The following is a 288,358-nucleotide window of genomic DNA, read 5'->3' as shown; positions in this document are numbered from 1 at the left end:
TTCAATGGCTACAAATTGAATTGAGTATTTGGTGGCAGTATTTTGCGCTTTGTAATTTGTATTTTGATCAATTTTGATATTTTTTTAAATAATTTTATTTTAAAAGTTGGTTCCGTGGTTTAGTTCGTGGACAAACAACAAAAACACTCCCAAATCGTTTTCAGGATGCCAAAAAACTTTGATAGGTTGGTAAAATGATTTTTTTATATGCAATCAAGTAAAATATTCTTGACTACGTAAAACGCGGATAAAACCATGAAAAGACTAAAGGTTAATTCAGCAAAGCTGTTTTATTTCCATGTTGCATGTTCAAGATGATGTCACAATCACAACTTATGTTTCTATTTTTTTATGTGACATCTCTCAAGAGCGCCCCGGTCTGTACAGTGTAAAGGCAGCGATGCTATGTCGCAACCCTGTTGGGCAGCTTTGTGAGGCGGGTGAAGGTAGCGGCTGTAGGAAAGGATTTATCAATGCTTAAATAGGCCTTGATTATGTGAAGGAGGAAAAAAAGATTTTTGTATGTGTTTTGAATTATCGAATATATTAAAAATATTTATCAGTAATATTTATTAAATATATTGAGATCTTTTGTAAAATAAACAAACTTTCTAACTATCAAAGACAAAGTTAATAACCGCTTTAATATTTTTTTATTGATTAGCAAAAAAATCAGTAAGCTTGTATGTGAGATACCTTTTAAAAAAATTCGATAAAAATAATTTATTATCTACAAAGAATAAAATTTCACATAAAATCCGAGAAAACGAGTGAACACCAAGGCACACAACTCATGCCGCTAGGAGGCGCTGGTATAGCAAGTTGCCACCAAAATTATGCGAAACGTCAGAAGTTGGAGGAATTATCAATATTATAGGATATTTGCTTATAGTTACTTACATATAGTATTTTAGTATTCTGAAAAAATACGTAAGACAGATTTGTATATTTTTATAAATATATGAAAAAATTATCTGGTTCCTATCAAAAAAATATTGTTACAATTTACAAAAACATTATTTTGCAAAAAATATGTAAGTTATTAAGAAAATAGTATTAACCGGAGTACGGCGGGCTATTGGCATTATACCCCTGGCACGCTGAGGCGTTTAAAGTATCGGGAGGTCGTCATTCCAAGGATTAAATGTTTCTAATAAATTATTTTGTATATACATACAATTAAAGTGATTTTATTTATTTATTTTTGGAGATAAGTATTAAGACTAAACGTAACGTAAGTTAAAATCTAAGCGTTAATAGAAGACGTTAATTTAATTATTTTATGAAAATACATGATGAGTTCCCAAATCTTTTCAAAAAATATCCCCCCCAAATTCTTAGTCCAAGATGTCTTCCCATTTATGTGTCAAGAGGAGAACTTCTAGGTACTTCCTAATAAAACTCCTGAAAGGTCGCACGTCGCTCGGCGATCTTACATTAAGTACATATTTATGTAATATGTATATATGCTGACTCCATTAGAAATACATGTTTATAATCTTATGACGCTGGTTAGCAAACAACCCCGTTGCATCAACTAGTAAAGTTTGCGGTGAATAAGTGTACGCGGTGAAGGTTTGCGATAAATTCGTGCATGCATCACTTGCGCTCATTCATCAATTCGAAGCGCTTTGGGTCGCCTTGAAGCAGGTCGTGTGTACAGTGAAACCTACGTGGAAAATTAAGTTGAAAGGTGAATTAGCTTTATTCACGTTTTATTTATTTTCACCTCTATTACCGATAGGTGCTATTCTGTAACCTATTGGGCAGTTTTTGGAAAAATAATGTTATTTTCACGGTTGCAATGACGCAATTCTCATAGAGATAACCATTTAACTATTTTATTTTAGAGTTATTTTATTTCTGCGTATTGCGGTTACGTGTGCGTACACTTATTCCTCTGTATATAAATGATGTTGAAGCTTTCCATATTTATTTAATGTCTTGTTTGGTTTTTCTTTGAAAGATTCTTCGTATGTAACATTATGTTTTTAAGAAATCATCCAGATAGGTTATTCTGCACACCAGTTCAGATTGAAAATAGAGTATGTTTACGCCGTATATGAGTATAACTAAAAGTTATTAATTTTTTGGCGTGTTTTTCACTTTCAGTTTCATTAAACTTATTAACAGTCGTTTGCAATTCGTGAGCTTATTTCTCTTGATTTTTTTTTATTTTCCTTAAAAACGAATACTTTTTTAGAAACCAGATTAAATTATCTTTCCGGTGTATGAATTTAAAACAAATATTACTATTTCCATATAATAAAAATTTAATATAATACATGAAAAATGTTTTCGAAAACGCTAAACACATACTAACAATTTTTTTTACTCCACTCATACAAAAATTGAGAGAACTCGATATTTCGAAAACGCATTTTCGAGAATTTGTCAGAAAATTGTAACTTCACTTTTATCTCAAAAGTTATTGTATAAATTTTATATATATTTTTAAGAAATTAAAGCATCCCATCTAGCGCTCTCCATAGTGTTTTTTTTTGTTTTATTTTGAAGGTTCATTATTCAGACTGAGCCGTACCTTGTCAGTTCCTTTGAACGTCTTCACAAAGTGCAGACGGAGGGAAGTAAAATCAGCCGAGCTCCAGAACCGAACTCTATTCATATTGGATGCGGATTGTCACATGACCAGGCAATGCCTGGAGGAGGTAACGTTAATCCTTGAAGTATAATCTACACCGATTTAAAAAAAAAAACTGAAGTCGCCAAATTACATACAAATGTATAAATACAATATCGTGATTTATTTTTGAAAAAAATTAAGTTAACTTTTGCCACACAATCACGCCTACGACATACTTATATTTGTTCATCTGTTCGGTGATAGGATTTCATTAAGGAAGGAGCAAAGGTTTGACTCACCTCTGGCGGCGATAAATTGAAAGTGTCGCCTGAAAAGGGTGGCGGAAATATTGAGTCGTAAATGAGACGTGATAGATTAGTGGACAGAGGGTGATAGAGGCCATCGGACGGGATTAGAAATTGATATCTATCGTAGATGGCAGATTATTTATTTCATAAATCAGCTATGCGCTATTTCTGGAGTTATTTATTTTAAACATTTCATGTTATCTGAATTAGCATATAATATGTAATGTTACTAGTAAACGACAAAAAACTAAAATAAGTTGAGTTAGATTCGAGGAATAATAATTTTTTCATGATCTTCACAAACAGCATTTAGAAAATAATATTTCTCTTTCGAAGAGTATTTGGTAGAGTATAATTTTTTTTTATGGAACAAAGTAACATTCTAGGCTTCATATTTTTTCACATTCTCTTTACACAGGAGGCCTGAAAGACAGATAAATAAACTCTCTAAGGCTTTTTTCATCTTTAGAGATGCTGCTTAGTGGTTTTTTGGGGTGAAGGGGTGAAAATGGGTTTTTAAGAAACCTATGTTGTATGAGAGAGGGAACACAGAGGTCGGCAAATCATTCCTCAGCGAACCATTGAACTCAAGAACGAATCGCAGAAACGATCCGTTCTCATATGATAAAGGTTAACCATGTACAAATGTTTTTAGTTCTTCCGACCTACTTTATTTGAAATACCGGAAGAACAAGGACTCCATTCCTCCTGATGCCTGTGCTCTAAAGATTTCAATCCATTTAATTTTTTACTATCCGCGAAACTTAACCGTTATAAAAGATGAAAAATCTATAAAATTATCAAACGTTAAAACCGACCGATATCGGCGGTCACCGGGGAAAATTTTTACTAATGAGTTAAAATTGTTAAAACAAATCTGTTAATCATTACTTAAAATCAAAGGTGACGGAGTTCAAACAGCTGGAGCTAAAAATAATACAGTAAAGTCAAAGAATGTTTTTCTTGCTGAAATAATAAAACCTTCAAAACTTTTTTACAGTTCGATTCCGCAAAGCTATTCCGGTCCCCACACAGATGGGTCATGCTAAAGAGTTCAAATACCTCTGCCATTCCGTCTCCCAACTCCTCTCTTGCCCTTTCCAGAGCGGAAGTCCTATCCAGTACCTATTGTGGGACATATCCGGACTCGGACACCGATGAACTGACCACGACCAATAATAAGAGGGTTGGAGCGGAAGTTGCGGAAGTAGTTTGGTACGAGTCAATGCTCGCGGAAGTGGATGTTTTGACGGACAGCGATGTCAACCTAGCTCAGAAGAATGAAAACGGATATGAGATCATCAAAGGTTTGTTATATTATTTTCTTTTAGATGTTTTACAGGTCATACAAATACAAAACTATATTCTCCTTTACACTCAGAAATGATTAATACAAAACACAAGAAATGACAATATTAAAAAACCACTTCATATTCGTTAAACGGAGTTTTTGTTTCACATTGTGTAAAGACTATAACCGTCTTACTCATAATAGATAATACGGAGAGATAAGAACAGGTTAGTAGAAAACGTTACTCATAATCACGCGCATGCGTACTGCGTATGGCAGCCGATCTGACAGATTTTTAAAACGCCCACCCCCAGGATTATGGAGTTTGTTATCAATCTGATTGAATTGACAAATTTTGATCGATCGCGCAATGAAAATGTAAAAAAGCGGTAATACCCATTGGCAGGACTATCAGATGGATTATTTAAAATCGAAATATCTATTTAGGTACCAAAGCAAGTACGGAACGCATAATCGAATTGGCCAAATTCAAAGCAGACCGGGTCAATGAAATGGTAAATGTGATCTGAAGAAACTTGAAGTTAGCAAGTAAATGCTAAAATGACCGTGTCTTTGAAGATTGGACAAAAGTGGTGCAGTCTAAAGAAATCGTTCATGAAAATTATCATTAGTAACTGTTTTATCCCAGCATGCAGCATTTTAGAGAAACTTTATAAATAAGACTGTTAAAGTTTAGATTCGAGTTGTTAAAAGTAAAAAATATCTTTGACTGGGCTCCGAAAGAGCTGGTAACGTTGGATTTTTTCCGCAGACTGACATGTGAAATTCTGGTCTTGAAAAAGTTTGTTTTTTTCGTACATATTAGACATTAATTGACTGTTACCGAGTGAATTTAATGAAAATTCCATAAAAGAAATGTTTTTCTAACAACACAAATGTTTTATGTATGTGTTGGAAAACAAAAATTATGTATATATTGCGCTACAATGAATTTAATAAGAATTCTATGAAAGAAATGTTTTTAAATAACACAAATGTTTTAAATGTACAAAAAATCAGCTTATTAACATAACGGAAGGAAGTATTTAAATATTTTGTTGAAAAATAAATTTTAAATAGTAAGTTTTGAGTTTTTTTTTCATATTATTTGCAGGTTTTTAAATGCTCCATAATATGTTCATTGAACGTCCGTGGGACTTTTACGGACATAATACAAGTCGAAATTTTACATAATGCAGAAATATAATATAAATAAGTAGATAAATATAATAAATATCAGTTGGTACAGTAAATACTTCTCATATTACTTTGTAGTTACATTATCGCGTGGTGATTTAAAATTAGATGTAAAACAACGTCCCTAACTTATTCAAAATACACTATATTTATAATAAAAATTGACTGTTTTATCTTCTACTGAAGCTGTGTTTTGAAGCCACTAGACATTGTCCACATAATTCAAAAAACGTCAACACACAAGCTGCAACTAAGTCCAATTGAAGCATATGAAGTCAATCCTGTCCGTAAGCTTCGCTGTTTAAAATAGTCGTATCACTATGTTTAATAAACATAATGCTTCCGGCAAATCAACAGAAATAACTAGTATCAACAACTGCCACTTGCGAAAATTTTTACCATTCTTTTTTGTTTTCTGGCAAAAAAAGTGTAGTGTGTTGTGCCTTGAGGTTTCTTCTCCCTCCTGATTTTCCAGGAGTCACTTTTCGCTGCTGATTTCCAGATATTTATGAACTTTTTTTACTTCTGTCATTTTCCATACTATTATTGTAGTTGTTTACTGTTGTGAATAATGGAGGAAGATTTCCCTCCTGGACCCCCTACAAAGCCCCCAGATCCCTCTCCAGACCCCCCAGACGGGGAAAATGGAGAAATTTCTGACAGTGATTCTGTCATTTTGACTTCTATCAAAAAAAGGAAATTTACTCCTTCTTCCCAAATAAAACTTGACTCCCCTTCGACTTCACAGTCCCCACCAGCACTTTCTCAACTTCCTCCAACAAACTTTTATTCTCCTTATTCCCGTGGCCCATTCATAGTAGACGCCCAAAAAACTGAGCAAGGAAAAACCATCCACCCTCTTGAATTTGGCAAATTCCTATCAAATAGCAAGAATCTTTCAATCAAGCCTGGAGGTGTAAAAGCCGAGGGTCGCTTCCGAATCTCCTTCGAATTCCTCTCAGGGTCATCTGCCAACAGTTTCTTCAAAAATATCTTCATTTCATCTTATTCAAAGTTCAAGGCATATATCCCTACTTTCAATGTCACTCGCATGGGCCTGGTCAGAGGTATCTCGACCGATCTGTCCATCGAAGAAATTCTGTCTTCACTTTCAACCCCCCAACACATTGGCAATCCCATAAAAGCCAGGAGGCTAAATTACAAGGACTCCTCTGAGGGTATAATTTTCTGAAAGCCCTCCCAATCTGTAGTTATCACCTTTGAAGGTCAATCTCTTCCCTCCCATATATATTTATTCTTCAACTCATTACCAGTTGAAATGTATACTTATCCCACCACTCAATGTTTCAATTGCTGCCGTTTTGGTCATACCAAAACTGCATGCAGATCCCAACCCAGATGTTTTAAATGTGGAGAAAACCACGCAGCTGACCAATGTCCTTCTTCCTTCTCACCTAAATGTTTTAACTGCTCAGGCTCACATACAGCTATCAACACTTCTTGCCCAGAACAATCTCGCGAAAAAAAATATTAAAATTTCTATGGCCTCTCAGAACTTGTCTTTTCTGCAGGCTTCTAAACTATTCCCGCCTGTCAAAAAATCATTTGCTGAGGCTTTATCCAGCAACTCCTCATCCAGCCCTCTTCCCTCTTCTACAAAAACTTCTTCTCGTTCAACTAAATTCACATACAAAAACGCTATCTCTAAACCGGCTCCTGGATACGATCAGCAACAACACAACTCACTGCTCTTAAATCCCAATGGTTCATATCTTTCAAATGCCACAAATGGGTGTGCAAATAATTATAATCCGTCCTCAATGAACTCTCTAAAACTTTCTGAAAAACTCTCGCAAGACAATTCTTCATTTATCCAAACTCTCATTATGCTTCTAATTGACCTTATTTCTTCTCAAACTAATCTACCGTCCAACGCTGCTACTATTATTTCCACATTAAAATCATTTATTCAAAATGACTCTTCAAGATTTCAAAATACTTCAGTGGAATAGCCGAAGTGCTATTTCTAACAAATCTGATCTCCTTAACCTATTAAATTCCAACTTTATTTCTTTGGCTGCTATCTCGGAGACTTGGTTTACTCCATCCACCCACTTTAATGTGGGAGGGTATTCCTGTCTCCGCGACGACCGCCCGGAAGGTTCGGGCGGCGGTGCTGCCCTTTTTATTAAGAAATCTATATCATTTTCCCCAATAAATAATATCAAACCCCCCAATGCTGACTTCCAAATGGTTGCAGCTAAAATAAAGGACACATCCTTTATTTCAGTCTATCTTCCCCCAACAGCCCACTTCAATAAACAAACTTGGTTGCAAATTGTAAGTCAACTAAGCCCTCCTTTCTTTATATTAGGCGATTTTAATGCCCATTCCCCCATCTGGGGTTCTGCTTTCTCCGACCGAGATGGTCGAAGTGTGATGGATTTCCTAGATCAATCCAACCTTTTCCTTTTGAGTGACGGATCTCCTACTAGGATCTCACGCCCCAGCACAAACCCCAGTGCAGTGGATCTCTCGATATGTTCTACTAGTCTGGCTTCTCTCTCCTCTTGGGTGGTGTCCCCCGACTCTTGCTCCAGTGATCATTTCCCGATCACCATTACTTATCAAACTTCTTTCCAATCGGACAAGTCTCATATTTCGACAAAGATTAAAATGAAACACACCAAATGGGATGAATTTAACTCTCATATGGACAAGTTCCTACTAAATTTACCCGCCACCGATATATTTCCCGTCAAAGATGACCATAATAACTTCAAATCAATGCTCATAACTGCAATAAAGAAATCAAATCCTCCCCCTAAAACTAAATCTCTTTTAAAAAAACTCCCTCCAACTCCCTGGTGGGATGAGGAATGTTCCAAAGTAGTTAGAATTCGGAAAGCTAAATCTCTTTCCTATCGTTACAATATGACTATGGAGAACTATCTTATATACAAAAACGCTGAATCCAATGCCAAAAGGGTATTGAGGTCAAAAAAAAGATCTGGGTGGTACAACTTCTGCAGTTCAGTATCTCCGAACACTCCAATTTCGGAAGTTTGGTCTATGATCCGAAGATTTCGATCCTCCTTCAGTTCACCATCTCCTCGAGCGTCTCATTCTAAATGGATAGATGAATTCTTGGACAAAATTGCCCCCCCTTCTGTACCTAACCTAGATGAAATAACGCCTATCTATAATACTCCTATGTCTAATCATTGGCTAGACTCTCCATTCACCTTAATTGAGCTAAAAAAATGTTTATCAATAGTCAAGGACTCATCTCCAGGCAGAGATGGTATACCCTACAGCATAATCAAAAATAGTAATGATAATGTTCTAAACCACTTTTTAAGCATCTTAAACAAAATCTTCCAGACTGGTATAATGCCTGATGACTGGAGTTCTCAAATAATCATCCCTATTTTAAAAACAAACAAATCACCAAATTCTGGATCCAACTACAGGCCAATCGCTCTTTCATCCACCCTCAGTAAACTTTATGAAAAATTAATTAAAAACCGATTAGAATTTTTTTTCGAGAGTAAACAGCTTCTCTCTCCATCTCAATTTGGATTTAGGAAAAAAAATCCACTCAAGATAACATTGCCATCATTAGCACTGATATCAATTTATCAATTTCTAAACAGGAAGTTTGTCTTGCCGTCTTTATAGATATAGAAGGCGCCTTTGACAATGTTTCCATCCCAATCCTGAAAAAAAAACTTCTAGGCCTTGGCCTTCCCCCATGTTTGTCCAATCTATTATTAATCCTTTTTTATTTATTTTTCGGAATAACTTTATTGAGTAAAACCTCAAATTGTAATATTTAAATATTGAAGACAATATTAGTGATTTTTAAACAAAAATCTGAAACAGAAAAATCAGAAAAGGAAACGGTTACATCTGTCCCAGATGTGACCGTTTCCTTTTCTGATTTTTCTGTTTCAGATTTTCGTTTAAAAATCACTAATATTGTCTTCAATATTTAAATATTATTAATCTATTTCCAGATAGAAAATTTTTCATTGAACTTCCAGATATTTCTCCTCAAAGTAGGTCTGTTTGGAAGGGTTTACCACAAGACGATGTATTGTCCCCCTTACTGTATAATATACACACATATGATATGCATGTCACTATTCCCCCACAAGTAAAAGTTATTGAGTTCGCAGATGACATAGCTTTCTTCTTATCTTCCAAAATCATCCCTCTCGCCGTCAAATATCTTAACGAAGCCATGAATGCCCTTTGCACATGGCTCACCTTAAATGGTTTTGAACTTTCAATCCAAAAGACTCAGTGTGTCACCTTCTCAAACCGCCATAAAAACCCCCCCGTTCAAATTTTATTTAAAAATTCTCCAATCCCCAACGCTTCTGAAGTAAAATTTTTGGGAGTAACATTTGATAGGAAACTTAAATGGTCTTCCCATATTAATAATTTAAATTAACAAATTTGTTCTTAAATGTTTAAATTCTAAATGTCATCAGGTTATCCCCAGCGTCTCGTTGTTCATTGACTCAACCCATTCATCTACAATCAGAGCTTCAACTAAACCTCTTCCTGACATCTGTAAAAATTTTAAGTCTCTCTCAGAGCTTCACATCATCCAAAATGATCTACTTCCCTTATACAAATTAAAATATAGTCACGTCACCCTATCCCCAACAATATTTGAAGGGATCGGAATCCTTAAAAGTCATTCCAATCTCCCGGCCCGAACTGTCAATAATATTTTCAATGACATTATTTCATCTAAATGGCCCAACTTTTCTCTTTTATTTACTGATGGATCCAAATCTCCCGACTCTCCTAACTGTGGTATAGGTATTAACGTTTACCACAATAATTCTAATGACAGAATATTTCATTCAATAAAAGCAATTTTCAATATTTTCAGCCGAGTGCATTGCAATAATAGAATCTCTCAAATATATAATCAAAAATAATTTCGAACATTCCCTCGTTCTCTCTGACTCTCTCAGTTCCCTCCAAAAACTTAAATCCAGTCCTCTTCTTCATCCTGATGATCACTTTGTATGCCTTATTCGAGAGATGATAGCCTCCATTCAAAGCTCTGGTAAAACTGTAACTCTGATTTGAATTCCTGGACATGTTGGTGTCATGGGTAATGATATTGCGGATGCCTTGGCAAAACAAGGAGCGTCCAACCCTGCTGTTACCCTCGAAAACCACATACCCCTATCTGACATTTTTTCCATCATCAAAGATAGATCCCGCAATGTTTGGTCGGAGTATTGGGACATTGTTAGTCAATCCAAGGGAGCCTGCTATGCCTCAATACAAAGGACTATTCCATCAAAACCGTGGTTTCAGCAATTCCCTCATTTTTCCAAAAAAGAAATTTCTTCACTCATTCGAATGAGGATCGGACATTGTTCCGTTCCTTCCCATCTTTTTAAAATTCACGTCGTTGACTCCTCAGATTGTACATTCTGTGGTCTAGAAGTGGGAACTTTAGATCACATATTTTTTGGTTGTCCCTCTCTAAACAAATATCCTCTCTTCTATCAAGCCTTATCTAAAATTGCCTCCCCTCCATTCAACATCTCATCTCTTCTAAGCCTGAACTCGACTCCAATTTACATTATAATTTTAAAATTTGCCCATTTAAATAAAATTAATATTTAAATTCACCTTTCATTTCTCAATAATTTTAAATGATGGCCAAGAACACCCTTGAAGGGTGAAAGCCAGAAATAAAGTTAAAAAAAAAAAAAAAAAAAACTGCCACTTGCAAACTTTCGTTCCTGGATGGCACTGACTTGATCACGTGACACATTCCGTCACGTTCCAAGGCCGTTGCCGCGTTGAGCTGCAACCGAAATAGATTTACAATGGATGATGAGAGCCATTTATAAAAACAATTCAAATAATAATAACCTCCTGGCAACCGTCAAACAGACACATACATTACCTACATCCACCCATCCACTCCTACTCTTCCCTCTCAACCCCCACCCAGACGATTTCATCAAACTGCAAATGATTTATTTATCCTACACCCGACGCTGTAAAATAATTTGATATCTATCTGCACCAAGATTAGTTGGGAAATGTCAAAGGACACCGAACTTCGACCACTAAAGTGGCAGCTTCCACCTAGACTTTTATAAAACAATCATAATAAAGAAAATTATTGCATTTCAACGAGCGTCGGAACTATGAACTGAAGCACATGCAAGGTGACTGGAAATTTGTGGTGAATATAAATATATGTCACACGTTGCGTATTGTTTTGTTTTTTAACCATTACTTAGATGTGTTCAAGATTTTTTCATTCATCTAGTTCAATACAAAATAAAAAATACTTCTTCTAACACAGCAAACTTATTTTGTGGCACCATTTAAATTGAAATTAAATACAATTTCAATAAAATAAAAAATACTGTTTAAGAAATACCGTTAATTTGTAATAGTAACTAAAATAATCTTGGAATGTGCCATCGTACACTTTTGGTTCACATGTATGTATATCACATATCCTACGAAAAGTGCTAAGACGTTTACTAAAAAGTGTTTGTCCTTTATAAACTGACATTATATCTGTGTGTGTTAATTGGACCAACGCTGTTGTTTTAGAAGTTGTTGTAGTCTAATAGCACAGAATAAATAAAAAAAATTGCTGATTTGGCACGCGCTTTGTTTCACTTACACTTGCCTGACATCTTATATCTCCATCCATTTGAATTTCGTAATCATGGTGAAACTTAGCTATGTATTGGAAATTGAAGGCCCGATTGGCCAAAAATGTGGAACACCAAACAAGGCAGTTCTGGTTCTCTCGTTCATTCTATGACGGCCGGCGTGGTCTAGTGGTATACGCTTTTGACTACAGATCCGAAGGTCGCGGGTTCGAACCCGGCGTGCGCAAATAAATTTTATTTGATTAATTTGTGTTATTTCACAATTAATTAATTTAAAATAATATATAGTATATTTGCGGCACGTTCCAGATTGGAAGATACTCTCAGTATCGCCCTGGTGTAAGACCACCATTCAGAATTGAAACGTTGCTTGAAATGGCTTTAGCCGTGTTTGGTGACCAGATCTGAATAGCCAGGTACTTCCCCACCTTCCTCTTCCCCATCTCCCTCCCCTCCCCAATACCCTCAGCCTCACAACATACCCCAATTGGGGATGCCATAGTCTCACTGGCTCCAGACGGGAGCAGTTGGGACTCTTGTGCGGTATTACTGTAAAAAAAAAAAAAAAAAAAAAAAATGGCTAATTGTTAGTTCACTTTTTGGTATCATTTTAATTAAATGATAATAACAAAAAAAAATTTTAAGAAAAACGACGTAATTATTAATTTATAGTTCATGTTATTTTGTTTCATTATCTTTGTACTTACATATTTTTTTGTGTTTCATATAATATGAATGCTGCAAACGTATTAGTCTAGATATATTTATACTAACGATAATTAACTATTTTTATAATAAGAGCATTTTTCATAAACAATATCTTATTTATATCTAAGAAGTAAAAAGTTTTAATCTATTGCATGTTTCAATCCTTTAGTAAATGTACTTATTTCGTAAGAAAACTGAACAAACATCAGTTGACATTATTATCTAACTAATTATGGCATAATAACATTTCTTTTATCCCCCCTTTTTGTTATTTTATAAACAAAATATGTGTGTAGCATCATATATAAAAAATATATATATATGTAGCACCACACACAAAAAATATAAATATATGTAGCACAATATATAAAAACAGGACTACAAATTTTGATGTTTTGATGTTAAATAATTTTCCTCTTATAATATTATTATTATGTCAGACTAATTTTGTTCTACCAAATATGCCATGCAACCAACAGTTACCAATCTTTATGTGTTAAACCTTTATTATTAAGAACATATACCTCTAAAGATTTTAATATAAAATTGACTAGATGTTTTTAACCAAATTAACTAAAATTTTGATCAAATAATTAAACATACTTACTGATTTTTTCCATGTCTTCAATTGAAAAAAAATGTGAAAACACAACTTACTGCAAATGTGAAAACGGTTTTCACAAATTATATTAAGCCAAATTCATCTACCACGCTCTTCAATTCATCAATTTTTGATTGGTCCTTTTTGTGAAATAATTTTTGGAAAACTTCAATGAAGCTCTTAGAGGTATGCCGATTACGCATTTTCGACTTTAACTTTAACACGATAACCTATGATTCGTGACAAACCAAAAATTTAATTATCTGTTCATTATGTACTTTTCTGGACACCGTGCAACTATAATACCCAAAATGGCCGGCATTTATACTTCGTCAGCTTCTTGGTATATCTCGGTGGTACGCTGTGCATTGTGCATTGTCCAATGTGCAGTCTCCTAGCAAAAGCATTTTGAGCTGCAGTTATTTGTGGAAGCGAGGGTTATTTCTCCACATTACCGCGGCTTGGCTTGGGAATTTTATTTAATGACAAGGGTTTCATTCAACTTCATCATTAAAATAAAACGTAAGCAAGTTCGTAAATGACTACCAAAGAAAGGCATTTGTAGCATTACTCCTGCAGTTGGTTTTTGCAGAGAATTGATTTCTTATTATTTTTTACCGTCAATCAGTTACCCACACAATACGTATATATACATGTAAGTAAATTAAGGTAACTTTATAAAGGTAGAAACACACTGGCAACGTTCGCTTTGTAAGCAACGCACTAAGATATCTGGACTAATTACAATCCATATCCAATCCACTTGTCACACGCAACGCATTATAACGACAGCATTAAAAAACTTTAATCTCATTATTATTTTTTTATTTTTTTTTTATTTTAATAACTTCCGATTTTATGTCCGGGTTAAATCTTCCCCATAGGAAAAACTAAACCTTTCCACACACTTTTCCACAAATGATCATCTAGTCAATCAACATTATGCAAGTGCATTATATAAGCAAAATAAATACAAAACAATACAAGAACAACACGTCAACTCACCAGAGATCAAATGGGAAAATAATTCACCGACTCCAGATATTTTCATATCAGAGGGTTCGGCTCGGTAGAACTCCTAACAGGGCCTATACATCCTACTGATCCCTCAACATAATTATTTAAAAAATCATTCGTTCTCCTACATGTATTCATAATGACCGACTTTTGCATCTTTATAAATAAATTTAGTGATAGATCTAATACGCCTAAATTTTTAATGAGAAAGCTAGTTATAATGCCAGTAGCCGAAATAACGAATGGTAATATTTTTATAGTCTGAGAATGCCAAATTATTTTTATTTCATTTCCTAAATCTGTGTATTTTCTTATTTTTCCATTAACAGATTTTTGAATATAACAGGAATTTGGAATAGCGACATCAATGATATGAGTTATTTTTTTAATTTTGTCATGTAAAACTATATCGGGTCTATTATGACTAATGGTTCGGTCTGTTAGTGTAGTTTTATCATAATATGTTTTACAAAATTCGTTTTCTAAAAATGAATTTGGTTCGCATTCATAATATGGTACTATATTACGGCAGTCAATCAAGTTATGTCTAGTTACCAAACTTTGGTGAATTATTTTTAAAATTTGATTGTGCCTAAATGTATACTCGGACGGTGCTAATATAGAACATCCCGATATAATATGTTTTATAGTTTCCGGAAAAGCTAAACACTTTCTACATGAATCATCAATTTGATTTGTATCTTTGAGTATATGCTTCCTATAATTTTTAGTATTAATGACTCTATTTCCAATCTTTCTACCTGATTATGTTTCAAACAAGTTATTTTGACTATATCTCTACCTCCTAAATTTCTAGGTAAATTAATTCGTTCTATAGCTGAATTTGGATGATGGCAATTAAACTTTGTTAGCGTAGTTCTAATTAATCGTTCCAAGCTATCTAAATCTGTATTGGACCATTTAATTATGCCAAATGAGTACGTTAATAAAGGTATTGCCCAAGTATTTATTGCTTTTACTAAATTTTTAGCAGATAGATTTCATTTTTAAATTTTCCTGATCCTAGTTTGAAATTTAATCTTAATTTTTAATACTAGTATGGTCTAATCTATTTGATTGTGGGTATCCTAAATACTTATAAACCTCATCCCTTTTCATACTAGTAATTTGGAAATTTCTAAATATACTCTCGTCCCCATCTACAATTTTGCCTTTCTCAATATGGATCGTTCTACATTTATCTAATCCAAAAGTCATTTTGATATCATCTGAAAAGTTTTTAACTACCTCGATCATTTTCTCTAAATTTTGTTCAAAATTCTAAAATAAATTTATATCATCCATAAATAATAAATGCGAAATTGTACTACTCTCCCTTGTATTACCCTTAATTTTTATTCCAAACTTGCTTTTAATTAACATTTTAGATAGAGGATTCAATGCTAAGCAAAACCAAAGAGGACTCAATGAGTCTCCTTCAAAAATCCCTATTTTAATTTTAATTCCCAGTATTACTATTTTCTTATCTTTTAAATTGATAAGTAAATTGGTATTCCAAAAGGACATAAAATTTTCCAAAAAGATAGTAATAATAATAATAGCAAGTATGTAAATTACGTTTTCGAGTTTGAATCTGCTTTAGAATTACATAATCAATAACTAATTATTCTTTACTTCCCATTAGTTTTCTACGACAACCTTTTTGTTGTAGAGATAAAATATTTTTCATCTAAATGATTATATATTAAATCTGTCAAGCAAGTGGTTAAAATTTTGTATATTGTCGGTAAACATGTAAAAGGTCTGTACTGAGAGGGATTATTAATATTTTCGCTTTTGGGCAACATATAAGTAATGCCCTTAGTTAGAAAATTTTGAAAATTTTGAGGTTGACTGAAAAATTTTGAAAAAAATTTTGCCAAAAGAAGATGTAAAGTAGTCAGACATTTGTACCAAAAATTATGTATCCAATCGCAACCCGTGGCTTTCCAATTATGAATATTTTTAATAATTTTGGTTAACAATTCAACCGATATATTAGAAAAACTCATTTGTTCAATGCCTGAAAAATTGAGTTCTTCATTTTCTATCCAGGGACTTGACTCGTTATGTTTTATATCTTTACTCCAAATTTTAGTCCAAAAATCGCGCATATCTGATTCAGATGGCAACGGAATATTATTATTGGAAATAATATTTTGTTTATCGTCAAGTTTGGAATAAAATATTTATTCATTTTTCTGGAATAATCTATTATTATTTTTTTTAATTATACGTATAATTATATCTTTTTAATCTACTAGCTTTTACGCCTAATTTTTGTTTTAATAAATCCAATAAATCATTGATTATATTTTCATTACTATGACTATCAATGTTAAAACCAAATTTTCTCTTAACCCTAGATTCATAACCATTCGTCCCACAGACCGCTCAAAACGTAAATTTGTTTCTAGTGTCTCGAGTGAAAGAGATAGAATGATGACCTCTCAAGTACCTTCCTAGATCGCTTGTTCATTAGTAACGGGGGTGCGTTTGCCTTGCAGTGAAATTTCGTGGACAAGTTATAGACATTTGAACGTCTGAGAGACGAATGTTTATGAATAGTGTAACTTTTGACGAGACTGCAAGTTATTTTGAAAACATTGTATTTGATGAGTTCTGGTTATACAGAGTAAAAGTAAGTATATGATATTATTTTATATGAGTTATTATTTATAATTACATCTCATTTTATCATTCAAAATGTATTATTGTGTGTCTTTTACATCAAATCTTTATTTTATTTTAGAATGGATGATCAGCAAATTGATGACCATTTGAATCGTTTATCTGATTCTGGTGATGATGATTTTACCAGTCAGCAAAAGGACGTAGAAATCAGTGATGTCGAAGATCATTTTGAATTAGATGAAATGGTCCCGACAGATTCCGACAGTGATAACGACATGGTTACGTAAAAGACACGAAATGCTAATTTTGAAGAGATGCCTAAAAAGGAAAATGGCCGAAGTTTTAGATGAAATGCCTACCATTGCCACACCTGGTCTAAGTGGTACTCAAAAAAAGGTTTGTGGTTATTGTGATTATAAAAAACGGCATATGACAAGGTTCCAATGCAAGCAATGCAAAAAGTATATATGCATGGACCATCGCGGCCTCATGTGTGTGGAATGTAGCGATGAAATTTAATTTTAACTCGTTTATAATTTTTTTGTTACCTAATTAAACATATTAAAGAGTGCCATACTTAATTTATTTATTTTATTTACAAGTACCCCAAAACTCGTCACTTAAATTTAGTCGTCTGCGAGACGAATGTTTATGAATAATGTTCCACTTAGATAAGGTTATGAATCTAGGGTTAATTTCATCTACATGTCTCAAAATTTTCCTACTTCTGTCATTTATTACTTTTATTTTTTACTTTTGTTTTCGTTTATTGTGTATGTATTATCTTACAATATTTTTTTTATATTTACTTTATATATTCTATGTATAATATGGAGGCCGTGGGATCGCACTACCCTCCCCGAGATTTGGAATAAAAAGATTTAAAAAATAAAAATTAGAGCACAGTAGTTTAGTGCACTTGACGGCAATCAGAAGGGTGCGGGTTCAATTCCCGTCGACGGCATTTATTTTTTCTTAGGAGATTTTTAAAATTTATATTTGTGTTTCACGCTAGTATTCATTACTTATAATAATTTACTATCTTTTGTTATTTGCATATAAAGCTTGTCTTGTGAACATAAGTTTACCTTTAAACAAAAAAAAAATTGTTTCCCCGTTTTGTATTTTTTTGTAACTACTGTAACTGAGCGCAATAAATGCCTGTAATAATAACCAAATGTAAATACCCAATCATATATCGACGCTCCAGGTGTATTGTTCTTGTCGGCAGGTTCAAGTTATTTATTGTATGTCCGTTTTTCAATTATGACCTTCTATTTTAAATACCTGTATATTTTGTTTTATTTACATAGTTGGTTTTAATAGTGAAAATGATTTCCAAAGATTTAATTTTTCGGGTCTCTGGAAATCTATGATCGTAACTTGTTACGTCACTAGTCATCCGTCATAAAAAGCCTACGTTTTTTCAATCAGCGCTGTATGTTGTATGGGAGTCGAGACTTTTTTATTCTTAAGTTTTATCATTGAAGAAGACTAGGAAAACTTTTTTATTTATTTAATATCAACGGTATAAATATACCATAAACAATGATAACATGTCACAGTTAAAATCGTAGAAATATTTTAAAAAAAGAATTACAAATATATGTGGCATTTGATTGTGAAATGACATTAGAGAGTAAGTAAGTAAGTAAACAAGAGATACAAGAACATAAGTTTCTATAGTGCAAATAAGGTAGAGTTAGATTAAATTAATATTGATTGAAAAGATTTGATTTTTGAAAACTGTTAGTATATCCTCACTAATATTATAATATTGAACCAAACCTGCATTATAAAGTTTTTATCGGTTCTAATGTTAATGTGTACATAGGTTGCCAATGAATATTTCATAAAATACCCACAAGAAGTGAGAAATTGAAATTCCCCACAAGTTCCTTTACCTCCTAGGTGAAATAAAGTTCTCTTGAAATTAGCGTGAATATTTATTATCTAGGCACTTATTATCTGGCTTTAAAAATAGATTATTTTTTAAAAACCTTCAAAAGAAAACAAAAGATAGTGCGTTTTCACACGTATGGTGAATATTATCTTTTCAATGTTGTTAGATAATTAAGAAATGCCCAGAATCCCTGCATTTTCACAGTAAAAAGGTTTTCTCCACAAAAACCCAATGCTTAAAAATCTTAAAAATTCACCGCAATTCCTCGGGTTCTCGTCTCCTCAAATTGGTAACCCTGTTGTTGATGTTGCAGACAATAGATATACCACGTAGACTGGTTGTGATGAATACAAGTACATACAATTCTACCAACCAAAAGGCGTATTTTAATAAGATTGTGTTTTATTAGTCTTTTAAATGACTCTCTTCAAATTCTACGTATAATAATGTATTATGAAACTTATATATTCAGAATCAGCGTTTATTTATTGAAATTATTTTTTTAAGCAATGATATTATTCATTGCAGTTCCTTATTGACACAAATTACCCGATACGATATTTCTGTGCTCCTAGTATTTTGTTCCTATCAACAGGTTCACGCTGGCGTTGATTAATTATATTTTGGTTATTTAATTTCATTTTAATTCTTTATTATATGTAAATTATATTTGAGGCACTACTGAAAACCAGCTGCAATTCAGGAGAATTCTAGAATGTATAGCTGAGCTTTAACCCTTTCTTCAATAGAATCAATTTAAATAAAAATAACATGTGTAAATATGTAAAAAATTATCGCCAAACAAATGTTTTTTTAATGTCATTATTATATATAGCGCATACCCGTGAAAAATCACAGGGCAGTCTCAATTCGTGAAAAGTCAGTTGTAATTTTGAAAATAGCAATTAAAATAATTTTGTATTATGAAAATATTACCTTAATAATCTGTAGGTACTTTATCGTTTGCTCAAATTCTTTACAAAGTCAGTTCTAATTTTAAAAATACACTTAAATTCAAAGTAAATTTTAGTTCATTGAAGCAGATTTCACGCAGGACAACTAAAATTAACATGTTTGTGTTTGTGCTTGTTTTAATAAATGTGCCACTGATATCGCTACGACTCTTTCAACGTTCCACTATTTTTTCTAATTGTGGAGCGTTTTCACAATGAGAAATATCTGCAAAAAACTTTTTTTTCGTGGAAGATTTTAAGTGAATTTTAAGTTGGGGTCCAAATCTTATTACAATATTTAAATGCGAATTAAATTATTTGTTAGATATCATGAATAATAAAGAAAACTCAATTCATTTGTGAAAAGCCATAATCATTTATTTGAAAAACAAATCCTTCCTTCAAATTAAGCTAATTTTGAAGGAAGATATTTTTTTATACATACTTAAAAAATATACTTTCACGAAGCGAAATATCTTTCCCATCTCTTCGTTTTGGAATTAAATTAGTGTTTTTAATAAAAATTATAATTATTTTTTTGCAAAATCATTTTGTGGAGTAATTTTAACCAATAATATAAATAACTTTGTAAAAACCACTACTTTATCATAAAGAATCGATCCAATGTAATTATTTATTTTTGTATCCAATACTCAACGCATAGTTAGAATATTTTTATTTATGACCTTACTTTTATTTTGTAAAATAATTGCACACTTTACTTTTATTTTAAAAAAGGATTGATGACCTTACTTTTACTTTTTAAATGGATTGATGACCTTACTTTTACTTGGTAAAAGGATTGATGACCTTACTTTTACTTTGTAAGTGGATTGATGACCTTACTTTTACTTGGTAAAAGGATTGATGACCTTACTTTTACTTGGTAAAAGGATTGATGACCTTACTTTTACTTGGTAAAAGGATTGATGACCTTACTTTTACTTTGTAAATGGATTGATGACCTTACTTTTACTTGGTAAAAGAATGGATGATCTTACATTTTTTTTACTTTTATCAATGTGTATTATCACTTTGTTAAATGTTTTTAACAAACAATAAATAAATCCAAATGAATAAACGGGATAAACGTACAATGAAATAATAAAATAAACGTATACGTTTATTCTGGCAATGAAACCATTGGTTTTGAAAGATATCGATCCTTTTTTGTATAAACAGAGGCGAATATCAAGTTATTTATTTTAATTAGAATCATGTATTGTTTATTAGTAACACAACACAAGTTATTTAAAATAATAATAAATGTTTGCATTATCTTTCAAAGTACCTACATACAATAAAAAATAATAATTAATAAATATAATTTGTAAATAATTCGTACCGTTGATGCATGCATCCAAAAAAAAATTAAACACGTTAATTAAATACCTCGGGAAAGATGTTGACAGATAATCAGAAATAAATTTAATTTTTTTATATAACAAAATAATAATAATGGTTATTTTACATCATATTCCTACCTAGTAATTTCAATTTTTTGTAGATATGTAGATGTTTCACTTAGTGAAAATGTCATTTTTTAATACCCATAAAGCAGGTTAATATATTGATTTTCAAAATCTGAATTAGCCATTTCGTAAATATCTACCTACATGTATAATGGAGAATACGCATCATATAAAATCGTTTGAGTTATACAGGGTGTATCGACACGTACCCGACAAACTTTAATCAGCTATTCCTTAGCATATTTGGAGTAAAAAATCTGATGTGCACTTTGCTGTCCGGTAACGTTTTTATTTTAATAAAAAATTTATTATTCATATTTTCACCACATGTCACCACTGTTTTATCCTTTGTCAAAGTTTGAAAACCCATCTGGCAATATTTTATTCGAATTCCGTTGAATAATGTACGTGTGCACCTATATTGGCGCACTTTTATAATCACAACGAAATGGCACGGCACCATTCGTCTCATTTTTAACTATTATTATTTAGTGTGTGCGAAAGAGCGAAGACGCTTTTCGACATACTTGCTTATAACAGCTGTTGAACACGAAAAGCAATGCCAATGACAGTGATGTAGTGTGAAAATTTTTAATTTTTTTGTTTTTAATTGAAAAAAAATGCTACCGGACAGCAAAGTGCCCATAACATTTTTTACTCCAAATGTGCTAAGGTTAAAGTTTGTCGGGTTAGTGCCGATACACCCTGTATATTTATTTTGGCAAAAACACTCAACAATTTGTATAATTTCCCAATCATAATGTGTTTAGTTTATCGGCGTCGTCCTAGATGTCCTCTTATAGTTGAAAAATTTGGATACTGGAGCAAAGATGTTGGAGTCTCAGCTCCGCAGTTGGCTACCTCCTCACTGAGGAGAGGTAACCTGATGGGAACCCAACTTACTGCCTCTTTCGTCATCACTGATAATGACACGCTGGACCATCTCACGGATTACAGGTTTGGTTTTTGTATTAAAATTTTTATTTTTTAGAACGTTAGATTGGGACAAAACATTTTTTACAATTACTTACTTATCACAGTAATGCAGTATATACAAAATAATATCAAAATCTAAGGGAGATTTTACTCAATAAGTTATCCGAAAAATAAAATATTCATTTATTGCAACGATTTGTTTTCATTAACTTGGTTTAACAACAAATTTGTTGGCTGATATTAGCATTTCTATGTAAATATATAAACAATGCATATGTTTGTTCTCAATCCATTTACAACATTATTTATTTTTCAATATTTGATATGTTAATAATTTTAAAATCATCTTGTAGTTTATTTACACTTTTGGTGATCTGGTGAGGAGGCACGGAATGAAAGATGTTGTGAAGGTCAGAGTGTTTATTTTGTGAGTCAGGGCCGTGATGAGAGTGGGCGTAGGACTGATGTTGTATTCTCCGGATGCTGGCTGTGATGGCTGGTCAAGCGCGGGTCTGTGAGTCGACGCCGGGCGCTGGTGACCGGACTCGTTGTCTGTCAGGCACTGGCGATCTTGGCAATCAGTACTCCAGTGCTGATGAGAATGCTGAAGGTGCGATGAACCTTGTAGGAGGTTGAAAGGGAGCTGAGTAGACCAGTGAGGATGCTACGTGTCCTCGTGGTGGTCATGGTGCACGGATGAAGCGCTGGTCAGAGACGCTGGAACCAGGGCGCTGTAATCCATGTAGCGTTGGCCAGGAACGGGATCAGGGCCAAAGCGCTATGATGATGTCCCGATGGAGTCCATGATGAGAGCCGGGAAGAATGTCCTTCACGCAAGTGAGGTGCGCGGATTATCACTCGTTGAGCACCTTGTTAACTCATGGCGGATTGATGACTGACTGACTTCTTCATGCTGTCGATTTTAAAAGGTGAAGAAGCTTCTGGAACAATTTGGTTGCTATGTAGAATTTTCCAAACAAATAAATAAAAGAACATCCAAGAAGTTTGTTTGGAACAATCGAGACTTCTAGAATTTCGTTCGAATGAAGTAGTTTCGTACCACTACACACTAAACGAAAATTTTGTATTAAAATGTATGATTTATTATCCTTTGGTAAAACACTTAACAATACTATTGGAAAAAATCAATGGCAGGGTCGTCATGACACAACAAGTAAATAAATCATTAAATTAAGCAGTCAAAAGGGGTGTATGAAATCAATTGACTAAAATAGTTAATTCGAGCCTTCCTATCAAAGGATTGACGAATTGAATTTTTGACGGCATAACCAAGTTTCCTATAATGATATGATTTTCGTTGGGAAACTTGAGCTGCGTTATTAATACATCCCTGCGCCAAGCAATTACTTGCGCATTTATAAAAAAACCAAAACGAATATACTGTGCGTCACAAATCAACTCATATATTTCCTCGACCCTTTGTCGCATACGAATGCAGTCGCTTTTGAAGAAACTTCTCGATATTCGCTGCTACCCGGAGAGCTCAAGGCAAGTATCCCAAAAAGACCTCGCATCAGTGTCTTCAAAAGCAGCTGCACACTTTGCATATTATTTTATGTTGCCCTTTTATTCATTTGCAGCGTAGAGAGCGGCTCGAGTGCGTTGTGCGACCGCAAGTACGAAGCTAATGACGACCATATTGTAGTTCTGTAATATTCTTTATATTCAGAAACCAGCACATCGACGCCATCACCAAAGTGAACTACCCGCTCACCAGCCACCTGATCGATATCCTCAACGGTTCCCGCAGGTTTGTCTGGACCGACAGCTGGGGCTACAAGAACCCTACGGGCGAGTGGAACGGCATGATGGGCTGGCTGGAGAGGAAGGAGGCTGATCTCGGAGGTTAAGAACCTAATCGATATCATATTTTTTTCTAAATCAGTTGTCATACAGTAATATTCCTCTTATATTGAAAGTCAAGTGTGCAAACTTAAATCAGAAAGTATCAAAACTTTGCTTTAAGGGGCGATCATAGGGGTGGCGGTAGTTTTTCTAAAGTCCATAATGATAGTTACCTTCTTCCTGTTTTGAAGTTAGAGCGTGCAAAATTTCATCAATCTTAGAATAAAACTGTTGATTTTAAAAAAAAATCCACACAAGGACACTCTTCTTTATATGCATATATAACCTATAACTATATTCTGGTTTAGGGGGTGGGAAAAGGGGATGGAGTGGTTTTTAGAAATCTCACGTTTGACTTTGTTTTGTCTTTTTTTTTTTTTTTTATAGTGAATACCTCACAAGAGTCCCAACTGCTCCCGTCTGGAGCCAGTGAGACTATGGCATCCCCGATTGGGGGATGTTGTGAGGCTGAAGGTAAGTGGGGAAGGGAAAGAGGAAGGTGGGGAAGTACCTGGCTATTCAGATCTAGTCACTAAACACGGCTAAAGCCATTTGGAGCAACGTTTCAATTCTGAATGGTGGTCTTACACCAGGGCGATACTGGTAGTATCTTCCACTCTGGAACGTGCCGCAAATATACTAAATATTATTTTAATTAATTAATTGTGAAATAACACAAATTAATCAAATAAAATTTATTTGCGCACGCCGGGTTCGAACCCGCGACCTTCGGAATGGCAGTCCAATGCGTTACCACTGGACTATGCCGGCCGTCTCTTCCTCTTGTTTTATTACGTAAAATTTAAAAATCAATTAAGTTTTTATAATTTCATCAATCGGAAATTGATGATTTTTGATATTTGTTTTTGGGGTGCTATGCCGTGTTGCGCTAACTCCTTCTTTAGCCAACGTTTCGGAAAACGTTACTGTGTCCATCATCAGGGCATATGAAATCATGTGAGTAAGCGCAACACGGCATAACACCCCAAAAACAAATAACAAAAATACTTTTGGCACTAGTTGATGCCGAATCGTGACAGCTAAATCACCTTCTGAATAGGCATGTTCTAAAGCACACGATCAAGTTTTTCTTCGAGGGACTTCAGTTTATCTCATATGAAACGTTTGTTTTTTCAGGTACCCCTTTATTTTTCACCCCAGACCGTACCGAGGCCATTGAATACATTTCCATGACAACACCCTCCACCTCCAAGTTCATCTTCCGCCAGCCTCCGCTCTCCTATGTCAGCAACATCTTCATTCTGCCATTCAGCTGGACCGTGTGGGTGACTGCCTGTCTCCTGGTGATGCTGAGCATTCTGGTCATTTTCTTCATAGCTTCGTGGGAGGATAAAAATGAAGGAAATGTGAGTTAATTTTTTACAAGAGTTCCACTCTAGAGTCCCCCAACTGTTCCAAACCATCTGGAGATAGTGACCAAGCCATGATGTGTATTGCGTAATGTGTCGCCTGCCTAATTCGTGAATTCGACGGCGTTGATGTAACGCCGGGCGATGTTGGTGAAAGCCGTGTTACCAGGGGTTGGTGTTTTCGCAGAAGTCACAATGACGTTGTATCCATATGGAACCGTTTCGGAAAGCGCGTTATATATTTTTGTTTTTTAAATCAATAATTATGAATGAAAATGTTAAATTACATATTTTTAGTACGATAATCACAATCAGACAAATAAACTTTAAATCTTCCACACATTTTTTAACTGCATTTATAATTTGTGAAAATATCCCATTGGTGATGCCATAGCTTCATTGGCTCAGCACGGTTGGAAGCAGTTGGGACTCTTGCGGGACTTGCATCATTTTCAAACATCGCTCTGCTAACAGATCACGGCATATCATCAAGGCCACACCCACACATCAAATATATTTTCTGTCTCGTATGACAGATCTGTATGGGATTGTGTGACGAGCGTTATAACGCTTTGAGAGTTTGAGAGTATACCGTCGTGCGCTACTAGCATTATAATTTTTAGAAGGACAGATATTACTAGAACACTAAAGAAGAGCCGACCAAGAGTCTCCAATCATACATACTTCCATGAGTTCAGATGACCTGAGCAGCGCGCGTCTGGAAGCTAATATATCATATGCTAATATATGATGAGGACGTTTTTGGTAATAGCAAACCAGCAACGAGTGCGCTGCTTTGGTGGCGACAATAATTGAATTTGGCTTGAGACTCGAAACCGCCACAGTTTTAAATTTAGATAAACATCGTTATTTTAAAAAGAATTTCAGTGTTTTTCTTGCGATTCTGTGAGGCTTGAAGCAAAAACCTTTTACTAGTTAGGTACCTATCTAGTATTTTAATAAATTGCTGGAGCGCAAAAACAAATAAATTAAAATTATCCCTTTAAAATTCCAGACTTTTGAAGTAACTTTTCAGCAGAAGTTCTGTGCCTCTGCCACGTGTTTGCTCGGGTCCTCGTCCCGCGGGACTTTGTTGTTGAACCGAGGGAGACATTTTTCCCTTGTGGAAAGGGTATCAGAATATAGTCGCCTTTAAGAACATGATTTTAAAGTATATTTTCATGGAAAGCAAACACTTTGTGATTTCACGTTATGAATTGAAATCAGCAACAAATATTTATTAATACTTTAGATGTCGAACAGGTTTAGCTTCCCATCATTCACTTATCCTTTCCTCTGGTCCTCTGTCTGCTTTTATATTGTGTCTCACTCTATTTCTGCAGTTACTAATTATTGGTTTATATTGTGGAGAGTGATATTTTCAGTTCACTGCGATTCAGAATCGATACGTTGAATGAATTGGTTTTAGAATTTAGCTTAGTTTATTAACAATCTGAGGCAGCTCTAGCGGTACAGAAGTGAACGAACACAAATGCAAACTTGAGGTGAACTATCACAAAACGGCGCTTTACAATATATTATACTAAGAATATATTTATTTTCGAGTATATTTTTGAAGAAGAAGATAATACTAATAAAACAAAACGAAAGGCAAAATAGGTATAACAAAATTGGTTGATGGGTATAACCTTCAAAATAAGTTAAATAAAGGTTGTTCCTGATTATTCATTTAGACTTTTTTTAAAGTCAACAGGTATCCCATATAAAAAAAATCGGATATGTTTATCCGATACACTATCTAGATTATAAACCAATTTAAAAACAATGTTTCCATTTAAAAAGGTTGATGCCAAAAATATGGGAAAAATTAGTTCCGAGATGATATTGTTAATTCTGAATTTAAAAAATAAGATCATCAAATGTGACGTTAAATAAATAGGTCATAATGGTCGAGTAATAAAGAGTCCTATCCTGGTAAGACGAGATCCTGTGTTCGATTCCTAGTTGTGACCGTTACTTTTTTCCTTTTGTCTTGTCTGGTTTTGTGTTTGGTTTAGATTTATTATTATAATCATTTTCTTCGATAATAAATTAAATTGGTGGGTTTATATAACCTTCAAACTAAGTTCAAGAAAAAGTTGTTCCTTAGTTTTTACTGTTAAAATGTTTTAATCAGCAAAAATTACTCTCCATTTTGTACTTGAAAGACTATTCTATGAAACCACTGATAATTAATAATGTGGCTTGAAAGGTTTTACCAAAAAAACAGTCGATATATTCCCGATGGTTATCGCTGTCACCGACAGCATAATCTGTTTTATCTTCAACTCTCACCTGCAGGTCCTAACTTGCCGATGGTCATGCGGGTGGGGAGGGCAATCTTTCGGTTATCGACATAGCTTTTCATATCAGTGAGGCTGCTTTTAAACGGCGTGCTTTGTAGCAGGTATAATAAGCCACTTAATTCCTGTAGTCTCCCTCTTTACAACACCTATATTAGTTCAATTAATGAATATTAACAATTTTTTAATGTTCGTGAATAACTGTTTTTATTTTATACCCAATATATCATTGAAGAAGAAAAAAAGTATTATCTTCTTCTTCAATGATATATCGGGTATAAAATATTAGTAAATAAATCTAAACGAAACATGAAACATAATAACACACAGAAAAATAAAAGATTACGGTTACAACTAGACACAACAACACGTAAATAAAAATCTGATGTGTTTATACGAGACACTATCTAGGTTACAAACCAAATATGAGGCTTAATAAATAGGTCCCAATAGTCGAGTGGTTTAAGACGCCTGTCCCGGTAAAACAAGAGATCCTGGTTTTGATTCCTAGTTGTGACCGTTTTCTTTTTGAAGTGAAACTTCTTTACGCACGTCATGCATTTTCGAGGACCGGAGCAAAACCGACTCATGACCGTCACGAAAAACAGTGATCATTTGGTGGTGGGGGTACGGGACCCCCACCACCGCTCACCGTTCACTCTCGCTCTCTCACCGTAGTCGCTTACTGAGGTGAGGGAGCCACTGACGAACGTTCTCTCTCTCTCTTCTCTCTTTTCCTTTCTCTCTAGCCAACGACGCCACGCCAGGCATCAGCTGCTTGCTTCGTGTACTGCGCGGTGAGTGTAATACGAGTGAAATACGTAATTGATTGTGGTTTATTCGATTTGTAACAGAGTTTTAGTGTCAAAAATGAGTAGTGACGAGATAGAAGTGAGAAAAACATTCGTGGCACAAGAATAATGAAATGAAAAGAGAGAGAGAAGAATACTAAAAGTTTCACTTCCGTCGTGCGTAGGCTTGCTACACACTGTATTTTTTTATTTCTCTGTTCTGTTTCAACAATACAAATGCGACAACTTCGCAGATAAGGTGAAGTTATTATAGGTTCCTACATATGTACAGATTAATAGTTTTTCTTTACAGGAAAATGATGGGTCGACGATGAGGCTGCAGGGACGATGGGGAGACGTGTGCCTGATGGCCATAGGAGCGGTGGCTCAGCAAGGAAGCATAACTGAACCCAAATCTGTCTCTGGTAAACTGGCACTGGATAATTTACACTTAATATTTTATTCACATTTATAAAAATACACACACAAAAAACACCTGATTCCGTTTTATCTTCATAAAGCGAATTATAGGTAATTAATAAATTAAAGCCAATTAACTTAGTTCACAACACTTTATTACATATGTTTCGGAAACAACATTTATTTTACCAGGAATTAATGATTTAAAGCCAAATAACTTAGTTCCCATCACTTTTTATTACATGTGTTTCCAAAACAACGTTCTCTTTATCAGAATGAGTTGTATACTAAAATTAAATATAGATTAACATTGGGAAAGTGGTTAGAGGGGCGGAAGGGGCAAACCCAAATCGGCAGAAGAATTGACGAATCAAGGACTTGATAACTTTATTAAATACTGAAATAGTATTATTATATAACAAATAATATTAATTCATCACAAATAATGAATCAAATTTTGTTAAATTCAATGTGCCGATTAGAAACACAAGACAAAATATAATATTCTTCTGCTATACGTGCCCAACCAACTATCAGATATGCTCACTAACCAATGGTATGCATGATCTAGGCAACAAGTTTAGGGTTACTATTGATATATTAACTTATACAATTTATAAAAAAAAAACAGCACTTTGTTGAATCCTACAAATTAAAGAAGCGTTGGTAATGTAGTTTTAGTGATTTGTCTTACATGTAGTTTTGTTATAGATTCTATATTATTTTATGTTTTTGTTACCTGTTTATTAATATTGTTTCATATTCATTTTATCTTATTACAGTTATTTCCTGCTTTAAAAAAATTGTGTATAATTTTCGATAGCTCACTAGGTAAAACCTAACATAAAATAATATTCGTTTTTCTTCTTGTATCATTCTTAGTGGTGTAAAAATACTAAAAAAAGACTAATATAACGTCTGAATATTTCCACCGTAGATGGTGTGTCCAATGTGCATTCAACCTTATGATATATATTCTCAGTCCAGTGCCCAGCGGATACATGGGTCGATAGTTAATTATCGGCGACTATCTATATGGGAAACAGTTTACCGGCAAGATGAGCATCTCACCTGCTAATGGTTCTTGATTACAAGATAATGGAGGGAGAGAAGTTTTTCGAACTAGGAGAAAACAATGAAGAAAAAAACTTCTGTTCACTTTAGCTAGCCACACAGTGTTATTTTAATTTTATTTGTCGTAATGCCGGTTTGTGCGATTCGATGTTTTCACTGTGTTGAACTTATTTTTACATCAACCCACACATGAGACCCTGAGGAAAATAATTTCCCTCAAAGCCTTTGTCATCTTTGGGGTTACTGTTTGGAAGGTGGAAAAGCAGAAGACTTAAAATTGAAATATGAAAAATGAAATAAAATTTGAAAATTAAAATTAAAAATAGTGGACAGAATAGACATCTCTGGTCAGTTTTGTATAGATTTTGCTCTGCAGGTAAGTGATAATGAATTACAGTCATCTATGCATTAATCAGCTGGATTCATCCGAATTATATTGTTTGACAAAAGAGGGCACCACTCTTCCTGTACACAGTACTGTGAGAGTACTTTTTGAATTAAAATGTTCTAATTCAATATTATTCTAAATTCTACTCTCTTGAGAGCTTGTCGTGACAGATTATAATTTCATGGTGCGAATGCAAGTGTTATTGTGCTGATTGCCGTACGCTGCCGAATTTGGAGATTAAGGAATCGCTGCAAAACTCAATGCGAGTGATATTTTCGGTGAGTCTTCTGTTTTTTATGTATTTGGTGGCTGGATTATTATTATTATGATTATAGTTAGTTACTTTTCCTGCTGAATGAATTTTGTAATCACCCCATTTATTTATAGGGAATTAATTATTCCCTGATGGTCTGTATGACTTACAAGCCAGATCATCACCAGAGGGTATTTTTAAGGAGAGGAAGCTCTGGGAAGGAAAAGGGTACGAGCGGTGGGTAGAAATCTAGGAATCAATATGTCCAGTAGTGCCGGATATATGAATATATCCATCCTACTGCGGCGCAAGGCGATGAGTCGGGAGACCAGTTGAAGAGGTCAAAGGGTCTCCTCAAACCAGCCTCTACCAAATCTGGCACACCACACAGGTGGTGAGCAGGCGCATCCTGGGGTGACCTATGGCAGAGGTTTTTGTTATCCAATAAATGGTTAACGGGGCGGCGGTACCCAAACCCGCCTCCCAAATCATACGAAATGCGACGTTGTTGCCGAAATCGGGATTTTATTGCCAGCATAAATAAAACACCCACATTGCCAGGTTAGCGACAAATATAAATTATTAACCGAAATATGTGTGTACTTGCGCAGACCTACGGAAAATCACTGGATATCATTAACACAGCAGAAAAAAGAACAATTTCTGGAGATCGATCACGAAAAAATATTTTCACCATCATCTCTTTAATTTAATGACAACATTTTTCGTGAAACCTTTTTCTTGGTCAGTTATCAAATTATATCTGAATTGTTGATTCATCAATTCCAATTTAGAAAATGACAGTTAAATAACACCGCATAAGAGTCCCAACTGCTCTGAACCATCTGAAGACAGTGAGACAATGACAATTCTGAGGCTGAAGAAGATGGGAAAGAGGAAGGTGGGAAAAGTACCAAGCTATTCAGATCTGGTCAAAAAATTCCGCTAAAGCCATTTCGAGCAACGTTTCAATTGTGGATGGTGGTCTTACACCAGGGCGATACTGAGAGTATCTTCCACTCTGGAACGTGCTGTAAATATACCATATATTATTTTTAATGAATAAATTGTGAAACAACACAACTTCATCAAATAACGTTTACTTGCGCACGCCGGAATTTGAACCCGTGACCTCCAGATTGATAGTCGAGAGCCTTACCCTTCGACCACGGAGGACGTAATTTTACGTTAAAATATTATATTATAGTTAGGTACTCGATTAAGTCGCTTGTCTGATTCCTGACACTTAATTTAAACAAAAATCCGAGTTCATTAATTAAAAGTCACAATAGACAGACTCATAACGAAAATTAGTATGTTTGAGGATATTTTTTTCAAATTATCCAACTCTATGATAAAATGATGGGCATTTTTTTTTATTCCAGGTCGCATAGCAACAGTACTGATGTTCGTGGTGTTGATGTTCCTGTATACATCTTATTCTGCCAACATAGTGTCACTGCTACAGTCTGAGTCCGACAGCATTAGAAGCCTTGAAGACCTGCTGCACTCCAGGCTGCAGCTAGCTGTGGATAACACGGTCTTCTTCCGGCACTACTTTCCGGTACAGTATGACCTCGTGCCAGCCATATAACGTGTACATGTCCTGCTCTGCCAACATAGTGTCCCTGCTACAGTCCGAGTCCGACAGCATTAGAAGCCTTGACGACCTGCTGAACTCCAGGCTGCAGCTGGCTGTGAATAACACGGTCTTCTTCCGGCACTACTTTCCGGTACAGTATGACCTAGTGCCAGCCATATCACGTGTACGCGTCCTACTCTATCAATATTGTGTCCCTGCTACAGTTCCAGTCCGATACCATCAGGAGCCTGGATAACCTCCTGTATCCCAGGAAGCAGCTGGCTGTGGATGACACTGTCTTCTTTCGACAGTACTTTCCGGTGCAGTGTGACCTCTAGCCCCAGCCTCGTCCTTTTTATTTTATTTGTGACTTGTAACGATAACATATGGCCAGAACATGTACGTACCCAATATCCTACTCTATCAATAACGGCACATTGTTTCAATCCTAAGTTTCGCACTATGTGCAAATGCAGAAGCTTCTGTTTTTTTTTTTTTTTCTTCTTCATTAATATAATTTTTTTTGGTGTTTATTTTTCTCAGATCACTTGCATTGTAGAATACATTATTGTTTATTTTTCAGATTCAAACAGAACCTGTCCGCCGAGCAATTTGGGAGCAGAAGGTTTCACAGAAGGGTTCTAAACCCAAGTTTCTACCAATAACTGAAGGGATAAAGCAGATGCAAAAGGTACCAAAAATATTATATTATATGTAGGTACACAAAAAAAAATTATCATGAATTGATCAATTTTTTGAAAACCACCGTTTTTTCAAGAGAAGAACAGAAACACGGCCATGACCACAGTGGCAAATTTGCCACCCAATTTCAAACATATTTAAACAAAGAAAAAACTGCATTAAATCCATCAAATGCTGGCAACGAATTTTCAAACATTGTCTTAGAAGTTTCTGAAATAACATTATCCATTCCATGAAGTTTTACTGTAGAAATGACACTACCCATAACATGAAGTTGAACTGTAGAAATAACACTACCCATACCATGAAGTTGAACTGTAGAAATAACCCTACCCATACCGTGAAGTTGAACTGTAGAAAAAACACTAGCCATACCATGAAGTTGAAATGCAGAAGTCGCTGAAAACCCTGTATCCAACATTTAGTCTCCCTCAGCAAAGGATCTTCTAGTGACGAAGACTAAGAAAATATACATAATCTCTTTTATATGTATATTTCATAAATTAAATTAAATAGTAAAATCACACCTCGGTAATATAAGTTTTTCATAATTACGCACTCTGCGGCCGATTTAATAATTTAAAATAATATATGTGGAAAATACTCACTAAAACGTTGCTTGAAATGGCTTTAGCCGTGTTTGATGACCATAACTGATGACCATAGCCAGGTACTTCCCACTTCCCTCTTCCCCATCTCCTTCCACTCTCCGCTACTATCAGCCTCACAATATACCTCAATTTGGGATTCCATATTCTCATTGGCTCCAGGCGGTTGTTAGCAGTTGTGACTCTTGTATGGAATTCACATTTAAAAAAGTAACATTCATCAATTCCATGTGCCGACTAGGAATACAACAAAATGAAATATTCTTCTGCAATACATACACAACCAACTATCAGACACACTCACTAACCAATAGGATGCGTGATCTGGGAAAGAAGTTTGGGGGTATTATTGATTTATTCATTGACACCATTTATAAAAAGTGTAATCTGTACCAGCAATTTTTTGAATCCTACAAATTATAGTAGTTTGGGTAATACAGTTTTAGTGATATGTCTTATATGTAGTATTTTTCTAGTTTCTATATTATTTTATGTTCCTGCTACATGTTTTACTAATACCGTTTCATATTCAGTTTATCAGTTTACTTTTATATCATGATTTACAAAAAATTGTAATATTTTCGATATCTGCTCTAAAAATCCATGTATAAATAAAGTTTGTGGAGGTATTCATAATCTATTATTAATATTTTTTTAAATTCACGTGTTGGGTATTGTATGGAAGAATTTTGATTTTGAGGCTTGGTGTAATTCCTGTAATTGCATGACGAGAATGTATCAACTGCGTTGTAATCAAATAGAGTGGAAGACACTCCTCATTTTTCCCTTGTGAATGGTAACCAGTGGCTTTAGCCATGTTTGGTGACCAGATCTAAATAGCCAGGTACTTTTCAAAAGACATTTCAGTTTCGAATAAAAATGTGATCAATGTAATAGGAAACCATTCCCGTAAAATGTTATTCAATTTTTCTGCCATAGGTTTTGATGGTGTAATTTAATGTAAATCGTTACATATGAAGGTTTGTAATGACACAGTTAATGGGTAAAATATGAAACCCTCTCGGCTTATTGCACATAAAGTAGGTGCACATAAAAACCTCGCTAAAAGTTAATGGTTCGGCTCCGTGACATCACTGCCCTATCCAGCCTACCCAACCCTGTCATGTGTACACGGAGGTGAGAATATCATGAAGGTCGCTAGTAGTACCTACGTATCCACTTTTTATGCAATCCGCAAGATGTGTATGAACAACTAAATTACCACTAAACCGATAAAAGTTAATTTAATAAAACATGATCATCATCATTATACACACTGCTTACCCTCTATAAAAGTGGAAATAGTGCAACGCGTGTCGTCGGTCAACTGACGACGTAGCGCTGACGAGCTGAACCGATGGTCTTCGTACGCAGCGCGTAGTGAATCGCGTGGCACTACAGCTCTTTATTTATTCCCTACATATTTCCATAAGAGACCGACTATTTCCAGCCTAAGATACGCCTAGAATATTTAAAATTAGAAACATTAAATGAACGTCTTGACAAAGCGACAGCAAAATTTATTTTCAAAATTATAAATAACCGTGTAGATTAAAGAATCTTTCCCGTTGGCACCAATCGAAATCAATATCAGTCATCGCCTACCAAGAAACCACGTAACTTTCCATATTCTTTTCCAAAGAACAAACTCAACCTTCTCCCAACCTCTTGTGCGAATGTATCAACTATAATATGACATCAAGAATCAAGAATTCTTCTTGCAAGATTCCAGATATATTATATTTAGCCTTGCCCTCAGAACTCAACAAAAATTCCTTGAATAACTTGTTTTCAGTTAACCCAAACTTTATTATCTCTTGTTTTGTTGTTGTTGTTTTACAAACGTGTTGTCTTATTCTTACCTATTTATTTAACTGACAGTTGGTTTACATTTTATTTTTTTTATTTGTATTTTTGTTAACCTTCTTTGTTTTGTGTACATTATAAATAAATGATTAGTAAAATGTCATCGTTTTCCTCTTGTCCTATTCGGGATCCATTGCCTTGACATGAAATTCTCTTTTAACAGATTTTATTTAATTTCATTGACCTGTCGAAAGGCCTTAATAAGTAATTTTTTCTTTTAAATTGTTTTAAATGATAATAATTCGTGGAGTTATTTGAGAGCTACAGAACGTAAGTGCAGTGGGATTAGTCGCTTTGAATATAATGTGATAACTTGTAAAAAATGTTAAATCGTTTTTTTCACAACTTTTCCAAGAATGAATTTTACGCCATCTATATGGAGAGTTGAAATATCGTGGCATACGTTCGTGATAGCAACCAACTTTGGGGTTAGTCATAATTTTGATTTAAAAATCTGTGTTTCCTAATTTACTATAATTCTGTATTAAGTGTTTTTCAGACAAAGTATTTTTTTATCATAGCTACCTATCTTTTTTGTATCCATGTCTTCCAGATGCTAAAAACGTTAAAATAAGATATATTTTACTCTAAATGGTTGATTAATTTGTCGTATAATAATTTATATAAATCTATCTTTATATAAATTATCTGTTAATCACCAGAGAGAGAGAGAGATACGAAATGGTGATAATTTTCCTTTAATGTGTTTAAAACTGATTAGTACTCTTTGTCGTGAGATGAGATTTTGAAAATTTCACAAATAAAAATAGCGTTAGCGTTTTGATTTTTCTGGATGAGAAGTCGAATGTTGAAAGAATCCACAATTCCTAGATCCCTTGATTTGCAGACAAATTCGTTTGATTGTTTTTTAATGTATACCAAGCTAATGCAGGACATAACCTTTACAGATTCATGGCAATGAAATGAAATCAGATTTGGAAATAATGTAATTATTATTTATTTCAGTGAGCAATTACATACAATAAGCAGTAAGCTTTGAAAATTCTGCAATTAATAACAAAACATTCAATTTGAATGGCGCACTCCCAAAATTACAAATAACCGGAATGAGATTCGGATTCGAATTAAAGTCAATGTAGTGTAGTTTTACAACAGTAACATTGTTTATAAATATTGAATGGTGGAAGAAGTCGGAGATTCCCGAGAAAGGCATTAGAAATAGCTGTTCATTGCGAGGTCCATACAATAATGAGAAGAACAATGAAATACGTTAAGCGTTACAACTTTCTCCAGCGTGCTGCGATGCTCGAGTCTAGAGTCCGCTACCCAGGCTCTTATGAGGGCTGCAAAACATGATACTGTTGAGCATGTTGGAAGCACTGCAGTATCTGGGGAGGCCAATCATCATGCGGTAGGCGTTGTTATACTGCACGGGTGACCTTTCCATGCCGCTCTTGGCAAAAAGTTGGCTCTCATTGACTATAAAAGCACGTACAAAACGGAAGGAATAGCAGTATTTGTACATGTGGGCTGCAAAGCCGAAACCTTCCACCGAGTATATTCGACTTTTTACTGAGGGCTCGTCTTTGCCGGTTGATGTCATCGTTGTCCGTCAGCTTACTGTTGAGGATATGACCTACATACTTTGTCTCTTCTACTACTTTCGGGAAAGCCAGTGGAATGCTTTTCGGACCCTGTCCGTATCTGATGACCAACACTGCTGCTGTGTCAAACTGTATATATGTTTTCCTTACTTGCAGGGTCTGTTTGCTTTTTACGTGGAAATAGGGGTCGGCTACAAGGTGGTCAGCGATACCTTCAGAGAAGATGAAAAGTGCGGCCTGAGAGAGATCGCCTATTTACAGCTTATCGACCCCTGGTACGCAATACAGAAAAATTCGCCGTTCAAGGAAATGTTTAAAATCGGGTAAGTGTTACCTATAGGTACAATGAATATTAATAGAAACAGAAATTGTTGATGCCCGAGGAAGACATGGCACGATCGAGTGAACCAAATCTTGAGAAGGATCATAATGTGAATGAATTAAGGAATGTGTGCCAAAACTGAGTTGTGTGGCGGTCAATTCGTTCTGCTTTTTGGATGATGCTGAAATTCAATTAACTCACTTCGGGACGCTTAATAAAAAAAATATTATCAGTAAACATTAAAAGCCCTATTTATAAACGTGTTTTAAATTTTACACAACTAATAAAGAACTATTTACAATACATTTTATACTGTTTAACACTTGTGAAATTTAAAACACGTTAGTGTGGTATCATATAGATATATATTAATTAGTTCGTGTGCTATTCACAGATGGCACTTGTGGCAGTAAGGGAGAACTGTCGATAATACAGAAATTCAGAGATATATAAATGTGACATCGGAAGTCACGACTGGTTGGGCATCAGCTATGTAATATATAAAACACATTTATTAGTAAGTGTAATTTTTAAAGGTACTTTAAAATATAAAATCTAAAGCTTAAAATTATTTTCCAAATGACACCTACAAGTAAACAGAAATAAAAATGCTGAATAGGATTCAAATTTGCGCCAGTATAAAATATACAGGGTGTCCGGGGGTAAATATAACGGATGTCCGGAGGTAAGCAGGGTGTTACCTCCGTTTGTGCACTTTACCTCTCGGAGGTAAAGTGCACAAACATCGGGATGTGATTCTACGTGATAATACAAGTAACAAAAACATTTCAGAAATTTCAACGTTTTAGGTTTTCAGGTACAATTTTTTTTTGTCTTAAGTAAATCATATTCTTCCATAGAATAATATTTTGTTTATTTCGAAAAAAACAAAGGTATTTTAAAAAAAGTTTTTTTTTACTATCATGTAAAATCATCTCCCAAATGTGTGCACTTTACCCCCGGACACCCTGCATACACTTACTACTTGACTACTAAAGACAATTTATTTCACTATCATATCCCGACTCAAGTAATCAGTTCACTCGATCGGCCATGTCTTACTCGGTCATCCCCGACTTTGTATACCATTTATTTCGCTTCACAAATTATGATCCTGGTGCTCTCTAACATTTTTTATTCAATTTATTTAATTAAAACTTTAAAGAAAAGATACAAGTTAAGAATATATTACATTGCATTTTTAAGTAACTATTTAAATTCCCAGTTAGTAGAGACATATTATCGTGTCTAACTAGAGAGTGAGGAGCTAGTCTATTTACTTGTGTAATATTTAAATAAATTAAAATTAATCACTTGTTCTTTTTTTAATTACTTAAAAAATAGTTACTATATCTAGTTGCAAACTAATTCCAGTAATTATCTAAAATATAATAAATATTAGATAGTAAAATCATTGGTAAAAATGGTTTTGTGTAGCTTAAAAAAAACAATTTCCTGTGAAGCACAAAGAGAACAAAATAATGTCATGTGTTCCGCAAAGCGAATTATCCAATCAAGTTAGCGATCGCTCAGTGGGCTTGTATAATTCCTGCCTCAGACATTCAGCATTACAAACAAAACTATACTTAATCATTCTACGAATGCGAAAGAAAATCAGTAAATAAATCAAAGATCGTCTTACACTGGTAATTTTTTCATATTTATCCATTTTTTTTTATTGTTCTTCGAAATATTATCCCGTTAAAATACAATTAAACATTATATCAACAGGGTGTACGTACATGTTCATTTACAATTTAATTACATATAAATAATATTATTACTAATTGATTCTGTAATTCTAAAACAGATTCAAACTCGAAAACGTAATTTACATACTTGCTATATAGACTACCAAAAGGCTTTCGATAGTGTCCCGCACTCGTGGCTGATCAAAGTATTAAATATATATAAAATTAACCCCATTACTATTAGCTTTTTGGAAAATATTATGTCCTTTTGGAATACCAATTTACTTATTTATTTATTTATTAAACGCCATAAAAGGCTTTTACAGTAATGTGAAACATGGGATTATAAGTACACAGTTCAGGGCTGTAAGAGACTTGACAATTAGAAATAGCATTTTTCATTAAAATAATACATCCACAAGCAGTTTTTATTGATGCTATACATATACATTTCACATATATGTATATATGTGGAATGTATATGTATAGAACACCATATATATGTTACACATAAAGAAGAACACAACAGTCAGTATGATGCAGTACAAACAGACATTTAACATTTCACAAACATATCAATTACATTCATAACCAAGTATTTTTGCCTTGATGCAAGACGGTGAGGTTTTGAAAATATCAAAAAGGTCTGTATACGTGTTGGCAGTGCGGTGAAAACGCGCCAACGGTGAATGATACAAATAGTTAGTGCTATGATTGTCACTGTGGAAAAGATGGTGGAGTCGAGTTGATTTAACAGGGACACGAAAATTTATAACACTTAACATTTGAGGGCAGTCTATGAGATTGTTCAGTAATTTAAAAAGTATAAGAATGTCATTAATAGTTCGCCGGGTAGAAAGAAGTGGTAGATTTAGACCAGACATTAATGTATTATAGCAGATATCAATTACAGGCTGTCTCAATTTGAATTGAACGTATCGAAGAAATTTTCTTTGTACTTTCTCCAAGCGGTGTAAGTTACAGGTATAAATCTTATCAATTTAAAAGGTAAGAAAATAGTAATACCGGGCATTTCAATTAAAAGAGGAATTTTTCAAGGAGACTCATTGAGTCCTCTTTGGTTTTGCTTAGCATTGAATCCTCTATCTAAAATTTTAATTAAAAGCAAGTTTGGAATAAAAGTTAAGGGTAATACAAGGGAGAGTAGTACAATTTCGCATTTATTATATTTGGATGACATAAAATTATTTTCGAATTCTGAACAAAATTTAGAGAAAATGATCGAGGTAGTTAAAAACTTTTCAGATGATATCAAAATGACTTTTGGTTTAGATAAATGTAGAACGATTCATATAGGGAAAGGCAAAATTGTAGATGAGGACGAGAGTATATTTAGAAATTTCCAAATTACTAGTATGAAAAGGGATGAGGTTTATAAGTATTTAGGATACCCACAATCAACTAGATTAGACCATAGTAGTATTAAAAATGATATTAGGATTAAATTTCAAACTAGGATCAGGAAAATTTTAAAATGCAATCTATCTGCTAAAAATTTAGTAAAAGCAATAAATACTTGGGCAATACCTCTATTAACGTACTCATTTGGCATAATTAAATGGTCTAATACAGATTTAGATAACTTAGAAAGATTAATTAGAACTACGCTAACAAAGTTTAATTGCCATCATCCAAATTCAGCTATAGAACGAGTTAATTTACCTAGAAATTTAGGGGGTAGAGGTATAGTCAAAATAACTTCTTTGAAACATAATCAGGTAGAAATGCTAAGAACTTTTTTCCATAGGAAAGCTCATAGCTCAGAAATGCACAAAATAATTTGCAAGGCAGATATAAATATAACACCTTTAAATTTATACGATGAGAATGCCAACATTTTTATTAATCCCAACCAGGAATTATTAGATTCCTGGTCAAATAAAATTTTACACGCAAAACACTTCAATTATCTCAACCAAACGTATGTTGACAAAATTTCGTCAAACAAATGGTTGAGTATTGGAGAGTTGAGCGCAGAAATAGAAGGATTTATGCTTGCCATTCAGGATAGAGTCATTAATACTAAAAATTATAGAAAGCATATAATCAAAGATACAAATCAAATTGATGATTTATGTAGAAAATGTTTGGCTTTTCCGGAAACTATAGAACATATTATATCGGGATGTTCTATATTAGCACCGTCCGAGTATACATTTAGGCACAATCAAGTTTTAAAAATAATTCACCAAAATTTGGTAATTAAACATAACTTGATTGACTGCCGTAATGTAGTACCATATTATGAATACGAACCAAATTCATTTTTAGAAAACGAGTTTTATAAAATATATTATGATAAAACTATACTAACAGACCGAGCTATTAGTCATAATAGACCCGATATAGTTTTACATGACAAAATTAAAAAAATAACTTATATCATTGATGTCGCTATTCCAAATTCCTGTAATATTCAAAAATCTGTTAGTGAAAAAATAAGAAAATACACAGATTTAGGAAATGAAATAAAAAGAAGTTGGCATTCTCAGACTATAAAAATATTACCATTCGTTATTTCGGCTACTGGCATTATACCTAGCTCTCTAATTAAAAATTTAGGCGTATTAGATCTATCAAAAAAATTATATATAAAGATGCAAAAGTCGGTCATTTTGAATACATGTAGGATAACAAAAGATTTTTTAAATATTTATGTTGAGGGATCAGTAGGATTTATAGGCCCTGTTAGAAGTTCTACCGAGCCGAACCCTCTGATATGAAAATATCTGGAGTCGGTGAATTATTTTCCCATTTGATCTCTGGTGAGTTGACGTGTTGTTCTTGTATTGTTTTGTATTTATTTTGCTTGTATAATGCACTTACATAATGTTGATTGACTAGATGATCATTTGTGGAAAAGTGAGTGGAAGGGTTAAGTTTTTCCTTTGGGGAAGATTTAACCCGGACAACTAAATCGGAAGTTTAAAATAAAAAAAATAAACATACACACTCTTATTATTGACCCACATAATCTAAAATAATACTAAATGTACATGCTAATGAATAACAAATATTGATTGATAGTGATGGCTAGTATAAAGTACTCTACTAAGGAGCCATAATCTCAGCATATATCTGAATCTATTTAGTATTCACAATTTTTTATATTACTCGGTAAAATGTTGAATATTTTGGGCACGTTATATTCTTGGGCTCGCTGTCGGTATTTATTGGTATGTTTTTGAATAAGCGTGCCTTCGTGCCTCTGTGAACCTAATGTTGCGCTCATGTTCCACGTTCCTCTTCTACTCAGTCGGATATATATTATGATGAATCAATATTTTGACACACAGAAAGGCCTGCACAGTTAAGATATATAATGCTTTTTCTTGGCTTTCTACCCAGAGGTTCGGTTAAACATTTTTCCTCCGATCAAACTGACAGAGAATTACGGCCGTTGTTCCCAACATTTAGATCGATCAATCTGAGCCTCCGATCAGCTAAGTGGTTTATTCAGTTGACAATCGTAAGTAACCCACTTTCATAGACAATAAAATGATATCAAAGTAAAAACTTCAAAGAGAGTCCGATTCGAGCCGCGGTCAACAGTGGTTGTGTGTACCTTACTATTGCATAGTGCCATTCGCCCGTTCCTGCGCCGCGTACAGATAAGAGATTATTGTTACATTTTATTTAATTTTGTTTATCGTATACCTATTTGTTTGCATTCCTGCTTACGGCTTTTGTTTGTACAGTCAATGAAATAGACTGCGTATTATTTTTTCAGTTTAATTTAAGTTTTTTTATATAATGGAGGAACACGAGGATAGGCCTCCCGACCCAGGGTCGATATTGGATTTTTCTGATTCGGAATCTAATACGAGCCAGGTTTCTGTTACGCTCCCATCTCGAAAACGACGACCATCGCGTAGCCTTCACATTCCATTGAAAGTTAAATCTATGCCACCGATTCAACAAACCTCAACCTCTAACGACCTTAACACAAATAGTAACATCCAGCCAAGTACTTTAACTAGCAATAATGCAAAAAGTACTGACTTACTTTATCCTGCTTCAGCTTCCGGTCCATTTATCGTTAGTGTTCAGAGAGCTGAACAGGGAAAACTTATTCATCCTATAGATTTTGGAAAATTCGTATTTGACTCAAAAAATAAAAACCTTGGTATTGTTAACGGTTCAATTAAACCGGAAGGGCGATATAAATTATCTATCGAGTTTAACACTGCCGCTTCCGCAAATGGATTTGTAAAAAAAATTGACTCGCTCTCAAATCATAAATATAAATCGTTTATCCCTACATTTAACCTTTCGAGAATGGGTCTTGTGCGAGGAATTTCCGCGGATATCCCAGAGGCTGAAATTGTTGATGCTTTGAATAATTCTCATGGAACCCCGAAAGTATTAAAAGCACGACGACTGAACTACAAGGATTCTACTGATGGAAACACGATTTGGAAACCTTCCCAGTCTGTTGTTGTTACATTTGAGGGACAATCCCTACCGCCTCGTGTGTTAATTTATTATACCTCGCTTCCCGTCGAAGTTTATAAATTTCCAAAAATTCAATGTTTCAATTGCTGCCGGTTCGGACATTCGAAATCCGTATGCCGCTCCCCCCCACGTTGTTACTATTGCGGAGAAGGTCACCCATTTGATCAATGTCCGAAATCTTCCAATGATCCCATTTGCATTAACTGTTCGGGTGCACATACCGCGGTCAGTCTAGCCTGTCCGGAATTAACAAGACAGAAGAATATAAAACATAAAATGGCTACCGACAACATTTCGTACTTCCAGGCCTCAAAGTTAATCTCTCCTGCGAAAAAATCATTCGCAGAGATGACATCGTCCTCAGCTCCTTTCCAAACAACCACCTTTTTAAATTCAACGTCATCTTCTCACAGAGAAACCATTCTCAAGCCAGTCAAACCCAACCCAAAATATACACCTTACCTTGATAAAAAACAATTGAATAATATTTTGGCCAGCCCGAATGGGAATGCCAAATCCCAGACGCCCAATGGGTGTGCCATTAATGGCAATACTTCCCCTCCTGCTCTCCCCGAAATAATGAATAATAATTCTTTTATACAAACATTAATTACCCTTTTAATTTCTATCCTCACAAACAACAATACTGTACCGTCCAACGCTGCCGATTTCATTAAATCTTTATTATCTTGCCTCCCCAATGGCTCCGAAACTGAACAAAATTCTTCAGTGGAACAGTAGAAGCCTCTTCGCTAACAAATCTGACCTAATTCAATTACTCGACGAACACGACGTTTCAGTAGCCGCCATTTCTGAAACGTAGTTAAAACCCTCCTTTCATTTAAGAATTCCAGGTTATTATTGTCTCAGACACGACAGACCGGATGGTAAAGGCGGCACGGCTCTGATAATCCATAATTCTATCCCGTTTAAACAAATTAATATTCATACTCCCTCCGACGATATCCAGATAATAGCAGCTGTCTTATCTGATATCACAATATTGTCAATATATATTCCTCCCTCTACGACTTTTATTGAAAATGAATGGGCACCAATATTAACCCAGATTTGTTCACCTTATATGATCCTTGGAGATTTTAATGCACATTCCCCTTCTTGGGGTAGCGAAATAACAAATCGTTCTGGCCGCAATCTTTTAAATTTTATTGATACCCATAACCTATGTTTTTTAAATGACGGATCTCCAACCAGATTCACCCCCCCTCATCAACGGAAAAGTGCTGTTGATATATCTCTTTGTTCGTATTCGTTAGCATCTAAATGCTCTTGGGACATCCTAAACGATCCCCTCTCTAGTGATCATTTCCCAATTATAATCCGCTTCCACCATCAATTCAACACTTATTCCCCCCCAGTTAAAAATAATCTCAAATTTAGAACGAAAGATGCGAATTGGAGCACTTTCTCTTCTGAACTAGATAACCTTATTAATTTAACAAAATCGTCCCCGGGAGACATCAGAATGCAATGTGAGACGTTTCCTTATATGGTTATAAATGCAGCAGAAAAATCCATCCCGAAACGCAATGCGAATATTAAAATAAAACACTCTACTCCGTGGTGGGACGAGGAATGCACTCGCTCCGTCAACTCTCGAAAAAAAGCAATTTCCTCTTTTCGTAAGTGCATGTCACTAGAAAATTTTTTATCAGTTAAAAAAGCCCAGGCAGAAACCAAACGAATTTTGAAAAATAAGAAGCGCGCTGGATGGCGGAAGTTCTGTGAGAACTTGTCTCCGGAAACTCCCCAGTCTTCAGTTTGGTCTAGCTTAAAAAAATTCGGATCATCGTATTCTCCGCCGAGAATCAAACATATATCAGAAGAAATTCTTATAGGATTTGCGGATAAAATAGCCCCCCCATCAGTTGCCGGATGTGAAGAAATGCCTTCTATTAAGCCGTATCCATCCCACTCTAACTGGCTAGATGCTCCTTTCTCCATTGATGAGATGAAACGAGTGATAAGAGCCCTTTCTGACTCTGCTCCGGGTCCCGATGGAATATTTTATAGTTTCATTAAATCATTTTCTGATATGGCGGTTGAATATTTCTTATCTCTTGTTAATAATATGTTTGAAACAGGACTAATTCCGGATGATTGGAAAACTCAAAAAATCATTCCTATTTTAAAACCTGGAAAAAATCCATCTGAAATTTCGTCTTATCGGCCTATTGCTCTTTCATCATGTTTGATGAAAGTAGCGGAGCGTTTAATAAAAAACAGACTAGAGTGGTTTGTTGAAAGTCAAGATATTATCTCACCAAATCAGTATGGTTTTCGGAAAAAGAAATCTACAATGGATAATTTAAGTTTGTTCACAACTGATATCCGAGTTTCTCAATCCCTAAATTCTTATACATTGGCCACATTCCTTGACCTTTCATCATCTTACGATGATGTTTTACTGAATGTTTTGAAAGAGAAGCTAATTAAAAAACAAATCCCCCCGAAATTGGTCCAATTTATTATTAATTTGCTCACAGATAGGTCCATTATTATTGAGTCTTCCTCTAAATGCTTAAGGCGCAAACTATGGAGAGGTTTACCTCAGGGTTCTGTTATCAGTCCTCTGTTGTTTAATATTTATATGAGCGACCTAGACTCAGTCATTCCTTTTTCTATCAAGCGACTTTACTTTGCGGATGATATCCTTATATATTTGTTACATAAAAATATTATTCTTGCAGCTAAGGAAATGAATTTGGCTTTACAATATATTAAAAGCTGGTTGTCAATGAATGGGATGAACCTGGCGGCATCTAAAACAAGGGTCGTGGCTTTCACGCGCAAAAGAAAAATTCCCCACTTCTCAATCTCTTTTGATAATGTGCCTCTACCAACCGCTACTCAAATCAAATTCCTTGGTCTTCTTTTGAACCATAAATTATCCTGGCTTCCACACATTCAGATAATTTCTACAAAGTGTGAAAAGGGACTTAATATGATGCGAGCAGTTTCCAGAGTATGGTGGGGATCTCATCCTACCACTCTTAAATTAATGTATAATTCCCTAGTTCGGAGCCACTTGGATTATGGCACATTCCTTTTTGACCCCCTCCCTAAATATTTAGATAAGAAAATGGAAAGAATTCAATCAAAAGCCCTCAGAATGATTATTGGAGCTATGAAGTCTTCTCCAATTAATGCGCTTCAGGTGGAATGTGGGGAGCCTCCATTATATTTCAGAAGGCAATTCCTTGCCAATAAATATATTTTCAAGGCTTTATCGTTATCACATCATCCTATTAAACAAAGTCTTAATCGGTTAAGTGTTAATTTGAATTCTAACAAAAGATTGAGAGAAAAAAAATGTTTTCCTCTCCTAATTAAAAGTTTTCATCTCTATAATTCTCTGTCATCTTCACTCCAATATCTTCAAGAAGTTCCCAATCTCCCTATATACAATATTCCATTTAAGGCAATCACTTTTATGCCAAACACAATAACATCAGACTTTCGGAAGAATATTTTATCTTCCCCAAATAAATTTCAAAATGTGGATGACTGTTTTAAAAGCATTGTGGCTTCAAAATTCCCTGGATTTTCCATCCTTTACACAGATGGTTCCAAATTTGAAAATAAAAGTTGTGGAGCATCGATATATAGTCCAGAATTCAACATCAATCTCACTTATAAATTACCGAAAGAAGTCTCCATATTTACAGCTGAATGCTTTGCAATTGAACAAGCGCTAAATCAAATCCAGGTTCTCAACATTCATCGAGCCTTACTATGTACTGATTCGCTAAGTGCTCTAACTAAAATTATGTCAAATATTCTATGTTATCCGGAAGACAGTATTATATGTAAAATAAAAAATCTTCTCAATTCTCTAAGTGAATCTGGGTTTGAGACGATATTGGCCTGGGTCCCTGCCCATTTGGGTATAGAGGGTAATGAGATGGCCGATTCTCTCGCCAAATCTGGTTCAGATTCCGGAACTATCCCACTAAATTTTAGAATTCCTATCTCCGATGTCTTCCCGATTCTTAAATCCAACATGACTTGTGCCTGGGAAGAAAATTGGGCAGTCTCCAAAATAAGAACTGGATCTTTCTATGCTGGAATTCAAAACCATATCCCTGCTAAGCCATGGTTTCACGGTAAAAAACTTTCAAAACGATTCATTTCATGTATTTTGAGAATGAGAATTGGTCACTGTTCAATTGCATCTCACTTGGCTAGAATTAGAGTTTTGGATGATCCGGTCTGCCAGTGCGGTGTGGAAGAGGAAACCCTCGACCACGTTTTCTTTAACTGTAAAAACCATTCATCTTTCAAGAACATATACCGCCGGCTTATTAAAATCACACACCAGTCCCCCCTTAACATTTCATACCTTTTATCTCTTAACAATTCTCGTGTTCATACAGCTTTATATAAGTTTATTAACCTAAATGAATTCAACATTTAATTTGTTTTAGTGATCTAAATTAGTCCAATATTTAATTTGTTTTATTATTCTCCCAATACATATAATTACCGAATTTTTTTATCCACTTTAACTGTTACCGGCACAAAGCACTCTTTTCAGGGTGAAATGCCTAAAACCAAAAAAAAAAAAAAAAAAAGTAAAAACTTTGTTAAAATAATATTGATGAGTTAATATTTTACTTATTATGATAACAGATAAATTATTTTAAGTGCTATAATAAATAAACCGTGAATTATTATTTTTTAATAATCGCATTTAAAAAAAAGCTTCAGCTTGACTTACTAATACTACGAAAGCGCGAAAATAAGTTAGAATAAATTTGACGATTGACGTTTCTCCTCCGTGTGTTAACATGAAACTAAGCAACTTGGACAAAATAAAAACCAAAAGTAGCAAGAACTTCATGCGGAATGGGAAAATGAATATTGTAGATTTTAAAACATCGCCCGGCATTCAAAACGGCATTTTCGAGAACCGAAAACGGTTGTAGCGGTGCGTTACTATAATATTTTGGAATGTTCGTCCATGCAAAACGCATCATATTAGAACCTACTAGCGAAGCATCGGCGCATCTACCTACTCGCTGGATTATTCAATACAATATTGTATTTGTATGTCATTCCTTAAATAATGAATACGGACAATACTATTTATTCGTATTCATATAGTTAATCGTCTTAATAAGTTTAACTTGCAAAGTTTATTTAGATAACAATAATTACACTAAGCCAACAACTACTTACTCCACTAACATACGTTATTAATCTTAGCCTGAAAGAAGGAATTTTTCCGAGCATCCTAAAAAAAGGTTTGGTTATTCCTATTCATAAATCAGGACCTAAAAATAATGTAAACAACTTTCGACCCATTACACTATTAAACACATTGTCAAAAATTCTTGAAAAAGCAATAAAAGAACAGCTGCAACAATATCTGGAAAACATGCAAATACTCTCAGTTAACCAACATGGCTTTAGAAAAAATAGGAACACAGAAAACGCAATTGCCACTGTAACCGAGTTTATTACACATAATTTAGATGCAAAAAAAGAAGTTATTTCAATCTATTTAGACTTATCTAAAGCCTTCGATACAATTTCGCACAAAAAACTTTTCAAGAAGCTAAAAAACATTGGCATAAATGGAGTAGAATTTGAATTAATGAAAAGTTTCATGTCTGACAGAACACAACAAGTTAAAATTGATAACAAGACAAGTGAACCACTCTTAATCACATACGGAGTCCCACAGGGGAGTGTCCTTGGTCCATTAATATTCCTCATATACATAAACGAATTATGTGACATTGAAATTGATGGTAAACTCGTGACCTTCGCTGATGATACAGTTCTTCTGTGTCAAGCAGCCACATGGAAAGATTTATTCATAACAGCTGAAAAAAGTTTGTCTATTGTCATAAAATGGCTAAACAGAAATACTCTTACCGTTAACACAGTCAAAACAAAATATATCACACACAGTATTACACAAAGAGGTCAACCTCCGTCTAACTTGGACTTGTTTTTGCATGAATGTAAACAAACATCATCCAATTGCCAATGCGAACACATTGAAAGGGTTAAACAAATAAAGTACCTAGGAGTTATTATTGATGCATACTTACAATGGACTGACCACATTACTTTTATTACCAATAAACTAAAACGAGTCTTACACCTAATAAAATCCATTAAAAACATTTTCCCACTAACAATACTCAGATCAATATATTTTGCACTGTGTCAATCCATTGCCACTTATGGAATATTAGCTTGGGAAAGCGCTACAAACACAACAATTGACCCAATTCAAAAAGTTCAAAAGGCAATAATAAAACTCATACTGCAAGTACCATTCTACACAGACTCAACCAAAATCTTCAAAACACTAGCCGTCATGTCAATAAGACAACTTTACGCCAAAACTGCTCTCCTACACCTCATCCATAATAATCTTCATATTACAAATCAAGCAAAAGCCATAATAAAAACCAGGTCCTCAACAAATAAAACACTGAACATTCCAATAACACACACCACACACGGTCAAAGACACTTTCAATACTACGCAACCAAACTTTTTAACAGTATGCCCATTACTTTGAAACAATTATTGACTACAAACACATCTACAAACTTTCTCAAAAAACATATCATAGCCTGGATAAAAAATCAAGATATTCACTTTATTCAAAAGATTATAATTCCAAACCAAACATAACCAAAATATAACAAGTATAATTTAATATTATACACGTTCATCAAGAATTATCCACAAATTCATACACTCACATATAAAAGTGTGTTTTCATGTTTCAATATATGTCTGTGAAAAAAAAAAATAATAATAACTTTCTACCACAACACATAAATACCTGTCACCCTTAACCACAAACACGTTAACACCTCAGCACAGGTTCTCCTAGTGAGGTGCTCACGTTACATATAATATCACACACACACACAGTTTTACCTAAATCAACCTATGTTCTTCATTTTTTATACCTTTTTTCTTCATTTTTTATACCTTTTTTCTGTACTTTTTTTTCTCTGTACTGCAATATAAACCACTGTAATAATTTGTAAAACGTGTATTCAAGAATAGACATAAATAAATAAATAAATAAATAAAATAATTAAATTAACGCCATCTATGAATGCGCAGATTATACCGTACGTTACGTTTACCTTTAAGCATGTTTTATAAAAATAATAGGAATTAATATTTTAAGTTAATGAAGTAATATAAAAAATATATAAAAATCAGCTTTATAAAAGTAAACGATTATTCCCTACTCGTATTTTTACTGTTTTATCGGAGTGTAAGATAATTAAATGATGATCAATTTTCCATTAGTACCATAGTTTTAACAATGTGTAAGACTAACTTTATCCATATGGTTTTAGATCTCCGTAGAAACTATGTGGTAAATACTATCATGTGGTAACAAGAAACTATGTGGTAAATACGACTACGTGGTAACTAGAAACTGTGTTGTAAATGATACCCCGTAGTCTACATTCTACATCGTGCAGGAAAGACGTCCTGTGTCCTGTCCTATGCTGTACACTTCCGCAATATATCCTGCCAATATCAGACAACACGTTACTAACGGTCTGGGCAACCCGTTACCAGGAGTGGATTTATCCCTGTTCCCTATTCACGCACTAGGGCTTAGATTAAAAATACCTTTCAAGGACCGATTAGTCGGTAAGTTGACAAATGCACCTGCTTCCGGCTCAGGTGATATGGGTTCAAATCAAACATATTTTTTTTAATCAAAAGGAATTGCAAATGTCTCGTTCGGATATGTGCCACTTTATTTATTTGTGTTTTAAATTACGAAATTTCAGCCAATAAAGAATTCAATTTTTCATTATTTTAGATTTTCATCATATTTGTAATAAATATTTTTAAAAAAAATCTTTTGACAATACACATAAAAAGGCATTTTTTATAATTTGTATTTTTGGCAAATTAAAATTACAAATGACCGATTTACGTTGGAACACAAAGTTATTAATTTTAAATTATTTCCATTAGCCAAAATTTCAACTCGAAAAACGGTTTTTTTTTAATATTTAATTTTTTATTTCGTTTTTCATTCTATCAACAAGCAGAAAGGGCAAGATTGTTTCTTTCGTAAATTTGGTAACTCAAAAATGCCATCGTTGCCATTAAAATCATGCGAAATTAAATTATTTATTGGTCTACACCTACATATATCATAATTTAAAACACAAATAAATAAAGTAGCACATATGCGTACTTAATATGGGAGGCTTTTTTTGTAGCATCGGGTTTTGCTCGTAGGACCGTGTAGGTCCCCATTCAGTATAACAAACACTGTGCTGGAGAAGTAGACCTTTTGGCTGGTGTAATTTTTTTTGGTGACACTTGTTTGGTGTACTCGTCGTTGTTTTTACCATGGCAGATTATCGTGAACAGTTTCGTAATGACCCAAACTTTTTTTCCAAGGTCATCACAGGTGACAAATTGAAGAAGTATGGAAAAGACCCAGAAACAAAGCAACAATCAATTCAATTTAAGACTTCCACCAAACAAAATTCCACCCAAAAAAGCTCAGAGATCAAGAGAAGTGAGATCAAACATCAAAACATTTGTTCTTTCGATGTGGAAAGAGTCGTCCATTCAAAGTTTGTTCTCCATTTCAGAACCACACACAATTGTGGTTCTCAAATTTAAGTTTTTCCATAGCATCATCCTTGTAGGCCGTTTTTAACACTTAAAAGAGATTCTGTGCCAGTTTTCAAAACTTCACGCCGTGCACTTTCACGAAAATCAGCCATCACAAAAACGACGAGCAGACAAAACAACTGTAACCAAAAATTCAAACCAGCTGAAAGGACTACTTCTTCATCGCAGTGCTTGGCATACTGACTGGGGAAGGTAGCTGTACACGGTCCTACCAGCAGAACCCGGTACTACAAAAACTGAGACTCCAAAATTAGTTCGGTTACTTTTGGGTACCCCTCGATTTATATATATATTTTTTCTAATATCGATATCAAGTTAATAAGCACCAATCAATCATAATTAATAAGCACAATCAAGTAAATAAGCACCAATAATCATACTTAATATTTCAACAATTCATTTCATATATCAATTACTTTTATTTTAGATATATAATCTAGTTGTAAGGTCGAATAATTTATTTAACGTTACTTTTATATTACTTTTACGTTATCGTCAAGTAAAATCGCCTACTTTACACTGTGGTAGAAGTTGAAAAATTTACGGCCTACCTTTAACGCTTCATCGCTATTATCAATTATTCAAAGTTAACTTAAATTATTAATGTTATTCGGAAATTCAACATTATTGGTAATTTTTTTACCGATTATTTTTTCTATTTTTTTATATTCTTTAAAGATATTTTTTCAAATATCGAATAAAGTTTGTGGATATCTAAATCCGCCCCTGCAATCTATGTTTCCCGGAGGCACAAAACTAGATGCCCGCTACCAATGATCACGGTTCAGTTGCGCTAAAATTCATTTCCGTGGTCTGATATTATAAATAATGCTATTTAGATGCTTCCGATATTTTTAAATTCACTTTTGCACAATATTCATTACTTTTATTGTTTATTAAATACAATATACAATGGATAATTATTCTAAAAGCAGGTAACTCTATGCAACTTTTTTATGCGAGAGACTAAAACCCAGTCTGTCAAATTATTTTACAAAATCATCAAATTGCACACATGATTTATTTTAGATATTTTTCTCTTCAAACATTTTAACGGACCACTTAATTAACCTTGGAAGTGGGATCTATGAGTGCCTACGCTAATTTTAAAGAAAACGGTTTTTCCTCAATTTGCAAGACTTTCCGACTTTTGGGGCCCTTTCGGGCCAAGTGAATTAATTTTCTGTCCACGAAAGATTTTCGATATGTTATTTATTTGTTAAAACATACACTAGACGTACAATAAGATACAGTTAAGGATATTTTTTGTTATTACATAGTTGTAGCACCTATTACGTATGTAGATAAAATATCATTACGTGATTTCGCCTGATATTGTTACAAAAAGGAAGAAAGTGTGTGGAGAGAAAAAATAAATTGATATCAAGAATTATAATATATGCTCACGAATTATAATTGACTGTTAATACATAGAAGGTTCGAAAAATGAAGTGAAAAGTGAAGGCTATAAATGTATTGTTTTGTAAATGTTTGGTTTTATATAATCTGTTGTTTTGTATAAAATTTTTAATTCATATTCCTTTCTCACAAATTTAAATAATTTATTCCATATTATGCTGTCTCAGTAGAGGTAAAGTCACAAGGAGGAAATCCATAATTTGTTTTATTTTACTATATAATACTTTTGTACAAACTGATTAAATTTAAACTGTCGATTTCCCGAAAATAAATAAATAAAAAATATTTTTGAAATATGTCACGCTAAGAAATTAAATAAGTTAGTTTTGTATGTTAGAAAGGAATCATGAAAGATGTCTAAATGTAGTAATTTTTCGTAGTGGGTGTAAGTTATTACTGAGTTTTTGGCTGCATTGGTATTGTTGGCTTCAATATGAAAAAGTGTTCATTTTCCCCAGAAGTGGGGAAAATTTAGCCCACTTCTGGCGCACGGTCACGCCCTCAGTACGATTCAGTCAACCTCTTCAGCGAATTCTTGCATAAGAGTGTTTTTCTTTATCCCTTTGTATTAATATGTACAGCATCACTAAGATGAACCAGCAGGCTCAGGCCTGACAGATGCACGCTAAGCCTCTTGTGATAAGGGTTACCACTCCGAAAATATACCTCCCCCATATTATAACTACCCCACTTCGTGCCATCAATCTTACAACTTTCTTCACCTTCGGACCCTCACTCGTCGCATAGTAACATCCCGGATTTTCCTCTCTACTCGTAAATAATAAAATAAAATGGGATAACAGATCACAAAAAAACTTCGTGCTTACAACTCACAGTGTGAATTTGCTTAGCAACGCGATTGAATCATCAAATAAGGCTGAAAATAATATTAAAAACCATGTTGTATTGATATACAGAAAATAATTTTTTTCACAGATATCTGACGGACAAAAACTATGATAATAATTAATAAATTTTGACAACATCCGTGGACGAAGAGCAATGAAAAAAAAATGCTACCGGACAGCAAAGTGCCCATAACATTTTTTACTCCAAATGTGCTAAGGAATAGCTGGTTAAAATTTGTCGGGTTAGTGCCGATACACCCTGTATAGATAGATAGATAGATTACTTGGTGTTTAGAGTTTAGACGTTTAGAAGAAATATGATGAAAATACGAATTTTATGATGTCGTGCAAATTTGAACTGGAGTACCCCAGTATTTTTATAAGATTTGTAGAAAAGTTGAAAAGAAAAAACATACCGCGTTACACAGGTGCTCCTAGTCCCATAAAAAAACAATGCTCATCGCTAGCGCTCGGGAATGGGCGGGAATTTCATATTATTTTCCCTCCCTTGGCCAACTTGTTAACCTTCCGATGGGCAATCTGGCCTGACTAGGCCATTTTGAATTTTTTTTTCGTTTCCTTTTTTATTGAGTCAAAAAAATTAAGAAAAAATCTTCAAAGACTGTACCTCATGGCTTGAATAGGCCATCGCATATGGCATCAAGGTCTGGTGGGTCTGCGTTTCTGATACCAACTACCCGCTCAGACGACTAATTTACACCGGAAAACTTCCAGATGCTGATAGTTAAGTGAATCAAGGTTCACGAGTGGTGTTGGATTTATTTGACAAGTATCGCTATACCGGCCGAAGTGTATAATGTGATAACTTTGTTACGACACAACTTGGCCAGAATTCTGATTGAAAAAAGGACTTGCTATCGTTGGTACTATGGCCTGGCCAGGCCACATTGTCCATACAAAGGGGTAAAAGTACATTGCCTATCAGAGGGTTATCAAAAATTTACGTACATCGTTACCGAGAGGAAAATGAGTCCTACTCGCAGTGCGATTGTTCTCTGTAATTTTTTTAAGTACTTTTGTTTTACAAATGCTGATTTTTTTTCAAATTGTACCATCTTGTCAAATAGTGTGCTTACTTATTTACTAAAAACTAGCTGTACCCCGCCACGCTTTCCTGTGGCTCCGTCTATCTGCAGTTAGAGAAACAATATCGCGTGTTGCTTTTACGTTCAACAAATGGGGTTATTTTTCAAGAAAAACGTGTTTTTACCTATCACAGGTGACATCTATATAATATAGTTATATAAAAACATGCGTATACGAATGAAACGTGGTGTCAAAATTTCAAAGCAATCAGTGAAGAATTTACGAAAATTAAATATTTTGAACAAACGAACATTAACATTTTTATTTGTATAGATGTATGTTTATAGATTAAGTTATTTTTAAGTGATTTTCCCAGAAGATTTACTTATATGTGGAGAAATGTTTTCATAGTCCTAGGGAGGAATATCTGGCATCATTCAACCACCATTAACCATCAAGTCAAATAATGGATTGATTGAGACAGTTAGTAAATTGTTTATTATAGAATTCCTTTCCAGAATTTACCTTCTGTAACATTCCTTGTTTTAACCTCGTTACGGCAGCTCCCCCGTTCGGATGAAGCGGGAAGGCACTAGGTTAGGTAGGAACACTGTGTAACTAGATAGAATTCATCTGCTGAGCAATCTACTCCATTTAATCACTATTCACCAGAAGAAACTAATTCCTCCGATAGTATACTCAGCTTACACCACAGCTTGTCAAAACGTTGAACGTTGTTTTAAGGAAATAATTTCTCTCAAGGCCTATGTCATCTGAGGGGATACAGTTGGGAGGATCTTTTTAAGGAAACGCAGGAGAGAAATTTCTGGGAAGGAAAACGCTGTGAGGGGTGGGAATGAATCTAGGGATCAGTTTGTCCAGGAATGACAGACGTATGAATTCATCCCTCCAACTGCAATACATGGCGATGTTCTAAGAGAGTCCTGCTGAAGAGGTCATAAGGTCTCCTTCAACGAGTCTCTCCCTATCCTGCCATCCATGCATCTTTCGCCAAGACCCGGACAAACCTCACCCAATGTATCCACCCCTGCTAAGTCACCAAACGTGACGCACCACTTGGGCTGATCTATATCTATGGCAGAGGTGTTGGTTTTCCAATAAATGGTTCCGGGGCGGCAAATACTTACGCTTGTCTAAATTCTTCACACAATCAGTTACAATATTTAAAATGACGGTAAACTTGTCTAATTCCGCTGCATGGAAAGGCTCTTTAAAAAAACAACACCTTTTTAAACTTAAATATCTAAAGTATAATATATATATTTTTTTATTTATTTATTTTTTTTTTTTTTATTGATACATTACTCTACAGTACTTCACATTTCAATTCAGCAACGTTGGCCTCACTGGGTTGTTCACCCGTGCTGAGACCCCCATTTTAAAATATACGAATTTATACATTTAAACAAAAAACAACATTAAAGTAAAGATAAATTTACACCAAAAATAAAGATTAGAAATCAAAATCCAATTCTCCCACCAAAATAAAAACATTAGAAGAGAATGGAAATCGGCACTTACAATGATCTATGTGCTTGTGCGTGCCGCTTTTTTTTAACATTATTTCTGGCTTTCACCCTTCAAGGGTGTTCTTGGCCATCATTTAAAATTATTGAGAAATGAAAGGTGAATTTAAATATTAATTTTATTTAAATGGGCAAATTTCAAAATTATAATGAAAATTGGAGTCGAGTTCAGACTTAGAAGAGATGAGATGTTGAATGGAGGGGAGGCAATTTTAGATAAGGCTTGATAGAAGAGAGGATATTTGTTTAGAGAGGGACAACCAAAAAATATGTGATCTAAAGTTCCCACTTCTAGACCACAGAATGTACAATCTGAGGAGTCAACGACGTGAATTTTAAAAGTGCGTGCCGCTTGCCTTATACATTTTTTTGTGTTGCGTGTATATGTTTTATTCTCTTATGTTATAGAATTTTGGAAATATTGTCTTTTTTGTTCTTTAATCCATTTTTTTATTTTGTGTTTGAATTTATTTTTATTTTCCTCAATTTTTGTTTCAAGTGGAAGACTGTTGAATGCTTTAATAGCGTGGTATTTATGGTGTCTTTGTCCAAAGATAGTGTTTACCGTCGGAGTTTTTATGTTTTTTTTATACGCTTTTCTGACCGGTCTATTAGTGATATTTTGTGTTTGTTGGGGATTGTTTTTTTGGTCGAAAATGTAGTTTAGTAGAGTTTTAACATATAATTGGCGTATATCAAGTATGTCACAGCTTTTTAATATTTGGTCTGTGTCGGTTAGTTTATGTTTTTTGAGTATTACCTTTAATATCGTTTTCTGTGCGATTTCTATTTGAGCGATAGCTGCGTTTGTTGCTCCTCCCCAAGCAATTATTCCATATTCTATTATTGATTGGCATAGTGCATAATATATTGTTTTCAATTGTTTTATTTTATATATGTTTCTTATATTTAGGAAAATGTGTATTGTTCTGAGGAGTCTACTTGTGATTTGTTTGATTTGATGTGTCCATCTAAGATTATGGTCAATTACGATTCCTAGATACTTTATTTGTTCTGTTTTTTCTAGAGGGGGGCAATCGCAGATGTTGGTGTTTATGCATTCGTGTATTTTTATGGTGTTTGTATTGTTTTTTGGCTGTCCTGTGTTGGTTATGCTGTACGTTGTGAATTTTGGTTTTGATATGTTTAGTGTGAGTGTATTTGAGTCCAACCATTTTTTCACTTGCGTGATTCCTAGATTCGCTATGTTATAAACCTTATTCCAATCCTTAGATTTAAATAGTAAAACTGTGTCGTCTGCGTAACTAATTATTTCTCCATCTATTTCCATGCTGCAAAGTTCATTTATGTAAATTGTGAAAAGAACGGGCCCTAGTATGCTTCCTTGTGGAACTCCGTGTGTAATCGGCAGTGGTTTGCTTGTATAGTTATTAATTTTGACTTGTTGTGTTCTGTCGCTCATGTAACTTTTTAATAGTTGTAGTTTTTTGTCTTTGATACCCATATTTTCTAATTTTTTAAAAAGTATTTTGTGGCATATTGAATCAAAGGCTTTAACCAAATCTAGATACATCGCTATGCATTTAAACCCTTGATCTAAGTTGCTATGTATATAATCTATTGTACTTGCTAAAGCTTCTTTTGTGCTTCTTTTTTCTCTAAATCCATATTGTTTGTCCGAGATTAATTTGTTTTCTTCCAGGTATTTTATTATTTGGTTTTTTAATAGTCTTTCGAAAATCTTTGATAGAGAGTTTAACAAAGTGATTGGTCTATAGTTAGTTATTTCCGTTTTATCTCCGGATTTATACATAGGGATTACCAGTCCTTTTTTAGTATTAGGAAAGCAGGCATGTGTTATGCTAAGGTTGATTAGGTGTGTTAAAGGTTTTAATATTTCATTTTTTATTATTTTAATGCAATCCGTTGTTATCTCATCTAATCCAGGAGCAATCCGGTTTTTTAATGTAAATACATTAATTAAATTAAATTAAATTAACAAAATAATAAATATTATTTTGTTAATTTCCATTTCCGAACTTGTTTTTAATATAAATCTGTGTTGTGTTGGTTGGGTATCGATGTTTGATCAGTTTGTTTGTGTTGGGGTGTTTGTGCTGTGTTTTTTACGATTCGCTAAAACTTTCCCTATAGTTGCAAAAAAGTTATTGACGTGGTTTGCCATCATTTCTATATTTGTTTTGGCATCTATTTTTTTCGAGTTAATATTTAGATGTTCGATAGTATTTTTTTGTTTGTATTTTTGTCTGTATGTAACTTCCTTTAATATTCTCCATATTTCCTTTGGGTAATTGTTTGCTTTTTAAGTTTTTCTTTGTAGTACAACTCCTTAGCTACTCTAATAATTTTCATGCATATGTTTCTATATCTTTTATAGTAATTATTGTAATTAAGTTGTTCCATGTCATACGGTGTTTGTTTAATTTGTTTGTGAATTTTGTCTCGTTTACGAATACAGTTTAATATTCCTTGTGTTATCCATAGTTTAATTTTTTTGCTTTGTGTGTAAGTTTTACATGTGTTACTGTAGTGTAATTATTTATTTCTTGCGTCAGCGTATTTGTAAATGTATTCCAGGCTTCCTCGACATTATCTATTTGGTATATTGTATTCCAGTTTATTTTTTGGAGTTTTTCTTTTAAGTTTGAGTAGTCAATTATTTTTTTTGTAAATATTTTATGTTGTTTCGAAGTAGTGTTTTTGGTGTCTATTGCTATCATATTCATGTAGTAAATAATAATTATTTATGTCCTTCAAACTTAACTTTGATTAAAAAAACTTTAATGCATCTTTGACCATCTCTCACCGTGTAAATAGTTATTTCTTCTAGTAATTAAGTCGATACCAAATGCTATTTATATATTTTTGCGTGTTAAGCGTGCAGTGGAATTTTACAAGATTATCAAAATTAAACCGAAACAAATATTTTTGATTATTTCATACATTTTTGTTCCTGTACCTACATACCGGATAATAATTGACTGTGGTCCCCAAAAGTTTGCTGTAGGTATTACAACACTGACATGTGCCATAAGCCCTTTAAAACCTGGTTGAGAAACACCAGTCTACATGGAATAACGAGCTCATTCCGTGGGACGTTTAACATTCCGCGGATTGCGTAATTACAAGCGCAAACAATACTCGAACCTCCCACGCTAAATTCAAACAGACCGCACAAGGTCTGAAGAATGGAAGTAGAGAAAACGAAAATTGCTCAAATGCCAAAAAGCGCATTCCCCGTAGTAAGTGTTCAAAGATGGTTTGAAAGGAAGATATTGAACTGTTGAACTTAAGAACGAATCGTAGAAGCGACCCGTTCTCATGTGACAAATGTCAACCGTGTACAAATGTTGGGCGCGCGTTTGGCGTATATCCCGACTACGCACCGGTGCCGAAAGGATCAATGACGCTAGTTCCTCAGAGCATCTTCCATTGTAATACCGATAGAACAAGGACAGCATACCTACCTGACGCCTGTGCTCTAAATACTGCAGTCCGTTTGTTAAGATTGGGGAATCTATCAAACGGACCGCCCGTTTCTGCACAGAGTCAAGGGTTTTTTTCAGGTATTTAGGGGCTCCGGACCAGAGATGGCTGCCAAATTCGACAGTAGGGCGCACTTGCGATTTGTACAGGGTCAGCAGTTGTGTACTATTAAAGTATCTGCGGGCCCTGTATAGTACGCCCAGCTTCTGAGAGGCCAACTTTACTCTGGCTTCGATGGAGCCCCCGTACCTGAGCTGGTCACTTATAGTTACACCAATCATATCAATGGAAGGCCTGTTCGGAAGATTGCTTCTGTTGAAGGAGACTAGATTATCATTTGGATCCCTTTTAGACGTAATCAGACAGGATTGGGTCTTTGAAACATCAAATTCGACGAGATTATTTTTACCCCAGGAGGAAATACTCTCGAGATAACCGTCCATTCTCTGCTTCAAAGCCCTCCGAGCCGTTGAAATTTGTGTGCCCTTTGGGGGCTTGCCAAACAAAAAGCAATCAAGAACTGTACTGTCATCCGCGTAGCAATGAATCGGTGCACATGTCAAAAGGTCATTGATGTGCAACAAAAACAAAGTCGGAGACACAACCGATCCCTGTGGGATGCCAGCATTTATGGAGTGCGAGGAAGAGGTGAAACCGTCAGCAACCGCCTGAATCGACCTATCCCTTAAAAAGTCAGCAATCCACGTACACAGGGATGCGGGAAGTCCGTAAGAAGGCAATTTGTTGACAAGTCCTCGGTCCCAGACCCGGTCAAAGGCCTTGGATATGTCTAGTGCGACCGTTTGGGTCTCACCGTGACGTTCCAGGCACCGCCCCCAAACATGCGTCACATACGCGAGAATATCACCGCACGAGCGGTTCCGCCGGAACCCGTATTGACGGTCGTTGATAATTTTGTTCTTCTCGAGGTATGTGAGCAGTTTGTCGTTGATCACACGTTCCATCACTTTGGACAGAACTGATGTGATCGCTATGGAGCGGTAGTTGGCCGGGTTGGAGCGGTCACCTTTCTTTGGAATAGGGTGAATAACCGCTTTTTTCCAACCAGAGGGCACAGTGCCACACTTCAGGGACATTTTGAAGAGCTTTGTCAAAACTGGAACTATTTCTGCAGCACACCTCTGCAATACCAGGGCAGGTATTCCATCAGGTCCACTAGCTTTGTTAACATCGAGCCTCCGTTTAACGTGGAGTACATCCCGATGCCGGATCCTCAGCTTTTTCATATAGAAGCCGCAGTGAGGAACCGACGGCGGAACAGCACCCCCGTCATGGAGGGTCGAGTTTTCCGCAAACATTTTCTCTAATAGGTTAGCCTTTTCGGTGGCGGTGTTTGCTAGTGAGCCGTCAGGTCTGGTAAGAGGTGGCAAACTGGGTTTGCGAAAATTCCGACCTATTGAGCCCGCAAGCGACCAGAATGCTCTGCTGCCATGCGGGCAGGCAGCCAGCTTTTTGCTGATCTGCAGGTCGTGTTCGAATTTTGACCTATTAATGATTCTTTTGCATTCCTTTGCCGATTTGTTGTATGCTGATCTGCTTTCGGGCGTTCGAGATGTGTTGTAGGCTTGGTAAGTCGCGTTTTTTCGTCTAACTGCTTCGGAGCATTGTCGACTGAACCACGGCTTTGAACCCACACCAGTTTCTTTAGTAGTCGATTGTATGAAGCCATCCATTGCCGATTTGATGACTTCACCAATCTCCTGGGCACATCTTGAAGGGTCCGAAGTCCGAAAATGGTTGATGACTGTTGGGAGGTAAGAGCTTTATAGATGCACGCACAGATGGCAGTGCATAGAGCTTGAGTGGAAGTCCGCAAGATGGAGCCAGTGTCCAGTAGTCGCCAGGGCCAGTGCGAAGGCTCTCAGAGAAACTTACTGTTGCAGATTCCAATTAGCCAGCTACTAGCTAGGTCGACTACCGAGTCACCATTATCCAAATCAAAAATTAAACAAATCCCTGATTAATTTAAAAGAGCCATTTAATTATAAACTCCTTCCAAGACGAGTTGGAGACCTGTTTGTACGAATATGTTATAAATCGGTATATATTGGGAATGCGCTCGCTTAACACAAGCAGTTAAAAAATTTAAAATGGCACTAAAATTCAATGCAAATTTGAATTAATTTACCTTGAATAATTTCATTCATTTATAACATACATCACAGACAACTGAAATTAGTATGTTTGATGAAACATGGTAGTTGACTTTATGATGCGATTTGGTGCTTTGATTATTCTCAAAGAAATTTATTAATCGATGCAGTTTCTCAAATATTCTGAGCCTGCAAACAGATCAATATACCAGCTTTAAATAACTTACATCGACCCCATTGAGTTCGCAGCCCGCATTCAATATGGAAAGCAAATAGCTAACAGCTGATATATATACAGACAGAGTGTAATCAAAACATTTCCGAGAACTATAATCAATTTTTCCTGGGCTATGGAATGAAAGTGAGTGAAAAAAATTAGACAGCTTTTTGGTCTCTGTTTAAATTTGCTTGAATTTCACTTCCAGACATGCTTAACCGCAATCGAGATTAATCTCAGCATACAGGGTAGTTGTCGATGACAATTGATTGTATCAGATTTTGGTGGAATCACGCACACGCTTGCTAACATACACGCATCCCTGAAATTCGACAATGTTACAGCAGTTAACACACGTATTAAATGTCGGTTTTATCCAATTGGGATTTGGCTCGGTGGGTAGAGTGGTTCAATCCTCAGTCAAACCAGAATATTTTCTTTTATTAAGTTTTAAAAACCGATTAAAAATAGATGTAATCGCTTTTTTAAAGGGCGTAAATAAATAAATAATTCCAGATCTTTAATAATTTTGTTATCAGGATGCGTCGTCTCCAAGAGTCTGGTCTCCAGTCCCGCGAGGTGCAGCGTCTCTACACCAAGAAGCCCGTCTGCTCCGGCAAGGGGAGTAGCTTCGTCAGCGTGGGTCTGCTAGAGGTGCTGCCGGCCCTCGAATGGCTGCTGGGCTGCTTTGGCCTGGCAATGGGAATCTTCTTGCTGGAGCTACTGTACAGCAGGTATTCATTGTTTGATTTGGCATTTTAAAGACTCTAAGTTGATTTTCATAGTGTTAGAGTGAGACAGCAGTATATGAGCCTTTATACAGGGTGTTAAGGGACGTACTTGAATTACTTTAACCGGTGATTTTATTTATTTTATTTTATTTATTTATTTTATATAATATTGATTACATTTTATGATTTTGACTGTCCAACTAGAAAGGATTCCCGTTTCAGGACAGTCAAATTTACCTGACATTATTTGGAGTAAAAAAATGTTAATGAAATTTTTGTCTCCGGTAACATTTTTGGTGTTTTTATTTTGAAAAACAAACAACATGTGGTCACTGGTGACTCAGCTGAGTAACCATCCAACCTCACCCCGACCCAAACTATACAATACCTTCTGATTTTTAATGTTTTATGTTTAAAAAATAAAGAAAAACATCTAAAATGTCACCGGAGACAAAATATGATTCACATTTTTTACTCCGAATAATGTCAGGAAACACTGGTTGAAGTAAGTCAAGTATGTCAATTAACATCCTGTTGAGTGCAGCGTGTTCTATCCAGATCATGTTCCAAGCTGGAAGTTCGTTCACCATACCAGTTGCAACTTTTATCGGTATTGTCAATTATGATTTGAGATTTTCATGGCAAAAAGAATTATCGTGATTTATTTTTAGAGTAATATGCCGTGTGGCGTTTCCTCTATCTTTGGCCAACGTTTGGTACAGTGTCCATCATATCTACTCTGATGATGATGACTAAAGAAGGAGGAAGCCCAACGTGGCGTTATTCCCCAAAATTAATCAAGGTAATGGTATTGTCAGTCATTAAACTACAGTGACAGAATAATAGAAGTGTTCTAAATTACCTACCTCGCTCCAAAAACAAATAAATTACATTGGCGCAGCCGGTATATTGATACCTTCATGATTTATTTACTTTATACCCCTTTACCTTCGTGCACTGTCCATTGTGCCACCCTCGAAACGAATAGTTTTCTTTGACCCTGAACAGTTGCTTTCTTGTAGTCCTGTCGGCAAAGTTTGCCCCCTCAGTTTGTCCCAGGATTCTTCATAATTCTCTTCTTCTCTACCTAACCGTCTTGGCCACTATGCCGCGGGGATGGTATCAAGTATTCGAAGGACCACCCTCCCGCCCCATTGCTCAAATGCTCACTCTCTTCAGGTGGTATCTAAAAATCCAAACATCAGTCAAATTATTTTTTACTGGTGTAACTGCACATGCTACTAATTTCTAACGTCAAACTTTATCTAGGCCAACTACCTGTAAATTAAACTAACTAAGAATGTTTTTCTCGGTTTCAGGTACATTCCAGTGCTCCAAGGGTGTTTTCAAACAAACAATCTATTCACAGAACAATAATTTTAGTCATTTTTTATTTTAGCCATGCGTTTTTTAGAAAGGAATCAGTACGTAAATAATGGTATGAACTACACGAAGACAACCATACTAACTCGTAACGTAGTCATTGGTTGGGTAATTCGATTTTGAAAATTGATGTTTCAGAAGCAGTTAATTTCTGGTAATTTAACAAAATTTGATGAATTTGCATAATTTTTACGTTCTGGTCATAATATTCGAATTGCTCGTAAAGACGAATTTTGTCCGTCAAGCACCGCGATCACTCGACGCTGATGACGGGCGAAATAAACCAATCTAATGCATACCTAATGTTTCAATAATATTCCATTTATATACATTTAACCCACTGAAATAGACAAACTGATAAGCATGTGTTGTGAACACGTACTTAAGTCCAAAATAAACTCACATTTTCCTTATTTGTAGTGAAATTGTTCAAACATTTTTCCTTGAACACTTAATCAATTTATATGACCTGCGTAAGAGCTTAGGAGTCTAAAGGTACTATGTAAACCGGTATAATCTGTTTATTCTCACACTTCTTGGTCATTCAGTGATTTAAACACTATGATTAATGATTCATAAATTAATTCAAAAGATCGACAGATGGTGTTGAAGCAACTCCCTTTAACATATGTCCCTGAATTCCTCCACACAATTATCTATCCTTGTTCGACAGTATGGAGTACATACCTGCGTCACTAACATTGCAACAATTTATAGTAAAACCAGTCTGTTAAGAAAACTTGTGCCGTGAACATGTTAAGTGCTCCACCATTGTGGATAATATCGAATCTATTACGGAAATTGTGCTGTGTCACTCTGGGCCATAATATTGATTCGCAACAAGATGTACATAAAACACCAGGGGTATGTTAGAATCCCTTTCCAATTCTAACTGTTAACTACAGCTACCCCAATAGTTGTGTCAAATATTGATTACAGATTAGGAATAAATCCACAAATTGATTCGCAGTCAATATTTGTGACTCCAGATGTTAATACTCTATTTTTACGAGAATTTTATTTTTCAAAGTTTCCTAAACAGAAAGCGTTTGACACACAACAGGGCTAATTTTTTTAAAGAACAGTAATAAAAATTCTTAATAGGCCACTTATTGGGAATAACATCTCTTTCTTTTCGCCTTCATTAATTTTATATGGTGAATGAGGAAACTTTACCTTTTCATCCGCAGGTGTCGTCATAACTCAACGAAGAACGGGGCACTTAGTGGAAAATAACATTTTTCCTTTTACCAATATTAATTTTGCCACAGTTACCAAAATGATTCAACCATGAACAGGGTACTTAGTGGAAATAATGCCATTTTCACTTCGCCAATTTTCATTTAACGTTAATGAAAAAGCAATTTCCCATCTTGTATGTGCAGAACAATCGAGTAAAATATTATGTTCCTTCTTGCATGAAATTTTGATTTTATGACAAAGTAGAACATTTAAGAAGAAAATATCAACAAAAAAATAATCGTAACCGATTTTAAATTTTCAGGGCTAAAAGAAAAGTCATCATGATTAGTTTTTTGATTACTATGCCGTGTTGCGCTTCTTCCATCTTTAGTCAAAGTTTCAGAGGACCTTACAGTGTTTTCAGGGTTTTCCCAGCAATTTATTCACAAATACAAAGTAATCGCCGATTTCAATTAAGTGTTCGTCAATTGCCGATTTGTCCAGATGGCCGAGTTTGCGGGCTTTATCTAAACTTGACTGTCGTCATATGTGTTCGGATTATCTAATCTAACAAGTTATTTTATCACGTTTTGTTTTATCCGGTTACCGTAAGTTTTATTAGCACGCTAAATAAGGGTGCGTAGGTAAGTTTAAAAGTTAAATAAATATGAAAATTATTGAACAATTTTAATAGTAGTAATGGTTCACGTGTGATTTATTTTTTCCCTCAATATTCAGAGGCAATATAATTTTAATGGTTCCCATGGATGTAAATGTGCTGCAAAATAGCACAAAGCCTTTGCACGATGGTGTTGTCCCTCATCCTGCATGCCGCCTAAAGTTCCGAAAACCTTTCTAGTTGGAAGGAGAGAGGCTCCTCGGGTTAGCTCTCACTCCAGAAGAACTTGAGCTGCAATCACACTGAGAGATGTGGAGTATGAGGAGCCGAAGGTGTAACATTTTAAAAAATACTCGTGAATGTTTATTTTTTTCTAAGGAGTAGACACTGTTATTTTTAATTTGGACTATGATCTAGCTTAGATTTATCTACGGTTTAGCTATGCAGAGTTACGTAATAGAATACAAAATCTTAGAATATGGAATTCTGTAGTTTTGGCACTCGAAAAGCTGAACCAAGGTGACGATTTTCACAAAAATAAGGACATTTTAACAAAATCATATTACAATATTCTGGTCCGTCATGAGTTGACCTATCAGCTAGGATTGCGTTGTAATAAATTAATACGATACTATTGCAGCATTTTTAACTCGTTCTGGGAAAATATCAGACCTATTGAAAGTTAAATAAGAAATAGCTGTATGAATCAAATGGTGAAAATATGCAATCACTGTTACTTCAAAGTTTAAACTCATTTAAAGTTGAAAGTGAAAAGTCTAATACAAACAATTCTCAATCTGACGTCAACATCAATAATACACAACAATATACAAAATAAATAATTAGTAATTGAAACGGAGTTTTGCTGAAAATCGACAAATTAAAACAATTTTCAAATACCGGTACACGGAAAATCATTTTGGAATAAAGGCGGATTCCCGTTCTCCATCCCTAGCCAAGAGCATGTCCTTAGTGTACCCATTACCCATCCCCTCATTTCAGCCTTTGCACAAACAAGAGCGAGTGAGAAAGATCTCGCTCCAGTCTATGCCAAAGCCAAAAGAAGAGAATAGGTGTTACATTATGGACATGTCCCTAGCCAAGGATAGAGAACGGGAATTCGCCCCAGTAAGATTAACAGCAAACACATAAATATTATATTTAGTACCTAATTTGCGGCAAATACAAAAAAGCTTATTTTTTAAATTAATAATTTAATTATGTGAATCACTTTTGTTATATATATTAATCTATAAGGGATTTAATGAAACACACATAATATGATGAGGCATAATACTTGCCTACATAAATAAGATGTTGGCGAATTCTCTTTATATTCTAAAATCCGTTTCAATTTTTTTAGGTATGTACTTCACTGTCTGTATCAATTTTTGTTCTTTTCAATAAAAAAAATAAAAATACTTTGTGTTTTAATTTCTTGGGCATAATACCATTTTTAATTTTATGTACGTACCTACTGGAAATTATTCGTGTTTATTTAGGACGGGTTGTTTCAGAATTTGCATCAAATTTCAACGTTCGTTTTTAGGTTCTTGTGATACTCCTATTTAAGTTCTTTTATTGTATCATTACAGGCTAGTTGCTGGACAGAACTGAAATAATAACAGAACTTGAAAAAAGCGTTCAAAGAACTTGAAAATTACCTTTGAAATTTGAAGAATTGTTCAAATTCTCCTAAACCACCATAAGTCCATCGGCTCACAGGGCAACTGAAACTAAACTAAAACTAAACTGAAACTAAACTGAAACTGGTTGCCAACTGCCGGTTGCAAACTGGTTGGCAATCGAGCTTGTCTCACGGCGCAACTCAGGTTTACGAGTTTTCAAATTATCTAAGCTTGTCGGTGGGTGGTTTATTTATGGCTTGTTCCAGCTGGCATATATATGGTTAAATAGTGGACCAACTTGCTGGTAACAAAAAGCACGTTATTATGAATCTAATAGGTGGTTTATTTATGCATATTGCTTTAAAAAATGTCTGTAGAATCAAGTGATGTTGAAGCCGCCATTATTTTTTTTAATCTTTTTTGCATAGTCGGGAAGCCTATAGTCTTAAATATACAGGATTTTTTCAACCTCCTGAACAAATTTGAAATTTTCCTGCTCGGATATATCGTAATCAGCTGTTGAGGTATGGACAAATCTCAAATTTCTTGAAAACTGACATATCTATGGGCAACTGGCAACAGAAAACGCACAGGCGACTGGTTGCGTCGCCGTCGAAAACTGGTTTTTGTTAAGTTGCGCCGTGTGCGGACCGCCATTGAAATATATAGGATAGCAACTTGAGCTGCTATCCTGTGTATATATAACTGGTTTTTGTTTTCAGTTGCCCCGTGAGCAGATAGTGTAAGTATTAACTTATGTATGGGGAGTAAGTACTTTGAGGAAATATGGAAGTATGAGTAAAATTTTAATTCGGAACAATTTTTTTATATTAACTCCACACGGGAGACCATGAAGAAAATAATTTCTATCGGGCCCGTGACATCTTTGGGGATGCTGTGTGGAGGGTATTTCGAGAAGAGGAAGTAGTTAACGTAGGACTTTAAAAGACCAATGCTGTAGGAGGTGAGACACACCGAGGCCGGCAAATCGTTCCACAGCCGAGCTGTTGCTCAAGAACGAGTCGTAGAAGCGCCCCGTTCGCATGTGATAAATGTCAACCATGTACATATGTTGACTATGCACCGGAGTCTCAGGGCGCCCTAAATCTTGTTCCAATCAAATATCTAACATCAAAGAAACGTGACAAGGCTAGAAAAGCTTAATTTTAATCGTTCAACTTTTTACAAAATTACAAAAGAGCGTTAAATTATCGAATTAGCGAAATGGCGAAACGGGCGGGCAGACAATATTATGATTGATTTTTATGCTGCGTATAAACGCCTATTGCGATTGCTTTGTTCCTTTCCCGTAATTCGTGTCTCGGCTCGTAGAAATTTTGTCCTGTTTATTCGCACCCTTAAACTCCTCTCGAGCCAATAAATGGCGCCTGCAGCGGCCGGAAGCGGAAGTAGCGGTAATTTCCGCACCCTCCCAACCGGAAGAAGCTGATTGCTTCAGACAGACCTAATGTCAAACCACCCCACGTCATGGTTAGTTAGTTAATAACTTCACTTTTCTATGTAGGACATTCCCGTGTGACTGGTACCGAATTATTGTAGGATTAATCAAACAATCTACGTTTTAGTAGCCAAGTGAACATATTCCAGGTTTCCCCCCAGGCATCGTGGGTTCAAGTTCATTCCGCCTTAGCTAAGTCCTCCGTCATTGCACAAGTATCATCATAAATAAACCACTCACGGCTACATCATTCCGCCATATGTATTGTGAAAATTACTTAAAATTAAAAAAATAGATCTATCATAAAATAGATCTGTCAATGAATTTATACATAAAAATGCAAAAATCAGTCATTTTAAATACATGTAGTTATACGAAAGATTTTTTAAATATTTATGTTGAGGAATCAGTAGCATTTATAGGTCCAGTTAGGAGTTAGGAGTTCTACCGAGTCGAACCCTCTGATATGAAAATAACTGGAGTCGGTGAATTATTTTCAAACTTCATCTCTGGTGAGTTGACGTGTTGTTCTTGTATTGTTTTGTATTTATTATGCTTATATAATTCACTGGCATAATGTGGATTGACTAGATGATCATTTGTGGAAAAGTGTGTGAAAGGGTTTAGATTTTCCTGTGGGGAAGTTTTAACGCGGACATAAAGTCGAAAAATGAATTTTAAAAATCAACAAATCCACCTAAAATGTTATAAAAGTTTATAATAAATTATCTGTTCTCACAAATTTCTTCGATGATTCTTTGAAAGGGTTCCTATCACAGTACACGTAGTCCAATAACCCTATACGGCTGGCCGCATACATACGTTTTCCGTATTCGATTTACGAATTCGTTTTCCGTATTCGGAATTCCGTGAGACTAGCGCGTCCCGAACCTCCTAACATGTCCCGAAATTCTCTAGCCACCCCCCCCCCCCCCCCATGAAATTTATTTTTCTGGGGACAAATTTTATATTTTCTTGAAATTCTCTAGCCACCCTCCCCATGAATTTTTGAAGTGAAACTTCTTTACGCGCGTCATGCAATTTCGAGGACCGGAGTAAAACCGACTCATGACCGAAACGAAAATGCGGGTACCCCCACCACCGATTAAAGTTCATTTGATCTAGTCAAAGTTTTGAAGTAACATATAAATGCTTCTTAGCTCATCCCGACAACTGGCGTTGGTGGTGTAATGGTCAGCATAGTTGCCTTCCAAGCAGTTGATCCGAGTTCGATTCTCGGCCATCGCACATTATTTTTTTGTTTTTAACGCCTTTTTCATTCAATATCTTATTTTTTAGTAGGTCAGAACATTTTTTAAAAGAAAATAATATTGCAAAATAATAAAAACACTTATCTCACTGTGATAAAACATTACTCCGCTAGAGCGCGCTTTGCGTTATTGTGTTGGATTAAAATTATTATCTAATCCGTATATTATGATAATTGTATTACATTTATTTAATTAATTTATTTATTTTGATAATATGTAATAATTTACAGAAAAAAAAATTAAAACTATCTCCCTCTGATAAAATATCCGTTCGCTAGAGCGCACTACGCGATCTTGTGTGGGATTCTATTTCTGTACATTGTACATTATTTTTAAAAATATATTATATTTTGGGTGTGATGTAGGTAACATTATAAAACATAACAAGCTCTCATATTTTCAGAACCTACATAATATAATCAATTTATGCGGCTTTGCTTACAGTTGGTGCTCAGCGTGGTTGGCTTTCAATCAGTTAAGCGAGGTTCGATTCTCGGCTGTGGCATTTTTGAAGTGAAACCTTGTTGAGGTGGGGGAGCCGCTCACGAACGTTCTCTCTCTTCTCTTCTTTCCTCTCTCTCAGACACCAGCGAACTGCGCCACGCCAAGCATCAGCTGAAACTAGAAGTTTCACTTCTGTCTTGCGTAGGCTTGACACACCCACTTTTTTTATTTTCTGGGGACAAATTTAATTTTTTTGAAATTCTCTAGCCACCCCCCCCACGAAATTTTTTTATTTTCACGTAAAAACATCAATTTTAAACATGTCCCACCTAACAGCAAATTCGGCTACTTTACGCTACCTTATGTATGAGAAACGGCGATATTAGGTCAAGATCCGTTGGCAACACTGAATTACGAATGGAAATTTCCGTACGTTTGCGTCGGCACAAACAAACTGTATGCAATAGCTGCGTTCCACATGACGTCATTAGGTTTTTTCCATTCGTTTTCTCCGAACGCGCCGGCTGGCATTCGGAACGTGCGTAAGGAATTTGTTCCGTTCGGAACTAAAACGAACGTGTGCGGCAGTTAATGTATTTTCTACTGATTCCGTGCATTCGGATGTCCGAATACGGAAAACGAATTCGGAAATCGAATACGAAAAACGTATGTATGCGGCCAGCCTACATCAAACATATACTTGCGTCCATTGATGTAATGCTTGCTTCAGGTCGGTAGTTCTGATTTTTTTTGTTTTGTTGAGTTGTTTATGATGTTAGCACAATGAACAATCCAAATCCAAAATCATAAAAACCATGAAATTTTCTACCATTCTTCAGTTTTTGTCGATTTTAACTCTGAAGGACTAATTTTATAAGGACTAAGAACGATTTCAAAGTAGACTAAATTTGCTACAATTTAAGCTTAAAACCGTCTCCGTAGACCAAATGGTTTCCAAAATGTAGCTTTTCAAAATTTATTAAAAACTAGCCGTAGCGGCCACCCTTTGCTGTGGCTCAGTCTGTCTGTGCAACAATAACGCGTGTTGCTTTTAAGTCCAACCGACGGCGCTGTTTTTTTATGAATATATAATTTATGGTTATATGCTATTTGTTTTTTCAGGTCTTAAAATACTTCACACAGGATATAAATCATCGCAAATAAATAATTTATATTTTTAGAAATTAGAAAACATGTTAATATAAAAGCAGATATAATTAACAAGAATTTTTTTTAATAAACTCTCTTTTAAATATTTTCCCACTCAACTGGTCTTTCCCGTCTAACGATATTGTAATTTCTAATTCTTATAAACCCCGCCCACTCGAACCCCTCCCCCCTCCTTCCACTTCTTTTTTCCAATTGTAATATGTATTTAATTTTTTACTTCAATGTATACTTACTCCTGATGAGGTGAACTTCTTTCATGTAACATGTAGAGGTTGTATGTAATTAAGTGATGTAAACAAAGTTATTCATGTTTTAAAAAAATAAATAATGCCATCACAAAGTGATAAGTTTCCAGAAGAAATCTTCTTATTAAACGCTTGCTAATGGTCAAGTAATTTTGCGTATTGTTAGCTGCATATTTAAATATTCGCGCCAGTCATTTGGTTCGTTCTTATACCGCCAGAGGGGCAGAGTGGTCGAATTTTGCCTGCAGACCCCTTATTCGGGATTTTCCCGAAACATACGATTTGAATTCGACCAATCAGAGGGCCTAGATCGTCCAGACTATCAGATAACATTAAAAACATTAAAAACAATAAATAAATAAAACAATAACACAGTAAAAAACTGATCACATTTAAGGATTATTGCATATCTTCATGTGTATTTGCATTTTAAAAGAAGCAATGTTATTCAAATTAAACATGTTGACGGAGAAAGATACTGAACAGATATTCACTAGAAACGATTTTTTAAACTGATTTCACCAATTTACACGAGACCTATCCTCTCCTGGACCGCATGTAACCCAAGAAAGTTTATATTTTCAAGGAATAATATCGATATGTTTTAGCTTACTTCGGGCACACTGACACACCCATTCCACACTTCTATCTGTTTATCGGTTCAGTGAATTGAATAATACGCTTTTTGGAATTAAACTTTGGAATCATTACGGCAAACACAGATTATTCTGTCAGGCCTCACTCGAATAGGTTTTTTTTAAACTATCCCACAGCCAAGTGGGGGAGTAGGTAGTACAAAAAATTACTATCCTCCTTGTACTAGACACCTGCCCGTAACATTGACTGTAAAATGTTTCTGACTGTTATAGTTTCCTCTCAAGGGTACCTTGGGTAAGGATTTGCAATGAAACACAACTTCACGAAAATCGTCGGACAACTAACTGATTGGGATAGTTGTTTGCGTATTTATTGGTCTAAAAATTAAACAGTTTCTACACGTGAAAGTGTGCAGAAATTATTATTTTCTATAAACAGGATGCATGAGGGCAAAGGAACCAAGAAAAATATCCGAAATTTAATTACTACCTTAAATCCCATTTGACACATGGTACGTGTCCGGTGATAAGCCTCATAAAGCATTCGGCGTCGTTAAATGTGTGATAACAGATAAATATTTATTTCCTTAATTATTTAGGTACATCCACCTGCTGTCCGGTAAACTCCTTATATTAGCTTAAATACTTGACTTAACATTTTAGTATTTTACGTATTCCTGTGTAAATTCATAAGTTTCATTTAAAGCTTTTTATATTTCATGTGTATTGTAATAGGATTACATCAATCTGTAATGCACAAAAAAAGTTACCACTAATAATTGACTGAATAATTGGGATTTCTATAGTTTAAAAGCCCATTATACAGAAAAATGCATGGGGTCGTCGGAAGACCCACTTGGTTACAGACGTTTTGTTTGGCATCTTGGCCTGTCAAGAGTTAAAGAAAAGAATAAAAGTCGTCTAAGAAAATGTAATTACTTTTCATTCCCTTCCCAGTCAATTAGTCTCCGGGAGTTAGTTTAACCACAATGCGATACCCGCTTCTGACACTGAATAAAATAGTCAAAGTATTTTTTTATGAAACGCTACGAGCTTGCGGAGAAATAGCTAAAGATCGCTTTTTTATGTGAGTACCGCACAAGAGTCCCAACTGCTCCCTACAGTCTGGAACCAGTGAGACTGACATTCCCAATTGAGGTAGTGGGGAGGGGAAGGAGACGAAGAAGAGGAAAGGTGGTAAAGTACCTGGATATTCAGATTTGGACACCAGAAATGGTTGAAGACATTTATATTAATATTTAGCCATTATATTAATATTTTCCACTCTGGAACGCGCCGCAAATATACAATACACAATACACATGTATTTCTTTAATGAGTAAATTTTACTTGCGTGCGCCGTGATTTGAACACGTGACCTCCGGATTCTTGGTCAAGGATAGTAGAACACTGAATAGAGATCGGTGGAGGCGCGTTATGGTCATTTTCTAATATTATTATTATATTTTTTTTATTTCTTGCTAGAGCAATCCCGATGAGTTACAAAACTCATTGTAGGACGAGAGGAACTTTCAATACATGGGTGGGAGTTAATAGGTACAATTTTACATTGGTATTTTGATAACAAATTTATAAGTTCACATACAAAACAGTACAAAAATAGAAATATATCATAATTATAAGTGTCTCATACAAAAAAATACACAAATAGAAAAAGGGAGGTTAAGCAGAACCAACAAGGAGAAACAAAAAAGGAAACAGACAGTGATATACACATAAGCACAGAGCCAAGGTAGGAATTTAGAAGAAGGTACTTACCACTAATACATTGGTAAAAATAGATTAAGCTCGATTACAAATACAGGGGATAGAAAAGGAGAGAGAAACAAAGCAAAGTACAACACGAAAATAATTACGTATTTTCGTTTTTATATCGAAACAAATTTTATAAAGGTTTTATTAAATTGGTGACATCAGTTTTCTTTCCAATACCGATAGATCATACGTTTAAGGATTATCCGTACGTTACAACTATTTAGAGGATAATTATATTTATAAATCATTTATTTCATGCTCTACAGAAGATTATTAGATTATAAAAAGTTTATGTATAATTAAAGTCTAATTTGATAAAAATTCAATCGCAACAGGTGGGGTTACTATCGATTTATATTGTATTTAAAAAGCGTAGATGCGTATACCCGTCATGATGTTTATAAAAAGTGATTTTATCCCTGCAGTTGTCGAAAAAAGCTTTGCGCACTATGAAGTACGAAGTAATGCAAACTTGTGTGTTTTTTGCTTAAAATTGATTGCTTATAAATATATTTCTTTATATTAAATACGGAAGTAGAAAACATCTTAGCCTTACAAAAAATTGATCATTTATTTGACTTTTTATAAGCCCAGAAAATAACAAAGTATCAGGCCTATAAAACTACTTTAAAGATCGAAATCTCCTACTTATGAAACCGTTTTCGATATTGGTTTTATTGTACAATGTGGAATATTAAGTTCTTTAGAAAATTATCATTAAAACATTCAAATATTTGTGCCTGAACTCGCAAAATCAAATTACACAGTTTTTGGTGACCTTTTTTTTTGGTAATTTAAAATAGACGGCTGGTATTAAGCAGGAATTTAAACCTTATCGCCATTTACATAAGTAGTGCTGGGCGGGTATCCTTACTTTTTCCTTTGCTTTTTATTTGTTGTACGAAACGTGAATTCATTTTGTTCTTTTATCTTATTCTATTGTTTGCTAAAGTGCCAATATGGATACATTGAAATGAATATCCCATTCACATAACTGGGAATAAAGGTATTTCATTTAATGTAAATTTTAGTTCACTAATATAATTAAGTTCTGCTTTATGTTAAAGCCCTATATCTATCCTATTAAAAAAAAAAAATGACAATTACTATCAATATTAGGTATTATGAAAAGCAGTATTTAAGAAAAAATATTTGAAATGAGCAGTGATTATCGTAAAACATACAATTAGAAGCTGAGCGTGAATTTAATCCAAGATAGTTTCAACAAATCACGTTTATAATAAAGATTGTGACTTTCCAAATAATGAGTACCGAGGTATCGATTCTCCAATCCAGGCCGCTCGCAATCCCCGTCGAAAGTACATACCTACATTGGTCGACATTCTTATTCTCGAGTCTGTGGTTCGTCCCACTCGTTGTTCGAGTGGAATGACTTCGTCGAGAATCGAGGCCTTTTTTTGTTTTTATTGGGCCTACATTCTGCAATATTCGTAGAAGTCATGATATGTAGTCTGCAGATGTCCAATAATAAGTTATGAATATGATCCAATCCTGCATAATAGCATGTCTTATTCTTCTTTATTCTTTTTTAAATTTATTTCTTTTTTATTTTCGTTTTTCTGTTCTCTATTTTATTTCATATTTTCTATTTCCGTTATAAATTTTCTACTGTAATCCCTCCTATTTTCAACACGTTTATATATTTAGTTATATTCACACTAGACCTCACTTAACTATATTCCATTGGTCACCACGAAACAGACAGTCGCCTAGTATGGTGATTTAATGTATCATATATAAATAAATGTTATAATGTATTATAAATATTTTAAAAATAAAAATTTTTAAAACTAGGCGCAACAAACTGTATTGTAAATTGTAATGTCCTCCATCAAATCACACACAGGTAAGTGTATAATTTGGATCTCGGTTCAGAGGTCAATGGTTCAACACACAACTAGGAAAAATTTAAAAATATTATTTACCATTCTATTATTTTTACTTATAAGAATTTAGGACGGGTTGTTTCACAGAAATTCGTCTAACATTATCATCAAATGGCCATTCAGCGCCATTTCGTTTTTTTTAAATCGTTAAATGCCAATTCTAAGTCCGTTACAGCTTTTGAACCAATTGTGACCAGCAGAAAAGGACCATTTTCATGTTATTAAGTCTATTAGCTTATTATAATTTGACAGATAGCTAAAACGCACCTTGAATGGGCATTTAACAGTTACCTCTCAAATGTAAAAAAAAAAAACAACAAAATGGCGATGAATAGCCGTTTGATGACGTTGTTGTCACACATGAATTTCTGCGAAACAACTGTCTGAGTGGATTGAAAATTATTGATTTTTGTGTAGCACCAAGTGATTGGTATGTAGAAGTTGAAGAACCCACCTTGCGGCATGTCTAGTGATGTTTCGGCTGCTTCTGATGTGCGCATGAAACTGCTAATGGAACAACTATCGGGTCTAGCTATAGAATAAAGAAAAGAAGAACACTAGAAGTGCCTTCCAAACAAATTTTAATGAAAACAAATGTCGCCATTGACTTTTGGTTCTAGACCGGTTCTAACCTAGTGTGTGTGCTGTCTTTCTTACTCTTGCCTGAAATTGTATCACCATCCCATTTGATTTTCATAATCATGGGGAAACGCAGCTTTGTATTGGAAATTTAAGGCCCGATTGGCCAGACTTTTGGATCACGAACCATGCACGGCAATTCTTGTGTTCTTTACTGGCGTTTCTATGGAAGTTTTTGAACGTGGGATTTGGTCCTCCCAATGAATTGATTATTATTGATTATACCGATAAAAGTTTTAAGGATAGGGTATTTTCGAAATTACGTTAAATTATTTTTATGTTGACTAATAAATTTTCCATGACGTTTTAAAATGTGCCATTTTCGATTTGCCGCCTACACGACATGATTGTTTTTATTTCATGAATAGGCCAAGAGCATTGGCGCCAAACTGCCAACAGCATTCATACGTTGGCGGGTTTGGCAACAATGTTGTGGCAGATTACGCGGCCATTTTCGCGTAAATTTCTATTTTAGATTTGTGGCCAAAATACTCAACCAAACTTAATTATTAAAAAAAAAAATGCTTGGCAAATATCTATAAGGATGTGAACTCATTTTATTTTTTTTAATTATAAAATATAGGTCACTAAAGAAGTCGATTATAAAGGCAATTTTTTGTTAGTTAATAGTAGTGTTGGAAACCGAAGAAGAGTCCCAACTGCTCCAAACCGTCTGGAGCAAGTGGGACTACGGCATGTCTAATTGGGGTATGTTGTGAGGCTGAAGGTAGTGGGAAGGGTAAGGAGATGGGGAATGGGAAGGTAGGGAAGTACCTGGCTAGTCAGATCTGGTCACCAAACACGGCCAAAACCATTTCAAGCAATGTTTCAATTCTGAATGTTGGTCTTACACCAGGGCGATACTGAGAATATCTTCCACTCAGGAACGCGCCGCAAATATACTATATATATATAAAAGACCTCAACAAGTAAAATTACTCAATCAAGTCAGCGATTCAAAATATAGCGACTTTTCAATACCCCAAGGCACGGTTTTGGGACCATTGTTATTTATTATACACGGTGTCCGGAAACTCGTAGTACAAGCGGGAAACTGGAGAATCTACACCACATGGGGAACCCAAAAAAACATAAAGTTTTTTGATTTGAGCATTTTCAAAAAAAAAAAAAAAAAACCAAAAAAAAAAATTTTTTTCGGCTATTTTAGGGTTAAAGTTTTTTCTGGTGTTTAGGGTTGAATAACAGATGTTTTAACCCTGCAGAGCAGAAATATTTTATGATTACACCGGGTTAAATGAAGGGTGATTTCAAAATAATGCTTCAAATCCGAGTTTCTTCATTTGTTTTACTTTCAAATAGTTTTAATTAGTTGGGTACTTTGATCTTCAGTAATAATTTATAAGAATTTTATTAAAAAAAAAAAAAAAAAATCAACTTCAAACTCGATTTACTCGATAACGAAAGCTCAAATAAAAAAAATATATACTACAAAATCGACTCCAAATGTGATGTAGATTCACCAGTTTCCCGCTTGTACTACGAGTTTCCGGACACCCTGTATATGTCAATGATATATTCAATATTTCCAAATATGGAGACATTGTCTCTTACGCTGACGATACAGTCCTACTACTAAAAGCAAACACCTGGTCAGAACTAAATAACATGGCAAATACAGATATCAATGAACTAAAATTATGGTTTGATGAAAACCTGTTGACTTTAAACTCTAAAAAAACTTATTATTTACCATTTTTCATTAAAAAACAAGAAACACCTAAAGAAATAAACATAATTATCCACTCTGTGAAAAATACAGAAAACCACAAATGCAATATGTTATGCACAAACATAGAAAGCAAGACCGATATTAAGTACCTAGGCATAACAATAGACCAGCGTTTAAAATGGTCCCCACATATAAATATTCTGAACAACAGAATAAGGAAACTAACATATATATTTAGATGTTTAAGAGATATTTTAAACGAAAAATTACTTAGAACCACATACTTTGCTTTCTGTCAATCAATTATACAATACGGCATTATAGGCTGGGGCGGTACATATAAAAATCAAACTCAAACAATTTACATATCACAAAAACTAATAATAAAAACCATATTAAAAAAACCCTATTCATATTCGTCCGAACTTTTATTCAAACAATTTAAGGTCAGAAAATTAAGTGCATTATACTTCTACCATGCAACATTACAAATTTATAAAAACTATATTGAAAATAAAATTGCACCCTTTAAAAATAACAGAAATCTTAGACAAACGTCAATACTTCCTACTAGAGGTGGGCAAAATTGATTGAATTAATTCCATGAATTAATTCAATCTTGTAACACAATCGATCTTATTCTCATTTTCAAAAGGAATTGAATCTTAATTCCGTATCGTTGGCATTTTTTTCTAAACATTTTACAATTAAATTATTTCATGATAATAAGGTAATAATTAATAATTATGTGATGTGTTTCATAGAAATCTAATTAAATATTATTACGGTACTATGGCGGCGCGCCGCGAAGTTTATATGTACCATACATAAACCAATCACATATGTACTGTGCCCTGTCGCACTAAATCGCGTATCTAGTATCCCGCGTCCCGCGCCGTATTCCAAAAGACTCTTTTCATCGAGTCCCCAGTCAAGGAATTAATGAATTTATTCCGTATTCAGTTGTGACGTCACGCGTTGTGACACAAATCCTATGTCCCATGTACCGGGTCTGTCCGGACAAGCGCTCAATCTCAGGGAATAAGTGAAACAGGACAGAGACATAGACACTCGAGACAGAGTTCCCAATTCCCTATTCGTTATCGAGTCCCTTTCCTTACTAGTTACAGGTCCGTCCGCACCGTCTGCAAGAACGCAAGTCATTAATGTCGCAGATAGACACAACACACTTACTAGTCAGAAGTTCCTAATTCATTTCACTATGTCAGCTGTCAATCGGTTCGTCGTTAGTTCCCGCGTGGCTAAACCTTCGATTTAGTACCTAGTCAGGTGAAAACTTTCTACTTTGGAATCTGAATCCTAATAAAAAAGCGAAAGTATCTCCTGTATTCTTCTCCTTTCCGAATGCGAAAATAATGCAATACGCTTAGAAACAAAACGATGTTTACGTTATTGTTCTTATAAGTATGTTTTTTATGTACCTGCCTACTTGTAGACGTAAAAAGAGATCAGTTGACTGTCAAATTGTGGGTGATGATAACATGTAATTTGTTTTGATTTCTGTATTTTTGTACTGAATTGTATGCCACTCAATTTCAAACTTTCAATCAGTTTTTATTTGGCGCATGGATTTAAAATTACCATTGAGGTAAGTACCTGCAAACATTAAAATAAATAAATATAATATATATGTGGTTGAAGCTTATTCCAGGTGAACGGGTCGGATATACAAAAGTGGGATAATAATAATATAGTTCTTATAATTGCTTTAAGAACGTATCTCATTGCCCCTAAAATAATATATTTTTTATGTAAAGGTTATCTTAACGTACCTACATTTTGTAGTAAATATATAGATAGTTTTACGAAGAAAGATAATAATAATTTTTATTTTGGGATTCAGTTTGCCAGCAAAAATTTTCTATGCACAAAAGAAAAATCGAGTGGGACTTTTTATTTTTGGTATCGTTTAATGATGTTTTACCTTCGTTTTTTATAGGAAAAAGCAACATATTGAATAGCCAAGATGTCTTCCAGAAAAAGGATAGAACTTTAGTGTTACTTTTCTGAAGTAGATGGAGGGATGCATTGCTCCACAATTTAGAAATGGGAGTTAAAAAATAAACATCCGACTATTCCTCTCCAGGTCCAGCGCCCTGCGCCTTCCGTGGCCTTTGCGGCACCCATTTCAACGATTTTATTAGTGACTTGTAAAATTACTTTTTATTTTTGTTCGTAAAATAACATATTTATTAAAAAGTTTGTAACATGTTTATTTTGTGGAACGACATATCTTTTTTTACTAAAGTTACTCCAAAGCTCTCCTCGCTTTAAGAACTCTGTGCTATAAAGTGTAAAGCTTACAAATACAGGTTTTCTAAGTAAAGTTATAAATGTACTTCTGCAATGTACAAAATAAATCCCTATATTTGATATTTTTTGTGTGTTTATATAAAATGTTTTTTTCAAAACGAACACATTTATGTGAATGCGAAAAATGGTTCATTATTGCTTTCTTTAAGTTTCCTAAATGTGAGCAATCTAGGTACAAAACCAAAATGAAGTGTCGAATCAAGGAATTAAATGAATGAATTTAATGAATTAGTTCACTTGACCAGGTGAATAAGACTGAATTGATTCATTATTGTGAATGAATCTGCCCATGTCTACTTCCTACTCCTAAATGTAAAAAAACAATAGGACAGTTCAACCATGAATATCTCGGAGTTAAATTTTTTAACTCATTACCAGAAAAAATTAGAAACATGAATGCAAATATAAACGAATTCAAAAGCCACCTTAAAAAGTATTCCGAACAGTTGAACTGAATCGTACCAAATATAAACAAATATAACAACACCCCCATACACACAAGCCCTGCTTATTTATGGGGGTACATCGAATACTTATATTATGTAATTAATAACCTACTATATTGTGTAATTATATTATGTAATTGATATATTATGTAATTCGTGTATCTTTTTTTTACTAATAAAAAAAACTAAAAAAAAAATTAAAAAAAATATTAATTTAAATGAGTAAATTGTGAATAACATAAATTTGGATTTGAGCCCGCGACCTCCAGCTTGCTAGTCGAGAGCCGTACCTCACGACCACGGAGGCAGTCAAAATTTCAGACTTCAACTTATTGTCATTTTCAAAATTAAACTAAATGTGTGAAGAATACAGACATTCCCATTTCATGGATCTCTGCTAGTCTTGTACTGTAAATGAATAATTAATCTGTAGTAATATAATTTTATTATTATTTTTATTTACTGAGCCGGCAGCATTCCGCCGATGCGCTCATTTCTGATTACAAAATAAGTTTAACAGTAATTGAGTTATTTTGAATTGAAAATAAGTTAATCCTTTCTTCTCACTAAATAAGACTCCTATCAAACTTTAAATTTTATTATATTAATAAATATAATTAGAAATATTTAAAATGAACACTAAGTCAGAAAGTTTTTCAATTATAATTATAATAACTTGAGGACTGCATTGAAAATTAGATTAAGTTGGTTTATCGCACAGTGTACATGGTGTACAGCGTACAGTATTCCCACAAGCAATTAGTTCCCGCATGCTGATTAGACATATTCCCATATTGACTTCTTAACTAGTTTGTACATATTTGTTGATACGTTTCAGTCTAGTACAAAACATGCATAGGTGTGTCCAAGGCAGGATTTAGGGAGAGGGGGGGAGGCACGTGCCCCCTCAGATGCTTAAAAATAGACAAGGTAATACAGGAAACAAAAGAAAAATGTCATTATGTATTATTATTATTTTTTGTTTTTTATAACTAACTATTTTCATATTAATAACCTTTTTATTAAAATTACAATATATTTTTTACAGTTGTTTTTTAATCCCAAATATGAGAAAAATTTTTGTCCGTCTGACCCTTGTGCCCCTCCCAGAAAAAAATCTTGGATCTGCCCTTGCATGCGTCGCAGATCGCTTCTTGAGTGTTCAATGTATTTTATAGGTAGAAATGTTATGTAAAAATAATGTTGTACAGTAAAACCCGCTTAAGAAGTTCCCACTTAAAAAGTTTTCATGCTTAAGAAGTTTGGTTTTCGGTTCCTTGAAGACTGGATTTGAAAAATAGTCTAATTTATCTTAAAGAATTATTTTTTCTGGTCCGTTGAAAAACTTCGTTGGAGAGTTTCAGTGTATAGAGAAGAAAATGTAAAGGCATGTGTAGCAATTGAATACTACATTTTAATGAATAAGAGAATGCTGGAATTATAATTTTTGATTTTGTGTGAACACCGCACTAAAGTCCCGATTAGGGATGCCATAGTCTTCGGGAGCAGTAGGACTCTTGCACGGTTTCGCATAATTTTTAAGAGGGCGTACCCAAATGAAACTGAACTGATGTGTGGAATTTAGGCAGGGCCGGTCCTGTGCATGCTTAATTGGAGTACTTCACTCTGGGCGCCGACTTGCAAAGTCACCAAAGAGCTGATAACACCTACTACAGCGCCAGACATCGTTTCGCTCAGGGCCAGACCTGTATGTAACTACCTGTATCAAGGAAATATTTTATCCACAAGAAGAGTGAGATAAATAAAAATAAACAGCATTGAATTCTGGCTGCACGATAATGTAGTTCTGTATTCTATTTTTTATAAATCTATTTACATAATATAGAAGGAACAAGTACCTAGCTTTAATATGTGATTGATATTGAACATTATACTGTTTACATAATACTATTTAATAATGATATTGAGTAGGTAATGCTGCGTTGATTTCAGTTTATTGCTGGGGTGCCAGGGGACCCCACTACGTCGATTATTTCTGCATTTGGTTTGATGTCCTGCTCCACACTGGAGGATATGGAAGCTGGGATAGTTAACGTCTGAAACACAATAACAAAACAATGATTATCTAATGTTCCAAGACACCAATGTTGTATGGGGGACGAAACACAGAAGCTGGTAAAACATTCCGAAATCTAAAACGGGTTGTATAAACAGTGGCGGCTCGTGACTTTTGAGTGTGATAGAGTGCTACGTTTGACATTATTGTTGTTGTTTAGTCCAAAACGTTTATTTTTTTGGACAATTCGATATTTAGTAAAAAACCGAATAAAAAAAAGAAGTTTTTTTTAGCTACAACATCAATAATGCTATTTTTTGTAATACTAGCAATCTAGTACACACAAAAGTCACGAGCCACCACTGCGTACAAATGACCCGTCCTCATGTGTCCAAAAATGTCAACTGTGTACAAAGCGCGGTTTGAAGTATTTCTCGACTGTTCACCGGTGCTGAAGGGATCAATTACGCTAGTTCCGGTAGAACAAGGACGACATTCCCACCTGACGCCTGCACTGTAACTTACCGCCCGTTTCTACAAAGTCAAGGGATTTCTAGGCTACAGATCAGAGTATATTATGAAAATTATTATTTACCTTTCCGGGACTCAAGGCTTCGTACTGATGCCTCAGGGCTTGCAGATCAAACTCACACGAAGCGAGGGCAGCTCTGAGCTCCAGGGACAGAGAGAGCTCTGAACGCAGCTCGTTAAAGTGCTGGCAGATCTCACCTGTGGGCGGTGGGTTCGTTTCTGTAAGGAAAAAAATTGCATCGATATATATATATATTTTTTTTTATCCTGATTTATTTTCTTTTTATTAAAATTAATTTATTTATTGTGAAATATAGTGAATCCCACAACATTTAACAAAAATCAGATCATGATAATATTACATTAACCGATTGACATAAAACCTCGCCGGCCCGTTGGGGGTATATTGATGTCTTAAACTCAAACCACGCCGGCACGGTGGGCCAATATGCAGCTCAATAGATAATGAAGCATTCATTTCGTAGTATTGGCAATAATACGTAGGTAAAGTTTTTCCCTAATAATTACAAATTAAATTTTGTTAGCGACCGGAGTCGTAGTGATTTTTAAAAATGGTGAGTGGTTTTGGTATTGTTAAAAAACTCAAGGTGAATGCTTTTGAGGACTATTGTACAAAATTAATTTTTTCATTGTACATATATTATATGCGTAAATAAAAGTTATGCCACTAAGATTGACCAATGTTCAACATTTTTGTAACTAAGTAAAAAAAAAAATAAGAAAAAAACTTTTTTTTTAAGTAATTTTTATATCCACACTAACTCACATTAATATATATTTTTTTTAAACTCTAAATATATTTTTTGCATAACTTGATTCAATATAGAAGTTAAACAAAATTATTAGGTTTAAACATAGGGTTTTAGAGTTATATTAGATTTAGTACACCACTGCAGATTTTAAAATTTTGGTACAAAATTAATTCGGAGGTGAGGGCCAATTTTTCGGATGCCAATGGGTTAACAACCATTAAATTAACCCCGTAGGATCCATCCAACTACAATAGCAGTTCAGTGAAATCATGACTATTTCAGGTGCACTGCAATGCGCAGTGTGTACAGATAGGTTTTGAAGCATTTCGATAGTCTATAAAAATTCCTAAGTAAAACGTTAACATTGTAGATGCCTGTCAATTATTTCAATACTATATTTGGCTTTGAGATATTTGCAAAATATTACCCTTATATTATTATTATATGAAATAGGTAGACTTGACATAAAATTTGTCATTTTTTAGGCCAATTTTAGACGTACACTTTTCTTCAAAAAAACACAAATTAATTTTGAAAGATCGTTATTTTATCTAGTAAAGCAAGACGTTAAATTTTGAAAAATAATGTTATTATCATATCATAATAAAGTGTTACCGTTGGTCGATCCGCAGATTTGTTGCATTTTCAAAGGTGAATTTGTATTACACAACAAATATTTCAAATTATATAATTATACAGCATAAACAAACAAAAAATTATCTACCAAAAGTAGGTATAAGATTTTTGTTTTTATTTAAAATAAAATAACTAATAAATAAATCCGAGCACGCGTTTTGTGACGAAAAATCCTCGCTTAAAAATGGGGAGGAAAATACCCTTGGAATAAAGTTTTATTAGAAAACTCAAATTACGACATCAAAAACGTATGTGGGAGATATATTTTTAGAAAAAACAAGGGTTCGTGATATTTAATTATCCGTGTACATTGTACGTACTTATATGCTACAGGGTCGTTCGAACGAATCAGTCATAATATGCATACATTTTTTGTAACATTTAGCGATAATTTTTTGTTGTTTAATTTCCAGGGAAAAGAATCAACTATGGACTATCAGGAGTTTATGTTTATCATCGATGTTCCATGTATAAATGTTAAAACTTATGCCAAAGTACATGAAACTGTTTGTGATTGGTGGTCAAAAAATGCCACGAACCAAATAAATTTTGATTTGTGATGTGCGATTCAAATCATGTTTTTGTTCATAATTTCTATTCAATTCACTATTGCATGGGTATAATTCAACATATTTAATATTTTTTAAAGCTACAACCGAGAAATCAACAACAATAATTGTTATTTCATCGGAACCATGCTGTCATTTTCATCAGCCGCGCGGGAATACGGCTGGCAGTGGAATGAATTCGGTATTTCTATCTCGTTCTAAAAAAACGTCCGATCGCGAGACCGTCTTTTAACGAAATTTGAATTCTCGGCCGCTGGATAAGACGCCTTAAGGGTAAAAAACAATTCAATAGAGACGCAGCCTTATGTGAAACAAAATATTTATTTCTACTGAAGTTTAAATGAAAAATGTCTATCTCAGAAGAAAGGTGGTTTAGGAGTGTAGTCATTCTCCCAAAAGGCATTATAATTGGTATATGTACAAGCACGCTATCCACCTCACTGGACAAAGTCTGTTTATAAAAGTGCATAAAACAAACATGAAAATAAGAAAACAATACCTACTTATTTGACGTTTAAACATTCTTTTGGTTGTGATATAACCTTATGGTTTTTTTTAAAAGTGATAGTCAAAGATATATCTACTCCAATGTTCACACATATCCGTTCACTACAGATCACTGTACAACCAACATCTGAATAATTATTAAAAATGATTTACCAATATTGAGGTTCTGCAGAGCCTGATCGATGGCCTTGGCTTTCTTCTGTCCGACTCCGGGAGGCAGCTTCATGCGCTGGGAACGCAGCCACACTCCGGATCCTCGCGCCTCGGGGAACCTTATTCCAGCACCCTCCACACTCTGCAAATACATAGTAGTAATAATAATTTGCAAAAAACAAAAAATTTAAGATCAAAGATGATTTACCAACTAACTCCACACAAGAGGGCCTGAGGGAAATAAGTTTCCTAATTACCTACAGGATAAGAGTCCCAACTGCTCCTCTACTGTTTAAAGCTAGTGGGACCATGACATCTCCATTGTGTATGTCGTGAGTGGAGTGGGGAAGGGAAGAAGACAGAGAAGAGAAAGGTTAGGAAGTATCTACCTAAGCAGATCTGGTCACCAGACATGTCTAAAGCTATTTGATACTGAGTGGTGGTCTTTCATAAATTTTAAAAACTCCCGGGTCGAGTCCAGGAATTTACTACCCTGTCGTGGACATTGTCCATCAATAATGAAATATTATCCAATCAAAATTGTTTTTTTAATGAAAAACATAGAATCAACTCACAATGGTATCAATGGCCTTTATAGGCCTCGAATGCTGCGGCACCTTTTTCTTGTGCACCTTCCTGTCGTGCCTGCGGGCCAGGCTGGCCGGGATGCCCCCGCTTCCTCCGCCTCCCACGCTGGCTCCCTCACCGCCTCCCGGAGTGGACCCCCCGCCCCCCGCTGCCCCCAGGGTGCCCCCGTGGTCTGCCTGACTGATGAGCTTCTGCAGGTCTTGTGTCTTGCGTTCCCGCTCCTTCTTGCGAGCCTCGATCTTTTTCAACTCATTGACGAGAGAGAGTTCCTCTTCAATCTGAAAGCATTCACAGAAATGGAATTGTAATGCGGTATTTTCAAAAACTACGAAAATCGTTAATAATGTGCGAAGATTTAAAATTTATGTTTCTGATTCTGATCATCGTACTAAAAATGTGTAATTTTCATTAATAATTATTGTTTTTAAAAGCCGCAATTCTGAAGCAGTTCCTACTGGCTACGTCATTATGACTTAAAAACATTCAGTTTCAGTGCCGGCAACCCGGGCGTTTATTTAAGGTTGGTTCTGTACAGATGTTTTTTTTTCATTACCCTCCTCACTAGACAAAGTCTGTTCTGAGGCTGGTAATTAACAATTTATATATAAACCAAATGTTTAGTAAAAAATAGTAAAATAAAAATAATAAGAAAAATAGTAGCAATGGAGATAACAGTAACTAAAAAAAAAAGAGTAATAAAAAAAAACGAGTAATATAAAAATAGAAAAATAAGTGTAGTACTATATGTGTTCAAAAATTATGTATAATAATATGAAATGAGTATTTCGTATTGTAATTAATTGTAAAATTTTGTAATTTCGTTAGAATTTGTGTGCAGTATGGTTTGTAAAATGCAATTAGATGTTTAGTAAGACGGCATTAGACGCAAGTAAGACGGCAGTCACAAACGTTGGCCGGTGTGACGTCAATAACGGTATATTCGGACAAAAACATAAATGTCATTTTGGTGGCAAATCAAAAATGGCATATTTCAAACCGAGAACGAAAAATACCCAATTAAAATACTATGAATTGGGATGGCAGAATAATAGTAAAAAAAACGTAATTAAAATGCCCGAGGATGATATAGCGCGATCAAGTGAATCAAATAATTGAATAGGGCCATGTCTAGAGTCACCCAATAGGCAACTTACATACACCGGAGATTAATCTACATAAGTTTAAACAAGAGGAAAAATATACTTGAAAAGTGGGCGGAGAGCCAGAAAAGATTGGGAACCTCTGATCTGTATGATCTTATACATGTGTGGTTTATGTATTGTGGGTGGTATTTACCTGGTCCTGTGTGCGATCAAATAACCTCCTTAGTTGTTCTTTTCTTCTCTTTTCATGTTCTGCGTCAAAAGTGAATGGCCTTCTGTCACTAGCGCCACCCTGTGCATGGCCGTACCAACTGTTACCTTTTACCTTAACAGGAATGACAAAATCACTTATAATAATAAAAATAAAATGTAAATAATAACTAGACATAGGATTAAATGCATTTTCGTATTTCAGCTGACGAGACTACGAGTTATAAGTGTCCCAACTGTCGGAAGTGGGACTCTTATAATTCCGTGGGACTAAAACCACATCCGGCCAAAAGAATCAATATGCAGTCAAAGATGGATTACCTTGGTGAGAACAGCGCAGACCTGGTAGTACCTCTCTTTGAGGTCCTCGACGGAGCGGTCCCGGAAGGCGGCCCGATCCCAGCGGTCAGCGATGACGAGGAAGCGCAGGTCAAAGCGCCGGCACAGCTCCATGAGGTGGTCTGACTCCGCCTTGGACCACTCCTCGCTGCGCAGGTGCGAGGAGTATTCTGCTTCTGAGTAGCTCGGCACCGACACTTGCTAGAAAAACAATAATTATTGTTATTGTAACAATTTACTAAAATAAAATAGGTATATTTGCTTTCTGTTTTGTTTTGGAATCGTGTTTACCAACCGGTGTTGAGATGTTTACCTTATTGAACTGGGCGAATGGATACTCTCGGGGTTCATCGGATATCCGCTTCCAGTGATGGAACACAGCCCCGTCCGTCCGTGCAGGGTTGGTGAAGGGCGTCCAAACCCATCGCCGGGCTTTTCTCATGCCCAGCTTAGCCTTCACCTGCTTATAACCCTTGCCTGTAACGGAGATTCATATAATAAACAAGGAAATTTCAAGACATTGAATATTATTCAAACACAATTAACATATTATTTGACGGCCGGCGTGGTCTAGTGGTATACGCTTTTGACTACAGATCCGAAGGTCGCGGGTTCGAACCCGGCGTGCGCAAATAAATTTTATTTGATTAATTTGTGTTATTTCACAATTAATTAATTTAAAATAATATACAGGGTGTATCGGCACTAACCCGACAAACTTTAACCAGCTATTCCTTAGCACATTTGGAGTAAAAAATGTTATGTACACTTTGCTGTCCGGTAACATTTTTTTTCTTTTAAAAACAAAAAATAAATAAAATTTCCACACTCCGCTACTGCCCACAGTATAGGGGTAAAATAATTGGCAACGCCGCGCTACTGTCATCTCTTTCACACATATTCTGTCTCAAGTCCCGTGTGGTTCCCGCCACCCCGTCTCGTATCAGTGGTCAGTGCTGTTTTGGGAGTTCGCATGTCATCAAGTTTCTAGTTTCGTTTTTGTTTTGTTATCTAAGTTTTTACTGTTGAAATATGCCCCTCAATTATCCACCTGCCGAGCAAGCAGATATTGTTTTTGTTTATGGATTTTGCAATGGAAATTCACGAGCAGCCGTAAGGGAGTATCGCATGAGGTTTCCTGGAAGACGCGTCCCACACCATGCTACCTTTGTCCAGGTTTGTACCCTATCAATTGTTTATTGAAACTATTTACATTCATTGATAATGCCAAAAAGCGCTTTTGAAATTTAAACTGGGAACATTAAAAACATAACAAGGGGCCACCAACTTTAAAAATGTAAATTGTACTTTAGGTGATTTGTGTTCAGTGGTCACTAAACGGCGTTTTAAAAAGTTAATTAATTTTAATCTCTAATAAATGCATCATTCACTGCAATTGAATTCACTCCCTTTCTCACCATGGGATTATTTAAATTACTTGAATTCAATTTCACCCCTGTGAATCCAAGATATCAACCGTACCTAGTTAAGAAAATTATAATTTAAAACACTTTGTTATACATTTTACTATAAAAAAATGAAATAAATGAAGAGAAAACGTAAGTTTTCTGATATGTGCCTAAAATAAGTGTTCTTTAAAAATAAAATGAGTGAAAAAGCCCGCGATTGTTTATTTGACATTATTACTGAGCTGAATAATAAAAGCAGTTGTTATTTGTTGTTTTGTTTCAGATGTATCAACAATTGCGTGACTGTGGCATCGGACGGATTGAAGGCGCCGGCGGAGGACACAACATCGTTCCTGTGGCAGTTGAGGAGAGAATCCTGAACTTAATTACCGAAGACCCCACGCTGTCCGTGCGTCGGGTCGCTCTGATGATAGGACACAGGGAACACATGGCGGTATGGAGAGTTCTGAAGAAGCACGGGCTCAAACCTTTTCACTATAGGCGCTGCCAAGGCCTCATGGAGAATGACCACTTTTCCAGAGTCGTGTACTGCAGAAGAATGCTGCATAATGTCATAAGAGATGCAGACTTCATGAAAAACATATTGTTTACCGACGAAGCACAGTTCACTAAAACAGGAGTGCTAAATGTGCACAACTTGCACCATTGGGCTGAACAAAACCCCAAGCTTGTTCGGGAGTCGTCGAGCCAGGACAGATTTTCCATCAACATGTGGGCAGGAATCCTGGGAAATCAAATACTCGGTCCAATCGAGTTGCCTCCCAGACTAAATGGACCGATGTATTTGGAGTTCTTACAAGTGCAACTGGGCGAGATTCTGGAAGATGTGAACCTCGAATTACTACGGAGAATGTGGTTCCAGCACGATGGAGCCCCACCACACTATTCGATTGCCGTGCGGAACTACTTGGATGTCGAGTTTCCTGGTCGTTGGATAGGCCGTGGAAGTCCGGCCATTGCTTGGCCACCAAGATCACCCGACCTGACCCCCCTGGATTACTACCTGTGGGGGGCTCTCAAGGAAAAAGTGTATGCTAAGCCAATAGCCTCAAGAGAGCAACTGCTCGAACGAGTGATGGAAGCCGCTGCAGAAATTAAAGCAAATCCTGCAAACTTAAATAATCAAAATATAACAAGACTACACGCTTGCATCGAAAATAATGGTAGTCACTTCGAACAAATGCTCCAATAAAAAAATTAACATAAACTACATGTCCGCATTTTCATTTATTATTTATTGGTAAAATTCTCACAATGTCATTCATTTACACATCAATATTACCTACATATCAATATTTAATAAAATCTGTAGAAGAGTATGCCCGTCGGCATTCAACAAGTTTTTCGACAAGTGTGTCGAAAAGCGTCTTCTCTCTTTCCTACACACTAAATATTAATGGTTAAAAATGAGACGACTGATGCTTGTAAGCGCGCCAATACGTAAAAACAACGAAACTCGAATAAGAATTGCCAGGTGGGTTTTTTAATCGCTTTAATCTGACTTTAAACAATAATTAAACACGTAAAAATTATTTAATATAATATTACAGTACAGTACTTTGAACCTTCGCAATAAATTTATTTGATTTTAAGTTTAGTTTGTAGAACTCCATTTCAATTTAGAGATTTTTTTTATTTTAACAGTCTTATTAAAAAATTTATAAAAACAGTGTGTTTATAAACAAGTTCTGCTAGTTGTAATTATTATTACGCGTGACAGCTGTTTCACCTTCTGACGGCATTATCAAACTTTGGTAAAGCCACTTACAGACGACGTAAGTGATAACTTTCTTTTTTTATTATTCTGGCTTTATTGATTTCCGAGTAAATTGTCGTAAATTATTATTTGCTAATCCCAATATTATTTGCTAATGCTAATAATTAAGTGAAATTTTAAACAATGCAATAATAGGATTATTGCATTGTTAATTTCACTTAATGTCGTTGGTATTTCCAACTGATGACTCAGGGGTTTATTTCCCTGAATAATTAAGTATTTTGGGGTCTAATTATTATGCATTTCATTACATCCGATAATTTAAACAATTTTTATGTTGAATTGGGGTAAGTTTTATGGCTAAGGGAAGGAGTGGAAGGTGAGGAAGTACCTGGATATTCAGATCTGGTCACCAAATACGGCTAGTCATTTCAAGCAACGTTTAAATTCTAAACCTGGATATTCAGATCTGGTCACCAAATACGGCTAGTCATTTCAAGCAACGTTTAAATTCTGAACCTGGATATTCAGATCTGGTCACCAAATACGGCTAGTCATTTCAAGTAACGTTTAAATTCTAAACCTGGATATTCAGATCTGGTCACCAAATACGGCTAGTCATTTCAAGCAACGTTTAAATTCTGAACCTGGATATTCAGATCTGGTCACCAAATACGGCTAGTCATTTCAAGCAACGTTTAAATTCTAAACCTGGATATTCAGATCTGGTCACCAAATACGGCTAGTCATTTCAAGCAACGTTTAAATTCTGAACCTGGATATTCAGATCTGGTCACCAAATACGGCTAGTCATTTCAAGCAACGTTTAAATTCTAAACCTGGATATTCAGATCTGGTCACCAAATACGGCTAGTCATTTCAAGCAACGTTTAAATTCTGAACCTGGATATTCAGATCTGGTCACCAAATACGGCTAGTCATTTCAAGCAACGTTTAAATTCTGAATTAATTAATCAATTACGAAAAAGCGTGGGGTTAAGAATATTTTTTTTAAATTATAGTTGTAATTTATTGTCGATTTTTTAAAAAAATTGCGATATTTTAAATAAAATTTAATAATTATTGTTTAAATAAATTAGCAATCTGGCAGCATTCATTTGCAGGTGGTCAATCCAATGCAGTCATGACGTTTGTGTGAGTGCTTTCCTTTGTCTCAGTGTGTTGCGCAGCAGTTTTATATGAACCGTTTTTTGATTCATCGGGATTGTTTTTAAAACTATACATTCTTTGTACCTTCAAATTAGTGGAAATAAACTTAAGTGTGTCAAGCTGCTCGTTATATTCCGGTAATTCTGGAAGGCTTTTAACATAAGCAATAATATTCATAAATCACATTCCGCGAAGTTGTAAATAACTAAATTTATTAAAAAATATACGTTGTAGGATAGCCTAGCAAGTAACATTTTGACAGAGCACTTACGGTGATTTAAAAAACAACGGCGCTGTTCAAATAATCCAATTATTATTATTGATAAGTACCTAAGTGAGGAAAATTGTTTTTAAAAGTGCTCAGAATTATTGGACTTCGATTATAAATTCAGGAAATCTACTAATTAGTTTCTTAGTTTCAAAATTAGACTATTTAATACGTGAAACGCGTAAGAGGTGAAACCAAAGCATTCCAGAGGTGAAACAATTTAGATACAAAAATAAAACTGATGTGTACAATACAAGAAGACAATCAGTGATTCGCATACGAAAAATGTGAATAATCATTATTGTTAAATAAAATATTTCTTTTCTGGTACTGGATTATGTAATACGGGCTTCGTTCGCAGCAACACGCGAGAGTTGCGATGTTGCTTTCAAATTTTGACAAAGGATAAAACAGTGGTGACATGTGGTGAAAATATGTTTAATTAATTTTTTATTAAAAAAAAACGTTACCGGACAGCAAAGTGCACATAACATTTTTTACTCCAAATGTGCTAAGGAATAGCTGGTTAAAGTTTGTCGGGTTAGTGCCGATACACCCTGTATAGTATATTTGCGGCACGTTCCAGAGTGGAAGATACTCTCAGTATCGCCCTGGTGTAAGACCACCATTCAGAATTGAAACGTTGCTTGAAATGGCTTTAGCCGTGTTTGGTGACCAGATCTGAATAGCCAGGTACTTCCCCACCTTCCTCTTCCCCATCTCCCTCCCCTCCCCAATACCCTCAGCCTCACAACATACCCCCAATTGGGGATGCCATAGTCTCACTCGCTCCAGACGGGAGCAGTTGGGACTCTTGTGCGGTATTACTGTAAAAAAAAAAAAAAAATATATAAGATTAGATCAAAATATGCATTTAAAGCAGTGGCATGCTGTACATAAGGGATGAAAAGCTGTGCCTATCATAAGAAAAACAAACCATTAAAAAAAGTTAAAGAAAGATGTGTGGGTATTTGTGGGTTATCACCCACCACATTTTATTTAGATTTGAAAATTTGCTAAAATAACCTAACCAAACCTATCAAAACTAACTAACCCTAAAAAAATATGTGATGGGCTAACCCACAAGTATCTTTGGGTACTTCGAAACTTGGGTATATGCTGACTACGTGTGCCCAGTAAAATTTAACACTTTCCCGACACAATTACTAATTCCTGATGATCTCAAACTGTACCCGTGGTATTGTTCTCAGGTGCAAAGCTTTCACTTAGAACAAATTTCACTTCGTTTCATTTTTACACTCAAAATAAATATGACATATTTATCAAAATATCCCACTTCGCGGCCATTTTACATCGTACTTTTTGCCGGGAACTTGATGGGAGTCGCTATATGCACAGCGACTAATCGACAGGGGGCGTGGCCAACATATCCGAGCATACCCGAAGTGAAGTATAGGTATAAAAGGGACACTTCTTTTGAATCACAAACCATGTTACACAAACCTAGCGTAGCCGCTAAACTAATTGAAAACTGGGATGTTTTTCTTGCCTGGACGCGAGCAGGCGGTATTAAGGGGACACTTTCTTTTGAATCACAAACCATGTTACACAAACCTAGCGTAGCCGCTAAACTAATTGAAAACTGGGATGTTTTTCTTGCCTTGACGCGAGCAGGCGGTATTAAGGGGACACTTTCTTTTGAATCACAAACCATGTTACACAAACCTAGCGTAGCCGCTAAACTAATTGAAAACTGGGATGTTTTTCTTGCCTTGACGCGAGCAGGCGGTATTAAGGGGACACTTTCTTTTGAATCACAAACCATGTTACACAAACCTAGCGTAGCCGCTAAACTAATTGAAAACTGGGATGTTTTTCTTGCCTTGACGCGAGCAGGCGGTATTAAGGGGACACTTTCTTTTGAATCACAAACCATGTTACACAAACCTAGCGTAGCCGCTAAACTAATTGAAAACTGGGATGTTTTTCTTGCCTTGACGCGAGCAGGCGGTATTAAGGGGACACTTTCTTTTGAATCACAAACCATGTTACACAAACCTAGCGTAGCCGCTAAACTAATTGAAAACTGGGATGTTTTTCTTGCCTGGACGCGAGCAGGCGGTATTAAGGGGACACTTTCTTTTGAATCACAAACCAAGTTACACAAACCTAGCGTAGCCGCTAAACCAATTGAAAACTGGGATGTTTTTCTTGCCTTGACGCGAGCAGGCGGTATTAAGGGGACACTTTCTTTTGAATCACAAACCATGTTACACAAACCTAGCGTAGCCGCTAAACTAATTGAAAACTGGGATGTTTTTCTTGCCTGGACGCGAGCAGGCGGTATTAAGGGGACACTTTCTTTTGAATCACAAACCATGTTACACAAACCTAGCGTAGCCGCTAAACTAATTGAAAACTGGGATGTTTTTCTTGCCTTGACGCGAGCAGGCGGTATTAAGGGGACACTTTCTTTTGAATCACAAACCATGTTACACAAACCTAGCGTAGCCGCTAAACTAATTGAAAACTGGGATGTTTTTCTTGCCTTGACGCGAGCAGGCGGTATTAAGGGGACACTTTCTTTTGAATCACAAACCATGTTACACAAACCTAGCGTAGCCGCTAAACTAATTGAAAACTGGGATGTTTTTCTTGCCTGGACGCGAGCAGGCGGTATTAAGGGGACACTTTCTTTTGAATCACAAACCAAGTTACACAAACCTAGCGTAGCCGCTAAACTAATTGAAAACTGGGATGTTTTTCTTGCCTTGACGCGAGCAGGCGGTATTAAGGGGACACTTTCTTTTGAATCACAAACCAAGTTACACAAACCTAGCGTAGCCGCTAAACTAATTGAAAACTGGGATGTTTTTCTTGCCTTGACGCGAGCAGGCGGTATTAAGGGGACACTTTCTTTTGAATCACAAACCAAGTTACACAAACCTAGCGTAGCCGCTAAACTAATTGAAAACTGGGATGTTTTTCTTGCCTTGACGCGAGCAGGCGGTATTAAGGGGACACTTTCTTTTGAATCACAAACCATGTTACACAAACCTAGCGTAGCCGCTAAACTAATTGAAAACTGGGATGTTTTTCTTGCCTTGACGCGAGCAGGCGGTATTAAGGGGACACTTTCTTTTGAATCACAAACCATGTTACACAAACCTAGCGTAGCCGCTAAACTAATTGAAAACTGGGATGTTTTTCTTGCCTTGACGCGAGCAGGCGGTATTAAGGGGACACTTTCTTTTGAATCACAAACCAAGTTACACAAACCTAGCGTAGCCGCTAAACTAATTGAAAACTGGGATGTTTTTCTTGCCTTGACGCGAGCAGGCGGTATTAAGGGGACACTTTCTTTTGAATCACAAACCATGTTACACAAACCTAGCGTAGCCGCTAAACTAATTGAAAACTGGGATGTTTTTCTTGCCTTGACGCGAGCAGGCGGTATTAAGGGGACACTTTCTTTTGAACCACAAACCATGTTACACAAACCTAGCGTAGCCGCTAAACTAATTGAAAACTGGGATGTTTTTCTTGCCTTGACGCGAGCAGGCGGTATTAAGGGGACACTTTCTTTTGAATCACAAACCATGTTACACAAACCTAGCGTAGCCGCTAAACTAATTGAAAACTGGGATGTTTTTCTTGCCTTGACGCGAGCAGGCGGTATTAAGGGGACACTTTCTTTTGAATCACAAACCAAGTTACACAAACCTAGCGTAGCCGCTAAACTAATTGAAAACTGGGATGTTTTTCTTGCCTTGACGCGAGCAGGCGGTATTAAGGGGACACTTTCTTTTGAACCACAAACCATGTTACACAAACCTAGCGTAGCCGCTAAACTAATTGAAAACTGGGATGTTTTTCTTGCCTTGACGCGAGCAGGCGGTATTAAGGGGACACTTTCTTTTGAATCACAAACCATGTTACACAAACCTAGCGTAGCCGCTAAACTAATTGAAAACTGGGATGTTTTTCTTGCCTGGACGCGAGCAGGCGGTATTAAGGGGACACTTTCTTTTGAATCACAAACCAAGTTACACAAACCTAGCGTAGCCGCTAAACTAATTGAAAACTGGGATGTTTTTCTTGCCTTGACGCGAGCAGGCGGTATTAAGGGGACACTTTCTTTTGAATCACAAACCAAGTTACACAAACCTAGCGTAGCCGCTAAACTAATTGAAAACTGGGATGTTTTTCTTGCCTTGACGCGAGCAGGCGGTATTAAGGGGACACTTTCTTTTGAATCACAAACCATGTTACACAAACCTAGCGTAGCCGCTAAACTAATTGAAAACTGGGATGTTTTTCTTGCCTTGACGCGAGCAGGCGGTATTAAGGGGACACTTTCTTTTGAACCACAAACCATGTTACACAAACCTAGCGTAGCCGCTAAACTACTTGAAAACTGGGATGTTTTTCTTGCCTTGACGCGAGCAGGCGCTATAAAGGGGGCACTTTCTTTTGTATCACAAACCATGTTACACAAACCTAGCGTAGTTCTAAAAAGGTTTGTTTACATTATATTATTACAACGCCATTTCTGACGTTTCGTTTCACCACCCACCGCGTTTCACTGATTTTGCAACTCGGAACACCTCGGGTATGCTCGGATATGTTGGCCACGCCCCCTGTCGACTAGTCGCTGTGCATATAGCGAAATCAACATGGCCGCTTATAATTTGTTAATAAATGTCGATCTCAAACTATTTTCTGTTTTTTTCCATGTTTTTCCTTTATTATTTCAACTAAAATGAAGCATAATACGTTTGCCCCAAGGTAAGTTCATAATTACTTCTCATACCGTCGAGATTTGGCTTAATTTGACAATTTTAGCGCAAAAACAGTGAGGGCACTGATAGACAGCATGTTCCAATTCTTGTGGGTTATCGACCACTACATATTTTTTTAGGGTTAGGTAAGGTTAGATTAGGATTTCACTATAGACATCTATTAGTAAATTAAGAAAACAATTTTCCTAATTTTAAAACCTAACCTTATGAAATTAACCTTTTTATATAAATTTTTTAAATATAAATTGCTCTATAACTACTTTCATGGTACCTTAACTTAAGTACTTGCTATTATATACAATTATCGAACTCCTTTGTACAACATAAATCTCTATGATAACTTGTATTGTACCTGCTTATATTGTTCATACTCAGTTTATTATCTTGCGTACTATAAATTTACTATTGTACTCCTGAACAATTTCCTATAACAATGAATACATGTAAAAGCCTTCAAGGTATGAATAAATAAATAATACAAAACATTCAACTAGAAGGGATGGGAAAAACACCCGGAACAAGGCAATCTAAAGTACTCCTAAACAAACCAGGCAATAGAATATATTGACAGAAACTCTCTGAGGGAGCTAGAACTACTAGCAAGACACTACAGGACAAATAGCTGTAGGAAATGTGAATGTTGAAGTGGAGCAAAATCAAACCAAGCATTTCTGCACAATAAAATCAGTTGCATAAATAAGACAGTGAAATAATAAAACGAAATTATCTCTTATGCGACTGAGCATAGTTTGGATTCGTATGCCAATTTAGATAAAACAATTGGGCTGAGAGGTGCGCTAATATTTTCAATAATTCAAATGAATCAAAGCACGGCTGTGAATAGATATTGAATTAATATCGTACCAGTATCTGTTGGCAATAGCGGGGGAGCATCAGAATTATCATTGTACAACAATGCAAACACCTCCCTGTGCATTCCCTCTGGTCTCTTGGCTGCCTTGGTCGAGACATAGCTCCTCTTCTTCAGCTTCTCGGCGTTGAGTATAGAATCCCTCGTTAACTCCGGCGTCACCGGCCGCTCGAGATCTAAAATATCTCTCACGTCTGCCATTTTGATATGTTGACTTTAATATAAGCACAATTCAGTAAAACTATAAATTACATCGAGGGTTTCAAGATGAAAGCGACAAGCACTCGAAATTATACATGAAATGCATTTTCTTGGATTTCGCTTCAACTCGATTCTTTGACAGTTGTTGTTTAATATTGTTTTTTTTTGTCTCTGGTTATATCATAGAAATTTCAGTGCTGCCATATAAAAAGTTCATTTGCATCGCTAAAATTCATAACCCTACCTGTATTTTTTAGGGACCGAGTAAAAAAGTATAGACATTTGCTCACGTTAGAAAATTATAATATCAAATACTTTAACATGTTGTAATATGTACGTGAAGTTGGTATAAAAAAAGTATTTACAACTGTGGAAAATCATAGAAAGCAAATAAAAATAGACTATTTGCAAATTCCGATGACAACTGACAAAACTTCGTAAAAATCTGACAAAAAGGATCCCCATTTTGAAGTGTCTTGTGCGAATATTTTCCTCGAGTGAATAATAGATAAATGCAATCAATATTGTGCGTAGAATTTTATTCACGGTCATCTGTTCCACAATCTAAAAATGTCTGACGAAGCGAAACTGAAACAATTTCTGACGAAATATAAACATCCTGATGTAACGAAAAGAGAAGTTTTGAACGTAATTCAACAACACAAGAGTTTGACGTTCAAGTTCGAATCATTCATGTTTAACGATGGCACCTGCCTCGAACTTGTCAATATGGAAGGAACAGTTCCAGTTCTATACAAAGGCAGTTCTTACAACATACCAGTTTGCATTTGGTTGATGGACACCCACCCTGCCCATGCCCCTCTCTGCTTTGTGAAACCAACAGCAGACATGGCCATCAAAGTATCGAAATGTGTCGACTACAACGGAAGAATCTATCTGCCATATTTGCACGAATGGAAATCTGGGAATTCCAACTTATTGAAACTCATCCGGATTATGTGCCAAACATTCAGTGAGACTCCTCCTGTCTACGCCAAACCAAAAGTCGCCGGCAACAACCAACCTCCGTACCCCACGTCTTCGTTCATGCCTCAGCCCGGGGGGCCGGCTCCCACCAACTACACTCCGTATCCTCCGATGCCGTATCCGGGTGCGTCCTCTACACCGTACCCTCCGGCTGGCAACCTTCCCTATCCATCCTATGGCGGCGGCGGCGGCGGTGGGGGCGGCTACAATTCCTACAACAATCCTTACCCTTACCCCAATGCGCAGCCCACCAACACTCCCTATGGGGGGTATCCCAGTGTGCAGCCTGTGTCGGATAATGCCTCCGGAGGAACTATAACAGAAGAACACATCCAGGCCTCTCTCCGTTCAGCCGTGGAGGATAAACTGAGACGTCGTCTGCGCGAACACTTCTCTCAAAACCAAGCCGAACTTGAAACCTTGCGACGAACTCAGCAAGAACTTGCCGACGGAAAGCAGAAGCTTGATGACATAATGTCCCGCCTCGCGAGGGAAGAATGTGAACTGGACAAGAACATTGGAATCTTGGAAGAGAAGGAACAAGAGTTAGAAAGAAGTATTTCCAAACTGACAGACCAAGACGGAGTGGATCCTGACGAAGCGGTGATGACCACCGCTCCTCTATACAACCAGCTGCTGAATGCCTTTGCCGAGGAGGCCACCACTGAGGACGCCATTTACTACATGGGAGAAGCTCTGCGCACGGACGTGGTGGATCTGGACTCCTTCCTGAAGCAGGTGCGCGCCCTCTCGAGGAAGCAGTTCACTCTCCGTGCCTTAATGCAGAAGTGTCGACAGAAAGCTGGCCTTGCCTACTAACTTGTGTTATGTTTCATTATAAAATATATTATATCCTCTAGATTTATGCGTAACAGTGTTACAAAACTAAATATTTATCAGTAATCTTAATTTAATATTTTGACGAAACACAATAAAGTTTTGTTTGTTTTGTCCATGCATGGAATAAGTAAATAATGTTGCCACACAAGCAGTGGAACAGGAAGCCGCAGAGCTTGCTATTCCGTACCTCTACAAGTTGTTGTAATACAACTTTACAGTAATAGTTTATTTACTTTTTTTATAATTTTACCATGAATATATTTAATATTAAACGAATGTGAACCTTTTATTGAAAAATTATTTTGTTTCTTTGCATGTTTACATCCAATATTAATTCTTCTTCCTATGGTTGGGGACAGTTAGAGGACAAAGTGGGATTCTGAGATTATCCGGCAAGTCGATGGCATCGGGAGTCACTTGGTTCAGCACAGATGTGCCTCCGGGGAATTAATGGAAGGGACTTTCTTCTACGTTGTTAATCATCCCGCATTTATTACATCTAAACATTTGAATTAGGATTAGCTGTCTTATTGCCAATCTCTATTATATTCTTCCCCACCCCACTGGCTTCATCCCTAAATGCGACTGCCATGGTCCACTGGCAACAAACTTGGGACTCCTATGTGGTATTGACAGCAGAAAGGTCAATATTCTTAGATTAACCCTTTTAGTGCTATGCTTATTTTGCAAGTATGTATATAAAATGCTACAGATATTCTGTGTTTTTAAATAAAAAAAGTATGGTATTCAATAAAAATGCAATAATTTGCACAAATATCAATCAATTTTCATGATTTTTTTGAAATTATACAAGTAAAGATGAAATTTTACAAGTAAAATATTATAGTTCTAATTAAAAAAAACTATAAATTTACAAATACAAAAAATATAAGATTATTTCACTTCACATTGTGTTTTGTCGCGCAAAATCCATATAGTCTCTTTTTACAGCGAGCGCATTTGAGATTGGATCGCCTTATCTTATTTGCTTTGCTGCACACTATACACTGGCGTAAATTGCAGCCGGGTAATTATTCTAAACCAATTTTTTTATCGGATGAAGCTGGTTGTATCGGTTCACTACTTTTGTGAGCCAACCCGGCCAACTACCGTCCCATAGCGATCACATCAGTTCTGTCCAAAGTGATGGAACGTGTGATCAACGACAAACTGCTCACATACCTCGAGAAGAACAAAATTACTAACAACCGTCAATACGGATTCCGGCGGAACCGCTCGTGGGGTGATCTTCTCGCGTATATGACGCATGTTCGGGGCGGTGCCTGGAACGTCACGGTGAGACCCAAACGGTCACACTAGACATATCCAAGGCCTTTGACCGGGTCTGGCACCGAGGACTTGTCAACAAATTGCCTTCTTACGGACTTTCCGCATCCCTGTGTACGTGGATTGCTGACTTTTTAAGGGATAGGTCGATTCAGGCGGTTGCTGACGGTTTCACCTCTTCCTCACACTATAAATGCTGGCGTCCCACAGGGATCGGTTCTGTCTCCGACTTTGTTTTTGTTGCACATCAATGACCTTTTGACATGTGCACCGATTCATTGTTACGCGGATGACAGTACAGTTCATGATAGCTTTTTGTTTGATAAGCCCCCAAAGAGCACACAAACTCCAACGGCTCGGAGGGCTTTGAAGCAGAGAATGGACGGTTATCTCGAGAGTATTTCCTCCTGGGGTAAAAATAATCTCGTGATTTTTAATGAAAATTTAATGTTTCAAAGACCCAATCCTGTCTGATTACGTCTAAAAGGGATCCAAATGATAATCTAGTCTCCTTCAACGGAAGAAATCTTCCGAACAGGCCTTCCATTGATATGCTTGGTGTAACTATAAGTGACCAGCTCAGGTACGGGGGCTCCATCGAAGCCAGAGTAAAGTTGGCCTCTCAGAAGCTGGGCGTACTGTACAGGGCCCGCAGATACTTTAATAGTACACAACTGCTGACCCTGTACAAATCGCAAGTGCGCCCTACTGTCGAATTTGGTAGCCATCTCTGGTCCGGAGCCCCTAAATACCTGAAAAAAACCCTTGACTCTGTACAAAAACGGGCGGTCCGTCTGATAGATTCCCCAATCTTAACAGACGGACTGCAATCTTTAGAGCACAGGCGTCGGGTAGGTATGCTGTCCTTGTTCTATCGGTATTACAATGGAAGATGCTCTGAGGAACTAGCGTCATTGATCCCTTCAGCACCGGTGCGTAGTCGGGATACACGCCAAACGCGCGCCCAACATTTGTACACGGTCGACATTTGTCACATGAGAACGGGTCGCTTCTACGATTCGTTCTTAAGTTCAACAGCTCGACTGTGGAACGAACTGCCGGCCTCTGTGTTTCCTCCCTCCTACAACATGGGACTCTTCAAGACCCATGTTCACTCCTTCTTCTCCACAAAAAGACCCTCCACACAGCATCCCCAAAGATGACATAGGCCCTGAGGGAAATTATTTTCTTCAGGGCCTCCTGTGTGGAGTTAAAATCAGTGGCGGCTCGTGACTTTTGGGTGTACTAGAGTGCTAATATTATAAAAAATGGCATTTCTGATGTTGTTATAGCTGAAAATGATTTTTTATTTTTTTTTCGAAAATCGATTTTTTGTATGAAGATTTTCAGGAAATTTCAGTATAGCCGTGCGCCGCACGGAATTCCTGAAAATCTTCATACAAAAAATCAATTTTCGAAAAAAAAATAAAAAATAGTTTTCAGCTACAACAACATCAATTAAGCCATTTTTCGTAATATTAGCACTCTAGTAACCCAAAAGTCACGAGCCGCCACTGGTTAAAATAAAAAAAATCCATTCTTTTTCAATACCTTCTATAATTTCAGATATATATTGAAATCATTTGAAGTGATTTTTTTCCTGTAGTATTGGTTTTATATGAAACATAAGCGTTTAGCACCATTCTTCCGAATATGTTGAATGCAATGTTTTTCTAGAATTTTATGTTCTTCGTTCATCCAAATACACGTTGAGCATTTTGTCAGATTGGTCCACTCTTCCCATGTATTTATTGTAATCATGAATCATTGAGCGAGAAAAGAAACCAGATTGCTTTTTAAGAAAAAATATAAGAATTGTCAAAGAAGCTTTGAGCAGAACAAAATGGACAAAATAGCGAACAGCTTTGAATGCAAGAATTTTTCATCTTTCTGGAATAAAACCAATGCCGTATTGAAAGCGAAATACACAGCACCGAGCCAGATTGATGGAAAATCTGTAAATAAAGATATTGCTGAAGTTTTCAGAAATACATTCTGCTCCGCACCAGATCAACCGCAAATAATGGTTAAAGAGATTGAGACAACAACGCATCAACCAGAACAACAGCCGTCCATCGTCATATTACCTGAGATGATCCAGCGAGCAATACGCAACATGGCAGGTGGTAAATCTGCAGGTCACGATGGACTAGTCATAGAACATGTAAAGCATGCGGGGGAGTATTTAACAATACTGCTTGCCTCTCTCTTCACTGCCATGATCGGCCTCGGACACATTCCGAAAGAGCTGTCCAAAACAATAATAATACCGATCCCAAAAAGCCGCCAGTTGAACTTGACATCATCTGTTAATTACAGACCCATATCTCTTGCCACAATAATTGCAAGAATCTTCGAAAAGGTCATCTTAAATTTAACGGAAGACAAGCTCAATACAGAGGACTCTCAAATGGGCTTCAAAGCTGGATGCTCTACTGATACGACCATATATAGCATGAAACAAACAATCGAATACTATAAAGCCAGAAAAACAACGGTGTACGCATGCTTCCTAGACTTAAGCAAAGCCTTTGACAGGGTTTGTCATAATGCGTTGTGGAAAAAACTGACCGAACGACAAGTTCCACCACAAATTGTTAATATATTGAGAACATGGTACAACCAACAGGAAAACTTTGTCAGGAATGAAAGCCTATCAGAAGCAGCCAAATTAAAGTGCGGCGTTAGACAAGGAGGCTCAATGTCCCCAGTGCTTTTCAACGTGTATATGGATGAACTTAGTAAAACACTAAATACGACAAGAATCGGATGCCATATTGCCGGTGTATGTATGAACAATATTAGCTATGCAGACGACATGGTCATACTAGCTCCATCGATAAGAGCGATGAGAAAACTTCTGGCAATATGCGAAGCTTACGTTGACAGTCATGGGCTGTTGTACAATGCTAAAAAGTCATCCCTGCTGATATTTAAAGCAAATACTGGTCCCACTGTCATTCCACCCGTACGTCTCGGCGGGGCCAACCTGACAATTTGCAGCGAAATCAAATATTTGGGGCATGTCATCACCGATGACCTAAATGATAAAAAAGACATAGAACGTCAAAGAAGAGTACTGAGTGTGCGAGCTAACATGCTTGCCAGGAGATTCAACAAATGCAGTCCTCCAGTGAAGAAGCAACTTTTCCAAACATATTGTATGAGCTTCTACACTGGCGAGCTATGGACGACATACACACAAGGCGTCATGAACACACTCCGAGTACAGTACAACCACGCATACAGAGCCCTATTTGGCCTCTCCTGGCGATGCAGCGCCTCACAGATGTTCACCGAAGGAAGGGTGCATGGGTTCGCTGCTTTAATGCGCCACAGAATAGCCGGGACGAGTCAGCGCTACCAGAGATCGGACAACACTCTTGTCCAGGCCGTTGCCCAGTAGCAGGGAGCGCCTCTACACCGGAGATGGAGAATTTCACTCAAGCCACCATAAAGTCCTAATGTGCACATCAATGTATTGATTTTTTATTTATTATTTTTTATTTTATTTATTTCTTTATTAATTTTATTTTTATGTATTAACTTAAATGTAAACTTTTATGGCAGGCAGAGCATTGCACACACCGCTCTGTCCAGCTGAAATAAACATTATTATTGTTATTATTGAAGGCTTTTCTCTTTCAGATTCAAAATGAGCTGGCTTTTTCTTTATGGTTACACTACTTGTACTGGTGTCTACATTGGTTGATAATTAATAACAGTAAAACAGGGTGGGGTTTTGACTTCTTGTCTTTGAAAGAGCATAATAAAACAATATTAGCAAAAAATTTTGGCTCTCTGACATTAGCCTTTTTAGCATCAATAGGAATCTCTCTGTTGCGTCGTATTGTTCCTGTCAGGTATGTATGATTTAATGACAGGTTTTTCGCCAAACATAAGCTGGTGAAAAAGTTCTCAGTAAATAAGTGATAGCCTTTACTGAGATACTTTCCCATTGCTAATTATTTTTTTACAACTGTAAATCCGAGACCATTCTTTTTGATAGAATTTGTATGATCTGTGCATTTCACTCCTTTGTTTTTACACAGCATCCAAAATTTGATTCCCCATTTGTGATGTTTCTTGTTACGAAGATATTGCTTGATAGATGAATGTCAGTGTGTTCCAACCAGTGATTCATCTAAGCACAGTTGTTGGTGAGGAATGTAATGTTGTTATTTGCGTGTTTTATAAAATAGTCAAATCTGCGGCAAGGATCATAATTTGGGTGGCCAGGTTTTACTAATGTCCTATTATCCACCCAATTGAAACCTATCTCTTGTAAACATCTTCCCAAACCATGGTATGCAACGGGAATCCCTTTGCCAATAAGAAAAAATGGTGGCTCATCTCGTGATCCCCATTTCCAGCAAGATGGCAATAAATACTTTTATTTCATTCACAGTATTTGGTGTCCAATTTTTTGCCCATAAATTCGGTTTCAAATTTCGTGTGCATAACGATGGTTTCTTTGACAATATTTTCAAAAAGTAAAAGGTCCAGGAATTTAAAAAAAATCGTCAGAAAAAGCACATTGAAAATTGCAGCGCTCTAGCGCTGCGTCGCAATTTACGTAACTAAAGCCTACGGCACTAAGCCTATGGCACTGGGCCGCACTCTAACGGTTAAGAAATATGCAAAGTTAAAGATGTGAAGTTCAAACAGCGTACTGAATAATTGTTTCAGTTGAAACATTGTTTGATGCTAAAAATATGACCAGAAACAATGACGTTAAAATAAATTTAGACGTGTTACTGTCTCACAAAAATAGGATAAAATGTGGCAAGTAAAAAATATTTTGTTTCTAGTAAATTCTTAATTCAAACGTTCGTGTATTACAAAGATAGATATTAAAAAAGTACATGTGCATGAATAAAATAAACAATAGGACCGGGCGGTGTTTTCGTATTCAAAAGTTGAGTCGAATACTACTTCGAGACTGACTAGGGTACACGCCTGGGCCCTTGGCGGATTTTGAGGTGTCAAGTGATCAAGTCAGTGCTGTGCCATAATAGAGCAGTTAGCAAACAGTGACGATTGTTGATACTCATTGTTACTGCCGATGTGTACCATTTACCACAAGCATGTAAGTAGAGTGTATATTTAAAACAATTAAATTTACTATGCAACCGCACCGACGTCGTGATTTGGCAATTGCACATCCAGACCTATACTAGTCGACCTTGCATTTTCTCAAATTGTATTATTTACAATAATAATAAGTAATTTACAATTGAAATGTTATTGTTTGCCGGGTAATTAAAATACTTTCTTATTACACACGAGGGCATTTTGACACTTTTTAAGGCAATTTACTTAGAGGTAGGACGCAACCTTTCGCGGCGCGTGATAGTTTAGTATGTACTAAAACTACAAAGCACTACAATTGACATGCTTTTTTCTTGCCACTTTTGACACACTTAACCACTTCTATAGTGCGTCTATATATATTGTAACGTCATTGTCTAGAAAGGATGAATCACGTAGTGTTGTTTGTTCTTTACATAGAATTAAATCTTGCTCGGGTCTTCATCAGTAAAACAATTGATCAAGATAAGATAACACACAAGGAGAAATAAATTCAAAATTACATTTTTTACTTTGTTTATTTTAAATTAAAGCAGTAGGTTACAATCATTACAATCTTGGAAGCTATCGCAGTACGCTTTTCATCTTTAAAAAAATATAAAATCACCACTGGAAATGCAACAATAATCAGTTTAATTTTATGAGGGCTATGTAATAAATAGTTTGTAATGTAATATTAAATACTTCACAATAAAAAGTGTCTTCAATGCAGAGAAAATGCATTTTATTAAATAATAAATAAGATTACATTATTATCCACCTTCAAACAAATTAAGAAATATTATTGACGATGGATGGGATAAATTAAAGCGCCAAAGCTGTATGGAGTGCTTTAGCCATTTATCCTTTCCAGCATCGTTATGATACCTCTTTGCTTAACACTAGGAGACTTGGTGGAGGGTATGAATGAAGGTAGTAATTAAGTTGATAGCCAATAGTGAAGAGTTTTTTGTTTTAATAAGGCCAATACGCATTGTGCATTATTGATGAGCAGATCAATGAATTGTGTCAATTATTTGGACAGAAATTATTATGCTCCTCCCGCCTCTTTCTTCTGCATGCCCTCCTTGTTCTTCTTGGTCTTCTTGGAGGTGGCTTCCACATCGATGGGCGCTGGTTTAACAAACGGGATGATTTCCTTGTACTTCTCAGGCATCCATTGTTTTAATACCTCTGGCACCTGGAAAACAAGATTGTGACATTAACAATAAATAAATTACGTTTCTGTGGTCTTCCCATATCCTTCTCCCACTCTCATCAGCATCAAAACATAACCCAATTGAGGATGCCATAGTCCTACTGGCTTCAGGCAGTGGGGATTCTTGTGTGGTGTTTAGATAAAAAATAAATAGCTGAAGTGAGTCCACGTCTTCATAGATAGATTCCACTCATGTTTATGTAAAGGGTTTTGAGATTATTCAGTGGCAGATGTTGTCTGAATTTAGTCTGCCTGAATTAATAATGTACTTATCAACTTATTCTAATCAGATTTTAGTTCACATAATAAACAATACTAGTTTTTGTAGGAATAAAATCCTACGAAAACCTGTCTTTTAATTTTTGACATCTCGTGCATTGGCGCGTTTAGGTACCATTTCTTACGGTAAGTGTCTCAACTTATCAAACTGATTTCATAAGCTGTGAGCAGGCTGGAAGTTCGCGAGGACGCAATTAGACGTGTCAAAAACCTACGCCACTTATGAATTCTGTAATTTGCTATGAATTACAGTAAGAGACTTACAATTTCGTTTCCATTTTGCCATAAGTCCACTTACGTGAGCGACTTATGGGAAAAAACTTACTTATATAAAGGCAGTCTATGTTCATATGCGTGTATGTGATTGCCACAAAAAATTGATAGAATGCATTGTCATCGACAATAAGTCTGTCTGCCGAATTTCAGCTCGATCGGATATCAGGAAGTGGGTTAATTTCCACTTCCAAGGTTTGCTTTCATTCATTCGAAAATTTCATTTCATTCACTTATTGACGAAAACCAAAGTAAATTCAAATAAATTTATATTTAAAAATACCAAACACCCAAGAAAATAGATTATTAGATTTTTAATAGTGAGTTATAGATGACTTAACCAGTAACTAACTAACTAGTCATCACGCCTTTTTCCGCAGGAGTAGGCAAAGAGGACGGACCGCCAAACAACTCGGTCTTATCACACTCCTTGCCTCATTCACATTCATAGATACTCTTTTATTATTCTGACTCTTGACATGGCCTGACTCAAGTATCTGATTCACTTGATCGTGAAATGTCTTCCTCGGGCATCCCCGACCTCTGCTACCTTTCACATTTGTGTCATATATTATCCTTACACTCCTTCCTTTGCTCATTCGCTACCCCCTCCGCTTACCCAGTGCCTTTTGTGCAAAAAAAGAAAATGTATGCATGTCATGCCATAAATACAAGCAAAACCCCACAGATATGTTTTGAATAAGACATACAAGATGTTAGGTTCACAAATTTAACAACCTAGACCGTGAATTCGATTGATAAAAATGTTTACCTTAATGCCCTCTTCAGTTTGATGAACTTCTAGAATTGCGCAGATGACTCTGGTGGTTGCGCACATGGTGGCGTTGAGCATGTGCACAAACTCTGTTGTGGCATTCATCTTTTTAGTTTGACCGTACCTGAAAAAATAGCCAACATTATTGTAACTAAGTTTGGGATTCCGATTCACAAAATAATTCTTTAACTAGACCAGAGGTTCCCAAACTTTTTTGCCCCGTAGACCACTTGCCAGATATTTTTTCCGTAGCCTGCCGAATATTGAATTTTCCTAAAACTATTAACGTACCATATGATAATCATTTATTTTTTTAGTAAAAACATTCCATTCCCTTGCCTGCCCTACAACCGGGTGGCGATATAGTTCCTTTGTTTTTGCATTGTGCAGACAGGGGCACCTTTGTGAGGTATTACACCAAATGAAAATGGGGCAGGATAAGAAACGGGAATTTCTTTCTGTAGCTGGCCCTACAGAATTGCCCCTTAAGTTCTTTGCTAGCGCTTATTCCGATCAGTTCTTCTTGTCATATGACATCCGATTCTACAACATTCCATTTCCACAGTCAAAATGTCCTCAAACTTCTAAATGTTGACTTGAGGTAAATGGGGGTCCGCTCGTATGTACCCCCATTTGAATCTCATGGACCCCCAATTTTTTTTCTCGCTGACTTAGACCCCCAGCAAGCCGATATCGACCCCTGGGGGTCCATATAGACCACTTTGGGAACCTCTGAACTAGACAGTCAAATAGAGCGCATAAAAAAAAGATTTTATTATTAATAATGATGAGGTGAATAGACTGGGTGAAAGGGTATTGGAACAGTACAAAAGACGGAGAAATGGAGGCAAATGGTGAAGGAACGTGTAGCCAGCAAAGAGTGTTTGTGGAGGGGATATTATTTGGGATTTTCACAACCGAAGTTTTATAATTATCAATTTTTGGATTAGTAACCGAACTTAAGCCGAAACCGTTAAAGAAACTAAAAAAAACACAAGGTTGATTTAACCTAGAAAGATAACCTATGCTGCAGAAGTGCCTGCGAAAATAAAATATCGCTGTCCTTTTCATCCAGTTCTTGTACGCACTTGTGCTTCTTAGCCAACTCAGTCTTCGGTCAGTACTGTCGCGGGATGACCATGTTGATAGGGTGGGCACACTGTTTTCACTGTTCTGACGAGCTTATGCGCTTGAGAAAAACATGTTTATCTTTTGGGCAACTTTTAGTGACGTATTGTAATTATTTTTATTTGTTATTATTATTATTATTTTAGTGTTGTTATTACTTTTTTAAACTGATTATATTGTTATAAAATATCTATTTTAACTAAGTTTATATTGTTTCCTAAACTTAAAGTTCCTGAACTGTTACTTTATTTTTAGAGGTCTGTTTATTTTTTTTTTCACAGTATCTGGACCATGCTTTGATTTTTTCAACTGATCTAAAGTATTGACTGCTTTAAATAGGCTTATCATGCAACTTTTAGGTGTGCTTTAGCCAGTGAATTGTAGTAATTTGAACGTAACGCACAAAGAACAAAGCATTTCTTTACATTGATAGATGGATTAATAATCTAGGCAGAATTGCTTTTCCGTACCTGACCAACAATCTCCTGGCTTGGTAGTCCAAACAGTTGCTGCACGACACCAATTCCCTGAAAGCTGATGAGCCAGGGAACCAGGCTTCCAGATCTAGCTTCTTGGAAGCGGCGTGGTTCAGAGCTCCCGACACAATGTTGACCACGCGGTACGGGAGTCCCAGGGACTGGCAGAACATCTCTGAGTTGTTGATCATCTCGTCCATCATCTCCCAGGATTTGTTGTCGTGCGGGGAGGTGAGGCAGAACTGCTCCACCTTCTCGAACTGGTGGACGCGGAAGATTCCTCGGGTGTCGCGGCCGTGAGAGCCCACCTCTTGCCTGAAGCAGGTTGATATGCCGGCATACCTGGAAAATAACAAAGATATTTGTTCAAATTTACAGTTTTTATGCATCCTATAATTTCAATAGAGAAATGTTCAATGGACTTCAAATATAAAATCGATGAAGAGTATAGAATATCATTTTACCCCAAAAGAAAAAAGAATGCTTGCGATTTTATTGGTATGGATTATGAAAGCTTGCAATTTTATTGGTATGGATTTTTTTTTTATTTTTTTTTTATTGAAACATATAAACAAGGTTACAATTTTTTAACAATATAAACACCAATATTTCAATCACTCTCCTAATAAAGCAGCTGCTTGTGTTTAGGAGAGGACAACAAAAATATTTTAACATTTGTTTAAATTAAACAAAAAATATTAGTAATAAAACAAAAAATAACAATAAAAGTAATAAAAATATAGGTTAGTTAATAAATGATTCAAAGAATTTAAAAGGCAAAAACATATTTCTAAACAATAAGTAAAGTTATGAGGTGGTACAAGAGTATTTTAATTTAATTTTTTTTTTATATTTTTCGAAGTTTTCTTCCGATCGTATATCAAGGGGTAATTTATTAAATAATTTTACACCCTTGAATATATAGTTATGCTGTGCTGTTGTGGTTCGTGCTAGTGGCACGGTTAGTCCTCCAACAGATATTATTCTTTTGCTAATATTCAATTGTGGTAAATTATTTTTATTAAAGAAATCTTTATGTATTTGTAGGAGTGCAATTTTGTCATAAATTTTTGTAAGTGGGGGAACCGGATGAATTATGAATTATGAATGCAAGCTTTTGAAAAGGGGTTGTAAACTTGCTTTTGAGTTTTCATAGTTACATAATAAATTATCTACATTAAGAAACAGTTAACAGCGATATGTGAATGCAGTGCGATGCAGACCACCGAACAAGTGGTCAACAAATGCCCGCTGCATTCGTTCCATGGTGAAACTGGTGAGGTTCACAGGGTGACGCTTGACCCTGGACTGGCTCACAGAACTGTCAGAGCCACCATATGCAAGAAGAAGAGTTCTCTACAGCAAAAATGGCTACTTACAAGAGTAATAAGAATTTAGGGATAGAATGAAAAAGTCCTTAACTAAATATTATTTTCATTGCAATTAGAAATTGTATGGTAGTTCCTGGTGTATGTATTTCGTTCTTCGTGATATTGAAGACAAAATACTGTTTAAATAATAAAATAAAATCATTCACAAGAAATAATAGCATAAGACGAATAACACATTTGCATGACATAGATTTTTGTAGTTTTCATAAAGATTTAAATCAATGCAATCCATTCAGTACATTTTAATTGTGCACGAGGCACTAATACAACTCACAGATAAGAATATATTAACATAACATTAAATGCATGTTAAACATAAATACACATACATACATATTGTGTACAACAATAACAGATTAATTATTTAAATGTGGTCAAACCATAGATAAATGGTTTTTCAGTGAGTTGGCAGTGACACTGGGGTCGTATTATTCATCCGTTATTGCTTTTATTCCCTCGTAAATACGTTAACATCTTTTTCAGTGGCCTTAAGTTTTTAAAAAAATGCAATAATTGCATTGCATAATATTATCTATAAAGTGATTAACTCTAGACTAAAAATTATTAAGTCAAACTTAATAATAAGTGAAATTTAAAACTTTATAAATTATATTGGTTGTCGTTCAAAGTAGTGTTGAGTAGGAAACGATATCAGAATGAGTTTGTATGAGGTACTCAAATACTGAAATGAGTTGTTGAGGCGAAGGAATTTAAATATTGTCAGGTTATTCGTAATCCGCTATAGTTTATCTATAAAAAAAATAATATATGTACTCGAAATGTGAAATAACATTGTAATGATGAATGAATGTACTGAATGTAATGAATGATCATATATTTTCGAACATCATTAGTAGAGTATCGTAATGATCAACCATTTTAATGAATGAACATTGCAATGATCAAACACTGTGGTTTAATAGTTCAGTGATTGAATATTGTAACGATTGAGCATTGCATTTATTGAACCTTGCAATGATTGAACATTGCAATGATTCAACACAGTGGTTTCAAACAATGCAGCAATTGAATATGGTAATGCTCAAAAACTGTGGTTTCAAAGAGTGTAGTGATTGAATATTGTAAATATTGAACATGGCAATGATTCAACATTGCAATTATTGAAATTTGTATTCATTGAATATTGCAATGATTCAACACAGTTGTTTCAAACAATGCAGCGATTGAACATTGTAATGCTCAAAAACTGTGGTTTCAAACATTCATTACATATTGTAATTATTGAACATTGCAATGATTCAACAGTGTTTACATTGTAATGATTGAACACCGTAATGATTGAACACCGTAATGATTGAACACCGTAATGATTGAACACCGTAATGATTGAACATTGCAATTACATATTATTGAATTGATATTGAAGATTATAGTCATGAAATTATGCTGGTTGGTCATAGCAATGTTCAACCATTCCAACAATTGTCATCAATATGATTAAGTTGTCATGTTTGAAGTCACAAACCTAATGGGTAGAGAAGCCTCAGGAAGCCACTCGTCTCTGTGATAGGCAGCAATTGGCTGTTCTGAGGTTGCAATCAGATATTTCTCCTCCACATTCCCGCTCTCGTCGACTTTATCAGCTCCCTTGCCCACCACCTTGTAGAGCTCCTCATCAAACTGTGACAGCTGGGCTACTTCTTGCATAATCTACAAAAAAAACATACCACCATTAATTACAGAATTTATTTTTATTGAAAAAATACACGTTGCATTTCTAGGACTTTGAGGAATTATTTTTGATTTTTATTCCTGGAGTGCATTTTTCGTATTTTAGCAACCCTACCTTTTTTTACATTACTAGTCAAAATAATAATATATTTTTATAAAGGCATGGATATTTTGCTTTGTTGATTTTTTTTATTACAACAGCGACATATTGAACAGTGAAATTCTGGCATAAATCAACCTATTTGTGCCGGATTCGGGGACTTCGCCACAACTTGTTGTATTGTCAGGCGAGTCATTCAAATCTGTATCAGAATTTACCCACGGGAAGAGCAACCTGCTGCATACCTAAATATTGTAGATGACAAACACGGCGTATTCTTTGAAATCTACAGTGAGTTTACAAGATTTTTGGCATTTCATACAAAATGTATCGACGGTACTTTTACAACCAAGGAAATATAATATGTATAACCTATGCTGTAATATTATAAACACAAATAAAATTCATCAACCTGATATTCCATCGGATGTCATTACAAAGGAATTGGTTGGAATATTGGCGGTACCGGTGACAGCAAAGTCAACGGAACAAAGTAACTAGAACAGGAATATCAACCATCTCTGTGTTAACACAGTAAAATACATGAAACCAAACAATTCCTAATAAAAACCAATCTAACATTAACATCTTTTTCGAGGTCGTTTGTGTAATCATATAAACTTATTACCTATTGTTCACAGCTGCATAGGTAATATTGTTTATCAGTATTTGGCATTGCATGTGTGTGCATAGGAATAGGGAAGTTAACCTCAAATACTCCCAAACTGAGTTAAATTCCACTTCAATTTTAATATGCACAAATTATTGAAATAATAACATGCCGTTTCAACTTAATTAGCACAAGAAAGTCGGGGGAAATGAAAAAACATGCATCTAAATTCATATTAGGTAAAAATATATGTATAAGCGGAATTTGTTATTAGAGTTGATGCCATGTTAAATTGGGTTAGTATAATGTGACATTGGTATTCCTGATACAACTTGGAATTGGTATTCCTGATACAACATGGAATTGGTATGTATATACCTGATTCAACATGGAATTGGTATTCCTGATACAACTTGGAATTGGTATTCCTGATACAACATGGAATTGGTATTCCTGATACAACTTGGAATTGGTATTCCTGATACAACATGGAATTGGTATTCCTGATACAACTTGGAATTGGTATTCCTGATACAACATGGAATTGGTATTCCTGATACAACTTGGAATTGGTATTCCTGATACAACATGGAATTGGTATACCTGATTCAACATGGAATTGGTATTCCTGATACAACTTGGAATTGGTATACCTGATTCAACATGGAATTGGTATTCCTGATACAACTTGGAATTGGTATTCCTGATACAACATGGAATTGGTATACCTGATACAACATGGAATTGGTATTCCTGATACAACATGGAATTGGTATTCCTGATTCAACATGGAATTGGTATTCCTGATACAACTTGGAATTGGTATTCCTGATACAACATGGAATTGGTTTACCTGATACAACATGGAATTGGTATTCCTGATACAACATGGAATTGGTATACCTGATACAACATGGAATTGGTATTTCTGATACAATTTGGAATTGATATTCCTGATACAACTTGGAATTGGTATTCTTGATACAACTTGGAATTGGTATTCCTGATACAACTAGTATGACAATCTACATAACCAGGGGTTGAGGACTATATTGAGGTCTTTACTAACCCAGCTAATTTTTTTTTTTGTTTTCCAATAAAAATAATTCAAAACCCAACCTAAGAACCTAGTTTATATTACATATATTTAATACAAAATAGGTTTTTGTTTATTTTTTACATTATTATATCTTTTATAATATTTTTTTTTTTAAAATAAATCCAAACTTACTAACAAATTAACTTTTTATTTTATAAATTAAAAAAAAAAAAAAACTATTTTGGTGATTTTCTCAACTACCATACTAGGCTCATGCCCGTATTATGGTAGTCAGACATGATTTATGTAAGAATAACAATAATAAAACATAAGGGAAAAGGAAATTGTTATTGTAAAACAAAAATTTAAAAAATGAATTATAGAAACCATATTAGAAATAAAAATAAAGATAAAACTGATTGACAAATAAGATATTTGGAAAATAGAAATAAAAATATTAAAATTAAGATTAAAATACATGCAAAATTATACAACGAAGAACCTATTTCGTATTAACTATAAAATAGGTTATTATTAACTATGGGAATTATTGTTTGGGTGTAGGTATTAATTCTAATTAAATTAAAACTTTAATGCATTTTTTGCATCTTTCCTAGTAAATAAATGAAGAGTTATTTCAATAAACTGTGCATATTAAGATTGATGCAGAATGTGAGAATTTTACTCCCAAGTGGTCCAAACAGTATTATCATCATTTTCTTCACCTTGTCCTATTCGAGTCGGGGACCCGTCACTACAAAAAGGTGCCTCCAGATTTCCCTGTCTTCGGGTACTTCGAAGGCCTCCATCTATTGCTGGTCTATCCTCTCCTCGCAGTGTCTGGAATCGCTTTCCCCAACATTGTCTGGGACTAACTGGGCTTCCTGCCTCTACAACTGTTGCCAAAATGATGGTATTCTGACATTCTGAGTACAAGTCCAAGCCAAATTAAAAAGTCTGTACCTCTTTCCTCATGAAGAACGGAGTGTAGAGAGGGGTGTAGTCCTTCTCGTGCAAGGAACGCAGGGAATGCTGGATGAGTGCATGCTCCAGGAACACGGCCGCCCCCTTGAGGTAATATCCCCGACCTCCGGACACGACGGCTCCACGCTCTCCGTCCATACCTTGGAAAAACAACAAATAATCATGAAAATCAGAAACATTTTTTAAATATGGCACAAGTTCATCGCTTCCCGCAATCATTCAATCATTTTTAAGAGATAAGTGAAAATATGCAACGATGCACAAATCGGTTAAAATTAAACAATGAGACAAACATTCGCAGGTAACGAATAACCTGTATTTGAATTCCTCCTACTTTTATCGTTATATGTAATAGTAAAATGTTGCTTGTGCAATGATGACGGACTTAGCCAACAGAGTATTGAACCCATAGCTTTGGACCATTCGGTTACTAATGAACATTAATAAGCTTTGAACATTTTAAGCGGTTGTCATTTAAATGAAAATATTGGAGAACTGGATGCAGTAGTCTTCAATAAGAAATTGACAACGGAAGTACGACAAGCACAACGGAGTTTGGCAGTGATGTTGAATAATGTAAGAGTTAATTAAGTAAAGGACATCTGCACAGCGGATGGACTAAGAAAGGATTGTCAGGAGAATTATATATGAAATATATAATGATGTAAGAATTCGGTATATTCTAGAGATGTAACGTGTTATAACGGAAGCGGAAAGGGATTTTTTTTTTACAGATGCAGAAGCCGATGTCTAACTAGGTATTAGAAATTCAACTAGGATGGGTAGAAAAAAAAATTCCTTATTGAACATTTGAACACTTTCGTCGAATGAAGTGCGTATACAACTAAAGGGTTAAAAAATTTTTTGGAAAAGAGTTATGCTTCGAACCATTTTAAAATACATCAAACAGCTGGTATTACCAGGTTTCCTATTGTACTACGAGTTTTCAGACAATATGTATTATAATTTCAATATTTAAAATTTAACAACGGTAACTTATTTTAATTTATCAAAAAAAATTGCAATTAGTGGCAAGCGAAAAAAAACATACGAAGAGTTATTTCAATAGAGATGTTACTTAATTATCACATAATTCAAAAACAAATCACGCAAGGCGCTGGCTGCGCATGCTGGTTGTCCCGCAACACGCTCCCCACCTGCCACTGTCGCTAAGGAACTCATTCTAGAAAGTTCCGTTAAACTTCTGTTGTAATTTTGCAGAAGTGGAAGGCACTTCCGCATTTGTGCCCGGAAACAGAGGTCCGTTACATCACTAGTATGCTAAGATGATATAGCACAAGTTGAATCGAGAGTTTGGGATAATAACCAAGAAAGCATGAGAACAAATAAATGATTTTATGCCAGGATAGAGTGTGGTCTTTTCATCCAATTCGCCTATTGGTTGGAATGTTAGTCAACATCATATTAAAAAAAGAAACGTCACAATTTCAAATCGCTTCAGTGTTGAAATGATTCAATTATTTCCATCACTAATGTGAGTCACCAATGCTTATTTCAATACGTCAACAACAGTGAAAGAAGTTTGTTCTAGACAGATTACAATGAGGAAAAAACTGACAGTTGTGAACTAAAAGTTACACAGACATAGAAAAGTGAAGCATATAAATCGGAAAAGAAATGTGTGGTGCTATAACTTCTGTGCTCAGCTCATCAAGGACACGGCAAATTTGTAAGTATTACAAGTCTTTAAATTAAATTTTTACACGCATAGAGGCTCACCAGATGGATTTTACAGTTCTACCGTTTTTATTTAGTAATCACATTTAACATATCAAATCAATGACAAACAGTTGAGTAAATACAACAAATTTAAACAATTGTGTAATTCTAAGCTGATATTTATTTAACTGACATTGGGCGGTGATAATTGACAAAAACTCTTTTGAAAAGGTAAAATCAAATAATGCTAAAAGTTAATATGTACATAGATAGAAAGGATGGAATTCCACACAGCTCTGTACTAGAACATACTTCTTGCTTCATCCATATTCATTTTAGGATCTCATCTTTTAGTCTGATTCTTGGAATTACCCGATAAAAGTGTATGAATCACATGATCATTTCGGGCCATAATACTTTTTAAAGAATTTTTTTATACATTAACTCCTCGCAGGAGGCCCTGAGGCAAATAATTTGCCTCAGGGCCTATGTCGTCTCTGGAGATGCTGTGTGGAGGGTCATTTGGGAAGAAGAAGGAATGAACATGAGTCTTGCACACCGGCCGGCCAATCATAGTTCCACAGCCGAGCTATTGAACACAAGAACGAGTCGTAGAAAAAACCCTCTTGTGAAAAATAATGTCAACAGCGTACAGATGTTGGGCTCGCGTTTGGCGTGTTTCCCGATTGTAATGACTCTAGTTCTTTTCAGAGCATCTTTCATTGAAATACCGTCCATTGCGCCTTTAATCAGCCTTGCATTATTTTCATATATCATTCATAACTCGATAGCACAGTTTTACCACACCAAAGATCTCAATTCTTAAACATTCAGTCAACTTTTATCCTTTCTTTACCAAACACAGTCAGGGTTGGTATTAGAACTACATACATTGTGGATTACTATTAGCATAATTGTCCTTTGGCAAGTTCTTATTTACGACTGACAAATAAATCATTCTTGGTGAAAACTTACAAACTTGAAAAAAAATGTATGTTCAAAGATTTTCTTGTAACGAATAACAAAAAGGAACTCTAACTTATATTTTGACAAAATAAATAGCACAACAGATAGTATATAAATATATACATTTATTTAATACTCTCCTTGTTTTATTATTATATACTTGATGGCCATTGCTAAGTTTTCGAAGCTCGATAGCTGATTCAATTATCATAATAACTTACTTGTTTTCTGCAAAATGATGTTTTTGTAAAGTGTACCGTTTTACCAGATAAGGTGTTCAAATATTTATAAAAATAGTATATCATCTACCCATATGTGGTTTCCCCAGAAAAGCTAGTTGTTGCTTTTACGTCCAACAGATGGCGCTGTTTTCACAAAAAGCATGTTTTTACCTGGCACAGGCGACATCTATATAATATAGGATAATAAAAACACACGCGTATTCGAATGCAACGTTGAGTCCAAAATTTCAAAGCAATGGGTGAAGAACTTTTGGAGATTGAAGATTTTGAGCAAACAAACATTTACATTTTTTATATATTTTTTTTTTTTTTTTTTTTTTTTTTTACAGTAATACCGCACAAGAGTCCCAACTGCTCCCGTCTGGAGCGAGTGAGACTATGGCATCCCCAATTGGGGTATGTTGTGAGGCTGAGGGTATTGGGGATGGGAGGGAGATGGGGAAGAGGAAGGTGGGGAAGTACCTGGCTATTCAGATCTGGTCACCAAACACGGCTAAAGCCATATCAAGCAACGTTTCAATTCTGAATGGTGGTCTTACACCAGGGCGATACTGAGAGTATCTTCCACTCTGGAACGTGCCGCAAATATACTATATATTATTTTAAATTATTAATTGTGAAATAACACAAATTAATCAAATAAAATTTATTTGCGCACGCCGGGTTCGAACCCGCGACCTTCGGATCTGTAGTCAAAAGCGTATACCACTAGACCACGCCGGCCGTCAAATATATATCGATATAGATAGATAATGCCATCATTCTCAAAATAGTAGGTGGTGTAATGATCAGCTTAGTTGCCTTCCAAAATCATTGAGCGATGTTCGATTCTCGGTCGCGCAATTTAAAAAAAAAAATATTTTTTTTACTTTTTTTTTTTTTTTTAATTACTTTTCACAGGCCTGCGCTGTGCATTTATTGCATCAGGCAGTCAAAATATTTAGATAAACTTATTTACCATCGATCATGTGAATCAAGTCAACGTGGGAATATTTCTTCTTGAAATCGCAGTCTCCGAATGTCCTTTCCACCCTGTTCTCATCTTCATTGTCAGAAACCGGCACACTCTCGTGCAGATGGTTGCCCACTTCACGGAGAGCATTATTTCGGGTCTTTTCCGCTGTTAACAGGTCCTGTTCGTTTTGGATAATTGCTGCATCTACCAAGGCACGCACCTGAAAATATATTTATTATATAACCCCTCTGGCCTCTGGCATATACTGTCAAATTGTGTGAGTATTTCCGATTTGCAATAAAATTAAAATAAATGGAATATTTCTGAATGCATCCGAAAACTAAAAACTATTTTTGAAAGGCGATGAAATACACTTAATTATTAGAAATAAACATTTGACGGCCGGCATAGTCCAGTGGTAACGCATTGGACTGCCATTCCGAAGGTCGCGGGTTCGAACCCGGCGTGCGCAAATAAATTTTATTTGATTAATTTGTGTTATTTCACAATTAATTAATTAAAATAATATATAGTATATTTGCGGCACGTTCCAGAGTGGAAGATACTACCAGTATCGCCCTGGTGTAAGACCACCATTCAGAATTGAAACGTTGCTCCAAATGGCTTTAGCCGTGTTTAGTGACTAGATCTGAATAGCCAGATACTTCCCCACCTTCCTCTTTCCCTTCCCCACTTACCTTCAGCCTCACAACATCCCCCAATTGGGGATGCCATAGTCTCACTGGCTCCAGACGGGAGCAGTTGGGACTTTTGTGAGGTATTCACTATAAAAAAAAATTAAAAATATATATAATTTTTTTAAATATTTAAATTTTAAATGCAAAGAAAAAGTATAAAATATGGATCATCTCACACGTTTTTCATCTCAAATGTATCATGTATAAACATTACTATAATCTCACTTTTGTCATTTCATATAAAAACAATTACTCAATAAAAAATTCAGAAAGTTTCATAAATATTTCTCAAATTGCAGTTAGAACCTTTGGTTTCATGGAGGTGTTCATTTTAATTCTTCTGTGGTTAACTTCTAGATTTGAATATAAAGTGTGGTGCTTTCTCCTTCTAACACAACTTGTATCATATTTCTCACCATAATTTCTATGAGACCATATGAGCTGTTCCCAAAAACGAACAAATTAGTCTGAAAATGCTCCTTCCAGTCCAGAAAAAATTGAAGCACATTGAGGGAAAGAATGGACCGGAGGTTAGGTTAGGTCACGTAAAGACCCAAATTATTGAAGCAACAACAGCGATTTCATTGCGTGCTTCAACACTTTGTTTCGACTTAATTAGTACAAGAAACTTCTGATTTAATCAGGGGAGATGGAAAAACAATCACAAAATATGTCATAAGTTCTTAGTTAGTTCCAAGTTATTTAAATAATTTGTGCGTATTTAGATTGAAGTAGAACCTTTCAGCAAACTACTTCATACTAACAAAATCCAACACAGCAGCAAAAATTTTTGAATTTTGATTGAAAAAATGCAACTAAATAGTTGTTTCTTGTGTTATTAGTTGTTAATAAGTGTTATGATTTGTGCGTATTTAGAAGTAAACAGAGTAAGGAAAAGTTACCAATTATCTTTTTACACTCTGTCCATTCTTATTAGATTCCTAGTTTTTTCCCACCCCTGTGTATTCAGTACCTAATAATTATGTAAGAATAAAAAATAATACTTTTATGATATCCTGGGGTATTTTCATTCAATGGAACCTATATCTCATTTTCCTATAAATTTTGTACTGTATCAGTGACACAGTAGTATTCTGACGAAATAATTCCCCGTGTAAAAGCAGAATTAGGTGTATTCAGATTTATTTATGAAGCACATCTACAAATAACATAGGTTAGTTTAAACTTTATCTGATGCAATATCAATCAATAACGGGTAATGCATAGATTATATATTGCCTTTTACTATCTTTATAGGTAACATGTGACTTAAAAGTTACGAAAAGTTGTAAATCAGTACAAACGAGTAAAAATCAGAATGTTATAGAACTTTCCGTTACCTTTTTGATTTGGTTAATGGTCAAAACTTTCAAATCATCTGCGCTGACATTCTCCAAATCTTTAGTAATAGTTTCTGGGACAACTTGGGCCTCGTCTCCCTGTGCCTCCTTCTTCTTCATCTTCTCTCCAATCTCCTTGCTGCATACATTTTTAAACTTATTCCAGTTATCGGCTTTATGTCTCAACTGTCTCCAAAGAGAGTCTTTCGAGATGACGGTATCTACTAAGGCGATATCTTTGAATCGCTTTTTCTGATTTTCTTTAACTTTGTCGGTGTTAGCCCCCTTGTCCTCTCGGAACAGTTCCAGATCCAAAACCATGTTGATTTTATTTCAGAAAATGCACTGGCAGGCACACTTCGGCAATATTGCACAAAACGTGGCGCACGAATCGTGAGAAACGTCAGCGCGGCGAAAACTTATGAAAGGTTTACAAAATGACAGCTACCTACTACAAACCGCTACAAACCATCCAAGAAGCATTACGTTTTTCGATCGGGGGAAAATAGTCAGTAACATAAACAAACCACTCAAGTCAGTAATAGTTTTCCCTTACTTTTTTACATAAATTTGATGGTAAACTCTTTAGATGTATTATCGTATATATATATATATTTTTAATTTGGCATTCACCCATTTAGCGTGATCTTGGCCATATGAAGATAAAAATTTTCTTAAAATTATTTATATTTTTTATTATATATGAAAGGCAGAGGTGGGGAAAGGCGTATTTAAACTTGATGAGTTCTAGCCACTCGTCATTAGTTGTTTGGCAGCAGTGGCAGTGCTGCCAATCACAAAAATTCCAATCAGCTTTCGCTTTCCTAGTTGTCAAATGTCAAACTGCTGATTTGGATTTGCGGTAGTCGAATGTCATATTCGGGTGTGCTTTTAATTTTTTTGTTTAACTTTCATCTTACGGATAATACTAAAGCGGTAAACCTCTTTTTGCGTTTTATTTCCCCCAAAGAATACCGAGCACCGGTTGAACTGTATTTAGTCCGTCTGATGACTGAAAATACGGGATAATCTCCAGTTGTTTATTAGATAGTGTCCCGCAACAATGATAGCAGTGATATTTGATTCCCGTTGAGTGTAGATGTTTTAACGAATATGATAATTGATTTACCGTCTGTTCGAATAGTCTAAAAGGAACACGTCATCAATTTGGATATTTGGATGGTGTTATTTTTTTTTGTTAATTAGATTTTATTTTTGTTTGTTTTTAGGCCATGTTAAAATGATTCCCATAAAGGATAACCATGACATCGCATGTTTCTTGGTCACTAAACACTCATGGAAGGGAAAGTACAAGAGGATATTTTCGATCGGGACCCAGGGGATTACAACCTACAACCCAGATAAGTTGGAGGTGACCAACAGATGGCCTTACTCCGACATCATCACCCTCACTTCCTCCGGGAAGCAGAATGCCTCCACCACCAACGAGTTCTCGCTCATCATGCGCAAGGACCGGAAGGTAGATACCATGAAGTTCTCTTCGGAACACAAGAACTTGGTGTTGACGGAGGCATTCAAATACAGACACATGTTTGCGGAGAAACCCAAGGAAGCCTATGTAAGTGAAACTTTAACATATTTGCGCAAACACGTTAAAGTGCCAAAATAGAGGTATGTATTTTCAAATTCTGACATACTAATCAAGTTGATTGAGTGCTGATTTGAACAAAGGAGATTAAAATCAAATCTTTGTTTTCTTTATACATATATTAAACCAATGCTCAGTTAACAGCATCTCCTAGAGCAGATTCTTGTCTACATAAAAAACAAATGCATTACTTTAGGGAAAAAAATTGTTTTACCTCTATGGACACATTATTATTAATTTTATTGAATATCCATAAATCAACTTTTTATTTATTTTTCTTTAAAGTATTATACGTTACTACAACAGGTCAAAAAGTACATAATACAATAATGTTACCTATAATAACATTTGTATTATAATGCCTATGAGTTTTTATACATATAATTAGTTGTATGATATTTTGTTTAGCGCTACGAGTCCTACAAACACCACTGGAGCGACACCCGTCTTCCGGTGGTTTTGGAAGTGACCCCTTGCTCCCTGGACCAGCTGGACCCCGTCACCAACACCCCGCTGGCCAGCTACTGCTACTCCGAGATTGAGGGCATCATCAGCGTGCAGGACTACCCCGGGGGTTTCGTGATAGCCTGCGGAGGCTTTAGCCGGCTGCATCTGTTCGCGGCCACTAACCATAATGAAATTAAAAACAAGATTCTGGAAGCGGCGTCAAACACTCTGGGCATTGTGATCAAAGTCTTGCCAACTGCAATCACGCTGGAAGACTTTCAGATTCAACGATTTGGAAAATATAGGTATGTCAATACTTTAACTAACTATATAAATATAGGTATGTCAATACTTTAACTAACTATATAAATATAGGTATGTCAATACTTTAACTAACTATATAAATATAGGTATTTCAATACTTTAACTAACTATATAAATACAGGTAAGTCAATACTTTAACTACATACATATAGGTATGTCAATACTTTAACTAACTATATAAATATAGGTATGTCAATACTTTAACTACATAAATATAGGTATGTCAATACTTTAACTAACTATATAAATATAGGTATGTCAATACTTTAACTAACTATATAAATATAGGTATGTCAATACTTTAACTAACTATATAAATATAGGTATGTCAATAATTTAACTAACTAACCATCACGCCGTTGCCGTAAGAGTAAGCAGAAAGTATAAGCCGCCACACAACTCTGTCTCTGCACACACTCTTTGCTTCAGTCACATTCGTATTTGACATAATATATATATATATATAAGTAATTATATATAAATATTAAATCATTATGTTTTACATATTTGAGTAAATCTTTCCTTTTTTTGGAAAAAACATCTTATTTGGGTTATACCTATTCAACTAAAATGTGTATATGCCTCGATGAGAAGAAGTAAATTGTTTAATTTAATTTTTTTGTGAGCTCAAGCAAATGATTGTTGATTGAAAAATTCATACAAGTGAACAAGTACCTACCCGTATAATCTTTTTTAAGAGGAAGCTACAAGTCAAAAATGTGTATATTCTTGGTATGCCTAATATTGTCACGAAACGCTCGATTTCAAGCACAAATGTGATTTTATTTATTTTGTAAATAATTTTATAGTAAAGAAAAAAAGTTAATCAAGGGAAACTATCACAGATAATCAAAAAAAAAATATAATTCATAATATTACTTAGGGCCCGTTCCCACTTCCGTTTTTAAATCGGAGGCGGGTCCCGTTTTAAAAACGGATGCCCTAGCGGCTGTAGTGGATGGAGCTGTTTACACCTGTCTGACACGATTTTAAAACGGATCCGGCAATTTTTTTCGGATGGATCGCCAGCGCAGCGCGTCCGTTTTCAAATCGTATCGGACCTCGCTCGCTCATAGTTTTGTATGGAGCTTCACACTTGTCGCCTAGTCGTTCCGGTAGAGCCCCCGCCACACCCCAACCCTTCCCCGCCCGCTCCAAGTCGCAGGGAAGCAGCCACGCTGCATCGTTGTATTTGGTTATTTTGTTATAAATTAAAACTATAATAAGGTGTGAGATACCGTGCTCAGGGCTGAATGACACTGGGGAACAGTGTCACGAACGGTTCCTCCGAGACACAAGGTCGCATCTCGGAGTATACAGACCTTACCCCAGCATTCGGGGCTCTGCTGGGGTGGACCTTTTATTTCCCTAGATACTCGTGGGACCAAATATGGACTGTAAAAACAAAAACCAAAACAACACTGACGAGGGACCTTTAAGGAACCTAGGGGGAGTGGAAGGAGGAGTTGAGGCCGCCTCGGTGGACTCATCCCTCTTGGGGCCTTTGAGGAACCAAGAGGAAGTGGAGAGGAGAGATGGGACCACCCTGGTGGACTCTTCCCTTGAGGGGCCCTCTGGGAACCATAAAGAAGGACCTCCGACGGACGCAACACGGCGGGATCCCCCAGGGGATCCAGACGTGGAAATGCAGGGACCATCAGGGGACCTGGAAAATAACTTCTTTAAGAACCCCCGACTCCAACTGGGGCCCTCGGGGAACCAGCGGAGAGGGGGGGACTTAAAGAAGAGACTCACTCCAACAACCACCGCTGAGGAAGACAAGGTAAAGTCCCTGTCAGACGATGTGAAAAAAATTCACATCAGTAAGAAACTCAGTGGGGCTGCGAGGAGAAAACTCAAAAGAGAGAAGCAGGGGCGGCAGGAAGGAAACCGGGAACAACCAGGGACTGTAAAAGTCCGCTGGGGACAACCAGGGACCTCGAAGGCCGGAACCAGGGACAGACCGGAAGCTAACGGGGACCGCAGAAGGTAACCGGGAGCAACCTGGAACGCCCGGGGAAAAGAAGGCTGGGAAGAGGAGAAGAACCTCACCAGAACCTAAACCCTTGGGGCTTTCACCGGGAAATTCCAGGAAAAAGCCCCGAGGAATTCTCACCTCTGCTACCTATGCGGAAGCCGCTGGAAATAAAATTCGAGTGGCTGTTGTACATAGGAACAGAGAGGAAGAATTTACAAAAGAGCAGGAGGCCCTCGTGAGTGAGGCGGCCGCGGATCTGATTTTGAGCATCCCAAAGGGGCAGTTCAAACCCAGATTCGACGAATGCTTCACTCAGAGGGGCGTCCTGAAAATGACCTGCTCCGACAAGGAGTCAGAGACATGGCTGAGGGAGATGGTGCCGACCATACGGAAATGGCAGGGCTGCGACCTGGAGGTGGTGGGGTTGCAGGAACTGCCAAAGTACGTAAAGGTTATGGCAGTGATCCCCGAAAATGGAGCAGTAAGCACCGAGAGGTTGCTACAACTGCTGGAGAACCAGACTCCCCGGCTACACACAAAAAAATGGATCGTCCACGACTCGATCAGGGATAAGAACATGTATCGCCTGATCATGAGTGTGGACGAGGAAAGTGTGAAGGTGCTGAGGGAGATGGGGATGACGGCGCATGTCGGGATAAGGAAGGCCACTTTCACGGTGCGCTCTCCTAACACCGAGGAGCGTAAATAGGAGGAATGACTTAAGGATTAGGCAGTAATGGCTAAAAACTTACAGTTCATTCAAATAAACTTGCACCGCAGTCCGGCAGCGACTGCAGTGCTTAGCAGTAGAGTCACTCGGGACAGTGTGGACGTCGCGCTGATCCAAGAACCCTGGACTTATAGGGGGAAGGTCAGAGGACTAAACATGAACCAAGGTCTAATCTATTATAACGAGTCGGGGGACAGACCCAGGGCCTGTATTCTCATCAGAGGGATACCTGGCACACTGCTACCCGAACACTGCAGTAGGGACTTAGTGGCTGTGAAGCTACAGGTCACGCTGGACCAAAGAAGCAGGGAAGTAGTTGTGGCATCAGCATACATGCCCTATGACTCTGTGGAACCACCACCCTCAAGGGAAATAACGAGACTCGTCCAAGACTGCAGGGAGAAGGGTAGGGAACTGATACTCGGAGCAGATGCTAACTCGCACCACACTGTGTGGGGGAGTACGGACATCAACAAACGAGGACAGGACCTCCTGGAATACCTGATGACAGTGAACCTTGAGATTCTTAATAGAGGTAGGGAACCCACCTTCGTTATAAGTAACAGACAGGAGGTGATAGACCTCACCCTAGGAACATTAAGAGTCTCAGGATGGAGAGTATCGGACGAACCATCCCTGTCGGACCACCGACACATACAATTTAAACTAGAGGGAGAAACAAGCAAAACGGGGACCGATACATATAGGAACCCAAAAGCAACTGACTGGACTAGATACTCGGAGGAACTAAATATAGGAATGACAAGATTCCCAGCTAAATACGGCTGCCCCGAAGAAATTGAGGACGCAGTAGAAGTACTGAGGGACTCAATGATAAGGGCATACGAAAATAGCTGCCCTCTGAAGACAAGTACCAGGGACAAAACACCGTGGTGGAGCAGAAGACTGCAGGAGCTACGGAAAATAGTAAGGCAAGCTTTCAACAAGGCCAAAAAGTCAGGAAACTGGGATGCCCACAAGCAATACCAGAAAGAGTACAAGGTGGCAATCCAGAAAGCCAAAACATGCTCCTGGGAGAAATACTGTGGGGAGGTGGAAACCATCCCACAGACTGCAAGAATCCAAAAAATTCTTGCAAAAGACCCAGGGGCAGCAAAAGGCCCATTCAAAAAAGCTGATGGAGGATATACCAACAGTTGGGAGGAGGAGTTGGAGGTACTGCTGGGGAAACATTTTCCCGGCTACAAAAAGTTAGAAGCAGATGATACCGGTCCACCACCAGCCCGAGTTACACGGGAAGGTAAGGACTGGGACACTGCGGCTAAAATAGTTACTCCCTCCAGAGTTAAATGGGCAATCAGAGGGTTTGACCCTTTTAAAAGCGCAGGAGAGGATGGAATCTTTCCGGCACTTCTACAGAGGGGCCTAGATACAATCCTACTTCCGGTGACGAAGATCCTGAGGGCATGCTGTGCCCTCGGATACATCCCCATACCATGGCGGAAGACAAGGGTAGTGTTCATACCCAAACCGGGGAGAGCTGACTACGACCAACCAGGTGCATTCCGCCCAATTAGCCTCACCTCATTTCTTCTGAAGACAATGGAGAGGCTAATGGACAGGCACATAAGGGACGGGGCACTGAAAGAGAAGCCCCTCCACGAGTTACAGTTTGCTTACCAAGCAGGTAAGTCAGTCGACGCGGCACTGCACAGGTTGGTGTACAAACTGGAGCAGGCACAAGCGACTGGGGAACTGGCGGTAGGGCTATTCCTGGATATAGAGGGAGCATTTAACTGCACCACTATTAAATCCATTGATGAAGCGGCAGAAAGACATGGACTCGACAAAACCACCAGAAGGTGGCTGAGGAACATGCTCTCAGGCCGGATACTTACGGTGACAAGGGGTGAGGTAAGCATCAAAGTGCTGGTGACACGAGGGTGTCCACAGGGAGGGGTCTTATCACCCTTGCTGTGGAGCCTGGTGGTGGACAACCTCATCCGGAAACTCAACAACAGGGGCCTATATACGCAAGGGTATGCGGATGACATTGCAACCATAATAAGGTGTTGGGATGCAGACACAACCCGAGGCCTTATACAGTCAACACTAGCAACAGTGGAAGAATGGTGTGAAGAAACAGGACTGTCAGTCAACCCAGACAAGACAGAACTAGTAATCTTTACGCGTAAAAGGAAACTAGAAGGATGGAGCAATCCAACCTTCTATGGAAAGGAATTAGAACCCTCTGACACGGTTAAGTACCTCGGAGTCATCATAGATGCCAAACTGAGCTGGAAAAACCAGGTGGAAACTGTAGGCAGAAAGGCCTGTGCTCTGATGTGGGCAACTAGGCGAATCTGCGGCAGAACGTGGGGTCTCAAACCTAAAATGATGCAATGGCTTTACACAGCCGTTGTAAAACCAAGGATCATGCACGCAGCCCTGGTCTGGTGGAGGAGAACAACACTGAAAACAGTGATGGTCACACTCAATCACATACAGGGACTTGCATGCAGAAGCATCACAGGAGCCATGAGAACCACTCCAATACTAGCCATGGGAGTGCTGCTGAACCTACCCCCACTAAACATAGAAATAGAGGGGGCGGCGATGGCGGCAGCCTACAGGTTACATTGCAATGGCCAATGGAGAGGAGAGTTGCCCAGAAACAGTCACACGGAGATAGGAATAAGACTGAGGGCAATTAGTCCGACGGCTGGGATGAAGCAGGACGGCAAACAAGCCGAATACTTCTTCGGACAGCTGTTTAAAGTGACGTACCCCACAAGGGAGGAATGGGACACGGTCCCAGGTCCAAACTCCAAACAGGAACTAATCTGGTTCACAGACGGGTCCAAGATGGAGGAAGGAACAGGGGCCGGGGTCTGTCTACAGGGATCTAAGAGGGAACTCAGTATACCTCTAGGAATGCACTGCACTGTGTTTCAAGCTGAGATGAAAGCCATCTTAGTCTGCGCACAGGAGAATATGAGTATCGGGTACAGAAATAAGAACATAAACATATGTTCTGATAGCCAGGCGGCCTTAATGGCACTGGAAAGTAACCGATGCGACTCCAGACTGGTGATGGAATGCAGGACTATCCTAATAGAACTGGCGACCATCAATAAAGTAACCCTGCTCTGGGTACCAGGACATAAAGGTATTGAGAGCAACGAGCGGGCTGATGAACTAGCAAGGAAAGGGGCGAAAGCACCACTTGTGGGATCTGAGCCGGCCGTAGGAGTAGCAGCTTGCCACACCAAACTACATATCAAGAGGTGGGTCAAATCCCAACACTGGAAGGAATGGAAGAAGGCACCCGGAATGAGGCAATCTAAAGTACTCATAAACGGACCGGACCCTAACCGAACCAGGCAACTACTCGATATGGACAGAAACTCACTGAGGGAACTGGTAGGACTATTAACGGGACACTGCCATCTCAGGAGACACATGCAACTGTTGGGAGTGGAAAACACCAACATCTGTAGGAAATGTGAAGAGGAGGAAGAGACTCCAATTCACCTATGGTGCCAATGCCCCGCTCTGCTGGGAATAAGGCTCAGATACCTGGGAAGACACAGTGTGGAACCAGAAGACATCGCCACATATCCAATGACAGCCCTGGTGAACTTCATAAAAGGGACCGGGTTACTGGCAAGGGAATGAGGTAAAATGGGAGATAGTACAATGGGCCTATGGCCTAAGTGCTCGCGGGGAACGTAAGTAAACCGCCTCCGACTATAAAAAAAAAAAAAAAAAAAAAAAAAAAAAAAACTATAATAAATGGATAAGGAAATAAATATCGAATATTTAATCCCATTGGTCGAAAAAAGAATTGTGCTGCGTTAAAGAACTTTAGTTCATCACTTCTCAACTCATCAATTAACACTTGGAAAGTTCCTACAGAAAATCTTCAAGCTTATGATTGGGTGTGCCCAAAATTTTCTTTTCACTTTTTTCTTTCTTTTTAATACTCGTAAGTACCACATGACAACAAGAGCTTCATCGTCTTCCATTGCGCAATTATTTGTTTTCGTAGAGTAGGATCAGATTTTAAAACGGAGGTGTGAACAGGGCCGTAGGGCATCTGATTTTAAAACGGGCCCCTCCTCCGATTTGAAAATGGAAGTGGGAACGGTCCCTTACCTGTGAAAAATTGCAGGATAGTCTGAATTCTGACAAATCAGTTCTAATTTGGAAGAGGCAATTAAAATAAATTTCCAAAATATTATTATTAAAATACGCAATGTACAAACTTTGGCGAAAATGTCCATCTACACCTTAAATTCTAACTTTTTATATAATAGCCATTTGTGGGAACCATACATAATGCCTGAAGCCTGATAAAAAGTTGATAACACTTATATAGGACTTTAAATTAAATATCCGGCTGAGTAACCAAAGTGTTATTTTATCCAAATAATTATTTTTATTTGAAATGTGCGTGCATAGCTAACATTCACATTCTAACTGAATGTGTGAATGAATATATTCTCAAAAGGGAAATCTTTGAAGGGTTTGAATTTGCAATAAGTTAGGTTTCATCATTTCACCTCATTACTCATTTATGTGATTTATTGATAGATTATGTTGTAGTCTTTATTTATCTACACATTATTTTCTTTAAGATGTCTGGTTTTAGTCTCTTTGGTGTATTTATTTAGGGGGGGGGGGGGGGGGGGGTTGGAAGATTGACACCCCCCCCCACATTCATTTCTGGAAAATACAACAATATTATTTGCACCATCTTTTTTATCAGTATGATGATAAATAATAAGTTCTGTGTCTGATGTGTTTCCCCAGACTGCGGCTTCATAGGGAAAATCACTTTAAGGGATGTTTACAACTTAATTTATTTAACCTATATTTTATCACTCAGACTTATAACTATGTAATAACTTACAGCTGAGATTTATTACTAGTGACTTCCAGCTAAGATTTATAACTAGCGACCTACAACTAAGAGTCATTTATGTATTTATTTACGCCAGCCATAGCTAATTATTGTTAAGTTTACATTATAATAGTTTTATGCCCAGCTACATGAATGTGATATGCAATTCAATTAATCCATGTTGGCACTATAGCAACAAAAATATATTACAGCTAGCAACTTATTACTAAGACTTATAACTTGACTTACATCCAAGACTTATAGCTAGACCTTTTGTCATTCTGTATCCTATCTCTTTTTTTTATACCTATTTCTGCATAATTAGAATTAGGATGTTGCACGGCTTGTCATATCAACTATAAATGCTGAATAAATTTTCCGTAAAAGTTTCATCTATACTGAATTAAAGCAGAACTGTTGTCGCTAATTTGCACAAGACCCTTTGATTCCTAGGCCCCAGACAAGTCAATGAAATTCATTATCTTTTCAAAAAAGAATTAAGGAAAATTCTAGCTTATTGGGGGCACACCTACACGCCCACAACACGCTTCTATCAGTTTATTTCTTCAGTGTATAACCCCTTCAAATACTACAAAACGACGCCCCCTTTATGTGCTGTTCAAATAATCCATTTTTTATCAGTTACTGAGTAAATATTTTGTACTTTCTCCGAGATGCACGCATTGTGCAATGTAATTTTATATTCGCATATAAGATTCCCACATTCTTTAATCCGTCTGCAATATTTGCAACTAGATCACAGCCAGTAGTGCATTCTCAAGTAGTTACGATTTAAACCAATTAAGTTTTGAGGCATGTTATTGAACTCATCAAACATTTAATTATCTTTAATCATTTCTTTGAATCTTATTTCAACACTGGATGACGTTAATGATCCCAACACTTTTCAGTTGTTGTGAATTCTGCACAAGAGACCCAATTGCTCCTAACCGTCTGGATCCAGTGAGACTATGGCATCCCCAATGGGGTATTTTCACAAACTGTGAAATACCCTTAAAAATGTGTGGAAGATTAAAAGTTTATTTTTTCTATATCATCGAAGAAGAAAATAATACTAATAAATCTAAACAAACAGTACAAGACACAAACATGACAGTACCTACAAGACACAGAAAAATTAAAAAGATAATGGTCACAGCTAGGAATCGAACCCAGGACCTCTTGTCTTACAGGGGCATGCATCTTAACCAATTTAACCATTTGGACCTATTTATTATTTATTTATTTATTGTTTATTTGCAAAAACAGTATGAACCAGAACATTGCAATATCGATAATTATTAATCGTTGTATTTGTCAATCTCATATTTCAAATTCAGAATTAACAATATATCAACTTGTAACTATTTTTTCACATATTTTTGGCATCTACATTTTGATATATTACATTGATAACCTTCAAAATAAGTTGAGAAGAAAAAGTTGTTCCTTTTTTTCATTTCTGATTACTATTATCACACTTAAAATATTTAATTTTATCATTTTCATTTATAATTATTTTTTCTAAAAACGATCTTAAACCGCACATTCCGAAATGGTTCCAATTGGCAACAACTTAATTATGATACAGAAAACGCCGATGTCTGGTAAGACGGCTGTCACCAGCATCGCCTGGCGTGACAGAACGTGCAAATTTGGCGGCAAATTGAAAATGGCACATTTTAAATCATTTTAGAATTTTTTTTCATCAATATCAAAATATAATTAAAGTACCTTAATTTTTGTCATTTTTTTCATTATTTTCAAGAATAAATAAAGAACAGGATAATACCGTATTGAGCTATGTTGTGAAGCTGAAGGTAGCGGTAAAGAGGAAGGAGATGGGAAAGACTATGGTGGGGGAGTACCTTGGTATTCAGATCTGGTCACCAAACGTGATTAAAGCTGTGTTAAGCAACGTTTCATTTCTGAATGGTGACCTTTCACCAAAGCCGCAAATATGTTTTATTTAAAATTAATTAATTGTGAAACAAGACAAATTAATTAAATAAAATTTAATAATTGAGGGCAATACAAGTGACTCTCAAATGAAAGTTTGATACAGAAAAATTGGTAAATAGTGTGATATTTTCAAAATTGGAACTAATCATTCATCACCGATCATGCATCGTCTCATTCAATTTCTTATTTTGGTTCTTGACATCAGCCGAATCAAGTATTTTGTCTACACCATATGCGCTTCCCTTTCTTAATCTTCTTCATTTTATGCTTCTTTGAAAATATTACTATATTACTACTTGGGAGAGTATTGTCTATTGTGTACTTTGGAATATTTATATGAGGTCTATTGTTCACAGAAGTACCAGTATCAATTGAATTGCATGAACTAAATGTACTCCTTATCTAGTAAAAATCCCTCACGTCAATACTACTGCTGACTACTGTTTAGTCCTCTGTTGAACTCGATCACTACTTTAGCGGTCTTGGGTAATTCCTCCATCCAGGTGATAGGCAGCCGCCGGTCGTCAATGAGTGAATTCTATAAATCAGCATATTGATGGACACTGGCTTCTTGAGTTCAATGAATTGACTCGTTTATTGACCGCCTTGTATACTTTTCTGTTAATTTGACCCATTAACATATTGAGTGTTGATTTGTGAGGTTGATAAATCCAATTGGATATTTTTTTATTACCAAAAATTTGCAATATCAATATAATTTATTTGCAGCGGAGATCTTCATCAAACCTCCGTCAGCGAGTTTGTCGTTCACAAGGTCAACTCTCTGCGGCATATCGAGCCCCCTCGGCGCACCCTGTGTCTGTCTGACACCTGCATCCTGGAACGAGACCCGCAGACCTACTCTGTCTGCTGCCTGAGGCCCCTGGCCGACGTGTGGGCCCTGATCAGAGACCCCACCAACCCTCAGCTATTCTTCATCGAGTATATGAATGGACATTTGCGCTGTTATTTAGCGGCAGAAAGGTAAGATTTTTTATAAATTCCTTCCCAACCGTCCGACTTCCAACCTTGTCCAGGGCCAGTGGTACTATTGTATCCCCAATTAAGGTATGTTATAAGGTGAAGGGACTATAAGGGAAGGAGATGTGGAATGGGAAGGTTGAAAAATACCTGGTTATTCAGATATGGTCACCAAATACGGCTAAAGCACCTCAAGCAACGTTTCGATTCTAAATGATGATCTTTCACCATGGCGATACTGAGATCATGTAGGACTACAACTGAGAAATAACAGCGGTGAGTCATGACTCATTTTATTAAGAGCGGGAGTCACCGTACCATCTCAATTGAACGGGAGCCTTGAACTCTAAAGCGTATGAGCAATGAGAATACTGTGCTTCCCGGTATAGCTTCCCCGATACGGCTCCCAGCTCCCAGCGTATGAATGATCATACGACTCTTCTTTCCAGTACGCTGCTCGTACCACGAGAGCCGTTAAAACCAAAAAAGGAGTAACCGAGCCGTGGTACGACTCATCGCTAATATGTAATAATAAATTAGCTTCGCTTTGATGATCTTAATTTTGGAGGTTGACATTGTACCATATTTTTTCGTAACAATTTATGCCTTGGTTGAATTTGTCTTGATTTCTTCTTGTTAAATATACAAACCCATCTTTATATTTGATTGAACACTGACAGGCTGAGAACCGGCGATTAACAAGTAACCAAATGTATCTTGTTGGTGTAGTTTGGCTCCATAAAAAAATATATATTTAAATCCATTTCTGACATTTAAATTAACAGTTTAGCCCGGATGACACGGCCATTGGAGTGAATTATTCAATCTAAATAAAATTAATATCAGTACATACGCAGTTTAAAATGGTGTACGTTTCTGAAGGTCTTGTTTTATCAACATGTATGTGCATTTTGCATGGCACAATATTATGTATTTATATTGCAGGACCTTGTTAAGTGTGTGCCCTTACACTCGGCGCAATTTTTTTCAATTGACCCTTCTATTTGTTTCAACCTATGAACACACTGTCTTAAGTATGTCTTGTGGAGATTAATGCTTTTCAGTAAACATTTTTATATTTAGATTTTTTTAATTACAAATAATAATGCCATTTAAAATAAACTACAAAAGATAGGGTTATATATGGTGTCTGGAAAGGTGAAATTTTACCTAAACAATTTCAACTTTGGACTCATCTATAATAATATCTAATCAATTTAGTAATTAATTTGTCGACATCAGTTTTCTGTATCGTTAAAGTCATATAAGTGACATTGCTAGGATAGATTTTGTGAATACAAGAATAAATATATAGATTTAAAAAAATATTTAGCTCATTCGTTCATTAGTCTATCTTTTAGTTTCATCCAAAGTTAAGCATGTCAAGTTCTAAGTGAACATGTGGAGACTAAGGACGGGTTGTTTCGGAGAATTTGAACAATTCATCAAATTTCAACGTTAATTTTCAAGTTCTGTGAAAGATTTTTTAAAGTTCTGTTTTAATTTCAGTTTTGCCACGCAACTAGCCTATAATGATATAATAACAGAACTTGAATAGGACTTTCACAGAACCCGGAAATGAACGTTGAAATTTGATGAATTGTTCAAATTCTCCGAAACAACCCGTCCTAAGATCCATTTTTTTCAGGGAACTTGAACAATTCATCAAATTTCATAATAAATTGTTCAGGTTCCGTGAAACAACTGGCCTTAACACTTATTATCCTCATCTTCTTATATATATTTGACTGTATGGGAGACAGCAGCAGTAGACTTGGGGGAATAAAGATATTCCCTAGAGGCAGTTAGGACTTTAAGAAGGTCATAGAGTGCGACTAGAAGTTACTAAAAATCTGTTTAATGTTATCAGCCGACACATCCTTTGATCGAGATCACTTTATAATGCATTTATTTTTATTACAGAGATGCCCTTCTTGCGAGTTTACTAGATGGTGTGAGGTCATCGGGGAACAGAGATGTACATGTGAAGATGCAGCCAACACTGAGAGGAAAAAGACTTGGTCCATTACATGTCCCAGTTGATGAAGAAACAGAATCCAACCATCTGAGGTTCTATTCAATATTTTTGACTATACAACATAATGTTTTTTTTACATTTGGACTTACTTTATACATGGTGATTGTTTTACAAATGTGTTTTAATTTAATTGCAGATTTTTGATCAGCGCAACGGGACATTTCAGGCAGGACGCTATTGAAAGGTTCAACGCCAATGTAGCGTACTCTGGACTTCTGTATTCAGTCAATCAAGATGTAAGAAAACAACAACGAAATTATTTTCACAGAAATATTTGCAAACATCTTTTTTTTTGCCTGTAAAACACTGTACAACTGGTCAGTGACTGAGTTGGCATCACGTTTGGGTCCAGCCCAGGCGTTGTACGTTCAATCCCTCGGTTAGCTAAGTCCTCCATCACAGCATAAGCAACATTTTCTGCTTACTGTGGTGGTAGTAGAAGATTTTTAATTTAAAATATATATATATTATTTCATTTTACGCCCGGCTGGACTTTTACAATGATTATAAGAACAGAATATACCTAGTGAGCTATCGAAAATAATTCACATAGTTTTTAAAGCAAGAAATAATGTTAAACTGATATACTAAATATGAAACAATACTAATACTATTACCAACGCTGCTTTAATTTGTAGGATTCAACAAAGTGCTGGTATAAATTACGCTTAATTCTATTAATGGAGTCAGTTAATATATTAATAGTACCCTCAAACTTGTTGCCCAGATCGTGCATCCTATTGGTTAGTGTTGTATTGTCAGGTTATTCGTAACACGGGAATATTTGTCTTTCTTAACCGGTTGTGTGCCTCAAGCACGTATACACGCTCTAGGTAGCTGTGCTCACAAGGCCGACCGTATATAATTAGCGCGTTAACACAATTTTCTATGTGACGATTTGATTTTGCGGCCTGCCGGTACATCCACACCAAATACTTTCCGGCAGAGAAAGAGTTAAAAAAAAAAAAAAAATTATATATTTATATATAACCATAAATATGTACATGTATAAAATTCTAGAATTAATTGCTTGAGGTGATCGATAGCACTGAGAATAAGGCTCTCGGCTGGCAGTTGAAAGGATCGAGTTCGATACTCACAATAGCTAACGACCTACTCTCTTTTCAACAGAAGTTATGCTTTGTGAATAGGACTGTACTGTAAACCTTATGGTTATTTTTTTATTAAAATTTTTGTACGTCAGATTAATCATCTATTTATGGTCAAGGTTTTTTTATTTCAAAATTCTTAACCTCTTGAGTGTCGCCGTATCCATACGGATCAATCAGAAGATCATTTCTCTTAGCTATTCTGGGGAAACTATTTATGGTAAATTATATACTATTTTTACATAAACACATTTTCTGATAAGACAGTACAATTTACAAAACATCTTTTTTCAAAAAACAAATAAGTTATTACGAAAATAATATCAGCTGGCGGAGGGCGAAAATTTTGTGTCAGCACTCCATGAGTTAACTTTTCTAAAGATACTTATTAGAAAATGTTTTATGGTTTTTTAAAGAGTAATTCAATATATCTACTATTTTTTATCCAATAGCCACCATTGCTCTTGTCATGCTATGCTATGCTAGAACATCTGTTCTGCCGTGTGGTATCTTGAACAAGTCATGGTGACATAACAATAATATGACTTAACCCAACCTAATCTTTACTAACCTTACTAAATATTTGATAATAACGTTGGTTAGGTTTTCAAAATGATTCCATTGTTTTTATTAGCGGCTATTCTCAGAGAACAAAGAGAAGCTTATAGCGCAAGCACTGCAGTCGCTGGTTCAGGGGCCTGACAGTGCCAAGGACACCACCATCCCTGTGGACTTGGAGGCACAGTTCCACGCCCTCAGGAGACTCGGAGCTAGCAAAGTTGGATTTGCTGCATTCACAACCATGACAGGGTGAGTAAAAAAATACAATGTTGTTGCTGTGAAGTGACCAATCACTTAGTTCCTATAACACAAGCTAGATTAGCTTATGTTTTAATCTCAATACAATGAGTTAACAACGGTATTGATCCAAATTCAACCCTTTGCACTCGAAAGATTTTTGGTATGTGCATACAGCCAAATCGAAGCATTTTTTAAGAAAAATAAATCATTTGAATTGAAATAGAAAAATTTATAAAAATAAAAACTGCACAGTCCTTAGTTCAAGAACATAGAATGTGTAATTTATTTATAAGTGGGTCTTCTGTAGGAAGAGTAGCAGAGCGTCGACCAAATCGAGTACCTCCTCGATAATCTCCTTGAAAAAGTCCTCCACAACACAGGTGAACTCCTAGCGTGGAGGACAATATACTATACCTTTGTAATACTATATTTAAGAATAAATAAAAATTAAAAATTGATCAACCAATAATTTGCTTGCGCTAACAGAGGACAACCAGTATGTTCGACTTTACACACAACGAATTCTTTCACAGATATATTATATATAAGCGCATAATCATTCTGATACTAAAACAATATATTGGATTTTAATGACTTATCACTCGTTTCTTGCTTAAATTACGTAACGTATTACAAGTACAATTAAATTGTACTAATATGATTTTGGTTAAATTATATTGAAAAGTAAAAAAAACAATATATATTAAAAATATTGTGGAATAAGGCTTTATCTTCTTCGCGCCATAGCGGCGGCACTCGAAACCACGTATGCCACCTCTAGGCAGCACTCGAGTGCTAAGGGTTAAAATGATATGGTACAACTTTTCTACATTCATTTTATTGTTTGTTATAATACTGATTGCTATAGTGTTATACAAGGTGTCCGGAAGCTCATAGTTCATCCGAGAAACTGGTAAATCTACATCACGGAGAATCCTTAAACACATTTTTTTAGTTTCTAAAAATAAATTTCCATTTTTTTTCTGCAATTTTTGGAGCCGGATCTACGCTTTGACGCATTTAAAAAACATTAAAGGCTTAGCACGCAGTGGTTTTGGAATAGCTGAAAATGCCAAACCGCGTACTAGTTCTAGCATTCCAAGTTTTTGTCTAGTGACTTTTCTATGAATCTGTATCGGGGGTTTGATGATAAGCACATCTCAGATATTCAAGCTTCTCATTATACTTTTCTTAGTTAACCCCTCGAGTCTTTTGAGATTTTTCTTTTTCAACTTACTTTAAAAGATTTGTAGGTTCATGATTTATGTATTTACAAATATTCCCTTTTGACATTAATTTTGAAATAGATTCGCTATTTCTGAATACATCCCAAAATGAAATACTATTTTTGAAAGCAGATGAATTACTCTTTCAGATTATATATATAGATAAGCAATTGAAAATTTATAAATTTTAATTTGAAAAAATGGATTTTTTTGTCGCTTACCCATTGTTTTTTTATTGTAAATGTAAAAATATTACTTTATACGAAAATAAAAAACATATTTAATTTCATAAACGTATTGATAAGGTTATTGTCACATAACTTTTTTTCACTTCATATAAAAATAACTAATAAAAAATTAACAAATAACTTTGACAAATCTTTCACAACATGAAAGCAATAGAGGTCGAGGACTTTTTGGAAAATATTATAATTATTTGGAAGTATCTATGGTTAACTTTTAAATGAAAATACAAAGCATGGTGTTGCCACTTTCTAACAACACTGCTTAAATCATATATCTCCCAGTAATACAAAAGAGAACGACTTTAATGAGTCCAGAATCAGCTTGTGACGTAAAGTACAAAACAATATTGTACTGCTGTCGGTGTACTGTGTACTAAAGGGCACAAAAAGAACCAAGGGGTTAACTTAATTTCTTATTGTTTTTCCAGTTTCCGCGAGTCCCTGGGCACGGCCGTGGTGAGCTGCCTGCGCAAGGGGGACGCCGGCGTAGCGCATGCCGCGCTCGACGCCCTGTGTGCCCTGCTGCAGCCCATGCACTCGGACTACGACCTGCGCCAGGAGCAGCTCAACAAGTCTTCGCTGCTGTCCTCCAAGAACTTTCTGGAGGGGCTGCTGGATATGTGGACGCAGCATGTCGTAAGTGAATATAATATCGTAAATTGAAATACATATATATATATATGCCTGGTATATTTGCTGTACGTTTCAGAGTAGAAGATACTGTCATTATCACCCTGGTGAAATACCGCCATACAGAATTGAAATGTTGCTTATATATTTTATGATTAACAGTTGAGCAAAAATGATATTATGTACACATGTAATGTATTTAGGCATTGTTAACCCTTTTACCCCGTGTTAATTCAAATTATCATGAACTTTGTGAATTTTTTTACCGTAACGGTAGCGATTTAGAAAAGCCATGTTTTTGTTTTCTTATAGCTTGTAATCTTTTCTGTGGCGTCTATTTTTTCCGCTCTGTTGAAATCCTTATTCCCGCCACAACGATAAATATTTGACATCTGCTGATTGTGAGTTTCGTTGAATTTCTGCCGTCATTCATTACTTAATTTAAGGTAAGATATCAATATTTTCTACTCGAATTAGAAATATTTTAACGCATTAAGATGTCTTCTATTATAATAACATCAGTTCAATTCACTGTTCACAGTCATTTGTCAGAATATTGTAAATGAATTTCAATGTTCTTTCAAATTAACATGGCGGTGACGGACATGTTTTCGACTAGTATGGTGAATTTTTAAAGATTTATTATCCTAGATTATTTCTTTATTTCTGAATGAATTTTAGTTAAAATGTTATTTGTTTGTACCTTAGAGATTATCACTACGTTGTAAATGTGCATTTTTGACATGAAACAGTTATTTGTATTACTTTTGGATTATATTTATTTTACCTTACTATTTAAAAAATACCCTCTGACATCCAATGTTAATCCAAATTAACATAGAATAATTTCTAAAAAAAAAAAAATCAAATACCAAATTTAAAAAGCATTACATATTTTATATATCGTCGCATTAATTCGTAGACTGCGTAACTCCAAATTTTTCGAAAATACGTTTTTAATGCCATCTGGTGTTAAAATTAGACCCGCATCGACTAGTAAAACTCGAAAATTTAAAAAAAAATTAACCTTTTAGATAAACACAAATTAGAAAACTGCGTAAAATTATGGTGCCATTTTTACTTGCGAATACTTCGTAACTCCTTAATTCAGTATTGGCCGGTGAGCCGTGCACGCTTGTTGTGTTTTTGACTGAGGAAATTTATTTACGGTGTAATAGTTTTACCGTGAAATTAACTGAGATAAGTTGATTAATTAATTTTGAACATTTTATAACCTTAATTTTAATTGTGAAGTCACGAATAGTGTTTTGTATCTGTAGTCTAAACTGACGTCTTCTGCACCGTGTGACGCTCTGCCGTAGCTCTCTTGTTTTATGTGCCTCTGCGGTTTCGTAAATACCTAATAGGTCCTTGTTCTGTGATTATCTCTTCTTCAAGGTCACCATCTCTTTGCAAGTGGATCTCCTCCTGATGCATATCCGGATCCGGTTCTTCACTGTCCTCTTCAAACAAACCCAAAATATTTACGGTGGAACGTGCGGCAATTCCATCTCGTCTCTCCTCAGACACAGTCCGTTCTCTGTCAGGCATCTTCCGCGGGTCAAGCACATGTCTTGGTATGCCATCTACTTCGATGTTGTTGACTGAAGTAAGTCCTGTCACCCTTCCATGCACGATGTGCATCTCCCATCTACTGGTTTAACCGCAAGAAGATCGCCCACTTAGAGCTCAGTCAATACTTCCTCTTCTATATTCACTTGCGCAGAAGGGTGTCTCCACGAGTGTGAAGTGTGAACTATACTAGACAGCGCAATACCTCGATCATCCTGACTTTTTGCAGCCAAAGATTGTACCGAAACACTGCCTGCAGGGGATCGCTTCCACTTCTGGCTGCAGTTCTCTTTATTGTTTGATGATGTCGTTCAACTATACCGTTTCCAGCTGGTCGGTATGCCGCGCAAAATCTTTGACGAACATTCCATCTCTTACACTTATCTGTAACACTGTAGGAACAAAATGCAGTACTATTGTCCATGAGAACTACTTTGGGCGGGCCTCTTTCCCGAAACACTTCTTCCAAATGTCTGATAATCGAAGCTGCATTATCTGACTCGATTTCCCGCCACACGGCAAATCTACTTGGACCGCAATCGATAAATGTGAGTAAACATTTCCTACCGAAATGAGTAACATCAACTGCCAAGCGACTCCAGGTTGTCACAACATTAAGATTACCCGCTTCATGGGATGATGGTGGAGGGTCAATTGTCCTGCATTGTACGCAGGAACGCACGCATCTATCGACGTCCTTTCTTCTCGCCTCGGGATCGACCAGCCGGGCAAGATGAAGCGTTCACTTTACTCCAAAGTGATGCTGAGCATGAAGAGTTTCTACGCTTAAAGCACATGTTTGCTCACCAGTTCCACTTTCAAGTCTCTCCCACCTATCTTCACACTCTGAGGAGTCTCTTTCACAACGTTTCCTGTCATGGCTACTCTTTGCCCGGGTCTTGCAAACCCTAGTAGGTACATCAGTTTTATTTCTACAGGACAACAAGGGTGATCGACAATGTCAGATCAAATTCTTCTACAATCTCCTTCATCAACTCCAAGCGTCACTTAACGATCATCTCTGACACGACTACTCCCGGTCAGTGTAGATCTCACCCAGCACAAAACCGTCGCCGAATCTGTAATGATCTCCAGAGTTTGAAGATTTCACTTGAGAGTCAGATTTAATCCCTTAAGGAAGGAAAAGTACCAGCATTTACAAGACTTAAAACAGACATTAGAAAAGGATTACCACTCCTTTAACGATAACCTTCCGCATCATTAAAATCATTAAAATGCATCGAAATAGACTGCCTCGACATACACATACATTGTTGTGTTTTATTTTGTAAATGTAAAATTCCTATCTCCAAAATTTTCCGCTAGGTTGTTCATAAAACTGTTCGCAGAAAAGTATGTATCTTTTGTAAAATGCGTATCTCCATTCTCGGTTTTTACGTAAACTTCGTAACTCCGATTTGAAATAGAAAGCCTTAACTTACAAAAGTTTAATGATTGAAAATAAATTTCCAAATATATTATATGTTCGAAACATAAATAAAAAGAATAAGCCGTTTTTCATTTTTTTTCACTACGAGGTTTTTTGTGCCTCCTGTAAAATTTTACATTTGGGAGTTACGCATTCTACGAATTAATGCGACGATATGTGGAAACAATAATGTGGGTGTGAAAGGGTTAAAACAGAGGCCTGTCAGGCATAATATTTATCATCTGATTTAATTAATTAATTTTTAATGAAGATTGTTTAGTATAAATGTTCGGATAAGTAGGCACTAAGATATAAACAAGTACCATAAAAAAATGATTTCATTGATAGGCATTTCATTTCATGACAGATTAATAGGAGTGCATATTACAATAATACTGTTTTAATCTTATTATGACAGCATTGTTTTTGAGATAACATATTTCCTACAGATTAAATAGAGTAATATTAAATACAGTAGAACTGCGTTATTTCGAACCCCAATAATTTGAAAAAACGCGCAATTCAATATTTCCGCCAAAAAATATCCACAGAAAAAATTCTTCATACAAAATTATTTTTTAAGTCGAAATTTATTTTTGTCCGCGAACGTAAATGTGCTTTTGTGATTCGAAAAAAATCATAAAATTTCGTAAATCTGAATCGAAAAGACAGCCGTGGCGGTAAAACGCTGAAAAATATATTTTTACGTGGTTATACATCGTCCTAATTAGTATTATTATTTTGTAAATCTGCCACGACGGAAATCGGACGCGAAATATCAATTTACTCGAAAATAATCATATTTTTACTAAATTTACTTCGAATAACTGAGTTAAAAGATTCAGCGCGACTTACGAATTTATTTCTAATATCCGAATTTGAAGGACCGGCTGCTACCGTAATCGATTTATTTGATCAATTTGATTTATGCGGAAATGTGTGGTATTTGTACGAAATTTGTACTGCAGCTGTAATCGGCTACGAAAATTCGATTTACACAGGAATAATTCTAAGTAATACGAATTTACTCTTAAGATGCTACCCGTATTTGAAAGGGCAGCCGAGGAACTCGATTTTTGGTCTTTTTTTTTCATAAACTTTCGAATTTCGTGGGAATTCGTTAATTCGAAATTTGATTTTTGATGTCCCGTAGATTTCAAATTAACGAGGTTCTACTGTATTATGTTAACATGCACATAATGACTCAATTTAAAGAAACCACTATTAATATTTTTATTAATCTGTTAAGCGCTTGTTATATGCCAGCGTATTTTCTCAAACTGATAAAATGTCTTCATTTTTTTGTCGCTAGAGGGCGGTAATTGTACATTAATGAACTTGTGAAAATACAACGGCAAATGTGCGTTCATCATGTCGCACAGCAATGAACGTACGCAATCGGAAATCGTAAATATTAGGTAAAACAAACAAATTAGTAAAAAGGTATAACTTATTTGCAGAACCTACTATTTTTGGTAAAGCATTTAATTTGACATTTTTTTATAAATGTTTTATCTTTCAGCTTTCGTTTTCGAGAAAATCGAAGGTGGATTTTGTTGGTAAATTTTTAAATTTTATATTTGATAGAATATCTATACATATTAATCATTAATAAAATTGACCTCGAGAAAGTTTATTTTTTATTCATATATTTTATATTGTTAAATTATTCTGTGTTATTTAATACAACCAAACAATAATCTTTTTTCATTCATTCGTTACTTGAAGCATACCTTGTTTGGAGTATTTTTTCTGGCTGCAATGGATAAATCGTATATTTATCTACAAAGAGAAAAATAATATTATTTGGAACTTTACAACACAATACATAAATAGAATATCTTTGATTTGACAATGTGGGAATGGTTATGTGTTTATACGCAGAAAGGCGATATTATTGTTAATTTCCTTAAAAAGTTTTTTTTTGTCTGTTTAATCTAAAGATAAAAATAAAAAAACGGTAATAAACTTGTTTACTCCTATATTAATACCCCTTACCATGTAAGGTCGGAACAGTGAAAAACTTGACTTGTTTTCACATAAAATGGCCGATTTTACCAAACCAACGATCCGGCGAGAGATGGTAATTTTCGGTTTTATTACCAAACACGCCATATGAAAAAAACGTTCACTCTCACCACATAGTCAGAGCGCGTAAAGACAATGAATTCTCACACACACTTGCAAAAAGAGCGCGCCAGTCAACATCGTGCTATCTGTTCAGAACAGGAACACACATTGAATGTTGTATTTTATGAGTTTCAAAGAATATGACAGTTGAAAAAATACAATGCGACAAATTTACACGAAAAAGGAGAATTTGTGAGTACTTTCCGTTTTTGTAGCTTCCTTAGATTATTGCAATGCTTCAAGTGACTCGGTATTCTACTTTTAGACCCATTAATGAAACATTTTGTTGGCATTTTCGAAATATATACGCCGTCAAACACGGAGCGTGTAGTTTCACTACCGTCGACGGGGGCTCCTCTCTCAGAATAAGTAAAAAACTGTGAAATGTATTGAAAATTCAAAAGGCAGTATAGCCGTTTATGTATTTAAAATAAAAATAAAATTTGGGCAAGATGAAGTATTTATTTAATTATTAATATCCACAGATATCATAATGATAATAAGAAGCCGTACTTCTACAGATGTGTGTATTATATACATATTGCGTATAATCATTATTAATGCGATAATCATAGATCGAAGTTTTAAAAGTGGGTTGTATGGTGTATCAATGTTTTTATTTTTTATGGTCGAATGCCTACATCAATTACAAAAAAAATAAGCAGATTGAAAAATAATAGTCCGTTATTTGTTAACAAAGTATATGAGGTCTGAGAATGACATTTTTCCAGCAAATCACCATTCTGCCTTATAACCCACTCTTAAATTAAACATTTTTTCTCACCAGAATCAAGGAAGCGGGGCATTGGTGGTAGCAGCCATGTTGGATTTCTTAACATTTTCCCTATGCGTGCCGTATAGCGAAACTACAGATGGAAAACATTTCGATCAACTTCTAGAACTGGTGGCATCCAGGGGACGATCGGTATTCAGATTATTTGAGGTAAAGTACAACAATAATACACAATTGTATCAACAATATATTTTTATTATCTCTTGCATAAATAATACTGCAAAAAAATGCATCTATTGTGTTACAATAACCATAAATAAACAACTCACTAGATCGATAACTCCGTACTTTCTGTATGAAAAAAATTGGTCCTCTATTTAACCATAGATATGCCAATATTGCATTTCTCCTACGTCACACACCATCGACGAGGATAGAGCAAACTAAAAAAAAGATGCAACCATAGACAATATAATTCTCATTCGGAGCCTACCCCATTCACTAGCCTAAAATATTATATATTTGTAATAAGCATTAACTTTGTGGCTCGTCATAATTTACAATAAAAATATATAAATTTGTTTTAGACCACTTTAATTTTAATTACACTCTACCTGTTTCGGAAGCACCCTTCCTTTGTCAGGAGAATATTAAAACTAACCTACGATACAAAATATTGGCAGATATATACAAAAAAAAATATATAATTTTGGTGTTTGAGTGGGAGGTTAACAAAGGGGGAGGGGTAATTCCGGCAATAACAGAGCGGTTAAACTGCTCAATAAGTCGGGGGTTTAAATAAACATGCACAACATAGGTTTTTAGGTTTTAGTTTGGGTTATTTTAATAATTTATGGATATTAATAACCTTCAAACTTAACTTTGAGAAAACATGGAACTGCATCCATCTCCCACCATATAAATAGTTATTTCTTTTAGTAATTAAGTTGAAACCAAGTGCTATTTATATTTTTCAAGTTTATCCAAATTAGAAACAAACAAGGACAAATTTGTACCTGTTTGTTTTTGTTACAACACGAGTCCTATTTTGTGATTGTGATGTCATGAAGATTAAGCATTGGCAACGTCCAACTTCTCAACGAACCACTCGACCTTTTGCTTCCGATTACGAAATAAGAGCCATGAAATGACGGACATCTCGAGAATATCATTTATTCAATATATTCCAATCTGTTCCATAACCATTTCCGAAACACACGCTGCTTACAACTTGAGTAGGTTGGAAACTTATGTATAATTGAATTAAAATTTTCATGTCATGTACAGCCTTTAAACACTACACTGAACTTTAAGAATCGACATTTTCAGCATATAAGATATTCAAAATATTTGCGTTTCTTCTACGCCAGTGTCTGACAACAAGAAACGACAAGAAATAAAAAAAAGAAATTTCAGCATAGATATTCCACTCATCTTTCAACACTTTTTCCATAGACTTTCAGAGTTTTTCATTGTTGGATGTGGTTAGACAATTGTGTGATGCACAAGCCATGGAGATTACCATGTCTTTTTTTCGGTTCCAATTTTCGATCGGAGTTATACCCCCCTGACCACGACCATGTCCTGTTGAACAACTTCTTGTTTGTTTGATGGCGTTTGAAATTCCAAATAAGAACCATTGGGTGTTGCCATTAGTTAAATATTGATATTGTTAAATAATTGTCAAAATAAATACTTTTTTTTATTCTAGTCAAGTACTTTAGTATTGATAGGTAGGTAGGTACTAATAATTAATTAAATTTTTAAACCATTTGAAGTTATTTTCCAAGAATGGCACCATCATTGGGGCTTTCTAAAGACCCTTGTAAACGAGCATGTTTTAATGACAATATATTGCCGTGTTCTTCTATCAAAAACTTTCTCGTTTATGGGCTATCTTTACAAGTTTTACACTTTATAAGTTTACAGGGCATGCAAAGCTTTACAGTCACTGTGGACTACTCTCTTCTGATGCGTAGGCAGATGAAGTATATTATACAAATGTTTTAATGTTTATCTTCAATTTCAGCATCCATCTATGGCCATTGTAAAGGGTGGAGGTCTCGTGATGCGCGCCCTGATTGAGGAGGGCAGCGCCGACCTGGGGGCCCGAATGCAGTCCCTGGCCCTGGCCGAGGCGGCCCTGCCCCGCCACCTGCTGCTGGCCCTGTTCGGGGGCGCTGCCCGGCCCCAGCAGCGCCACCTGTCCCGCCACCTCGTGGGGTTGTGGGCCACAGGTCACCCGCCCGCCATGGGCCTTCTGCGGAGAATCCTGGTGAGTCATGTGAAGTTGGACTAGAATTATTGTAAATTTGACTAGCACTGCCATGTCAAAAACTTCATTGGCGATTTATAATCGTGCTTGTGTTGACTAATCAACAATATTATTGATAAAAACCTTAATCATTTTTGGCATTCGTGCTAGACATCCAGAACTAGTATAACTTGCCTGTGATATTTTATTCAAGCCTCCAGAGTTAATCTATCGTACCCTTCATCCATTTCATGACAATGCGAAATTCACACTCCAGGTATAATCTTTGCTCTGTATTTTGATCTATATTTTTTTTTTGTTATCCAGCCATCTGGCCTCCTTAGTTTCCTGGACTCCCCGGACAAGGTGCCCCAGTCTGCCCTAGATGAAGAGGGCATGTACGAGCGAGACAACCTGAAGTTGGCGCAGGACGCCAGCAAGAACAAGAAAGGGCCGCAGTGGCAAGCCATCGAGAGACAGATTAGAGTTGTGGAAAAGCATTGGGAGGTTAGTTTCACTTAGGAATCTAATTATATATTCTAACGACACTAAACTAAATAAAACAATTCTATCTAACAATAAAACTCTCATTTTGTGTCCATCGATGCCTGGAATCCATTATGGGAGAGAGTTGCTCTTGTCTCGCTGTATTATTTTAGTTTCGTTTTTCCCTATATTTGCCCTTTTTTTCAACATATCACACTTTCTCTCTAGTGGCAACATTATTCTAAACATATTTCTTGTATCATAATTGTATGTAATGACAAGGTGCTATCTGACGCAGCAATGTCATGCGATATTGGACTCCAGAGAATACTACTTTAAAGTTGAATATTGCATAACGTTGCCGAGTCAGATAGAAACTTATTGTTCCAAGGGCATGATAATATGAATGTCTTTTATCCGTTGATTTCCAGCATTACACGACGATAGCTCTCCAGCACTGGGGCGCCCACACGGGCATTGTGATAGAGCGCAAGGAGAAGCAGCGTGAGAGACCCATTGTGCTGAGGAAGAGAAGGGAGAAGATCAAAGCAGACGCCAACTGGCCCATGTTCTTTTACCAGTTTACTAAAGACCACGCTTTGCCTAATTTAATATGGAATCATAAGGTTTGTCACATATGTATTATTGTTTATATTTCAGTAACTGTGATTTTTTGTCCTCAGTGTTCAACAGTGGGAATGGATTTTTTTTTTATTGTAGCTTTAGTGTTTTGTTGTAAAATTAATAAATTTTCTGTTAAATATCTTAAATTTTCTCTTTATGTCCCATAAAGAAATCTCTAGCGGGGTACTCTGGGGTACGGGTGCTGCGGGTACAGCTCCCCCAGTACGGCTCTCCCGATAAGGCTGCCAGTGTATGAATGATCGTACGACTCTTGGTACCTGTACGCCGCATCGTACCACATGAAAAATAAGATGCTAGGTAGTTAGTAGGTGTAGGTACATACTTCCAAGTCCAGATGTCGGACTGTCAGACTCCGTTCATGTCTCTGAGTATGTAATAACAAATACTTGGATAATTCAAAAATATCTGCTGATAAAAAAGAGTGAACGATCAATTGAGCCGTAGTACGGTTTACCGGGAGTCATACGAATACGGCTCATCAAAAAGAGCCAGCTCATTTGTGCGGCTCATTCATGAACAACTCATTACTACTGCTTTTTCTGTCAGGAGAAATTTCTCTGTTTCCTATAGCAACTAAAACTCGCGTACGGTGAGCTATGACTTCATTAAAGACCTCCTGATTTCAATAGTGACTCGTAGTTTGCGACATGAATACACAATGTCAGTATCGGATACTTGCATATTGCTGTGGCTTTACTGGACATCCTGTGTATCTATTTGATAATTGTTCCAGACTCGTGAGGAACTGCGAGCCACCCTGGAAGGTGAGCTGCGCTCCTTCAACAGTGACCGGGAGCTGGGTGGCACGGCCCTAGTGGCCTGGAACCACACGGAACTGGAGCTGCACTACCGTTGCTTGCAGGACGAAGTGCAAATAGGAGACTACTACCTAAGACTGCTTTTAGAAACTGAGGATTCACCAGATTCCCCTATTAGAAAATCGTAAGTCTCAATTATTACTGTGTATGTTAATTTTTTCATTGACATTTTTTTGTATGTAATTAATTGTATGTACGTTTTTTAACATTGATTCAGTTTGCATTCCCATATCATCTATTTCATAGAATCTTTGAAAAAGGTAAATGAGAAAAGACTTTCTGTGCCATGGAATGCCCGGTAGAAGTAATTCATTATTTGTCATGTACAATTTGTCGATTAATTTTTAAAAATAAAAGTAGGCTCTGGCAAAGAAGAGAATGCACTTAATGGTTGATGCGTGGAAATGCTATTTGGTAGAAAGCAGAGTCAACCTGAAAAAAGCACTAATCACCAATCTGATTCCTGAAGAATGCCAAATAACATCAGCAAAGCAGCAAGATAGTACCCGAATGGCCAAGCACTTTCTATGATTTGCCAAGCTCTACTTTCTTACATATACATATTCAGGTGTAATGCTTATTTTGAAGATGAAAATATATTATTTAACCTTTCTATTTTGTTGCCTGGAATATATTATGAAAGAGCCTGCTCTTTCCCCATTTCGCATTTCTTTATTCCCTACATATTTGACTCTTTTCCTCTTTGCCACACTTACTTCCGTATGGCAACACTGAGATAATGATTCCAAAATTTAAAAAAAAATTTTTATTATAACATTATTTGTTAGCTATCAATATTGTTATTTTTCAGTCACTTGCTTTAAAAATGCCAAGACCATCTGCCAAAGGGTATAACTGCGATCCGAAATTGGAACCATTAATATTGTGACGTCATATTGTTGCCTAACTACATATATGTATGTATAGTATAATAAGTAGGTTCCGAATGAAAATTGTACTGTCTATATATTGGCATATCTATGGTTTTTTAGGACCAATTTGTTTCATACAAAAAGCCTGAAAATATCGATCTAGTGAGTGGTTTATTTATGCCATCTCCCTTTTTTTTTCTAATATTAATATTTTTAAATTTTGCAGGTATGAATTCTTCAACGACTTATACCATAGATTTTTGTTATCGCCAAAGATTGAAATGAAATGCATGTGCCTGCAGGCCATGTCTATTGTGTACGGAAGATATTTCGAGGACATTGGACCCTTCAGTGATACTAAATATATTGTACAGATGTTAGAACGGGTGAGTTTTAAGGATCTTTCGCTAAGAGTTAGCTGTCAAAATTACACCTTTGTGGTATTTTTGAGAGTTAATATCATAACTTTACTTCCAATTATGTTGTTAAAAAGTTTACAATATTAGTTTACGCTTTCCTGAGTGTAGAACAATAAATATATATCTTATAAATTCATTATTGAATAGTTCTTACAATTGTGTACAAATGTAATCATTTTGAATGTTAATTATATGTATTAAAATAGTGAAGTCTTAATATTGCGTTTGCTCAGTTTTGATTGATTAAAGTAGCATATACGTATATGTACAGGGTTTTCCAATAAGAGGTGTTATTTTGAATAGCCCGCTATTTCGGTAGATGTTACTTTTGAAGCTGTCATTTTTTGACATTTGACAAGTAGAAACTACGCCATTAATAAAAATGGAACGATACACGCTTCAACAACGCATTGAAATTATTAAAATTCACTTGAGTGAATCAAATGCAAATCATCTTGAGTGATGAAGCCCATTTCCACCTCGGTGGCTTCGTCAACAAGCAAAATTGTCGCATATGGGGCTCGGAAAACCCAAGAGTTATTGTTGAAAAGCCTCTGTGCGTCTGTTTAGTGCAGTTTATGGTCCGGCGGAGTCATTGGACCTTACTTTTTCGAAAATGAGGCTGGAGCAACAGTTATCGGCGTTAACAGCGCTATCGGGAGATGATTAATGATTATTTATGGCCGGAATTAGATGGTATTGATCTTGACAACGTTTACTTTCAACAAGACGGCGCTACGTGCCACACAAGCAACGAAATCATTGATCTTTTACGATTGAATATCAAAATAACATCTCTTATTGGAAAACCCTGTACTATAATATGCTAGAATACAAATCTAGGGAATTCAGCAATATGTATCATGTAAAATATTAAATGTTATTCATTAGTACATTCTTCGCTTTATAGTCTGTGGACCGAATGGAACGAGACCGCCTCGTCATCTTCCTCCACAAGCTGATCCAGCACCGCCGCAACGTGCGCGACGTTCTCGAGTGGAACGGGATCCGCATCCTTGTCGACCTGATGACCCTGGCGCACCTGCACACGGCGCGCGCCACAGTGCCCACACAGACTAACGTACTGGAAGCGGCCCCCAACTCGGGCCACTCCAACGTGGACAAGGAGTGGTATTATAATGTGGATAAGGCGCAGGGACAAGTGGAGAGGATCGGACCTGTTTCTTTTCAAGATGTAAGTATTATTTGTGTTTCATGTTGAGTGGAACGGGATTAATTAATACTATTTTACAAGAACTAAGGAAACACCTTGTACAGCATGAAATCCTTGCCTCCTCGATTACGGCTGAAGTTGTCCTCTGTTGTGAAAGGATCTTGAAATAAATAAATACTTTTTACATTAACTCCTCACACGAGGCCCCTGGGGATGCTGTGTGGAAGGTGCCATCTATCTATCTACATATGTAAATAAAAAAAGTTAATGTTTATTTCTTAAAAATCTTAGATCTCTGAAAGTTCTTCGCCGTTTCTTTTTTTGAAATTTTGACACAACATTGCATTCGAATACGCATGTGTTTATATATACCTAATGTAGATGTCACCTGTGACATGTAAAAACATGCTTTCTTTGAAAAACAGTGCCATCTGTTGAACAAACATGCTTTTTTTTACTAGTGTTTCTCTTTCTGCACAGACAGTCTGAGCCACAGCAACACGTGGCGGAGTACAGTTACTTCACTAATAAACGTATTTTAAGTTTTATACAACTGATAAACAACCATTTACAATACATTAATTTTTGTTTATCAGTTGTGTAAAATTTCAACACAATTATTATATGGCCCTTTGTCTTTATTTAGACTTAAAACTCTTATAATTGGGAACGAGTGTGTAGGACGGCATGGAGGCCAACTTCCTCTCTATTACATAATGCTCTCAACTACTAAAGCCAACCATATCACGATAATGGAAATTTCCTCAAATTCACTGACATGCAGTTACCGGCAACCGTCTTCTTGAACTCGCTGTTGTGTCATCATAATTGTTTTATTAACCTCCACACCTTTATATTTATTACATTCCTTTTAACAAACTAAACAACTGTTACTCTGACCAGATTAAGGACCTGTACAAAGCCGGGACCATCAACGGGCGCACCAAGTGCTGGGCCAGCGGGATGGACGGCTGGCGCATGCTGCAGGCCATCCCCCAGTTGAAGTGGAGTCTTCTAGCCAAGGGAACTCCCGTCTTCAATGAGTCGGAGCTGGCCACGCTGGTGCTGAATATCCTCATCAAGTGCTGTGAATACTTCCCTAGCAGGTGGGTTAGATAACCTGCCATGTGAAAATAAGAATGTTGCCTGAGAACGCAATATTTGGATTAGTGTAAAATATACCCATCTGAACTCGTCGTTTCTTTGCATGAAATTGCTTTGAAAATCGGCCAAGCCGAAATTAATGCTTTTTTTGTTCACTATTTCAATTTAGCTTCTAATTTAAACTTTCACTGTAATTTTCGCTATCTGCTGTAAAGCTTTAATATATCTACTTAACCCTTCAGATTAATTTGTTCTCTTTTGGGAACAACTCGTATGGTCTCATAGAAATCGTATCTCCTGGTGTCGTACTATCACGGTGGGAAATATGATCTAAACGGTGTTAGAAAGAAAAAAATACCACGCTTTATATTCAAATCTAGAATTTAGCCACGGAAGAATTAAAATATACACATTGATGAAAACAAAGGTAAAGGTAAAAAAATTAACTTGGTGAATTCTTTATAAATATTTTTTATAGAAAGCGACAAAAAAGAGAAGTAACGATAACTTTTGTAATACATTTGTTAAGTAAAATGCGTATATTTTTTCATTATCAGTAAATTTAGTTACAAAAAACGTAACTTGAGCCATTTTTAATTTTTTTCATGTTCGCGTTCAAAAAATTTTATCTATCAAAAATTATATTTTTATTTATAAAAATAAAATTTTAAATCATATTTTACCACCTTTGTAAAGGTGTTTTTTTTCAGATACGTTAAGAAATATTCCATTTATTTAGATTTTATTGCAAAGTGGAAATCCTCCGACCTTATGTCCAAATATGGTAGAAGCGTAAGGAGTTAACTTTCCAAAAAGTAAGACAAAATTCATTATTGTTTGTTCCGTTTAAAAATATATTTTTTTAAATGTTGAAATAACAAACTATACTATACTGTAATGGTTGTAAAACTAGTTTATTTATATATGTACATTCTAACATATTTAATAATGTATTTTCAGAGATGAAGACAACGCCATCGTCCGTCCTCTCCCAAAGATAAAGCGCCTTCTGACCGACACATACTGCCTGGCCCACGTGGTTCAGGTCCTCCTGACTTTCGACCCGGTGCTGGTGGAGAAGGTGGCGACCCTGCTCTGCCAGGTCATGCAGGATAACCCGGAGATATCAAAGCTATACATGACCGGGGTTTTTTACTTCATCCTTATGTACACGGGAAGTAATCTGCTGCCGATCGCCAGGTTTCTGCAGCTGACGCATATGAAACAGGCTTTTCGCGCTGAGGACGTAAGTTACTTTGTATATATTATAATAGCGTAGGGATTGTGGCGAACCCGTCGCTCAGGGAGTGGAAACACGACCTCGGGGGAACCAAGGAGGAGTGGAGACGAGATCCTTTTCCCTCGCGGGGCCTTCAGAGAACGAAAGGGGAGTGGGGAGGAGAGATGAGGCTCTCTTTGTGGGGCCTTCAGGGAACCAAGGGGGATTGGAGAGGAGAGATGTGACCCGGGAAGACACATTGTGGAACCAGATACCATAGCCACATATCCAATGAACAACCCAGTTGATCTTTATAAAAGGGACCGGGTGACTGTTAAAGGAATGAGGTAAAATAGGAGATGTATGAAATGGGAGCACAAAGGGCCTATGGTCTAAGTACTCATGGTAACTACATATATGTAAACCTCTCCGCTCTATAAATACAATAATATAATCTAATAAGTATACATGGTGTGCGGAAAGTAGTGGTACAAGTGGGAAATTGAGAAAGACATGGAGATCCCAAAATACAAAAAAATGATTGAATTTTTTAACCTTTTAATTTTAAATTGGAAAGCCAAGACCTGTCTGGCTGTCACATGTAGGTCTATATTGACCCATAGACCCTGAGAGCCAGACAGGTAGGTCTATATTGACCTATAGACCCTGACAGCAAGACCTGTCTGACTGACAAAAATTCTATTTTTTTGTATGAAGATTTTCAGGAAATTTCAGTTTGGCCGTGTGCCGCACGGATTTCCTGAGATTCTTCATACAAATAATCGAATTTTCGAAAAAAAAAAAAATTTTTCAGCTACAACAAATTTTCTCCGCTTTCACTAATTGGATACTTACCTTGTTTTTGGGATGACATATTAGTGATAGAGTACTGTAATTTCGATTTCCCATAAAAAAAAACCTCTGAAACATTGACTTGTGATTCTCATTTTCAAATGCAATGTTTTTTAATGTTCTGTTTAGACTACAACTTCAGACATCATGCAGAGGTCGGTACTAGGCCAGCTGCTGCCTGAAGCCATGGTCTGTTACCTGCACAACCACGGGGCTGACAAGTTTGCACAAATATTCCTGGGAGAGTATGACACTCCCGAGGCCATTTGGAATGCAGAGATGAGGTAACAATACCTTTTGTTACTTTATTAAAAATATGTTGATTTTTGACTTATGTACGAAAAAAATAAATTGTATAAAAAATAAAAATTTTAAATTTTATACACAACACAATCTCCGTAGCAGAGCGATTATTATATGGAAGTGTTGATCAAAAACTTTGTAACGGTTTTGGTATAATCGTTGTTCTCCTTAATAAAATTAATTCTTAATTTATATTCCAGGCGCATGCTGATAGTGAAAGTGTCGGCCCACATTGGAGACTTCACCCCACGCCTTCGGGTGCACACGGGGGCCCGCTATCCGTACCTAGCCATCCCTGCGGTGCGCTATCCACAGCTGGACGCTGAACTGTTCTGCAACGTGTTCTATTTGAGGCACTTGTGCGACACTCAGCGCTTCCCTGACTGGCCCATACCTGATCCCGTAAGTACTATACAAAGGCTCTCAACCAGTCGATCGAGGAGCTAAATTTGATCAATCTCATTAATAATGAAAATAATAATTTAACCTATATTTTAAATTTACAACTATGTATGAAAATATTTCTATCCACTCCGTAACAGATTGGTTTATGTTTTTCTGTTTGAAGCAGTTTTATATGAAGTCAAAGTTTTGAATGACTAAAAAAAGCAACTGCAAATTTCTTATAAGATTCTTGTTGGAAGTTGATCCCCATTAAAATGAAGGTAAAAATATCTGAAAAGGTTGGGAACCCTTGCACTATAACGTATGAATAGATCTGTTCTTCAGTAACACCAATTCACCAATCAATCTGTTTTTTAGTGACACCAATTCACCAATCAATCTGTTCTTTAGTGACACCAATCAATCTGTTCTTTAGTAACGCCAATGCACCGATAAATCTTTTCTTCAGTAACAACCACTCACCAATTAATCTGTTCTTCAGTGACACCAATTCACTAATCAATCTGTTCTTTAGTAATGCCAATGCACCCATAAATCTTTTCTTCAGTAACACCAATTCACCAATCAATCTGTTCTTTAATGACACCAATTCACCAATCAATCTGTTCTTTAGTAACGCCAATGCACCGATAAATCTTTTTTTCAGTAACAACAACTCACCAATTAATCTGTTCTTCAGTGACACCAATTCACCAATCAATCTGTTATTTAGTAACGCCAATGCACCGATAAATCTTTTCTTCAGTAACAACAACTCACCAATCAATCTATTCTTCAGTGACACCAATTCACCAATCAATATTTTCTTCAGTAACAGCAATCAATCTTTTCTTCAGGTCAAACTGCTGAAAGACGTGCTGGAGGCCTGGACCAAGGAAGTGGAGAAGAAACCTCCGCTCATGACAGTGGAAGAGGCCTTCAAAGCCCTGGGACTGGCCCCAGGCAAGCACCACGACGAAGCCGTTGTCCGCAAGTCCTACTACAAACTGGCGCAACAGTTCCATCCTGATAAGAACCCACAAGGAAGGGTAAATACTATATTATTCATCTCTCACCTGTTACCTCTTCATCGTCATCATTTTGGTCTTCCAGAAAAGCTGGATGTCGATAGTGAGCACCTCTCTGCATAGAGATGACGAGTGTGTTTAACTCTTATTTTGACGACATTTGTCCAACACTATTAGCATATGAAAAACTTTAAGATTTGAAAACATGCTTCCTTTGTTGCAGGAGAAATGAAATTAACGAAATGAACTAATATAATAAAAAGAGGCATTCATTTCTTTGTAGTTGCAAAAAAGGTTTTGACCAATGTGAGGCAAGGTACGAGGCATTTTGAACATGAGTAACACATTCAAATGTTTGTTGTTTCAGGATCGGTTTGAAGAGGTCAACCAGGCCTATGAATTCCTATGCAGCAGGAGTGTGTGGACCGGAGATGGACCAAACCCTAACAACATAGTGCTCGTCCTGAGGGCACAAAGTATTTTGTTTAGCCGGTATTCAGAAGGTAAATAATATTCATATCTTCTGTTCCGTCACGCCGATTGCTTTTGACAGGCCGCGTGCTAACCGATAGTATGGTCAGAATTTGAACTGTACAGTTTAAATTCACACACGTCAGCTATAACCACGGAGTGCGGTGAGCCGTACAATCGCATAAAACGTTCGTCCTGTCAAAACCAATGTGTGTACTATCGCCGGTTATTTATCGGAATAATCCCTTAAACGTATTTTATCGCAATCCAATTCAACATAACGAGTGCTACCGTACAACGATTACCGTTCCAGTGCTGACAGATGATTCTCGAGATGCAGATTTCGTTTGCCACCACCGGTAAGCTGACTGTGAATTAACCTTACAAATTGTGTTTTCGCATTCGCCTGTCATAAGCCATAGGCTTCATCCATGCTTTATCTGTGTGGAATAGCCCTTTAAAATACGGCTATCCCAACCCTTGTTCGTTCCTCAATCTGTTCCTAACACATCTGTCTTTTTTTATGAAAAGATAAAGCAGTTGAAGTGTGTTGAAGGAATACATTTATGTGCCATAAGTAAGTTCAATTTTATATACAGTTATATGTTCGGCGACCTTTGAATCGGGGAGCGATTTTGATCATCATGGATATCTGCACAATTCTCGCTACCACTCAAAAATTACTCAAACAAAGATGCCAAGTGTCAACAATTAGTTAGTTTCTAGCTATATTCACATTTTGAAGTTTTTTTTTTTTTTTTTAGATATTTTCATACAAAAAAATATAAATACATTTTGTAAATTCTTCAATGATTATAATAGTTTTGGGTCATTCATATTTGAAAGTACACGCATATATATCAGTGTCTATTGATATATATAACTACTTAAATATTGAAGAACGTATATTATTTTTTTTTAAATTTGGGAATAGCTAGTATTGTTGTAAGAAAAGGTATAACAAAGTTACCCCACTCCGAAAGGTGACTTTGATCACCATGTTTTTTTTTACTCCCTAAACACACACACATACAATATTTTTATGTATTTTGATAATTTAAACAAGTGCAATAAATATGACATAAAATTTTCCATATATGTTTATATAGTTAAAAATTGTTTATAGTCATCCCATTTTATGGTACTTCAGATAAAATGGGTCAAACATGTTCAATTATCAAAATTCTTTCTCTAACGGATAATCAATTTCATAGACTGTCTGTTGTATAGAAGTCGAAATTGTGTAAATTGGTGACATCCATTTCTAGGGATTTTCCTTTCAGTGCATCTTATCAATGATGAGCATTATTTTCAGAACTGGAGCCGTACAAATATGCCGGCTACCCGCAGCTCATCAAGACCATCAGGATGGAGACAGGAGATGAGGCCTTGTTCAGCAAGGCGGCACCGCTCCTTGCCGCCGGCTGCGAACTCGCCCACCATACGGTGCGCTGTTCGGCCCTCAACGCCGAGGAGTTACGCAGGGAAGGGGGGCTGCAGGTGACACATGATTTTTTCGAGATTTATCATAGCCATTAATGCCCTGCCGCTATTGTAACCTATCATTTTTTTCATAAACAATCCTCATAGTTACATAGTAAAAATGTTAACTAACTAACTAACCATCTCGCCATTTAAGCGTGAGGCAGAGAGGATAGACCGTCCTACAATGAGGTATTTTCACAAACTATGGATAGAGTACCGCCGCACCGGGAACCATTATTGGATAACCAACACCTCTGCCATAGGTCACCCCAAGTGGTTCGCTATGTTTGGTGATTTAGCAGGGGTGCCCGGTTCATAGGGTGAGGCTTATCCGGGTTTTGGCGGCCGATTGGTGTGTCCACCAACTACATAGCAGCTCGGATCGAGAGAGACTGGTTGAGTGAGACCTTTTGACCTCTCTAATAGGACCAATAGGAATAGGATGGATGCATATGTGCGGTACTCCTGACTCACTAACCCCCAGATTCCTATCCACCCTTTGTACCTTTTTCCTTCCCAGAACTTCCCATCCTTCCTTTCCTAAAAAGATTCTCCACAAAGCATTCCCAAAGATGACATAGGCCCTTTATTTATTTTCTTCAGGGCCTCCTGTGTGGAGCGAACGTAAAAACAAAAAGAAAAATATAGTTAATTTTTCTGATTCTGATCATCCTTCTAAAAATGTGTAATTTTCTTATGTAATTATTGATTTTAAAAATGATCTAAAACTGCACATTCGTAAACGGTTCAAACTGACTACAACGTTGTTATGGCGTAGAAAACGCAACTGGCTGGCAAGACGGCTGTCACCAATGTTGGCCAGCGTGACGTCAATAATGGCATATTCACAAACAAAAACGAACATGTAGCAAATTTGGCGACAAATCAAAAATGCCATATATATATTGTAATTTTTTTCAATGATAAAAATACCTGTATTCTGTCTCGGCACAATCTTTCTTCATTCACCTTCATACTTTGTCTCATTGTCATGGCCTGACTCAAATATTTGTTGATCGTGATTATGAATGTGACGCTTTATCTATAATCTATCTATACAACAATGTTCATGTGATGGTTTAGGTTTTACTGGAAGCCTACTCCCGCTGCGTGTCGGTGCTCAGCCTATCCTCGAAGCCGTTGGATGTGGGCGTTCAGGTGTGCGACCACATCAGCCAGTGCTTCTCCGTGGCGGCCACCTTCGAGCACTGCCGCGGGGTCATCGGGGAGATGCCCAACCTCATTGTGGACCTGTGCAGGATTTTGCAGTTCAAGGTAACCCAACATTATTCACAACACTCAATTTTTAAATGAAAAATCATTCTTCGAAATGTAGTAATTTTTGTTACAACCTGCAAAGTATTGATTATATTTTATTTAACCAATATGAATGTTCCATTCCAAAGACCACATCTCTGAACCAATCGTAACTAATAAAAAAGTCCCTAATAAGGAACTTCAGTAAAAGTATAACTCGGAAACAAACTCCCAGAGCTCCGTCTGTTCACCAACACTCACAAATTGGACATTTTATTAATCAACGAAACTCACCTCACCCCCGCTCACACACCAAAAATCGCAAACTACACGATGTACCGGAATGACCGCACACACTCTCGCGGAGGCGGCACCGCCATCTACGAAAGAACTAAACTCGCACACTTACACAACCCCACACCCACATTAACAACGCTCGAATGCACCACCATAACCATACACACGAAACACTCCAGCCCGCTGAGACTTAGCTCGATTTACAACCCCCCCCCAGCAGCGGCTACGGGAGTCGGATCTCGAGCTACTTCTTGGCGGCGACGTACCTACTATCCTAGCGGGAGACTTTAACGCAAAGCACCCCGCCTGGAATAGTAGAGTCACCAACCCCAACGGCCTCTTTTTACACAAATTTCTCGATACCCATCCAGACACCATAGCCGTCGCCCCCGTGGACCCCACCCATTTCTCCGACCTAGGCTACACCCCCGACGTACTCGACATAGCTCTATTCTACAAATCATCCTGGAATTACTGTATTGAATCCATCACCGACCTCAGCTCTGACCACAACCCCGTGTTGTTAACCCTCCAACGCTTCGCCCCCACGCCACCACCTACAATGAAAACCAAAACTGATTGGACATACTTTTCGCACAGAGTCGGCGAAAAAACCCAAATAAATTCATCCATCCAAAACACCGCGGACCTGGACCTCGCGGTTGATGAACTCACCGAAACCATCTCCTCAGCAATATCCGAAGCCTCAAAATCTCACCTCATGAAAAGCCCCCCCCCACTCCAAGATTCTCTCCCCTCTCCAATAAAATCACTCATACAAACAAAAAACTCCCTTCGTCCCCAATGGCACAAATATCAAAACCCCAGAATCAAAACGGTCATCAACCGCCTTCAAGCCCAAATTAAAAAAGCACTAACAGAGCACTCCAATTCAACCTGGAACGACAAGCTACAAAGCATCAACCTACAAGATGGCTCCTTATGGAAACTTGCAAAAGCCCTTCAAACCACCTCCACACCAAACCACCCCATCCAAACCTCATCCGGGCTCGTCTTCGATGACCCGGACAAAGCTGAGGCGTTCGCAGACAGCCTAGAAAAACAATTTAGCCCCAGTCTCAAACACGCCGACCCCATACACATTACTAACGTCAACCGCAAAGTAAACTCAATCTTCAACAACCTCCCCTCCACCAACATTCATTTCACCACACCCGCAGAAGTTCGCCGAACTATAAAAAGTCGGAAGAACAAATAAGCTCCAGGTCCCGACGGCATCACAAATTTCGCACTAAAAGCCCTCCCCCGCAAAACAATTCTGGCCCTAGTAAACCTCTTCAACACCGCCCTTCGACTGCGCCACTTCCCCAAAAGCTGGAAGCACGCCCACGTCATCGTTTTAGCCAAACCCGGCAAAGACCGGCTCCAGTGCGAAAACCACCGTCCAATCAGCCTCCTCTCCAACATTGGAAAAATCTTCGAACAAATCCTCCTCACCAGGCTCCTCAAGCATATACACGAAGTCTCTACACTTCCCGACGAGCAACACGGCTTCAGAGCTGAACATTCTACCCTTCATCAACTCCTAAGAGTCACCGAACTCATTCTCGGCGGCTTCAACTCCCAGCGGTCAACTGGCACCATATTCCTGGACATAGCCAAAGCTTTCGACAAAGTATGGCTCAACGGCCTACTTTTCAAACTCCACGACACAGGGATCGATCCCCAGCTACTCGGGACCCTAAAATCTTTCCTACATCGCCGCACCTTCCAAGTGAAGTACGGCAGTGCCCTCTCCACCACTCGCTTCATGACAGCAGGCGTCCCCCAAGGATCCCTGCTGTCCCCCACCCTCTTCAATATCTACACACACGATATTCCCCTTCCAGAAAATTCAACCCCCCACTCCAAAAAAGCCATTTATGCCGACGACACGGCCCTTCTGGCGCAATACAGTTCTCCCAGGATGATAACTTACCGACTCCAACAAGACATCAACAAACTCCAAGACTGGTATGACAAGTGGCGCATCGATGTGCACCCCTCCAAAAGTGTAGCGGTTTTCTTCTCCCATAGAAAGAACCGTTGCACCCCTTGGAGGGCTGTAACTCTTCACGGCGAAGTCATACCATGGCACAACACCGCCAAATATCTTGGAGTGACCCTTGACAAAAAACTTTCCTGGACCGCCCACATTTCAGAAACACTTAACAAGGCCAGGAAAACCTCTAGTGCCCTCTACCCCCTCCTTCATGCAAACTCAAAAACCTCTCTTTACAATAAACTCACCATCTACCGCGCTAAAATCAGACCTATCATTACCTACGCCTCCCCCATCTGGGCCACGGGGAACACCAAACGTCTGGAACAATTCCAAAATGCAACGCTCAGACGATACACCAAAAGTCCTTGGTTTGTCAGAAACTCGATAATAAATTCAGGCACGAAAATCCCCCCACTTAGGAAACACATAGTCGATCTGGCCAAAACTTTCTTCAGCAACCTAGCATCAAACCCCAACCCCAGCATCTCTAGCCTGGGTAAACCCAACCCAAGCGACACCCTCTCCAAATACCCATTCCCCATCTCCATTCTACTCCCCCCCTAATGTGCGGGCTTAAAACAATATATTTTTAAAAATAAATCATACATACCAAAATACAAAACAACTAGTATTGTACAAAAAAAATAGTACCCCCGCCTTAAAACTTAAAATAAAATAAAAAAATCTCACATCACTCAGTCGCCTAAAGGCAGCCCGCACATAGGGCAAAAAACACCCCCTCCAGGTACCTGCGCACTTCAGACAACGAGAAAAAAAGCTCCTAACAAGAGAGACTTTGCACCTCAGAAAAAAAAAAAAAAAATCCATTAGATATCAACTCCAGTGTAAAATATTATTTCTTAAAAATATATATATTCATATAGATCAGAGGTTCCCAAACTTTTTTTCCCCGTAGACCACTTGCCAAATACAGTAGAACCCAAAAAAAATTATTTCGATTTCCAACGTAATTCGAAATTTTATGAAAAAAAAAAAATACGGCGAAAATCGAGTACCTCGGCCGCCCCTTCAAAATTCGGATGGTATCTTTGGAGTAAATTCGTATTTATACGAATTATTCCCGTTTAAATCGAATTTTTGCAGCCGATTTTCACCGCGATCAGCCCTTCAAGTTCAGTTATTCTAAGCAAATTCATAAAAATACCACACATTTCCACGTAAATCCAATTTTCGCGGCCGATTAACATCGCGGCCGGCCCTTTAAACTCGGATATTCGAAAAATATGATATATTTATTCGTAAACCGAAATTTCGCGAATTCAAAAAAAAACGTCATATTTCCGTGTTTATCGAAATTTTGCGACCAATTTCCGTCGCGCCGGATCTTTTAACTCAGATATTCGAAGTAAATTTAGAAAAAATACGATATTTTTCCGCGTAAATTTAAATTTAGCTCCCAATTTTTGCCGCGCCGGATCTTTGAAATTCGGATAATTTAAATAAACCCGTAAAAATGCGATATATTTACCCGTAAATTGAAATTTCGCGTCCGATTTCCGTCGCTGCTGACCCTTTAAATTCAGATATTTATAATAAATTCGTAAAAATACGATATATTTCCGCGTAAATCGAATTTTCTCGGCAGATTTTCACCGCGGCAGGCCTTTTAAATCCAGATATTTGAAGTATATTCGTAAAAATATGTCGTTTTTCCGCGTAAATTGTAATTTTCCATTCGAATTCCGTCACAGCCGACCCTTTGAATTCAGATATTTGGTGTAAATTCATAAAACTACCACATATTTCCGCGTAAAACGAATTTTCTCGGCCCTTCAAACTCGGATATTCGAAATAAATTGGAAAAAATACAACATTCCAGTGTAAATCGATTCCAATTTACAAAATAATAATACTAATTAGGGCGATGTATAATCACCTAAAAATACACTTTTCGGCGTTTTACCGTCATGGCTGTCCTTTAGATTCAGATTTACAAAATTTTATGATTTATTTTGCAGTTTTTCAAATTACACATTTTCGTGTGCGGACAAAAATAATTTCGAATTAAAAAACCATTTTGTATGAAAAACATTTTCTGTACATATTTTTTTGGCGAAAATTTCGAAATACACGTTTTTTCGAATTATCGGGGTTTGAATTAACGGGGTTTTTTTTTTTAACATTATTTCTGGCTTTCACCCTTCAAGGGTGTTCTTGGCCATCATTTAAAATTATTGAGAAATGAAAGGTGAATTTAAATATTAATTTTATTTAAATAGGCAAATTTCAAAATTATAATGAAAATTGGAGTCGAGTTCAGACTTAGAAGAGACGAGATGTTGAATGGAGGGGAGGCAATTTTAGATAAGGCTTGATAGAATAGAGGATATTTGTTTAGAGAGGGACAACCAAAAAATATGTGATCTAAAGTTCCCACTTCTAGACCACAGAATGTACAATCTGGGGAGTCAACAACGTGAATTTTAAAAAGATGGGAAGGAACGGAACAATGTCCGATCCTCATTCGAATGAGTGAAGAAATTTCTTTTTTGGAAAAATGAGGGAATTGCTGAAACCACGGTTTTGATGGAATAGTCCTTTGTATTGAGGCATAGCAGGCTCCCCTGGATTGACTAGCAATGTGCCAATACTCCGACCAAACATTGCGGGATCTATCTTTGATGATGGAAAAAATGTCAGATAGGGGAATGTGGTTTACGAGGGTAACAACAGGGTTGGACGCTCGTAATTAACGGGGTTCTACTGTATTGAATATTCCTAAAACTATTAACATCCCATGTGATAATCATTTTTTTTTTTCGTAAAAGGATTCCCTTCCCTTGCCTGCCCTACAACCGGGTGGCGATACAGTTCCTCTGTTTTTGTATTGTGCAGACAGGGGCGCCATTGTGAGGTATTACACTAAATGAAAATGGAGCAGGATAAGCAACGGGAATTTCTTTCTGTAGCTGGCCCTACAGAACTGCCCTTTAAGTTCTTTGTTAGAGCTTATTCTGATCAGTTCTTCTTGTCATATGATATCCGATTCTTCAACATTCCATTTCCACAGTCAAAATGTCCTCAAACTTACTTTGAAGTCTGTGTGAAGTACATCTAAATGTTGAACGTCATTATTACCCTGGACGTTTTTCAAAAACAAGTTGGGGAACTTTGACGGCCGGCATAGTCCAGTGGTAACGCATTGGACTGCCATTCCGAAGGTCGCGGGTTCGAACCCGGCGTGCGCAAATAAATTTTATTTGATTAATTTGTGTTATTTCACAATTAATTAATTAAAATAATATATATTATATTTGCGGCACGTTCCAGAGTGGAAGATACTACCAGTATCGCCCTGGTGTAAGACCACCATTCAGAATTGAAACGTTGCTCCAAATGGCTTTAGCCCACAGACATAGGAATTAATAGACGAGAAGATAATGGCGAGGGGTAAAATCAACTGTTGAAGAACGAAGGGAGTGAAGCTGACTGTGATTCGTCAATAAATCAATCTGACAGTAAATAGGCATCTCGCATTATAATATCACCATTTACTTCTTAAAAGTAAAATCTGCTTTTGAATGAATAGACATTTTTACATGGGAGCGCAAATTACTCGCCACGTTATGAACAAATTTGCGAAGTCCAAATTCGGCAAAAAAATTCGGTTCTATTTTCACAGTCGAATATTTCGTTTAAGTATTTAGTTAAGACACTTTTATAAATGTTCATAATTTACTTCCCAGCAACCAACCAGCTTTGTGTTTCGCGTCCAGACGTTTCTCGATGTGATAGTAACAACTGATTCATATTATACGATGTGAATATGCTTAAAATAAAGTAAAATAATGCTTATATATGGAATGTAATACGACAATTGGGTTTATTCTGTTTTTCACATCTATTTTTACAAGTTTTCATAGTACAAGTCAACATTTTGCCGTGTTATTCCGTAAAATGAACCGATGATGCCTCGACCATAGTTCGCACAAGAATGATGACGTCACGTTTTCAAATTTCACTTGAGGCCATACGCGAGCACAGCCGGCTCCAATGGAACCGGTATGGGGAGTGGGGATAATACGCTTTTAATCACTTAGGGCAGGTCTACTAATATTCATATGTCTATGCTTTAGCCGTGTTTAGTGACTAGATCTGAATAGCCAGGTACTTCCCCACCTTCCTCTTTCCCTTCCCCACTTACCTTCAGCCTCACAACATCCCCTAATTGGGGATGCCATAGTCTCACTGGCTCCAGACGGGAGCAGTTGGGACTCTTGTGAGGTATTCACTATAACAAAAAAAAAAAAAAAAAAACTAGGAAAATTCGCGGCTTCCAATGTGCAATGTTTTGGTTCAATATATTAATTCTGACGAGAAAAGGAATGTAGACTCTATTTATATACCTCAATAAACAACTTACAATATATAAACATACAAATATCAAATAAGTAATTTCTCAGTCTATTATTAGTATTACATAAACTGTGTTATTTGTGATAGGTGTATTGTGTCATTTACGGAACTCCTAATGTTGAGTTAAGGTAAATGGGGGTCCGCTCGTATGTACCCCCATTTGAATCTCGTGGACCCCAAAATTTTTTTCTCGCTGACATAGACCCCCAGCAAGCCGATATCGACCCCTGGGGGTCCATATAGACCACTTTGGGAACCTCTGATATAGATCAACAAATGCTGATTCTTAATGTATAAGTTTTATAATATACTATTAACTAGAATTTATAAATCGTCATTTATAAACAAACAAGCTGTACCCCGCCATGCGTTGCTGTGGTTCAGTCTGTGCAGATAGAGAAACAATAATATGTGTTTACGTCCAACAGATGGCGCTGTTTTTACCTGTCAGGAACATCTATAGGTATATAAAACGCATGCGCATTCAAATGCCATGTTGTGTAAAAATTTTAAAGCAAATGGTGAACAACTTTTGGAGATTTAAGGTTTTGAACAAAAGAACATTTTTATTTATATAGATAGATAAACACACCGTTTGGTTGGTAAAACTGAATATGCACATACAATACAACTAGTCTACGTGAGTAATTTATCGGTGTTCAAAAATATCCTCATCAGTGTTGCCAATTCGTGAAAAATTCCCCAAATTGCGCTGAATTTTTTTTTTGAAGAAAGACAAACATTCCCGGGTTTCGAATAACCTGAAAATATTTGAAAATCTCCTACTACCACCACAGTAAGCTGAAAATGTTGCTTGTGTTGTGATGGAGGACTTAGCCAGCCGAGGAATTGAACACACTACGCCTGGGTGGGACCCAAACGCGATGTCAACTCGGCCACCGACCGGTGATAAGATATTTCAAGAATTGGGATTTATTGCAGGGAGAATATTTTGCAGGGAACATGCGGATACTGACATTGCCGACCCTGGTCCACATTCACATTTGAACTGATCAAAATGTTTTAATGGTGCTTTTTAAAACACTGATAAATTATTTATCAAGTGCGGTCATGGATGCATTTTTGCACTTCGGTTCAATACAAAAAGTGGTGAGATGCTAACATTATACCTATTGTTCTTCAATGTTAAAAGTGCGTAATCTTAAGAATAAATAACGTCTCGAATCCCACATAAAGTACAGTGCCAGTTGAAAAAAAAAGTAGGCTTTTGGAGACTGGTGACGTCACGATTTCAAATTTGATGTGTTATCTGAAAAATTAAAATTAACAATAAAAAAATTAATAATGTTGTCCTTTTATGCTTAAACTATCATTTGAATGTAAAATTATCTTTTTTTTTCAGCATCTGGGTAAACTCTGCTGTAGCGCCGTGCTCTGCGTAGGTTCCCTCTGTGTGGACGGAGCCTTGCAGACCAGATTACTGAGATGTGGCGCTCTATGGCCACTTCTTAAGTTCGCACTTCTCTATGACTTCACTCTGGATGAGGGGGGAGTGGAGAGATCCAAAGACTCCAATCAGCAGGTGCAAACTTTTTCATTCAACTGATAGTCTAAAATAATTTTAATGGAATCAATGAACATTTAGGCCATACAATAAACAGAGTTTTGCAGAGAAGGGACAACAACGTGTATCAACTGTTTGAAGAACCTTTGTTGACTAGATTTATAAAACTTTAAGGCTCATCCATCATACACAGAGTTTCTTACAAGCTACGAGACTGCGATGCAACCACAAGTTGCTTACGGATATGCTACTATTTAATGCTGGTTTCCGTACTTATTATTATACTGCACCACTGTACAGCTGTGGAGTGAGTACAGTGTCAAGTGACTCTAGCGATGTAGACAATATTGTTCTTCTTTATCCTTATCATTTTTAGCATGAAAACTTAAAAGAAGATTTTGGGTTCACCCTCACAATGAAAGAAATATGAAGGGCATTCATCGCCCCCAGTTATATTAATAATAATAACATTTTTTTATTTCAGCTGAACAGAGTGGTGAGTGCAATACTCTGTCTGCCAAATAAAAGCATACATCTATATAAATTATATAATATTAAATTGAAAGTACATAAAACAAAGTGTGAACATTGTACTACTTGTGGCTTGGAAAATTCTCAGGGAAATTCTCCATCTATGCTGCCGGGGCGCGCCTTGCCACTGGGCGATGGCCTGGACAAGAGTGTAATATGACAATGATGTTGTACTGACTTTTTTTTCCAACCTCAATCCGCTTCTCCGCTAAATTCTTTCTAACGCATTCCGGTAACTTATAACTAGATAAACATGGATATTATCGCACTTCCAGGACAAATTTAACATTCAAATCGTGCTTGGATACCATTTCTGCCAAACAAGTAGTAGATGCACATAAAACTAGCGTAGCATGCTACGAGTACTGTCAGTAGCGTGCAACTGACGTCAAACCAGAAGTCGACGCCTGCCATGACGTATGCCGGATACTCGCAAACGACGCGTACATAACTCGAGCTTGTAAGTATCTCTGGGTATGATAGACCTAACTGCTCCTCTACGCCCGAATATAGTAAGGATTACTGTAAGAGTAATAAGGAGTATTTTCTTTTAGTTCTTCTATCGTGTGTGGTAATAAAATGTAATATTGTTATTTGTTTTTTTCAGGAGGTAGCTAACTCACTAGCCAAGCTGTCGATCATCGCATGCGGAAGGCTGGGAGGCTATCTGACCTCTGATAAGGAGATTCCAAACAATCAACTCGCCAGAAACGCTTGCCAGACCCTTCTAACACCATATCTAGCCAACAAACTAAAGAATGAAAAGCCGGAAGAGGTACACACACATATTTCTTACTTTAAATGTATTAAGAAACTTTTGTTTAATGTTCTAATTGGCAATGCCCTAATATGAAATTATATACCCATCACATAATATTTTTGGGGTGCAGCTGGAATAGAACCCAAAATCTCACCACTGCACAGTGGTCCCAAATCCCGATCTAGCTAGACAAAAATATTTTTTCATGGCATTTGATGCAAAAGGGTCACAATGTAATAAAAAAAATACTTAAAATATACATTTAATTTAGCCATTGTTACAGATTTTTTAAAACAAAATTAATTACTAATAAAATGCCTATAGTATAATGGTTCGGTTAAGTCATAACGAAGTACTTATTTAAAGTTATTAGTCAAAAATATTCTTTTAACATAATATGAGAACAAAACCAAATGACATTTTTTGTTTATGAATTACTGGCCGAGTCGAATGTTCCAACATTGGCTTTGTTAACAGACTTCTGTATTTTCTTTGCTAGAACTTCTGGAATCGATAATAATTTTAAGACACCACTAGGTAAGACATCACAATGTGTTGTTGATATTTTGGCAGCAACCCGTTTTCCATGTGACCTCAAGCTGATTTGAGTAGTATGAGAGAGTTCCTGTGGATGAATTTTTCTTGTTTTTCTTTTAGACGAGCATAAAAAAAAATTCTTTTTCTGGTCTACCACGTAGTCCCTCATCACGCGTCTCTACAGGAAGAATAAAAACTGTGTTAAGCCATTTTGCGTGTTTAAATTTCAATTTTAAAGTATTTCTTCCGACTTCAAACCATTTTCAAAATATTTATATAAGCGAAGGGATTTTTTTCTTAAGTAAACTATCCTCGAGACTTTTAGAACTGTTTTCTTCAATAAATATTTTATATGTTCATAAACACACTGCCGTATTGCAGCACAATTCAACTTTGACGTGCCCTTTACTTCTAGAATCCCCAAAATATCCAAACCATAGATTGTAGGTAGAGCCTCTGTAAAAGACAAAAGAGCAAGTTTGAGTGAAAAAATTTTATAAGATATTATACATAAAGAATGGTTTTTGATCGGTCAGTGGTTGAGTGGGCATAGCGCTTGGGTCTCACCCGAGCGTCGCGTGTTCGATTCCTCGGCTGGCTAAGTCCTCCATCACAACACAAGCAACATTTTCGGCTTTCTGTGGTGGTAGTAGGAGATTTTCAAACATTGTTGGGTTATTTGTAACCCGGGAATGTTTGTCTTTCTTTTTAAAAAAAAAAAATATATATATGTATATAAAAAAACTAGTTTTGTTTGGTGGTACAAATCGGTACACGATTTTGAAAGTTTAATCAAACTTTGGCAAATAATTGTAAATATTGATACTTTTTCACGATTTTTAATTAATAATGAAAGTAATGTTGAATAGGCAAATTATAAAATAATAAAAGCAATTGAAAAGAACATACAATATACTTCAATTTCTATCTTTGGGTAATTTCTCTCCGATTTCAAATAACAACACTAACGATCGAACAGCGTGCACACCCGAAAGCGACTGACCGCTGGGCGAACGATTGGCACATCCGAAGTGTCGTGTTTACAATGTTGCCACGTATCGCGCGTATTGTTTTAAATTTTTTATCGATGTGAACATAATACTGTGGACATTTTTCAATGTTGGGAGAATATTTTTGTACATAAATAAAAACATCGTTGAAATCTTTTTGTCTAACCTAGTTTCCTCTAAGGGGACCATAGTGCACTGTGTTGAATAATTCCCTGACTTTTTAAACATTTTTATAGTGTATGTGAGATGATTCTTCCTTTCACCCTTTGAATTTAATTTTTTTGTAATACCTAAGTGACCTTAGGCCACTGGCATTAAAATATCCTCAGAACTCTTTCTCCCTTCGGTAGCTACGAAGGCTACTCATGGTTCTCAAGTAATATATATACATTTATATAAAGACAAATGTACTTAGTTAATTAATACGCCGGTTACGACCTTCAACGTAACTCCCTCGTATTTAGTTGTAATTAAATCCCACCAAACGTTGTGTGATTTTTTTGCTTTATGGTATCGGGTTTTTAATTACTTTGTTTGGTAACCCCTAGTTCTCTTTAGGACAGGGATGAAGTCAGAGTTGTTAATTTCAAAGTTAACGAATCGAAATTGGATCAAAATACCTAAAACCCCGCTTTCTCCATACTGTCTACCTTCCCTAATCTGATCTCCTTAGAAGTTCATCTAAGCCGTCCTCCCGTCCTGTCATAAAACCTTAATACACAAAACGAAAGTCAAACATAATTTGTTAGTACATTACAATCATAATTTGTCCTCCGGGACCTCTGGATCGCCGACCTCTCCTACTAGATGGGATAACATGGGACTAATTTCAAGCGTGTTAGTACGATTCGGTTATTGCATATATGACGAACTCGGAATATTACTTTGCTAGCAAAAATCTGGCTCCTTCCTCCTGCAAGACGTGAAAATGATCCGTATCGATCTGAGTTTTGCATGATCATTCGACCCAATCTCCTAGTTGGTGCCTCAGTCACCGTGTCCTAGTAGATCATTCCTGTGGTCGTCACATACTACGCCCAGATCTCAAACAGAGTCTCACGCTCCCAGATTCCAACTCCTCCGAGAATTACGTCTACTTAGTACGAACCGGTTTCGTTCTATATGCAAAAATATACTTGCGGTTTTCGTGGAAAGCAGTTTCCTAGGCTGGTTCCCATCCTCTGAGAGGGCGTGTATGCAGCCGTAGTGTATCATCCCGATAGTTACCAGACCACATACACCCCCCCCTGCAGACAGTACATATCAAGAAATATATATAAATTTACTTTGTTTTGTTTTTATAATCTGCAATGTACTATTTATACAGTACATCCCAGACCAAGCATCGCCGAGAAGGAGTTGTGAATTCCAACCAGTTCGCTTGATACATAAATACTAATATAAATGCTAATAATTACGATACACATAATATATTACGGTTTTGTTTGTTTGATGATTTTATTTATAGAGATCACCAACTCAGATATGACCTTTAGCCATGTCCCCAGTCTCCCCCTTCTCCTGGCTGCCACCCTGCTTATTCAAATTTTCCCACAGGCACCACCTGATCTTGGGATCCTCCCGTTAAGTGAATTTAGCTATGTTCGTAGACTTCCAATCGCAACTCAAAATTTACTTCGATTATCCCTCAGGCACTGTCTGATTTTGGGATACTCCCGTTAAATGAATTTAGCTATGTTCGTAGACCCTCGATTGCTGCTCAAAATTACTTCAATTATTCTCAGACACTAGCTGATTTTTGGCTCCACCCGTTAAATGAATTTAACTATGTCCGTAGACTTCCAACCGCAACCCAAAATTTACTTCGATTATCCCCCAGGCACTGTCTGATTTTGGGATACTCCCGTTAAATGAATTTAGCTATGTTCGTAGACCCTCGATTGCTGCTCAAAATTACTTCAATTATTCTCAGACACTAGCTGATTTTTGGCTCCACCCGTTAAATGAATTTAACTATGTTCGTAGACTTCGAAGCAAGACTTTAGTACCCAAGTAGCCATTCATCCAACCGCCGTAACTTTTTTTCGAAACCAACTCCGCATTCCAGACTCAGCTGTTTCTAATGTCTCAGTTAATCTTCAAGGCCGTCTGCCCCTTCAGACCCTAATAAATCAACCTGTTTTTCAGCACAACTCGAGTCAATGCCCTATCCATTTTAAAGCCGGTTTGAAATGAATATTTTTTTTTTCTCCTTTGTATTATCGTGTTACAAAAGTATTTGAATTGTCCCCACGATAAATAGGTACTTTACCTACAATGAACTATAATGACAAATTCCGGTTACGACCCTAGTCCATAGAATAATTGGTAATTGTTTTGTCATGGAATAAATTATAATAAATATAATAATTAATATGTCAATAAATAAATTTATTTTATCAGCTTATGCATTCATTCGTACATACACATACATATGTTATTTGATAATACGTACATAATTACGGTCCCAACTGGCGTCTTCAAAATAACTGCCGGATTAGCAGCCTCCATCTTTGTCCTGCAAATATATTATATTCGTGCAATTTACTTACCTGAGCCCCTCTCCTCTAATCCACCGGGATAGCGACGGCAAACAACCTGTTCTTATGCATTCATCCACCTATCAATAATTCCCCTGAATTTATTTCTTTAATCTCAGCTATTTTTGGGTTCTTACTATTTCATTATAACGAGGTATGGTTATTATTTATCGAACGTTAATCGAGTAAGCGATTTAAATTTTTCCCTTTTCATACCAGCATTAAATGTATTATTATTATTTCTATCGTTTTTCTAGTTTAAATTCGTAAATCGTCATGAACACCGAATCTGAATAATTCCCCGAAGTTCTAAATTCTCTGGTTCCGATATTAATATTATTCTATCTTTAATTATTATTATTATCATTCTTCTAGTTTAAAATCGTAAATCGTCATGAACACTGAATCTAAATAATTCTCCGAAGTTCGAAATTCTCTGGATCCGATATTAATATTATTTTATCTTTAATTATTATTATTATCATTTTTCTAGTTTAAATTTCTGGCAACGAAAGATCGCGTTAACCTCGAATTTCAGCCGTCTCCCCTCTCCCCTTCAACACTTCGTATTAACAACTCGGCTTATAACGCGACACCGTAGTGTCGTTTCTAATCTTTTTTTTTCCTGAATTTAAATTAATTAAATTTTTTCAACCTTAATTTATTATTACGCCAAATACTGTGTTTAACTATTTCTTTGAAATTCTAAAATCCTCTAAGGTCCGGTGCTAATATTATTTTTTTCCAAACACTGAATCTAACTGTACGTTTTTGACTAGAGAATTTTCCTAAGTCCACAAATAGTTACCAAGTGACGTTAGGGCGCGGCGCGACGCGTTTGAACGGCTCCCGGCGATTTTCAAACTCCGTCAAAATTCACGAAAAGACTTCCCGTTTTTTCTAAAATCAGCCCTTTTATAGTCCCGTTTCCTCATTAATCACGTCAAATACATGCTATTCTAACCTTTATCGACTCGTATGTTCTTTTCTATTTAGTCCATAGTCGCATCATGCTAATTAGGCCATTCTGATCATTTCAAGAAAGTTAACACCCTGGCATTCGTCTCATGTGACAGAAAGATCAGACGCGGACTGGGAAGCGGTCCCGTATTCCCATACGGCGTTTTCTATACTACGCTCTAGTGTGAGCTGTCTTTTTGTAATGTGAATTCCGGCCTTTTATTTTTAAATGCTACCGTGTCCGCACAATTTATTTAATGGCCGTCGTTCATGGTGTGATACGCTTTGTCCTTAACGCTTTCACGAACTTAGTTTTGATCTTCTTCCCTATGCCTTCGACAATTTAAACGGTGTACACGTCCGTTTCCCCCTCTACCTTCCAAACCAATTCCTCCCGACAATTCAAACGGTGTACACGTCCGTTTCCCCCTCTCAGTGTGTTAAATCTCCCGCGTACGATCGTCTCCTACTTCTAACATTTAGTTCTCTTCCCTTACAAACGGTCTAATATAGCTATTCTATTTTTTTTTTTCGATTATTTCTATTTAAGGCTCCCATCGATACTTGCTTTTAGTTAAGACGTCCCAGTTTACATCGTCGTTTATGTTTTTGTCACCCGTCCTAGATCGCATCGGTTTGATATCCTGTCTATTCTTTCGGTCAGTTTTTTTTTTCAAGAATTATTACTGGATTTTCGCGACCCCTCCCTGTAATTTTGGGCGTCGCCTCGGTTGGTACCTCTATACGCCCATCTCCTGTCTTTTTCTCCTACTTCATCTCGCATCGATCAGAGGCCTTAATCACCTGTCACAACAAACCCGAACGTACTCTCTCATAATTTCCCCACTAATTGTTTATACATTAATTTTAATGTATTTTCGTCTCCATAAGACGCGGGTTAATTTTATCACCTCGTTGGATCGTTATTAGCGTCCTAATGGCCCAAAACCATGTCCGTATTTTTTTTCAAAATCAGCGCTTTCAAGTGTCTGACATCGCCAACCTTTTTTCCCTTGGTATCCCTTTCGCAACTAACTTCGCCCCATCATTCTCCTGTAACCTCAACGCTGTTTCTTTGCGGTTCCACGTCATGCTTACGATAGAAGTTCAATGTTTGCTTTTTTTTTCCACTTTTCTTACGTAATTTGCCTGTTTTTCCCTTATTTCTGTTGTTTTCTTTTAAGTGACGCGTGTAACTGCCCTCTCCCCCAATGATTTCCACTCCCGGTACGTCTTAACGTAGGATTCTACCAATTTCTCTCAGTCCCCAGTTCGTTTCGCGTTATGTCCCTTACCCTTCTTGAAACACGTCCCCCTCGTTCGTCGATGGTTTACGATCCCGTTTCCGCCACACCCTTGCATTCCAAACCCATGACGTCATCGCACTACCCTCTACCAAGGTTCCCGTTTTTCCTGTAATAAATCGAGATAGCCCCTCCCGGTTCAAAGTCCATTCCTTTGTCTGCTTCGGTAAACCACTCCCACTTGCCGCCCCGCATCCTCTGGATCCTCTTGATTGGTGGGAGATTAAATCGAGGCCTACGATTGGTCCATCTCTCTACCTCACAGAGACATCTGCCTTCGACCCTGTAAAGCTTCATCCACCCATCCATTTGATTGTAATTACTTATTTTTCGACTCTGCCGCTAGAGGTCTCCGCCTGTATTATCTCAGTAAAAGTGCATCATATCACACCCTCCTCTTGTCGCAGTTTGCCGTGTATACCACTTTTCTTTCGCTTTCCTCTCACCATTTTTCCTCTCTCTTAAAAATTTTTTTTTTCTTTCTATTATTTTTTTCTTTCTCCTCTCCCCTTTTTTTTTTTCGTGGTAGACACTGAAACTGGGACAACATCTAGAGAAAACTAAACTCCCCCTCCTCATCCCCTTTCCTGTCCTCATCTACGCCCTCTCACCTCTCTTCCCCTGTTCCCCCTCCTCATCCCCTTTTCCTGTCCTCACCTCTGGACTGATCGCAATCTCTGAATTTGAACCTTAATGTCCCTTTTTTTTTTTTTCTTTCGCGTTGATTCTAATGTTATTTTTATTTGTTGGCCCATGCAACCTTGTTCATGACCTCATGAATGAAAGGGGACACCCTCCTCCCATTGCAAATCAAAATTTTTTTTTTTTTCTGAGAACACGCCCCTCGACTCGCGTGTTGTGGTGATCTCCAACCTGGTTGAACCGAGATCTCCCTTACAAATGGTTCAAATCAAAAGATTGATATTCAATCTCGCGGTTCCTATCTGACCATTTGGATGACGGGTGGCGTTGGTGTACAACCTATTGATGGTATATAAGTGTATTCCCACACACATTTACTTTGAATTTAAATTTGTCATGAATGTTTAGTTCGTACAAACCGCGCCCTCCCGTCACACAATCGGTGTACATGGTTGAGTCTAGCTTTGTTTTTTTTTTTCATTTTCTTAACTAATCGTTCATTCACTCAATCATGCCCTGCTTTTTTTTGTTAAATTCTCCTAAATCCTAGTTGCAGCAGCTTTTCTTAACCCTACGTTTGAAATCCACAAACTAAAAAAAAAGACTTTCTAAACACTACATTGGTAACACATTTTTTTTTTTTTTTTTTTTTTTTTTTTTTTTTTTTTTTTTTTCTCTAAACCTAGCCGGATAACCATCCACCTCTAAATTTTACTTGAGCATCTCCTCCCCCCTGGATCTGCCTATATTGTAACATTTTTCTTTTCTAATTTCTATAATCTCTAATCCTAATGAAACGCACTAACTTCTTAACAGTATCCCTACAAACTCCCTACATCTAGATAGCTCTAAAACTCTCTTAACTAAGGATTTGTTTATCTCTTTATTTTTTTTTCTCCCGACGTTAAAATCTTTTTTCTTACTGAACTTAATTTGTCGCATCCTTACCTAGCATGCTTGGGGCCTCAACAGAAAATTTTCAAAAGATTTTTTTTTTTTTCTTGAATGATGGGTGTTTTTTTTCCATTTATTCGTGCATCTCGGTGATTATCACCCCCGGACTACGCGCCTCTTTCTCTATGTAATATCTTGCCAGATGGATTGCATTGTAATCTCCTCTTATCTCTCGGGTTATCGGGTCCGCCAATGTGTATGTGTTACTATACCTCACCGCGGCTATCACATACGGCCCTTCATATAACAATGCGAATTTCTTTATTTGCCTCTTCAGTAGACTTGATTGTGTAATCTTCTTGAGTTTTACCAAGGTGCCTATCTCGTAAGTCACTAATCGTTTGTTTAGATTATAATAATGTTGCCGTCTCTCCGCATTTTTCACTAAATTCTTCCGGACTGCTTCTCGTACCTCTTCCTTTGTTCGCGCCGGCCGGTTGCATCCCTTCGTATATTTGTCTAAACTATATTTTGGAACCTTCCCAAAGGCCACCTCGTTCGGAGAAAAACCCGTAGAGCAATGTACAGTATTGTTATATGTCTGTTCAATATCATTTATAAAGTGCCCCCACGTCGTGTGACTCTCGTGGCAGTATATACGAAAAATGCGACCTAGCTCTTTGTTCACCCGCTCTGTGATGTTGGGCCCCGGGTTGCGCACTGAGGTATGTAATATCCGGATTCCCATGTTCTCTAAAGTCCGATCCCATTGTCTTGAGCAAAATACTGACCCGTTATCAGTTAAAATGGCGGCGATCTTTATTTCCTTATGGAATTTCTCTACACAGTTTAAAACGGTTCTAGTGGTAGTTTTTCTTAAACGGTATAATCTAATTAGCCTACTGAACGTATCTTGTATTACCAATATGAACCGTACCCCTCCTTGACTTCTCGGTAGTGGCCCATATAAGTCCGCCATGATTAATTCCCCCACCTCTCGAGTAATGATAGACCTGCCCGGCCCTACAGTTGGTCGAATTTCGCGCTTCGCCATTTGACATAGGTGACAAACCCGCACATTTTGTTTTATTTGTTTGTGCATACCGGGCCAAAAGTACCTGTCTTTGATCGCCGATCCCGTTTTAAATACACCTCCGTGTCCAATTTCCAAATGCACCATTCTAATTAATTCTTCGGTTAATCCTTGTGGTATGGCTAGAAGTGTTCTATCTCCTCTCGCCGCATAATACAGAGTCCGTCCTATTTTCTTATAATTTTTCAGGTATCTACTGACACTCCGTGTTGGCGGCCCGAATTGTTTTCCTTTTATGAGTCCCAACACCTCACCCAAAAAATCATCTTTATGTTGTAATTCTACAATATTCTCGAAGTGGCGCCGTATCTGTCGCTTTCCCTTCACCGCGAAGCTCGCTACCTCCGGATAAACAGCTTTTTCTTCTTGTACGTTCACTGCTTCATGCGAATACCGAGATAAAATATCAGGTCCGATATTTTCCTTCCCTCTCACGTACTCTACTTTGTAGTCAAATTGATTTAAATAAAGGATCCACCTCGTTATTCTGCCGCTGTACATTTTCCAGTTTTTTAAAAAGGTCAGCGCTTGATGGTCGGTCCGAATTATTAGTCGCACCCCCCGTAGGTATGTTTCGAATTTATGTAGTGCATAGATTATTGCCCACAGCTCCTGCTCTGAAGTAGTCCATTTTAACTCGGGGCCTCGTAACGCTCGACTTATAAAACCGATGACGTGATGATTTCCATCGTGGTCCAATTGATAGAGTTCCCCTCCAATTGCGAACCCAGAGCTATCCGTCTGTAAATAATACGTGCTGCTCGGGTCGTGGTGGTGCAAAATTACTGAAGCTAGAAAAGACGCCTTCACGTTTTCAAACGCCCTTTGTTCTATATCCGTCCACCTCCAAGTTCGATTTTTCTGTAGTAGGCCGCACAGAACGCTTGTAGTTTCTCCGTATCTACTTGCAAACCTCCGGTAGTAATTACAGAGACCCAAAAATGCTCTAACCTGTTTCACTTTCTTTGGCGCGGGAAAATTTTTTATGGCAGCTATCTTTCCTGGGTCCATTTGAATTCCGTATGGCGAAATAATATGCCCTAACATGTGCACTTCAGTAAATAAAAACTGACACTTTTCCAACTTACACGTCATATTAGCCGCTTCTAGACGCTCCAACACCGCACCCACGTGCTCGAAATGCTCGTCTCGGTCCCCGCATGTATATATTACTAAATCGTCTAGGTAATTAGCGCAAAAGTCCCGCATTTGATGGCCTAATATTTTATCCATAGCTCTCGAAAAGCTCCCTACCGATGTCTTCAGACCTTGTGGTAGTACCTTATATACGAATGATTTCCCGTTGTACACAAATCCGGTGTACTTTCGGCTATCTTGACTTAACGGTATTTGAAAGTACGCTGAATTAAGATCCAATGTTGTTATGTATTTCACACCGTGAAATCGTTGTAATATTTCGGAGGTTAGCGGCGGTTTCTCTACCTCTCCCACCATTCGACTGTTCAATTCTCTGGCATCCAGGAGAATCCGGACGGCTCCATCCTTTTTCATCGTGAACGTCAAAGGACTTGCAAATTGCGTCGCCTCACGGCTAATGATACCTAGCTCCTCTAATTCGGATATTTTTTTGTCGACTTTGTCCCTATACGCGAAAGGCACAGGGTACGATCGTTTTACAAACGGTGATTCATCTATCATTTTTATATCATGTGTGTATAATGTCGTCAGCCCCGGCCGGTCGATAAACACTTTTTTATGTTTGCTTAATACTTGTCGCAAACCCTCTTTCCCCTGCGTGTCTAAACTAAGTTCGGCTACAAATGTAGTTATTTTTTCTTCAAGACTTGAAAGGCTATTCTGGCCCAAATCACTTTCGACCGTGTTTACATTTTTTGTTGCGTGATTTAACGGTTTTCCGCCGGCCTCTTCGCTCGACTTTACCCGCGTTATTGTGGAGTTTGACAGCCCTATTGTTCTTTCAATCCCTCCAGATGTGACTTTAAAATGTCTATTTTCCCCACACTTAAACTCCGCCGCATATTCGTCTAGCCAATTTATTCCTAGAATGACTGTTCTGATTAATTTCGGTATGATTAGACACGGCGTGTTTATTTGAAGATCCCCAAATTGTAAAGGCACCAATACTAACCTAGAAATCCGTTGACTCTTGTGGCCCACAGCACCTTTTATTTGAATCGCTGCTACCGGCATAACTGGGTATTGCTCTGTATCTGTCAAGTGGTGGTCGTAAAACTCCTGCGATATACATGTAACCTGGCTGCCCGTATCTATCAAACATCGCACCTCCGTGTCCCCTACATATGCCCTGGCTTCCGGTAGCTGTGGCAAAGTGCTACCCCTTTCCGTTTCATCGTAAGCCTCGTCTTCGAAAATGTTATGAAAATTCTTTACGTCGCTGTCTCCCTCCCACGCCTCAAATTCCGACTTGCCCCATTCTGTGCTAATTTGCTGCAATAAATCTACGCACGCTCCTACATAAGTATTTGAATTAATTCTTAAACCCTCATTCTTACATCTCCTCTCACTCCCTTCTGCCTGTATTGGTTTAGTTATTCCTTGTTGATTTCTTCCAAGTCCTTTAGTGATGTCCCACCCTGAATTCAGCATTATTTTTAGCGCAATATTGTGTGTCTGCGTGGTTGTCCCTCCTCCGTCTGGTTGAGCCGAATTCCTCAGGACCTCGGAGACGACTCGCTGTAGTTTCCCGGACGCTTCACAATGCATACCTCCTTCCCGCTAGCTTCCGGAATCGATTCCTTCCTTGTAGGTGGCGGCGTATCTATGCACTTGCTGCAACCGGCGCCCTCACTAACGCTTTCAATATTATGAATACGTCGCTTCATTGCATTATAGCGCTCTCGGTATTTATTGATTTTTTTGCTCTCGTCGTATTCTCTTTTACGCGGTTGACGTTCTTCAGGATCGCACACCATGTTATCTAATCGTCGTAGTAGCTCGGCCGCCGCAATTTCATCGCCCATTTCACCCGAAAACCATAGAGATTGCGTCTCCGTTGGAAAATGCCGCATTATTTCATTTACTATCCCCTCGGACGTATCCGTGATCTTAAGCGCCTTCGCGAGCTCCCAATACGTAGCGAAATGTGCGAGCATTGACGTTCCCTTTTTTGCGTCATAGCAACCTTCTGCAAGACGTCGTCGTACGGCGTTTTTCTTGATGTCTCCCCAATAATTCGCGAGAAAATCCCGCTCGAATTCTTCCAACGTCTGCCACCTCTTAGCATACAGTTTGAACCAACTTTTAGCCTCCCCTTTGAAATTTTCTTTCACGACATTCAACGCATCCGTACGTTTGACCTTTCTCATGTAGTCTTTCAACTCCTCTAGGAAGGCAATCGGATTTTGAGTTCCCCCCGAAAATGACGGTCTCTCCTGCTGCGGTAGCATTTCCACTACCTGTAGAACGTTCTTCGGCGCACTATCCTCTGCCGCTACCGCTACCGTTGCCGACCTTCCCAACTGTTCCTCTAGTTCTTGCACCTTACTAACGAGCGGTCCCAATGCTGCCTGGATTATTGTTGTCACATCTTCGATGTTCACCGTCGAGGCCCCAGCTGCAGTATTTTCTCCGATCGCTGACACCAAAGCTTCGGCTGTTCCCCTTCGTTTTCCGGCCATTTTAGGATTTTTGAGTTGCCGGTTTATGTAGATATACACTTCCGCCTTATTATACGACAGCCTAATTTTTCCTTATTATAATTTTACTTAGTTATTTTATGTATGTTGCCTTCCTAACACTATATATTTTTTCTCTTATTTATTTATTTATATATATTTTTTCCAAGTAGTCTGAAAATTATTTTCTATTAACCCTACGTTTCATGCCAAATTTTACCTCATCCGAGTGGGGTTTTTTTTTTCGTTTGTTAAGATTTATTTAGTTTTTTTTTTTTTTTTTTGAATTTTTCTCCCTTTTCTCATTTTCTTCTACTGTCTCTTTCTCCCTCCCTTCACCCTCTTCCGGATGATCTCTCTTCCTTGTTTTTGATAGTTCCTCCATTCTTTCGCGCTCCGCAACGTCGCCTGTCCGCTTATTGTGGGTTTTAAAGCGCCCCGAACGCTTTGACCTTTTAAAAATCTCCCTTAACCTTTCGGGGTCGGGCACGTCCCCCCGAACCGTTTCACTTTCTATAACCTCACTTCCCGTTATGAATTCTTGGTCCATTTTTTTTTTCTTTCCAAATGGCTACTTAACAATCTCAAAATTTCGTATATAGGACATATATATGTATGTATATATACGTACATACATATCCATACACATATATAATTATTTTCACACAGTTATATATATGGGAACCTCTTCCCCGATAAACACGTTATATTTTTATTTAACGATACCTAATCAATCCGAATTTCGACCGTATTCCTAAATAGTCCGTCTCCGTAATTAGGTATTTTAAATTCCGAATGAATGTATCTAATCTTCTTCGATACGACTCGCAATGACTGTTGTTGCCGCGGTGCTAACGAATATCCCGTGATTTACCGTTTGTACACTAACAATTCCTTGTCTACGTTTTAACGTTTTTCTTTTAATAGGCGTATCCCTATCACGATATTTACGCGATTTCTATTTTGAATTTGCAATATTTTATTTTTCAGTGTTCGTAAGAAGCCCTAACATTCTTTCCTTGTGTATTGCGAAACCCTATTTTTTTCTTAAGCAGGTACGCACGCTTATGGTTGTTACGATTGGGCCCTAAACTTAATTTATGGTTTGTTTATACTTTTCGCAGCCCGGCCGCTTTTGTCTAGACTTGTACCGCTGTCAGTGATTTATTTTCTGTTTCGTAATATTTAGAACTCTTTCTTTTCGTTATTTTTTTTCATTAACAACTCTTTCCCCACTCTAGGTATGCCTATCCATTCTCCTGGTCATGTTGGCCGCAGTTGAGATGATTCTTCCTTTCACCCTTTGAATTTAATTTTTTTGTAATACCTAAGTGACCTTAGGCCACTGGCATTAAAATATCCTCAGAACTCTTTCTCCCTTCGGTAGCTACGAAGGCTACTCATGGTTCTCAAGTAATATATATACATTTATATAAAGACAAATGTACTTAGTTAATTAATACGCCGGTTACGACCTTCAACGTAACTCCCTCGTATTTAGTTGTAATTAAATCCCACCAAACGTTGTGTGATTTTTTTGCTTTATGGTATCGGGTTTTTAATTACTTTGTTTGGTAACCCCTAGTTCTCTTTAGGACAGGGATGAAGTCAGAGTTGTTAATTTCAAAGTTAACGAATCGAAATTGGATCAAAATACCTAAAACCCCCGCTTTCTCCATACTGTCTACCTTCCCTAATCTGATCTCCTTAGAAGTTCATCTAAGCCGTCCTCCCGTCCTGTCATAAAACCTTAATACACAAAACGAAAGTCAAACATAATTTGTTAGTACATTACAATCATAATTTGTCCTCCGGGACCTCTGGATCGCCGACCTCTCCTACTAGATGGGATAACATGGGACTAATTTCAAGCGTGTTAGTACGATTCGGTTATTGCATATATGACGAACTCGGAATATTACTTTGCTAGCAAAAATCTGGCTCCTTCCTCCTGCAAGACGTGAAAATGATCCGTATCGATCTGAGTTTTGCATGATCATTCGACCCAATCTCCTAGTTGGTGCCTCAGTCACCGTGTCCTAGTAGATCATTCCTGTGGTCGTCACATACTACGCCCAGATCTCAAACAGAGTCTCACGCTCCCAGATTCCAACTCCTCCGAGAATTACGTCTACTTAGTACGAACCGGTTTCGTTCTATATGCAAAAATATACTTGCGGTTTTCGTGGAAAGCAGTTTCCTAGGCTGGTTCCCATCCTCTGAGAGGGCGTGTATGCAGCCGTAGTGTATCATCCCGATAGTTACCAGACCACATACACCCCCCCTGCAGACAGTACATATCAAGAAATATATATAAATTTACTTTGTTTTGTTTTTATAATCTGCAATGTACTATTTATACAGTACATCCCAGACCAAGCATCGCCGAGAAGGAGTTGTGAATTCCAACCAGTTCGCTTGATACATAAATACTAATATAAATGCTAATAATTACGATACACATAATATATTACGGTTTTGTTTGTTTGATGATTTTATTTATAGAGATCACCAACTCAGATATGACCTTTAGCCATGTCCCCAGTCTCCCCCTTCTCCTGGCTGCCACCCTGCTTATTCAAATTTTCCCACAGGCACCACCTGATCTTGGGATCCTCCCGTTAAGTGAATTTAGCTATGTTCGTAGACTTCCAATCGCAACTCAAAATTTACTTCGATTATCCCTCAGGCACTGTCTGATTTTGGGATACTCCCGTTAAATGAATTTAGCTATGTTCGTAGACCCTCGATTGCTGCTCAAAATTACTTCAATTATTCTCAGACACTAGCTGATTTTTGGCTCCACCCGTTAAATGAATTTAACTATGTCCGTAGACTTCCAACCGCAACCCAAAATTTACTTCGATTATCCCCCAGGCACTGTCTGATTTTGGGATACTCCCGTTAAATGAATTTAGCTATGTTCGTAGACCCTCGATTGCTGCTCAAAATTACTTCAATTATTCTCAGACACTAGCTGATTTTTGGCTCCACCCGTTAAATGAATTTAACTATGTTCGTAGACTTCGAAGCAAGACTTTAGTACCCAAGTAGCCATTCATCCAACCGCCGTAACTTTTTTTCGAAACCAACTCCGCATTCCAGACTCAGCTGTTTCTAATGTCTCAGTTAATCTTCAAGGCCGTCTGCCCCTTCAGACCCTAATAAATCAACCTGTTTTTCAGCACAACTCGAGTCAATGCCCTATCCATTTTAAAGCCGGTTTGAAATGAATATTTTTTTTTTCTCCTTTGTATTATCGTGTTACAAAAGTATTTGAATTGTCCCCACGATAAATAGGTACTTTACCTACAATGAACTATAATGACAAATTCCGGTTACGACCCTAGTCCATAGAATAATTGGTAATTGTTTTGTCATGGAATAAATGATATTTATTTTATCAGCTTATGCATTCATTCGTACATACACATACATATGTTATTTGATAATACGTACATAATTACGGTCCCAACTGGCGTCTTCAAAATAACTGCCGGATTAGCAGCCTCCATCTTTGTCCTGCAAATATATTATATTCGTGCAATTTACTTACCTGAGCCCCTCTCCTCTAATCCACCGGGATAGCGACGGCAAACAACCTGTTCTTATGCATTCATCCACCTATCAATAATTCCCCTGAATTTATTTCTTTAATCTCAGCTATTTTTGGGTTCTTACTATTTCATTATAACGAGGTATGGTTATTATTTATCGAACGTTAATCGAGTAAGCGATTTAAATTTTTCCCTTTTCATACCAGCATTAAATGTATTATTATTATTTCTATCGTTTTTCTAGTTTAAATTCGTAAATCGTCATGAACACCGAATCTGAATAATTCCCCGAAGTTCTAAATTCTCTGGTTCCGATATTAATATTATTCTATCTTTAATTATTATTATTATCATTCTTCTAGTTTAAAATCGTAAATCGTCATGAACACTGAATCTAAATAATTCTCCGAAGTTCGAAATTCTCTGGATCCGATATTAATATTATTTTATCTTTAATTATTATTATTATTCATAGTAATAATACCTACCGTCATTGATTACACAGATAGTGAATACGCTCCACATTAAAACTTCCAAAACATTAGAAAATTGCAAGTAAACACAACATAAAGTGTCGAAGTAGTTAAATCACTTCATCTTCGAAATATTCAATCAGTTAGATTTTTAAATTATCGTGTGTGCTGTGCAGTGCTGTGTTTTAAAAATATTAAAATAACAATTTTCAACTGGTAAACATACCAAACGCGCAGGCGCATTATCAGTCCGTCATTACTATCGCCATTGGTCGAAAGTGTCGTCACTTTTGTATAGTGCTAAACAGTTTGCGGGAAACAGGCGTTTGTGTATAAACTAATTACGAATAAAGTTAACATATTTTTAACTCTTTTTAAATAAATTTTAATATGGATTTAAACGAGAACTCTCTTAACTATATGACCAAGGCCAAGGATCTACTCTGTTCGCTGATAAAAATTATTAATGACCCCGGCAACAAATTTACGAAGGAGCAAATGGGTAAAATTACCCCGATAACAACGGATCTGTTAGGAACCACAGGATTGATGGCTGTTCGTATGGGAATGTTGGAAGGAGAATTGTCAACATTAAAAAGTGTAACGGATACTCAGTCTATTGTTACTAACCCGACAAATACTTCATCTTCAATAAATGATTTGCTCGCAGAGGCCGAGGAAAGAAAAACCCGGTCAAAGAACATTATTTTATTTAATGTTCCCGAAAGTATTTCAGAATCAACAACAACAATTATTAAAATGGACAGCGATAAAGTAGTTTCAGCGATTAGTGATATAAATAATGAATTAATACCGAGTGTGGTTAAGTCGTACAGACTTGGTGTAAAAAAGTCCAACAAAATTAGACCGATTAAGGTCGAATTCAATGTCTCTGTCTCGGCTCGTGAGGTTTTGACCAGGAACGCAAAACTGAAAAACGGTATAAAGGCCAGTAACGACCAAACACCATTGCAGAGGACTCAACTTCTAGATTTACGCCAACAACTCGAGACGAGGAAGAACAACGGTGAAACCAATATAACTATCAAATATGTGAACTCTGTACCTAAAATTATTGAATGTGCGCCAAAAAACTGAAACAACAAAAAATAAAATGCTACTACCAAAATGTGAGAGGGATCCGCACTAAACTTCCCATGTTGCTGACTTCGGCGGCAACTATCAGCAGTGATATCTTCATTTTAACCGAAACATGGCTCGACTCAGGAATCAATTCCGCCGAATTAGGCTTCCCTAATTTCAACATCTACCGTATGGATAGGAATTCTAAAACAAGTGCCAAAACGAGAGGAGGTGGTGTAGCCATTGCTATCTCAAAAAATCTCAGTTCTTCAAAAATATCCACAAAAAACACATCCATCGAGCAACTATTTGTCAATGTGAACACTTCTAGAGGTAAAATAATAGTGGGATGTGCATACTTACCTCCGAATTCTGATGTCCAAAGCTACAGCAATCACTGCGACGAGGTTGAATCAATTTGTGCTAAATATCCTAATACTAAACTACTTCTAGTTGGTGATTACAATCTGCCACATTATGATTGGTGTAATATGAATTCTGTCAATTCTTGTTCTAATGTTAATATTCGTGTTATTAGAGATATGGCACTGTTCTTAGGTCTAACACAGTGTAATAATGTTCTTAATATAGGAGGTCGTACGTTGGATTTGGCACTGTCAAATGTGTCTGACATCTGTGTTGTGAGAAGTACCGAAATTCTATTACCTGTCGATGTTTACCATCCACCACTAGAAATATGCATGTCCAATCTTAAACCAATTCCTATCGTAAAAAAGGTAGTAGAAACTCGAAATTTCAAAAAAGCTGACTATGTTAAAATTTCAAATTTCCTTAAACAGACTGACTGGTCATTCTTTGATAGCGACGATGATATTAATGTACACCTTAAAAAATTTTACTTCATCGTTAATTCTGCAATTGAACAATTTGTTCCTTTAACGACTTACAGAGAAACTCTATACCCAAAATGGTTCTCAAAAGACCTGATAGACTTAATTTACCTCAAAAAATTATCTCATAAGAGATTCAAACAAAGTCGCCTGGCCATCGATTATACTGCGTTTCAAAAATTGAGGGCAGAGTGCAATAAGCTCTCCGCAAAATGTTACAAAAATTACATTAGTGATGTCGAAGGCTCTATCATGGACGACTCAAATTTCTTTTGGAAATATGTTAAATCCCAAAAAGAAAATGGTACTTACATACCTAGTAGTGTGTCATTCGATTCTAAATTATCCCAAAATCTTCAGGAAACTGTTAATCTTTTTGCTGATTTTTTTAGCGGCGTTTACATTAATGCAAGTGAAGACAGCTATATTTCGTGCTTTGATTTGGTTGAAACTCTTGATATATCTGACTGTAATGTAACCATAGACGATATTATATCTAAGCTGAAGAGTCTTGATTCCCGAAAATCCGCAGGACCTGATAATGTTCCGCCCAGGTTTTTAGTAAATTGTATGCATACATTGTCATATCCTATTCATAAGTTATTTACAAAGTCACTCTCATCAGGTGTATTCCCGGACCTTTGGAAGTTTAGTCTTTTAACGCCCATTTTCAAAAAAGGTAATAAGAGCGAAGTAACAAATTATAGGCCAATATGTATAATGTCTACTTTACCCAAACTTTTTGAAAGCCTAGTACTAGATAAGTTGATATCCCGAATCAATCGAACCATCTCTCCCCTTCAACATGGATTCATTAAAGGTAGATCTACTCTTACCAATTTGATATTGTACACGAATGATATTGTTAATGCCCTTAATGCATCACATCAAACTGATTCCATATATACTGACTTCAGTAAGGCATTTGATAAAGTAAACCACAAAATATTATTACGTAAACTAAAATTGTTGGGAATAAGAGGGAGCATGTTGGAATGGTTTAAGAGTTATCTATTAGGAAGGTACTTAGCAGTCAAGATAGATTCGTTTACTTCTTATACATTTGCTGCCTCGAGCGGAGTACCACAGGGATCTCACTTGGGCCCAATATTATTTTGTTTGTTTATCAATGATATTGTTAATATTTTTACTAATGTTAAAGTCCTGTTATTTGCCGACGATCTGAAGATATACAGAATAATCAAAGACGATGACGATCGCGCAATTTTGCAGTTGAACCTTAATAAACTATGTGCGTGGTGTTCTGTCAATGATTTGCAACTAAATTTAGGTAAATGCCAGATTATCAGTTTTTACAAAGGCAAAAATCCACTTAATTTTTCCTATTTTATGAATGGTGCTAATCTTCTTCGTGTATCACAGATTCGTGATCTTGGTGTTATATTCCACGAGAGTCTACAGTTTAACGAACACATCGATGAAATAACAAGCGATGCGATGAGAATACTAGGTTTTATTTTGAGAATGGGAGCAAATTTTAAAAGTATGTCAACATTAAAACATCTGTATTGCTCGTTAGTACGAAGCAAATTAGAATACAATTCCACCGTATGGTCACCGTACTACAAGGTCCATTCTCAATCATTAGAAAAGGTACAAAATAAATTCCTTCGGTACATTAATTTTAAAATGAAAATTCCAATCGAATTTATAAATTACAATAACTTGCTTGCTGAAACTAAACTTCTTAAATTATCTGATAGAAGAGTGTTAATTGATTTGCTATTTTTATTCAAAATTATTAAATCTTTAATTGACAGCCCTAATTTGTTGGAACTTATTTGCATTAATGTTCCTGCTAGGCAAACTCGCAGTAAAGATACTTTTAAATTTAACAAGAACCTCAACACTAATTATTCTATTTTTTCACCAATTCCTAGAATTCACAACCTTGCGAATAAATACTGTGAACTTATAGATATGTTTGGTTTTGACAATTTTGTGAGCTTTAAAAGGCAACTTATTTCGATTCTATCGGCTAATAATTAACTTTTATAGCTTTAATAATTTTATTACATCTTCTCCCATTCGAAACCTTTCAAGTAAATTATATCCATATTTGTTTGTTTTTTATTTGCTCTACTATACACTTATAATTGTATGCATATACCTACTAACTACTTTTTATACATAACACTATGTTCCATCTCAGATCTTATTATTTCTTATTCATGTCGATATTGCTAAATTCTATTAGTTTTTGCTTTTTACAGGTGCAACTCTTATTTTGTTATTTTTTTTTTTTTTTTAAATCTCTGTTATAATGTTCTTTACCTCACGAGTAAGTTACACTCTAATTTATATTGGTTTATCGATTTGTTAAACTCACAATTAATACTGGGTTTAAACACACCCACTTACTTACTTTTTATGTTGAACTTTCTTTTACTTACTATTTCATGCTTGGGTATATTTTATATTGAATCCATCTTATTAGTGTTTTGCTAATTTGCACAAAATTTTATTATATGTGTTGCTTTCTTACAATTAACTCCATTTATCTTCTTATGTTCAATTATTGTAATCAATGTAAATGTATATTTTCATGTAAAAGCCCATTAGGGCGTAAATAAAATAATAAATAAATTATCATTTTTCTAGTTTAAATTTCTGGCAACGAAAGATCGCGTTAACCTCGAATTTCAGCCGTCTCCCCTCTCCCCTTCAACACTTCGTATTAACAACTCGGCTTATAACGCGACACCGTAGTGTCGTTTCTAATCTTTTTTTTTCCTGAATTTAAATTAATTAAATTTTTTCAACCTTAATTTATTATTACGCCAAATACTGTGTTTAACTATTTCTTTGAAATTCTAAAATCCTCTAAGGTCCGGTGCTAATATTATTTTTTTCCAAACACTGAATCTAACTGTACGTTTTTGACTAGAGAATTTTCCTAAGTCCACAAATAGTTACCAAGTGACGTTAGGGCGCGGCGCGACGCGTTTGAACGGCTCCCGGCGATTTTCAAACTCCGTCAAAATTCACGAAAAGACTTCCCGTTTTTTCTAAAATCAGCCCTTTTATAGTCCCGTTTCCTCATTAATCACGTCAAATACATGCTATTCTAACCTTTATCGACTCGTATGTTCTTTTCTATTTAGTCCATAGTCGCATCATGCTAATTAGGCCATTCTGATCATTTCAAGAAAGTTAACACCCTGGCATTCGTCTCATGTGACAGAAAGATCAGACGCGGACTGGGAAGCGGTCCCGTATTCCCATACGGCGTTTTCTATACTACGCTCTAGTGTGAGCTGTCTTTTTGTAATGTGAATTCCGGCCTTTTATTTTTAAATGCTACCGTGTCCGCACAATTTATTTAATGGCCGTCGTTCATGGTGTGATACGCTTTGTCCTTAACGCTTTCACGAACTTAGTTTTGATCTTCTTCCCTATGCCTTCGACAATTTAAACGGTGTACACGTCCGTTTCCCCCTCTACCTTCCAAACCAATTCCTCCCGACAATTCAAACGGTGTACACGTCCGTTTCCCCCTCTCAGTGTGTTAAATCTCCCGCGTACGATCGTCTCCTACTTCTAACATTTAGTTCTCTTCCCTTACAAACGGTCTAATATAGCTATTCTATTTTTTTTTTTCGATTATTTCTATTTAAGGCTCCCATCGATACTTGCTTTTAGTTAAGACGTCCCAGTTTACATCGTCGTTTATGTTTTTGTCCCCCGTCCTAGATCGCATCGGTTTGATATCCTGTCTATTCTTTCGGTCAGTTTTTTTTTCAAGAATTATTACTGGATTTTCGCGACCCCTCCCTGTAATTTTGGGCGTCGCCTCGGTTGGTACCTCTATACGCCCATCTCCTGTCTTTTTCTCCTACTTCATCTCGCATCGATCAGAGGCCTTAATCACCTGTCACAACAAACCCGAACGTACTCTCTCATAATTTCCCCACTAATTGTTTATACATTAATTTTAATGTATTTTCGTCTCCATAAGACGCGGGTTAATTTTATCACCTCGTTGGATCGTTATTAGCGTCCTAATGGCCCAAAACCATGTCCGTATTTTTTTTCAAAATCAGCGCTTTCAAGTGTCTGACATCGCCAACCTTTTTTCCCTTGGTATCCCTTTCGCAACTTACTTCGCCCCATCATTCTCCTGTAACCTCAACGCTGTTTCTTTGCGGTTCCACGTCATGCTTACGATAGAAGTTCAATGTTTGCTTTTTTTTTCCACTTTTCTTACGTAATTTGCCTGTTTTTCCCTTATTTCTGTTGTTTTCTTTTAAGTGACGCGTGTAACTGCCCTCTCCCCCAATGATTTCCACTCCCGGTACGTCTTAACGTAGGATTCTACCAATTTCTCTCAGTCCCCAGTTCGTTTCGCGTTATGTCCCTTACCCTTCTTGAAACACGTCCCCCTCGTTCGTCGATGGTTTACGATCCCGTTTCCGCCACACCCTTGCATTCCAAACCCATGACGTCATCGCACTACCCTCTACCAAGGTTCCCGTTTTTCCTGTAATAAATCGAGATAGCCCCTCCCGGTTCAAAGTCCATTCCTTTGTCTGCTTCGGTAAACCACTCCCACTTGCCGCCCCGCATCCTCTGGATCCTCTTGATTGGTGGGAGATTAAATCGAGGCCTACGATTGGTCCATCTCTCTACCTCACAGAGACATCTGCCTTCGACCCTGTAAAGCTTCATCCACCCATCCATTTGATTGTAATTACTTATTTTTCGACTCTGCCGCTAGAGGTCTCCGCCTGTATTATCTCAGTAAAAGTGCATCATATCACATATGTGAGATTGCTAAATTAATTTTTCGATAACAAGTTATTTTACTTTTTTCACCGAGAACCGATCAATTCCAAAAACTAAGCTATGGATTTGTTGTGAAGGTTGAGTCTGAATTCGACGTTGCTTAGATAAAAAAGATGTATTCTTTTTGTAGAGGTTTATTTTGTCGACGGGGATAAGCTAGCTGTGACTAATTTTTAAACCACACAAGTAATTCACAATAAAAAAATTTAATTATAAAATGATCGCGGCATGAAAGAAATTTTGACAGAATTTTATCGAAATTCGTCAGAAAAACTTCCCGTGAGGCATTCGTCAAGCCTTTGTATAGTACCGCATCAGAGAATCGAGAATTCTAGTAAGTTCCCGAGGTACTGAAGGTAGCGCATAGTACCTTCTGGCACCGTCCGGCCCGAGCAGTGGCAACGGCATATTTCGAATGCTATGGACGACACCAATGGCGATACTAGTTGTGTGTCACTACAGATTTAAGACAAATGCTTTGCAATGTTTAATAAAGGTTTCCTTCGAAAAAATGTTTTTAAAACATTGAAACATTGTATTCACGCTCCATTTTGTCACGGGTCTTAATATATAATTTTTGTGCACGGTATGTTTTTATCATATTTTCTTTTTTAGCTGTTAAAAATCCTGAATTCCAACTGGCGCAACCCGTACCTGGTGTGGGACAACAGCACCCGCGCCGAATTGTCGGAGTTTCTGCAGAACAGGAAGCAGTACGCCCTCAACGACGATGATGACGACGTCGACATCATCCTCTGCACCGAGTTCAAGTATTCGGCGCACGAGGGCCAGCTCATGATCGGAGAAATCTTCATTCAGATCTATAATGAACAACCTACTTTCCCCATAGAGGTAAGTTTTGTAATTTTCAAAAATCTGTACATTCTTTCCACTGAACAGAAAATCCCAAGAAGTGTGATTTGTACTCATTAGACATCTTAGTTCCAGCTATGCCGCTGAAGTTGATTATCTGTTGAAGAAAAATAGGATATTTGAAATAGTTTGATCAATTTCATCCGAAATAGGGGAAAATTGTGCTTATTTCGTGCATACCAGACGAGCTCACAGAACATTAATATCACATTGCAACATTATAACAGACGAGCTCATAGAACATTAATATCACATTGCAACATTATAACAGACGAGCTCATAGAACATTAATATCACATTGCAACATTATACCAAATTATACTATCTTACAGAACATTAATATCACATTGCAACATTATACCAGAGGAGCTCACAGAACATTAATATCACATTGCAATATTATACCAGACGAGCTCACAGAACATTAATATCACATTGCAATATTATACCAGACGAGCTCACAGAACATTAATATCACATTGCAATATTATACCAGACGATCTCACAGAACATTAATATCACATTGCAACATTATAACAGACGAGCTCATAGAACATTAATATCACATTGCAACATTATACCAAATTATACTATCTTACAGAACATTAATATCACATTGCAACATTATACCAGAGGAGCTCACAGAACATTAATATCACATTGCAATATTATACCAGACGAGCTCACAGAACATTAATATCACATTGCAATATTATACCAGACGAGCTCACAGAACATTAATATCACATTGCAACATTATAACAGACGAGCTCATAGAACATTAATATCACATTGCAACATTATACCAAATTATACTATCTTACAGAACATTAATATCACATTGCAACATTATACCAGAGGAGCTCACAGAACATTAATATCACATTGCAATATTATACCAGACGAGCTCACAGAACATTAATATCACATTGCAATATTATACCAGACGAGCTCACAGAACATTAATATCACATTGCAATATTATACCAGACGAGCTCACAGAACATTAATATCACATTGCAACATTATAACAGACGAGCTCATAGAACATTAATATCACATTGCAACATTATACCAAATTATACTGGCTTACAGAACATTAATATCACATTGCAACAATCCGGGTGAAATGCCTAAAACCAAAAAAAAAAGAAAAACAGTTTACCAGAGGAGCTCACAGAACATTGATATCACATTGCAACATCACGACAGTCGGAAACAATTTGTTTGCTACAATTTTTCTATACAACTTATATGTGCAGGTAGCGAAAATGTTTTTGTTTCCTGTGGAAATTTTTTTTTATCTCTGAGTATGAGATGTACTCCACAAGAGTACAATTTGTCTTTCCTCGATATTTAAAAAAAAATTAACCTTGCGAAGGAATAGATCAGGAACCACCGTTCCTTCATCAGGGTTATATTTATTCTTCACATATGTTTTAAAATTAAATTCTCTCTATTAAGTTAATCGATTTATGTTTGTAATGTTTTTTTAAAGTACCCTCAGACTTGTATGAATATACATAATCATTGAAGAAGAGTACATTAGTATGTATATCTAAACGAAGCATGAAAATGAACAAGACATTGAAAGTAAAAAAGTTCACAACTGGGTATCAAACCCAGGACTTCTGTCTTACCGAGACAATACTCTAACCATTGAGCTATTGAGACCTATTTTCTCTCATTTTTCTCCATCTCATATTTCAATTTTAGAATTATGTACCAATATTATCCTCAATAAATTATCGACTTTTCTGTATCTTCTTCTGTTTCATGTTTTGTTTAGATTTATTATTGTTGTTTTCTTCAGTGATTAAATATTATGTTGACTTATTCTTCAAAAGTTATTCCAATAAATTGAGCCCTTTGCTGAAAATAGCGCTATGTGAAAAAGTGAGTTCTGAAATATGTTTAAACATTTCATTTGAATGTAGTGTGCATATACTGTATGTAATGAAACATTTCAACTAATGAACAACATGTTTTATGAATTATCATTAATTGATTTTTCAGTTTTGAAAACAAAATAATATCCCCGTTTTTCCATTTATATATCAAAAATTTGGATAAAATTAAAAAACTCCAGACATGTTACAACATATAACGAATAACAATACAGATATAAAACTTTTTCACTTAATTAATGACAAATATGCCAAACGCCGACTGCACAAACCATGAGTTTGTGTAGATGTTAATGTATTGGCCACCTTGTCTTCACTTTACCGTCGTCAATATATGCCTTGTGCTGCCATCTGGTTGAAATTTTCGCTGTGAACGTAGATGGATGGATGAATGGCGCGTAATCTGAATGGATCTGCACAAAAACAGCGTTATCAAGATAAGGCTGTTTTTCACAAAGGGGCTCAATTGAATGTATGAATTTATTTATTCATGTTCGCCATAAAATGGTTATGCATCAATATATTACGGAGAAGATCACAAATTTGAGGTAGATGTAAGTATAAAAGGTCATGGGACAGTTTTACTGTGACACACGTCAAAAGACAGACTGAATTGGCTGCGAGTAACGTTGAAAATGTCGATGGTCAATGTAGAATCGTTAAGCAGTTAAATTGCTCTGTTGATTGGCGCATTCTGATAGACAGAAGTCCTCGCTTTCAGAGTATAAAAAAGTGCATGGGATCTCCTGCGAGTAAATTTGTTAGACACATACAAGTTAACCTCTTTCAATATAAGTGGAATAAGTATAGTTCCAGAGATTAGTTTAAAAAGGCTTTTAAGGTGTTGAAATTGAGCATTTCTGTAGAGAACAAGGAAGGATAGTATGTATATTTCCTTATATATAAGTAACGCATAAACCTCTTCTGTACTTTTTCTATTTCTAGTATATGGTTTAGTTTAGAAGGGGCCCAAATAATGGGGAATGTGTTTGATTAAATTGCAGAACCCGAAAGGTTTGGCCATCGACCTGCTGGAGTACCTTGGCCAGCAAGTCTCCCAGGGAGCCCAGGATGATGAGAAGATCAGTCACATTGAGATGGCGCTGGAGGCTTTGTCCAATGTTATCAAGAATAATGCCGGTCAGTTACACTATATACTAAACTAATTAACTTCGGGTGGACAGATCGACACTTCGAGATTAAGAGGGTTAAGCATGACAAATTCTTATGTGTGAGAACCTTATATTTCCCTGCAGCACAATCCATTGTGGGACTTTTCTGGGCAGGATCTGAATGTTCGTTTTTAACCAAACAGTCTACAAATCGGGTCAAAAATGAGTGAGTTAAGTAAATTATGACACATTTGTGAAAGTGTTACAAAATATTCGATTTTGGAAACAAGTCCAGTCTTTTGTTTACTCAATTTGGGATTTGTAGTTAAGTTTTTTTATGCAGCCAGCAATTTGTGCACCATTGTTAAAAGTATTGCCTGTATACTGTCAGATTCATTTATTGACAAATCTCAGAAGAGGGGATGGTGATGCCACCTCCCCCCTCCGCGTACATGGTTTGTTTCCCTTTCCCTAATGGGCTAGTATATTATTTTGGATGCCTATGCCAACCAATGCTTTTACCTCATGTCGCTGTGGTTGTCTCTCCCCTTTATTTTCTGTAAAACGTGAAATAAATGACTTGTATTGGTTTTGTTTTGAATGATGTGTTTGATTTGTTTGCAGGAGTTGAGATTCAATGCATAGGACACTTTGGATTAATATTTGGTTTGCTCAGTGCACGCGCCTACCCCGCAGTTCAAAAGGCGGCTCTACAGGTAAACTATTTTTCAAATTATTAAGTACTTTTAACGTACTTCAATCATTTTCTGAATATAAATACAGTTGAATCTACGTAATTCAAAATCCACAACACCTCGAATTTATTTGTCTGTTATTTTAAAATATGGAATGTATTGCATTGCACTACTCGTGCATACATTCTGGAATAAACTCTTTTTTTATACTTCCGATTTTATGTCCGGGTTAAATCTTCCCCATAGGAAAAACTAAACCCTTCCACACACTTTTCCACAAATGATCATTTAGTCAATCAACATTATGCAAGTGCATTATATAAGCAAAATAAATACAAAACAATACAAGAACAACACGTCAACTCACCGGAGATTAAATGGGAAAATAATTAATAAATAAACAGCGCCCTTGAGGTGATTTTGCACAAAAACGGCGCTATACAAGTCATCCAATCATTATTATTTATTATTATTCAGATCTGGTCACCAAACACAAGGGCATTTCGAGCAACTTTTCAACTCTAAATAAAAATGGTCTTTCACCAGCGTGTTACTGAGAGTACCTACGAGTCTTGGCCATATTAGAAGCTCTCTTTTTTGCAGGTGGTGGTCAGCAGTGCGGGCTGTGCGGAGTGTGTTGAGGATGTGGCCGCCGGGCGCCTGATGGGACACCTCCTGCCGCTGGTGGCGGCCGGCCCACTTCAGGCAGTGGCGCTGGATGCCTTGTCTCCGCTGCTCACCAACACTAGTATCGTCAATGAGGCTCTCAACAAAGGTAACCTAACATCTAATATTGAAATAATCGCCAGTAACTGACCTGACTTTATTCTTTTATGCCGCAACTGTAGATTGTAGATTTTTATTATTTTGTAGAAAAATAAGCACTTTTTTGCAAGGCCAACTATTAAATTGCCAGAGTTCTCCCTCACTTAACCGCAACCAGTTCAGTCACAGTTGCTAATCTTATAAGATGTACAAGTGCGGCCTTTACCACTTTCCAGGTGATGTGTTCCGTGTTAACTAAACACCATGACAATTCAATACACCTTTAAAAAGTGCTATAAAATCATTAAAAGCAAAGAAAAAAAATTAACCTAGTTTTTGTTTCATCACTTTTTAAAAAAGGTATGTTGAATTTTCATTGTGTTGAGTTGTCTGGTTACCGGTAAAAACATACTTTCCTTTACGTGATTTTGTAACTTAAAAATGTTCCTAGCATACAAATCATATTCGATTGGCATCAAAATAATAAATCAGAGAAGAGTACTATGTGCTTTTCGTTTTGTATAGTGCAGCCATTTCAATATATTAACAGGTTACTACTGAGTCATTCTTCAACGCTTCCACCTAACACACAGTTCGTATTGTTTGTTGTGGGTTTTCTTTATTTTTTTATTGTGAAGAACACTTATTTAACTTTATGGAAAATATAATAAACTTCAAGAATATTTTCGTGTTTCTTTAAAACATTTTTTAAAGTTAATCTCTAGAACTATACTTAATCCATCTATGTTTTATTTATTGTTCAAAATCGTAAATCTCCAAAAGTTCTTCACAAGTTTTTGAAATTTTGACAAAACATTGCATTCAAATACCCGAGTGTTTTTATATACCTATATTATATAGATGTCATCGGTGACACGTAAAAACATGCCTTTAATAAAAACAGCAACCATCTGTTCAACATGAAAGCAACACGCGATATTGTTTCTCTTTCTGCACAAACAAAGCCACAGTAAAGCGTGGCGGGATACAACTAAGGGTAAATAAAAACACACTGTCTTCCTGGAAAACACTGTGTTTTAGTTATCGTGGCAGTATACTCGTGGGAGATCCCCTGCATTTTTTTACACTCCGAAATCGAAGACTTCTGCCTATCAGAATGCGCCAATCAACAGAGTGATTCAACTGCTTAACGATTCTACATTGACCATCGACATTTTCAAAGTTACTTGCAGCCAATCAGCAACTGTATAGATGATTCAACAGAATGATAGAGCAGAGAGCAGCTAATGGACCGAGCGATTCAACTGCTTAATGATTCTGCATTGACCATAGACATTTTTAACGTCACTTACAGACAGTTCAGCAACTATCTTTTGACACATGTCAAAAGTATTAAAACTCCCCCACAACCTTTTTATACTTACATTTACCTCAAATTTGGAATCTTCTCTGTAATATATTGGTGAATAACCATTTTATGGAGAATATAAAGAAATAAATAAATAATATTAAAACTTTGTTCACACTGTAAGATCGCATTGATTGTCTTTTCCAGGTGCTGTGATTTATTTATTAGACTTATTCTGCAATTCCAATTCCAACATGGAGCAACTCTCGGAGTCTGCTGCCGACCTTATGGCCAAAATGATGGCAGACAAACTTCACGGACCTAAGGTACATACTTCAATTGTGTATTAACAATTATAATTTTTTTTAAGGGGATATTTCATCATCTTCCCGATAAGCTGTCAAAATAACTATCCATTATAATAAATAAATACTCGCAGTAGACGAAAAACTCGGCTAACTTATCCGATATATTTGTAGCCACTTTTCATATGTTCCAGTACCGAATGGGAAACTCGGACTTTATAAATAAATTAATCGTAAATCGAAAATATATGTTATCCTATGAATAGTGCTTTTGACATATACATACCAAGAGGATGATGATATACCCACTAAGTTTACAATGAGAATCATTTAAACCAATTATTGCATATTAGTAAAAGTGGGGTGTTTTAAATCAAACGTCCCCGGAACCGCAGTGCCACTCTATTTCAGATTAACCATTTTTATTTCTGAAAAATTAACTCTTCAGTTACCAAATAACATTTGTTTAATCCCCCAATGGCGGTTAAATGGACTAAATATGAAAATAGAAGTTCATTCAATCGGCTTAAAATCACTGGGAAAACGAGGAGTGATGGAGAAAGCCTTACCTTTTGATTGGTTTTTTGAAAAATCCCATCGCATGAATCACTTAAAATTTATAGGTGTACACCTCGTGTCACAATTCATTTTGTAATGGATGGCACTAAACCTCCAAACAATACTTATTATGAGTGATGCACCATTCAAAAGATTGATTTGAGTTCAAAGGCGAAAATATGCGAGAGATGCAATGATGATCCTAGTTTTACCACGACAATATTTCAAACAACCATATGACATGTGTGTTACAATAACATGCGTGAACAATAACTTTCCATATCACTGGCATAGGTATGTAGTCTTAAGCCTTCTTTCTTATTTGCTTATTTCTTCCCAGGTTTGGAGGAACAAAGGAAGATGACAATATTTTGAACAAGACCTTGGGATATGGAATAGTCCCAAAACTGTTTCAATATTGAACAACATTAATCTTATAAAAATCTTGTAAATAATATCTTCTTGTCGCAGGTGAAACTCCTCCTGTGCCGCTATCTCCCGGCCATATTTGCAGACGCCATGAGGTCCGGGGGAGCTGCAGCTGCCGCCAGAATGCTCAACACTCCTCAGCAGCATCCAGAGCTGGTGTGGAACACGGAAGCCAAGGATAGAGTGTCAGCTCTCATCGCAAGGCATAAGGACGAGTTAGTATTGCTTCAATTATCTCGATAAACTTGATCAACTTATGTGAACGATTTAGCCTGGAGAAACTAACCATCATTGGTATAGGCATTGTATCTTGGAACAGTGATAAACTTGGTTGCCCCATTTCTAAATATACTATACCATTGGGTAAAATGTCCAGAAAACGCCAAAATGGCCTGAACTGATATGTATGAATTTATGATTAAAAAGAACCTCTGTTTTGTAATGCATTATCTTTGGTTGCAGCCATTACTCAGCCCAGATCCGAGACCCCTCTTCTCCCTGCACGGCTGCCATGTCCGAGGGAAGCGGCGGGGTGGGTGGTGCGGCCTGGACGCCTCCCGGGGAGGTGGTGGTGGGCGGAGTATACCTGCGCCTCTTCGTGGCCAACCCGCAGTGGGCGCTGCGCAGCCCGCGCACCTTCCTGGCCGACCTGCTGGACTGCACCATGTCGGGATTGCAGAAAGGCGGACAGGTGTGTTTTTTTATTTGAATTATTGTACAACATTTATTTACAGTAAAAGATTTCTTTTTAAAACAACTTAACATTTGGGAAGACAGGTATACAAAAAAGGGTTGAGATTATTTGCGGCACCTTCCAGAGTGGCATATATGCTCAGTATCGCCCTGGTGGACCATTATTCAAAATTGAAAAGTTGCTTGAAATGGCTTTGGCCGTGTTTGGTGACCAGATCTGAATAGCCATGTACTTCCCTACCTTCTTCTTTTCCATCTCCTTCCCTTCCCCACTGCCTTCAGCCTCACAACATGAGTATCAATCCGTGATTTTAACAACTAGACCTTACGCTGTGTCCTTCTCTACTTAACCTACCTTATTATTTCTGCAAACAGAAAACTGTCTATGTTACCACGTAACTTCCTACTCTTATCAATTTCACCCAGACAGTTTATTTTGACACCTCAAGAGCCCCCCTGTCTGTACAGGGGAGCTATGTCGCCACCCGGTTGGGCAGCTTTATGAGGCGGGTTAAGATACTAATATGTGAACAATGCTTCAAAGCATGTTCATTGTACACGCTTCAGCTGTCATATCCAGACTCACACTGATTCCTTCTGTAGTCTAAACCCGCCTTATTCTCCAGGGTGACCTGATGGAGCTGTGCACGCAGGCCCTGTGCGGTCTGCTGGGGGCGCAGCCCAGCCTGGCAGACCTGGTGGCGGGTCGAGGACATCTGCCCCGCCTGTGTCGCTACCTCGGCTCCCAGCCACAGCATGCTTTACCCATTCTGCACACTATCTCCAACAGTCAGGTGAGACTTATCAACCTAATTTAAGTCTTTGTAATATATTACATTTATTTTATGGACTTCTTCAGATGTGACTGTTTTAACTTAAGTTACAATATGCACTGGTACTATTTTGTGGCTTGAATCTGCAAAATGTTTAAATACATGGAATGATTTTTTTAACTTCTTGCTTGCCGGTGTTGCCAATGTGTCAATGCAACATTGCAACGACATCCAGCATATTATTATGTTATCTATTTATGTGTGTTTATACTATAAAAGCTGTTAGCATATTTAAATGAACCTTAAGCCCTTTCCAAAAATTTTCAATCAGAAGAGGGATTTGAATTACTCGAAGTTCAGCACAAGTCAGGTGAGATTTGTCACTGTCATTTTTTAAGAGTTTTTGTTTAGAAATGTACCTTGTATCAAGTGCCAAAGATTTCTTTCACAGAATTTTGCCCTATAACTTTCCAGTTATATATTGATAAACTACCAAAATAGTGCCCACAAACAGACAGATGCGATAGCGAATTTGTTTTATACTATTTAATAAAGAAAATAATTTGATTTGAATGTCTTTGTTTCCAGTTATGTGTCAGCACACTAGCGCAGACAGACTGCATAGTTGGACTGAAAGAAGCCATGAAGACCAAGAAGGAACTGATAGGATTGGCTTGTGAATCTCTCTCCAGGATATTTAGTAGTCCCGCCAACACTGATGAACTTGTACTGCAGGTTTGTTGTCATTTTTATATATTATTCACTCAAGATCCATTACTCCAGGTAGCATAAATATTACTTTAAACTGTTGGTTCCATATCAAACATAATATGTAATATTATATTGGGATCATTGTCTTTGTCATTCTCTACCTGAGGGAGTATGGTTACTTACTTCCCGTAGCTTTATCCTCCTGACTTTCTACTATATCTACTGATCAGAAAGGATACAATACATATCTTTGGTTTGATTTCGTGGATGATTAGAAAACTTAGCCACCATGGAGAGTATTCGTTGGGCAGGGCAATCTTGTTATCGGAATCATTTTGGATCTCGTTGTTGAATCGAATCGTTTTGGACGCGAGGTCATATATATCATAAATTTGTGTCCAGGCTCTAGAAACGGACATGGTGGGCCAACTTCTCTCTTTGCTGGACGCCTCAGGCACGTCCGGTCAGGCAGCCGCGCAGGCCGTGTCCGCCCTCAAGGCCATGGCGCGCTGCGTGCTCCACGGTGACCGGGTGCGCGCCGCTCTGGATGCCTGTCCCTCCTGGCAGCGCTACGCCTCCCAGCGGCATGATCTCTTCATAGCAGACAGGCCGGTGCAGGGATACCTCACTGGTTAGTAGTAATAACGCAGCAATACAGTCAGCCAGCATCCACTAAGGATAGACTGGTGGCCGAGCCGTGACCACAATCAATATTTTATTATTTTTTATTTCTTCATAATTTTTTTTACTAACATAATAAATTTTATTTCGACATACTAATATTGATTAATATCTTTGCTGATGCTTTTGTGCTCAGGAAATATATTTGGCAATTACCCATCCCCACAAGCTCTGTGGTCATTTAAGAGCAACAATTCCTAAATCCTAGTGTATAAAAATTGTATACTTGTCTACTCTACAGGGTGTCTTCTTTGGTGGGTTGCATATATTGTAGGTACATCTCATGAAAGACCACCATTTAGAATGAATTATCTTTAGCCATGTTTGTTTACTAGGTCTGAATAGTCAGGTACTACCTAACCTTCCTCCTCCCCATCATGTTCCCTTCCCCACTCCCTACAGCCTCACAATGTACCCCAATGGAGGTTGCCGTAGTCCAACTGGCTCCAGGGAGTTAGTGGCAGTTGGGACTCTTGTGGGTAATCACAATTTAAAAAAATATATATAGTGGCGCTGAAGATATCTGTTGCCCTATAGTTGGAATACTGGTTTGTGGAGCCCAGCAGAATTATTTTCTGTGCGTAATCTGCATTAGAGACGCAGACTGAAGTAGGAGCATTGAAGATGAGTTTATCCGCTGGAGCGATGGTGTCATATTTATATATATATACATTTCCCAAACTATTTAACTAATACCATTTCTCAAAATATTAATATGGAAACATGAAACTGCTTACTGCGGTTTAAATCCCATATTTTAAGGTTCATTTTAGCAAACTTGGCATAATATGCCAAAAATCGATTGAGTGGTTAAAATATGAACAAACTAAAAACAAGGGGAAAATTCACCAGTACATCTTTTTTCTTATGTGAATACCATACAAGAGTCAAGAGAATTAAAAATTATTTTTCTAGGCGGTGTTCCTCAAACTGCAGGATACCTGACGCAAGGCCCCACCTCCAATATCACCTTGCAGCCCCCCCCGGTCGACTGATCAGGCTGCACCGCCTCATCTGTACATTCTACCAGCTGCAAGCCGTCTCCCGTGTGCAGGGATGCATTCCACCTCGTGATAACAAATGCAATTCCGCACACGCTTCAATAACTGCAATACAACAACACTTGCCAATACATTATATTTTCCCACTTCTGACATGCTGTGAAACCTAGAAACACTTTGCTATGATCGCATAAAGAAGTTACAAGGATACTACATTATAATATTAAATTAATGTGTAATTTTAATGTACATACACACATCATTTAATGGCTCTCTATTTCATGTTTACGAGATTCTTTTTCTTTTCTTTTTTAGATATTTACATGCAACCAACAATAAAAACAAAAATACAGAAAATCATTACGGGTTTAGTGCGCTTTTGTGTAGCTTAAATTAATGATTTAAAAATGTTTTTATATAAATTTACTGTACATAATAATGGTGTTACGTTTTACCGTGGTTTAAGTATATTTTTGAACAAAGTCTTACCCAGTATTTGGATGTACACATTATGTAGTAGATTTCTCGATAAAACACGTGCCTTTGTCACCCCTAGTGGTGTATTTTATAAAATTCTTAAATGCTTTGTGTTAAATGTGACTAACACGAAGACGGCAGATAAAGAAGTATGTACCCACAATAGCTATGTATTATGTATTTACTTGTATCACCGCCATCTTATTAATACAGGACATGCTGTAGATACTGAACCGACAGTTGTAGACACCTGTGTTCGGACTTCTTGCACTGGGATCTGCCACAAACCCAGCGCAAAACTACAGCATGGCCTGTAAAAGATGGCGGTGCTTCTATTCAATAAAAATACCAGAAATTGTCAGAGTATGGACTGTAATTAATTACGATTACATCATCAATAAAAACTGTTTGATTGTCATATACATACATAAACTTGTACATAATTATGTATCACTCTTTTCTGCATCGTAGTGATATTTAATCAAAATATGTCTATGTGAATAATTATATGTATTATTAAGTCAATTTGCTTGCATGTTATTTACAACATTTTATCACATAACGGTGATAGGGTTACAATAATTAACTTAATACTCAGCTTAAAAACAAAGAATCATCATAATAACTTCACCTAAAACCTTTGTTGAAATTATTATAAATATAAAACAAAGTATTTGTTTAATTTAATGAAATTATTGTTTTTAACTTTTCATTTGCTTGTTTCACTCTTTTTACTAATACATATATTTATTTTTTTTATTTTGCTAATACTGAAATTTATTTTTTTAAATTTTATGGATAAAATCGATTATTTATAAAATAATGTTGTTATTAATAGTCAAAGCAAAAAGCGTTCCAAAATTTTCAAAACATTCCAAAATAAATCAAAAGATATTTAGTTCAGGACCAATAAATTAAACTTCACGATTTCCTACTGCACAACATTGTCTATAATGTGTCAGTTACCAATTTAATACTAAAATTTTAAAAAAGACTATATTTATATGTACAGCCAGATGGAATATAACGTGGCAACAACTAACTTTTTATTTATCAAACAGAAACTAACTTTCCTGGCCTTATTTTGGTACCGGACTAATTAAATAGATTACTTTCTTTTTTTTCTATCTTAATTTGTGTTTTTTCGTAGCATATTCATAGATAATGTATATTTTATCTTTAGTTTTCACTTATAGGCTTGTCTAAGTTCATTTTTATTTGTTACCAAAATCATTACTTTAGCCATTATTTTATTATATTTTAAACAAGGTTTGAAGGATATTACATTATACACCACGGATATACATATTATGTATTTCAATGATATTTATAATTTAATGTGTCTTTGTTTTTTCGGGATATTAAGTCAAGTCACATTATTTATCTATATATTATATATAGCTAGATGTATCCGATGTCATGATATGTATTATTTCGAAACCTAATTTTAATTAATAATTTAGTGAAGATCTCTAATGAACTAACAAAATAAATCTTTAAATCAATACAGGTAATGTTTTGTTTATTTATTAATAATAATGTGGTTTACCAAGAATAAATTAAATGAACATTTTCTTCGTGTTAACCACTTTTTATAATTTATAATAATGCAACATTTCAAGAACTTTCGGAGATTTAAATTTTGAACATTAACATTTTTATTTATATAGATGTCAACTAGTTTTGGTTATATTCTGACAAATAATTTTAAAGTTATTCCTGTTCTCCTAAGCCCTACCCCTCTATGTCCTCTTTTAATATGCTTTCTCTCTCATTAGTTAACCTTTTATATTATAATTTAAATGTCTGTTCTTAGTTATAAAAATACTCCTGAAGAAAGTTAGGATATTACTGAAACTGGTTGACATAATGTATAAATTATTATAAAGTGATTAAAAACAAACTAACTTTTCATTTAATTATAATGCCAAGCCACAAAGTGATTTTCTTCGCTAATAATAAATCATTGTCTGATGAAATCAACCACAACACAAGTTTTGTTCCTAAAGGTGTTGAATAATAACACAAATAACAATTAAAATAATTTAGTTATCATATCCTTTTTTTTATAATTTCGAGTGTTACCATTATATAAAATGTAAATATAATTATGTCATATTCAGTACCTTATCAGTTTCTTGCAACCCTGACCAAATAAAATAATTTTTTATTGTTGTCGATGTTCCATCTTTTTAAAGGAATGTTTTATTATTTCTACCACCAGTGGGCAGCACTGCTAAATGCAACTCTTTTAGTGATTTTTTTTTGCTTTAGAAGTGAAAAGGGTTGTTATGGTAAACAAAAATCTTACTGATGATAATACATGTCTATCACTTATGTAAATGTTATTTTAGACTATTCAGTCGGCTGCGGACTGGCGGTTTATAAAATATATTATGCCTTATAAATCAAAAACATCTTCCAAGCAAACGCAGTGACGATAATCTGATATTATATTTCTGGGAATGGTCAATTTTCAGTTTTACGCGGGAATCTAAAGATTTAAGAAATATTCATAAAATATGCCACTTATAACTGCTTTTATAAATGGTGGAGTATTGCCTAATATTAGCCATATCATTATCCATTGTGTAAATAATAAGAGCTTTTATAAAACATTGTTTAAGTGAATTTTTTACATTTTTCATGTTTTGTCAAAATAAATATATACACCAATCTAAAATGTTGGGTTTGAATTTGTACTGAACTAGTTGGGGCTTACTTTGTAAAATGTAAATGGCGCTCGAGCACTGTAACATTAATATTATTAAAATGTGATCATTACTGAATAAATTCACATAATGTAAGAAATTTAGTTGACAATATCATAGACTACTGTTATAAAAATCACTAATGTGTAAATGATAATAGGAATTAGTTGAAATTAATAAATAAAAAATATAAATTGCTGAATTTCATTAATCGGAACCCATTATTATTTCTTTGTTTAGTAGCGATGGTAATAGATCTGCTGTGGTAGTGTAAAGCCTGCGGTATGCCACACCCAAATAAAAACGGCAGTTAATCTTGAATGCTCGAATCAACCGTTGGCTCTAGTAAGCTGGCTGTCATGCTAACTATCAATCTTTGGTTATTCCTTTGCAGTGACGAAAGTCTTTTTACAATACGACAGATTCCAAAACTAAAAAATTTAACTAAATGCAACAGAGTGGTACAAAAGCCAACTGAAAAAAATAATAAGATAATGTAGAGAGAAAAAATGAAGAATTTTCCTCTTATGCATTCAATAAGTAGGAGTATGGTAGGAGGCTTTGTAGATGCACGCACAGAAGGCGGTGCATGGAGCTTGCGGGGAGGTCCGCAAGATGGAGCCAGTGGCCGGTTGTCGCCATGGACAGTGCGAGGGCTCTCGGACAATCTCACTGGCCCAGATTCCAATTAGCAAGCTTATAGTTAGGTCGACTAACGAGTCACTAATATAATACGCGGGTTATTAATAAATCGCTGATTAATATTAAAGAACCTATTATTTATAAAACTCCTTCCAAGATGAGTTGGAGACTGTTTGTGCGAATACAACAGAGTATGAACCTAATTATTTACTAAATGAAAAATATTACTTTTTTTTAAACAGCTTTAATTGAGTTAAGTGGTTTAAAACAAAGTTGTAAAAAAATCATTTATATAATGTCAAGCACAAAGCGTTTGCTTTCTTCGATAATTATTTACTATTAAAACCATTAATTTTTTTTTTTTTTTTTTAAAAAGAAAGACAAACATTCCCGGGTTACGAATAACCCAACAATATTTGAAAATCTCCTACTACCACCACAGAAAGCCGAAAATGTTGCTTGTGTTGTGATGGAGGACTTAATTACTTCGAGTGTTTCCTTTACGCATTTAACTATGAAGCAGGTACATGGAACAGTTATGAAGTAGTATGTAGGTGTCAATAAGGATTGAGCTTTTGTACCTACTCATAAACATAATCTGAAAGCAATAAATATTAATTTATTTAACAAATTTTGTTTTTAAATCTCATTTTCTGTTTTGAGTGCTGTCTCGGAAAATACTGGTTCGTTTTTGTTTTGTCTATCACAATAAATCAATTCAAACTAGAACTATCATATCCGTTGACTTCTTGGTTCTTCCCAATATACTAATTGTGTATCACTTTTCGAGGAAATCGGTTCAAGAAAACGCCAAATACTTTAGAAAGGAATGAGGACCTCATAAAATATGTACTTCTTCGACTTGCACTAAGAAAAACATCCAGTGATGCAAGTTTATTAAGGCCCTGTAGTAAGCGTTCAAAGATGGTTTGAAAGGGAGATATGTAAATACGAAGAGGGATGTTACCCTAATATTAAAAAACGATAATAATTAAGCGTAAAATGGCGAAAATATTTAATAAAACACTACTCGTTTGAATAGACCAAAAATCTCACGACAAATGCTTTAGTTGCATTTAAAGATAAGATTTTTTCATGCCTATAACATATTAAATAACGGAACAAAACGTGTTTTAAATAATTTTCGGAGCTTACTTTGAAGTTTTTTTCTATCGACGGTAATTCATATAATCAATGTTTCGGCAAAACGAATGTAAAGATATTATCTTAAAAAATTACTTTTTTTTTTTTGGAACTTAAAAACTTAAAGAGTTAATAATAAATGATAATAATAATTGGATGACTTGTATAGCGCCTTTTTTGTGCGTTAACTCTTAGGTTTGGTTAGGTTTTACGCCGTTAACGAGAAACTTGTTATAAATCGGTAGAAATTGGGTATGCTAGGCTTAATATCTATTTGTAATTAAAATGCCTCAATATTGTATTATGCGTTTGTGCTCCTCGAAAACGTCTGGACAGAGGTTTGTACAGTAGTCCAAGTGAAGTACACTTCCAACATAGTTTGAAGTTAAGAAAAATGTGGATTGCGTTCTAAAGAGATAAAATTCTCATTTTTGCAATATACCCTTTTTTCCTATTTATGTGATGCCTCTGGAATCTGTTCTTATTGTTAGTACAGTCTAATTTTAGCAAAACAATATTTAATAGCAATTAAAATATAAATAAGCATGACTACACCACTGTAACTTCACTTTTCAACTTTCTGCCTCCAAGAAAATTGTTTGAAAATTATTATTTCTGTTTCAAAGTGACAATCTGAAATTATACAGCCAAACTTAATTTCCTATCTTATTCATAAAAGTATGTGTAGATACATACAATAATATGAAAATAAGTTGAGGTTATTAACAACTTAAATCTTCCTTTCACCTAATTACTTTGTCATTTCTATTTCTCAATTCATTTTTTAACTCCTGGACACTCCAACCACCATATTTATGAACCTTTTTATAAAACCTCAAAAGAATATAATATATATGTATTACTGTTTCACATAGCTGTCGTATCATGCAAATGACCATACCAGCGCCATCTGCTTAAAGCTTTCCAGATTATCAGCTACTCAGTATGTGTTGCTGGTAAAACAGGTTGTAAAATGAAGAAAAGAAATGTTATTCATTTGCATTTATTTAGAAAAAAGATTATTTTGTTTCAGTTTAACAAATTTCCACGACATAATTCCCTCGAAAGTAGGAGATTGTAATAAACTTAATAAATTACAACACTTTCAAAATATATGTATAATAACAAACTATAAGATTAAAGCGATTCAATTTCATTTGGTCGACGACATTTCGTAACAAAAGAGAAATAGCAATGAGGAGAAATAATTTAAGGACACAAAACTGCCATCTCAGAAAACAATTTCACTTCTAAATTAAAAATTTGTTTCTAAATTAATATATTATTATTTACTTATCATGGCCGCTTGTTTCTTGGCTTTTACAAGATCTACTAATTCTTTGAAGCGTTTCATGCAATCTTTCTTGTTGCGGTTGGGTATGCACTCGGCGATGCGATCCCAACGCTCGGGTGTGCTAACTGGGTACGTCTTGATGGCTTGCTCCAGCAGACTCTGCTCCATCTTGCTCCACGGAGAGTCGTCTTTCTTCTCTTCCTTCTCCACGCTCTTTCTCTTGATGGGCTCCGTTGCATCACCGTTTGTCAGCTTCACTTTGGGGGTCTTGTCTTGTGCTTTCTCTGGGGCCTTCTCAGGGGCTGGGGAAGGGGACGGCGAGTGGTTTCCATTGGTAAGAGGCTTCTTGACTTCTTTATTACCGTCGAATGACATTGAAATGTCATCAGTTACGGCGTTGGCCGGGGGCTTCTTCTTTTCTTTTTCAAACTTGTCGAAAGCCTCCTGGTTGGCCGCCACCTTCAGAGAGCTCTTGGAGAAGTCGGAACTTTGCAGATCTTTAGCTTTACTGAGGACGTCCTTGGAAGAGAAGCGGCGGTGGTCCTCGAAGGTGCCGTGTTGGTTTACAAAGTTGGCCACCACCTCCCAGCGCTGGTTTGTGCCGGCAGGGAAGAAGTTAACGCTCTTGATTAATACTTGCACCAGCTCTGGGGACCACTTGGGTGGACCAGTTTCTGCGAATTCTTTCGGTTTGTCACTCTTCTGTGTAGAATGTTGCGATCTCTCTTCGTCTAGTTTAGCTTCTGTTTCATTCATAACTCTATCAAATATGTCTTTTCCGCAACTCGATTGGGCAATGGTTTTGTTGAGATCTTGCAGTTCCACTAACTTCAGCATTTCGCAAATCTTTTCCACAGCCGACATGTTGTCGACAATTTGTGATTCGTTGGAAATATAATAGTTGTTGGCTTTACAATGGTCCCTAAAGATCTTGCGTTCCTTCTTCATATTCTTCTTCACAATCTCCCTCTCGGCACGGAGCACATCAGTGCGGGCCTTCTCCTCCTGGTCAGCCAGCTCCTTGGCCAACTGCGCTTCCTTCAGTAGCCTGTCTTCTTCGTTTTTGCGAGCTTGTATCAAATCCTGAAAAAATCAATTAAATATTGTTAGGTTATGTTTATTTTGTTAGATCACAACAAAGCTTCTCAGAGACAGAATTAACATCTGAGGATTCGAAATTAGGGTAATCATCAGGATTCAAATGACACCAGATTATAACCATCTGATAAAGGTGTGGTGACTATTAGAAGTGAACTAATTAACATATAGAATATCATAATAGTGTGTTAGCAGCAGTATCAAATTACAGTACAAACAATACAAGATTGCTAGCACATGACAAAGGATAAAAGAATAGAAGCATGGCCAACATGGTTACTTGAACAAGTCAATGACATACCTGTCTGGCTTTTTTGGCAGCCAACTTTTTGTCTTTGTCTTCTTGCTTGAACCTCACAATCCTAGGATCATTGTTGTAGGCCAAGTCCACCAAGGTGCGGATTCTGGCCATTTCCTCCTTCTTCCTCTTGCCTCTCACAGCCCTGTTCTGCTTCTCGATCCACCTCCTCTCCTCCCTATCCTGTCCTTTTTCCTTTTCCTCCTCGTCATCGTAGGAATACTCTCTCCAGGAGTCGAAGTCGTACCAGAAGGAGTAGAACTTCTCCACTTGGGTGCGAGGAGTGTCATTATCTCCCAGTTTGGGGACGTTCTTCTTCTCGGACCAGCGAGAGTTCAGCTCGAAGTACTTCGTGAAGCACTTGTAGAAATCCTTCTTGACCTCGGATGATGAAGGGGTGGCGTCATCGAACTCAGGATCTACGGAGTCGTAAGAGCGTCGCTTCTGCGGGATGCCGAGGATCTCGTAAGCCTTGGTGATGCAAGTGAAATAGTCGTCGTCATTTCTCACTTCCTCGCCTTGCGCTTTCCGCTTGTCAGGGTGATGGCGAAGCACTTTTTGCCTATAAGCTCGTTTAATATCTTCTTCGGTGGCTTTGATGCGAAGATTTTTCATTCCCAACACGGCATAGTGGTCCTGTTCCTTCCATTCTTTGGGGTCAAGGCTGCGCAAGTACTCGACGTCATCGTCGAAAACCGTGTTCTCGACTTTGTCGTCTGCCTTTTCATTTTGCGTATAACCTTCAGATCCATGATGTTTGATAGTGTAGTATTTCAAGAATGCAGGGCCGACGCATTCTACATTCCTTTTCACCACTGGCGAACTCAAATCCACAGTTCCACAAGTGTTTTCTCCGTTCACTAAACTCATTTTAGCACTTTGACATAACCTATACACGTGGTGTAAGACAAATGACAACCTTCGAGTCAAATACTTATCAAAGGTATACTAAAGGGATATAAAAATATATTGTTATTTGATCGCTATCATTTCTAAATGATTCAACGCTTGTTCACTACACTAAATCACGTTATCCCGGACAGGCTTTTATTTTTCGACAGGCGGTTATCGACGGGATAGAAAATACGAGAGAAATTTGATAGTTCTACCAACACCAACACGAAGTTAGTTCGCTCGGCACAATGACAGCTGCTCGTTTTTTAACCTCACTTTATTCGCGCTCTTTTTTACACATTCTAGTTGAATGCCGAATAACTAATATCACAATGTCAAAACGCTAGCAAAGCTTTAAAATATACAGATACAATGGTCGTATCCCGAGATTATGCGAAGCATATGGGAAGCAATGGACCTACACGGGCCTTCAAAACCAGAAACTAAAATTCGCAACACAAAGACGGCGCCACAGGTCGCTAGACCACTTTGCTATTAATACCAAAACCAAACTGTACCAAACCGAACGGATTTTTTTTCTAGGAAAAGAATGTGAGAGCAGTACGGCCAGTGCGGGCGATAAGTGTAACATGAGGCTAGTTGCAGGTCAAGGATATTTTTTTAAATGACCATAATAAAAAATGGTGGTAAAAGATCGCATTTGAAAAAATACTTTCGTGTTGTATTCATAACATATTCTGGATATTATCTGGAATTAATGCAGCTGATGCATTAAATAATTGATGCCTTGGTAATAATTTCTGGGTCATTGGAAATTACGTAATAACCGAAACATTCGTTAATAATTTATTTTTTAGCCAGTACATACTTGTCTGTGTTACAAATGTTTTTCTTTCAGTTTGGTTGAGTTTATAAGAAAATTTGACGTGATGAATTGAATACCATATCATTTCCTACGGTTAGTAGTTACTCCAGGGATCCGGGAGCATATAAGCAACTTTAGTTGCGGGTAACTGTTGCCCGCAACTAAAATTGCTTTGTGTGCACCTGGACTTATAGTTTCCAAAAAAAAATTTGCATATTGCAAAGGTTTTAGGAAAAAAAAAATTATTAGCTTTTTAGATGTGTATTTTTTATTTTATTATTCTGTGTAATTTAAAAAATTATAAGCTTGTCGATTTCCACTGCAAGTTTACTAATACGTAATAAAATTATAAATAGCACTTGGTTTTAACTTAATTACTACAAGAAATAACTATTTATGTGATGGGAGATTTTCTCAATCAAAGTTAAGTTTAGAAAACATGCACAAATTATTAAAATAACCCAAAACTAAACCCTAAAAACCTATTTTGTGCATGTTTACTTTATTTTATTTGAGACACAAACAGGACATTTAAACCCTCGACTTAAACAGTTGTCTCCATTTAAGTTGAAATCAAGTGTTATTTTTTAAAGAGTCTTTGCGTGCAGCGGAAATCGACAATTTTACCTAAAAAATAAATTTGTTATTTGATAAACTTTTTTGCTTCGGTATCCTACCTACTAATATATTTTGGAATGGCTTAAGATGAGATCATAGAATATATGAAATAGATCAGTGAGAACGGGCTTTCTATGCAACAGAAACTCAAGATCTAATGGCGCATCCCCATCTTATCTGTTCTATATAGATCAGTAAAAAAAGGCTTTTTATGCCAAAGATAGAACATAGCCAAATAGAAATTGAAACCCAATGTTGAATCAACTTCAACTTTCGTTCTATTCTGAATAAAATCGACCGTGCATCACAAGTGTGGATAAAATAGGATCAAGTGTGAATGCACAACAATTCCTTTACGTTTTCAAAGGTACGCTCTATGAAATAGATTATTGAATAGATCAGGTGCCAGCGTAACTGACTTCAACTTTCGTTCTATGAAATAGACCATAGAATAGATAAGGTGAGAACCTAGAGAAAAATTATTATAATTATTTATTAGATCCACCCCGCAATGTTCCTTATTGCTAATGTCTTTCTCGGGCATCTCCCACTTCTTCCACCATTCACTACTGTATACGACAATGTTACTGCAAAAAAACTACATTACATCGACTTCGACTATTCTGGTGCAGTGATATTGCGTTAAGTATTTCTCAGGCATTCCTGACTTTCTACCATTCTCTAAATACGCCTGGCACTTATAAGAACAAATTTAGAAATTTTCGAATATTTTAAATTATTTATTAAATATTGGTCGACTACTTTTCGAGTTTGGCAAGCACAAACATACACAGGCTAAATTTTTACATATAAAGACTAACTGACGTGTATCCGGTGTTGCTCGACTTTTCTCTACTTTCGGTAAATATAATAGGCTGTATTATTTATATATAACCCTTCTGAAAGAAATTCTCTAAATGATAGTGAAAACTCAAAATACGTTGCGCAGTTTAGAAGAACTAAGCGCACAAACAGACAGACCTGGATAGCGACTTTATTTTAGTATAATAGAGATGTTTTCTCTGGAAGTTTTGATTTTAGCAAGTAAAGTGCTGCAAGGGTTTTAGGAATATATTGTATGGTCTGAATTGAATGAGTGTCGCTTCGGCAACCAAACACATAGATTTACGAAACTATCTTTCCAAAAGAAAGTGCATATCTCTCAGTCAAAACACAGAAACAAACATTGCTTTTTACCCTTTGTTGGTCTACGTCAGTCATACTCAACCTGCGGCCCGCCGAGCTATTTTGTGCGGCCCTCGATACATTTAATATCAGGAACATTTACAAAATCTGGCATTCTATATCACGTTAATTTGAGATTAATTGCGACTTTGATGTACAGACATTGAAACCCGAAGAGGATAGTATAAGTATAATATACTATCTATATAATATTACTGTACACGCTAGATCTCTAAAAAACAAAGATTTGACAGACAAATATATATGCGCGCAAATAATTTTGCTCGGGCAATAAATTTTGCTCGGGCAATATATAAATTTTTGACAGTTTCAAAGCTAAATGGTTATCAGTGTTACTATCCATTTTTAATTTTTTGCAGCTGGAAAAATGGAAAATGGAATCGAAAATGGAATTCCGTAGCTACCCCCCCCCCCCCCCATGGATTTGCTGAAAAATTGCTGTGGGGAATTACACATGATGTTTTTGGCTGTGCGGAATTTTTTTCAGCGAAGTTCTGTAACAACCCCCCCCCCGATGGATTTCAAAATTTTGAGTACTCATTTTGAACTTTTATCGTGGGGAAGAATAAATATTTTACAGAAATTCTCTAACAACCTACCCCCAAATGGATTTCGAATAATAAACACCGTTTTGGCAACACTGACCAGTAGCGGCCCGCGTAGCTTTACAAACATATGAATGTGGCCCGCAGAAGAAAAAGGTTGAGTATCACTGGTTTAATGGGTACAAATTTGCCTTCCAGCTAGTTTGCACCAAGGGCATTCCATGCTAATTGGGGTGATATAGTAATAAATAATAAAGTTCTAGTGTTAACAATTAATTTTAGCATGAAATCTTGAAAAAAAAAATTCATAAATAAGTAGACGGTGAATATTGATAATTTTTTTTACAGGAATTCCTTATTGAAGAATTTTTTGATTCTCCATAAAAAATTCCCTACTAATGACGGTAACGTTCAGAGTACTTATACGTCACGTGCCCCCGCTCGGAATGCGGTTGTTTCAAAAAAATTCAAATTTGGAGAATTTTTTTTTTTGTGAAGAAAACACAGATACAGACAGTAATTAAAAGATAATTTTATAAAACAATAACTTGAGAATTCTCCTGCATCCTAACTATTTCTCACAGATTGACAAATTTCTGATTAATTTGACTATGAGAACAATGAACATAAACTTATCTGGACAGTTAAACATTAAAACGAATAAATATTGATTTATGGAAAAATGGTATCATTTATTATTTCTTTACTTGCTCAATCCCTATTAATTAAAAAAAATTATATATAGTCGCATTAATTCGTAGAATGCGTAACTCCCAAATGTAAAATTTTACAGGAGGCACAAAAAACCTCGTAGTGAAAAAAAATGAAAGACGGTTTATTCTTTTTATTTATGTTTCGAACATATAATATATTTGGAAATTTATTTTCAATCATTAAACTTTTGTAAGTTAAGGCTTTCTATTTCAAATCGGAGTTATGAAGTTTACGTAAAAACCGAGAATGGAGATACGCATTTTACAAAAGATACATACTTTTCTGCGAACAGTTTTATGAACAACCTAGCGGAAAATTTGGGAGATAGGAATTTTACATTTACAAAATAAAACACAACAATGTATGTGTATGTGGAGGCAGTCTATTTAGATGCATTTTAATGATTTTAATGATGCGGAAGGTTATCGTTAAAGGAGTGGTAATCCTTTTCTAATGTCTGTTTTAAGTCTTGTAAATGCTGGTACTTTTCCTTCCTTAAGGGATTAAATCTGACTCTCAAGTGAAATCTTCAAACTCTGGAGATCATTACAGATTCGGCGACGGTTTTGTGCTGGGTGAGATCTACACTGACCGGGAGTAGTCGTGTCAGAGATGATCGTTAAGTGACGCTTGGAGTTGATGAAGGAGATTGTAGAAGAATTTGATCTGACATTGTCGATCACCCTTATTGGCCTGTAGAAATAAAACTCATGTACTTACTAGGGTTTGCAAGACCCGGGCAAAGAGTAGCCATGGCAGGAAACGTTGTGAAAGAGACTCCTCAGAGTGTGAAGATAGGCGGGAGAGACTTGAAAGTGGAACTGGTGAGCAAACATGTGCTTTAAGCGTAGAAACTCTTCATGCTCAGCATCACTTTGGAGTTAAGTGAACGCTTCATCTTGCCCGGCTGGTCAATCCCGAGGCGAGAAGAAAGGACGTCGATAGATGCGTGCGTTCCTGCGTACAATGCAGGACAATTGACCCTCCACCATCATCCCATGAAGCGGGTAATCTTAATGTTGTGACAACCTGGAGTCGCTTGGCAGTTGATGTTACTCATTTCGGTAGGAAATGTTTACTCACATTTATCGATTGCGGTCCAAGTAGATTTGCCGTGTGGCGGGAAATCGAGTCAGATAATGCAGCTTCGATTATCAGACATTTGGAAGAAGTGTTTCGGGAAAGAGGCCCGCCCAAAGTAGTTCCCATGGACAATGGTACTGCATTTTGTTCCTACAGTGTTACAGATAAGTGTAAGAGATGGAATGTTCGTCAAAGATTTTGCGCGGCATACCGACCAGCTGGAAACGGTATAGTTGAACGACATCATCAAACAATAAAGAGAACTGCAGCCAGAAGTGGAAGCGATCCCCTGCAGGCAGTGTTTCGGTACAATCTTTGGCTGCAAAAAGTCAGGATGATCGAGGTATTGCGCTGTCTAGTATAGTTCACACTTCACACTCGTGGAGACACCCTTCTGCGCAAGTGAATATAGAAGAGGAAGTATTGACTGAGCTCTAAGTGGGCGATCTTCTTGCGGTTAAACCAGTAGATGGGAGATGCACATCGTGCATGGAAGGGTGACAGGACTTACTTCAGTCAACAACATCGAAGTAGATGGCATACCAAGACATGTGCTTGACCCGCGGAAGATGCCTGACAGAGAACGGACTGTGTCTGAGGAGAGACGAGATGGAATTGCCGCACGTTCCACCGTAAATATTTTGGGTTTGTTTGAAGAGGACAGTGAAGAACCGGATCCGGATATGCATCAGGAGGAGATCCACTTGCAAAGAGATGGTGACCTTGAAGAAGAGATAATCACAGAACAAGGACCTATTAGGTATTTACGAAACCGCAGAGGCACATAAAACAAGAGAGCTACGGCAGAGCGTCACACGGTGCAGAAGACGTCAGTTTAGACTACAGATACAAAACACTATTCGTGACTTCACAATTAAAATTAATGTTATAAAATGTTCAAAATTGATTAATCAACTTATCACAGTTAATTTCACGGTAAAACTATTACACCCTTAATAAATTTCCTCAGTCAAAAACACAACAAGCGTGCACGGCTCACCGGCCAATACTGAATTAAGGAGTTACGAAGTATTCGCGAGTAAAAATGGCACCATAATTTTACGCAGTTTCCTAATTTGTGTTTATCTAAAAGGTTAATTTTTTTTTAAATTTTCGAGTTTTACTAGTCGATGCGGGTCTAATTTTAACACCGGATGGCATTAAAAACGTATTTTCGAAAAATTTGGAGTTACGCAGTCTACGAATTAATGCGACGATATATATGACTTCCAATGTGTATAATATGGTCACTATAACACACAAATATTGCAGAACTGAATTTTTCACATAACACTGTTTTTCTGCAAAAGTTCTTAATTAAATTACAAATGGTGAAAGAAAACACTGTAGTAAGTATAAATATATTTTTATTTATAACAAAACTGTGAAAAGTTGAGGAAGGTGGGCATAGAAAAATGGAAATCTTATACAATAATTATTAAAATTTACACAATAATAATTTTAAAATATGTATTTCCTAATAGTATTGTTACGAATTCTTGAATTTAATAATATGTTTTGAATGATATTATTATGGTGATTCGTGATTTGTTTTGAAGGAGATAGACCCTAGAATTGACCCCCAATACATCACGCAATAAAGATTCAATAGTGATATGCAAAATGTTAGTTGTGCAAAATAGTCAAAAGTAAACCAGCATTATGACTTACATGTCAAAGAAAATGATTTTAATCACTCAAGCGATTATTGGCACATTATTCCAGTTTGCAAAAACATTTTGATCGCTTGCCATAATTTGCTAAATTTAAAGAACCTAAAAATATGGGATGGTTGGTGAAATCTAGGTGGATTGATTGGATTTAAACCGCACGATGTAGTTTCATATTTCCATATTAATATATTGAGGAAAAGTATTAATGAAGTAATATGGATAATGTATATATATATGAAAAACATCGCTCGAGTGACTAAAGAGATATCACATGTAACAAATATATATATATATATATACCTAGTATATTCATTCGGTTCATTGACTTTTTGTAATAAGTTGAGAGACATTCAGTTTACCAGTTTTTAAACAAACTTCCACTATTTATGTACCACAATCCACAACAATTAAAAATGCAATAATTTTTTTACAAATAAAAAACATTTTTTTAGTCTCTTTAAAACGCAATATCAAACATTCTACATAAAATCAGTAACTACATAATAAAGGACTTATAAATAAAATAAAAACAATTAATATGTAGTATAATTTGTTCAGCACACATATTAGACACATATGTATTACTTCTCTATAATATGTATCTCCACTTTTCTTAGTTTGTGACTTTTCCGTCATGATTTGTTTTATAGCAGCTTTTTTTAACGTTGACTCTATTCCTGTCAATAATTTCCCTCCCTTTAGCGTTTTTTTAGCAATTTGACTGATGATTTTGTTAAAATTGTAAAACATGATAGAAAATTTATACATATTTACATATTTGGTCGTAGATATTTCTAATATATTTTAACCCTGTTGGTGCCAACAATATCACCCTAAGGTATGATTATTTTTATTTTCCTGTAGATACTAGAAGGTACAAATATTCAGAAATATCTGGACGATTAATTTCTTACACAATGCTCACATATAGCTCACTTTAAACAAAAAATATTCAAAACATAAATGATATTGTAAGAAACAGATGCATTGTTGGTAAAAACTATTTCTAAGAAATAAAAACATTTGCAACAGAATAAACACATTATTTATCTAAAGAGGATGTTTGTTGCTAATGAAAGACTAGTAAAGACTGGGAAACATATTTGTTAGCTTAGTGTTAAGACCTTGGAGAGCACATTTGGTTAAAAAAATCTCCTACTTTTTTTTGTTTCTGAAAAGTTTTATTTTACAATTTACATGGTTTCGAAATAACACGGTGCTACATTCCTTGATGTCGTACCAAATGTGCATAAACTGGTTTGTGTATTATGTGATAGTGAATAATCTTTGTAACTATTTTTAAACGAAAATGAATATACAGGGTGTATCGGCACTAACCCGACAAACTTTAACCAGCTATTCCTTAGCACATTTGGAGTAAAAAATGTTATGGGCACTTTGCTGTCCGGTAGCATTTTTTTTTCAATTATAAACAAAAAAATTAAAATTTTCCACACTACATCACTGTCATTGGTATTGCTTTTTGTGTTCAACAGCTGTTATAAGCAAGTATGTCGAAAAGCGTCTTCGCTCTTTCGCACACACTAAATAATTATAGTTAAAAATGAGACGAATGGTGCCGTGCCATTTCGTTGTGATTGTAAAAGTGCGCCAATATAGGTACACACGTGCATTATTCAACGAAATTCGAATAAAAATATTGCCAGATGGGTTTTCAAACTTTGAAAAAGGATAAAACAGTGGTGACATGTGGTGAAAATATGAATAATAAATTTTTTATGAAAAAAAAAACGTTACCGGACAGCAAAGTGCACATGAGATTTTTTACTCCAAATATGCTAAGGAATAGCTGGTTAAAGTTTGTCGGGTACGTGCCATTACACCCTGTATAATAAAAAATAAAGAAATTTATCTTTGATTTCCTAAATTAATTTTTATATAGGTATACTTTTATATAAGGTGTTGGAGTCCAGTGCAAACTTGTTAGTTTTTTATAATTCGCTAAATAAAAATTAAAAACTATTTTTAATATAAATATTTTTAGATATTTTAAAATGTCCGGCTTACAAAATGTAGAAATTCATAAAAAAAATAAAAAATGAATATGTATTTATTATGTAGTCAACAAAATAATAGCGCCTTGCAAATCACTTTTCACGTGTTTCCTTATATAGACTCCCCCCCCCTCCAAACCTCCACCCCCACTATCCCCCCCTAACAACATCTACATAATTATTTCTGTACTAAGACTTGCATACATTTTAAAAATAATGACACAGAGTGTCGAAACAGGTAGCGAATTATAAAAAATAACTAACAAGTTGAAATTGTAAAATACAACTCTTCAAAAACAAAATGGTTCGAAATTGTGAAGTTAAAGCCGAAGAAATATAAAAGATCTACTAGAATAGAAATATAAAGTAAAATCTTTAGCTAAAAGGAACCCATTTTTAAATTAAGTAAGTGGGCTTACCGCCATCAAGTGGTATGCGAGAAAACTGTAACTCCTCAGGCCTCTGGCATATTCTGTCAGAAGGTCGGAGTATTTCCGCTTTGCAATAAAATCCAAATAAATGGAATAATTATGAACATATCCGAAAACTAAAAACTGTTTTTATGAAATACTCTTTCAAATTTTATTATTAGAAAAAAACATATAATTTTTCAAATGTTAAAATTTTGAATGCAAATGTAAATAGTTTTAAAATGGCTCTCCTTACATTAAACTGAACGTCTAAACACTGAACAAAAAGAACTGATAAAAGAAAAGCACACATTTTATTAGACAAACGTATTGTAAATATTATCGTCACTTCACTTTTTTTCGTTTCATATAAAAATAATTAATAAAAAATTCACGCATTATTATAATTTTTTATCAAATTGCAGTCGGAACCTTTGGTTTCATGGAGGTGTACATTTTAATCATTCTGTGGTTAACTTCTAGATTAGAATATAAAGCTTGGTTTTTTCTCTTTCTAACACCGTTTAGATCATACTTGTAACCATGGCAGTAAGGGAGACAAAACCATTTCTATGAGACCATATGAAATGTTCCCAAACGCAAACGAATTAACCTGAGGGGTTCAACAGCATTCCAACATTAATTAGAAAAGAAAAGTGATGTTTTTCTCCCAGAAAATTTTTCAACTATGTATTTACAAGTTTTTACCCTAAACCGACGATAAGTCAAACAGCATTGTCGATACTTTGTTATAACACGATCAGTGGCAGCTTGTACTCAGTGCTGTGCTAAAAATATTTCCAGTCTATCGCTTGTCCATAAGTCAGGTCATGTAAAGGTTAAGGATACTAGCAACTAGCAATTTTGAAGCTTATACCGACCTGCTGGAATTATCGGTATGCAAACTGTGACCTAAAGTGGCGCCATCTCGCCAAAGAGTTTAAGAGGCATCGGTGAGCGCCATTCATGTTTCAGAGAAATATCAATACCATGGTCAGCATCCACCACGCTCTGCGCGTATAGATGATTGACGTTTCTCGATGAGCGATATGGAATTTTCGCTCGCACCACGTGACTTGACAAATGATACAAAGAACCAAAATTCAAGCAGATTTTATTTAACTTAATACTTTCATGGTATTACATTTATTAGTTATTTGCTTTGATTGGTGGTATTTTTATCGGTCGATAATTATTATTTTTAGACTGACCGTAATTTTGGGAGTGTATTGCTACAACTTTCCTTAGCGTTAGCCGCCACTGAACATGATATATAAAGTGAAATAAGTAAGTGAGCAATATCATTTTAATCGATAACAGTATCAAAAATATACATAATATGTAATTGATTGTACATAATGCTATGTTATGTGTGTGAATTATGTACTTTAATTGCGCACACAAGTTATAACATTAATCTTTATATAAATTTTATATTATTTCATAACCTGACCAGAACACAGTTAAACTACATACATACGTATATGTAAGATTATAGTTAAATCATTCATTCACAGCAAAACATGCAATGTTAAACGGGTAAGAGAAAAATAGCAATGTAGTTAATGAGATGCCAACGCTTAAAAGGTTTTGAAGATATTAATTAAAATAATAAAATTATCAAGTAATAAAATCTACATAAATAATCGTAGTACATAATATTGTGTTAGGTTTTTTAATGTAGGTATGTACGTATTTCATCCTGAATGCATAATACATCATTTCCTCATGGTAGTATTTCATTTTGAGTCAACATTTCAAAGCTTTCATCATTAGACAGATGAAGAACACTAAAAGGTTGTTGGAAACATTGATTCAAGGAGGCAACACTACCAACATAACATGCAATACATCTCATATAACTATCAAATATATGGTAGAACCCCGTTAATTCTAAAAAACTTTTATTCCATTTTTTTTTTATTTGTCAAAATTAATTTTCGGAATTATAATTTATTTTGATCCCCACTCGAAAATTTGGCACCTCCAGACATAGAGGTAAAATGTCATAAAATTACCATTCACACAGTTAAAAATCGTTCTAATTTATACTATTATTTTATATAAATCTGAATTTCATAGGCAGGCATCTCCGCCGGAAAATCAGCATCGATTTTTCAATTTACACATGAATACGTCGTATTTTTACGAATTTACTTTGAATACCTGTGAATTTGGACCACCGGCCGCGATACTTCAATCTACAAAGAAATACGTAACATTTTTACAAATTTACTATGAATATCTGAATTTGAAGGCTTTGCGACAGCAAACGATCACAAAATTTCGATTTACACGGATATTTGTCATATTTTTACGAATATCTGAATTTGAAGCGACGAAATCGGTCGCGAAAATTAGATATACACAAGAATAAGTTGTATTATTACGAATATACTTTGAATACCTACCTGAATTTGAAGGGGCGACCACGGAACTTAGTAGAGTATTTTTTCTTAAAATTTAGAATTATGTGGGTATTTGTTCATTCAAAATTTGAATTTCAATGTCCCGTGGATTTTGAATTAACGGGATTCTACTGTACCTGTATGTACCCTAAATAATTTTCTCTTCAAATATATATATACTTACATGGTGTAACCAAAATATATACAATTTCATGAAAGCTTCTTATGGATAACACTTAATTTGTTCATAACATTTCCAATGAAAGTGACTCACAGATATCTAAAACATATTGTAAGAAACTTTCGGGTGAAATTAAAAATAACATTTTATATTTTCAAATAATACTAATGGCACTATGAAGCTGCGCTTGATACAAAATGTCTCATCTATACACGTATACAGACATAGGAATAATGATGATCTATATTGTAAATATGAAAATTGATTTCACGTAATATTTTTTTAATTTCTAACAAATTTTCAAACTTACATTCACAAATTTCATTCAACCGAATACAAACTTGCCTTTACAGGTACAAAATATTGTCTAAAAATAATTGTGCTACATATGTGTACGTCGTATATTTCAAGGTTTATAAAAGATAATGGAAAAAATGTAATTTTGTACTTGATGTGATTTAATTAAATGTGGTTAATATCAATATAAATACTAACTTAATTAAGCGCAATCAGACTTTTAGTGATATAGAAAAGCTAATGGCCAATTAATAGTCATATTTATGTAAAGATTTCAGCTGCAAAAGCATTGGACCATTGACGTAGAATACTTAGAATTATCTGTACAAATACATATTTGTAGAGTTTTGTTACCTGATTAAACAAATAACTTTTATGTGGAGGGTACTTTAAGGTGATAAAGTAGTGAACCTGGGTTTTGAAGAAACCTATGTTTATGCAAAAGCTAGCAAGTCGTTTCACAGCTGGCACAATACGAGTGATATAATCCAATGCTTCTCATGTGGCAAATTTCAACCAAGAAGAATGTTGGGTACACATTTGCAATGCTGCAAAAAAGGATTAATTTGTATGCTAGCTATTCAAAACACTTCCCATAGAAATACCGATAGAAAAAAGGAAACGTTCCCCCAACAACTCCCAGTTTTTGAGCTAGTCACATAACCAGAAGCGCCACGTCAAAGAGTGTTTATTTAGAATACCATTTGAGGGGCTGCAGATGAAGAGATCTGTCGGTCGCCAGAAGGGATACTTTGCGACTCAACACGTCTGAATTCCAGAAACTGAGTACCAGGTTGTACCTTTTCACTATTTTTCACGAGAAAAGATTGATTATTATTATTATTATTCACGGCACACCCCACAGAAACTACAACCCAAAACGATGACACCACCGACTTCAGGTACGATGACCCAGATGAGCTGACTTCACCGAATTCACGAGATTTGATCCCCACGCATACATTGGCTTTGACTCAACTAGTATATTCTACGTCCAGGGTTGAGACATTCCGTACCAAAGTGTCATAAACATGATGGACTAACTAACTAACAAAAGACTGATTTCAATATTTACAAACTGTTGCCTTACTATACACTATACATAATAATTTATTATTTAACTACGACATAAGCAATGGTATGGTTATAAATCTTTTTGGCTATCAGTGCAGTTGTTGGACAGTTGGTCCACATTGTTGTTGGATATCAGTTTAAGGGTTTCGTCTCTCAGGTTGTAGAGCTTCTCTTGGAGATAGTCGGTGATGACCTTTCTTGCCTCCTCGGGTGTGGCTTCTTTTTTTCTTAACCTGGTGAAGAAAAGAAATAAAAAATTAACAATTATTTCACCTCATCCATTTCATCTCATTCCTTTAATAGTAACCCAGTTCCTTTGATATCAGGGTTTTCATTGGATACTTGGCTTTGTTTCCTGGTTCCACGATGTGTCTTCCTAGGTACCTGAGCCTTGTTCCCATCAAAGGGAGGACATTGTCAACATGGTGAATTGTAATCTCTTCATCCTCTTCACATATATGTACTGCGTCTATTTGTGTTTCCCACTCCCGACAGCTGCATTTATTTCCTGAGGTGGCAGTGTCCCGTTAGTAGTCCTACCAGTTCTCTCAGTGAATTGAAAGAACAATGATATTTAACTGTAATTTAACAATGAAATTTAAATTGCTGATATAGAAAACATTGTGAAGCAACTTAAAAGCTCTTCTCCTGGAATCGATAATATCAGAATGAGCGATATTAAAAAACATATATTAACATTAGGTCCAATTATAACCCATTTTGTAAACAGAATCTTATTTGAAGCAAAAATTCCAGATGATTTAAAATGTAGTATTATCAGACCCATTTATAAAGGAGGTGATCACACCTTTTTGGGTAATTATAGACCAATCAGTATTTTGCCATCACTCGAAAAAATTCTTGAAAAATACATTCAAATTAAATTAATAAAATATTTGGAAGATTTTTCTATTATTGATACTAACCAATATGGATTCCAAAAAAAAAGGGCACTGAAGTGCTACTTCAAAAGTTTGCCAGCTTGATAAATAATAATTTAAATAATAAACATCATGTATTAGTCTTATTTATAGATTATTCCAAGGCATTTGACACTATTAACCATAAAAAATTGTTGAAAATACTAGAAATCATAGGAATAAGAGGGAAACTTCTAAAGCTATTTGAAAATTATTTGAACAACAGGTGCATGCAAATAAAGCTTTTGAACACTTTAAGTAAAAAAAGAAAAATCTTAGCAGGTGTTCCTCAAGGTTCCATATTAGGTCCTATTTTATATATAATTTATGTATCTTTTATTAAATTTATTTTTAAACATGTAAAACACTTTGTGTACGCGGATGATACTGCATTGGTGTTGTCTTGTAGTGATTTGCAATTATCTATTGAACTTTTACAAAAAGATTACATTGAACTTTTAAAATGGTCTCACGACTCTGGCCTAATCATAAATGCAAAAAAAACTAAATTGATACACATTAGATCACCCAATGCCAAGGTAAATACTATTATACCCGAAATTAAAACACACAATTCAGATTGCCTACATGTTGGTATCCCTGCGTTGTGTACATGTGAAAATATTGAACTGGTTAAAAAATATGTTTATTTAGGTGTTATTATTGATTGTTTTTTCAAATGGGATTTACAGATAAATAAAGTCTGTGAACGACTGAGATCTATTATTAGTAGATTATATAAATTAAAATTTTATGTTCCAATATGCACACTTCGAATAATTTATTTATCACTAGCTGAATCTATCAAAAGGTATGGAATTACAGCTTGGGGATTTTCCTCTAAAACAAATATAAATCATGTTCAAGCAGTTCAAAATTCTCTTGTTAAATTATTAGCTAATAAAAGTTTATATGAACAAAGGCATAATGTTCCACACCTTTATCAAAATCTGAAAATCCTCTCGGTAAGAGCAATTATGTGGTATAAAATAATTTTTCAGCACATAAATAGCCCTATGTACATAAATAGACTGGAACACACTTACAATACTCGATTTACATTAAATGAAGGACTAATCGTACCAAAGCATGTAAACAAATATGGAAAAAGAACGCTAGACTACATGATACCAAATTGTTTAAATATGTTACCTGCAGAAATCAAAAAATGTACAAATATAAAAAGAAAATTTTTGTTGAAAAATTGGCTAGCTGAAAGAAATAGTTTGTACTAGACTCTAATACAAACTATTTCTAACTGCATACGCTTTAATTGTTTTTTGTTTTTATTTTTATTGTATTACACCTCTCATGATATGAATGTATACATTTGATATAATCTGTTTAAGTTAAAAGCACCCAATGACAAACTACTTTAAAGTAGTTTATTGGGACTTTTTGATTTTTGTATATTATTTTTGATATTTAATAAAAAAAAAAAAAAAAAAAAAAAAAAAAAAAAAAAAAAAAAAAAAAAAAAAAAAAAAAAAAAAACCTCTACTATGCTGATCTTTTTAACGCAATATATTTCATAATAAGGCATGTATGTATTAATTAAATGTATGTGTAATATGAAACTTCATGAATCACATAATGCGACATCCGGGTACAGGGCTGGATCTCATATCTGACAGCAGCGTTGAACAGTTTAAAAACATTGTACAAGACCTAGAAAGAAATGCACCCGTAAAAATGAAAAAAAAATTGTCCATATTTTGAGTTATTTGTACATAAGTCTCTTGTGGTCAGGAGATTAGGATTAAAAACATATTGATGTTTGTGATTGTGGTTATTGTTGTTATTAATTGACAATTGTTATTCTTATCAAAATTGAGAAAATAAGAATAACAAGTCTTACAAATTTTATCTAAACATACTCTTACATCGGTTATCTCTTCAGCAGAATGGATCAATGGTAGAAAAACATTTGAGGAATCTTCTTCGGTGGAGGTCAAAGTGGTGTGCGGGGGTAATTTAGCCAACCAAAGGCATCGAGAGTCACTTGATTCAGCACAGATAAGCGTCCGAGAAGCTGATTAAGGGTTAATGTAGTTTGTAATTGTCCACATTCACACAATTTTGGGACATTCAGAGATTAGAGGAATAAAAAAGAAGCTCACGTTTGTACGATATCCTCCACATTGATGGGCTGCCCGTAATGCAGAGTGATCTTCTTGCGGAAGCGAAACATGTAAGGCTCCGTGTTGGGCAGCACCTGGTCCATGCCCTCGTGCCAGATGGGCACCACGAGCGGGATGCGCGGGGACTCATAGATAATGCGTCCCACACCCCACTTGAGGCGCATCTCCTCCTTCGTCATGTTCACGCGCCCCTCGGGGAATACATGCAACCACGAGCCTAGGCCCATCTGCTCGATGGCAAAGTCGATCGCCGGCTGGAAGGCAACATTATTATTATTATTGACAAGGTCTGCATAACTCCATCGTAACTTGTACACATGTCATAGGACAGTTGTGCTATCAATACTCGTGCAGCGACCAGAGTCCAGGCCCAGCTTCTCGATGGCAAACTGCCGGCTGGAAGGCAACAGACTTTTTTGCCGACAAGAAATAAAATTGTTAACACACAAATTTCTCTCAATGCATTTTTGTAAGAACTGAATTATAAACATGATTAAAATTATTCATGACAATACATCATAATAGCGATGAGTCATTAGTTCACGAACAAGCAGCATAATTGAATTTGCTCCTTTTGATGAGCCGTATTCGTAAGACTCACAGTAAACTGTGCCTGTACAATTGAATGGTAACTCGAATTGTTATTACATACTCGAAGGCGCGAACGGTGTCTGTCAGTTCCACATCTGGACTTGGGCATATGTACATACACCTACCGACATAGCATCTTATTTTCTTGCGGTACGAGGCTGGGTACCGGTACCAAGCATCGTACGGTCATTCATATACTTAAGCTGGGGAGCTGGGAGCCGTATCGGAGGAGTCATATCGGCCAATTCGTATCCCGGCTCCCCTTCAATTGTGTAGACTCTTTGAGTTGTATGAAAATATTGAGCTGGTACTGTGACTCCCGCTCCCAATAATCAATCATGACCTATCGCTACACCATACGAAAACAATTAAAAACATAATTACGTAATCGGCTGGAGACAAATCTGATGCTCTAATGGGAGGTATGAGGGTTAGAAGTGAAGGTCACCTGATTGACTCCGGTTCCTCGCACCACTGGTATGCACTTTCCAAGGGAGAAGAAGATGGAGTGAATCACGTTGGTGAAGCAGATGTCGTGGGCGGTGAGGGCCCATCGCAGGTTCTTGCGTGAGCAGAGGTAACGGACCTTGAGCGGCCCTGTTATCAGAAATTATAATATATTAATAATGTAATCAATGCAAACAATATTGACTAACTCTCATCTCAGAAATTAACTAAGTGATTAATTAATTTCATACCTCTATATATTAATAAAGAAACCTATAAACTGCTTACTGCGGTTTAAAGAAAATTAATCCACTTAGATTTCACCGTATATCCCATTTTTTAAGATTCATAAATAAATTTTAAAACAATTGAAATTTTTTTAATAAATCACCTACCCAATTTTAGGTAGCCATCGCTCGAGTGGTTAATTGGGAGAAACATTGCATAAGGAAAACAATTTTATTTTTAATTACATCTACTGCACTAAATTATTTAAGCTGGGAGGAAAGGCTTATGAGAAAGTGTGTGTTTGAAAAATCTAACTTCAAATCACAAGTATAATAAATTATTATTATGGAACAGGAAGACAACTCTAAACAAGAATAGCAAAGTAGTTAGTTTTAACAGATGAATTATTATTGGAGGGAAAATACAGTTTTGGAAGAGAGACTAATTTTTATTATTTATTTATTGCATCTCACTATACATAAAACACATTTTTTTTCACATAAAAATCATCCTCACTAGGACTAAGCCTGTATCGAGGTTAACAATTTACATTTGAGTGAAGCAAACATAAGAGTAATCACAAACATAAAGTAATTCTACATACAAACACAAAATATTTCAAAATTAAAGAAAAAATAAGTATTAGATGTGTTACCAGATGGGTAATTTGACAGTATATAAATATATACTAATGTAATAAATATTTTATTATCTTCCTTTTTAATAAGAAATAGAACTTCATTTATACATTAAGTAGAATGAAGTTAGTCTAAAGTAAAGGTGTTTAAAAGAGAGTATGAAAACAGTGAGCAATACAGGGTGCCCGGGGGTAAAGTGCACTAACTTCGAGGGAAGAGAACTAAATAACTTTTTTCGAAATTCCAACATTTGAAGGTAGTTTCTAGGTTAAAAAGTTGAATTACAACACTCAAATCAATATACCATGCTGTCTGCCAATCCATATTAGCATACGGCATTATCATTTGGGGTGGCTGTACTCAAACTATTATTGATCCTCTGAAAAAGCACAAAAAATAGTAATACATACGTGTTGTCAACAAGCGACGCGACCATATATCCCTCAATTCGACTTTTATCAAGTATTATGTCTCAAATATACCTCAACTTCATTTAATATACATTTCTTGTACAAAAATATAATTAAAAAAACACTATCACAATCACACCACCAGAAATATAAACAAACGACAGTACAATGTACCTAAACCTCATACTACATCAGCATAAAGACAATTCACCTACCTAGCTCCCAAAAACTTCAACCTTCTTCTTCTTCTAAAATCCGAAAGTCTCAACTCCATACTTTCAAAACACAAATAACTCTATGGATTCTTACATCTGCAATACATTTTAATTACAACACCCATACATTCTACACTTTAACCCCCTAATCTCCTTCCACACAACTCTCACATTCCTCATTTGACTTGATTCATATAAAATATAATACTTATCAATGTTTACACATTTCTGGAGGGGATTTTTTGCGCTGGCGCTACGCTGTCTTCGGGCGAAAATAAAGGTCCAGTGCGAATTTCTTTAATTTGTTTTAATAAAAATTTCTACGTAGTAACTCAGAATACCCTAACTATAAAAATACTGAACGAAAATCGAATATTATTTGAAATGCAACTCAATTAACCTTGTAATCTGTTTATTACAGTCCGCCTATCGGTATTTGCACATACCTGCTTTCTTTAAATACGCCCGACATCTCTCGCTCCCTTGCACATAGGAGTTGAGTGGGTGCGGAACAGAGAAAGGGATTCGAATCGGGTTTCACGGTCATAAAAATCCTCATTCAAAGAATTGAATTATTTCACTAACAAATAATATATTATCCTTTTGTTGAAATACCGATGTAAACGAAAGGCACGAAAATAAATTTTAAAAAGACTTGCTTTACGATTCAATAATTATGTACATATAGTTGGGACTTTTACAAAGAGATTGGTATATAATATTCATGTAACAACATTTAAAATGTCTTTTCTGCCATTGAAATGCGGCCGGCGCAAAAGGTAAAAATACCCTTCCCGTCCTTGAGCAACAATCGACCGAATGGGTAGAAATACCTTTCCCATCCGAAGTGTGTTAATAATACAACCACTGATCTCTATAATATTTGGCTAATTTATATAGCGCCGTTTTTGTGACAAATCACCTCAAGGGCGCTGTGAATAGTACAAAATAAAGTCGCTTTTCGCATCTGCCCGTTTGTTAATCATGTTTTAGAAGAACTAAAGGAACAAACAGACAGACGCGGATAGTGAATATGTTTTATACTATTTAGAGATACCAATGTATTGTCACGATTACGAATTTACTAAAAGTTTATCAGGAAAGTATTCCCGAACATTCCAGAATGTTTCGGGATGTTTTGGACTAGAGGGCGAAACTTCCATCCCTTATATCTTACACTGAATAATAATATTTCACTTACTGAATAATTTTAAGAATTCGTTTTATTAATTGAAATACTTTTAACTTAACACATGTAATGCAAATATCCACAAGAAAAAAGTATTTATAGCACAACATTAGAAAAGTGAACTGGGAAACGTCATAAACTATGTGCGTCATAAGAATGACATTGACACAATAAATATGGATAAGCTATTTATGTAAATTTAAAACTAGATAATGACTACTAGTATGTTATTTTTCTAATACTTCATAAATTACTGGGTATAAACAAACAATAATGACCTGTTTACAATGTGTTTGATATTATATTTTGAAGACCAGGGATGGATGAGAGCAGTTAACACCAAGGTGTCATGAGCGGGCGATAGAACACAATGTTATCATAGCAAAAAGCCAACAATGTGAAGAATTGGTGTAATTATAACTAGTTACAAGATAAAACTAATCATTATTGTAATTGGTTAAATTATCAATCTACCTTCAGAAACTTAATTAGAAATAGGAGGTTTAGTCTTTGAGTAAATATTTCCATTATTTATCTTTGACAATTAAATATGTTTTAATCTAAAAAGAGCATTGCAATTATATGGTTCAGGAACACCTAATTAATTGAAATTAATCAGGAAATTATTAATAAAATTTATTACATTTTTTAATATGAAAACCAACACAAACTGTTATAATAATATGATTCATTGTATTTTTATCATTCTGAAAAGACCTTGGTTGCTGTTTTATCAGAATTTTTTTTAGATAAAGATTATGTATGTTTTAAATATTTAGTTACTAGTGGTGGCTCCTTACTTTTGCAAATGCTTTAAAAAAAATGATTATTGATGTTGTTGTAGTCGAAAACGTAAGCATTTTATTTTTTTTGAAAATTTGGTTTTTTGTATGAAGATTTTCAGGATGTCCTTGCGGCGCATGGCCAAACTCAAATCTTGCAAATCTTTTTACAAAAAAAAGTATTTTGGAAAAACAAAAATCGTTTTTGACTAAACAACATCAATAACGTCGAATTTTTTGAACTTAACAATATATCACAATCTAAACTCAAGAGCCGCGTCTGGTAGTTACTAGAGATATTTAATATGTATATACTAAACAATAATTAGGCAGCAACAACAGTTAGAATACAAAGTTTTATTGACATGATACCTCTTGCAGGAAGACAATCGCGCACAAATGAGTAACAGGTTATGTCGGGTTAATTTCAAACTTACGTCGCCATCTTAGTCTGGTTTTAAAGAGGAAGGATAAAAGTTTATGCCAGTACTGCTCTCTATCTCAGAAACAAGTTTTGGGTTCAAGAGGGGTGTATGTTACAACTCATCCTGGACTCCAAGTGTGTAACTCAAAAACCCAAAAGATACGAACCTGTGATTTTCAAAATGTTTGAAAGGTCCTAATTTTCCTAAAATGTCACGATATGTGAGGGCAAAGTTCAAGCAAAATACAGGGCCTGGACAAAAAACCAATGCGCAGTTCTGCCATGAATACAGGCAACGTAAGTGCGCTCTGATAAATCAGGCGGCATCTGACGAGCCTGGGTCTCAAGCAGTGGCGGCTGGTCGCATAGTGCGTTCGTGTGCAGCACTATCTAAATTGTAATGGCTAAAATTAATTTATAATATCTTACTGAAGACTATAAAATCTATAAAAATCATTTAAAAATATTACTTACAAATACAATGCAATGAATATTGTCAGGGAGAGTGATTTTAATCTCTCCAAGTATAAAGTATGGCCGCTGCGCGGCGCTCGAATCTGCCGTGTGCAGAGATTTGCAAACGGACGAAAATACGTTTTTGTATGTATTTTTTAAAACACTGCGAGCGCGTCAATCTAGCCATTTGTACCAGGGATTAGCTGATTCTCGTGTGACACACGCAGCCGACATAACCCGATGATTGCCGAAGATTACCGATTGATGAACCTTGACCCGAGGTTACACGAACACATCCGAAGTTCGTCGAACTTCATCGATAGTGGACAATAGATCACAGATTACAGATTAGATAGTTGATTTATGTCACAGATCAGCTAGCGTCGTTATCGCGAGCCGTGACGTAATTATTGTCATTGTTTTGGTATTGATTTATCGAGTAATTTGATCAAGCTAAATACTGAACTTAATCCTTTTAATTTGTAACTTTATAAGAAATAAAAATGAGTGTAATCAGTGTCGAATATATAAGAAATAATAACAGTTTGTTTGAAAATAAATTATTAATTATAATATTAATTGAAAAATGCATTCAGACAGTTCGTGATTCCATAGACCGAACAGAGGTGAGCCCAAAGCAAAAAGAAATAAAACGGTGAACTATGCAACTTGCATCGAAGTATGTGATATTATCTTACTACAGATCAAAGACAGATTCGAGTTTACCAACCATTTATTAGCATCAAAATTATTTGATTGTGAACACTTTACTCAATATAAAGAAAACTTTCCTCAAAGTGATTTCAATGAAACAGTGAACACGTACATCTTTTTAGATAAATTTAAATTGATAAATGTGCTATATATGGGAGAGATGATTCCTCTAACGCCGATGGTGCAGTGGCAATCTTGCAACTTTTTTATAAAAATAATTTAGTCGAGTCGTTTTCGGAGTGTGTGAAGCTTTTAAAAATAATATGTACATGTACATATTATTTTTAAAAGCTTCACACACTCCGAAAACGACTATACTTATGACATCTGTGGAAAGCGAAAGGTGTTTTTCTACCCTAAAACGAATTAAATAATTCTTGCAAAAAACGATGAGTCAAGACCGTTTGAATGCTTCATCTGTACCTACTTAGTATTGAAAAATAATTTTTGCAAACAATCCCAAATTTCACTTCAAAAGTGATAGAAGTTTTTGCTCTTCACAAACAACGTAGAATAGACCTTATCTACAAATAAGGTAGGTGGAATAAATATTTTTACCCATCTTTTTGTCATATTGTTTTTATTTTGGATTGTCAGTGAACCACCACCTTTTTAGGGCAGCGGCCGCCACTGGTCTCAAGTATAGATGCGAATTTCATTGCTGATGAGATGGAAAGTGCAATATTAATATTATTTAAGAGGTATTCAAAAGATTTCAAAGCCATATGTATCCTACTTGTAATTTTGCTGTTTAAAAAAACTAAACTCTTGTACCTCACAAGAGCGCCCCTGTCTGTACAGTGTAAAGGAAGGGGAGTAATGTCACCACCCCGTTAGGCGGCGTTGTGAGGCAGGTTAAGGTAGGGGCTGTAGGAAGGGATTTATTAATGCGGGTCTTGACGAAGCCCGGATAGTATGAAGGAGGAAAAACAGATCCGGCAACTCGTTCAAAGCCAATATCAACTATGAATGCGTGTTCCGCTTATGAAAAATATAATAAGTAAGTTTTTAAATATTTAATACCTGTAGAACAGACTCAGCATGCCCACATTGCAACAGTGCATTAGAGATGGAAATCGGTCTGTTAACAATGAATTGTCAATCAGATGGACCGCCCTCCTTTGCACAGAATCAAGTAGGTTTATCAAGTATTGTGGGGCTCTAGCCCAGAGGTGGCCCCCAAATTCAATTATTGGGCGCACTTAAGATTTGTATAGGGTTAGAAGCTGGTTACTGTTGAAGAATCTGCTAGCCCTATACAAGATGCCCAGTTTCTTGGTAGCCAGATTTACTAGGGCTTCTATAGAGCCCGATACTTGAGTCGGTCTGATATACTTACTCCAAGAATTTCAATGGAGTCTTTATTGGAGAAGGTGCTTCCATCAAATTGCACCAGACAGTCATTGATCTCCCTCTTTGCCGAAACCAGACACGATTGGGTCTTTGAGACGTTGAAAAGGACCAGGTTGGCCTACTACACGTTTTATTAACTCTAAACTCTGAAAAGCTTGTCTTTATTCACCATAATTTGCCATTAGTACCTAAACGGTCATGGTTTGGTATGGTTATGGTAATAAATGTTAAGATAAAATACAAATATTTCTGATTTTGCCTACTTGTTTTATTTACTTTTCAACTAACCGTCTTCGACTTGATATTAGGTTACTCTCCGGCATCTGAACAGGTAGTAAATAAAGTGGCTGGATACCAGATGGTAACCAGATTTCTCGTGTATCTCAACTCAATATGCATAAACAATCAAGCTTAAATCAGAGAATCAGCGATTTACTTTGTCCTTTATTTATTTATTTATTTATTGGATGATTTTTATAGCGCCGCTTTTGCGAAATATCACCTCAGGGGCGCTGTACAGTTAATGCAGATATTGCAAAAAAAATATATAAATATTACAAATTGAAATTGAAATTAAGTTAAATAAAATGAAGTACAGAAACAGGTGACACGGAGATGGAGAATCTGCTGCAAGAATCCTAGGTGGTGAGGAAACTGGACCAGCTGCTGCAGCGAGAGAGTCCACCGCGTCCACCAACAGTGCCAGCACGAGGTTCGTCATCCTTCCAGGTATGTGTCTGCTGCTAATAGAGCGCTGACACAATGTCCTCTCATGGATTCCAGACCTTGGCAGCACCGCTGTGACATTCGACGAAGGTAGAGGATGGAGACTCTGCAGCAAGAATTCCAGGTGGTGAGGAAACTGGACCAGCTACTGCAGCGAAAGAGTGCACCGCGCCACCAACAGTGCCAGCACGAGGTTCGTCATCCGTCCAGGTATGTGTCTGCTGCTAATTAAGCGCTGTCACAGTATCCTCACATAGATAACAAACCTTGGCAGCACCGCTGTGACGTTCCATCTCCTTGTACACTTGTTTCTGGTGATTATGTTAGTGGTGCATTGTTCCGAAATAAAAGGCGGCGGACGAGATAATAAATCACCTTGGGCACTTGTTAGGGCTTTCAGAGTTTCCAAGAATAACATTGAAAACATCTGGCGTACCTACAGTTATCGATTCTCGTCCCAAGTTCAACTTAAGCGAATTTAGAATATTTTTACCACAATTTTCGATTATTCATTTTTGAAACACTGCTCTCTAGTCACATTATTATTAAGTTCTGATTACTAATTGGTAAGTTAATTTAAAATGTTGATTCACTGATTTTTAAAATAACTTCAAAGGGATGTTGCCTCGTTTCCCTTGAAAATACTAAAAAAACACAAAGCGGTTGGAGACGGCATGACGCGTCCAGCTGCCACAAAGGGCGCTTCACAACTCGTTAGTATATCTTACCCCACAAACCCGGATCATCGAAGCAGGAGTGGTGATTTGATATGGTGATGAGGGGGGTGGATTCCGACCTCTTGAACATTCTCTCCATCATCTCCACATTGTGAACCGTCGTCTGGTTCAGCCAACCTGCAATATTGTTATTGACAAATTGTGAGAAATTACATTTATTAAAACCAAAAGAGTTGATGCACTGCCAACTATCATGTTTAACTTTTGTATTATTATTCCATATTGCGCTTCCTCCTTCGTTAGCCAACATTTCGGACAGCTTTACAGTGTCAAAGGTGTAAAAAATCAGGAAATGTAACATGGCATAATAACCCAAAAATTAATCACGATAATACTTTTGGCAGTGAAAATCTCAAATCATATCTAGATCCACTAAGTACAATTATCAATTAAAATAATGACTAAATGCCAAACATTTCTAATGAATATCTTATTGCGGAATAAAATTCTAGCGAAATTTCACCACCCGTGAGTAAGCTGTTGAGAAACTACCCGCCAAGTAACTTTAACCATAGCATTAACGTGGCAGTAAACCGACAACTATTTCACCACACCCAGTAGCACTCATTGATTGTAAGATCGAGTGTTGAATAGTTTAAACAGGCATCACTTGACAGGTGTAGTTACTCAGCAGTAGTGAAACAAGGATAATATATGCTACTCAATGAGTAGCGCTAATTGACAGTTTACTCAGAGGTGTTGAAATACCATGTAAGGGGGTAGTAATAATTCATCGCCATACTTCAAAATTGAAGTGTGTTCAATGGTACTGCAGGAAACTGAACACAATGTAATAAGGTAATATAAAAATATTAAATACTACCTTTGTTCAATCTAAGTGAAATTGGAGAATAACAAAGTGCCAGTCGAAGAAGAATGTCCTGGCTGAAGAGCCTATGAAAATGTACAGTTTTTGATAGCATGCCATTATTATTTATAGCGTCACGGTGCCGTCCAACCTCTGATAGAAAAAGCATTCATTTTTGTTTGTGGTATGGCTATGAAACTACATGTTTCTAAAATTTATCGATGGATCGTAAGTAAAGTAGTTTATCTGGAAAATTTTGATGAACAATGTTTTTCATTTATGACAAAATTACAAAATACAGTCGATTCCAATTAATTGGGACATATCGGGCTCACTCATTTTGTCTCAAATAAACGGCTGTCCCAAACAAGCAAAGTTTAAGAGATGTAGAAAAAAACGCATTTATTCAAGTTCTCTCAAATGTGTTTTTTAAATTTATAAAATTTAATTATAGAAAAATAATTATTAAAATAAAAATAATAACTATAGGTACATAAAATAGGAATAAATTAAATAACAGTAACCCAAAAAATTACTTCATACATTCAACAATTATCGATTATTACTTTTTTTTTCCCCTGAAACCAGCTTTATTTTTATAAGAAACGCTTTTTCCTTATGCTATGCATAAAAACTTGTCTCATAAACATTAGTTTGTTATTAAAAATATTAATATCGTCAAAACATTTCACCAATAAATGAAGATATAATATATCTCAACGCCATCTAGTGGGGAATTCGGAACTAACAAAGCCTTTCCCACAAAAATAAAGTTGGTTTTCAGGTGAAAAAAAAATGTAATAAGCGATAATTGTTGAATGAAAAATAATTAATGAACATATTGAATTATTTGGCGGGTTTTTAATAAGCTGACGTAGCTTAGTGGTTAGAGCAGCTGACCGGCAACCAGAAGGCTGCAGGTTCAATTCCCGTCGGCGGCATTTATTCTTTCAATTTGTATTTCAACTATTTCAGGAGAATAATTATTGCTTAATAAATGTGAAAATTCTTTCACTGAGAAATGTTTTGCACCGACTTCAGATCGGAACTTTTCCCAATTAAAGGGAATGTTGTCTCAGATATATTAGTACTACTTTCTTTATTCGGTAACTGTCCCTTTGGTTTTGGTTCAAATAACCGACTGTCCTGATAAACTGGTGTACCAATAAAGCGGAATCGACTGTAACACACTTCATTCAAAATTGGTTCATGCATGTCATGAATATGCAGATAAACTACTTACAATAGGTATTTTCGAAATGTGGACAGAAAGTCATTTAATCTTTGCACAACGAACTAATTTGATAAGAATGAAATCAACTTTAAGTTGTGGGCATGCAAAAATTATAAAACTAGATTAAAAAATCATATTTCATATTTCATTTGCAAACTTGTCGTAGTAGATAAAAATCGTTGCCTTAACAAAGGAGCTATCATTGTCAAACTACAGATAAAAAACATTCAACGTTTTTGTAAAAAAATCAATCAAAAACAAATCAGTATTACAGGTATTTAAGCTGAATAGATCACAAGCAAAAAAACATTGACAAAAACATTTATGTTGATGATCAAAGGCATATATATATAAAACAGTAATGTATGTACATTTATTTTTCCAGCTATTTGAAGAGTAAGCACCCAGATAATGCAATTATAATCGATGGTTTTTTTTAATTTATGATGAACCAAGCAGACGCCAAAACACCAATATGGAAATTTAGAAAAGGTTATTATGCGTTTAGACAGGCGCTTTTATGTTAGAAGTTAATTTTAAATAAAACTTATTGATTAAATCTAAAATAATGTTAGGCTACAAATACATGAGAACACAGCTAGGCTAGGTATTAGTTGAGTTGAAGTTTTCATACCAAGGGGGTCTCTCGTCTTCATTCCTGCGATCAGTAAAAAGGAAAAAACACAGTCTTAATAGTAGTTATTCGAATTTATAACTAAAACGAGTGAGCACTTAAAAAAACTAAATGTACCGTAATACAGGCTAAATTGGGGCAGAACTTTTTAAAACAATTTAAAAGGGTACTTTTAAAAAAATTCATTGATGGCACTTTGTGGAACAAGTTGAAAAATAACATTTTGTAATAATGGGTAGATACTATTTTTAACCAATAATTTAAAGGGTATCTATTTATTATTATGGGTAGGTACTTTTTTAAAACACGGTCCCGTTTAAGGGTACAGTAGGTACCGTTTTGTAATAATGTAGTTTGGACGGGTTTAGAACACTACTTTTTGAAAAAATTAATAAATTAACAGTTCCAGTTGGTTTTCAATGCCGTGAGAATTTTCAAAATGAAAATTAATGATTTATATATTATGTACAGGAATAAATCAAGTTCACTATATCAGTACAAAGTTTAGAGAAGTTCTAATGGAAAAGTCACTATGTTTTAATTTTTTTTTTAAACATAGTAACTTTTAGTACCATTAATCAGGAAAATTAGTTTCACAGTTTACTTTAAAAAATTGCAACTTGGTCTTACCAGTGGAAAAAAAATTATGATAATATTCATGCACACACACCAATCAATTAGTAAATCAATTTTCGAGGTCTCTGTGATTTAAAATGGTACTCATATAAATTTGTTACGGGTGAATTTAACAAAATGAGATTTTTTTATGCAACCAAAAACACAATAAATATATGGGACCCTGAGCCAGTGCAACTATGACAGTGAGTTGAAAGGAAATGAGGGAGGAAACAAAACGACAATGTTAATAACGACAGTAATATCATTAAATTTCACTAGTCTCTCACCAGTGCGCTACTGAGAGTATCTTCCACACTGGTACAAAGTACAAATAAACCTTTTTAAGTTACTAATTACTAACTAAGTGAAGTAATTTACACAAATTTATGCATAACTTTTTTTATATCGACGGGTTCCAGACTTGAAACATTCGCAAAAGTCGTCCCACTCTGATGCAGAACAAATTTATATATTTTTTTTATAGTTGTAAAATTGCTTTGTAGCATCCTTTGATTATGTAAATTATATATTAATCAAAAGCGGTGCAAACAAAGTATTTCATTTATATATATTTTTACGTCAATCCTTCTAATAAATGTTATAATGAAAACACATCACAACACCCAGACTAAAATTGCTTTGTAGCATCATTTTGATTATGTAAATTATATATTAATCAAAAGTGGTGCAAACAAAGTATTTCATTTATATATATATATTTTTATATCAATCCTTCTAATAAATGTTATAATGAAAACACATCATAACACCCAGACTATACAGGGTGTTAAGAGACGTAGGTACCCTACTTAACCCTTTGCACGCGGCCGTATCAACTGTTGTTACGGCAAAAAGTCCATACTCACACGCGGCTGTATCAACAATTGATACGGAAACTTTGAATGCCGATATTCCAGCGGTCTTTTGACATAAATTTATTTCCCGCTCGCTTGAACATTCGTAGAACTATCGCGATGCTGACATCTACAAGAATTTCTCGAAAATAAAATTGTATTTCATTAAAAAACATCGATAATCAAGTGAGCCTCTTTGCGCCTTCGAGTGCTATAGTTTACAATTTTGTCAGCAGATGGCGTTAGTTCAATTTTGTTTTTATATTAAGTGACATAAAATTTAAGTGTCCAGTTTTAGAAAAAGGTTTCAAAACAAAAAATGCTCATGGTGTCCCACTTGTGTCTATCAACGCAGTGGCCTAAGTACACACACGCCGAGTGAATGGCGGGACCACATTCAAAAGATACGGTACGTCTTTGTATGAATTTTTATGTTTTTGTTTTTATAAACATCTAAGAGTGTTGACACACGAGGATTTGTTATCATATTGTGGAGAATAATCTGTTCTGTCTATATAGTCCAATAAATCATGCCAGAATGCTATAATTTGACATTTAATTGCGTGCATAGGTATTTGAAAATATGTACCGCGTACGGGTATAGATAAAACGGAGCAAATTAACGCGTTCAAAAGGTTAAGTTAACCATTGATTCCTAAGATTATTTGGAGTAAAAAATGACTTTTTTTAACTAAAAATTAAACTATCCAATCGTTAAAGTCGGGATGGGGAGTTGGGTGATTATTCGACTGAGTGCCCAGTGACGACGTGTGAAAGATTTTTTGTTCTTTTAAAAAAAAAAACATCACCGGAGACATAATCTTTATTTCATTTCAAATAATGTCAGGAATTACTTTGGTTAACCCGTAGGAGCCAGCCAAAATATTTAATAAAAAAAAATACATTTTTGTTAAGGCCATCATGAAAACAATACCATACTCGATAAAGTGACATTTTTGTTAAGGCAAACATGAAGACAATACTATACTTGATAAAGTGACATTTTGATATTTGTGTTTAACAAACCCGGCAGAAGTAATATCCAAAGGCAAAATTAACGTATAAGGTCGAATTGCAGTGCTTCGTGACGTGCGTGAGCACAGTTCTTCAACACTGCAATTGCTGGGCTCTGGCTCCAAAGGGTTAAGTAAAGTTCAGGTATGTCTATTAACATTCTGTATACCAACTCGGCAGTCCACTGTAGACAAGAGGAATAATTATTACGAAAATGCATTGATTGTAAAATTTTACCACCACAGATATTTTTTCACATTGTACAAGAGATAATAAAACTCGTATGTAGTTATTATTATTTTATTTTTTATCCCCAACAGGTCACAACTCGTCGCTCTAGTTCGTTTTTGTCCAACAGACCATTTTTGGCGAAATTGAGTTAAGTGTGTAGTTGTTTTCAGAAAGCATTTATTTATACGATACAAGTGAAAAAAAAAAAAAAAACATTTTCAAGATGCAGTTTGTCTTAAGTCCACCAATATTAAACAACATTTTGAGCGTGTTTATCAAACACTTTGTCCTACATCCAAATTCAAAAAGTGTTTTCTGCATAATTTTAAACATTTGTAACGAATTTTACATAAAAATAATAATTTCTATCACTTTAAATCATTTTAGTAAGCTTAGCATTTTCATTGTATTTGCGTTTTTTGTAAAAAAAACTATGAAGCGCTATTTCTCCTGATTTACATTTTGGTCTGTTGGATAAAAACGAACTAGACAAACTGTCTGAAAGCAGTGGAAATAAGGCAAACACAATGTTTTTTAAAGTTTGATTATTATTTGTATTTCTTGCTGCAGAGAGCAATCCCTACGAGTTATAAAACTCATTTAAAGACTCTCATGTTGTGAGGCTAAAGGAAGTGTGGATGATGAAGAGGAAGGTCAGTGGAAAAGGGAAGGATATGGGTAAGAGGAAGGTGGCTATTCAGATCTGATACCAAACATGGCCAAAGCCATTTCAAGCAATGTTTCAATTCTGAATGGTGGTCTTATACCAGGGCGATACTGAGAGTATCTTCCACTCTGTGCCGAAAATATACTACATATTATTTTAAACGAGCAAATTGTGAAATAGCACAAATTGATCAAATAAAAATTTACTTGCGCACGCCGGGATTTGAAACCGCAATCTCCAGCTTGCTAGTCGAGAGCCTTACTCCGCGATCACAAAGACCGTCCAACACCATTTCAAGCGAAGTTTCGATTCTGAATGGAGGTCCTTCACTAGGGTGATACTGAAAGTATCTACCACTCTGGAGTACTCTTCAAGTATTGCTGAGAGTTAAAAAATCTTCTCCTATCAAATTATTTACAATTAACCATTTCAACAAAACAAAAACATAGTCAAATGCGTAGAAAAAATCTTTATCAAAGATGAGACATCTTATGTCTAATCAATAAAACAACACGTTATGCATTTCAAATTATTAACATAGAACAAAGAATAATATTATAAGATTATACATTTTTTATAAGCAAATAAGTTCTAAATGTGTGATAAAGTTATTTACAAGATTAAAAAGATCAATAGCCACATGAAAGGGATTCACGTGGAAGCAATATTTGTTTACTTTGAGGCAAATGCACACAAAGTTGTATGTTCAGTAGCAATCTATTTAAATCGATGGAAAGTTACACATGGGATTATTTATTTACGTATATCTTCTGTTAGGTTACAGGAGTCATTACAAAATCTGTGTTTACTTATTGTATCTATTTTGCCAATTGGGGGGGCGCCGACTTGTCAAGACGTCAAGGACCCAAGGCAGTGATAATAACCTAACGACTAACACAGCGCCCTTTAGAATTTTACCGGCGCCAGGTGCCATTTGGTACAGGGCCGGCCCTGGGGGTGTGTGGTGAGGCTGAATGGAATGGGAAGGGAAGGGGATGGGGAAGAGGAAAGATGGGGATTACCTGGCCTTTCAAACTTAGTCATCATACACGGCTAAAGCCATTTCAAACATTTTTTAGATTCTGAATGGTTGTTTTTGACCACGAGAGAATCATACTGAGAGAATCAAGCATTATGGAACAGACCACAAACATACCTATTATACAGGGTGTAACATGACGTACTCAACATACTTTAACAAACCATTCCTGAGATTATTTGTAATAAAGGTGTAGATATCATTTTGCTGTCCGGTGACATATTTTTTTTCAATTAAAACAAATAAATTAAAAAATTCTATCGAACGTCGCCAATCGATACAACCGGATCCTAACCTAACGTATCATGCTGTACGCGCTCTGTCTCATCTGAACGTTGCTGCTGGAACGAGACGGAGCGGAAATTTAAAATCGTTTGAAATCAACATAAAAATAAAATAAAAGTAATTTCATTATTGTAATTTTTTTCAAGAATACAAATAATAATCAGTGAAAATACCCAATCACTTGATATATCTTCCACATGGTGACCGGATATCTTATCAAAATGACAGTTCTTGACAGTTTTTGACGGCCGGCATAGTCCAGTGGTAACGCATTGGACTGCCATTCCGAAGGTCGCGGGTTCGAACCCGGCGTGCGCAAATAAATTTTATTTGATTAATTTGTGTTATTTCACAATTAATTAATTAAAATAATATATAGTATATTTGCGGCACGTTCCAGAGTGGAAGATACTACCAGTATCGCCCTGGTGTAAGACCACCATTCAGAATTGAAACGTTGCTCCAAATGGCTTTAGCCGTGTTTAGTGACTAGATCTGAATAGCCAGGTACTTCCCCACCTTTCTCTTTCCCTTCCCCACTTACCTTCAGTCTCACAACATACCCCAATTGGGGATGCCATAGTCTCACTGGCTCCAGACGGGAGCAGTTGGGACTCTTGTGAGGTATTCACTATAAAAAAAAAAAAAAAAAAAAAAGTTCAACACACCTACAAAAAGTGATATAAAGTCATGAAAAAGCAAAAACTAGGTTAAATAGGTTACATAGGTAAGTATTAACCTAGTTTATGTTTCATCACTTTTTAGAGGTGTGTTTCCCACGTCTACCTGACTTCTTCTATCATTCACTTAATATATACTTATACACATAAATAGTATCTATCTAATATATAATATATTTTAATCTCTGGGACAATATAAAATAAAAAATTTCAAAAATATATTTCAATTAAAAATAGGCATTTGTTATTCAATCACCCAATAGAAGTACTAAAAATTTTATAAATTTGAAATCGCTCTCCTGAAAAGTTGTTGTTTTTGACTTGTACTCTTTATGATTTGCATGATAGATATATTATTTTGACTTTCGTTTCTCCGTTCACCTACTCTACATGCCTAAACAAGCTTCCACTAATTAGAAAAAAAAAGTGGAAGTGGTCCTGCATGGAATTTAGACCTAAAACAACCTAATTCAAAGTGTAATGTGTGAACAACTATGAAATTTACCATTAAAAATGGGATATTTCCATAGACATCCAAATTGAAAGACTTGCCGTAACGTGAAATCTGGGTATCATTTCGAAAAGCTGCAGGAAAATCGTGTGACCAACTTTAAGGCACAGGAGAGTTTGAGAATGCTTTGAATAAACTACAACATCAGTCGTGCACTGACAGCCGAAGAGTGCACATTGAAATAACCAGACTAGTAAAGTTAGCTAAAATAATCCAAAGGTTTGGAAATTGATTTCTTTTTTGAAAATCACAGAAAGGGAAACCCCGCCTCCCGTGCTCTTCGCTACTTGGTTTGTTCCCTTTTCCCTGATTGGCTGGTCTATCAATTCGAATGTCTATGGATATTTCTAATTTCAAAGGTTTATTTATGAAAATTAAACTGAATAAATACTTCACGTTAAGCGCATTTCAATGCAAGATACAGTCACATTAAATGCAATAATGCTTATAATGGAAACCACAATGTGACACAACAATATGTCATTTAGCGAAACCTATCGGTGTCTGTCAATGGTTTCATTAAATTGTGTGATAGGAGGTCACTGAGACGCGGCATTGAATAAATTTACACAATTCAATAGAGCGAGTTCAATTGCGATTTCAGTTTTTACCTGAAAGTACAATAGATTAAAAATACTTTGACCTGTAAGTTTTTCGTTTCGTAAACATTTTCCGATCGGTGACAAAAGAATAATTCACATTGAAAACGAAAGTTTGTAAGTATTCACTTTTTACATACATAATTAATAAGATCATTCTATGCAAATGGTTGCAGGAACCGTAAAACTGTCTTAACACTTGTGAAGGGTGATAGATATTCTCACAATTGCCAGACAACCATTCAGAATTGAAACAGTTGGTGACCAGATCTGAATAGCTAGGTGCTTCCCACCCTTCCTCTTTCACACCTACTTCTCTTCCCTACTTCCTTCCGGTTCACAATGTATCCCAATTGTTGGGGATGCCATAGTCTCATTGGCTTCGAACAGATGGGAATAGTTGCAACTCTTGTGCAGAATTCACATAAAATTAAAAACAAACGACAACATAGTACATCAAATAGGTTCCTTTACCCTTAGTATGCCAGCTAAAATGCTGAGCGACCCGCCATGCGCCACCTGATACTATTTTCGTAATAACTTACCTGTTTTTTGCAATTTTGTAAATTGAACCTTCATACCAAATAATGAGTTCATACAGGGTAAAGAGCAATGTAAAGAGTACTAACATGAGGAGGTGATTCTACATGATTATGCGAGTAAAAACGGTGAACAACTTTTTTACCAACGTATTAAGGTAGTTTTCAGTTAAATAAGTTGAAGTGTTTATATTGAAAAATATTTTTGAATGGGAAAAAAACAATGGAATTTCGAAAAAATTATTCATCTTTTTTACTTCTACCATCATTTAAAATCGCCTCCCGAAGTTAGTGAACTTGATCTCCGGACACCCTGTATATTTATAAAAATCGTATATATCTATCATTTGTAGTATTCCCAGGATAACTTCTTATAGTCAATAAATGAGTTTTTTTGTCTCTAATATTATTAAAAAAAAATATATATAATGAAGAAATACAAAAATATTCTTGAGTTTTATTATATTTTGCAGCTAAATAAGCATCCTTCCCGATAAAAATAGGTCATAATATGAGGCCACAGAAATAAATACAATGGCTTATCTATGACTTTTGAAAATGAAAGATACATTATTTCCTTGCCAAGCGAATAAAATTTACTTTAGTACGCGAGGATAATTTTGTAAGGTTCAAAATACTATAAAATCGAGGCAAGTGCAGTGAAATACTAGCAAATCCAAGGTGGATTCGCTGGCATTTCAAGGGTTAATAGCTTTTAGTCATCTTCGCCTTGTTCTGGTGCCCTCTCCAATTGGAAGTTGGCTATCATCAGGGATTTCACCAGAATCGAGCAATTTAAATTATCCATAAAAATAAATAACAAAATAATAATAATCATTTTTACAAAAATATATGTACAAATTGCACCATGTATTAAATATATGTCCGGATTGCACCACATATTAAATATATGTACGGATTACACCACATATTAAATATATGTACGGATTACACCACATATTAAATATATGTACGGATTGCACCACGTATTAAATATATGTACTGATCGAACGATGTATTGACCTTTAGCATTTTCCACTGAACTTTTGAGATGTTTTGTTTATCACAATTGTAAAAAGTCAAATCGTTTGTATGCAAGTCAAAGTCATTATTACATTATGACGATTGTGCCTATTGTACTTTATTTTTAATGATGGCACAATGATCAGATATAATAATTAGATATATAAACAAGTTGATACAAAGTGCAATCATCTGGTAATTTAATCTTAGGACCCTAGCATATGACAAAAGAGGTCAAAAAAGGTTGTAAACAGTCATTCAATGCTTTTGTAGTCACAAAACCAAAGTACAGAATCTGTTAATTCAAATTTTGATGGTGTACTGTTTATACAGTGTCCGGAAATTCAGGTACAAGCGAGAGAAACTGGCGAATAACATCACATAGAAGACCCAAAAAAAAGTGTTTCGATTGGAGGATTAGGATTTTTTTTTAAACTTTATCCATTGTTTTTAAAAATTTTGGAGCTGCGTCTATGCATTTTGAAAGACTTTAAACCGCTGATAATCCATAAAAAATGTAATGCTGGATGCCGTATCCTTAAGGCTACATCGGCACACCAAAGGTAAATCAACTCAAGTACACATCTTAACAAAATAGATTTATTTAATATTAATTTATTAAAACCACAGCAATAACAAACCAAAAAGTACAAATAACAATTTTTTTAGTTTTATTTTGTATAATTCCATTTTAATTTTATATATTTTTAATAAATTTTTAAAATTTCATTTGTAAATAAGTTCTGCCATAATAATTATTACATGTGACAGCTGTTTTGCCTTCCAAAGGCATTATCAAACTGATCAGATCTTGGGGTAATTTAATAAGAAAAAAAGTCTTTATAAATCTGTCCCACAATAAATGTTATGCATAAAAAAAACTAAATCTTCGCTTGACAGAATTTTTCCAAAATTCTCTAGATAAGCAATTAGATAATAACGGAATTATAATAATTTTTGTAGCGCCGTTTCTGTGAGAAAATCACCTCCAGGGCGCAAGAGCATACATCTGTCTTCTGATCTCATCAAATATCAAAGTGATGGGCGGTCTGTTTTTGTTTTATTAATTTTTTCCTTCATTATGTTTTCAATGTTCTTAACGGCCGCCATGGTCAAAGGGTAAGGCTCTATTGCTTATAGCAAGCTGGAGGTCGCGAGTTCAAATCCCGGCGTGTGCAAGTAAATTTTGTTTGTGAGAAATAACACAAATTAATCATTGAAAATAATATTATAAAGTTTCAGAGTGGACGATATTCTCAGTATCGCCCTGGTGTAAGACCACCACGCAAAATTTAAACGTTGCTTGAAATGGCTTTGGCCGTGTTTGGTGGCCAGATCTGAATAGCCAGGTACTTCCCCACCATCCTCTTCCCCATCTCCTCCCCCTCCCCACTACCTTCAGCTTCACAACATACCCCATTTGGGGATGCCATAGTCTCACGGTTGGGAGCAGACTCTTTACGGTTTCACATAAAACAAGTTTATTTATTTATTTGTAATCTACCTAAGTCGCCAAATACCTTCTTTGCTCCGTACAACAACAATAATACCGTTCAAGAGTCCCTACTGCCCCGAGCCAGTGGGTATCTCCAACCAATTGAACCTGACGGGAGTGAGAAGTAAGAAGGAGGGAGAAGTAAGGAGTGAGAGTGAAAGACGAAGGTTGGGAAGTACCTGGCTAATCAGATCTGGTCACCAATCACGGCTAAAACCATTTCAAGCTACGTTTTGATCCTGGATGGTGATCTACCACCAGAGCGACACAGATTTTTTTAATTGTCAAATAAACTGTTTCTTTTTTGTTACAACCAAAAGTAATTAGTTTTTACACATGGTGTCCAGAACTCGCATTACAAGCAGGAAACATCGTATTTGGAGTCAATTTTGTGGTATAACTTTTGATGATTTGAATAATTAACAATACCTCTATTTTTTTATGCATTGCACTGTTTATAAAACAGATTACATAGAATGGAAACCTTTGCAAAGGTTCACAGATAAAATCAAACGATCGAGATAAAATTTATTCTTCAGAATACCTACATTGAATTTTAAATTCAACCAATTTCAATTATATTATTATAGCTGTGTTATATTTTAAGTAAATATTCGAGATGCTGGTTACTATTAATTAAATTATTTTAAATGGCTGTCATTCCATACAACTAAAGAGAATTTTCATTTTATAAATGAAAATTAGAATGTTAAAATAAAAAAATTCCAAATGCAGATAGTTGTCTTTTATAGTAATTAAGGTGAATCAAAAGTATTTGTTTTAAAAAAGATCGTATCAAGCGTGGCCAGCGATTAACATCCATAATTTCATTCAGAATTAAACTTATCAATAATTTGCAAGGTTTGGATCTTAGTCCACTTCAAATATTATACAGTATTGAGTGAATGGCAGTTTTATCAATTGTCAATTAATCAACCTTGAATTGACAAGGAAAATCAGTTAGAAAAACAGATTTTAGGGATTATAATCAATCATTTAAAATATTTGATTTGATGGAAAGGGAAAATCATTTCAAATAATATAATTATGATTTCGAGAGAAGTTATGTTGTTAGTGAAGAAAGTAAAGTAGACTGCTCCCAGTTTTAAAATATCATACGACAGAAGTTTATTCTCAGCTTAATTAAGTTGAAATGTCAGTCAGGCTCAGTAATTTATTTGTATCTTTGTCTTGCATTGTATTGTCATTCGAGTTTTCATTTTTTTTTCAAATGAAACAATCGCCGGGGTGAAAAATTCAAGAAAACGATAACACTGTAAACATAATTAATTAAAAGTTAATGTATTCATGAATATAATATTATTATTCATGGTGCATTCCGCAGGCTAGCACACTGGATTACGTAAATACGAGGAAACAAGAACATGAAATCCTAACCTGTAATAACTTTCGTAACAATTCCAACAAATGCAATGGTGAGGCTACTGGCGCAATTCCAAAACGCGCCAGGTTTTCGCAGTTTTGGAATTATCCAGTTTATGTCGTAGGTCATTTTTAAAAGCACAGTTTAATTTACAAAATCACCAACATGTTCACTATTATTTGACACTTCGTACGGCCAGCGCGAACGAAGGCATAATTTGGATAATATATCGCAAATGTAAATAACTTCACACTTCACACCACTCGGAACTTCGCGAAGGAAACACAGATGTCATCAACTTGCCGCTCTATTTCGAAAACTGCGCTGTTCACCGATAAATTTCACTTGTTTACAATTTAATTTTTATTTGTTTATTTAAATGTTTATTATTTTCATTGTGGATTTATAATGGCGCACCGGCTGCGATGGTACGGCGCTTTACTGAATGATTTTGACTTTTGACGTCCGAACTCCGAACAAAACAAGTTTTCCTTCGTATTATGAAAGTCGTACGCGGAACAAATGCCGCTGTTCCTTTTTACGCAAATGTCGCAGATATTGTATTATTATGAAATGAAATACGCGCAGGAAGGCTATTGATACGTGGGTATTCGACGAAGATTAAATAACAAATGTGATTGCGGTGTTGGATCGTTTTTATCGAGGCCGCCTGTGTGTATATTATTACCAAAGTACCGTGTGGCGTAATTTGCCCAACCTTTACATTGATTTTGATTAGTTAGGTAAGGTACTATTCATTTTCTCCAACTTTAATATTGTTTTTTTTTTTAATGTTATAATATTGAATGAACGATCAATCCATGGATCGATCATTACTGACTTTGTAAAAAATATTAAGTTCCCGGTGTTTATTAAATTCTGAGGTAAATCTACTTATAGCACATTATAGACAATTATAGGCAATAACGTTTTATTAATTTATTGAGTTCTTATTTATTTGACATTGTCGAAAGCTTACCATGATTAGAATGTACACTCTGTATGGGCAGATTTATAAATATCTTTTTAGGTCACGTGGAATTTAGTTCTTTATTTTGTAGGTGCTTACATAATATCTACATTGTATTTGAATATGTGACGTTTCATTTCTCAAATGACAAAGTAATTTAATTTTGTCTTGGGTAATTAAAAATAATCTCGATGTACCAACATATTGTTTTGAAATGGTCTTATTTTATTTTTATTTGTTACAAGTTCAGCGGTCACTAGGTTTTAGTGTCGGTGGTTAATAATATATTTAACTGCTTTATTTTTTACACAGTCGCGATTTATTTACAAATTATATTCATAATTCATAATATTTACATTCTCTGTTACATTCTCCAATCAAGAAAAAACATGCTATTATCCAATACTATAATAACGGGGGATTGCTCTACACTCATACTTGAATTATGTCTGATTAAATTATTACTGAAATATCAAATGTTTGTAGAGGGATCCCAACGGATGTAAGGTATTTATATTTAAGTTTAATGAAAATATGACCTTGCCATTAAAATATTTTATGTAAAGCGGTTTATATAAAAAAAACGTTTTTCAACCATAAAATTAGCGGTAAGCACCAGATTTTATTTTTCTAAAAGATGAATTAGTATTTTCCCGAGAGATCCTTCTAGAAACATTTGAGAATTCAGTAATACGTTCATCAGAAATAATTAAAATATACCCCGCGGAAAGATTGCTTTTCTAGGCATGCTAGGGCAAAGTCGACCGTAGGTCCATCCATTACGCCGCGCGCTGATTGTTGTTTTACACGAGTTCATCACTTGTCGCTTTATTTTAGAGATTTGATGGGGCCAATGCAACAGCACGTCTGTCCAATACACATGGCCATGCGTCGCATATTTTTGTGCACGACTGCTTCACTTACGTCTTTAAGATTCTGGCTTTATTTTAGGGTATTGTCTCATCTTCGAGTTAATATTTAGGTAAGCATAACATATTATATGTATACATGGGCCGCAGTAAATTACAGTCTAGAAATTAAAGACTACGTACATACAATAAACTTACTTACAATAGTTGGTGGACTAATAAATGGCTAGCGTAGATGCCTTCCACCTTCCAAGCAGTTACCCGAGGTTATTTTTTTTTTTTTGTATATTTAACACACGTCTCGGTAAAACACGCTTTGTGGTTTTTTTATAATATTGTATCCGTTAATTTGTGATTTGGATTTTTACAAATGGGAAAAAATGAACAAAATAAAAATTTTGATCTGTTTTTAAAATAATGACATATTTTTGACACATTAGGCCTCTTGCTATCAGGAGGTCAGAGTATTTCGGCTTTCCAATAAAATATAAAATAGTATATTAAAGTATAAGTGGATAAACAGGTCTTTAAAACACGCGCGATTTTTCGAGCACGACGGCGTAGCCGAGTGCTCGAAATAAAGCAAGTGTTTTAAAGACCAGTTATCCACGAATACTTTACGCTATTTTTTTTATTGGTACACTTTATAAATATTGATATTATTATTAAAAATTTGGAAATAAGAACTATTAATGAATTCGTGATGTGACATCACAATATCTTGTTGTCATGGAAATGAAAAACACAATTGACATTTAGACTTCACATTTTGTTGATTTGTTGATGTTGCCATGGTAACTTTAAAAAACGCGCGTTCCATAAAGTGCGATTTAAACACGCTAGAGCGTACTTTAAATGAGTAAAAAAGGGCACCAATAACAAAATAGAGTAATTCCGAACGTATTCGAAAACTAAATAGGTACTGTTTTTATAAGTGATAATATGTATACGATACTTTTTTATGTTTGAATAAATAAATATTTATTCAAACATAAAAAAAGATTTAAAAAACGACTCACAGTATGTTTTTTCGTCTAAACAATAATATATCTATGTCTAAATTTCGTCTAAACAATAATATATCTGACCGGTCGGTGGCCGAGTTGACATCGCGTTTGGGTCCCACCCAGGCGTAGTGTGTTCAATTCCTCGGCTGGCTAAGTCCTCCATCACAACACAAGCAACATTTTCAGCTTACTGTGGTAGTAGTAGGAGATTTTCAAATATTGTCAGGTTATTCGTAACCCGCGAATGTTTGATTTTCTTTTAAAAAAAATAAAATAATAATAAAAATAAATTTACTTCACTCGAAAGGAAAAAGAAACGAAACTCTGTTGTTGTTTTTTCCCACTTTTTAGTAGTTTCAAATAAAAATAATTCATTTTTTTCCAAATTTCGGTCGGAACTTTTGATTTCATAGGGGTGTACATTTTAATTCTTCTGTGGTTGAATTCTAGCTTTGAATATAAAGCGTGGTGTTTTCTCTTTTTAACACCGCTTTGATCATATTATTTCTCATCCTACAGTAAGAGAAATACAACGATTTCTCTGAGACCGTAATATGAGCTGTTCCCAAAAGCGAACAAATTAGACTGAAGAGAATGGCCCTCTGTCAAAAAAATATATAATGCCGCTATATGTTAATCAGCACCTTCATAACTTCCGATAATTTAATAAAGCTGTTCTCTTCCTATGCACAGTAATTATTACGAGAGGTCTCCAGTGCCCAATTCCAAGTGACAGTAAGCAGGTCCCCTGTTGGTGCAATCGCCCAATGATAGTCCGCTGAGCGTTGGTTGCGGTCAGCCATCAACACCGGCCGTCATTTAAGAAAATAGCAAGTGAATAAATGATATAATTGGTACAAGGTTGTCGCACCGATCTAATAACCGCTAGATACTCTAGTACCCAGGGAGTCAGTACAAAACGACACTATAGTATAGTACCTATAGTACAATAGTCGTCACGGGACGCCTGGCGGCAGATGACATCGAAATTGATTTTTATTGAAGGAAGTGAAAATTAAATTAAACAAGTTTTCATATTTTCGACAGTAAAATAAGAACTTTATTGTTTTTTTTTACATTAGCCTCACACAGCAAGCCCTAGTTTCCCTCTTGTGCCACTAGTTTCCCTCTTGTACCACAAGTTTCTCTCTTGTACCACTAGTTTTCCCTCTTGTAACACTAGTTTCCCTCTTGTACTACTATTTGCTCTTTCTTATATACTCGTATTTATATATAAACGTTCCCGAAGAAATGATCTAAATGATAGTGAAATCCTATCAAAATATACTATTTTTTTTACTATTTGGAGATTATTTTGAACCTTACTGAAATTACCTTGGTAACCTACATAAAAAGTTGATTAGCGTCTCATCATTTTGAAGCATCAGTAACAGTCTTGAACTTGACCGTCGATATGAGGGTCAAGTCTAATATTAGTCTATGGGGTCAAGGATCAATATTTTTTAAAACTAACTAACTAACCATCACGCCGTTTCCCTCAGGGGTAAGCAGAGAGGACGGACCGCCAAACAACTCGGTCTTGGCACACACTCCTTGCCTCATTCACATTCATACGTCGTCTCATACATACTCTTCTATTATTCTGACTCTTGACATGGCCCGACTCGAGTATCTGATTCAATTGATCGTGCCATGTCTTCCTCGGGCGTTCCCAACTTCTGCTACCATTCACATTTGCACCATATATCCTCCTTACACTCCTATCTTCGCTCATTCGCTCTACATGCCCAAACCATCTAAGCGTCCCTTTCTTAATCTTACTCATTACGCTTACATCAGCCTTGCACTCTTTGAGGATGAGGACGCCTCAGGGATCTCATTTCAACAGAAATCAAAAACTTTCATCCTTTCTTTGCCAGTTCCATGCCTCACTTCCATACATCAGGGTAGGTACCAGCACTCCATTGTGGACTGCTAACTTCGCTTCTTTGGAAAAAAAAATGTTAACACCAACTGCGTGCAGTCCTCCATTAACGGAGTTACCTGCATTTACCCTTCTTTCAATATCTCTGTCAGCCTTCCCATCTCTCGTAAACATACTTCCTAAATACACAAACCCATCCACCTGCTCAAAGTATTCCTCATTCACAACTATATTGTGTATACACAGTTTTCGTACTCTCTCTTTCAAACACCATTACTTTAGACTTACTTAAATTCATTATTAACTCATTCTTCATGCATACTTCGTTCATCCTAGACACGAGAGACTGTAGATCATCTATAATAATAGCAATCAGCACCGCATCATCAGCATACAACAGGCAACATACAGATTACTCAAATTCGCTCCCAATCCCACATCTTTAAATTCTTGCATACAATTATCCATGTATAGATTGAATAACGACGGTGACATTACGCAGCCTTGTTTAACACCTTTTGTGATATCAAACCACCCCGTAAAACCACCGTTCACCCTAACACATGCAACGCTTCCTGTTTTAAATGTTTTTTAAAGCTTGTAATAATATAGAGAAAACAGATACCTTCCTACATACACAAATAATTATAAGCATTAATTACTTGCCTGAAATATCCATACAAATTGAAAATATCTCCCGAGTAAAAATAACTGTCGATTGAAATACTTGTAGGTACATATTGAATTATTATGCGGGTTGGGAATAAACCGACGTAGCTTAGTGGTCCAGAACATCTAACCGGACATCAGATGGTGCGGGTTCAATTCCCGTCGGCGGCATTTATTTTTACTCGGGAGATATTTTCAATTTGTATGAATATTTCAGGCGAGTAATGCTTTTAATAAATTGTAAAATTTTATTTGATTAATTTGTGTTATTAGTGATCGATAGGTTCTGTATCGCTCTGCTCAAAAACACCATTCAGAAACGAAACTAAAGGTCGTTTTAAATGACTTTAGCCGTGCTTGGTGACCATATCCGAATTGCCAAGTAGGGCCTCTCCACTACCTTCATCCTCATCATTCCCAAATTGGGGATACCATAGTCTCAATGGTTTCAGACGGTTGGGAGCAGTTAAGACTCTTGTGCTATATTACAGAATTATTTAAAATCGCTATGGATGCCACTGTTTATGATATCTGTTACAGAAACGTACCTAGGCATTCTATTATATCATCGTAATACCTATCACTCCATGAAATTTTTAACCCTTCAGGCATCTGAATCTAAAATCCAAATAAATACAATATTACATATAAAAAACAAAAACGAAAAACTGTTATTGAAAGGTGGTGAAATACGCTGTACTATTAAATAAACCAAACATAAAATGTATTGAAAATGGCTCACCTAACGTATTTAATCCAAACACTGAACTAAAATTATTGATAACAAAAAAATACATTTAAAAAATTATGGTCACCTCACTTTTTTGTCGTTTCATAAAAATTTTTTTTATAAAAAATAAACATATTCATATTTTTTCTCATTTAGCGGTCGAAACATTTGGTTTAATAGTGGTATACATTTTAATTCTTCTGTGGTTAACTTCTAGATTTCAATATAAAGCGTGGTGTTTTCTCTTTTTAACATCGTTTAGATCATATTTCTAGCCATAACAGCAAGTGAGACACAACGATATCTATGAGATCGTCTGAGCTGTTCCGAAAAGCGAAAAAATTGACCCTACGGGTAATAGCTGATTGTTCACAAAACCGAACAAAATAACCTGACGGGTTAAACAAACATTCATTTTATTAGAAACCTAAAGGTACACAATCTAAAGTGTTTAAGAGACACACATAGAGAAAGAGAGAGTTCATAAAACCTACCTAAGTCCTATGTTGACATTTTATTTGTAAGTACTTCTCACAACTAACGGTCACTGTTTTGAATTCTTTGAGTACCTATCATAAAAAATAGGGTCATGTTTTTTATGTGTTTGAATCGACCCCATTTAAAAATTAATAGCTTCTATATAATGTCCTTTTCGTGAAACAATTTACACTTAGGACCTAAGCTTAACCTAAGTACGTTTTGTTAATAGTTAAAGACAACAGGGGCATATTGACTTAATGAATGGGTAGAACACTATACGTGGGCGCTCTCCAGAAGGTGTCGAATTTTGGAAGACTTTAAAACGTTGAACTAAATAATTTTATAGCTGGCCACACGATCTGATACAATATGGTTAATTTGTTAAATGTATTATTATTGTAATGCTTTTCAGATGCGAAGAATATAAGTTTTTTAATATCTCCAAGCAGGAGGCCATCACGAAAATAATTTCCCTCATGGCCGACGTCGTCTTTTGAGATGTGGTGTGTAGGGTCTTTTTATAGAAGAGGAAGGAGTTAAAATGGGTCTTGAAGAGGTCCATATTGTAGGAGAGAGGAAACCCAGAGGCTGGCAAATCGTTCCACAGCCGAGCTTTTGAACTCAAAAATTAAATATTTTGGTATCTAAAACTGAACCATCTGCATGTGATTTGCGAAATAATACGTTTTAAATATAAATTACCAAACTGAATGATCTTTTAAAAAGAAATACAGTGTGTGGCAAGCCTACGCACGACGGAAGTGAAACTTTTAGTATTCTTCTCTCTCTCTTTTCATTTCATTCTCTCTTTTTTTCTGTCTTACGTTAGTTTGAAGATTATAGGTCAAATAATTCAACGACGAAGCATAGATTTTCTTTTTTTTAATATTTTCTTATACATTAATGAATTTCGATATAAGTACAGTTCCAAAAATTTTCAATTTATTTACATTTATGCAATACTATTTACAATTATTAAATATTACATACACAACAATATTACAATTAAAAATTTCGATTACGATTTACCAATCATGTGACATTTTCATTGTCACTTTCACGGATATTATTTCCTAATGTCGTGATAATTGGGTGATGGTAACTAAAGTGCGAGATATATACATTAGCACTCAAATCCTTAATGAATCGTGCAAAAACTGCATCGATTGTTGTCCCCCGTCTAGTCGTACTGATGTTCCTATCATTAACCATATCCAAATTAAGGGTGTTTTTGAAAAAATTCAATAACGCTACAGATTCATTCTTCGCGAAATTTACATTAAAATCTCCCGAAATAATTATCGGAATTTCGTGATAATTTGTATTTAATAACCTTGAACTACCCTCTGTGTATGGCAAAAGTACATGGTGGATAAAATATTTGATATCTGTAATCGATTTATCTGGCGAGATATAAATTGACACCATAATATTTTTTTTACTCGTATTACACTCACCGCGCAGTACACGAAGCAAGCAGCTGATGCCCTGGCGTGGCGTCGTTGGCTAGAGAGAGAGGAAAAGAGAGAAGAGAGAGAGAGAGAGAACGTTCGTCAGTGGCTCCCTCACCTCAGTAAGCGACTACGGTGAGAGAGCGACAGTGAACGGTGAGCGATGGTGGGGGTCCCGTACCCCCACCACCAAATGATCACGGTTTTTCGTGACGGTCATGAGTCGGTTTTACTCCGGTCCTCGAAAATACATGACGCGCGTAAAGAAGTTTCACTTCAAAAATATAAATGTATTATGAATAATATTTAATACTCTCTACAGTATTTTTTTTCTATTATAAAACATAGTCCCAAAAGATTTTACTTTCCATGATTCTAGACAAGACATTGGCAATTATTTTTAACTAAACGGAAATCATTAAAAAATCAAAAATTAAATATTTTGTGGCTTGACATTACACTTTGTGGCTTGACATTATACTTTGTGGCTTGACCTTACACTTTGTGGCTGGACATTGTACTTTGTGGCTTGACATTACACTCTGTGGCTTGAAATTACACTTTATGACTTGACATTACGATTGTATTAAAACTTGAGTTATTTAAAGAAGCACATGCGTATTTCAATTACCACCGTATTACCACAATACCCGAACTAAGTGTTTATTTTACTTGTATAATCGAAAATATATCATTTTCTTTATTTTTTGTTCAATTTCTTAGTTTACCGTGTATTCAGTGATGCGGCAAACATAATATTCTTTTTATGCTTTTAGAATTTTCCAAGTAATATCTTTACCGTTTGATTGTCACCCCAATATATATTCATCTCCCTCTTACATATGTCTCTGCCTTCCCCCACCCAACCTATTACCCAATTACCTGTAACTGTCTGACAGTGTGGAGTACCTACATCAGTAATATTTGCAACAAATATTTTATACCTGTGCAGTCTGTTAGGAAAACCGGTACAGTGAACATGTTCTCTCATCGTTTATAATATCAAATCTATTACGGAATCCTTTTGCAGTGATTTATTTATTTATTTATTGCATCTCACTATACATAAAACACTTTTTTTTTCTCATAAAAATCAACCTCACTAGGACTGAGCCTGTATCGAGGTTAACAATTTACATTATAGTGAAGCAGACATAAGAGTAATCACAAACATAAATTAATTCTACATACAAACACAAAATATTTCAAAATTTGAGTATTTATCACTCAGGGCCAATATATCGATTCGCAGAGAGACGTTTTTCAGAAGACCAGGGGTTATTCAGAATCCCTTCCCAAGTGTAACTGTTAACCATTTAGTTCAGTCATACTCAACCTGCGGCCCGCCGAGCTATTTTGTGCGGCCCTCAATACATTTAATATCAGGAACATGATTTTAAAAATCTGGCATTCTATATCACGTTAATTTGAGATTAATTGCGACTTTGACGTACAGACATTGAAACCCGAAGAGGATAGTATAAGTATAATATACTATCTATATAATATAATATGGTATAAGAGTGTTGCTAATGCACACCATAACTGCACACGCTAGATCTATCTCTAAAAAACAAAGATTTGACAGACAAATATGTTACCAGTGTTACTACCAACGAAGGCTCATCGCCATTTAGGCTACTAAACATAACAAAAACCTATTGAACTTATCTTTATATATCTATTTGATATAATATTTTTAGCGGCCCGGAAGCTACCCCCCCCATGAATTTCGAAAAATTGTTGTGGGGAATTACATATGATGTTTTTGGCTGTGCGGAATTTTTTTTCAGCGAAGTTCTGTAACAACCCCCCCCCATGGATTTCAAATATTATGTGGGGAGCACTCATTTTGAATTTTTTTGTGGGGAATTATTATGTTTTACAGAAATTCTCTAACAACCCCCCCCCCCCCCCCCCGTGGATTTCAAATAATAAAAGGGGGAATCAAGCTCACACCGTTGGCAACACTGACCAGTATAGTGTTGCGGCGCCCGCGTAGCTTTACAAACATATGAATGTGGCCCGCAGAAGAAAAAGGTTGAGTATCACTGATTTAGTTGATTACAGTCCACCAAAAACTGATTGCGACCACAACACATTCATTTTATACTGTATTCTAGCGACCCTGGAAAAGCCTAACTACTAGATTGAATTTGAACTTTCAACACAGTTAGCAAGTGGCAGGAATTTCCAATCGCACGTGTACTAAATACGCAAGTGGTAACAAGAGGACATAATGTGGTGACAGAAGGAATAAAAAAAACATGGAGAGACAATGTAACATATTTTTGAGAATATTCATAAATGGGACTGCCGTTTATTAGTGATACTATACTCAATCGTGTTCAATTACTACCAAATCTGATCGAAACGAATATCTAGATCACAGGTTCTCAAACTTATTTCGACCACTGCCCACTTTGAGATTTAAATAAAAATCTAGTGCCCCCAAATGTTATCATTTACCTTTTTACAATACCATCTGTTGCGTATCTTAAAAACAGTTATTGCAAATATAATTTTTAAACATGCATTATTATGTGGATAGGATTTATAGGGTGTGACCCGTATCCTATTTCTGGCACCAAAGAATATTTCAATGTGAGGAAACACAATTCTTTCTTTATCATATTTAAAAGCCTAATTAGAATTCTTGCTCTGAACAGACTATGCAATAATTACAATAGCGTATTATCCAAGGTTGATATTTTCAGTTGCGAACTTACCAAATACAAGAGATCCATAAAAGAATATTTCTCTGATGGTTTGTGAATAATGTTTATGTCTCTATTGTTTATATCTCTATTATGATTTGATTTACATCTACAACCTCTCTTCATGGCTATAAATTTATTGTTTTGTAAATTTTTCGTTTTATATAATCTTTTGTTTTGTATAAATTTTTTAATTCATATTCCTTTCTCACAAATTTAATTCACTTATTCCATATTATGCTGTCTCAGTAGAGGTAAAGTCACAAGGAGGAAATCCATAATTGGTTATATTTTAGCTATACAATACTTATATACAAACTGATTAAATGTAAATTGTCAATTTCCCGAAAATTAATAAATAGGTAAAATAAATAAAAGTAATTTTATTCATTGAAAGGTGGCATTGAATTTAAAACTTATAAAAAACTGCTAACAAACTAAACTAACTAAACTGCTGACAAACTGCTTGAGCAGTTTAGCGGGTATAAATAATAAAAAATAAAAAAAATCTAATGTGACGGATAAATCTGAGGCATTTCTGCAAGCTCGTTAATATCAGGCTCGAAATCACTTAAAAAAACAGCCGTAAGTCACCGCGTTTAGTAACTTGCAGCCGATTTTTATTTTTATTCAGCAATGTTGCTACAGCACTAAATCCACGTTCACACAAATACGACAGTGTGAATGCTATCAGAAATCGTTGAAAAACCGACCATAAGCCAGGGTACAGTCGGTAGATTCAAAGATTGGGAGAGGAAAACTAACTATTATTATTCAATTCAACTAGATTACGTTGGATTTTTATTGATATAATTTGTCTACCTTTACCCTTCTAGATTTCTTTAACGCCCCCTAATTTTCTTTGAGCCTTCTATCGCCCCCAGAAAGCTTCTAGCACTACAAGGGGCGTTATCGCCCACTTTGAGAAAGACTGATCTAGATACTAAACAAATGTTTACAAAACATCATCTGCTGGAAATGACAAAATTCTTGTCTATGATAGTATGCAATTGAATAAAATACACACCAACTGTCAAAAGTCAAATAAAAACCAGTTGTTCAATAATTTGGACCATATGGTACATAGTAGTTTTTGAATTTGTACTTTTCAATTGTATTCCTTGAACTATTTTTTTTACTTTACACACGATTAGTATGTGGGGATGTAGCTCAGTGGTAGAGCGTTCGCTTTGCATGTGAAAGGCCCGGGGTTCGATCCCCCGCATCTCCAAACTTTTTGACTTTCAGATCAATTTTCATAAATGATTTTTTTTCCTGTAGGATCCAAACCCTGTTGTATAGTTATTTATGTTTAAGAGACTCCTCAGAAGGTCTTTCCTGTTTGTACTACATCGCCACCCGGTTGGGCAACGTTATGAGACGGGCCATGGAAGGGACTGTAGGAAGGTTCATTCACAGAGGTAAGTTCTTTCAGTAAAAACCTAGCAGGAGAAACGACTCGTTATCGTGCTGTCGATATCAACTGTGACGGGTTTCGCTGAGTTTCTCGTTTTTTATCACTCATTTCCAAATGTACCATCTACTTACTCCATATTAGTCGTTCTTCCAAGTTATAGTCATAATAAAATATTATTTACGGTATCGTGAAACTCGTAGCACAAGCAGGAATCTTGCATCAATTCACCTGGATACATCACATAGAGTTTATAGAGAACGCAAAAATAAAACTTTTTTTCGGCTCAAAATCGACTTCAAATGTAATATGTAGTTCTACTTTTTTTCGGGACACCGTATATAATACAGAAGTCAGTTGATATTTAATACCGCGAAACTGCAATATTGAAAAATTACTTGCTGACGTGTATCTGGCGTAGTTCGGAGTTATTAATGGTTTACAGTGAAGTAGTGAATTGAATTATGAACAGTAAGCTTGGTGTATTTTTTTAGGTGAAAACAAAGTTTATTTTTTACTATAAAACTTATAACTGTACGGTGGTCGTTGCGATGGAAGTGGATGGTGGAAAAGGAATTGTTTAGGATCTTCGGGGGAAAAATTGAACTCTTGGTTTATTTTGTCATTATGTAGTGTCACCACAGGCGTAATTCCATCCTATCTTTTACAGATTTTTCTCGCTCTAACCCTTGAAAGTGTTAAGTTTGACACCATTTTTATTTTTTCACTTTTAATGAATTTAGTTTTTACGTTAATTTAGCCTTTTGCGGCCTCCGGTGACCTCGGAGGTCAAGTTGAAGTATACCACATTGTTACTTCAGTGACCTCGGAGGTCAAGTTGAACAATACCACATTGTTACTAGGTGACCTCGGAGGTCAAGTTGAAGTATACCACATTGTTACTTCAGAGACCTCGGAGGTCAAGTTGAACAATACCACATTGTTACTAGGTGACCTCGGAGGTCAAGTTGAAGTATACCACATTGTTACTTCAGTGACCTCGGAGGTCAAGTTGAACAATACCACATTGTTACTAGGTGACCTCGGAGGTCAAGTTGAAGTATACCACATTGTTACTTCAGTGACCTCGGAGGTCAAGTTGAACAATACCACATTGTTACTAGGTGACCTCGGAGGTCAAGTTGAAGTATACCACATTGTTACTTCAGTGACCTCGGAGGTCAAGTTGAACAATACCACATTGTTACTAGGTGACCTCGGAGGTCAAGTTGAAGTATACCACATTGTTACTTCAGAGACCTCGGAGGTCAAGTTGAACAATACCACATTGTTACTAGGTGACCTCAGAGGTCAAGTTGAAGTATACCACATTGTTACTTCAGTGACCTCGGAGGTCAAGTTGAACAATACCACATTGTTACTAGGTGACCTCGGAGGTCAAGTTGAAGTATACCACATTGTTACTTCAGTGACCTCGGAGGTCAAGTTGAACAATACCACATTGTTACTAGGTGACCTCGGAGGTCAAGTTGAAGTATACCACATTGTTACTTCAGTGACCTCGGAGGTCAAGTTGAACAATACCACATTGTTACTAGGTGACCTCGGAGGTCAAGTTGAAGTATACCACATTGTTACTTCAGTGACCTCGGAGGTCAAGTTGAACAATACCACATTGTTACTAGGTGACCTCGGAGGTCAAGTTGAAGTATACCACATTGTTACTTCAGTGACCTCGGAGGTCAAGTTGAACAATACCACATTGTTACTAGGTGACCTCGGAGGTCAAGTTGAAGTATACCACATTGTTACTTCAGTGACCTCGGAGGTCAAGTTGAACAATACCACATTGTTACTTCAGTGACCTCGGAGGTCAAGTTGAACAATACCACATTGTTACTAGGTGACCTCGGAGGTCAAGTTGAAGTATACCACATTGTTACTTCAGTGACCTCGGAGGTCAAGTTGAACAATACCACATTGTTACTAGGTGACCTCGGAGGTCAAGTTGAAGTATACCACATTGTTACTTCAGTGACCTCGGAGGTCAAGTTGAACAATACCACATTGTTACTAGGTGACCTCGGAGGTCAAGTTGAAGTATACCACATTGTTACTTCAGTGACCTCGGAGGTCAAGTTGAACAATACCACATTGTTACTAGGTGACCTCGGAGGTCAAGTTGAAGTATACCACATTGTTACTTCAGTGACCTCGGAGGTCAAGTTGAACAATACCACATTGTTACTAGGTGACCTCGGAGGTCAAGTTGAACAATACCACATTGTTACTAGGTGACCTCGGAGGTCAAGTTGAAGTATACCACATTGTTACTTCAGTGACCTCGGAGGTCAAGTTGAACAATACCACATTGTTACTAGGTGACCTCGGAGGTCAAGTTGAAGTATACCACATTGTTACTTCAGTGACCTCGGAGGTCAAGTTGAACAATACCACATTGTTACTAGGTGACCTCGGAGGTCAAGTTGAAGTATACCACATTGTTACTTCAGTGACCTCGGAGGTGAAGTTGAACAATACCACATTGTTACTAGGTGACCTCGGAGGTCAAGTTGAAGTATACCACATTGTTACTTCAGTGACCTCGGAGGTCAAGTTGAACAATACCACATTGTTACTAGGTGACCTCGGAGGTCAAGTTGAAGTATACCACATTGTTACTTCAGTGACCTCGGAGGTCAAGTTGAACAATACCACATTGTTACTTCAGTGACCTCGGAGGTCAAGTTGAACAATACCACATTGTTACTAGGTGACCTCGGAGGTCAAGTTGAAGTATACCACATTGTTACTTCAGTGACCTCGGAGGTCAAGTTGAACAATACCACATTGTTACTAGGTGACCTCGGAGGTCAAGTTGAAGTATACCACATTGTTACTTCAGTGACCTCGGAGGTCAAGTTGAACAATACCACATTGTTACTAGGTGACCTCGGAGGTCAAGTTGAAGTATACCACATTGTTACTTCAGTGACCTCGGAGGTCAAGTTGAACAATACCACATTGTTACTTCAGTGACCTCGGAGGTCAAGTTGAACAATACCACATTGTTACTAGGTGACCTCGGAGGTCAAGTTGAAGTATACCACATTGTTACTTCAGTGACCTCGGAGGTCAAGTTGAAGTATACCACATTGTTACTTCAGTGACCTCGGAGGTCAAGTTGAACAATACCACATTGTTACTAGGTGACCTCGGAGGTCAAGTTGAAGTATACCACATTGTTACTTCAGTGACCTCGGAGGTCAAGTTGAACAATACCACATTGTTACTAGGTGACCTCGGAGGTCAAGTTGAAGTATACCACATTGTTACTTCAGTGACCTCGGAGGTCAAGTTGAACAATACCACATTGTTACTTCAGTGACCTCGGAGGTCAAGTTGAACAATACCACATTGTTACTAGGTGACCTCGGAGGTCAAGTTGAAGTATACCACATTGTTACTTCAGTGACCTCGGAGGTCAAGTTGAAGTATACCACATTGTTACTTCAGTGACCTCGGAGGTCAAGTTGAACAATACCACATTGTTACTAGGTGACCTCGGAGGTCAAGTTGAAGTATACCACATTGTTACTTCAGTGACCTCGGAGGTCAAGTTGAACAATACCACATTGTTACTAGGTGACCTCGGAGGTCAAGTTGAAGTATACCACATTGTTACTTCAGTGACCTCGGAGGTCAAGTTGAACAATACCACATTGTTACTTCAGTGACCTCGGAGGTCAAGTTGAACAATACCACATTGTTACTAGGTGACCTCGGAGGTCAAGTTGAAGTATACCACATTGTTACTTCAGTGACCTCGGAGGTCAAGTTGAACAATACCACATTGTTACTAGGTGACCTCGGAGGTCAAGTTGAAGTATACCACATTGTTACTTCAGTGACCTCGGAGGTCAAGTTGAACAATACCACATTGTTACTAGGTGACCTCGGAGGTCAAGTTGAAGTATACCACATTGTTACTTCAGTGACCTCGGAGGTCAAGTTGAACAATACCACATTGTTACTTCAGTGACCTCGGAGGTCAAGTTGAACAATACCACATTGTTACTAGGTGACCTCGGAGGTCAAGTTGAAGTATACCACATTGTTACTTCAGTGACCTCGGAGGTCAAGTTGAAGTATACCACATTGTTACTTCAGTGACCTCGGAGGTCAAGTTGAAGTATACCACATTGTTACTTCAGTGACCTCGGAGGTCAAGTTGAAGTATACCACATTGTTACTTCAGTGACCTCGGAGGTCAAGTTGAAGTATACCACATTGTTACTTCAATGACCTCGGAGGTCAAGTTGAAGTATACCACATTGTTACTTCAGTGACCTCGGAGGTCAAGTTGAAGTATACCACATTGTTACTTCAGTGACCTCGGAGGTCAAGTTGAAGTATACCACATTGTTACTTCAGTGACCTCGGAGGTCAAGTTGAAGTATACCACATTGTTACTTCAGTGACCTCGGAGGTCAAGTTGAAGTATACCACATTGTTACTTCAGTGACCTCGGAGGTCAAGTTGAAGTATACCACATTGTTACTTCAGTGACCTCGGAGGTCAAGTTGAACAATACCACATTGTTACTTCAGTGACCTCGGAGGTCAAGTTGAAGTATACCACATTGTTACTTCAGTGACCTCGGAGGTCAAGTTGAAGTATACCACATTGTTACTTCAGTGACCTCGGAGGTCAAGTTGAAGTATACCACATTGTTACTTCAGTGACCTCGGAGGTCAAGTTGAAGTATACCACATTGTTACTTCAGTGACCTCGGAGGTCAAGTTGAAGTATACCACATTGTTACTTCAGTGACCTCGGAGGTCAAGTTGAAGTATACCACATTGTTACTTCAGTGACCTCGGAGGTCAAGTTGAAGTATACCACATTGTTACTTCAGTGACCTCGGAGGTCAAGTTGAAGTATACCACATTGTTACTTCAGTGACCTCGGAGGTCAAGTTGAAGTATACCACATTGTTACTTCAGTGACCTCGGAGGTCAAGTTGAAGTATACCACATTGTTACTTCAGTGACCTCGGAGTTCAAGTTGAAGTACACCACATTGTTACTTCAGTGACCTCGGAGGTCAAGTTGAAGTATACCACATTGTTACTTCAGTGACCTCGGAGATCAGGCTGAAGTACACCACATTGTTACTCCGGTGATCTCGGAGATCAGGCTGAAGTATACCACATTGTTACTCCGGTGATCTCGGAGATCAGGCTGAAGTATACCACATTGTTACTCCGGTGATCTCGGAGATCAGGCTGAAGTATACCACATTGTTACTCCGGTGATCTCAGAGATCAGGCTGAAGTATACCACATTGTTACTCCGGCGATCTCGGAGATCAGGCTGAAGTATACCACATTGTTACTCCGGTGATCTCGGAGATCAGGCTGAAGTATACCACATTGTTACTCCGATGATCCCGGAGATCAGGCTGAAGTACACCACATTGTTACTCCGGTGATCTCGGAGATCAGGCTGAAGTATACCACATTGTTACTCCGATGATCCCGGAGATCAGGCTGAAGTACACCACATTGTTACTCCGGTGATCTCGGAGATCAGGCTGAAGTATACCACATTGTTACTCCGGTGATCTCGGAGATCAGGCTGAAGTATACCACATTGTTACTCCGATGATCCCGGAGATCAGGCTGAAGTACACCACATTGTTACTCCGGTATCAGTTTCGATATTTTTGCTTATTAATGCTCACCAATCATATTTTGTCATTTCCCAGGAACCACATACCAGATTTCCAGGCAGGAATTGTTCGAGACGTGGAGAAGTTTACGGAAGAAAGTTTAAGAAAGGTTTCAGGGAATATATAATCATATTTTAAGTAAATTTGAACGTCAAAATCTCAGTGCAAGCAGTGAAAAAAATTTGAAAAGCCAAGTACAGTTAATATCTTTGAATATAACCAAAAAGTGGATCGCAGCCTCTCGGATTTGATAAATTTTAGAATTAACATTGAAGGTGTAGATTTGAAGATAAAATTTAAAATGTTATTCCCTATGGTAGATGGCAAAATTTGCAATGTTATGACTGGAAACAATTCGACTATGTCGTGTTATATTTGTGGTGCCAAACCCAGTGAAATGAATACTACGGTTATCAATAGAGTTCCACGACAGGAATTTTATTCCTTCGGCTTATCTACATTGCATGCCTGGATAAAAACTTTTGAATGTTTTTTGCATATTGCTTACGAATACAACTCAAATGCTGACAAGTCAATGCAAATAAACTAATTTAAAGTACTAGAAAAAAAGAATTACAGAAACGGTTTAAAAGTGAAATGGGATTAATTGTAGATAAACCAAAACCTGGGTTTGGCAAGACAAATGAGGTAACACGGCAATGCGGTTTTTTCGAGAGCACGAAAAGAGTGCCGAGATAACGGGTGTAGATGCGGGGCTCATCAAGAGGTTTTGCATAATTTTGAGTACAATAGCTTCTGGGTAAAGCATTAACATCAACATTTTGCAGAGTATGTGCATGACACTAAGGAGTTATATTTTAACCTATATGATTGATATACCATGCCACCAACTGTTCATATACTATTATACCATTCATTTGATGTGATTAGTTCGTGCATTGTACCTATTGGGCAGCTGTCAGAAGAGGCGCAAGAGGCGCGAAATAAAGACTAGAAGATTTAGGCAATTACACACCAGAAAAATCGACCAAACATCAACAAGCAGAGATATGTTAACCATGCTATTAATTACATCAGATCCAATAATAAATAGTTTTAGAAAGGTTCCAAGAAAAAAAGTCGAGCTCACTTCCTTCTGAAGTGTTAAATTTACTTGTTCCACCCAATTCCGAGTCAAGAACACAATGTTTGCGATCTGATGACTCCTCTGAACATAACTCAGATAGCATCTAGTTTCAATAAGCATTATGTTAAAGCACTTTCTCACAAATCTATTGGTCCTGTACACTGTCTTAAAAAAATAAAAATGTTTATGTGCAGTTAATTTCTCTCGCCGCAAATGACTCAGATAGCACTAATTTTTCGTTTCGTTACTGTTCTTGTATAACTTTTGATATTATTATTTTATTTTCTGACTGTACTTTCTGCAACTAATGCTTGTTTTTATTAAGTTCTGTTGCTAAATATGACTAAAATTGTTTTCCTAGATTAGTAATAATGATTTTTTTGATTAGTTTTTAGCTATTTTTTATCATTTATTTATACTTTCGCAATTGTTTCGTGATTTGTATTATATTTTCTGACTGTGCTTTTACCTATTTATTATTCTCAAAATACACATATTTTTTTACTGTTTAAATTTATTTTCTTTAAAAACCTCAAATACGGTATTAATTTTGTATTAATTATTCAAAAGATTTTTTTCCGATTTTTTTTTTTTGAGAAAAAAAAATTAATTAATCAGTTTCAACCCAAATTTTTAATATATTCAGTTTAAATTCTCCCCACAAGAGGGTTCCAAACACTTTAAAATTATAAAATAGTTTTTTCCGTCTAGCTTGTATGAAACGAAACACTGTGCATCGTTACAAACAAACAAACATACATCGAGAAATGTATACATGTAAAAATACTTTTGGCCGTGAAAATCTTAAATTATATTTATTTTGTTTCAATGTTTGACAAATTTAACAGATGCGGCAATTACTCAAGTTTTACAACACTCGAGGGCGAAATTTCTTCTTTCCATAAATCCAGCAATAATAATTGCTAGTTATATATATACCGGTACTAAACCTTCAGTATTACGTTGGTATATTGGGTAGAGTTGTTCAGGATGTGGCAGACCAAATCTATCGTTGGTTTGACCACAAGATAGCGACAATTTCCCAACAGATTTTCTTTATTCAACAGATTAGTATATGGGGATGTAGCTCAGTGGTAGAGCGTTCGCTTTGCATGTGAAAGGCCCGGGGTTCGATCCCCCGCATCTCCAAACTTTTTGGCTTATAGATTAATTTTCTTTCATGATTTTTTTTCCTGGAGGATCCAAACCCTGTTGTAAGTTCCTTCAGTAAAAATCTAGCAGGACAAACGAGTCGTTCTCGTGCTGTCGGTATCAACTGTGGGAGGGTTTCGCCGAGTTTCTCATTTTTTTCTTATTCGCAACTACTCGCGAAACTATAATAATTCTGCTGGAGTTTCCAAATGTACCAACTACTTATTTAATATTCGTCGTTCTTCTTAGTTATAGTCATAATACAATATTATCTGCGGTGTTCGGAAACTCGAAGCAAAAGCAGGAATCTGCATCAATACACCTGGTGATGTGATACATCATATAGAGATTTATAGAGAACCAAAAAAAAAACATTTTTCTTTTTTTTCGACAGCCAAAAAGATTTAAAACTTTTTGAGCCGGTGCAACACTTCGACATATTTTAAAATACATCGTACAGCTGATATTAACCCCCCTGGCCACCGATTTTTTTTCGAAATTCTAACTTCGCACTTGATTTCCTCGCAAATAAAAGCTCAAATCAAATCAAGTTTTACCACAAAATCGACTTCAAATGTAATATGTAGATTCACCAGTTTTCCGGACACCATTTTTAATTTTTCACTTTTAATAAGTTTTTTTACGTTAATTTAACCTTTTGCGGCATCCGGTGATCTCGGAGGTCAAGTTGAAGTATACCACATTGTTACTCCCATGATATCGGAGGTCAAGTTGAAGAATACCACATTGTTACTCCGGTGATCCTGGAGGTCAGGTTGAAGTATACCACATTGTTACTCCGGTGATCCTGGAGGTCAGGTTGAAGTATACCACATTGTTACTGTTTTGAAAAACTTTGTCGACTGTAATTCGACTCCTTATCTCACATTCCTGTGCCGAGACAATGAAACATCGTTACAAACAAAAAAACATACATCGAGAAATGTATACCTATACGATTGTACTTTAACCCTGAATTTACAATTAGATTATTTTATTAGATTTTTTTCATTAATCATTCTAGAAGTGTGATATCGATTAAGAAAACTAACCCATCACGCCATTTCCCCGCATGCGTTGGCAGAGAGAATGGACCGCCAAACAACTCGATCTTGGCGCACACTCCTTGCCTCATTCATATGCATACATCGTTTAATACATACTCTTCTATCTCCTTACACTCCTTTATTCGTTCCTTCGCTTTACATGCCAAAACATCTGAACGTCCCTTTCTTAATCTTACACTCTTGCAGCCTTGCATTCTTTGCGGATCTCCACATCTCGAACGATTATATATGGTTTTACCACACATATGCCTCAGGGATCTTATTTCTACTGCATTCGGTCAACGTTCATTCTTATTCTACCAGTTCCATTACTCACTGTCATACATCTTGGTAGGTAGGTACTAGCACCCACTTTTGACTCCTAGGCCCCATGGTACTTATTATTATTTTTATTATTAAAAAAACTAATTTCGGTTGTCGGTTCATGGGTGCCTGATTTCAAAATGTATTTCTGCGTAGTGCGTAAATTGTATTTCTGCGTAGTTATATATATTTCTTTGTGAAACCGCACAATAGTCCCAACTTCTCCCAACCGTCTGAAGCCAGTGATACAATGGCATCCCCAATCAGGGTATGTTGTGTGTCTGAAAGTAGTGGGGAGGGGTAGGAGACGGGGAAGAGGTAGGTGGGGAAGTACATGGTCACTAAAGACAGCCAAACCGTTTCCAGCAACTTTTCAATACTGAATGGTGGTCTTACACCAGGGCGATACTGAGAGTATCTTCCACTATGGCAAGTGCCGCTAAAATACTATAAATTAATTTTATATTAGTAATTTATGTTATTTTTTGTTAGTGATTGGAACACACGACACACGACCTCCATCTTGCTAGTCGAGAGCATTACTCCTCGACCACCGAGACCGTAAATAAACTTTTAATTTTTTAAATTGGATCTGATAAATAAAAATCATAACTGATAACAGATAAGTGATAAATTAGGTATCCATCAACATTATTTTAATGTATATTTATTTTGTTTAAATGTTTGACAGATTGAATAGATGCGGTAATTATTCAAGTTTTCTAACAAAAATCCTACAATAATAATTATATCTGTACTAGTTGTGTATATACTAAGCCTCCATTATTACGTTGGTGTATTGGGTAGAGTTGTTCAGGATGTGGCAGACCAAATCTATCGTTGGTTTGACTACAAGATTACGACAATTTCCCAACAGATTTTCTTTATTGAACAGATTAGTATATGGGGATGTAGCTCAGTGGTAGAGCGTTCGCTTTGCATGTGAAAGGCCCGGGGTTTGATCCCCCGCATCTCCAAACTTTTTGCATTTTTTTTTACCTATAACATTTTAATTTCCACAAAATTTTACCGAATAATTAAAAATTAATTTCTCTCTAGCCCTCACTGTTTCCTTTTTTCTCTCTATCTCTTTTTCCACTAAAAGCATTTTTTTTTATTCAGTTGTCAAAACAGATGTTTTACTTTCGTTTGGAACATTAAAAAAAAATCTTCTTAATTTTCTTTAGGTGTTGGCCAAAAGCCTTAAGCAAATTGGGGAATTATGCGGTAATCAAGTGTAATAGTTTTAAAAATTTGGCAAATATATTCCTTATGGCTTGATGGTTAACCTTGTTCTTCTTCTTTCGTATTGTGGGGGTCAGAGGAGGACATCTGATCTAGGTCTTCGAGCCAGTCTAGGGCCTCAGGACCTCAGGAGGAGTCACCGCATTGACCTCATTAATGAATGGAGCGGTCTTTCGTTAAACACATGTCTTACGGAGAAAACTTGCTGACATAAAATAATGCTAATTTATTAAGAATCTCTTCTCATCTGAAATAAGAGTAGTTACATTTGGTTTAAGTTTATTTTTATTTATTTAACAACAGACCCACTTGACGTGGTTTAAATAAATATACACTTTTACATTTTAATTTACACTTTTCTTATTTGTAATACTTATTGACTACATAATTTTTAACGTTTATCTTTTCATGCTTAGTCTAGGTACATTTTTAATTTCACTGGGAACAAAGCTATTCATTTTTAACAATTCTGTATTTTGGAATTATTCAATCTTTTTAGGCTAATGTTTTCTTTCGGCCTTGTAATTTATGTGTGAAATCTTACTGTTAACACTATAACAATACATAAAGAGTTCAGCACAAATTTCTAAGGTGTATAAATTTTAAGCTCAGAAGAATTTAATACATTAATTATTTATTTATTTATTTATTTATTTATTTATTTATTTATTTACGGACAAATAGTCCATTAACAACATATTAATTACACGAATAAGTTTTATAAACAGAGATGACAGTGAAAGGAGAGCATATATAAATGAGGAGCGAAGACAATAACAATGACAATAATAATATAAAAGTAAGAATGGGAGATAATAATAAGTCAAAGCATGAAGATGGTTCAAAGGGCATTAGAAATTAGACATTGCGTATTGACTGTCGAAAGTCATTTAGGCATATACCACAAAATTCAATGCTTTGACTTGACAGTGAGTTGACAAGTCTCGACATTCTGGACAAAGGAGAATGGTATCCATAATTGGTAGAATGTTGATTGACGAACAGCAATTCATTATTTCGGAGTCTACGGGAAGGGATGTTGAATTGGATAAGTTGCAACAAAGCAGGTGAGTCTGTAATACCATTGATAATCTTGAATATGCAAATCAGATCAGTGTCCCTTCTACGTTTCTCCAAAGAAGAAATGTTTAAAGTTTGTTCAACTTCATCATATGAGTACTCTCCTCTTTTTTTTTCCTCTTTATGTCAGTTTGATGAATCAATTGCATCTAATAACACTGTCTGACAGGAGAATTATGTCAGACCTGGTTGTGTTATGTACAGTATGTACACAGAGTCATCAACAACTTAATTGACAGTCCTGCCATCGTTGTCACTATTAAATTCTATGTGCCGACTAGTAATACAAGACAAAATATAATATTTTTCTACAATACATCCACAACCAACTATCAGACACACTCACTTACAAAATATGATACATGATCTGGGCAACAAGTTTAGGGGTACTATTGATATATTTATTGACTCCATTTATAGAATTAAGCGTAATCTATATCAGTACTTTGTTGAATCCTACAAATTAGAGTAGAGTTGGTAATGTAGTTTTAGTGATATTTCTTATATCAGCTGAGTGAGATTTAGAGCAAATGAGCGAAGAATTTTAACACCTGTGTCCTTATTAAAAGTATGATTGGTGGAAATAAGATGATAAGGTAATAATAAAAGGAAAAGATTGGATAACTTAGAACCTCTGGAAATCAAAAAATCCCCAAATAATAACGCTAGTATATTGAATAACCAAATTAATTTATCGTTTAGTCCCATTCTAGATATATTTCCAGTAAACCGCTCTGTTATTGCTGAAATTCCCCCAATTACCCGTCCCCCTTTGTTAACCTCCTACTCAAACACCAAAATTATATTTTTTGTGTGTATATCTGTCAATATTTTGTATTATAGGTTAGTTTTAATATTCTCCCGACGAAGGGAGGGTGCTTCCGAAACCGGTAGAGTATAATTAAAATTATAGTGGTCTAAAACAAATTTATATCTTTTATTGTGATATCTTTGTGTCTAGAATTATTCCCAATTAATTTATCAAATTAACCTTTTCCACGGTTTCACCATACATTATCAGGTACTTGATGTTGATTAAGTTCACGAGTACATTATATAGGTAATTACCAACTTGTACGTACGTTAGGGTTCATTCAAGTGGAATCAATCAGGCATCGCTTATCCATGCATTAACAGATTACGGTTAACGAATTGTTTCTACTTAGCAGAGTTCTATACTAATTAGCATCACGTTTTAGAGTTGAGCAGAGGAAAGAGTAGTCGTTGATGGACTGTCAAACCGGTAGTTTAACGGAAAGTAATATCAGTAAAGAGGTTATTCAAACACTTCATGTCTTATAACCAATTTTGTCTTCAATAGAGCTGGAACGTAATATTTGGTTACAATTCTTTTTGAATTACGGTTTATTTTTTTACTTTCGTTTTGCCTTAAGTTTTGACGTACGTTTTGAATATTATATTAATTTATTACCTAGTTATTAAGTAGGTACATTGGAAATAGGTACCTAGGAATTAAGTACGTAGGTATTAAGTAGTTAAGTACTAAGTACCTAAAGATTAAGTGCCTTGGAATTAAGTACCCAAGAATCAAGTACCTTGGTATTAAATACCCCGGCGTGCGCAAGTAAATTTTATTTGTTTAAATGTGTAATTTCACTAATTACTAATTAAAAATAATACATAGTATATTTGTGGCACGTCCAGAGTGGAAGTTACTCTCAGTATCGCCCTCGACCACCATTCCGAATTGAAACGTTGCTTATAACGGCTTTGGCCATGGTTGGTGACCAGAACTGAACAGCCAGGTCCTTCCCCACCTTCCTCTCCCCATCTCCTTTCTCTCCCCACTATCTCCAGCCTCATAACAAACACCAATTAGGGATGCCACAGTCTCACTGGCTTCAGACGGTTGGGAGCATTTGGGACTCTTGTGCAGTTTCACAAAAACAATTAAGAAGAATGCAAGCAGATGCAATGTTAGTATTAGCATAGTTTCCCGATTGTTCCACGTGTTTCCGGATACCGCGTACAAACTTTATGTTAATATTTTTTCATTTTTGCCACTGCTTCGAATGTTTACAGATTACTGTGAATATGATTGATCTGTGAAAAATCGAGCCATATTATAAAACCATTTAAAATTTTTTTAAATAATTTATTTTTTATTTATTTTTTGGAATAACTTAATGAGTAAAACCTCAAATTGTAATTTTTAATTATTGAAGACAATATTAGCGATTCTTAAACGAAAATTCGATACATACTCGATCGATCAATCGATGGATGTGACTGTATGTTTTTATGATATATCTGTGTCAAATTTTCTTTTAAAATATTATATTTTAGGAGTATAATTTACCGCTTGTGTGAATTATTCTTCACAGAAGCTGTTAAAATTTTGAAAATGATGACACTTAATTTCAAGCAAATTTTAGTTTATTGAAGCAGATTTGACGCAGGAATATTTCACGGGACAAACAATCACACACAGACAACCGAAATTAGCATGTTTGATAATATTTCTTTGTATCCATGGTTATAGGTAGGTACTTGTAGTACTTGCATGAACATATTATTATTATTATTTTCCTTTCTAGGTTTTGTGGTTTTCTATGGCTCTTGTAAACCAATGATCCGACTTTACAGGCAATAAAATAAAAATAATGTATTTTTCTCATGGATTCTTATTTTATCGCCTTTACCCACTCGCGTAAACAACTGATATTTTAATTTTATTTAAAACGTGCAATTTTTATTTACATTTTTAAAATCCCACCACCAACGTCTCAGCGTAGCTTTATACAGTCATTTCGCAAAATATACCGAATTTTTTACCCGTATAGGTTTGAAAGCTTGTAACTTTTTAAATATCAGGAAGACTGTAACTATTTTGATATCAATCCAAAAAAGAAGAATGAATATAGGCATAAGAAAAAAATAAATAAAAAATTCATTTTAAATACGTAAAAGATTTAAAAATATATATTTTACGATTAAAAGGATTTTTTTTTCATGTTGTCTGTTTATTTATCTATGAAAATCAAATATTATGTTTATACACTTACATAGAAATTAAAGTAATTACGGTAAATTCTTTGTAATGCCTAAACCTACTTGATTCTGTGCAAAGGTGGGCATTCGTCCGATAGCAAATTGGATTAACCTAGAAGTTTCCAAGAAAATGGGCGTCTTCTATATGGCTACCAGATTCTTCAATAATAACCACTTTTTAACCCTATGCAAATCTCAAGTACGATCAGCAATTGAATTTGGGAGCCACCTCTGGACTCCAAAAGATGGCTCCCAAATATGGCTCCCCTAATTACTTGATAAACCTTCTTAATTCTGTCTAAGGGAGGGCGGTCCGTCTGATTGACAATCGATTGTTAACCGACCGATTGACATCTCTAATGCACAGACGCCACGTGGGCATGCTGAGTCTGTGCTACGGGTATTTTAATGGAGCCTGCCCTAATGAGTTAGCAGCATTGATCCCCGGTGCACTAGTTCACAGTTGATGTTGGCTTCATGAGAACGGGCCGCTTCTTCGACTCGTTTTTGTGAAAGACGGATCTTATGTGGAACGAGTATAATTCATACAATCCGGACTTCCTCAAAACCCGCATTAATAAATCCTTCCCTACAGCCCCTATCTTAACCCGTCTCACAACGCTGCCCAACCGGGTGGCGACATTTTTAAACAGATGTTACATCTAATTACCTCTTTGAGGCCTAGGAGACCATTAGCCTTACAAAAATTGGCAACATCCGTTTTCAAATCGATATAGATAACACTTCTGGGAATATTCTCTTTAGTGGTGCAGATGAACCAATTTAGTTCTTGACTGAAATTTAAATGTCCCGCCCAGAATGTATATAATATTATCTGTATTGCTGAATATAGAAATTATGTCGAAGATTCGAACCATAAAATTCGTTTTCACCAGTAAAGTGAAAACCAGTTTAATGAGCTTCGTGAATTTTCTGATAGAGAGTGCTTTAATTCACTTCAAGAAACGCATTTCAGACAATGTGACGAAATGGATATGATAATATTATTTTTTAACATCTTCACCTCCACATCTAATAAGGAAAAACATACTCATATAGAGCAATAAACAACGCTGGTTCTGAATAAATAACTTTTATTACATAATTATAATAAGGAACTCCAGTGAAAAATAAAATGGAAAAAACATATTATATTCATATAGGTCAACAAACTCCAATTTTGAATATTTGAGTTTTATTACACAAGGAAAAATATTATGTCTTGAGTACATATTTATATAGGTCAACAAACGCCGATTGTAAGTACGGGTTGTTCCACAAAATTTGAAGTTGATTTTCAAGTTCTTTGAACGTTCTATTCAAGTTCTGTTAATATTTAAGTTATTTGAAACAACTGGTCAACAATGATATAATAACAGAACTTGAATAGAACCTTCACAGAACTTGAAAATGAACATTTTTTTCGAAGAAAATTTCTTCTGAAAGCTTATCACTTTGTGACTACATTATTTATTATATTAAAACACAAATAACTTTACATCACTATATATAATCTCTTCATGTTTCATGAACAAAGTTCACATCATCAGTAGTAAGTATATAGTAATATACTTACTTTTCTCTTAATTTTATTTTCTCTTTCTAACACTGCTTAAATCGTATATCTCACCGTAATACAAAGGAAATAAACGATTATATTTATGCCTCTGAGGAGGCAATTGAAAAATTAAAACGAATGTGCTGTGTTAAAAATAATAATAAAAAATGAACTGGAGTTCCTTATTATGAAATAAATTACGGTTTTTAACGGGTAATTAACTATATTTGAGCGACAAAAAAGTTTAAATAACATCACAAGTAATGTAATATTACATTGTATATTATCCCGAATAAATACGTAATATAGTATTTGTATAATGTTACAAAACAATATCGTTTTCTTGTGGAATTCTAAATTTTCACCAGCGGAATCTTGAGCAGAGATATCTACCACAATAAAGTTACTAATTTTTAAATATTTTATTACAATTTCAAATGGCAAAAACAATATATGAACTGTGACCCCGACGTGATTTGAACACGCAACCTTCTGATCTGGAGTCAGACGCGCTACCGTTGCGCCACGGAGTCGATACATTAGATTGATCGAGATTTGCATTGGAATACGATTTGACAACCATATTGTTATAGTAGATCAAAAACGCATTTCTCAAGGTGCAGTAGGTACTGTACAATTTTCTCACAAGGTAATTCTGTTAAGCTGTTAGCATCATTATGAAATGTTTTAACAGATGGCGCTATACGTTCTATTACCATTACACTAAAAATACATTTATAAATAGCCGTTACGGGACGTCTTCCAGAAAATGTAATACAAGAAAATTGATTTTTATTGAACGAAGTGAAAATGAAAGTTAACAAGTCTTTATGTATATATTTTTTTATTATTATCATTACACATCGAAATTCATTATAGATTCAAAATTAATCATCATTTAGAATGGATCAATTGGCTATTTTAGTGAGAATATAAGCAAATTTACCGCACAGAGTTTTGGCAGCCGACGAGTCACGAGACTGGCCGAATGGAGCGTCGTTCCGTGCAAGAGCGTCGTCCCATATTGCCACGCTTTCTATGCAAGAGTCAGTTCTAGTAGGCGTGATAAAAATTGTTTTACATCAATAAAATCATTGATTAATTTTGTTGACAAACTTATAACTAATAACTTGGATGAAATCTGTGTTATGGACATTAGGCAACTTTATGCCAAAAACATACTAGCATATCTCTTCACAATACACAAACCTGCTTTTGACAATGTCCAAACTGCTCGTGATCCTAGAACCAAAGGACATAATCTCTTACTCATCCCTTTCGCTAAAAACAACTTTTGGCCAGAGAAATTTTAGATATTTTGCAACAAGGCTATATAATGCTCTTCCACTAGCCATTAGACTGAACACAATTTTTTTGAAATATAAAACACACCAAGTCTTGGATCATCAGCCAAGACAGATATAAGATCAAAATTTTTATAAAAACCCATTTATAAGTATGTACTCCAACTAGATGCTGATTGACCTCTGTCATTTAATGTAATGAAATATTGTTATAAATGTTATCATAGGTTATACTGCTTATATTAAATTCCATTTACTATTTCATTAACTATTTTATCTTAAATTTTCCATATACATTTATAATATTGTTATCCCTGTAGGATAACCTACACTTTCTATTATGTCTTTACGGTTAAAAATGTATGCAACTTTATAAATTATTTTTTTGTTATAGTTATGCATCAAATAATCTGTAAATACTCATTTATGTATCCAATACGCCTGTCTCGACACAGGTATATACTAGTGAGACAGATATCGAAAAACACCTGTAAAACAACTCTATGTTGACAATAAAAATTAAAAAAACTCTCAATTTGGCTGTTGAAAATTACCTCAAAATCGTTGTTTGAGATGACCCGTGTGTAGTGACTAGATCTGAATAGCCAGATGTTTCCCGACCTTAGAAGAGTGAAGAAAACAAGGAACGTCATGTGGGCGAGTTTGGTGATCCAAAAGTTTGACCATTTTTTGCTTAAATTTCATATTGCAGAAATGTTTCACCATTTGATTGTGAAATTGAAATGGGATGGTAATATACGATGTCAGGTAAGTGTTAAAGTGACAGAGCGTGTGCTAAATGGTCTAGAACAAAAAGGTTCTAAGTCAGAGGCGGCATCGGTTTTTGATAAAATTACAAGGAAGGCAATTCTGTTGTATAACATTATCCATTCCGTACTTAATTACTGCATAGTTCATTATATCATTAGGTAGGTACCTATTAATGTATTTCATAATCTTTAATTATAATACAGCAATATTTTCCTTATTTATTAAAATCAATTTTCCTCACGAAACGTTTTACTGCTTCTGTTAATTTATTTATAATGTTGACCATAAAATATTGAACTATTATCATTTACATAATATAAAATGAATTTATTACTGTGAAGCCCAGGATATTTAATCATAAATAAGCGTAAAACATGTTAAGTCATTTTAATTAGACAATAAAAGGTTTGTCACCGAAAAGAATTGTTCAAAACACGTATATTCTATAAAAAAATAAGCTAAATACATCGTTGTAATTCATTGCAAGCTTATCGGAATAAGTATTTGGGGCATTTAGTACCATTTATATAATAAGGATATTTGTGATGTAAGGTGCTTCCAACCTCCCTTCCCCAGCTCTTGGTGCCACATATTACTGTTGATATTTACGACTTGGTGGAACATACTACTTTTGGTATCTACGACTTCGTGGCATTTACTAATTTTGATATCTACGACTTCGTGGCACATACTACTTTTGATATCTTAGACTTGCTGGCATCTACCTCTTGCTGGGTCACGCTACTTATAGCAGGGTACTCACCAAGAGTGTAGCATGTAACTTAACTGATACTGTATCAATCTGCAAGTGGGTACGGCTCGTCCACGGTAACCGCGTATCCAGCTACGAGCTCCCGGGTCCGCCTTTAGTGCTCGCAGTGTGCTCGCAGTGAAACCGTCGTCGGCGGCTCGCTGCGAGCACACTGCGCTCCACCTGCAAGCGGCTCGCAGTAGGCTCGCGCCTACGTACTCACTTGATACAGTATCAGATACGTTACATGTTACACGGTTAGGTGAGTACCCTGCTTATGATATCTACGACTTACTGGCACATATTATCTTTTGTATATACGACTTGGAAGCAAATACAACTTATTATATCTACGACTTGGTGGCACATACTTCTTTTAAGATCTCTACGACTTCGTGGCATACACTTCTTTTGGTATCTGCGACTTCGTGGCACATACTACTTTTGGTGTCTTCGACTTCGAGGCACATGCTACTTTTAGTATCTACGACTTCGAGGCACATACTATTTTTGGTATCTGCGACTTCGTGGCACCTACTACTTTTGGTAACTACGACTTGCTGGCACATACTACTTATGGTATCTACGACTTTTTGGGTCATGCTACTTATGATATCTACAACTTACTGGCACATACTACCTTTGGTATATACGATTTGGAAGCACATACAAATTTTTATATCTACGACTTGGTTGCACATACTTCTTTTGATATCTACGACTTGGTAGCACATACTACTTTTGGTATCTACGACTTGGTGGCACATCCTGCTTTTGGTATCTATTACTTGGTTGCATATACTTTTGATATCTGTGAATTGGTGGCACATAATTATTTTGATATCTAAGTCTTAGTGGCACATACCACTTTTGGTATCTATGATTTGGTGGCACATACTCCTTTTGATTTATACGACTTGGTGGTACATACCGCTGGTGGTGTACAGGGCTTGTTGTCACAGACTACTTTTAGTATATCCAACTTCGTGGCGCATACTACTTTTGATATCTACTACTTGGTGGCAAATACTACTGGTGGTATCTACAACTTGGTGACACATGTTATCTCTATACATATTTAGGTACCAGGCCTCCCAACTATATAGGTATAACTACATACAATAGATGACATCTGATCTGAAGTATACTGCAACAAATTACTGCGATTGAATATATCTCTAATTTATAAAAAATGTATATGTCAGTTCAGCCACAATCGTTAACGTTAAGTTTGTAATAGAATGTACCCACAAAAAAAACATTGAAAAATATGTTTGCCAAATAATGTCAATTTCCGTTATTGAAAGGGCGCCAGAGTTCGCACGAGCATGGTTTCCACTAAGAGCTGTCAAATCTGAAAAAAAAACAGTATTATTAAATGCAAATAATTAATGTTAGTGAAGGAAGAAATTTATGAATATTTGAAAAAATAAAAGTCAC

The 288,358-nt window shown here is 36.1% G+C and overlaps 8 protein-coding genes and 4 non-coding genes across 14 annotated transcripts; 7 read left to right on the top strand and 5 right to left on the bottom strand.

Moving 5' to 3' along the window:
* The first annotated feature begins 22,171 nt into the window (after window positions 1-22,171).
* Window positions 22,172-69,504, top strand: LOC149418911 (ionotropic receptor 84a-like). Its single transcript, XM_089638435.1, has 10 exons — window positions 22,172-22,263; window positions 23,933-24,108; window positions 25,246-25,475; window positions 28,886-28,997; window positions 32,093-32,271; window positions 32,873-32,980; window positions 37,187-37,353; window positions 63,396-63,599; window positions 68,982-69,021; window positions 69,361-69,504. The coding sequence occupies exons 1-10, from the start codon at window positions 22,193-22,195 to the stop codon at window positions 69,502-69,504; spliced, it is 1,431 nt and encodes a 476-aa protein (XP_089494561.1). The 5' UTR covers window positions 22,172-22,192.
* Window positions 69,505-83,468: 13,964 nt separating this feature from the next.
* Window positions 83,469-100,377, bottom strand: DMAP1 (DNA methyltransferase 1 associated protein 1). Its single transcript, XM_089638709.1, has 8 exons — window positions 100,015-100,377; window positions 90,116-90,279; window positions 89,785-90,003; window positions 89,447-89,578; window positions 88,138-88,428; window positions 87,563-87,704; window positions 84,989-85,143; window positions 83,469-84,433 (listed from the first exon to the last, which is right to left on the bottom strand). The coding sequence occupies exons 1-8, from the start codon at window positions 100,220-100,222 to the stop codon at window positions 84,326-84,328; spliced, it is 1,419 nt and encodes a 472-aa protein (XP_089494835.1). The 5' UTR covers window positions 100,223-100,377; the 3' UTR covers window positions 83,469-84,325.
* On the top strand, window positions 90,509-95,617 carry LOC149418910 (uncharacterized). The gene is made up of 3 exons (XM_089639049.1): window positions 90,509-90,978; window positions 91,495-91,835; window positions 95,599-95,617. The coding sequence occupies exons 1-3, from the start codon at window positions 90,835-90,837 to the stop codon at window positions 95,615-95,617; spliced, it is 504 nt and encodes a 167-aa protein (XP_089495175.1). The 5' UTR covers window positions 90,509-90,834.
* A 231-nt stretch (window positions 100,378-100,608) lies between the features above and the next one.
* Window positions 100,609-102,327, top strand: TSG101 (tumor susceptibility gene 101). The gene has a single exon (XM_089638708.1). The coding sequence runs from the start codon at window positions 100,793-100,795 to the stop codon at window positions 102,026-102,028; it is 1,236 nt and encodes a 411-aa protein (XP_089494834.1). The 5' UTR covers window positions 100,609-100,792; the 3' UTR covers window positions 102,029-102,327.
* Window positions 102,328-108,926: 6,599 nt separating this feature from the next.
* Window positions 108,927-124,697, bottom strand: SerRS (Seryl-tRNA synthetase). Its single transcript, XM_089639072.1, has 7 exons — window positions 124,254-124,697; window positions 122,219-122,435; window positions 118,352-118,512; window positions 115,434-115,618; window positions 112,551-112,898; window positions 110,950-111,076; window positions 108,927-109,607 (listed from the first exon to the last, which is right to left on the bottom strand). The coding sequence occupies exons 1-7, from the start codon at window positions 124,572-124,574 to the stop codon at window positions 109,458-109,460; spliced, it is 1,509 nt and encodes a 502-aa protein (XP_089495198.1). The 5' UTR covers window positions 124,575-124,697; the 3' UTR covers window positions 108,927-109,457.
* On the top strand, window positions 119,502-209,752 carry Rme-8 (receptor mediated endocytosis 8). Its single transcript, XM_089639073.1, has 36 exons — window positions 119,502-120,062; window positions 125,483-125,832; window positions 126,271-126,614; window positions 136,900-137,154; window positions 139,075-139,221; window positions 139,326-139,425; window positions 140,933-141,108; window positions 142,999-143,206; window positions 149,119-149,274; window positions 151,094-151,339; window positions 151,646-151,825; window positions 152,236-152,430; window positions 153,183-153,391; window positions 154,366-154,525; window positions 155,469-155,753; window positions 156,636-156,838; window positions 157,797-158,082; window positions 159,037-159,191; window positions 159,411-159,612; window positions 160,452-160,643; window positions 160,990-161,125; window positions 162,409-162,593; window positions 163,662-163,853; window positions 171,878-172,057; window positions 173,178-173,345; window positions 197,313-197,549; window positions 200,482-200,617; window positions 201,214-201,305; window positions 201,888-202,059; window positions 203,566-203,684; window positions 204,693-204,865; window positions 205,113-205,341; window positions 205,970-206,137; window positions 206,705-206,851; window positions 207,230-207,458; window positions 208,424-209,752. The coding sequence occupies exons 1-36, from the start codon at window positions 120,011-120,013 to the stop codon at window positions 208,501-208,503; spliced, it is 6,744 nt and encodes a 2,247-aa protein (XP_089495199.1). The 5' UTR covers window positions 119,502-120,010; the 3' UTR covers window positions 208,504-209,752.
* A 4,738-nt stretch (window positions 209,753-214,490) lies between these two features.
* LOC149418905 (dnaJ homolog subfamily C member 2) lies at window positions 214,491-217,515 on the bottom strand. Its single transcript, XM_089638707.1, has 2 exons — window positions 216,176-217,515; window positions 214,491-215,859 (listed from the first exon to the last, which is right to left on the bottom strand). The coding sequence occupies exons 1-2, from the start codon at window positions 217,040-217,042 to the stop codon at window positions 214,768-214,770; spliced, it is 1,959 nt and encodes a 652-aa protein (XP_089494833.1). The 5' UTR covers window positions 217,043-217,515; the 3' UTR covers window positions 214,491-214,767.
* An 8,407-nt stretch (window positions 217,516-225,922) lies between these two features.
* On the bottom strand, window positions 225,923-256,097 carry Taz (tafazzin, phospholipid-lysophospholipid transacylase). 3 transcript variants are annotated; one of them, XM_089639063.1, is made up of 6 exons: window positions 255,717-256,097; window positions 244,764-244,787; window positions 242,079-242,204; window positions 234,217-234,365; window positions 233,157-233,431; window positions 225,923-230,349 (listed from the first exon to the last, which is right to left on the bottom strand). In XM_089639063.1, exons 1-6 carry the CDS (start codon window positions 255,829-255,831, stop codon window positions 230,187-230,189), a joined length of 852 nt encoding a protein of 283 aa, XP_089495189.1. In that variant the 5' UTR covers window positions 255,832-256,097; the 3' UTR covers window positions 225,923-230,186. The 3 variants fall into 3 exon arrangements, with proteins under 3 accessions (XP_089495189.1, XP_089495191.1, XP_089495188.1); XM_089639065.1 differs by lacking the exon at window positions 244,764-244,787; XM_089639062.1 differs by lacking the exons at window positions 244,764-244,787; window positions 255,717-256,097 and having other exon boundaries at window positions 242,079-242,570.
* An 11,542-nt stretch (window positions 256,098-267,639) lies between these two features.
* Window positions 267,640-267,711, top strand: TRNAA-UGC (transfer RNA alanine (anticodon UGC)). Its single transcript has one exon. It is a non-coding gene; the product is annotated as a tRNA-Ala (tRNA).
* An 8,041-nt stretch (window positions 267,712-275,752) lies between these two features.
* TRNAA-UGC (transfer RNA alanine (anticodon UGC)) lies at window positions 275,753-275,824 on the top strand. Its single transcript has one exon. It is a non-coding gene; the product is annotated as a tRNA-Ala (tRNA).
* A 2,278-nt stretch (window positions 275,825-278,102) lies between these two features.
* Window positions 278,103-278,174, top strand: TRNAA-UGC (transfer RNA alanine (anticodon UGC)). The gene has a single exon. It is a non-coding gene; the product is annotated as a tRNA-Ala (tRNA).
* Window positions 278,175-284,553: 6,379 nt separating this feature from the next.
* On the bottom strand, window positions 284,554-284,625 carry TRNAW-CCA (transfer RNA tryptophan (anticodon CCA)). Its single transcript has one exon. It is a non-coding gene; the product is annotated as a tRNA-Trp (tRNA).
* Between the last annotated feature and the right edge of the window lie 3,733 nt (window positions 284,626-288,358).

Source organism: Hesperophylax consimilis, chromosome 13 (assembly GCF_061612785.1).
Source record: "Hesperophylax consimilis isolate HC1 chromosome 13, BYU_Hcon_1.0, whole genome shotgun sequence".
NCBI classification, from domain to species: Eukaryota; Metazoa; Arthropoda; class Insecta; order Trichoptera; family Limnephilidae; genus Hesperophylax; species Hesperophylax consimilis.
This window is presented reverse-complemented; position numbering and strand designations above follow the sequence as displayed.

Bases quoted from the DNA above. Each gene is read 5' to 3' on its own strand.
- LOC149418911 (XM_089638435.1), top strand. From the start codon at position 22,193: ATGGGAACCCAACTTACTGCCTCTTTCGTCATCACTGATAATGACACG. The intron at 22,264-23,932 runs GTTTGGTTTTTG...CTTTATATTCAG, and splicing joins GACCATCTCACGGATTACAG to AAACCAGCACATCGACGCCA. The intron at 24,109-25,245 runs GTTAAGAACCTA...TTGTTTTTTCAG, and splicing joins GAAGGAGGCTGATCTCGGAG to GTACCCCTTTATTTTTCACC.
- LOC149418910 (XM_089639049.1), top strand. From the start codon at position 90,835: ATGCCCCTCAATTATCCACCTGCCGAGCAAGCAGATATTGTTTTTGTT. The intron at 90,979-91,494 runs GTTTGTACCCTA...GTTTTGTTTCAG, and splicing joins ACCATGCTACCTTTGTCCAG to ATGTATCAACAATTGCGTGA.
- DMAP1 (XM_089638709.1), bottom strand. From the start codon at position 100,222: ATGGCAGACGTGAGAGATATTTTAGATCTCGAGCGGCCGGTGACGCCG. The intron at 90,280-100,014 runs GTACGATATTAA...TCTCCGTTACAG, and splicing joins GCTATTGCCAACAGATACTG to GCAAGGGTTATAAGCAGGTG. The intron at 84,434-84,988 runs GTAAATAATAAT...ATTGTGTTTCAG, and splicing joins AAGCCTTGAGTCCCGGAAAG to ACGTTAACTATCCCAGCTTC.
- TSG101 (XM_089638708.1), top strand. From the start codon at position 100,793: ATGTCTGACGAAGCGAAACTGAAACAATTTCTGACGAAATATAAACAT.
- Rme-8 (XM_089639073.1), top strand. From the start codon at position 120,011: ATGTGTGGTGCTATAACTTCTGTGCTCAGCTCATCAAGGACACGGCAA. The intron at 154,526-155,468 runs GTGAGTTTTAAG...TTCGCTTTATAG, and splicing joins TTGTACAGATGTTAGAACGG to TCTGTGGACCGAATGGAACG. The intron at 162,594-163,661 runs GTGACACATGAT...GTGATGGTTTAG, and splicing joins GCAGGGAAGGGGGGCTGCAG to GTTTTACTGGAAGCCTACTC.
- SerRS (XM_089639072.1), bottom strand. From the start codon at position 124,574: ATGGTTTTGGATCTGGAACTGTTCCGAGAGGACAAGGGGGCTAACACC. The intron at 115,619-118,351 runs GTACAGACTTTT...TTTTTTTTGTAG, and splicing joins CGTTCTTCATGAGGAAAGAG to ATTATGCAAGAAGTAGCCCA. The intron at 109,608-110,949 runs GTAAACATTTTT...CTTGTTTTCCAG, and splicing joins AAACTGAAGAGGGCATTAAG to GTGCCAGAGGTATTAAAACA.
- LOC149418905 (XM_089638707.1), bottom strand. From the start codon at position 217,042: ATGAGTTTAGTGAACGGAGAAAACACTTGTGGAACTGTGGATTTGAGT. The intron at 215,860-216,175 runs GTATGTCATTGA...TGATTTTTTCAG, and splicing joins CTGCCAAAAAAGCCAGACAG to GATTTGATACAAGCTCGCAA.
- Taz (XM_089639062.1), bottom strand. From the start codon at position 242,388: ATGTTACATTTCCTGATTTTTTACACCTTTGACACTGTAAAGCTGTCC. The intron at 234,366-242,078 runs GTAAGATATACT...TTCTGATAACAG, and splicing joins CGATGATCCGGGTTTGTGGG to GGCCGCTCAAGGTCCGTTAC. The intron at 230,350-233,156 runs GTGAGCTTCTTT...TTTCTTCACCAG, and splicing joins GTGGAGGATATCGTACAAAC to GTTAAGAAAAAAAGAAGCCA.